This window comes from Copadichromis virginalis, linkage group LG5 (assembly GCF_057382275.1).
Source record: "Copadichromis virginalis isolate Kocher_CV1m ecotype Utaka linkage group LG5, C_Virginalis_male_GT1.1, whole genome shotgun sequence".
Lineage (NCBI taxonomy): Eukaryota > Metazoa > Chordata > Actinopteri > Cichliformes > Cichlidae > Copadichromis > Copadichromis virginalis.
In genome coordinates this window covers 17,128,998-17,417,355 of record NC_140622.1, presented here as the reverse complement: position 1 = coordinate 17,417,355, position 288,358 = coordinate 17,128,998, and the positions used below count along the sequence as shown (strand labels likewise).

The 288,358-nt window shown below is 40.4% G+C and overlaps 4 protein-coding genes and 2 long non-coding RNA genes across 6 annotated transcripts; 2 read left to right on the top strand and 4 right to left on the bottom strand.

Annotated features, from left to right (window-relative positions):
• The first annotated feature begins 17,917 nt into the window (after positions 1-17,917).
• Positions 17,918-27,360, top strand: LOC146709256 (adenosine receptor A1-like). Its single transcript, XM_085456284.1, has 3 exons — positions 17,918-18,381; positions 23,441-23,732; positions 23,824-27,360. Exons 1-3 carry the CDS (start codon positions 18,047-18,049, stop codon positions 24,202-24,204), a joined length of 1,008 nt encoding a protein of 335 aa, XP_085312410.1. The 5' UTR covers positions 17,918-18,046; the 3' UTR covers positions 24,205-27,360.
• A 4,477-nt stretch (positions 27,361-31,837) lies between these two features.
• Positions 31,838-41,658, bottom strand: LOC146709255 (uncharacterized). The gene is made up of 4 exons (XM_085456283.1): positions 41,475-41,658; positions 40,996-41,111; positions 36,063-36,284; positions 31,838-33,351 (listed from the first exon to the last, which is right to left on the bottom strand). Exons 1-4 carry the CDS (start codon positions 41,593-41,595, stop codon positions 33,331-33,333), a joined length of 480 nt encoding a protein of 159 aa, XP_085312409.1. The 5' UTR covers positions 41,596-41,658; the 3' UTR covers positions 31,838-33,330.
• Positions 41,659-54,852: 13,194 nt separating this feature from the next.
• On the bottom strand, positions 54,853-205,809 carry cpne5b (copine Vb). The gene is made up of 21 exons (XM_085456282.1): positions 205,731-205,809; positions 205,315-205,587; positions 177,751-177,791; positions 177,369-177,415; positions 168,755-168,858; positions 160,300-160,339; positions 156,275-156,351; positions 104,196-104,259; positions 91,899-92,002; positions 90,692-90,796; positions 79,107-79,148; positions 78,756-78,831; positions 76,400-76,453; positions 75,052-75,113; positions 71,288-71,334; positions 69,702-69,883; positions 69,410-69,537; positions 68,129-68,231; positions 61,567-61,624; positions 60,825-60,898; positions 54,853-60,223 (listed from the first exon to the last, which is right to left on the bottom strand). The coding sequence occupies exons 2-21, from the start codon at positions 205,431-205,433 to the stop codon at positions 60,032-60,034; spliced, it is 1,719 nt and encodes a 572-aa protein (XP_085312408.1). The 5' UTR covers positions 205,434-205,587; positions 205,731-205,809; the 3' UTR covers positions 54,853-60,031.
• On the top strand, positions 105,287-111,107 carry LOC146709253 (uncharacterized). Its single transcript, XR_014920440.1, has 3 exons — positions 105,287-105,685; positions 110,698-110,831; positions 110,903-111,107. It is a non-coding gene; the product is annotated as an uncharacterized LOC146709253 (long non-coding RNA).
• LOC146709254 (uncharacterized) lies at positions 105,629-106,558 on the bottom strand. The gene is made up of 2 exons (XR_014920439.1): positions 106,239-106,558; positions 105,629-106,129 (listed from the first exon to the last, which is right to left on the bottom strand). It is a non-coding gene; the product is annotated as an uncharacterized LOC146709254 (long non-coding RNA).
• A 16,855-nt stretch (positions 205,810-222,664) lies between the features above and the next one.
• kif21b (kinesin family member 21B) lies at positions 222,665-287,755 on the bottom strand. The gene is made up of 35 exons (XM_085456280.1): positions 287,377-287,755; positions 261,420-261,642; positions 259,868-260,050; positions 258,812-258,961; positions 257,371-257,502; positions 256,870-257,058; positions 256,644-256,759; positions 256,211-256,406; positions 255,208-255,397; positions 255,026-255,089; positions 254,053-254,283; positions 253,217-253,331; positions 252,994-253,132; positions 252,537-252,725; positions 252,250-252,449; positions 252,059-252,166; positions 249,552-249,868; positions 248,946-249,129; positions 248,198-248,401; positions 247,995-248,096; positions 246,415-246,580; positions 245,940-246,000; positions 245,735-245,792; positions 245,052-245,296; positions 244,327-244,395; positions 244,096-244,206; positions 239,986-240,024; positions 236,478-236,614; positions 236,014-236,194; positions 235,598-235,762; positions 234,832-234,949; positions 234,559-234,729; positions 226,437-226,636; positions 225,014-225,150; positions 222,665-222,726 (listed from the first exon to the last, which is right to left on the bottom strand). The coding sequence occupies exons 1-34, from the start codon at positions 287,415-287,417 to the stop codon at positions 225,051-225,053; spliced, it is 5,094 nt and encodes a 1,697-aa protein (XP_085312406.1). The 5' UTR covers positions 287,418-287,755; the 3' UTR covers positions 222,665-222,726; positions 225,014-225,050.
• Positions 287,756-288,358: the final 603 nt, after the last annotated feature.

Here is a 288,358-nt window from a genome sequence, read left to right as displayed (position 1 = left end):
AGGCTTTGATCAGACCTGGGGGGAGGCAACGAAGAGAATCTCAATGTAGACGACATACAGGGAAACATGTATTTGACAGCTTTCTTTTAATTTAGGGAATCAATATGTAGCTTTTGTCTCTAGCCAGCTACCTTTACCCCACACACTCTGCTCTCCTCTCCAGTCCTCTCAGTACATCTGTGGGATCTCAGAGAAACTACTCTGGGTGTGATTAACTGTGATGAGCTGGTGAATTACCCAACATGCCTCTCTGTCCCAATTAGGAGAGAAATAATAACAGTGCTATAACAATGCTGGTTTTGATGATGCCTATTATATCATCTGCTTTTGGCTCGCTGGGAAGGAAACTCGGCCCAGCCAATCAATTGGCTCAGCTGGGCTTTATAAGAGGTTTCTGACATCAGCCTGTCTGCTTCTTGTTTGTAGTTGTAGCATGAGATTTGCTCCTGTGCTGTGTCCTGGAAAATTAAAAGGACTCAGCATCTGCTCCTGGTCAATAGGAAAGCTGTGATTTTTATAACTTCTTCGTGCAATTAGGGCCTGGGGGTGAGGATAATGTTTGCACTGTAGTAGGATTTATTTTCCATGACTGCTTTCTGGGGCTGTTTCACTGAACTGGTGCTGATGGGGAAGAGCAAACAAAATAAAAAAAAACTGCGATGCAAAGTATTTGATCGGGTTTCTTGTTTCGGCCATTTAACTTGTTTTGTTTCTTTAGTCTATTTAATGACACAGATCTGCATTTTTTTAAATTTAATTTTCATTTTTGGCATGACTACAACAGGCTTAATATCATACCAGGTGCTAAAAGTGAGAATATTTGACTTAGTGATTTCCTTTTTTGCACACATAATCCTTTTTTGTTGCTACTGTTGGATAAATTGGTAAGAATTGCCAACAACAATGAAAGCCATATTTTGTTCAACATGATAATGATAGCCGTATCGCTCCATCTGTCAGAACACATATGCTGTAGTCTCTTTCCACATCATGTTCTCTTTGTTTCTCTCCTCTGATCTGAAAGCAAGGAGCCTCTATCGTCAGCTGACTGAGCTATTTGTTAATTCTTCGATAACATCTTGACCTTTGAGCCACGTTTAGAGAGAGAACACGGACCAGTTTGTTTGTTTTCGACTCCACAGTTCGTTTATCATTATCGATGCCACTCAATAGCCTCTGCCCACATCACAGACAAGCATCCTCAGGATTTCATCACTCAGCGATCCCACGGCCTCCCTTAATGAACAGCAACAAATGACTTGTCAGAGCCTCACAGCTCTCAAAAGAGCCTGATTGGCTGATAATACAAAACATCAACATCAACCTCAACAGCCATTTAAAATAGTCATATTCTTCCCTCCCTTGTTTCTTCTTAGAAAAAGAACCCCTGAGAGAATGAGATTATGTATTACATTCCATTAAGAGATATGAGGTTTAAGGGTACATTCGTATCCCTTTACCATCTCTCACACACCCACACGGTGACCCATCTGTCTGTGATTTTACCTTGGCACTCTTCATCTGTCATTCTGATGAGTCTCCAGGGAAATGAGTTGCCGGCATTAAAGGATGTTGGGCATTAGTGTTAAGATGCAAATGCATTTATGTTCTGATTGATTTGGTCTAATTTCTTCATCGAGCTCTTCAAAGTCTGGATCGCCACACTAACCACAAGGTTTTGTAGTCTCAGGCTTCTCAGTAAGATCAAGTGCAGACATTTAAATTAAAATGCTTGCTCCATTAAAAATGAGACCATTTACACACTGTTAGGCAAATCATTGTAATACCATTGTTGGGATTGTGGTTTGCATTGCAGTGTACATTCAGTGGCACATTGTGTCTAATCAACATGAACAAGAGAGAATCCAATGCACTCACAGTAGGCTACTTAACTATGTGAAAAGAATAAATAAATAAATAAAGAGTACTAAAAAGATGAAAAAATCCAATTCTGAAAAAATTGGATGCTGTATAAAACACAAGTAAAAACAGAATGATCATATATTATCACATGATCACATTTTAGTCACAATAAAACATAACATTGCCACCGTCTCTGTGCCCAAGCACATTTAAAATGGACTGAGGCAAACCGGAAATCTATCCTGTGGTCAGAACATGTCTGCCGTGTCCCGCAGACTAAAGAGGAGAGGGAGTGTTATCAGCGCTTAATGTCAGCGCTTAGTTTAAAAGCCTGTATCTCTGATGGTACAGGGTCCATTAGTGCTTAGAGAATAGACATCTCGCCCATCTGGAAATGCACCATCAGTGGTGAAAGGTATATACAGGCTTTACAACAACATATGCTCCCAGCCAGATAATGTCTTTTTCAGGGAAGGCCTTGCATATTTGTGCAAGACAATTCCAACCTGCAGTCCAGACCTTTCACCAACTGAAAACTAAAAAACAATACAGCCCAGAAAATAAGACCCAGGACTGCTGAGGGGTAGAAGCTTTTATCAGATATGATTGGGACAACATTCCTCTCTGCAAGTCCAGCAGCTGCTCTTCTCTGTTCCCAAAGTTGAAATGTTTGGGCCTAATGCACAGCGTATCAGCGCAAACACCTCATACTAACTGTCATCTTGCAGTCAACGAGTCTACCATGAAGTCCTCTGTATACCAAAGTATTCTAGAGTCAAATCTACATCTGACAGCTAAAGTTTGGCCCAAACTGGTTCATTGAAAGAGGACAATAATCTGGAGTACCCCAGTAAAACTACAACAGACTAAAAAAGACAAGAATAAAAAAACTTAGGGACTGTGTGCATTGGAACATGTGCACAGTCGTCTGCTGGGGTGAAACTAGGGTGTTCTCAAGAGGCACTATAAAAATGCACATTACCATATTTTATGCACATGTTTCATAAATGTGGACAAATCATTGAAAAATGTGATTTCATCAAAAGGTTCATAATTTTTATACAAATGAAATACAGGTTTCCATGTGGGCTGAAAGGACGATCCAGTCGAATTTTTTGCTTTTGTTCGGGCTTCCTGCATTTGTGACTGTAGGAAAGCTGCTACCACAATCCGAAATGTAAATAATCCTAAAACCACAGTGCTTAAAATGAGAACGTAATAATGGAAATGATCACGAAGATCATGAATGTTTCCTATCATTTCATTATAGCTAATAATCTTTATTTATAGATCACTTTTTAAAACCCGCCTTCACACAAGCCAAAAACAATTTGCTCAAAGTCCAAAATGTCACATATAAGCAGCAAACAAGTGATTTACATAATGATCAGATGTGAGTTTTCTTAGTTGTAAAATTTTGTGATGTGTTTGAAGTGTGGGACGGTACTACCATCTTTCCTTTCTTAGAGTTTGAAAGGAAAAAGAGAAACGAAGAGTCAAAGGACCTTTCCTTTGAATTTGGACAATTCAGTCAGCTTTTGTCATGGCTGTTATTGAGACACTTCAGCTAGAAACTCAGTTAGCAACCGTCATATGAAACTGAATGAAATTCATCTGCAGACTTTCTGTGTTTCTCTCTGTGCCTGGTGATCAGTTTCCACCTCTCCTGCCAATCGACCTACAAACCTGAGATTCACCCACTCACAATGATACTGCAGTATTTAAACCATGGCTCCTGATCTCATTCATCATATCATATCTTTCAGCAATGTTGTACTAATGCCAGGTTCAAACTCAAGTCCAATTTTTGTGTCTCCTTCAGAGTGCATAAGTTCTCCACCACTATCTATAACAAGATGAAGCTTGCCTTTCCTGTCTACATCTGTCCTCATTCTGTCACTCAACTCGCACTAGTCAGCTTCTGAGGGCATTGATCCAAACAGTTGCTGACTATTTGCAGAGGTGTAACAGAGGTGTAACAAACCCTGTTCAACTGTGCACATGCTTGCTTCTTTCTTCTGAGTCAAGTCTCTCCAGGTGATCAAAAAGTCATTTTCACCTGTCCTTTGAGGGAAAAAGACATGAGAGGTCAGATCTTCTCATTTGTTCCCACTATGATCAAATCTGAAAATTGTTTTCCACTCTGAGATTCATTGCTACAGTATATCAGTGAGAAGTGAGAAGTTGCCTTTTCTCCTCTGTGCCAAATCTCCATCCATTTTCTTAACTGCTTATCCAATTCAGGGTCGCGGGGAGGCTGGAGCGCATCTCTGCTGTCATAGGCCGAGAACCGGCATAGAACACATAGAAACCGACAACCGTTCATGCTCACATTCACACAGATTTAGAGTCACCAGTTAACCAAACAAGTATGGCTCTGGACCGTGAGAGGAAGCCAGAGTACCCAGAGAGAATCTACACAGGCACAGGGAGACTTATTGTGAGGCCGCATGGCGCCCTGTGTCTGCCTATGACACATCTCTGTTTTTGTTAAAAGAAAAACAACGTAGAGCTTGTTTCTGATCTATTAAACCGAGCAACCTTTGCTTCCTGATTCACAGACTAATCTAAGGTAACAGAAGAATTCAACAGGGCAAAAAAAGCTATTTTACCCAACTGTTTAAAATTCGTTTGATACCTCAATTGTAGCAAGATGTTTAACTAGTGAGAGACAAAAATATAAAAGTATAAATTGAAACTAAATTGACAAAATAGATGCAAGCCTGCGGTTCACGCAGGCAATTCTCTGCTTCTTAAACTAGCATCAATCAGCTTCCTGCTTTCCATTTAAATCAGAAACGCATGCAAATCAAGCTGTATCGCAAACAAAATCTCACCATGCATCACAATATCTCTGCTCAATCACATCTCACATGGTCTGTCTGAGAGCTTTGAATTGGTTACTTTGCTCATTTTCTTTTCAGCCTGGAGGAAAGAAAACACATTTGTTCCAAACATCTCACACATGTTCACCTTCTTGGAAAAATCCACAATGAAATGAATTTGAATAAAGCAATTGTCAAGGATTACGTTGTTACAAATGTGGACTTCTTGACTTCAAAGGGGACATGCTAGCAAAGTGGAAAAAAACAGGCTGAGAGGTTTGATGCCTGCAGAGGTTGTAAAATTCAAATTCAATGTGAAAGCAGGTTCGTCAAAAGCAGAGCTACAGTGGAGGGAAGCAGCTGAATAGCAGTTTACAAGCACTGTGATCCGATCAAACAGTTATTAACACACACTGCACACAAACTTTGTTCTTCTTATTTGCTTAGCAGTTGTAAAATAAACAGTGACATCACTTTGTGAAACATATTGCTGGTGATACTGAAAGAGCTATAAGGTATTTGCTGTCATCTAACAATTTGGCATATATAAACACACAGCCTGAAGACTGGGCTAACATTTTCATTCAAAGAAGATGCTCGCTGGTCTTGAGATATGATTCCTGTTCATGGTGCAATGCTGGGTAATGTGAATAAGATTACAGGTTTAAAGTGTAGCAAAGGCAGCTTCTTGCTGATGAAAGTACCTATGATCCTGACACTCAAGCAACGAGGGATCAGCTGACGCGATGGTGGCATCACTCTTCAGTGCTATTTCAGTTCTGTTTCCTTGATCTTTATAATGCATTTGAAATTTCCACCTGATAGTGCTATGCTGGATGCATTTGTGCGGCAGGACGCTTTCATAGATTTACTTTTTGCATGTGATGTGCTGAAAATGAATTTTTTTTTCATGATTTGCACAAAAAGGTTGGAACAAGCACTTATGTTTTCTAATGATATCAAAGGCACCTAATTTAGATTGTCACACGTGACAAGGCAACTTCATTGCAATTGGTCAGTCGTGTTTAACAAAGGTTTACGTGGGTAATTTCCCCCCTTTTCAGTTCTCAATGAGAACTGGGAATTCCTGCTATTGTCCTTCTTCTACAACTCCCTCAGCTTCTCGAGCTACTCTCACCATGCTGTCAAAATGCCTTTATTCATGGATGATGATGCTGCATTCTTTGAGCCAGCTAGATACACATTGATGGGCTATAATAATCAATTTCCTTCTCTGCTGTCAACCTCAATCAACGGTCTTATGTACTCTCCATTATGCTCTCCTTATTGATTGTAATACAGATCATGATTTGTCACAAGAATGCGAACAGCACGTATCCAAGCATTTAAGGAAGCTGCCCTCTGTGGTGAAAGAAAGAACCCTTCAGTTCATTCAGTTTCTAAACCAAAATGAAATCAAAAATGTATTGTGTTCATTTAGTTCACATTACTTTCCAATAAGTTTCCAATCCTTTTAAAATAATTATATTTATACATTTGTTGTTATGTTTGTTACTGAATAAGTCATATGTTTAGCTGGCTTGCAAATGACCTCACATATACAGACTACATGCACCGATTTCTGGACTAACAAACAATACTTTTAGACCGAACAAAGCTTTAATTTAAAGCAGAAAATGCCAGGATGTGCTAAAATTCCCACAGTGCAATGCAGGACTCCTGTTAAGCATTTTTTGGGCTAAAATATTGAGCTGAGATTACTTGACAAAGGTCATTTGAATTATTTTCTTAAACCTTGGCAAGGTATTTTAGTGACAGAGAAGACATTTTACAAATCCCCCTCCACGGGATACTTTAAGCACCTCTTAATAAAACACAGCTTAGTTTGTCTCAAAGATCAAAAATAATTCACGTGTAATGTTTTGGTATTTCAGGCAGCTCAACAACAAACATTTCTCACTGGAATATCAAGCCTCCCATGCTTTCTAAAGGAGTTATGCATCACTGGCTCTTCAGTGACGCATAAATATATGTGATGCTGCTGGTAAGCATCAAAACAAGTCAGGTATGACACGCCTGACACCTGTCTAACATGCCTCTCAGGTGACTTATTCCAGATTTACGCATCCAGGAGGAGACCACCCAGAGCGATCCAGGAAATGCTGGAGAGATAAAGCATCTCAGATTGCTTGGGAATGCCTCGATATCATCCTGGAAAAGCTGAAAGCTGCTTTTAATACTTCAAAGCACACTTGACATTCCAGTGATTTATATACTGCAGAATGATGGTAATGAAACAGAAGGTCAAGTGAAAACATTTAATCTGTTACTCAAGGAAATAACAGCAACTGCTAGTTTTTCCTTTTTAAACCTTTGTAGCTCTGCTTTATATTCAGTCTGCTGTTCACTCGTCTTTTATCCTCCCTTAGCTAATCCGCTCTTCACATGGCTGACATTATCGCTCTTCTCTCCGTCTTGGATGTGATGCTACTTGATCCAGCTACCTGCTGTCTCGCTCTCTCCTCATCTATAAAGCTGTACGGTGTTTGTTGTTTGCTCCTGTGCTGCTCAAACAGCCAAGGTCACACAGTGATAACTTTGTTCAAAGGTCACAGGAAATGATTATCATATGGGCTTCCCATGGTTTAGAAATGTTTTTTTCTTCAATTTTTCTGCCTTCAGCAGGAGCGATGTTAGTGCCTTCTCTCGTGTGGTTTCCTCTTGTGCTGCTGGGCTCTTTGGGATGGTTTATTTTTTTCTTCTGTGTTTATCAGCAGTTGCAATAAGGAGACTGAAAAGAGAATGTTTTAGGAACTGGCTCACTTGGTTTCTAATGGGTTTTAGTCACGAAATGATCTGTAACGATGCTGAGTGTATTTGTTTCTTTAATGATAAGGGATATGATGCAATGATATGACAATATTATTCATCACGTATCGTGGTATTTTCTCACACTAGTTGACCAAATAGAGCTATTTCCAGTGGATTTCCAGAAAACAGTGAAATGAACGACTTGTACAGTGCGTAAGCCTCAAGAGAACATCGCGTCTCTTAGGAATATCCACAGCTTTCTTTAAATAAAAAATCAAGAACACTGACCTCTCATGATGATTAATAAATTGCAAATCAATGACTAAGTACTTGCTTTCTTAAGAAAATGTGGACAAAAATATCTGAATGAGGCAGTTTTTTTCTGTTGTGATTTCAAAAAAAGCTGTGACTCCGTGTACAAAGTGATCATTTCCAAATCCCGTGAACACAACAGATCAGGGAAAACACGTTCAAACTGGCAAAATGTGCCATTATAAAGTGGCAGCAACAAAAGTGTTGGGACTGAGCCATGTTTGCCACTTTGTAGCATCCCCTCTTCTTCTAACAACAGTCGGTAAACATTTGGGAACTGAGGAGAGCAGCTGGGAGAGCCGAGGGAGAAGAAAGTTGTCCCGTTCTTGTCTGATAAAAGGTTCCAGCTTCTCAGAAGTCCTGGGTCTTATTTTTCTGGGCTGTATTTTTCGTTTCATGATGCTCTAGTTATAAATATAAATGGTCTTGTTATATTCAGTCATGTTACTGACCTGTTGCCAAGAAACCTAATTTTGGTCAAGCGTACTTTTGTTGCCTGCTTTTCAACATTTCTGAGATGCGTTACTGCCATCAAATTACCTTTTTTTTTTCCTCTTAAAATGCTTTTCTCAATTTAAATATTTGAGTATCGTGCCTTTACAACAACAGCTGCTGTGTCCATTCTGAATATTTTGCCTTTTAGCATTTTATAATGAAGGGGAATTTTTCACCTTTTTGTCTAACCCATATCAAACAAAAGAGTTAAACAGTCAGACCAGAGAAAATGAAAGTTCTAATTCATGTTACTTTTTTGTCCAGTCTGTTTATTCCAGATAAAACTGAGCTTAATCGATTGTTCTTTCAGTGCACTGAACTTTGGCTGAAGTGTTATTTTCAGCTCTTGATATCAGTAAGACCCAAAAAGAAAACCTGACTGGCGTATAAATGAGTCTGCAGCCTATGAGAAGTCTTTAGTGTCTTAGTTTGCTCTGCTCTTATACTTGTCTCACTTCAGTTTCTCACAGATTGATCACAAATGCATTTCAAGCTCCTTCTAAATGATTTTCAGGATAATTGAACAAATGCATTTAGAGATATGTTGTTCTGATTTGGACAGACCAGCAGATCGTTCACTGAAAGCCCGTCGTGAAGTAATAAACCAAAAGAAGAAAAAAAAAAGGCAGCTGGAAGCCATAATCATATTAATGCACACTTAGCATTTCCCAGCAATGAACGCAAAAAGCCATCTCTGTAATACATGAGGGACTCGCGTGTCTGTTCTGGTGGAAGCTGCTGATATGTTCAACACATGCTTTTCAGTATTGTTTCCAGCACAGCTCTGTTTGGATAAACTTTGAATTCATGTCTTTTAACTTCCAATGAATAATACTTTGTCCACGATGAGAGCCTGATATCAAACTTACAAAAACACTGCAGTTTGAACCACGTAAGCTCTTTTCTTTTATGTTTTTTATTTGTTTCTTGCCCAATCAAGTAAACTCAGAGAAGCCTATGAGCACAGCGAAAGTAATCCTGCTCTTCTTTTGGTTTCTTATTATTCACAGGTGTTGTATTCCATCTTTTTTGCTGCGTATTTCTCCCAGTTGGAAATGAAAAGAAACAGGTCACCATTCGGCAAATTCCAAATAAGATGATGTATTTTTCAAGCCACAAAAAATAACACAGTTAGCAGCAACTTTTCTGCGAATAATGGCTGAAACAGCTTTCTAACAGGGGCGGATCTAGAGAAATTTTCTTAGGGTGGCATGAGGGTGGCAAAGAAATCAAGTGGGGTGGCAAAATCAAAGCCTTTTTTTGTCAAACACATATGCAGGTGGTTACATATGGTTAAAATGATTCAAATGCAGTAAGTACACACGTTTTTGATATAAATATAGTCTGTAACTTAATTATTGTCTGTAGCCCACATAATTAAACACTTTAGTTAAATAAAACAAGTGAGTTTTGATTGTATGTACTGTATAGCCTGTATAATAGATAAATATGTAGCCCAATAAGTATAAAATCCAGAAAGCTACACAACACGGGGTGGTTGCTTTACAAACACAAGTCTAACTTAAGTTTCACACTGTTTTTTGTTAGAAAACAATCACATTGTTACAGCTTAAATTACACAAAATGTCAGAAATCTGCACTGTCATGAGCAAAAATTTAAACCTAATTTTTCATCATTTGTTGAATTAACCCACTGAGGTTTGAAATACAACTGGCCATTTTTGACCCCTTTTGAGTTTGTATTTCACCCTAAAATTGTGTCATTTTATTTTTTTCCCCTTGCCTTGTTTGGTATCTTTTCAGCTCAACTGAATTTAGTTGTTTTTTTCACTGACATACTGCATTAGTGTTACTGATCTGAAATCACACAAAGAACTTAAAATCCTAGTAGTATTTTTTACTGTAAAAAAAAAACAAAAACCAAAAAACCACAGACATGTTGAGTAAATTTTTATAACTTGAAATGCAAATATAAATTGTACATTTTGTAAACATATACAACTATTTATCTAAAAATGCTGCCAATACACCTGCCGTTCTTTTTTCCATTTTGTACAACCATTTAAAAATATTACTAAAACTAAAATGAGAGAACAATCAGGTGTTGCAATAAGATGCCCCACAAATGATGTGTGCCAGTACAAAAAAATGTTTTTCTACCAAAAGACAGAGGAGAGCAGCACAGGGATAAACCTGCAGGCCTGACAACTGGAGGTGTATCACTCCGCTGGTTTTCTACTTAGTGACAGTGTTTACATTGCAAATGTGCCTTTGTGACATTCATTAGTGTCCTCACTGACACACAAAACAAGACGACTACACAACACACTAACTACACAAGACAACACAACACACTAACTATAAACTCCACACTAAACGTCACAAATCTCCCACATCTAAAAACTCTCTCTCTTTCACTCGCTGCTCGCTCTGTCTCGCTGTGGTTACTCCCAAAACGTTTCCCTCTTCCTAAACAACCAAATGGAAAATAATGGAGGGCCAGGAGAGCGTGCCGAGGTGACTCAGTTGTTTTGTCCGAATTTATCCATCAAATAAAACTCAAATTTTGTCCATCAAGAGAAAAGAAAGCTCGATGTAGTAGCCATCATTAATAGTCTTACAAAACAGGACAGTGTGGCGTGGGTGGAACAGAGTCCAGCCCTGTGGCCTCATGTTCAGTTTTCCCCACACTACTTATTTGAAATGTTACAATTGTCACATTTTAACAGATCATTATCATTAGAAATGCCAGGTGTCTCTTGGTTGTCAACCAGTACAGCATACACTGACTCTTTAACCGTCACACTTGAGTTGGATCACTGATGACGATGAATTCAAACCATGGAAATTTCCCTCAAACTTTAAACCATTGATGGGAACAGGAATTAAAGCTTTATGTTCACTTATTAAAAAGTGTCATATTCAGAGTTTTGAGGATTTGAAAAAATCGTGCCATCTTACAAATCAGGACTCCTTTAGGTACTTACAGGTGCATGATTACTAACTAAACTGTATAAAGAGAAATGAGAACAAAACTTTCAGCGTGGCATTGCTGTTAGTGTCAGACGAGCTGGTCTGAGTATTTCAGAAACTGCTGATCAACTGGGAAACAAATGGCCAAAAGAGGAACTAGTGGGCAGCAAGATGTTTTCTCTAGAAAATGACTTGCTGCCACCGAAGGTCAGAGAATATGGGCACATAGGAAGGCATTGGCAACTCAAATAACCACTTGTTACAACCAAATATGCAGAATGCACACTGAACCTTAAAAGGAAATAAGACCTCACTTGGTGACATCATCAGGAAACTGGCACAGCAGAAGATTGAAAAACTTTGCCTGGTTTGATGGGTCTTTGTTTCTACTGTGACACTGATAATTCCTTGGACACGTTGGACCCCTTAGTACCAGCTGAACAGCACAGCCTAACTGCGTATTGTTATTGACCATGTCCATCCCTTCACGACAACAGTGTACCCATCTTCTGATGGCTGCTTCCAGCAATGCACCGTGTCACAAAGCTCAAATCATTCTAAACTGGTTGCTTGACCATGACAATGAGTTCACTGTCCTCAAGTGACTGCCACAGTCACCAGGTGTCAATCGAATAGAGCTCACTAAATCTGTGCCACCAGGAATTAAAGCAGTTCTGAAGGAACAAAAGGGTCCAGCCTGGTACCATCAAGGTGGACCTAATAAAGCGGCTGGTCAGTGTCTTTTTCTGTTTGATCGTGGCTTGCTCATCGTCCTGGGTTTTTGTTTAGTAGTTGTTGAGTTTTGTATCCTTTATTGATTTTTGTTATTTCTTATGTTCACAGTGTTGCCCTCTGAATCCCCTGTTCTCATTTCTCAGATTCTGCATCCTCTTTTCATTTCCTCTCCTTGCATTTTAGTCCCTCTTGCCAAAGATGTGAGCAGACGAGGCAAGAAAGAGACAGTGGACAGAGAAGTCGAGGCAATAGGTGAGACAGTTTTGAAGCAGTGTCAGTTTTATCATTTGTTTAATATTTTGGGTATCTTTTACTTAAATTTGCAACAGTGGTGCAATGTGACGATATATTACGTCTTCATGTTTAATCACACAGAGACATTTTCCCCCCCATGTTTCATTAAAGACTCATCCTCAATTATAGCTCCTCAGGCAAGACTCCTCTCTCCACTGTCCTACAAATGCCTTTTAAGAAATGAGACATCCTTCAATATGGCATAGAAGATCAGTACTCGGGTCATGTGTGGAAGTAGGAGGGACAAATTGGACAATTAAGAAAGGCCTTCCCGTGTTCCCGTCTCTGTTAAAATGTTTAGTGTCAATCTTCACGTTTTTCTTATTCCCTGTCTTTGTCTTCTCTTCTGTTTAAACATAAGGTTTTGAAAGAAGGAAATTGTTATCTTGCTCACCATATAAAATGTTGCAACTCCTGAAAACAGCTTCCTCATTCCATCTGAGTGGCAGATTTGTCACTGGGCATTTCACTTAAAGCTAAGAGTGAGTCATTTTTAACTCGGAGTATACTCTTAGCTGACAGACACTTTTGATATACAGTGGGGCAAAAAAGTATTTAGTCAGCCACCGATTGTGCAAGTTCCCCCACCTAAAATGATGACAGAGGTCAGTAATTTGCACCAGAGGTACACTTCAACTGTGAGAGACAGAATGTGAAAAAAAAATCCATGAATCCACATGGTAGGATTTGTAAAGAATTTATTCGTAAATCAGGGTGGAAAATAAGTATTTGGTCAATAACAAAAATACAACTCAATACTTTGTAACATAACCTTTGTTGGCAATAACAGAGGTCAAACGTTTACTATAGGTCTTTACCAGGTTTGCACACACAGTAGCTGGTATTTTGGCCCATTCCTCCATGCAGATCTTCTCGAGAGCAGTGATGTTTTGGGGCTGTCGCCGAGCAACACGGACTTTCAACTCCCGCCACAGATTTTCTATGGGGTTGAGGTCTGGAGACTGGCTAGGCCACTCCAGGACTTTCAAATGCTTCTTACGGAGCCACTCCTTTGTTGCCCGGGCGGTGTGTTTTGGATCATTGTCATGTTGGAAGACCCAGCCTCGTTTCATCTTCAAAGTTCTCACTGATGGAAGGAGGTTTTGGCTCAAAATCTCACGATACATGGCCCCATTCATTCTGTCCTTAACACGGATCAGTCGTCCTGTCCCCTTGGCAGAAAAACAGCCCCATAGCATGATGTTTCCACCCCCATGCTTCACAGTAGGTATGGTGTTCTTGGGATGCAACTCCGTATTCTTCTTCCTCCAAACACGACGAGTTGGTTTGGGATTCGACCGGAGAGAAATGTCAATATTAGTTTGTTCCTGATTTTTGGTGCCCATCGGTGATATAAGTTCGATGGTAGATAGGGGGCAGGGTTTAATAAGAATATTTTCTTCTTCCTGCTCCTTTTCACACATGGTTGTTGTGTTTTGTTGATAGAAGATGTGGTTGTTTTGTTTGATTTGTAGTACCAAGTGTGAAATAAATAAAAATGAAATGAAATGAAAATGAAATACCAAAAAGTTCTACTTTGGTTTCATCTGACCACATGACATTCTCCCAATCCTCTGCTGTATCATCCATGTGCTCTCTGGCAAACTTCAGACGGGCCTGGACATGCACTGGCTTCAGCAGCGGAACACGTCTGGCACTGCGGGATTTGATTCCCTGCCGTTGTAGTGTGTTACTGATGGTGACCTTTGTTACTTTGGTCCCAGCTCTCTGCAGGTCATTCACCAGGTCCCCCCGTGTGGTTCTGGGATCTTTGCTCACCGTTCTCATGATCATTTTGACCCCACGGGATGAGATCTTGCGTGGAGCCCCAGATCGAGGGAGATTATCAGTGGTCTTGTATGTCTTCCATTTTCTGATGATTGCTCCCACAGTTGATTTTTTCACACCAAGCTGCTTGCCTATTGTAGATTCACTCTTCCCAGTCTGGTGCAGGTCTACAATACTTTTCCTGGTGTCCTTCGAAAGCTCTTTGGTCTTGGCCATGGCGGAGTTTGGAGTCTGACTGTTTGAGGCTGTGGACAGGTGTCTTTTATACAGATGATGAGTTCAAACAGGTGCCATTCATACAGGTAACGAGTGGGGGACAGAAAAGCTTCTTACAGAAGACGTTACAGGTCTGTGAGAGCCAGAGATTTTCCTTGTTTGAGGTGACCAAATACTTATTTTCCACCCTGATTTACGAATAAATTCTTTACAAATCCTACCATGTGGATTCATGGATTTTTTTTTTTCACATTCTGTCTCTCACAGTTGAAGTGTACCTCTGGTGCAAATTACTGACCTCTGTCATCATTTTAAGTGGGGGAACTTGCACAATCGGTGGCTGACTAAATACTTTTTTGCCCCACTGTAAGACACACTTATACAGTATGAGTGAAAACTAAGGAAGCGTTAAGGCAAACTCCACAGAGAGCCACCTGTCCATTTGTTAGCATTATCCCCTATAGTCCCCCTGTCGTGCCTGGATCTATCAGCATACCTTCATGGACCTTCATGACAGAAATCTACATGAGGCAGGGCTTCTGTGCTGAAAAGATGCTAACTTGCCTTTTTGTATTAAGAGCCAACTGAACTAAATGATCCAAAACTAAACAGAAAGTCCTTTTTAGTGCTTTCCTACTTGAGATGTTTCTTGCTAAATAAATTATTATGGCATGTTTTGAAGAGACTGGTTGAGCATTGGGAATATCACTTTAAATTATGCAGCATTTTGTACATTTTACCCTCAGGTCATTTGATTTTCCATCCCGGAGGTCAGCAAATGAAGTGCTTGTAATATGAGGCTCATCCCAGCAGTAAAGTGAACAATCCCCTCCATTTAGGACTGGAGAGGGGTTGACGAGGAGTTGCACGTTCTCTCCCTAAATTATCATGCTTCAACAGCCAGCACACAGATTTGACACAAAAGAGCTCGCTGCAAGCTGGCCAAACATTCAACAGATCTTTAAGAGGTCATTTCTCTAAAAGACACGAGAGAAGTTTATTTTCAGAAGCAGATTTAAAATAATCATAATCCTAAAGATAAAACTGAATTTACTATTAGGCAAAGTCTAGTGAGGCCAGTTTAGCTCATTACTTGGAGCCAGGTGTTGAAGCTATAAAGCCAGAAGACAATAAAATCAACCAAAGAGGTTCCATCCTTTTTATTAGCCCATGCAGAGCTGCACTCTTTAATAAAAATTAAAGGTTGTGTGCTATCAAATAAAAATTGTTCCTGAAAATGCTAGGCTCCAAAAGAGCATTCATCATATTTCTCTCTGGTTGCACACTATGAATCACATAACCACCCTGGTCATTTATCATAAATATTAAGTTGTTCCAGGAAAGAAAAAAATTCACGTCTGGCAAATATTGGTTAGGTAAAGTAAGACCACACAGCCTGTCTGGTTGTGCGCAGATACACGCAGACACACACAGACACACACGTGCGCTTTGATTCACCAAAGTGAGGGAGGATGAATGGTGAAAGGAGGGAAGAAACTCAATGTTTATGCTACACTGAGATGAAAGGCTTAGCACGACAACATTCAAACTTCATCATGATTTATGTGTGTGTGTAGTGTTCTTAGTATAGAAAACCTCACCACTGCAAAGGTTATTACCGAGATGGAGATCACTGATACGGATCACATAAAAACATCCTTTAGGATGACTCAAAAACAAGAAGAGCCACAGCTCCCTTTTAAAAGTACAAAGTGCTTCTATCATCAGAATAAACAAAATCATTTGGAAAATGTACTTTTTTCCCCCTCTACACCCTTAACATAGGGACACAAATCTATTCCTAGCTCAGGTTTAGAGTTGTCTCTTTTCTCTGCCCAACAAAATAGAAAATTGGGTGCTAACAAAAACTGACAACTTTTTTTTTACTTGTTTCAACAAATCAGCTTTGGATCACCTTGACACTGTACAGAATGCAGCGGTGAGACTTTTAACTGGCACTAACAAGAGTTTGCATATTACTCCAAGTTTGGCTTCACTTTATTGGTTGCTGGTAAATTTTAGGTTTCATTTTAAAATGTTAGCTTTAACCTTTAAGGCTGTACATGGCAAAGCTCCCCAGTGTATCTCTGAAATTTTATGTAAAAAATAAAACAAACAAACAAAGACAAAAAAATCATGTATTATCACCACTAAGTTTACAAATGCAAGAAAAATCGTTAGGTCCCCCCAAGACAGCCGCCTCTCTGTGAGCTTTCTTCTGCTGGAGGTTTCTTCCTGCTGAAAGGAGGGTTTTCGTTCCCACTGTTGCCAAAGCGCTTGTCACAGGGGGGGTTGTTGGAGTTTTCTTTGTATTGTTGTTGGGTCTTTACCTTACAATATAAAGCACCTTTAGTCAACTGTTGTTGTGAGCTGGAGCTATATAAATACATTTGAATTGAATATAACTGTGCATCAGTCACATGGTAACTATTTGAGCATACATATAATAGTATTGTGCCTTTCTTTAAAGCAGCATATATTTGTCACACTTACCTGTTTTTTTTATATCCTCAGACTGATGCAAATACTCGACAAAGATAAACTGATTAAATACAAAATGCAGTTTTTAAATGATGATTTCATTTATAAGGTGAACAAAGGTTATTCAAGCTTACCTGTGTGTAAACGTAATTGCCCACTAAAACTAGCGGGGCAATCATTTGCAGCAAGAACTGCAATCAACCATTTGTGTTCACTGACAATGAGTCACACACACACACACACACACACACACACACACACACACACACACACACACACACACACACACACACACACACACACTCCCTTAAATGAAATATCTATTTTGCAAGTACGAAAAAAATCACTGGACAACGTAGCACTCTTAATTCTTATTCTCATGTATATATCTCATGTATATCTCATGCACATATCTTTCTTTCTACATAGCACTTTAATTCTTATTGTTTGCACTGAAGCACCGCAGCAAATTCCTAATGTTGTAAACCTCAACATCTGGCAATAAACCCATTCTGATTCTGATTCTGATTCTGATTGAGACACAATAACTGAGGAGGAAAAAGGCGCTTGATTTACAAACGGTTGACAACAAACTCGTTTGCTCTTTCAACACTTTTTCTTGTTTTTTCCACCACTTCTTACGCAGTGAGCTTTAATATTTGATATAGTAAAAAGAAAAAAAAAAGACAAATGCACGTGTCACGAATCCATGTTTGATATCCTCCTCCTCAGAGCTTGGCGTGTCACTCCCACAGAGGGCAAGCTTTCGCTTACAAATAATTGCAAAGAAAGAAGAGAAGGGAAACTGTTAATCTGACGTTAATCTGGATACGTTTAGATTATTCTTTTGTTTCGTGTCTTTGTTTTTGTTTTTACATGGAACAAGTACCCCGAGACATAGACATTTTTGTTTATACCAAGTAAGTACTGATGGAATGACGTAATAATTAAATGACTGGAATAAGCGTGGCTCTGTTTAGGATTCCCTGTTTATTTTTCCGACCTTTGACACATGCCCTACACCGAGGAAAGCTGCACAGCTAATCTGCTCTATGGGAACCTGCATGTGACTCATTCAGTACCCTTCCTGTCCCTCTGACAGCCGGACTGCGGGGGCAACTCCATTCCCGGAATCTTCAAAGTTGCGAGTGGATACATGTCCCGGACTACATTTGAAAAGGAGAGGCACTACCTCCCCGTGGGACATAAAACATGCGAAAAATAAGAAGGGGTGTCTCAGTCGACCCCCACAAACTCAAACAGGGAAGTCCTTCTACGTGTTCGGGTTTAATTTTCTCCGCTGAGCGCACACTCATCCAGTATCCGCGATCATGACTGTGGATGCTTACAAGGCTCTCTACATTGGGATGGAGGTGGTGATCGCCTTGTCCTCGGTCATCGGGAACGTAATGGTGGTCTGGGCTGTGCGCATTAACCGGTCTCTGAGAGACACCACGTTTTGTTTCATCGTCTCCCTGGCCTTGGCTGACATTGCAGTCGGAGCTCTTGTCATCCCCCTCGCCATAACCATCAGCATTGATCTCAAGACACACTTCTACAGCTGTTTGCTGGTCGCCTGCACAGTGCTCGTGCTCACACAAAGTTCAATCCTGGCGCTGCTGGCCATCGCCATCGACCGCTATCTGAGAGTCAAAATACCCATGAGGTAGGCCTAAAGGTGAATTCCTCTAGTTTTTAATATATTGTCTCGTTTCTACAAGCCTTTGTGTCTGGATCGCTGCTGGGATCAAGGACACTAACCAAAGACGCTCCTGCCGGTTTCATGCAGGATTTTCATTTCACCCACCAGAAATTCGTGTAATACGTGGGGTAAAAGTGTGTCTAGCCGCTGAGATAATTTTACCTTAACAGCTCTGTAATGTCTCTACTTGTAATTATTGGTGCTGTAATAATACAGCTAACGGACTTATCGGTGTTTATTAACACTTTCATTCATTTAACTATTAAACATAACTCCGATGTGCCTTTCCAGCGCACAAAATAAGGTGCAAATTGGCGAAGTAATGCGTATTTTTCTCACATTTTGCAGCACATTTACCTTGATAGATAGATAAATATGTATGTTTTCAGTCTGTGCTAAACAGAAAAGCTTGTTGACTTTTATTTTCGTCTTCTTAATTATATATATTGTTTAATTTTAAGAATCATCTTTATATGCCTTTCTGTTACGGTAACTTCTGTCATGAGGAGAAGCTGAGGTTTTGCACTCAGTGCCTTATCACTTTGCACTTCTCCTTTTGTCTCACCCTAATATCTCTTTAATGAAAAAGTCTTTCTCGTCCACTTGAAGCTGGCTCGTTTGAAAATAAGCCTGTAAGAGTGAGGCAGAGAATGCATGATTGGTCAATAGGCTCATGGTGGTTGGTTGATGGATTACATAATTTGTCAAGTTGGCTACCAGCAGACACACACTCAGTGCAGGGGCATTAATATAGGTTACAGTGACATTTGCCAGACAACAGTTCAAATATGTTATCTGTTATATGAATGCTATAGGTCTTGTAATAAATAAACTGTTATTTATTGCGTTCTCTTGGGGATTTCAGTCCCGTTCATCATAGTCTTGAGGTGTAGTTACCATGTGATGCATTCAGCAGATGATTTACCCAAGTCAAAAGCAGTATAAATTAATGTCTCTATTATATGAAGTAAAGTTTAATAAGCACCATCTTTATTTTTCCTTTAAACGTATCAGTATGAATCATACCTCTAATAATCAAACATAAGGTCTTTTTATTTTTGGGATGTCCTCCAGCAGAAACAGTGATACTGGGTCTACTTAACACAGACAAAAAAGGCAGTGCTTCTTACAGTGTTAGAACACTGTGCAAAAATCTTGAACTGTCCCTCTTTTGCTTTCAGGGTCCAGACTTTCTTCTAATTTTTTTAATGTGGCCTTGAGCCAATAGTTCTTTCTGAAGATCTTTCAAAAATGTTCTTTGGAAATTGTCTGCTTTTAGACTCGTTTTCAGACCACTCCTTGTACCTGACTGTTTTCACAGGAATGTATTTTTGTTTCTTAAGCCACTCAACACTGACCTGTGAATCATTCAAGCATAAAAAGGGGACTAACTCAACAAATTAAGAGTGTTGTGTCTACAACAGACAATTTACAAAAAGAACGAATTTCAAATTGCACATTTTGTTAATAGCAGCCTGTTGTAAAAACACATCATCTGCTGTGGCTTTAATTTAATTAGTTGAATCTGTGTAAAGTGCCAAAGATAACACAGTCTGACAGGCATAAAGTAGTATTTTTGCAACAATAAGCTAAAGAGCTATTTCCTATTCCTGAAGACTACTTAAAGAAATGACTAAGCTTCCTTAAGGGAGTCCAGACTGTGTTAAAGAATAAAGGTGGTCACACCAAACTGAATTGTTAGAATTTTAGGACCCACTTTATGCAATATTTTTGTTTACACACATTTCAATAAATCCCAGTACATATTTCCCATTTCCCTAGCAACATATTTAGGAATGAAGGGTGACTCAAGACTTTTGCACAGTACTGTGAGCAGATACATTTTTCTTCCAATTCAGAGTATGCGCTTTAGCAACAGAGTCTAATTTAGAGTTCAAATACTTAGCACCTGCAATTTGTGTTTTACCGATTCGTAGCGAGCTGGTAATATGAGCCAGAAACTGAGTCCTCTTCCCTTAAATACCCCTGGGACTCTGGAGGGACACAGTTTAACAAGCAGTGATTGCTTTTTTTAGCTGAAGTGTTTGGAAGCACGTGGTCATGATAAGGACGGTCTGATATTGCCTCACGCGTCACTGTTTGGCTTACCCGGATGATAGAATTTCCAGGTGGGAGATGAGGCTCAAAATCCCAGAGGAAAGACGAGATAACTGGACTACAGTAGAATCCAGAAATCAATTTTTGGCAGACAGACTGCTCATCTGTATGCAGCCAGCCAACCATCCAAGGTTTAGAAAAAGCTTTACAAAGACTTATGAATGCACAGATCAAGATAGAAATGTCATATGATGCCACATGTGGGAAGGTCCCCTCCAGACACGGTCTTTTTTAACTTCATTTCGTTCATTTATCCTGTGTTATGTCTGCTGCACCCTGGCTGAACTCTTACTCTGTGTGTGTGCGTGTGTGTACTATATCCAGCTCTGTGCGTGTGTGAGAGAGGACAAGACAAAAAGGGGAAAAAGAGGAATGATAATAGTTTGGTTCTCACACGTACCTGAGTTTGTCAGTGTGTTTGTCGTAACCTTAGTGTGACTTTAGCCATAACGCAGCTGTGGTAAGAGCAAAGTACTAACATGAGGTGCTCAATGATTTACTCTAAGCGAGTCAGCTTTTATTCCTTAGAAATGAAATAGGAAAAAAGGTAGGTTGCTACAGGAATCCTGAACAAGTATTTAACAGTTGTTGTTCACAAACCTATAACAGCAGCTCATTGCTTGTCAGAAACAGAACTGATCACTTCCCAGGAAGATAACAAAGAATTGTATTGAGTTTAATAACTTCCTAATTTCTTCTTCTGAAAACCAGGAGCTTGTCAGGACCTGTTTCTGGCTTACATATCACAGTATATCTTTTTTCTAGAAAGCTGATTTCTTGGAGCAACACTTTAGTGGCACGCAGAGATCTGTGATAAGTAAAGAAGTGATAACTGCACAATGAACAAAAAATCCAGTGCTATAATTCTGTCAGGACAACATGACAAAATGCGATGCCAGAGAAAGAAAGAAGAGCTGAATTATTTTGCAAGAAACCAGACCACTGCTGTTTTCTGTTTTGCTGTTGCAGATTGATTTGGTTGACTTAATGTTCTATTAACTTTCTCTACACATAATGTATTATCATTAGTTTACAAATTAGTTTACAAAGTTTTAGTTTAACACCTGATAATCTTTTAATCAAGATGTTTCGCTTTCTATTGCTTCAGGTGTATACGTGTTCCACGCAGTCTGCCTTTAAAACCAATTGTGAAAGAATGCCATTCCAAATAGCTCACTCGGTTTGAGTGTGATCTTGCAGGTCACTGTTGCAGCAAGTCAGTTTGTGAAATTTCTTCCCTGCTAGATATTCCTCAATCAACTGTAAGTTGTATTATTGGAAAGTAGAAACATTAAGGAAGTGCAGCAACTCACATAGAGTTACAAACATCCTCTTGCATTAAAGTCATCACAAAAACTGTGCGCTGGGAGCTTCGTCTCATTGGTTTCCATAGCCAAGCAGCTCCGGTGGGTGTAATGTGTAGGTGGCCCCATGCTTTTGTCCAGTTAGTGTATATTAAATAGCCAATTTTACAAATTTTACAAAGCCCACATTTTTAATTAATGCTTATTACCATGGCCACAAATATATGGCATGTATATTGGGACAATCTTTTGTATAGTACAAATGTAATTCTGTGTCAAAATGTGCAAAATAAGATACCTGATTTAATAGGCACTAATTTACATAAATGTCATTTAGACCATGCATAGTGAATAAGCACCGGTTTCTCCCTTTAAGAGCTAGAACAGGCCATGAGGAAAAGAACACATGATCATTTCTTCTTTCACTCTAGTAATAAATCAGGTCATGTGAAAAAGAACGTTTTCACAGGGGTTTATGTAGCTCTGTGAAAAACAAAAGACACCTTTGATGTTTCCATAGGAATTAATAGAGTACGTAGCAGACAGACTAATCAAATGCACTTGATTAACTGATTATCAGTCAGTGTGAGCACCTTCACAAAAAGCAGACGTTATGGCAGTTCATTAGTCTGAAGCATTCAGGTGTGTGTTAACACATCTCCCAGGAGTGGACGTCCCAACAAATTCATCACGAGGTCAGATGGTGGACTGCTCAGACTCTACACGCCTCAGTTAGCATGTTAAATGTTAAAAATCATGAGAATAACGTATGGTAAATATGTTTCATGCTATGATTCCCACAAGTCTGCACACAGTATAACTGTATATGAATCAAATAAGCATATGGTATGAGAAAAACACAGTAGAAGGCACTTTCTTGAGTAAAATATAGTTTCAGAGTGCCCAGCCATGACTTTACAATCACCTGCCGACCCGTTGTGTAGGTCCCCTTAAACAGTTGTGACCTGTAGGGTAATGGATGTGTGACTTCTGGTGGTGTCCTGTGCTGTCTGCCACCCGGACCTTGGCAGTGGATCCTTTGCATTCAGCAAGCTGCTGGGTGGAGCCTTCCATGGGTTGTGATTTTTCCATTGCTTTCCACAAATGCTCAATTGGATTGGCATCCAGCAAGTTTCTATGACGAGCCAACAGCACGGGAGCTTTAATGTTCCTGAGCAGATTGACAGGGTGTGACGGCGCTCACTGTTGTGTTGCAGCGGGCCACCGTTAGTTGGAGTACCACAGCTAGGGGTGTGCTTGGTCACTGCAGCAATGTTTAGGTGTGCAGTATATGTCAAAGTAGCATCCACATCAACACCTGGACACAAACCTTTCCAGCAAAACAAAGAACTATAGCACACTTTTGTATCTGCTTTAAATGTTTATGGAATGATTTGCCTTTTAGTTTTTCTTTTAAACCTTTCTTTTTTCTTTAAATGCAAAAAACTATAAATAAAGTATAATATTATTTGATGTTTTAATAGGATATTAACTTATGTACAGATACTGTTATATAATTTTAAACAGTCCACAGTCAGTCATCTACCTGACTTCACACAGATTATTTACTTGGAGTTTCATCTTCTTTTTTGTTGCCATAGCTACAAGAGGGTGGTGACCCCACGGCGAGCCGGCACAGCGGTTTTATTGTGTTGGCTGGTGTCCATCATAGTGGGTCTCACTCCGATGCTTGGATGGAATAACCTGCAGCAACTTCGTAAAAATGGCAGCTTGAAAAATGACACCTTGGTGGTCTGTAAGTTTGAGACCGTCATCAGTATGGACTACATGGTCTACTTCAATTTCTTTGGCTGGGTGCTGCCCCCTTTGCTACTAATGCTCGCCATCTATGTTGAGATTTTCTACATGATCCACAAGCAGCTCAACAAAAAGGTGAGACCATCTTCTTCTCGTGCCGGGCAAATCAAAGACTGTGTGAATACTACATTTTTCCACTGATATCATGTTCTTTAATTTGCCGTAGGTAACAGCAAGCCACACTGACCCAAGACGCTACTTTGGAAAGGAGCTTAAGCTGGCCAAGTCCCTCGCCCTAGTTCTGTTTCTCTTTGCAGTAAGCTGGCTCCCTCTGCACATCCTGAACTGCATTACTCTCTTCTGCCCAGGATACCATGAGGTTGGATTCATATACATCGCCATCATCCTCTCTCACGGAAACTCAGCTGTAAACCCCATCGTTTATGCTTTCCGCATCAAGAAATTCCGCACAGCTTTCCGGAAAATCTGGAAACAGTACCTGCTCTGTCAGGATCCAGTTGGTCGTCTCCCTCAAAGAGGAAGCCAGAGAGGTCAGAGTCATGAGAGGAGGTTGAGGCAGAATGATGACGACGACGATGACGTGTGACCTTTGGTAACTAATTGGATTGCTGTGTTACTATCAAGTGTCAAAACACTTGTTCGCAAAGTGGAAAGGACATCGGCTTTATTGTCAGGCTCAACAGGTTTACTGGTTGAAATGGCTTTCAGAGGATGTCCAATGTCTGAATGATTTCCTCCAACCACATGCACCAACAAGGAGAGAGGATTAAAACTCAGCTGGGGGATGAGATCAACACTATAAATCATACTGATTTCTCCATTGGCTGATAAAATACCGATTTTGTTACATGGGACAAGCACTCCCTCGCTTTCAAAGCCAATTTTTTGGACTAACTAAGTGTATATTTGGAGCACATGTGGTACAATAATAGTGTCTGCTGTATTGTTTTCTTTTCTTTAACCTAATTAAAACTCATGGCCTTTTTTATGTGATTGATGTCCAATATTTGTCCTAGTGTGTGCTACCTTAACATGCTTTGTTCTGTGGCCTTGAGGACAGAAAATGTAACAAAGAACTGAAGCAAATTGTAGCCTAGTGTTAACAGTGACAGTTTGTTAAACAGAAAGTGTACTCAACAAGCTCAGCGGTGTGAGGGTATAACTGGGACTGTTTGTAACTAATCGAACTCGTGGACTTTACAAATGTGTTGACCTGTTCTCATTTCCAACTTGTCATGTATTAATAATCAGGACACATTATTTAGCATCATTGTTCAATGTACAGCGCAGTCCAATACAGGTCAATAGAAGTTCCCTAAGTCAGGAAATGAGACACTATGAGACCATGCGAAAAAGGGCTTCACTGACATGCAACCGTGGCAACCAAGGAAAAACGAGAAAAGCTTGTTGCAAATGGAAGATGTTTGCCTTTGTCAATGTGAAATGATGTATTTTAACCCAAACCGGTTTTTCTCCTAAGCCTTACCAAAGTGCTTAAAGAACTCAAGTCTGCAGTTTTTATTTGGATCATATTTACTAAATCTCGCATTTTTCTGCAATTTATTTACGTTTGTGAAGAAAAAAGACACACTGATGATTTAGACGTCTCAAGAACTCCTGTATCAAATATGATACACTTGGTGTTACAGAGTTAATGGGCAGCCAAATCCAGTAAAAACCACTTCATCCTTATTTTGGTCCAAAATAAGCCTTATAAAGCTTCCTCCCCCCCTGCAAGGTTATGGAAATGGTTGTGACCTCTCTTGTGAGTCTTTGGTGGCAGTGTTTGGTATTTAAGAATGCTTCCAGTTAATTATATTCAGGAGCAGTGTTGGTCAAGTTACTTGAAAAAAAGTAATCGGTAACTAATTACTGATTACTTCACCAAAAAAGTAATCCCATTACTGATTACTTATTTTCAAAAGTAATTAATTACTTAGTTACCTTTAAAAAACACAATTTACAACCTGAATAGGTAATAAAGCGATAGATCTTTCAGCCCAATTCTACTTTTTCTGCATAATCCATCATACAAAATGTAATCAAATGGAAAAGTCTCTTTTTTTTAAAAACTTGTTTTATCAGTTTTAATCTTTTAACTTTATGCATCAAGCAAAAATTAAATTATATGCAACAAGTAACGCGTTACTGCCCATCTCTGTTCAGCAGTCTGTGAGTGTCATGTTTCCTTCATATATGACATTTATTTCCTAAAATACAAATTAATGAGCAACTTAACTGCCCAAATCTAACAAACACGAGGGGAAAAAGTGGCTCCAGACAGGTTTTTATCTCTTGTCTCAAGGGGTGAGTTTAAAATTCACTAATCCACCTGCCTCCTAATGCAGGCCTTTATTGTTCCTCACAGTGCAGATCAGTCATGGAGCTCTTACTGTAAAGGGGTTACCCTTCGTTTTTGGACTTGACAAAGAGGTTTCTGACCGAGTGCCAGATTGTGATGAATTAGCTGTGAGAAAGGGCTTAATGTGCTGTTAATTATCACATTTGAAGATAAGGCTTTTTGCATTATTGAGACCGTTTGAATGATAGTAGCTTATCAATCAAAAATAAAAACAGCAGAGAATTTACTTGATGCTGATAATTGTAAATTGGACAGCTGTAATTACCACTGATCCAGCTATAGTAACCATATAACTATACATCAAAGCATCAGTGTGTTTAAAAAAAATAAAAATCTGTATATTTATAAAACTGTGAAGGGATGTTGGAGCAGCACCATCTACTAAGCTCTATCCAACCTTATCATTTAACTCTATAATGTACTGCACATGTATTACTGGAGCCCTTTCTAATACTCACAGGTGTTAGGTATTGGAAACAAAAAGAAAAAAGAAAAAAAACATCTACTTGTGAATCTTTGTAAAATATATTTAACAGTATAGGATCATTAAACTGTCTCTGTGAATTTCTTTTTTTTTTTTTTGCTGCTGAGCTAAACCAACCAGCATTGACCTCAAAGTCGGCGACTTTTATTTTAACATAACCAATATATGCTGAGATGGGACTGCTGACACCAATATTATGTAGTAGCATACGTAACTCTGTGTTTAAATGTTAACGGGAGATACTGTCTAAAACACATCGCTGAGCAGCAGCTGCATTATCCCTGACACGTCCTCTTGCAGCTGTTCATCAAATGAGCCAGTTGTGAAATTCATCCTCCAAGCTTCTCTGCTGTTGTGCGAGCTGCAAATCAAAAATAGAAGTATGTTGCGGCGTATGTTAATTTATATACACAAAGCTGCATAGATTAGTGTGCATTAGGAGTTTTTTTGACAAAGGCAGCAGACTTCTTCCCAGAGAGTCATGTACACACACGTACAGTTTGCTCATTGTATTTCCAGCACCACTCATGTACTAATGCTTCATTCTGTTTTTTTACTTTGTGCCCATGCAAATTATTGTTAAAGCCATTAAGTCTACAATTTAGTTTATGTTAAGTGTATGACAAAGTTAAATGTAATTGAATCGACTCCAGCAAAGAGTCCATTCAAAATTTTCACATCAAATTTAACTTTGATGAAATCGACTCGTGCAATTGCACAACTGACCACAACACCACAGCATTTTTTTCATTGTTCCGTTTTGGTTTGTTAACTCTTAGTAGACTGTGGGAAAGTGAACACAACAGGAGTGAATGTCATTTTGCAGTGTGAATCTATACTGGCTGCTGCTTTCATGTTTTGCATTTCTATACATATAAAACTGTCTGTTTACTGGACCAGTGTGAAGTCTTCAAAAATCATTTGTGCAATATTCTCTAATGTTCTATAACAGTATCAGAAGAAAATCTGCAGTGTACATATTGTACGTGTAGAAACTATCATTGAGAATCAAGAGCTATAATAATGGGCTGTAATAATTTATCGGTATCTAATTACTGTATATAGGAATGTGTGACTCTACAGGTCAACAGATTGATGGAGAAGGCAGAAAGCAGATTGCTTGTGAATGTGCAAAGTGTTTCAGTGCACTTAGTGTTGTTTGACGTGCTGTTGGAAAATACACAAATCAAACACATGTAGTGGCGAATTTCTGTCCCAAGCTTCGAAAAAATAATTCTTCCACTTCTTAATGTGAGCTGTTCAGATTTATTTCTGACTCGTACATACAAACAAAAGATGTCACGGTCAAAAAACTATTTGCTGCTACAGCGCACACTTCCATTGCCGTCCTGGCTCACTCTAACCTGCTACAACACATGCGCTGTAATGTTTTCTTACCCGACACAAATGAAACACGCAGCATTTATTCTCTAACAACATATCATACAAAATTAAACATGTAACAATAACTGAAACAGTATCAAAAATATTTCTCTATAGATTGGCTCTAACACACAAGACAAACAAAATAAAGCTGTCACTGTGCTGACTGCAAAGAATCTAATGAGAAATGGTACAAAGAAGTCTGGATATTACTAAAAGGATTTCTTTTGGATGTAATAAAACATTATCCATTGTCATCCAGTCAAATCATGTTAAGGCTTAGAGAACAGGCACCATGAGATGGCATCATCTGCTAAATGTATGACACACATAGGTTAGCTCTTATTTTTTCATGTATTTTAGATGTGATTTCATAAGGAGATTTTTGTTTGCTTATTTGTTTAAAATAAAACTTCTCTTACCTTTAGTTTTGCCAGAGGGGAATACTGAGTAAATCTGCAGTCACTGTGTCTTTCCAGCTGCCAGCTGCTTTACAATTCTTACTGGAATGAAGCCATTGTTAATGTAATTAGTTCCACCTGTGGCTATTTCTACTTTGGAAAATCAAACTGCAATGAAAATGATGTGTAATCTGATTTGTCTGGACTCAGTATATACTTACCGCACACTTGGGAACACATTGCTACCATTGGGTTGGATCCCCTTGGCCTTCAGAATTGTAAGTAAGTTCTTCGTGGCACAGATTCAGTAAAGTGCTGCAAATGTTCCTCAGAGGGTTTGCTCCATGTTGAAATGAAGCATCACACAGTTGCTGCAGATGTCAGTTGCACCTCCATCATGTGACTCTCATATCCCAATTAAGCTCTACTGAATCTGCATCTGGTGACTGTGGAGGTCATCTAGGTACAGTTAACTATTGTCATGTTTAAGAAACCAGTTTGACATGACATGGCTGGTGCATTAGCCTGCTGTAGTAGACCACAGTGTACTTTATAAAAGGATGGACATGATCAGCATCATTACTCAAGTGCGCTGTTGTGTCTAAATGATGCTCAGTTGGTACTAAGGGGCCCGAAATGTGCCAAGAAAATATCCCCACACCATTACACCACAGCACCAGCCTGAACTATTGATACAAGGCAGGATGGAGCCATGCTTTCATGTTGTTTACACCATATTCTGACCCTACCATCCAACTGTTGCTCCAGAAACAGACTCATTGGACCAGGAAACACTTTTTCTTATTTTCTGTCATCCTAATTTGGTGAGGCTGTGTAAAATGTAGCCTCACTTCCTTCTTCTTAGCTGACAGGACTGGCACCTGTGTAGAGCTCAGCCCATCTGCTTCATGGTCGTGATCTTCTGCAGACATTGGTTGTGAGGAGTGGTTGAATTACTCTTCCCTTCCTACTAATATTATTTCATCATCATTTCAACTGCTGTAACAAAAGAATTTCCCAAATATGGGATAAATAAAGGAATTCTCATTTCATTCCTATCAGCTAGAAGCAGTCTGCAGCAGTCTACTCTGACCTCTGACATCAACAAAGCATTTTCACCCACAGAACTGCAGCTCACTGGATATTTTCCCTTTTTTAGGCCATTCTCTGTAGACCCTAGAGATGGCTGTTTGGGGGAAATCCCAGTAGATGAGCAGTTTCTGAAATAGTCAAACAAAACCCCTCTGACACCCACAACCATGTCACGTTCAGTCACTTGAACTAGCTTCCATCTCCATTCTCATGCAGGTCGTCTTAATCTTGTTTAAAAGCGATGAGTGACTGAGCAATTAGACACGCATTAACCTGCAGAAGGACAGCTGTACCACTCAAATATGAAGATTCACGTTATTGCAGCACACTTTATCAGAACCAGATAGAGCAGTCAGATACAAAGTATGAAGATGGTGAGTTTGAGAAAAGTTCAGTTTGAATTTGAAGTGTGTGTGTAACATAGACTCCAATGAAATGTTTGTGCAAAGACAGGACATTAAAGCAAAAGCTTTGGGAGTACTGCATTAATCATATGCTGCTGTCCACTACAACTTAAGTTTTGCCATTCACAGTTTGAAGACAGTATGTTTTTTTTTATTCAATGAGTTTTGTCTGCATGTATGTGTGATGCATTTGAATACATATAGAAACTTTAAGGAAAGCACAGTGTCTATATACATAGTGAACAAATTCCAGGGCAAAAGATGATTGAAACCCAAGTAAAGCAACAAGATTTATAGGTCAGTGAAGGCGTTGCATCGTGTCAGGACTGTCAGCAAGAATTTCGCACATATTTATGCGCTCTCTTTGCTTTCCAACTTCCACACCTGGGTGAAAACCTACAGTCAGATGCTTTGAGTCCCAGTGTGAAAAGCAGTCAGAGGCAGCAACGGAGAAAAGCAGAAAACACTCCCTTTAAAAGAGGCTGGCAGATAAAACTGTTCATGTTTGATATCTCCAAACTTTATACAAACTAGTGTTATGGTTTGTTCTTAATTCCCCTCTGCAAATGTATTGTTTTTTGGCTATTGCCATACTGGCATCTAGCAGAGAGCTGATTTAGTGTGCAGTGCTGCACTCTACTGGTAGCTGCTCAGAAATAACTATGATGATAATAATAAAACTATCTACAATCAGAAGCATCACAGGACTGGGAGGACTTAACAGATAACATTTTTGTTTGCTTACATGGAGCCAGAAGATACGTGCAAGTCTATGCAAAATTTCCAGTTTATACTACTGGAAGGAGGACAGCAGGAATGTTGCTCCTAATCTTATTTATGCTATTGCAAATTTGGTCCTTCTGCCAACACGTCAGGAGATCTCAGGGCGCACGAGTGGAAAGTGAGTCCAACTAAAACATTAATATGAACAATTAATCAGAACACACACACACTGGCCACTCCCTTGGGTACATCTGTTTGAGCGTTTGTTAGGAAAAATATTTAATAGGCCAATCACATTCCAGCAACTCAATGCATTTAGGCATGTAGACACGGTCAAGATAACCTGAGCTGTTGAACCGAACGGCGGAATGGGGAAGAAAGGCTACTGAAGTGATTTCCAGCGTAGCATGGTTGTTGTTTGCAGAATGGCTGTCTGAGTTTCAGAAACTGCTGCTGACCTCCTGGGATTTTCCGCAGACAACCACCTCTAGGGTTTACAGAGAATGGTTTGAGCTGCTAGGAAAGGAACAGCAACGCAAATAACCACTTGTTCCAACCAGGATATAGGGCATCTTTGAATGAATATGTTAAAGCAGGTGGGATAAAGCAGCAGAAGACCACTCTCGTCAGCTAGGAACAGAAAACTGAAGTGACATTTTAACAGGCTCACCAAACTTGGAGAAGAGACGACTATGAAAAAAAAAACTAAAATTAAAAAATATATATATCTAGATCTCAATCTAGTCGAGCACCTTTGGAATGTGGTGGAATGGGAGAGTGTGACGGAAGAGTGTGAGATGGGCAGCCAACATTACATCAATATACACCAGAACCATTGAACCTATTCAAGGAAGAATTAAGGGGAAAAAAGTGAGGTTCAACCTGTTACCAGCTAGGTGTAACTAATGAAATGGCCAGTGAGTGTGTATGATGACTATAGTTAAACTTGACTCCTAGGTTATCACACTTTAATATTCCAGAGTAATCAGCTTAAATCAATAGATGCATAATCCCCGTACACTGGCAGTAAACAGCATTGAATGGAAAGATACTCAAATGTATATTTAGTCACAAAAACTATCCTATGTCCTCTGGAAATATTTTAAGACAAAAACGACTAAACAAAGATGCTAAAAAGTCATAAGATGGAATCATTGCGGTCGCATTTGTATACGCAAATATGCTTAGATTTTTTTAGGGGTTGAATACTGCATACTGCAAAAGTACATCTTTGGTGTGACGCATATATACACACACACACACATATATATATATATATATATATATGTGTGTGTGTGTGTGTGTGTGTGTGTGTGTGTGTGTGTGTGTAATTCAATACAATTCAACAATAATTCAATGATACTCGAAAAGATTTTCAAATTCTTTTTTTATTGAATCATTAGAAAAATTACAAAAAGAAAAAGCTTAGTTGCACTTTTAACTGACAACAATGTGCAAATATACATTCATTTTTTATTTGCTTCATCTTTTTGCTTTTGTTGCTGGGTTTAATGACATCATCGTACAGCACCAATAACCATGATTTCCTAATATCTGCTTCATCGATTGCCATCAGCAAATCTTTAGCATTAACTGTTTTTTTTTATCCATCACTGTATAATCTAGTTTCCTAAATTTAAAGATACAGTGCTTAACAAATGCTTTTAAAATTGATTAAGCAGTCATTGACGAAACAGAAAAACAAACATTATTTTAGAAATCCTGTCAAAAACCTACTTAAAATTAATGAATTCACTGAACTTAATTTGAGCCGGCACTAACAACTAATCTTTCTGTTGGTCTCTTTTTCTTTTAAGTGCTTTACTATTTTTTCTGAATTTTTGTAAAACAGCAAATTTGAAAATTCATGGATAACATGAATTACACTTTAGCATTAGAAATATAATTTCAATTAAAACCCTTGTCCATAATGTTGGATTAACCATTACATTTAAGTATATACCACTACTGTTTAGAGTCATTAAGAAGAAACAAATAAGAAAATAAAAAATATTTTACCAGCTGACATACAAATTAATATTTTAATGCAATTGGCACATCCCTAATGGCAACACGTGTGTACCTACTTTTGAAGTTGTTCAGTTTTTCCCAGTGCAAATATGTCATCGTGAAAAAAATTAAATAAAATGCAGACATAAAAATAACAACCTGACAGCAGGTTCTTCATCATCTGATGGCTCAAGATATGACAGACTACCTGCATTTCACTAAACTGTTTTCAAACACATGAATTTAGAGCTCGATCAAAGATAGCAAAATGTAATGAGTATGATTTAAGGTACATATGGAGTCAAAATCTTAACATGTTTTGCAAAAGGGACAAATCCCTTTTTTAAGGTTTTTCCCCATTAAGAATTCAAAACACACCTAAACTTACTAAATAATGTTAATTAATCTAAGCATTTTCACCTTACTGAGAAATGCTAGAGCTTCCCAAAAGACAGCACTTAGAAAGACAATAAATAGACATGATTAGAGGCTACCCCACTGATTACTCAAAAGACTCTCCCTTAAGATCATGATGTAGTGAAGATCCGCTGGTATCATATTTTTATATTATTTGCCCTTTATTTATTAACCCATTCAGGGAGAGCATTTCAAGTAATACAATTATTTTACCACCACATATAAAGCCAAGAATCACTACATGGGCTCAGCCAAGCAGGAACTTCAATGAGAAAGTGTTCTGTTTTTTTCCCCCCTTCTCTCTCATATAATAAACAGGCTTAGTGTGTGATAACATGTCTGCCTGTGTGATAACAAAACCCTGAACAGACATTTAAGAAATTAATACCCAGTTTGATTGTAGAGCTCTATGAGGTTGGTTTGGCTGGATGTAGTCTCAAACAGGTGCAACTTTGCCCTGAAAAGTAACAAAACACGCACAATGAAAAGACATGAATTTGTATATGTCACTGAAACATTTCAGATATTGCACAAAGTGTATAATACAACAATAATGGTCTTTTAATCATTTTTTGAACTGCAACTGAATCCAAAATTAAAGATGACTTAACTAAAATAAGACTGTGGTTCAGGTCAAAGACAGACTAAGAATGACCGACGGATTCGAAAATCATCTAAGATAAAAGTTCATTTCATGTTGTAAAAATGCTGCATAACAAGGTCATCTGCAATTTCCTGTAGAGTAAGTCAGTATAGCCTCAGTAACTTTGCCAAGTGCGTCAGGTTTAACAAGTTCAATCAGGACAAAGTGCAGTGTCCTTTTAATAAAACACTAGAAACATTTATACAAAAAGACTCTCTGACCCTTACTTTTCTCCTCTTCTGTAGAGCTTTGGTTACATACACTTATCATTTTAATTATTTGTTTGAACTGTTATTTTACCAGGGTGGAATATCTGTACTGCATACATCCCAAATACCTTAAAAAACCAAAAACAAAACAAGAATTAGGTGCACAAATTTATTTTGGATTTTCTCTAATCCACATAGGCCCAGAAGTGTGCATACAGGCTTAAATACACACACACACACACACACACACACACACACACACACACACACACACACACACACACACACACACACACACACACAAATATTTGGTTAAATGTCCCTGTAGCAAGGTAGAATCAACAAGCTTCAAGTTTGAAGCCATCTGCCATCAATCAGTTTTCTCTCATTTCAGATCTCTTTATTATGCTTTCTGACTACCGGTCATTCTCATCATCCATTACACATCTATTTATTCCTTAATCTGTATTCATTTGTTTTTCATTTTGGATTTTCTCTAATCTACAGAGTCAAAATTATGAAAATCTTTGAATAAGAGGTTTTAAAGGTTCAACAGTTTTGTTTCACTTGACAAAATTAAGACCTATTAACTTCTTGTTTTTGTAATCATGACTAAATATAACTGATAGTTTCTCTTTGGCAGTATAAAAATGATTTGTTTGTCAGCACTTAGTGGATTGACCTATAAAATGGGAAAGTCCAAGGAAGGTAAGGTCTCTCTGAGCCATTCATAAACAACCGCTTATCCCAAAACCATCAATTCAAACACTTGTACGCAAGTACAGGTTATTTTTAGTTTGTTGCCACTTTGTCAAGGTCTGGATGAAGACCCACACTCTCACTATCACATGAAAGGAAACTGACAGGATGACTGTCAACATAGCAGAGAAAGTTTACATCACCATCAACTGAGAGTACCAAGCTTGGACAAGCAAAATGCTTATTGGAGAAATGTTTTATGATCAGATGAGACTAAGACTGATCTATTTGGCCACAATGACGATTATTAGCCACTCCCTCGTGCTTTACTCTCGCGCTGCTCCGTGTGGCAAATCGAGTGCACCTCTCTGCATTTTGACCACGTGTCACAACAATTAAGAGCAGCGGTCCCCAACCTTTTTTGCCCCACGAACCGGTTTATGCCCGACAATATTTTCATGGACCGGCCTTTAAGGTGTCGCGGATAAATACAACAAAATTAAACTAGTACTGGTACCGAAAAAAAGAAAATTTATTCATAACGCACGTGAAAAGACCCAGGAAAACCGAGTAAACGATAAAAACGATAACAAAATAACGCTGAAAACCGATAAAAACCCTGAAAACTATACACTTCACACCTGAGCCTCAACTCTCGCGGCTCGGTACCAAACGACTCACGGACCGGACCAGTCCGAGGCCCGGGGGTTGGGGACCGCTGATTAAGAGGACCCGAGGGAAGCTCGGAAAGCTAAGCAGAAGTTATTTGGAGAGGAGAGTGACTGCCATTGGTTGAAAAGAGAGGTAAAAAAAACTTCAGTGGTGTGGAAACATTATGGGTTCGCGAGTCAGACGTGGATCAAGTAGACATAGTGTGTAAACTTTGCTACAGTGTCGTAGCTGCACCACAGAGCAACACCGCAAAGTTCACTAAACATAGATGTTTACATTTTTCATTTATTTTTTATATTGCAAACATTTGCACTGTTATCAGTATTTGCACACTATTTTATATTATTTTTTGACAATCTTTAAAGTCATTATTCAATACATTGTTACTGTTAAATAAATATCGTCAAATAATCGAGATCTCAATTTCAGTGAAAATAATCGTGATTATCATTTTTGCCATAATCGAGCAGCCCTATATATATATATATATATATATATATATATATATATGAGCTTGTGTGGATTGGAGAAAATGTATGAGATGTATGCCTTACTGTGATTCCACCCTGGAAAAAGAGCAGTTCAAAGAAATCAATAAAAGCCCCAAATTACCATGGTATTCTTACTCATTACAAGTGTATTTACATAAACATATTGTTTAACCAATATTTGCAGTGGGACAATTGAAAGGCTACTTCAGCTGTCATTTTTTTCAGTGTCTGACCTCCAACCTTATTATGATTAACATCTAATACACAGAAAAATATATTTGGAAATCCCAAGATTCTTGAGTCATTGCATTAACAAAAAAAGAAGAAGAAAAGGTTTCGACACAGTCCATCCGGCAGCTTGTCATCAATACCCCAGTCAACCTTTTTTGGTTGAGGTTTACTGTCATATTTAGACTTAAATCTGAAGTGATCTGAATCTTAAAAGTTTACTTACCCATCCACCTCTCTCAGTGATCCATTTGCCCACCCGCCTGTTGAGGAATGAAGCCAAGGCTGTCTTGACATTCTCTTTCATCTCTGGGTATGAGTTTTTCAGATAAAGTCCAATAGCTGCTGAGGCCTGGATCAGCTGCATCTCTGGAGCAATGTCAGCTTTCTGAGCGACATGACTCTTACATAGGAGCTCCACGCCACGTTCAAATGCAGCCTCTGTAGCCTGGGGTGAGAGGAGGCGGTACTTTATAAGAAGCCGGAAAACAAACATCCTAATAACTCTGACCACATCCATCCATCTTCTTCAACTGACACCAATACTTTATCTCCTAAATTATCAGCATACAATAGAGCATATTATATTAACCTCCTAGGACCTGGCATCCACATACAGTGGGGCAAAAAAGTATTTAGTCAGCCACCGATTGTGCAAGTTCCCCCACTTAAAATGATGACAGAGGTCAGTAATTTGCACCAGAGGTACACTTCAACTGTGAGAGACAGAATGTGAAAAAAAAATCCATGAATTCACATGGTAGGATTTGTAAAGAATTTATTCATAAATCAGGGTGGAAAATAAGTATTTGGTCAATAACAAAAATACAACTCAATACTTTGTAACATAACCTTTGTTGGCAATAACAGAGGTCAAACGTTTACTATAGGTCTTTACCAGGTTTGCACACACAGTAGCTGGTATTTTGGCCCATTCCTCCATGCAGATCTTCTCGAGAGCAGTGATGTTTTGGGGCTGTCGCCGAGCAACACGGACTTTCAACTCCCGCCACAGATTTTCTATGGGGTTGAGGTCTGGAGACTGGCTAGGCCACTCCAGGACTTTCAAATGCTTCTTACGGAGCCACTCCTTTGTTGCCCGGGCGGTGTGTTTTGGATCATTGTCATGTTGGAAGACCCAGCCTCGTTTCATCTTCAAAGTTCTCACTGATGGAAGGAGGTTTTGGCTCAAAATCTCACGATACATGGCCCCATTCATTCTGTCCTTAACACGGATCAGTCGTCCTGTCCCCTTGGCAGAAAAACAGCCCCATAGCATGATGTTTCCACCCCCATGCTTCACAGTAGGTATGGTGTTCTTGGGATGCAACTCAGTATTCTTCTTCCTCCAAACACGACGAGTTGAGTTTATACCAAAAAGTTCTACTTTGGTTTCATCTGACCACATGACATTCTCCCAATCCTCTGCTGTATCATCCATGTGCTCTCTGGCAAACTTCAGACGGGCCTGGACATGCACTGGCTTCAGCAGCGGAACACGTCTGGCACTGCGGGATTTGATTCCCTGCCGTTGTAGTGTGTTACTGATGGTGACCTTTGTTACTTTGGTCCCAGCTCTCTGCAGGTCATTCACCAGGTCCCCCCGTGTGGTTCTGGGATCTTTGCTCACCGTTCTCATGATCATTTTGACCCCACGGGATGAGATCTTGCGTGGAGCCCCAGATCGAGGGAGATTATCAGTGGTCTTGTATGTCTTCCATTTTCTCATGATTGCTCCCACAGTTGATTTTTTCACACCAAGCTGCTTGCCTATTGTAGATTCACTCTTCCCAGTCTGGTGCAGGTCTACAATACTTTTCCTGGTGTCCTTCGAAAGCTCTTTGGTCTTGGCCATGGCGGAGTTTGGAGTCTGACTGTTTGAGGCTGTGGACAGGTGTCTTTTATACAGATGATGAGTTCAAACAGGTGCCATTCATACAGGTAACGAGTGGGGGACAGAAAAGCTTCTTACAGAAGACGTTACAGGTCTGTGAGAGCCAGAGATTTTCCTTGTTTGAGGTGACCAAATACTTATTTTCCACCCTGATTTACGAATAAATTCTTTACAAATCCTACCATGTGAATTCATGGATTTTTTTTTCACATTCTGTCTCTCACAGTTGAAGTGTACCTCTGGTGCAAATTACTGACCTCTGTCATCATTTTAAGTGGGGGAACTTGCACAATCGGTGGCTGACTAAATACTTTTTTGCCCCACTGTATGTGGACATCACATTTAGGGTTGTCTAGACCAAAGTACAAAATTTTGCTTTACAAGGGCCTGATATCCACGTGCGAGGACATTATACTGCCACTGTTCTATTGAAATTTAAAACGAATGTCCTCATATGTGGATCTCATTTTTCTCAGAAACAAAAATCAGGTAAAAAAAAAAAAAAGTCTGGTAATACTTTGTTTCTACATTCATCAGGTGCCAATCAGCCCAAATAGCAAAGACAAATTAAAAATGCATGCCATGAAAGAGTTCGGGTCTAGTTTAGTTTACCTTGGGAGAATGTAACTGCATGTTTTGGGTATTTATCTTCATTCAATTGATTTTATTTAAAGGTGGCACACTTTGGAAATATGGGCGATCGTGGCTCAAGAATTGGCAGTTCGTCTTGTAACCGGAAGGTTGCCGGTTCGAGCCCCGGCTCGGACAATCTCGGTTGTTGTGTCCTTGGGCAAGACACTTCACCTACCGCCTACTGGTGTTGGCCAGAGGGGCCGATGGCGCGATATGGCAGCCTCGCCTATCAGTCTGCCCCAGGGCAGCTGTGGCTACAACTGTAGTTTGCCTCCACAGTGAGTGAATGAATAGTGGAACTGTAAAGCACTTTGAGGTTTCTCGAAAAGCACTATATAAATGCAATCCATTATTATTAAGTGTTAATATAAAGTATGGTTTATTATTAACTACATTATTATATTTCCAGCTAGAGCTGGGCGATAGAACGATAACGATATGTATCGCGATATAACTTTTACTCGATAGGGAAATTAAGCTATCGCGATAGACCTCGCCGCTCTTGTCCTCTTAAAAAAACAAAAAAAAAAAAAAAAAAGGTCAGCCAATCCAAACTAAGTAGCGCAGAGCCGAACCAATCACAGCCGCAGCGTCACGTCGCGTGACTTGTTACGTACAGCACAAGTGCCAAGCCGCACGTGTGTTTGTTTGGGAAGCAGCCAGCGCGTAATGGAGGAAATGAGTGTGCCGACTAGAAAAATCAACCGAGCGTGACCGAAGAGAAAACAGATGATGGTTCCAATGCCGGAGAGATTGTCGAACGGAAGAGCCATAGAAGCTCCGTAGTGTGAAGGTATTTCGGCTATTTCAAGTCTGACAAAAAACAGAGTAGCGTGCACTGTAAATTGTGCCGAAAGCAAGTCTGGAAATACAATAAACTGGTGCATGCGTCACACTGTGCGCCACGTTATTGTTTCGGTGAAATGAATTTCTACAATACTGTTACTGTTAATTCTACTCTCTGCAGTGTTTAAATGCTTACATATACACACAGTTACTGTCCCTCCACACATAAGACTCGGTTCTGCTTCTATGCCCTAGCTTTGTTTACTTTTTCCCACCGAGGCTTCTAGACTTCTGATTGGCCAACATTTCTGCACGGTTAGGAATCTAGCGCCACCTGCTGCTTTGGCATGTTCATAGCAGCGTTTTTCTTCATTTCTGCCTTTATGTGTGGACGGGATTATTTTTTTAAAACGAAAACGGAAAATCTCCGTTTTCAAAAATACCCGTGTACGTGTGGACGTAGCCTCAGTCTCTGACTGGAAGCGCTAATTCGTCATTCGGCTTTTGTCAGACTAAAGTAACTGTTAAAACTGTTTGAAAAGCTCAGCTATACAACAAGGAGAGATTGAGAATTTCCTTTTAGTTCTCAGTTTATTTGATATTGACAAAAGTTAGTCAGTTTTGTCTGTTCTTCTGTAAAACAAACTAAGATTTATTTTTAGAATTAATATTTTGTTTCTAAGTGGAATTGACAATTTAGTCTGTTTCGTTTGTTCTATTTTGAAACTTAAACGCTTTAGCGGCTGCCTTTTGTGTAGTTTGCAATATTTGCCTTTATTTATCTGAAAAAGTCTCATGTTCCTTAAGTACATCTACCCTGTTGAACTTATTATGGGAAATAAATATTTAAATAAAAACAAGCTGCTGATTATTTCACATTTTACTTGTGAGCAACGGCACATTTAAATCTTACAAATATAGTTATTTGGCTTATATCGTGATAGATATCGTTATCGCCTGAAATGAAAAAAACATATCGTGATATGAAAAAATCTCATATCGCCCAGCTCTATTTCCAGCTCATCTTTGTTAGTAGCTATTATATAAGCCATGCACTAACCAAACAGAGTGTTTGGTTAGTGCATGGCATGACATGACTGTCGTTTTTTTTTTTTTTTTTTAAAGCAAATATCTTAGTGCACTGAACATGACAACAGCTAGTAGACTGCAGTCAACTACAGTCAAATGCCTCACAGGGGGCAGATCTCGATTTTGAGAAAAACCCAAACCTTAGAGGAACATTTTCAGCACCTTGTTGAATTCATGAAGAATTAAGAAGAATTGCTACTTCCTGGTCCAACCCCAGACTGCCTGGTGAGTGTTTTAGTTGCTCTCTAATTCTAAGAGAGCAACTAATTCTATCCATTTTTAAAATATTGTGTTTAATGTATTTCATGGTGACTCTGGTGATGATCTAACACCGAAATATATGGTTCAGAATCAAACTGGGACTTTAAGCTCTTCCCATTATCTAACACAGGGGTGCCCAATCCCGGTCCTCGAGAGCTACCGTCCTGCAGCTTTTAGATGCATCCTTGTTCCCACACACCCGAATCAAATGAATGGCTTGTTATCAGGCCTTTGCCAAACACGATGGCATGCTGAAGAGGTAATCAAACCATTTGATTCAGCTGTGTTGGAGTAGGGATGCATCTAAAAGCTGCAGGATAGTAGCTCTCGAGGACTGGGATTGGGCAGCCCTGATCTAACATTATCTAGCTCAGCTGTTACAAAACCAAACTGGACACTGTAGATTTAGAAACTTAAAACAGTTTACAATCATCCTGCTGCTGTGTGAATAATGACAAAGAGGACATTAAATAAGGATGTGTTTTTATGGGTTTACCTCTGTTGCTGCGGTTTTCTTCAGCTCATCTAATGCTTTTTTAAAATTGGGGTCCTTATTCAGGGTATCGGCGACAGCTCTCAGTTTATCAGCGATTATAACCGGGTCAAAATCGTCTTTAAAAACACAGAAGCACACGGTTAATACGTTTGTCATATTAACACTGACAGTCATCCTACGTTAGACCTGCTAACAACAAGCAATGGACGAAGACACTGAGATGAACTCCGTGGGGTATAAGAGGAAATAATAATATTAGACTAAAAATGCCAGACTCAAAACGTCTTCTTCATGTTTTAATATTATTTAATGTCTGCTAGGAGCGAATTTCGACTGCAGCAGAAATAAAACAAGGAAACACTTTAATGCCAACCATTCAAAAATGAAAGCGTTCAGAGTAAGCGTTTTAGCTTACTGTGGCTAGCTTACTCGGTTGGGTATAAGAAACGTTATATTTCACATACAAAAGCTGCACTAACCTGAACTGTCAGTCTCCAAATCACCATCTATCATACGGGGCCTCGCACTGTTTTCGTCGTTAAACAGCGATTCAATTATCTCGTTTGTTTGCCACTCTACAATTTTTTCATCCGGCGCCATGGCTATGACTAACTATAAGCAGCCGGAGGAGCAATAGTTGGCTAATTTCCGGTGTGCGCCACTCCCCTCTCACCATCCACGTATCCGTGAAAACACAGGATTAAAATAATACTATCCTGCTTATGCACAAAACACCTATTATATTTTTGTGCAAACAGGCTACATTAAACGTCAAATAATGAAGTCTGTCACGTTTTACATTCTTCTTGCATGTTGTCCCTAACAGAGTCTTCTGTTACAGACAACATTTTTCTTCAGGTTTTGAGGTTAACACTTCATCATTGCATTTGTCTGAACTTTTATTCGGTCACTTTGAATCTATTTAAAGGCGTACGGGAGTGGGATGGGCTGTACTGTGACGGTTGTGTTTTCTTCACTTTGAAAAATATTGCATCATTTCCTGGTGAAGAACTCAACCCTAACTAGCCTGAACCGAACAATACCCCACTCATAATTCAACGCTGAAATTAAACGTGTGAGAGTACTTCTATTTGGGCACCAAAAATCATTGGTGATGGAGATCCTTTATGGGGTGCTCAACAGGGTCGGCAGCAGACCATAGGAACTAAACAGATAACTAACTTTCTTGGATTGCAGATACAAAGCAGGAGAGTCTTGGTTTGAGGGTGGGTCAGTAAACTCACAAGATACTAGGCCGAGTATTTGTGAGTGCAATATCCTTGACATATTTCCTTCTCTTTTTTTCTCGTAATATCCGAGTAGGGTCATGCTTTTCATTATGAAACTGTTTGAACGAGAGTAACTTGCAGTTGAAGTGTATCTGCAGAAGTCCGGGTGACTTTACTGGCCTACACCCCGTCCATGCTCAAACACTCTTAAATTTCATCATAGTACCCCTAGAAATAACTATAGTGATAGCAATTATAATAATGTATTTTGATATTGTTTTCTAACATTTTCTTTTATTTCTCAACTTTTCTGTTAGAGTCGCTTCAGGTTTAAACAAGTTTTAATCCCCCGTGTTCCTGATATCATGATGTTACACTACATTCACACAGATGCTCTGCATTCTTCAGCAGTGTGGCAAGTTCATTGTGTGTTTACATTCCAGCAAGTCTCCAGAGGGCAAATGAGAAATGTGACCTGTCAATGGCCAGCGGCAGCCCATATTCAATTAGAATATTGTTATAAAGTTATTTAAAATAAGCCTTTTATTGGTAGTAAAATCTGTTTCACTGTTACATTTACCTTTTGGTGACAGGACAAAGGCTGAGGGAGGAGGACAGAGATGCAGAGAAGGAGAGACAGCAAAGAAAAAAGAAACAGGTAACAGTGGACATGCAGTGAAAGTCAATAATATTTAACAAGGTTTCTGTTTTGCTCACATTCATTGATGATGAGTTCAAATTCTACACAGAGCATATTAATTGATATGAATGGTAGGATTTACCAGGATTTCATATGAAAATCTCCAAAAGCTCATATGCTTTTGGAGATAAGTTTGTAATTACATAATTTACAAGAACAGACACTAGACACACAACCTGTTGTGCAGTTTATCTCCAGAAGATGGCGGCATTCACCTTCTGACCATGCCCTTTCATGTGAGCTGCCCCACCCTGGTGCAAACACCGTGGCTCTTGGACACTAAGACAATAGTTTGAGCAACATCTACATTATTCACATTCTTAATTACAACATGTGGTGGTACCATACATGTTAGAACATTGTGTGCATATGCATCTGGTGTGCACACAAAGCAGAATCGTTAATGCATCATCCCATACGCTGCATAAACACCAGGATTTTTAACCAATAGCTAAAATTTAAATCTCAATGCAAAACAAGGAGCACTGTCTCACAGTACACCAGCCTTTCTAGCTGTGAGTATGAGATTTGTGGACAGGTGACCATGATATTTCAGCAGAGAGCTCAATACAGTTTTTTCTGATTTATTTTATTAGCCCAAGCTAACTTGGGACCAGCCAACACTTTGATTTCTAAAAGACAGTGCAATAGCTGCTAAAGGCCCCTTTTTGCTTCATTTTAGTCTCATCTGTACAAGAATGATGTTGACTTTTGTGCTTATGATACTTGTTAATGAAACCACGTAAATAAAAAAGAGAAGTTGATAGAGTCACTAATTAAAGTGGCTACTAAAGAGGAGTTACCACCAGTGATTACTAGTCATGTTTTTGAGAAGTACAATCTAAAGAAGTCTACAGCAAAATAAGATTCAGCAGCTGGTAGGTTGGAAAACAGGCTAATAGTCAGAAATCTAGGCAGTGTAGATACAAAAATCTAGCAACCCCCCCTCAAACAATAAAAACAAATGAATACAGATTAAGGAATAAATAGATTGGTAATGGATAATGGATCATGGATTTATAGGAGAATCATTGAGGGTAACTGGTGGTCAGAAAGCATCTGAAATGAGAGAGTATTGATTGATGGCTGTAGAACAGTGTTTAATAATAATGGATACTTTTATTGATCCCCATGGGGAAATTACTTGTTTTTCTCTGCATTTGACCCATTCACTTAGTGAAGCAGTAGGCAGCCCACTAAGCAGGCGCCCGGGGAGCAGTGTGTAGGGACGGTACCTTGCTCAGGGGTACCTCAGGGTAGCCGTTAAGTGGATTCGAACCGCCGACCTTCCGATCATGGGGCGACCACTTTACCTACTGAGCTATCCCTGCCCCTTTATCAGTTGAAATGTTGGCAATCATTTGGAGCCAATAGCCTAAGCAAATAAATTCAAAGAGAGGACAAGAGGAAGATAGATGGAAAACCCTGTGAGTAGTTAACTGCAGGGCTTTTGGTTAAATAAGAACATATGAGGTGAAGCAGGCAAGTAATAAATCCTGCATTACAGATGGCACATTCTATTTTTTACTTTCATTAGGTACTAGAGCTGATTAAGACCATACTATTGCACATATTATGCACACAATTAGCCAGTTCAACTGGCTAATTCACACTGGCTCTGAACTTTGACTCTTTTACTCTTTTATCCAACGAAACGAATAAAAAGGGCATGCATGTTAGTCAGAAGGGGTGCACTTCCACTGTGGATCACGTGATGGTCAAAAGGATGCTGGCCATTCTATACTAAGGGTATTCTTCAAATACTATTCAGCATATTTTTCTGGTATACTAAATTGTATTGTTGTATGGGTACTGGAGCACAGCTGACATTTTGCTTTGGAGGGTAAGAGTTCTCCTGTCACAAGCATCAGCTTGTTTTCTGTGTTCATGACTGTAACAGCACAGAGATTCATTTCTGAAGCCCTTGAATCAGTGTGGAGTGGAAAGGAGAGGTTACCAATTCTTTTCAGCTTAGTCGGGATCCTCTCTTCTGGCTTTGTGTAATGAAATACCTGATCAATAACTGCTGGTGTTGTTGCTTTTCATTATTTATGCACTGTGGTACCAGTAGTCCCAGCATTTCACTGAGCATTATTCCACCTTGTATCGGCCTGTGAGAGTTTTTATAGTTTACAAAGCACATACGTCTGGTTTAAAATGGTCCTGTCTCCCAAGGCCTTTTTATCTATACGCCATCCCTTTGACCATGTATTTTGGCAGATCCACTAATGCCCATTAACTATTGGTAATTTTGATACATCTAATCCTGGGCAAATGGTAACTGGACTTGTTCTTATACGACACTTTTTTCTACTACATTTGGGTTGTTAAAGCACTTCATACATTCAGATCTATTGATGCCTAAGCAGTTTTGAACACATTGGAAAGAATAACTTGGGGTTCGGTATCTTGTACAAGGATACTTGGGCATGCAGACTGGAGCAGCCAGGGACTTAACCACCTTCTCATTAATAGATGATCTACTCTACCTTCTGAACTACAGCCACTCCATGGTAAGCTATTTCAGACATATCCTAGGAAGACACAAGACACAACTAGGGCATGCTGGAAAGATTATTATGGGAGGATTATTTCTTACTGGCTTGGGAATGCCTTGGTGTATCCTTGGAAGAGCTCGAGTTGAGGTGGTTAGGGAGAGGGAGGTCTGAGTGTCTGTGCTTAGACTGCTGTCCATACAGCCTGGACCTGGATAAACAGCAGAAAATGCATGGTTCAATATGTGTATATATGTTATACACCACTTTGCATTTATTCATGAATTATTATTAAACTTTGGTTCTCTTCCACAGTGTGTCTTTTGTCCCATATCTTCAGGATATGCTATCTGCCACAACAGGATGGCTACGCTTCCCTGAATCTAGCTCTGGCGAGGTTTCTTCTTGTTAAAAAGGAGTTCTTCCTTCCCACTGTTGCCAAGTGCTCACTTATACTGGGTCCTCTGATTATAGTGGTTTTAACCTTATTATTTAGGATTGTTACGGTACAATATAAAAAACCTTGAGCTGATACTTGTTGTGAATACGAGTTATATAAATAAATTGAATGGATGTTACAAAAACAGCTGCTTATCCTGCACATTTTGCCCAGTCCTTCAGTTAATGCCACCAATGCACCTCAGTGCAGTCATATTTACATAATAAATCCATTCTGAGTGAGCTGATTCACTGAACCAGGGGTTAGTTTAATACAACTTTTAATCACAGAATAATTTCAATTCTCTGCCCACACACTGCCAATAATAATAATGGCACATCAAAACTCTTTCCAGCTATACAAGGAAGAGGAAATATATTTTGTTTTTAAATGATGTGTTTTGAAAAATATTGTTTCTAAATTTCATGTTAATTTCTTTTACATATTTTATACAACTCTTTCTCGTGCTCATGTGCCACATGTTGTGTATTCATTATCACTGCTCTAAGATCCACTTTGGATTCCAAATCTATGACACTGGTGTGAGTGCACATTATGATATCCTGAGCACAGATCGGAGATTGACTAACAGCAAGTCTGCATCTACACATTAACTTACCTTCGATTATAAAGATCCTGCTGGTCTAATTAATTCTGAAGGATTAGAGTGCTGCTCTTCGCTGCTCACTTATTGCTTCTCGCACTAAGTGTGCTTCTCTCAACTGAGTTTACAGTCCTCTTTTTGTAGTATACACTTTCAGATAACTGGATGGAAAGCTCTGGAACATTGAATGAGCCTTTTAAACAGTTAGTAGGCATATGGATTTTTTGTGTTCATGGTGGTGCTCATAGGTTGAGCACAGAAAAACAGAAGACTTTAATGATGTAGTTACATCTTTACAAGTTAAATGTGCTTCTTTGACATGAAGTTGGTTCACATGAATATCCATAGACAACGTGACCTCTGTGAGTCAGCTCACATTTGTTATTTCGTCCCATGGAGCCAGAATGGGAAGTTGCAGTTATGGTTGGGTGGAGGGGTGAAAGTCGCTGCCCTTTTTGTCTGGGTGTGATTGCCCTTTTGAAATGTCGAATCAAACAGCTTTTCGCTTATTTGTTGGTTGCACCTGTTTTTAAATGATACCAGTTTCATCAAAATGTTTTATTTCACCTGATTTGCTTTTTCAAAAAGAACAAACTATATGTTTGTGTTAGATTAGGTAAAATAATATTTATCTTCCTCGTAGTTATCAAAGCATAGAGTAAATGAAAAATTGCTCAAAAAAGGTCACCAATAAATCCGGAAGCCAGCTGATCCATAGCTACGGAAAAGATGAACTATGTTGAATACACTAACTTTGCAGTGTTTCCTGTCAAGTGCAATATTTTAAATGTCTACAAATTAGTACCAACCTCTACACGAGCATACTCAAGGCTCTCTCCATGTAGGTCACTTCAGGTGCTCTTTCAAAGGTTGCATGTCCTCACCCTGCCGAATGGATAAGTTTGCTCACTTACAAAGAGATGAATAGTCTCCAATTTTATGGTAGTTTAATTTTAATGAAGAGCGATAAAATATAAACCAAAAACCCATTAAAAAAAACTCATTACACAAGAGTTACAATCCAACCAGAATTCCTGCTCCCATGGATTGGCTGTTTGTTCATGTGACACACAGATTACCATCAATTAATTAATCAATCAATTATAAATACTGCTGATCTCAACTCATTATATGTATAAAGCTGTTCATAAAAACAATTTCTTCTATTCCAACCTCTCCACCATCATGAGCAAGACCAAAGAGCTGTCATAGGATGTCAGGGACAAGGTTGTAGAGCTGCACAATGCTGAATGGACTACAAAACCACCAGTAAGAAGTTTGGTGATGACAACTGCTGATGTGATTATTCAGAAACTGAACAAGTATAAAATGACCACTAATTGCCTCAGTCTTGAATTTGATGAAAGCTGTTGTCTCATGAGGTGAGGATGGCGATGAGGGAGGTGGTGGATCAACCCAAAGTACCTGGGAGGAGCTTACTAGTGATCTGAAGGCAGTTGGGACCACAGTCACCAAGAACACCACTGGTAACACACTAACTCGTAATGGATTGAAATCTTGCACCCCTCGCAACGTCCCACTGCTCAAGACGACACTTGCACAGGCCCGTCTTAAGTTTGATATTTAACATCTAAATGATTCAAGGAAGACTTGGGGAAAAGTGCTGCGGTCAGATGAAACCTAAATTAGGCTTTTAGCATAAACTCGACGCACCAACTTGGGAGGAAGAGAAATGCTGAACATGACCCAAAGAACATCATCAGACATTATGCTTTATAGCTCCTTTTCTGCTAAAGGTACCGGATGATTTAACCATCCTGAGGGGCCACTGGGACGAGAACCTCTTTCTCTCAGCTAGAATACTGAAGATGAGCCGTGGATTGGTCTTGCACCATGACAGTGACTCAAAACATACCACCAAGGCAGGAAAGGAGTGGCTAAAGAAGAAGCACGTTAACGTCATGGAGTGGCCTGGCCTGGCCTGTCTCCAAACCTCAATTTATAGTCAATGTATAACTTTTATGTAATGCATTTTTTTTCCTGGATTTTTGGTTGATATTCAGTGTCTTTCAAATTAGAGACTATTTATTTGTTTGTAAGCAAATTTAGAAATTTGACAGGGGATCAAATAATATTTACTCTACTGTAGATTACCTTTCAGCTATTTTCTGTTATTATGAAGGGAGCGACTGCATTAAAGTCTTGTGCTTCTCAGTCTATGACATACAAAGGGAACACAGTTCCCCAGCAGGGATGTTTGACCTCAACCAGTTGCATCTTTAATTTCCTTAAGTTACTACCCAGAGGCTATACTGTAAAGGGGTTATACCAGTGAGTGACTGACAGACAGGCAATCTGTCAAATGACTGGGAGTGACAATTGCCTGTATTTGAACAATCATCTGTCCATTTTTTTTAAACCACTCGTGGGTTAAATTTACTGTAGACATCTGGTGGGTCATAAATACAATCCCAAGACAGAAGCTGTGGCAGAAGATGCAGGAGTCATCACAGCAGGAATAAAAGATCCCAAAGTTTCCAGAGATTTGAATCCCTGCTGATTTTAAAGCTGCCTGTTGACAGGCTGGGGCGCAGATGAAGTTACTTGTAGCAAAAACCTTTCTTCCAAACTCTGTCACGGTGCCACTTTATGTAGCATTGCAACCAGCTAGTCACACTTTTGCTCTGCTCATAGTTTTAGTTTATTTTTATTGTCAATACAGACTAAATATAATGCATCACCAAACTGCATAAGTTTCATTTCATGTGTTGTACGTGAAAATGCAGGTGCCAGCTGTGCACCATAAATACATTCAGTTTTTTTCCCCCTAGAAATTCAAATTCAGCTTTAGAGGCAATGTGATCTGCCAGTACAAGTGTGTCGTTCCTAGTCTTGACATCTATTACATATAATTATTATATTTCTCCTTCTCATCTACTTTGCCACTTCAAAGATATTCAGAAAAAAAATATATGGAAAGATATCATGCTGTAAAGATATATCTGTGACTGTAAAACCATGCTATTTCCCCATTTTAATCATTCTAGTAAACAGTACAATCTGTTCGCTGTAATGAAAATGCAGCAGCTGAAATGTTTAGTCCAACAAAACCAATCTGCCTGGTTTAGACAGCAAAAGCAATGTTATTAAAAAGCAATGAGTAGCATACAGGAGAAAAGTGACCCCTACGTATAAATAAGTGTGCCCTCTTTAAATTCCAAGGTTTTACATATCAGAACATTAAAAACAATTATCTGGTTGTTAGCAGGGGTTAAAATTACATTAAAAGAACCTCAGATGAATGACAACATGTGACATATTGCACTGCGTCATTATTTATTTAACAAAAACTGAGCCAAAATACAGAAGCAGTGTGTGAAAAACGAAGTGCACCCCGTGATTCAGCACCTCATAGAAGCACCTTTAGCAGCAATAACTCCAAATAATAATTTTTCATCAGGCTTTCAGTCTCAATCTCTCACATCATTGAGTGAATTTAGGCCTCCTCTTCTTTACAATGTTGCTTCAGATAATTGAGTTTTCCAGGCATTCATTTATGGACAGCTCCCTCAAGGTCCTGCAACAGCATCTCAGCCGGGATGCTGTTTCATTTGCCGAGCTTAATTCTTTACTTTTTCAGTCATTCAGTTGCAGATTTTCAGATATGTTTGGGATCATTATCTTGTTGCATGATCGCATTTTGGCCAAGCTTTAGCTACCAGATATATTAGAATACTTATCTGACACCACAAGCTGTCCATGTCCTGTGGCTGTGAAACAAGCCCAAACCATCCCCCGTCCATGACTGTGATGCCGCTTGGTATGAGATGTGTTTTGCTGATGTGCTTTGTTTGATTTTCACAAAATGTGGTGCTGTGCATTATTGCCAAATATCTCCCCATTTGTCTTGTCAATCCAAATAAGATTGTTCCAGAAGTCTTGTGGTTAGTTCAGATACAACTTTGCAAGCCTAAGCTGTGTTGCCATGTTCTTTTTGGAGAGAAGAGGCTTTGGCCTTGCAGACTTTGTAAACAAGTCGTGCTTTTTCTGTGTTTTTTCTGATTGTACTGTCAACATCTTTAACATTTAACATGCTGACTGAGGCCTGTAGAGCCTGAGATGTCATTCTTGGATTTTTTCTCAGCTTCTCTGAGCGTTGAATGGGCTGACCTTGGGGTGAATTTTCTTGGATGTCCACTCCTGGGAAGATTGGCAACTGTGCTGAATGTTTTCGACTTGAGAAATATTATTTTTTACTGTGGTCACGCTTGTTGATGGAGTGCATCTGATTAGCAGCTCCTGGCTATTACTTACCCTTTTAATTCCTGTTTTCAAATGCTGCTTGTGCATTTTGACTTAATTTTGTTAATAAATAATGACATGATGCATTACGTCATGTGGTATTGTTCATATGAAGTTGCATTCATGCAAACCTGGACAAAAAACAAATATTGTTGAACAGGCAATCTACAAGACAGCTAAGTGTTTTGCAAGAAAGCGGGAATCTAATAAGGACCATCATGTGTGCTCAGCTGTCTTTGAAGTAGTGAATATTTAGCTTACATGGGGAAAAAATATATTTACTTATTTGGAGGTTTGTGGGTTTGTGCTGTGAGATAATGTCTCTGTTCAAGGCTCAGGAGAAACTCTCAGAACTTAATTGAGCTCAATTCAGCTGAACATCTATGATATTAGAAACTCATCTGAAGACTCCAGTGACTGCCAAGTCATATACTTTTTTTGGCAGTACTCAGGTAATTGTTAACATCCCAGCTGCCTCTGACATCATCATCTCATTTGTGTGAGACCACAGACACCACAGCAGCACCTGAGAACAACCACAGATCTGCCAGAAAAAGGTTAAGGACCAAACAGCTGTCCTGTGCCAAAGTACAAGTGTTGTTTGATGGCTGACACACACTAGAAAACACAGCAAAAGCACAAAGCACGGAGTCTGAGAACACAAAAATAAGTGTGAATATGTGAGGTATTAAATTTGATGAATCACAAAACATTTGAGAGAAATCTGACTTTACTTTAGCATTTACTTTGGTAATAATCTGGTGTGTTAGACTGTCATTTACTGCTGTAAACGGTTACTTTTTCAACCACAGATATGCCCAGCTTCGAAAAAAGCAACATTTCATTTTTTATTTCACATTTTGATTTTCTTTGAATTAATTTTGTGGCTCTTAACTCACTGTTCCATTTGTATCTGGAGCATTTCCCCCTCAGGTGCACTCTACTAGAGGAGTTGTTTGGGTATTTCATTGGAAGACATCTGCTTGGTTGTGTTTCACTCTGCCACCTCCACCTTTGTGCATCTCAAAGACATGCAGTTGGGTCCAGTAATGCACTTGCTTTGGGAAAGTGACAAGAAGGTATACTCAGTTTTATTGCCTAGCATGGTAGGTAAGCAGACTCGGGACCCATAGGCTGGTGATTCTGTACAATGTTAAATATGTACTGAATTCAAATAGCACTATCCTCCTGCTTTACTTTTAATTGCTACTTGTGCAGACTGAACTGGTTATGTGCAGCACTGCACACGGGAGAAAAAGAGCAAGGAGTAAGAGAGAAAAATAACAGAGAGTTTATTTCTCACTTCCAGCCTAAAGAGAAAGTAAGGTGTAGGAACTGATTTAGCCTACTTTAATTAGCAGACACTGGACAGTGGAGGGAGAGCTGAACAGTATAAAATAGTAGTAAGGCGTAACATTTTTTATTTATTTCCTTGTCTAACTTCTTGTGTTTTATTTTCAAACTATGTATATATGCGGGGGGGAAAGAAAGAAACTATTATTTCTTATATTGATCTTATTGCCTTTGTTAGTTGGTTAACTGAATGGCTGATATATAGTCATTATCATGCGTAGTAGCCAGGCAGCCACTGGGGAGACGCAGGGATATGAGTGCACATTACCAACAAGTATTCAGGTGCATAAAATTTAATTGTACCATCTGTACTCTATGTGTGTGTAAAATAAGTATTAGTTTTAAACTACATGACTCACTGTTTTTACAAAAAGTGTCTGCTGTCCTTTTCATCTAATTATCTAAAAAAGCAAATAAGCAATTTCCCAAAACACTTCCATCTGTCCCAATCTGATTTTAGTCACAAATCATAACAGTACACAAAATACTAACTTGAAAATCACTCACATTGTTTTATGTGGTTTGGTAATGGATTGTAGTTGCACAGTTTTATTCTCTTGAGTCTTTTTATTAAACAGGTTGTTGTGTGACATACAAGCTTTATTGTTTTTGAAAGGCTGCATCAAAGTCCACAAAAAATATCAAATGTTCTCATAAGTGAACCATTATTTGTTAAACTTTTATGCTCATTAGTGTCTGTCTGTTTGAATTATCTTGCAATCTCAGACTAAAACAATATGTATCAGTCACTTGTGCAAAAGTTTATTTTCTAAAGTCTGAAAATTATTTCACCACCAATCTTATTTGCTTCCTATTGACCCAGAAACTGAAAATACTCCAGAATCCTCGGGAGTATTAGAGTAGTTAAGATATTTTTCGGTAGAAGATGCACAACCTTGCATGTTGAGAACAGCAGTCTTCTTCTGAGACAGGCTACTACTGTCAGCTAAAGTGGATGTGTTATTTTACATTCAGCTTGATTAAATTTTATGACATGTGTCACCCCTGCCTCCTCCTCCACCACAGACAGCTGAGACAAGACTTTTAACACAGAATATGATGCAAGATAAAAAATTAATTAATTAATTAATTAAAGATAAACTACAATTATTAAAGAAAACCTGGAAATCCAGAAGTGTTTTGTAATTAGTACATGTCCGAACCTTCAAAGTAAAGTGACATTCAAAGACCTGTCAGATTAGAGACCATTTAATGTCAGATTGGTCTGCGTTGGGCATTTGCGTTCTGACATATGGCTCGCCGTGTAGAAAATTTCAGGGCTGCAGTGCATGCCTGCAAATGGTTTAAGTGTCTTAGTTAAGTCATTAAAATTTCCCAGAACAGATTCAATGGTTCTTTGCAGACACTTTAACTGCATGCAGGAGAGAAAAATGATCCTGTATGGACTCGAGTGTCTCTTTGCCGATTTATTAAGGTTTCCTTTAACTTGACATCTGTTTGCATATATTTTAAATAGCATCAAAAGAAGAGAAGTAAAAGTTGTCCTCTTGCTTGCTTAATCTAAAACAGATAAACTTTAATGTAAAGGACAGCAGTTATTTGGAGTTAAAGAAATAACTTGGAAAACTAGGACACTGACGCTTCAGGCATACTGCAAGTATCTTTGAAATCAGAAATCTACCCGGAAGCAAATGTACACTGAATTGGTAAGGGCTGATTATAATATTTATTTTATTTATTTATTTCTAAAAAAAAAATAAAAATAAATTCTAATACTATTTAGTGATAGTGGCTGAGAGCAGCTCTGTTTATGCATCTCATGTATTTCTGCATATAGAAACACTGTGCACAGACCATAATGACCTGTAGTCACAGTATTTCTCAAATTTTTTGATTGTCAGTAGAAATAAATAGAGAAATAGTCTCACATCTTCCTATATGAAGTTAAACATAATATCTAAAATCCATGGTAATTTAGATCATAAATTGCTATTTAGGGTCTCAAATAAACATAAATAAAATCACACTGTAGGACGACAGTGTCTAAAATTGGTAGATGTCAGTAGATAGTAGATTTTAGCACTCCCTATTCAAGGGCATAATCCTAGCTACAGTGGCTGCTGTAGGACAACCATGTTTTAGTCAGCCACATGACATATAAAATATTAATCCTGCCTCTGAAAAAACCCCAAAAACCCCCCAGAAAAACAATATTGAACATATTTTGCTGTTCTCTACATTTTTACCTCTGACTCATCTCAAAGCGGCGAGTCACCAAGAACAGTGATCTAAAACTGGCTACCATTCATCTGTAATGAGTGTACCGAAAATTTGCCTCCACTGCACCTGAACACCTAAACTTTCCCTGCTCACATACTATGCATTATGCTGCTTTCTATCCATATATGTACAATGTAATTAGGCAGAATGGTGATGTCCATCTCAACAAATGTACTCAAGATGGTGTGGCAATACGGCGGCTTCCGCAAACGTGCCCCTGGATTAATTGTAAGCTCACAAGAACACTAAACTTTGTTGGAAGATGTAATTACGCACTAACCAATGTATATTTTTAAGTACGACATTCTTTTTTTGTTGTTAAATAACTTCAAAAAAAGACTTTTTGTACCTTTAGTCCAAGTGACTCCAGAAACCGTTAACTGTGTGACCCATCCTTCATGTGGTCATATAAATACACTGATCATAAATTGTATTATGAAACCTGTGAGCAAACCCGCTACATTGTTTCAGGATATTTCTTTCTTTATAAAAAAAAAAAAAAAATCAAAGAATGACACTTAAAGAAAATTTGTAAAAGTAGCAATTTTTTTAATTAATTTTCATTTAAGGCAATCCAATACAAAGCATTTCACAACCCACCATATGACAATAATCATGTACGATAAAAACCCTTTTAACATAAAAATAGGGAATCATGCTAATCGGAAAATACAAGAGATATAAACAACAAATATAGCTTGTTAAATTAGACAAAAAAATAAATAAATAAAGTGTTAACTGTAACATGCAAATTAGCTACAGTTTTTTTCAACCACTGGTGAGACAGGAAATGTTTGAACAACCAGGCATGATAAAGAAGGAATAGCAAACAGTCCACTGTAACTGCCATGTTTGGCACAGTAATGTATGTAATCTGGTTGGGCTGGGTCCAATTTTTATACAGATCATGGCAACATGAGTGAAACACTCTTACAGTACCTCAAGCAAACATGCAGTGGATAATCCTACTAATAAATCAGGCTTTGGGTAAAAGATGAAGTCACCATAATGACATAGAAGAGGGGAGTGATGGCTTGTCATAAAAACTTCAAAAATAAATCAATAGATATCTTCAATACAATAATATTGCCAAAAATATATTAACCATATACAGTAGGAACTCCTCTCAAACATAAAGTGTTAGATGTGAACAAGCTGTTATAATACACTTCAAAATTCAGACAAAACAGACGCTTTCTTCTTTTACGTCGCACGAACAACCAGATTGCTGTTTCCATTTTGACCCCCATTTATCAAATTTCTCTCCTCCACTTACTTCTCCACCTGAGCTGCTTCTCTGTACAGAACTAAATGAGACAGAGAGACTGCCTTTCACATTATTTAAGGCCTTCTTTGTTTGCTACATTAGACACCTGAAGGGACACCTTTTTAGCTCAGATGAATTATGCTTCTGTCTGGCTTTATCCGTTTAAAAAAGGAAAACGCATTGTTTTACTGTCTGCTGTAGGCTGCTCATTTTAGGCTTGTTTTTCCTTTATTCTTTTTTTACTCTACACCAAGGAAGGGCACATGAAGGTTAAACTAGGAAACCGAGCAATGTGAATGCAAAATAATTATACTAAGAGATGAATAATGACTACAGTCAGAGAGACAAACATAGAAAAAGATGATACAGCTAGCATTCAGAAGCCGTTTATTACTACTGAGAGAAATCAAATAAACACAAGCAAGTCATCTAGAAATCTGTCGTTAAGTTATTATTGTCTCAGTCACAGAGTAAAAACAGGAAAGCAACCTCCTTGTGACTAGGAATTTAAGGTTTAAGGCTCCTGTAGACCTCTTTCAACTGCAAGGTGGTTGCACAGGTTGCCTGGTGGGAGGCAACCTGTCTGCAAAATATTGATGCACCTCGTCAGTGACCTGTCTGTTTGCAGTAAGGTCCTTGACTCAGCTGGTTGTATTCTGGTTGTACTGGTTCAAAGCGCCGGTGTCACTCTGCAGTTAAATCATTGTGCTGCAGCAACTACGTCACCATTCATGGAGAAAGGTCTAAATCTCTGTTTTAAATCTATAAAGTTCTGGCTAGACTCTGAAGTTAACTAACGAATTCAAATTTCTATTCAATGTGAATTTCTGTGAATGCAGATGGCAGCATATTTCCAGTTTTTGCCATATGACCATAAATAGATGTACTTCCCAGCTTGACCCCATTCAGTCACAAACTGATAGCAGACTGACTCTATCTTATAGTCATTTTATCACCAAAGTGGCTTTGAAGTCGCCTGGTCGCAGACCCAATCCCCGTCTTTAAAGCAGCCGTTTCAAAGGCAACAAGACTGCAAGATTTGGTTGTGCTTTAGTCTCCAATCACTGTTTTCCTTAGCGTGACTGCAGCATAACATATTTCAATTTTGACCAAAATTGGATCCCGTTTCAAACTATGCAACAATGACATTATGAAAGATGGAATGAACTAAAAGTGGACGCAGACGCCTCCCTTTCAAATTCATTTTTATGCAGCATGTATAGGCTGCTTTCAAATATAGCCCTCCTCAGTGATTTGTATAAATGTAGCGATGCTTCCTGTTCCTTAAGTAAACAAAGCTTAAAGTAGAAAGGCAGGTGGTGTTGCTAATGAATACTAAACAAAGCATAACACTGAAATACTGTAATTGACTAAAGCATAAATACTTTGTGTCTTCTTACGACTGTAATCCCGTATTATATGTATTGTGCATGTATAACGATCAAAAGAATTTCATTCAGTTTCGTGGATCATATCATTTCAATTTCTTCCATTACAAAAACCTTTTACTTCATTATTTTACAGCTACAATCAAAAGACTTTATGGATCATTGTTGCATTGTTGTGGAAAGAGGAATCTTATAATCTCTGTAAAACTGGATATGCGAGAGGTTTTAAGATTGTACAGAAAGCCAAATTAAAACAAAAACTTGAAAGTGTTTTGCACAGATTAAAGGATTTCTTGCCCACTAAATGTAATACATCGTGAAGCTTTGGAAACTGCTTTTGAACTATCTGCCAGAAGATACTTGTTATAAGGCGCAGGGAGGACGGCTCTATATTACATGAAAATCTCTCGGGAGGAGTTTATGAGGATGGAGCTTTTGTGGCTGCTGATGCGTGATCACCAGGGGCTTACAGGTTTTCACTGTCAGTGAAAGTGTCTGGGCTGCAGAGGTGGCGTGTTAAGAATAGCATCAAGCCTAAAATAACCGGCTACTGGGACGGAAAATGAGTTAGGGAACATATTTATGTAACTACTCGGTTGTCAGTGTAAAATATCAGAAATATGTGATTATATTTAAAACAATGCCCTTTGCTATCAACATGTGTGCTGATAACATTATTTGTTTTATTTAAAAATAAGGCAAATCAAAGCAATTGCTTGACAGTTAATATGCGGGAGATATTAAAACTCAGATCAGGTCAGGTTGGAAACCTAACACTGGATAGTATTTATACATATATATACTGTTAAAATGTGTGATCATCGTTTTTGTCTCCAACTTACTTTTTTTTAAAATGTACGATCTTATATATTTTATATTTATGGTGCACTTCAAAATAAGTAAAAAGAAAAGTCTATAGGATTCAATGGTTAAAAGCTATTACAGTAAATCACCATCCTTTTCCAAAACCACTTGGTATTGTGCAAAATGTAAATCAAAACAGAATGCAGCAATTAATGCCATTAAAAAACGACAATATATCAAATAATGTGATTGTTTGTTTGTTTTGGGTTTGTTTTTGTTTTTGTTTTGTTTTTGTTTGTTTTTTTTGGGGGGGGGGGTAATTTGGATTCAATGCCAGCAATATATAAAAGAAAAAAGAAAAAGGGGCATGTTTAGGGGTGTGACTATTCTGCTATATGGACAAACATGTACAAAATTGCAATTTAAACATTCAGAGTCACGTGTTCTGCTTCACCGCGCTCTGACAGTTTAACAGCTGCATTTCTTTGAACTTTCATTTCTTTTTTTATTGAAAGCACATTTTGTTAGGTTTTAAATATGGGATAAGCAGTAACAACTGAGAAATGGCCTTGGTACTTACATTCTGTAACCGCATGCAAATTAGCTATGAGCTCATGCAGCATCTGTTAAGGCAGGAGAAAGATGCAATGTTTGAAGATTGCTCAGGAAATATTAAAACAAAGGGATTACCATACATCTAATCCAAAGCATTACATCATCTTTCCTGGGTTTTACAGTTTTGCTGATCTCAGTCTGTAATTCTTTCTGCAGAATTGTGTCTGTTTTTAAATAAAGGGCGTTTGAGGCAGTTGAACTTCATGGTTGTCATACAACATTGGGTGTCAGCCTTGTTCTTGTGTTACAGAGATTTCTCCAGACATTACAATATTATATATGGAAGATAATGAAATCCCAATATTTTTTTATTTACCGGGAGAGACCTTCTTCAATTGTGAAACTCTTTGCCGACACAGAATGAAGAAGAGCAGTCGCACTGAAAGACTCAGCCTCAACACAACTTACCCATTTTTTTCTTGGCGCTGACACAAAGTTTTTGAAGACTGTTGCTGGCATGAAATTCAAAAAGAAGAAATATTTTTCCCCCCAAAAAATGATTTGTCTCTTTCAACAGACATGTTATCTGTTTGTAGCACTTTCAAGTAAATCTAGGGATTACTGTAAATGATTTAGAAATCACAACAATCTGTTTTTATTAGCAGTTTATGCAGCTTCCCAATTTTTTTGGAAATGGGGCTGTAGTTAATGCTCTTCATGTGCAACACATCCTGTGGTGAACAAGCCTCTGTATTAAAACTTGTGTGTAGAAAGTTACATGCACCTTTGATTGTGGTGCAAAAGTATCTCAGTTGTAGTTTCTTCAAACACAATGAATAGCAGCAGAATGATTAAGTGGGGTTAACCTTTTATCTTCATAATTCTTACACTTGTGTGTAGTCAGGTTGTGCTTTTCAATCCAACTCACTTAAAGTAACTGTTGACCACTTCAAAATGGGTAGATTTTTATGGTGTTAAAACAATCTATCAAAGGTCCATGCCACTCTGAATAACATTTGAGAATAAATACTGGATTATGTGCCTTAAACTCTTATATGACATGCTCTTATAAACATTTACTCGCTAAATCTCTGAAGGACAGGTGGTGAAGTGTCATGGTATGACAAGCCTGATTAATCTTCAGGGTAATAAATTGTAAACGACACTCTTACGGCTTTTCTTTCTTCATAACGGTTGCATCAGCAGATACAGAAATATTCCCAAATATAAAAACTTATTCCAGAAGGGAAAAAGGTGCCTAAAAAATTTCACTGTATTAGGCCACACCAGTGACTGACGAGCAAGGTTCAGGTTAAAGTTCACATGTCCTGATACACTTAGAGAAACAACCACAAACAGGCACAAGTTTTAACCACAACATGATCGTTTTTAACCAACCTGCTGTCATATTGGACATGAAACAGTCACAGCCTAAAAGGCTTTTACCCACGAGTCCTGAAAGGTTTGTAGTTTCTCTTCAAGAGAAACCAAACAGAGGAATATATCACAGGAAAACAGAAAGTACTACTCCAAGAGTCGTTGGAGTGTACAGCACAAAATTCAACACCCGTTTCGTGGTGCCCCTTCTCCTTTTGCACAAAAAAAAAAAAAAAAAAACAGGAGGCAGAGAGTTTCCACTGGACTCTGAGAAGCTGCTGATTATTGTCAGTCCTCAGTGAAAAGCCAAAGAGGAGGGCATCAGATCTGAGTGTGGTGATGTGTGTGTCCCGGCGGTGTGTAAGGAGGTGGCGCCGGGTTGGGTTTGATTCCCCGGCTCTTCATGTAAGAGATGAACTGGTCAGGGATCTCTGCTAGCACATCTTTAGCAAGTCGTGCCATGCTTAGTACGTGGTTACCTGTCCGGTCCATATAATCTCTGAAAGGAACAAACTGAGGAAAAACAACAGACGTAAAAATGATTTGAAATGACAGTGATTTAATATTTAAAGTTTGTCGATACAGAGTGGTGTGATGTGGGAAACTATTAAAGAGCACATGGTTTTGCCTAGCTGATATAATATCATCCGGGCTTATTGGACAACTGTTGTGATCCATGGAAAGCTCCTAATACTTTTTGACACTGTACACAAGCAGGTTTGGAGAGCAGGGTAGGACACCGCACGGAGAAATCTCTGAGGCTCATGTTTAAGCCCCTATGTTAGTCAACATTTGCAGGATCCTGAAAGCTTTAGGATGCTCATCCGTCACTAATCCTCTGATATGGTTTCCCTTAGGAGAATGAATGTGCTCGAGCAAAAAGACATCTTTTCCCTCTATAGTCTGATAAATTACTCTTAAAGACTTTTTTTTACCCTTTGTTATTGCTTGTAATGATTCGTGGGGGGGATATAATTCACCGTTGTTTTCTGTCTCTCTCTTCACTGACAAAAGATATTCTGTGTAAATTCCATGACCTTTGACCCCAACGTGATTCTCAGACTCGTGCAATGAATACAGCCAAAGTTTGTTTCATGCTGTAAAGGCCAGTCACCTGAACTATGTCTCGCTCTGCCAGTTTCCCCCGGGATGAGATCCTGATGTCATCACCATCCAGCTCCACCATAGCTGGAAGACACAAGTTCACACAAACACACACACATAGTGTGAAAACTGGTTAGAGGCAGCTGCCTTTGTGACAAAAGGTTCTGACACTAAAAGGTTTATTTATCACAGATGATAAAAATCCAAATTTAAATATGATCTTTTAGCACTAGTAAAAGCTATAATTGTTCTTTTTTGCATGTCTAATCAACTAATAAGTCCTTTAATATAGACTGTGCAATTTAGAATCATCAGCACTAAATACTGCAAACCCAGCAATTAACCCCAGCCATTTCTTCTACAATTATGCCTGCATCCACCTCCTCATTCCTTTCTCTACTGAGACAAATGAGTTTGTACAGTAATTTTCTCTCTGGTATTTCTCAGAATTAGTGCCAGTGAGGTTAGAACCAGCTCTTATTATAACAGACTGCGAGTTGAATTAAATTGTCAATTATTCGTGGAGAATGACTGATACACTGGTTGGCTGATTTGATTGGCTGATAGAGGCTGTCTCACAGCTATATCAGTTCTTTCATTACTCCAGAAGATAATGCATGATGTAATTTAATAATAATAATAATTTTCATCACACGTTTATTTTGACACGCACATAAACGCTTTACCTCCTTAATAAACCAGGTCTTTACAATTACAATCATTCTAAAGGTAAAAATTTAAAGCTAACGTACCGTCAAACTCAGCCTGACCCACTCCGACTATGATGATTGACATAGGAAGCTTGGCACCCTGCAGAGAAATAGAAATGAAACGACTCAATTTTTTCTAGCTCACATAGCTTGTCACCATTACCACTAACCTCTTGTGCCTATTACAGTGACATAATGACATTGTACTAGTTACACGCTCTTTTACATGCAGCAGACTGCAGCAGCAGAAAAGGTCTATATCAACCTTTAACTAGCTAAATGACCTTTGGGTAAGAACAGACTTTCAGAGAAAACATAAAAGGGGGAGAAAGAAGCAAGAGCTCAGTCAGAAAAGCTAATGAAACAAGATGCTAATGCAAAATATCTATACTTTTTCCTAAACTTATCCCAGATTTCTGATGTTCCAGAATCCAATTTTCTGTCATTTGAATGACACCAGCTGTTATGTAGAGGCTTCACTCAGCAACGGACCATTAAATGCTGATTGTCAGACTGAGGAATGGAGATTAACTCACTGAAAACACTAGTAGTGTCATCTGAAATGCCACACTGGTATCTCATGCTGTTTTAATAGCTAAAAGTGGCAGATTTTTTATTTTCACACAAATATTTGTAGACGTTTATGTCGGAATTTGCCGCCTGGATGAATGCCGAACAGAAGTGTGAAACTACGAAGCTGGCTGAGACTAAAGGGAAAACAGCTGGATGGTCGCATTTATGAACCAGGAGAAGAGGGAGAGGGAGGAGGTGCCAACTCAGTCACTAGGGCAACCATCCTCATTCACCCACCCAGCCACTCCCAGGCCACACTGGGGACTCATGTCGAGTGCAGTTAGTCTTGATACTGTGGAAGAGATCGGCACAAACCTTAGATGGAAAATAAATGAACACAACAGCAAATAATATGGTGCTGCTACATTTCCTAAATTATTTCTCACTGTGCTGTAATTTACCAGTCTGTGTGAGAGAGCTTCTGTGGGTGTATATGTCTAGTCAACAATTAACGTGCACATAATTGCACAAGCTACAAGTGGAACATGGTAAATGGTAAATGGCCTGTATTTGTATAGCGCTTTTCTAGTCCCTAAGGACCCCAAAGCGCTTTACACAACCTGTCATCCACCCATTCACACACACATTCACACACTGGTGATGGCAAGCTACAATGTAGCCACAGCCACCCTGGGGCGCACTGACAGAGGCGACATGCGGGGCTGTCCTGCATTCATTAGATTTGCTGGTATTTTTCACTTAGGTAGATGAAAAGAAATGAAAAGAAAGAATGAAAAGTAAAAACAAACTTCATCCAGCTGAGATATAAACATGTGCAGCGTGCAACCAAAAGGCACTTGGAAATAAACTGGCATTTATAGAGTACTTTCATAGTCTAGCCACATTTAATGACTCATGCATCACTTTATCTATGCACTTTATTGACCACAACCCTGTGGGCAATTTACAATCATCAATAAATTGCATGTCTTTAGACTAATTAGGACACCAAAGTACCCGGAGGGAGGCCCAGATAGAAAATCCACCCATAAAAGTTTAACCCAGAACCTCATTGCTTTGAAGTGACGGTTCTTACCACTTAACCACTGGATCGCTCTATCATGACACATTACATTGTCTTCCATCCATTATGCAGCATCACTAGGGAACCATCCTATTGGTCACAAATTTATTCCACTGCATGACAACACGCATACAAGTTTCCACAAATAACGGCATGAACCTCCCAGAGCCCGAATCTCAATGGAGTCAGTCTGGAAACACAGCTATCTGCACAGTACCATGAAAGTGTACAAGTGTAACAAAGAGAACATTTAGGGTGGCAGAGGGAGTGAGCCTATCCCAGCTGCCATGGGAAGAGAGGTGGGGAACATCTTGGACATGCCGGCTGCCTAATTAACGTAACCAATTAACCTAACCCCGGCTAACTTCTTACTGTTAGACAACAGTGCTAACCGCTTCCCCACCATGCTGCCCCATACTTTATTATATAAGCAACAACTTGTAAACTTCTGGTGATACAAACAAATATTTGTATATTAGATGTTTGTATGTTAGAATGCCATTTTCACAATCAGAATATCTGCTAAAGGGGAAAGGTTATTCAGTGCTCATCTGGACAGCATGTTTTCTCCCAACTAGCTTAGGAGTCAATCTTTGTGGAGTTTGCAACCACGAAAAGTGAAATGTTGCATAATTTTAATTGTAGAAATAAATATTAGACATAAATTAATATTCTAAGCATTGTACTTTATCCATTTATGTCTAGAAGTGGCCTTTCCGCATAAATGACACCATGAAAGCTCAATGCAAAATCTCCTGTTACATCTAATTAGGTTTCCTAGACTCACATATTTTTTACAAAGCAGTCACATCACCAGGGTTAAACTTGCTGGCACAAGACAAATGCACTGTGGCAAATCAGGCAACCTCTTTTTTTCCCACAGGGATGAGAGCAGTTTGTGTCCTCAGTACCTCAGCCACATCACATCAACGCGATTATCAGTGTTCAACGCGACTCCTGTCAGTGCCTGTCCTCCCACTCATACTCGCAGATATCCGTAAGTGTATGCGCAGCCAGAGACACACACATCTCAACATCAAATGCCACTAAAAATAACCTGGTAATCCACCATGCCCCACTTTTGCAGTCCTCCTGTCACCCTGTTTTGCAGCAGAGATCCAGTCTAATGAGACAACAAAACAAAGTGTCAGTCAAAACTTGCAACTTCACTTTGTTTGTGCTTCTTAAATTCAAATGCCAGGCATGTGCATGCTTTGATGAGTGTTTGTGTTATTGCAATTACACATATGAGCTTAAGGGGCTTTATGGATTTACGTTTAGAGTAATAACCATTTCATTCACACATGGTCAGCTATGTTGCTAGACTGTCTGACATTGGCTGCCCACTATCATTCACATCTTGACAGACTAGTATTGACTGCATTAAGAAGAATGTGGCTGAATGTAATCAGATTTTACCCACAAAATGTTTTTTATATTGAATACAGTTTTCTCAGCATCACAGTGATCACTAACATGACAGTGCCTGTGTGACAAACATATGTACATTACGGGGAAGGTTACTCCTCTCACAAAACATTCAGGTCAGCCCTATAGTTCATTTTTGTCCCTCTCTCTAGCCACTAGCTGTATATTGTTTCCTATTATTACTACTATCCTGGCCTATGGTGCTTTTTCAGATTCTTCCTATTCAGCAGTGACATGAAGAAAATTACACTTGGATGCAAATTTTGGTGACCGTGAAACACAAATAGACGTAAATAGAGAATTTAACATTGCATAAAACATATACACGTTAATAATTGCTGTATGTGTGACGATGTTCGTGCAATGTTTTGTTGAGATTGGTCCATCTGTTAAGGAGACGATAAGGAACATCACTATAATAAATATTCTCTTACATTACAGAGAAACGCAGGAGTAGGTTCGTGTTTTCAGTTGAGTATCGTCTTTAGGATTGTAATATGCGATATCACATAAACATACAAAGACTGACGAAGACAGTTGATGAAAACCTTAAACTCTGTGCTTTCACTTCCAAGATGCAAGTATGAAAAACCTACATTAGATAAAGGATGTAGCTGAATACAGCTGATAAAGTCAGAGTAGCTACTATATGCATCAAAATGCTGTTTTTTAACCATTTGACTTACCTGCAAAAATCTAATGAAATTTACTTCATTGGTATACATTCAGTTTACATCATGCTCATTTTCCTTAATGATTATTTATTTGAATACATAAAAGCTCTTTTTTGTGAGTCTGTCAGAAAACAAATGCCCATTTGTTCAAAAATAAAAACTGAGTGATAAATATGTTCCCAGGTGTCGTGTATTATATGCTCGACTTTATTATGCCGGTCATGACAGACGCATGCTGAAAAGGTCGTGTCATATACACGAACTGTTACCACAGGAATTTGAATCTTTTAACAATCATTGAAAAGCAATGAGCTGTGTTTCCCTTACTAGCTGTGATTTCTACAGAGATCCAGCAGCCGCTACTTCTGAAACTCAAATTATGTCCTTCCATTTCAGGAGGATAATTAACTTAAAAAACTGCAGCTGCATCCACATAACTTCAGTTTTCTTTCAACAGGGCTCATTTCTCTGCACCATAAACTTGATTTCGCATCAACATCTAAACAGTGCAAAAAAAAATGGAGGTTAAATGGTTGTGAAGTGAAGTGCTTTTGTTGGGTCCCTGCACCGATAAAGAGACAGAGCACAAAGCACAGACAGATAACAAGAAGAAGATGAGAAAGGAAGGAAATCAAAGGCAGCAGAGGATTTTTTTTATAGTCTGAATGTGGTGACAGAAGTATGGAGGGTGCAGATGAAGACAAAGAGGTGTAGATCTCTGAGTGGGAAAAAGATGGAGCGAGACAGCAGGTCTTTGTGTGTGTGAGCGAGGGAGACTCATGATTCCACAGAGGTAAAGAAAATGAGGCAGCAGAGCAACCCGAGCAGAGGAGGGGGCTGCTGAGTGATTGACAGGTGGATTTCTCTAATGCAGCAGAATCAGTTGTGACTGATAAACCCGCATGATAAGCCACATGTCCACATGTTAACCAGACATACCGCAAACACCGCTCTCCAGTTGTCGTACATGTGTACAAATATAAACTCAGGCACTCACTTCCTCTCACTCTGTTTCTTAGATCTTTCTTCAAGTGTGAATATGTATGAGAAAGGCTTATATAACCTCAGCACATGTGTCCTCCCTCGCCCGGGATCCGTGGAGGGTAAAAAGGCAAGCAGTGGAAGCAACAAGCATCAGTAGATCAGAAGAGGTGGAGGCAGTGCGATAGAGCAGCAGGCAAGATCTTAAAAGGAAGGTGTGGCTGTTCTAATGTTTTGACTAACAGTCGCAAATTCCCTTTAAATCCAGTCTGCTGGGTGTTCTGTGCCTGTGGCAGGCTGAGGAGGAGTGGAAGAAAAGGGGAAGAGACGGAGGAAAAGAAAAAGGGGAGAACAGCAGCTACCTACTGTTTTAGGCTGGGGAAAGAAAGGTGTGAGGACAAGTTTGGGGGGGAAGCTCTGAGGAATAATACACAATGCTGTGCTGCTTTATTTACTGAGGCAGTATAAATAAGCCAAACTTTCAGCTGCTGTCTTATTCACAGGGGGTCGCCACAGCGGGGAGCTCCGCATATTTGATTTAGCAAATTTTTTACGCCAGATGCCCTTCATCTTTTCACATCTCGTATTTATTAATAGTCCACTGATAGAAAGGGAATACCTTAAGGTAATTTAATGGTCTATGTATCATTGATGAGAAAGTTTCTAAACGTGTAATTACAGTTCTAAACATGCGGCTTGCTCGAAGCCATGATTCCAGTCCTTTTTCTCTGCGTACTGCAGCGGCCATTATTAAACCACAGTGCTGTTCTATGGACTGAAGAGAAAACCACAGAGAAGTTTTAGGGCATGCTAGAGCTGATCGGAGACATAACAATTTTTATTTCCAAGAGCAGCTGAATAGCTGCAGCTAACACGTCCATTGATTGTCAGTCAGCAGGTCAGACTAAATAAGACATTTGAGGACGTACTGAGCAACAGAGCTACATGTAATTTTCTCAATCAGTAGACTTTTACTTGATACCTCATGAAAAGTTAGCGCCAACAGTTGATTAGCTCATTGTAGCTTAGAAACAGTGAAACAGGCTGCCTGGCCCTCTTGCTGTAACCTTGAGTTTGTCATGCAATCAGTGCACACTTAACCGCATAATCATCCCTAAAATCAACTAAAAACAACATTTATTGCTGCACTTCATTTTACACTACACCAGTTTTGTTGCTCCATATTGATGAAAAATGAGTTTGATTGCGCTCCTTACTGCTACAAGATTGTATGAAGACAAACAAAGTAACCTCTTGTGGTGCGTATAGGTGAATTTCGTCTCTGGCACCGTGAATCAGTCAAAGCCCTTCTGTCTTTGCTTGTTAGAAGGTGCAGCTGTAATGTTATCAGCAGGAGCTGCTAGTTCTCAGCTCAGCACTAGCCTCGCTTCTATCAGCACCGACAGCAATGAGCTGCTGGCAATTCAACTATTTTTTTTAATCTCCACTACATCTGTCTGCTCTGCTCTACTCCATGTTCCCCTCTGCCCACACATATGCATACAGATATGGTGAAACAGGGAGCAGAGGAGAGAAGAACTGGTGCTAGCGTTGTTACTGACAGCAGAAAACAGTGAATGCTGTCATTCTTTGCCGAAGTGAAACAAGTGCACATAGTCCCCTCTAAGCAAAGGAAATACTGAGCATGTTGAAATATGAATGGGAGAGAGTAGAGTAAAGGGAACAAAGTTTAATCAGCTTCTGTTTGTAGTTGGGCACAGAAATAAGACTGTTGAGATTTTTGTATCTCCAGGAAACACTTTTATATTCTTAAATTACAATTTATTATTTAAATAATGGCCTTTAGCCTACGCTACACAGCATCATTGAGTTCAAAAGTGTCCTCATTAACGCCAAAACAAGTTGGGTGTATCTAGCCTTTTTTTGTAGAACAGGAAATGCTCTCCCACTTTCCCATTCTTACATTTACAATGGCCTCTTTGGTCTGGGCCATGTCTGAAATGACGCCGTCTGTGATGATGAGGAGCACAAAGTACTGAGAGCCGTCCTGCACCGCCGCTGCGTATCTGCATACACAGATAGAAGCCATCATTACACGATGCCGTGTTATCGTTTTAATACAGAAACAAATCTGACTTCAAGACTTATTAATGAATTGATCAAAACATCGATGTGGAAAACAAACGGATGACAGTGCACGCCTTATCGAGCACTCTCACTACATGCAAATTCAATAAAAAATGTTCTTTGTCATTGCTGTACTTCAGCTCACACGCAATAAAACACCCCATGAGAAGAGAGCGATTAATTAGATCAAGCAGATTTAAAACAAAGCCTTCTTTCACCGTTTGATTCATTTCTTTGTTAAAATAAATCTCTTTATAAATCAGCTGACTTATTCAAATGCTAAATACCGACTGGCCGAAAGCCACAGCTTAAAAAAGTGAGATACCTTTTTATCAGAATTACATTTTTAATTAGAGCGTCGTCATAATCAGATGGAGAGCTGTTTGGATTTGGCTCAACAAATGTGGCAGTGAGGGCAAAAAATGACACCGACCGAATCCCGTCACACCACGGCTGTGTAAATACAGTGGCAGGTCAAAATATATGACTTAGATTGTTGGTCGTTTATTTCACTGGCTATATGTGTGACTGCTTTTTGATTGCTGTGAGCCAATTAAAATTCATTCTGAAGCACATCACATGCTGTTTGTTGTGAAGCAGAGAGGTCAGATAAGTTGAAGCCAAGAAGTCAAAAATGTTAAAGTTGAGTTTTTTTTAACTCCAATGTTATAAAGAAAAGATAATCTCACTATTTATGCCAATAAATTCCCACAACAGCTGATTCTATCTGAGACACCAAGCAGACTATAACGCAGGCTGCCGGCCTCTTTGCATATAAATTGTTTTAAAAAATACGTTTCTGAGATAATCTTTCTGAGCTGCAGAGTTTTTTTTAAATATTACTGTGTTTTTAGCATTTGGATATAAATAATGTATAAATCATAATAACAGAGAGACAAGCATAAACAGTTGCCACAAGAGGAAAATCCACAGGGATAAAACAAAAATGACTGCTGCTAAAAAAGAAGAAGAAGAAGATGAAGAAGAAAAGAAAGGGGGAAATATAAATAAAGAATCCAAGACGGTTTTTTGAATTTGCATGTAAAATCATTTTAACTTATGTGGAAAGTATTTAATAGCATCTGTTAGAGTTCACCAGCTTGGATGGATCTCTCACCTGGCAACGTGGTTCACCACAGGAGCAAAGTTTGTCGGCCCATACAGCTGCACTGTCTTTAGACTCTGATGGTATGCCTCTAAGATGCCTTCAATACCATTGCAGTATGGATTTTCAATGTTTCCATTCTGAAAAGGATAAAAATAGAAACAAGATCCAGTTCAAGATTCTTAAAGTCAAATAAACCTAAACAATATTTACTGTAGTTACTGTCAAAGTGATAAATTATTCAGCTAAACATTTAAAATCAGCTAAACTCAGTCAAAGGTAATATGAGGTGGGGGACATATACCAGTGGGAACTCATGTGACACCCGCCAATCGGGCGGCAGTTTGGCACCAAAGCCTAAAGCCGGGAACATCTTGTCACTGTCGTAGTCTTGAATGATCTCCCCAACAGCCTTCAAGGCCATGGCGTAAGCATTTAGCTGGTAGGGATTCATGTAGTGCAGTGAAGTGGACTGGGAGGGGTTACCTGTTGACAAATAAATCAATCATAAGCTCATCTTGATGTACAAGCAACAAAGTCATATTTCAGGTGCAATCGATCGAAGGTTCTGCTTTTGGGTGGGACTTTTTCTAACATTTAAAAATAGCAATTAGCTGCGGTCACTGATCACATTAACATAACTGCAGTGAGCCTGAGCTGTGATGTTCACCCCTGTTAGTCGTTGTAACAAACTGTAAGCTTATCAACAACTGTGACCTGTAACGGCACATCATAAAGTCATTCAGTATTAACTGCCCAGCTGGGATATTTTGGATGTGTTTAGAAAATGTTGCTGTCATTGCCCTCAGTGAGGTTGCTGGTGATATGTGCTCACCAGTTTTATTACTTCCTATCTGACAGCGCAAATCCTGCTGCTTTCCTGGTCAAGTGACTTTATCAGGGCCCGGGGTATAACAACAAATTGCATATCACCTGGACTAACACCACAACTGCAAATCTCGAAGCAGCACAGAAATGATTGTCTGCTATATTCCACCCTTCTTATTAGCTGCTAAGCTTTCCATTCTAACATCCAGCCTTCACAGGAAACGGTGGCAGATTTACTGTAAAAAACAACAACATATTTTTGATGCAGCAGGTCTTTAAAGTGGGATGGAGGTTGACAAAAGCAGAACTGACATTAGTATCTGACACTATTGCTAGAGATTTAACCAGATACTCTGGAGCCACAAGTTGATTGAAAACACCATCTGTGGCTCACAACCCTTCGAAGGTGGTTTCAAATATGGACTCACAGATAGAGTACTGTGCAAAAGTCTTGAGCAAACCCTCCTTTCTTTATAGTCTGCTAGGAAAATGGTAAATAGGTATAGGGATTTATTGAAACATATGAAAACATGCATAGAAATACATTATACTATGTAAAATCAGAGTTTTGCTTGATGCAGCTCATAAATCTTTGCTCAGTTCTTCTAAAAACACTAGCTTTACTAAACAGGCTGGTATAAGTTGAGGGAGGAAATAAGTTTTCTTCTGTGATAAATCAAAAAAAAGGAAAGAGGGAAACTTATATTTCCCCCCTAATAACTGTGATTCATGCTGACAGCTAGGACTTGTAGATAAATCTTTTGCAGTACTGCATTCAGTCATAATTACTGGAATAAGTATTGTAATGACAGTTAAGTGTGGTGCTATTTGCTTTTTAAAACTTAGACGCCTGCTCTAATTACCCTTTAAGCTCTCAAAAAACATATAGTAAGAACTTTCCAGGGCATCGGCTGTTAGAGACACTATGTGTACAACGTGCATGCCTGCAGTGATGGTTTGTGTCACTGTGAATTTGGACGTGCCACGCTTTTGGAGCAATGCTGAATATTTTTATCCCCGACCCCCCTTCTCCATACACACTTTGCTGTTAGTATCACTCACCGTTAGATGCTGTGAAATCAATGGCCACAGTGAAATTGATCTGAGTCCTAGAAGGGGTAAGGAGGGGAGGACATCGGAAAAAAAATCAACAACAGAAAGCAGCCAACAATAAAAACATGCCAGAGCTCATTAAATTTCCATGCTCATACCAACGACCACACACGACCCCAAGAGACACGAGGGAGATCACATACGGCATGGCGATCTTTTCATATGACGATATCGATTGGCCTCACTGTCAATACCAACTGCATCAATATACAAAGTACGGCCAGTTGTCAAACAACATTTAAGTGATTACACTCTTTTATCTTGTTTATCTGACTTTCACCTCCACGAGAAAAGCCGGAGGTGCCGAGGAGCTTCTGAGAGATGGAGCATGGTAACAAGCAATTACACTGATGCAGCACTTAAGAGTAAATCATAATCCAATTTTCCCTGCTGATGAAGCACTCCCCTCTTCTTTCTAATTTACAACAATGAGACGAGGCCTTCGGGGGCTCACACGACAGCCTCTCATTATCTATGAAAGTCACCAGAGAGAACAGCAAAAGAATGATAATAAAAACGAATGACTTAAGGATTCACATTAACCTTTCAGCTTTAGGTAGGGACGCAGAATATGCCACAGCCTGACCCTGCTCACCTTAGCATTAATTAAACTTCATTTTATTCATTCATTAGGACATTTTGGAAATAATTAGTGTCTGGGAGGGCAGGTTTGCAAATTGTACATCTACAGCAGGAAAGTCAGAGCTCTTCAGCGTGAGATTTACTTTTTATGTTCATTTACATTAATTTGTTTGATCACCTCTCATGAAAGTAAGAACACGCAAGTATTTTTTTAATCTGTCAAAAATTTTGGTTAAAACAAAAAAATTATTTTGTTATTTTTTAGGCAAATAACAAAGCGAATTTACATTTTTATACCAAACTTTGAGCTTGCACACTGGATTTGTCTGCCCACTAAAACTCATTTTATCTGTCCAGGAATTCAAATGACTGTAATTATCTTCATCAAGAAATTATAATGTGCTTCACTATTTTTTCCAGCTTTTCAGTAAAACAGTAGGAAATTCACAACAACAATAATTATATTTTAGCATTAAAAGCATTTTGATTATAGAGTTGTTAACGCTGATGGATAAATCCTTAAGTGCTGTTAAAAAGCAGGTGTGGCTTACACCAGCGGTCCCCAACCTTTTTTGCTCCACAGACCAGTTCATGTCCGACAATATATTCATGGACCGGCATTTAAGGTGTTGCCGATAAATACAACAAAATAAAACCAGTACCAATACCAAAAAAAAAAAGATTTATTCATTACATGGACCCAGGGAAACCGAGGTAGTGATAAAAACGATAAAAAAATAACGATAAAAAACTATAAAAACCCTGAATACCATACAGTTCACACCCGAGCCTCAACTCTCGCGGCCCGGTACCAAACGACTCACGGACCGGTACCAGCCCGTGGCCAGGGGTTCGGGGACCGCAGGCTTACATCTTACATTGTGGGGTGGTCTAATACATTTGTCACACACGGCATGTCTGAAGTTTCAATTAATAACACAACTACAACACTACTGCATTTTGCAAGCTGCTAGTTAAAATATTCCTCTACTTACTGATAATTATTTAGAACAAAAAAATACACAGTATGTTTCTGCAAGCTGCATCGATTATGCACGTTCTTCTGTTCTCGCCCTACAGGTCGCTGGGAACAGTTTGTGTTGCATTTATGTTAATTCACAACAATACAATTGTTACACATCCTATTTCAAATTTGTGATTGGTAAAAAGGTATGTTTGAACGATTGTCCTCATATGTCCTCTCAGTCTTTAACCTCTTTACGGTCTCTGTGCTGCTGAGTTTGAAAGAGATCTACACTGACGTGGAAAGCTTTAAAGCTGTTTGAATAGTCAGATTGTTCTTGCTCTTTTATGATTACAGTGGCTTTAAAATGAGATGTAAAAGCAGGCATACTTCAACTTTTATCCCGATGAAAGCTGTTGTCACGGCGAGTGAGGTGAGCCGTGTGGAGGCAATGAAGGAGGATCCAAACGCAGGCAGTCGTGAAGGTGTGAAGGTGGTTTATTGAGCATGAAAGTAAATACAAACGGCAAAGGGAGCTATGACTAACTAGACTGGGAACAAACTAACTACAGAACACGAACCTGAACATGAGCAGAAACACTTAGCGGTTGACAGCAGGGAAACACACAGATGACGCAGGGTGGAATACACAGACGGACCAGCAACTACAATGACGGCAGACATGACTTAAATACACAGAGAATCACAGGGGAATTACACACAGGTGGTGGACACAGCTGGGAATGATCAACAAGACGAGACAAAGGTAAAACTGAACACACTCACATGAGACGCAGACCATCACAATAAAACAGGAACAAGCAACCATCACACTAAGACACAAACTCGACATAGAGAGACAGGCAGAAAATGGCACATGGAGCTAGACAAATACTAAGCAGACACAACCGAAGAACAAATCCTAAACACCACAGAAACATGAAACTCAAATAATAAACATCATCATAATCAACACTACCAGAGAACAAGAAAACAACCCCTGATGCAAACTAAAACCAAAACATAATAAAACTCAAACTACTGGGTCCGACGGACCCAGAACCGTGACAGCTGTAAAGCTAAATATTACAGAAAAGTGCTTTAACAGCTGGAGCAGAAACGATGGCAGTGATGGAAGTGTTTCTCCTGTTTTGTGGTTACAAAGGGTTTGGACAGCTTAAGTGGCACACTTTCACAAACTTACATCCATTTTCAAAAGAGCCTTCACATTTGCAAGAACCAGCTCTCAGATGTCTTTCAGTAAGCACCACAGTAATGTTAGGGGCCAGACTGATGAGGATGATATTTCTGAAGAGAGGCCACTAAACTTTAAGGTTATTGTATCATAAATCAGCCAACGCCAGGAACTGTCAGCGAAATGTGTCACACTTGTCAGCTCTGCCACAGCACAGAAAAACTCTGACAGCTGCCCTGCTGTTGTGGGACATTTGAGATCAAAGCACAGCCCAATCCACCTGAAAGACACACTTCACCTGAGAAAGAGTTGATATTCACACGTCAGCCTCCGGTGTTAAAGCTTAACTGAAGTTGGAGGGCTGGTACTGTACCGTTTATCTTTTAGAACTCATTAAATATACATTTGGAGTTTGAATGCCCCAGATAACTCCAGCTATGAACTTATTAGTCAGTTTAACAAAGTTGCAGTGGAACATTGGACTTTTGATCCCTCTGCATGAAAGTTAGGAAAGTATTTTAATAACATTTTTAATGAAGACCACACAGACGTTTTTTGGTATGTTAACAAAGGCTCAAATTATTGTTTGAACATTAAAGTGCCCAGATATTTTTCTACAGAGTTCTTGGAGAATAATCAGAGCTGGAAGACAAGCAAATATCGGAAAGGAACATGTTGATATTATTCAGTGTCCTACAGAGGCTCGTGTTTCAAGCATGGTTTAATAAATATGATGCTGAGCTTTCAACTTCTGGGAAATCAACAAATATTTAACGGTGACCTCACTCTGCATCATTAAGTGCAAAGATGAAACCACCCAAGTATTTCTGCATTAGTTATAAATGTTCCCTCCCTTGATTTATGCTTCGACAGAGGCGTTATTTATGACAGGCTTTTAGTCATAGTAAGGCAATACAAGTAAAAGGCAATTTCATGGTTTCTTTCAGTTTGAAGGTGGTCGTTCCCACTCACCCTCCTTTAATGTAATCTAAGAAGGTGAACTCCGACTCCACTGAGAAGGAAAGCAGGGTCACCTGAAATTAAAGACAAGAATAGACACTTGATTAAATGCAGAGGTATTGATGTTTTCCCCTTAATCCAAAATAAACTCCACATCATGTCTTAGTTGAGCACTTTATGCTCTCTCTGGTAAAAGATGTGAGCCGGCCGCTTTCTGATGAAAGACTCATTTGCATTGCCGGAGGAGACGTTTGAAGAGAAAATGAGATAAATTTGTACGCATTACGTGTTCACAGCCACGCTGCTAGGTAAGCTCTGTGGAAATCACAAATGTCACAAATGGCTGCTGGTGGTGGCTACTCAACACATGTCTTTAAGGTTCTGTCAGCCTTCTTTTGGCCCGCTCATATACATATTTATTGTAAAATTTCTCTTTTAACATAATTACCTAAAGTACCATATACTCAGGCCATGCCCACACTAATACGTTTTTGTTTTAAAATGCATCTTTTTCTCTCCGTTTTGGCCTCCCGTCCACACTGAGACGGCGTTTTCGGTCAAGGAAAACACCGCGTTTTGAAAACGCTCTCCAAAGCGGATACATTTGAAAACGGCGTTTTCGCGTCGCAGTGTGGACAGCGAACCCGGAGCCTTTTTGAAAACGATGATGTATTTTAGTCATGTGTCGCAGTCATGTGACCAGTTAAACTAAGATTATGGAGGGCATTACACAGCAGTTGTTTTGTTTGCTCTCAATTTTGACAGCCCTATTTAAGATTTATAGCAGTCTGTACATCCTACAGATAGCTTTTCTTCAAATTCTTTATCTCAATCGCTTTTGCAACTTTGTACTTTTGTGTTACTCGCAGCAAGAACTCCACCTCATTGTTAGTCCATTTAAAAAACTCTGTGCTTGTCCTTGACATTTTGTCACAACGTCAAAGAGCCAGAAAGTAAATAAACAGCAGACAGAAATGAGGCAGGTTGAATCATCTTACGTTTTCACCCATGTGCAATACAGGAACGTAGCGTTTTCGATCATTTCAGTGTGGGTGAACAACTGGTCAGAGACGCTTGAAAACAACGTTTTTAGACAAAAACGCCGTTTTCAAATTACCCGGTGTATTAGTGTAGACGTAGCCTCAATCGTGCGTCATGTTTAATTAACAGGTCTGTGGACAATTAAAGAGAACATGTACAGTGCTTCATGCTGTTGTCCAGATATAGAAAGCACACCTTCCAAAGTCTTCCACAACACTTGCATGAAAATTAAAGAGGGAATCATTAACAGAAGAAAAGTAGGTGTGAAACAGAAAAGCGGCAGTCTGTCAGCCCTGATTAGTGTTGAAACTGTACTCACTGTTCCAGAGTTGACATATTTCTTTTTCTTCATTTTCTTTTTGGTGTTAATCACCTACAAAGAAACAAGGAAAGGAAAAGGAAATCCAAAATCCAGTCCATCATGTGCTGAGCATAGAAATACTTTATATGAAAAGTATTTATACATTTATTACTGCCACTAGCTTACCAGAGTCAGTAACACAAAATGCCTTTAAACCAGAACCGATTCTGGGCTGTGCTTATTAGCTGCAAACATTTTATGTAAACTGTAAAGCGGCCTCTTTCATACCAAACCTTTACATTCACCAAAAAAATACAAAATACATCTGGCCCATCACTGGGCCAGATGTATTTTTACACACTCTAAAGCAATGTTTCCTTTTACACACATACACACCCTTTGGTTTGATGATATAATTCCACCCTAATTGGAGGCAACAAATGTAATGAAGGCATGCGTGTGGGTGGCACACAGAGACCGCGTGCCATCACACAGATGTATGCAGCGTGGAGGCAGGATGGAACAGTGAGTGTGTCTATATGACTGATGGAGGAGAACCAGTGAGGTGAGAAAGGGCGCGTGTTTATGAAATAATAGATGGGTATTATAAGAAAGCGACGCTCCTGCAAGGGAAGATTAGAAAAACTAGAAATGGATGCACGTCAGTGACATTACTGGAGACTGGAAATTCAAACATGAAATCAAATCAAATCAAATCAAATCAAATCACTTTTTATTGTCACATCACATGTGCAGGCACACTGGCACAGCACATGCGAGTGAAATTCTTGCGTGCGAGCCCCACAAGCAACAGAGATGTGCAAACACAACAACACAAACGAGCAAAATACAAGAATGGCCAACCTGAAACTAATAAATATATGTACAATATACAATAGTGTATGCATTTCTGGATGTGTATACTAAATATTTTCCTACGTGTGTGTGTGTGTGTGTGTGTGTGTGTGTGTGTGTGTGTGTATACACATTTTTACAAATTAAATAGTAAAAAAATAAAATAAAATAATAATAATAATAATAATAATAAAATATATAAAATATACAGAGTTGAATATGTGCAAAACAAGTGGCATTTATATACAGTGTGGAGTGCATAATGTTGAAGTTCCAGTAGTGAAGCTGAGGTGTCTATGACGTGTTCAGCAGTCTGATGGCCTGATGGAAAAAGCTGTCTCTCAGTCTGCTGGTACGGGAATCTCGGGTTGCAATGACTCGATGGGGTGAGACGGGCTCAAGGTGTGAGGTGTACATTTGCTTTACTGGTATTCTAACGGCTCCAAAACAAAACGGAATTGTCAATCTGAAGACCAAAGACGTCTCAGCTCATTACCTCAATTCTCTATGGCTGCTAGGCATGGAAGTGACAGCCCCTAATTTAACGTGGAGGGATGGCAATTTGTCTGACACACTGAACAATCTGCTGATGCAAAAACTAAAGGGCCTTTCAGTCTCCCCGGGAGGCAGAGAGGAATCAACAGTAGCGTATAATGGAGCTGACATCTAAAGGACAGGTATTCATCCTTTGCTGAAGGCCACCGAATCACAGAGGCGTAAAGGTATTGACATGTCTTCTTTGCTAAGATATTAGCTTTCAACTGCCCCCCTCAAACAATAGTTGTGGTTCATTAAAGATGGTCGCCTAAATATTTAATATTAGATTCTAATCTTGAATATTAGCATAAAGGCATTGCCTCTTAGATTAATGCAATGCATTCTATTCTGCCCAAAATAAAGTGGGATTTTTATGTAAACATGGGATACACCTATGTCATTTTGGCAAAAGCAGATCCCCAGAATGAGATATTTAAATGAGATGTGTTTGTAATTTGCATACAGAGCCAAATTGTATGCTATTAAGAGAAGAGACATGGTAAGCTGTCCCCTGAGAAGCACTGAGAAATAGCTCTGATCATTCTAAATCCCTGGATTGTTCCCCTATTAATCCTGTTTCGTGCTGCTGCTAATAGCTGTATTTTTATGTGTGTCAGCATCCAGGTGATTATAGCAGCAAAATAAATCTTGGGTTTAAAAGAACATCAGCAGAAGAAACCATTAATTTGATGTATTACTGAAAGGAGGAGGTGGGCAGACATGCTCAAATACTGTTTTATAAGAAAAAAGTATGGAATAACTTTTTCAGTGTGTCTTCATTATGGATTTTTGCGTTGCAGGAGTGGAGACTATCAAATGAAATGGAGGTTTTTTTTTTAATGTAATAGAAAACAATGCAATGATGTCAAAGACAGCAATGTCAGTCCTGTCAAAAATGGGATCCAGGATCCCACATGTAGAGGGTTTCTAGACTTCAGAAGCCTCTAGACACGCACGTGAATGGTGAGAATGCTGGAATTACCTCATACACATTGAACTGGCTCTGCCCTCGAGCTAGCTCTCGGTAGCTGGTGGTAAAATCCCCAATGAAATCGTGGCTGGGATAAGAAATAAAGGGGGAGAAGCATCAGTAACTAGAAGCATTTCTATTAGAAATAACAGGGGAGAGAGTTGGGATAAGCTGGAACTTCGTGACAGGAAATTATAACATTCTCAAGTAAAGTTTGAACCTTGAGTTCTTGGCCTTTTGAGATTATTGTAGAGCAAGTTAGAGTGAGTTACATATAATTAAATATGGTCTTAAACAGTAACTGTACATTAAAGATTTCTCAGATTCTGACTAGTCATGTAATTTCTTGGTTAATATACTCACCTTCCATCCCTATCCCAGTCATACACCTCCACTTTGATTGTTCTGGGGAAACCAAACAGAACATACACACAAACACGACCCATAATAATGTTAGCTGTGATTAAAAACTTTTTTGGACAAGATGTGAATTCAATATTTAGCAAAAGATACTTAAGCTGTGTACACACTGGAAGCAATTTGCAGTGATGTGTCAGCTGGTCACAACAGAAAGTGAATTTGGCAACTTTATAACCGCTGTTGATGTGAAATGGGCTTGCTGTTGAGCGACTGAAGCGACCATCAACAGGAGTGAAAAATATCACTGACTGACATTTGTCCAGGTGATAAATATGCTAGAGGATAACCTGGACAACCTGAGCCTGGAATGTCTACAAGCGACCGGCTTTCAGCTTCAAAGCAAGCAAGTCGCTTAACTATGCACGCAGCTTTAGGGAAAAGGTTTTTAGAAATGGAAAGACTACAGGCGAGCGTGAGGGTGCTTCTTTATGTTCAATGCAATAAAACAAGGTAGTAAGTAGAGATTTGCTTTTGCTTTGCTTCTTCACTTTGGTGAACATTGTTTTGACGTTTAGACAGTTGTTATAGAGCTCCTAGGTAACCTGTAATTTCCATCAAACCAACCCCAGACCTTGAGAAGAAAGCCTGCTCATATGATGACTGATCGTGTGAGGTTAAAGGTTTGTGTCAAAGTGCGAAGAAGTGACCGTTTGAAGGAGTGGGAAGAGTCTCGCTCCTTCGTTGTTACACATGGATAGTTGGTCAGGACCTCTTAGAATCACGCTGAAATGTAAGGGGTACTCTTGAGTAGTGAGGTGTGTGAAAGAGGAATAAACTAAGCAAAACCACAATCCTTTCCACAGACCTAATTAAGTTATTTTCAGTCTGCCTAAACAAGCAGTGAGTAAAAGTGGAAAACAGCAAGCTCCCAAAAGGGATGTTAATTATGACCTTGCTGCTAATAAACCTGTTCATGCAGTGGCATGAACAGGTTTATTAGCAGTTTCTAAGTGGTGTCTTATGGTTTCTTAGTGCCTTCTTATAGTACAAAAAACTTAAATTAATATTTAAAGTGGTTGTAAAAAGAAAGTTTTTCATATTAAGACAAAATAAAAACATTATCTAGTCCTTACCAGGTCCTAAAAGATGGTAAATACAACCAAAGATGAACAAGAACACAACACATATCACACTGCGCAATTATTTAACAAAAACTAAGCCAAAATGCAGAAGCATTGAAGTCTACCCATGATTCAATGACAGTGTTGAAGAAGTCTATTGGTTTGTTCCGATACAACACAGATATGACAACACTCCTAAACAAGTCGTACTTGTTCACACTTTTTCTACTTCTACAGTCACTCACTTAAACATTTAACATGCTAACTGAGGCCTGCAGACTGCAGAGGTGTAGCTCTGGAGTTTTTTGTAATTCTGAACATCGTACAGTCTGACCTTGGGGTGAAATTTCTGGTATGTCCACTCCTGGCAAAATTGGTGCCTGGGAAGATTGAATGTTTTCCACTTGTGAATAGTGTTTCTCACTGTAGAATGATAGACTTCAAATTGTTTGGAAATGGCCTTCTAACAGTTCCCAGATTGATGTGCAGCAACAATTACCGCTCTAAGATCATTGCTGACACACTCGAATGCCCCAGACCTGCAAACTGAACAAACCTCTGCTTTTACAGAGGTGCTCGCACCCTGATGATCAGTTAATCACATGCATTTGATTATTAGGCTGCTATTCGCCCTCTGAATTCCTATGGAAGCAGTTATGGGGTACTTATGCTGCTTCTGCATTTTGTTTTTTGTTAAATAAATAATCAGACAGTGTAACACACAATGTTTTATTTTTCATCAGAGGTCACATTTACCCAATTTTAAGACTTGCTGAGGATCAGAATGTTTTTTTAATGTCCTGATAGGTCAAACTTTTCAAATGAGAACCAAGCCAAAGAAATATTATGTGTGTACCACTGTGATGCTGGTGGCTTCCTCACTAAATGGCAGATTTTTGACGTCCTTCAATGTGAATGCAGTGGATTGTTTTGTCAGTTGGTTGTTACAACTACAGAATCCAAACGGCATCTTTACAACAATTCTGCAATGTCTTAAAAGTGGATTTTTAAAACAGATATTAATGGAAAAGTTATTTCTGAGGACAAAAGAGATTAAAATAAATACACTGCAGTGCATATGTGAAGCTTCTGTTCTGTGTAAAAAAATAAACCCAAGTCTCCGCCAACAGTTTTATCAAAGGTTATTTTTAAGGACACGAACAACAGCTACACTTTACCAGGAGAAAATATTTTGACACCGTGCTCAGGGAGCCCCGAAATCAGTTAAAACAGACGTCACTCGGGTCTCTAACAGGGATACTCGCTAACATTAGAACAAGGCTGAGCTGCTGGCTGCATGTTGCAAGAGAAAACGTCAACTCGTTTAAAGAGCTCCCTTCAAAAGATTGCCATTTGCAAACTGATGACATTTTACACAAATGCAGCAGAAACAATGTCCCAGCAGAGAAGCGAAAACTTTTCTCGGCTCTTTCATTTCGGAGTCACATTGATCTAACCCCCATACCTCCCCTCCCTCCCCGACTTCGAGTTACACAAGTACTGACACCATCCAGATCCAAAGAAAATATAAGCAACCAGTAGATCATAGATTTCCTTCTTGTCACTGCATAACTGAAAGATGCCAGATATGAGCCCAGCCACCTTCCCAGCCACATGGCCCCTGTCGCTCTGTGGTGACAGTTTGTTCTTTTGAGGTAATCTTCAAAATGTGCTTGTCATCTTCGATGGTAGGAACATGGTGCTTCTCCTCGAGGGAGGGAAATAGAAATAATGGGCAGAGGAAAAAAACTATGTAATCCTCTCACCAGTCTATATACAGGAGCAAATTGAGTAAGTGCTTAAGTGTATGTCATGCTACTCCAATAAAGGACCACATCAGACCTGCTTCTAGGTCTGATGTGCAGATACCTGCTTCTAACATTTGACACAACTTTAATTTAAATCTCTGTAATCTTACAGCCGTATCAAAGCACACGGGCGGCCCGGATCCTCGAGTGGCTCAATTGAACCTTGAGAACAATATACACTCCAAAACTAATCTGCCAGTGATATCTTTGGCTACTATTCTGAGGCATCTTTAATGAACACGACTCATTTTCAGTAATGGGGGCCTATATAATTGAGTGACAAAAAGGGAGACCGCGTTTGATACCGAACAATTCCTCAGCTCCAATTATACAGATCTGTCTGATCTTTTGCCAGGAATAAAAATAGATGATGTTGGAGACACCCAGGCTAGGATGTTAATGAGGAAGAAATGACTCTTTTGGTGTTTGAAATTATTTATTAGTGTTTAAATATATACCTTAGGTACCGCCTACACTGATGAAATACACTAGAAAGGTGAGATTTTCCTACACAACCAATTGTGGAGCTGAATATAGAACAACTTGGAAGTGTCTTCCACTTGTCTTATTTCTCTTCACACTCCCGCATTTTCTTCTCCTTGACTGGAACAATGCCTTTGACACGCTGGATTCCTGCTTTTCCTTCTCCGGTTCGACTTACCTTTGCTGCCTGTTAAATGTCTTCCTTTTCTCATTCATTTCTCCCCCCTCTCCATCTCATCTGCTTCCTTTCCTTCACTTTCACTCGCCTGTTGTTTGCCAATATGTCGTCTTGTTGCTTAAATTTGTTCAAGGATCAGATGCTTGCTGTCACCGGGGATTCAACTGGATTCTGCTGCCACCGGAAGGATGGCCTGCCTAATCACTGTGCCATCCTGACACTCGCTGGCAAAGTTGAAAGGTGTTTTTTTTTTGTTAACCCTTGTATGGTGTTCGGGTCTGTGAGACCCGTGTTCAGTTTTTTTCAAAAGAAAAATTAAACAATTAATTATTTTTTCACGTGTAAATGTGTTGTGTCTTTCCACTCACTCCACTTGATTATAACTGATTTATTTATAATATTTTATATAAAAGAAAAACGAGAAGCACATTAATTCATAAATGTGATCTAACAAAGGTAAAGGGAAAAAATTAACCATGTTTGCTGTTCATATGTCTTGTAATTGGGATGAAGTAAACATCTGTTGAGTAATTTAACATAAAATTGTTTGATAGTGTTAATTTGGAAAGCCAAAACTCTAGCGGGTCCACCAGACCCATGAACACTGGCTGAGTAACAAAAATACGAACACCACACAAGGGTTAATCCTTGACTTTCTTGTTTGCAGGGTACTTTAGAAGACTGCCAGCTGATCTGACTAAAATATTTTTGGCCAGTAGTTCCTGGATTGATCTGGGATTTCCATTTGCTGTTTCCTAACAATAACAAGCAGCACTTTCTGTATGACAGCTGAGGTGCAGTAGTGCGTGTATGCAGTAATACACCATGTACCCCACTCTGCACAGGGGGATTTAGTTTATACTTGCTTCAAAACAACCACAGATATGTATCAGTGCGTATCTTGCAGGGTAAAGCTGCAGTCAATTACATTAAAGTCTTTTATGCAGTCTGTGGTGCTTCCTGCACAAGGATTTTTGTTCTCTGACTTCAGCCTTCAAAGCGGTGACCATCACCAGGTAGCATTACAAAGTAGTCTGGGTAAAACTGCATCGAGTCTGGGGAAAAGCTGAAAAATGTGAATGGAAAAGGTCACGGTTAAGCCCAAACCTGATTTAGAATGGAGTGGACACGAAGAAACGCGGCGACAGCGATTGGTTATCTCTGATTGGTAAATATTACTCTTACTGAATATTACTTATCGTAAAACATAACAATCGAGAATATTAGTTATGACTCAAAAACGCATAAAACGGGGTTCCAGTGATGCCAAACAGCTGGAGTTTCTGTGGTGGCAAAAATGCCTCACTGATACTCTGAATTTAGAAATAGTTAGAGCTGGGCGATATGAGATTTTTTCATATCACGATATGTTTTTTTCATTTCAGGCGATAACGATATCTATCACGATATAAGCCAAATAACTATATTTGTAAGATTTAAATGTGCCGTTGCTCACAAGTAAAATGTGAAATAATCAGCAGCTTGTTTTTATTTAAATATTTATTTCCCATAATAAGTTCAACAGGGTAGATGTACTTAAGGAACATGAGACTTTTTCAGATAAATAAAGGCAAATATTGCAAACTACACAAAAGGCAGCCGCTAAAGCGTTTAAGTTTCAAAATAGAACAAACGAAACAGACTAAATTGTCAATTCCACTTAGAAACAAAATATTAATTCTAAAAATAAATCTTAGTTTGTTTTACAGAATAACAGACAAAACTGACTAACTTTCGTCAGTATCAAATAAACTGAGAACTAAAAGGAAATTCTCAATCTCTCCTTGTTGTATAGCTGAGCTTTTCAAACAGTTTTAACAGTTACTTTAGTCTGACAAAAGCCGAATGACGAATTAGCGCTTCCAGTCAGAGACTGAGGCTACGTCCACACGTACACGGGTATTTTTGAAAACGGAGATTTTCCATTTTCGTTTTAAAAAATAATCCCGTCCACACATAAAGGCAGAAATGAAGGAAAACGCTGCTATGAACATGCCAAAGCAGCAGGTGGCGCTAGATTCCTAACCGTGCAGAAATGTTGGCCAATCAGAAGTCTAGAAGCCTCGGTGGGAAAAAGTAAACAAAGCTGGGGCATAGAAGCAGAACCGAGTCGTAAGTGTGGAGGGACAGTAACTGTGTGTGTATGTAAGCATTTAAACACTGCAGAGAGTAGAATTAACAGTAACAGTATTGTAGAAATTCATTTCACCGAAACAATAACGTGGCGCACAGTGTGACGCATGCACCAGTTTATTGTATTTCCAGACTTGCTTTCGGCACAATTTACAGTGCGCGCTACTCTGTTTTTTGTCAGACTTGAAATAGCCGAAATACCTTCACACTACGGAACTTCTATGGCTCTTCTGTTCGACAATCTCTCCGGCATTTGAACCATCATCTGTTTTCTCTTCGGTCACGCTCGGTTGATTTTTCTAGTCGGCACACTCATTTCCTCCATTATGCGCTGGCTCCATTACCCGCTGCCTGCTTCCCAAACAAACACACGTGCGGCTTGGCACTTGTGCTGTACGTAACAAGTCACGCGACATGACGCTGCGGCTGTGATTGGTTCGGCTCTGCGCTACTTAATTTGGATTGGCTGACCTTTTTTTTTTTTTTTTGAGGACAAGAGCGGCGAGGTCTATCGCGATAGCTTCATTTCTCTATCGAGTAAAAGTTATATCGCGATACATATCGTTATCGTTCTATCGCCCAGCTCTAGAAATAGTACAAAAAAACTATAAAAATTATCTTTTTTTTTTTTTGAGCTATTCAACTCCAAAAGTTCTGGTTAAGTTTTGAAATCTGTTATGAAGTCTACCTCTTTATAAGCATACCCTCTCAGCGGCCGCTCCATCTGGGCTATTGTAGGCTGAGTACACACGTGGCAGCTCCTTGTTATCACCTGCTACGAGGTATTCAACAGCCCGCTATTGTGAGCGATCCAGCTGGCTATATAAGAGAAACTCAACAAATCAAATATTTTGTCACGTCGCTAAAAAGTTCAGCTTTTATGCTCACGCCTCCTTCTGCCACTTGTTCTCCGTCTTGCTTTTATAACGAGGCAGTGTGGCTTTTAATTGTATTTGAGGGGAGAGAGAGAGGTTGCATGTGAACCAAAGCATGCTGAGTAATTTAAACTCACAGATGGACGTGTCTTGCGGTGACAGAACCCCTTCATCATATCTTTTCAGTTTGTCCACTGATGGGGTGTTAAATGGGCGCGGTCATCCATTAGCTGTGCTCCCCAAATGGGAGACTGACAACATCAGCCTTTTGAAACTATTTCAACAGAAGTAGTAGAATACATTAAAGCCCTCGGACACTCCTTTGGCAGCACGTGGATGTTTTTAGATGCAACACCACACTGGCTGAAAAAAAAAGTGTCCTATGACTGGAGGGGAAGTCAGCCAAAATAACATACGGCTGTCACTGAAATATTTACAGTCAGCTCCCATTGGAAGTTTAGGTTTTAACAAAGACACTGAAAATGAAACAGAAATGCCATTTTTTCATCACCTGATTTGAGAGTTTGAATCACTGGAATTTCATAGATTCATGCCTAAAGTGCGCATCACTACAATATAAACTATTTTAGGGACAAGGCGTAGCCTGGGAAGCTCAACATGGTCTCACATTTAAAACCTATTAAAATAAATGGCAAGCTGAATAGAGTGGAGAGACCATGTGCAGCACTATTTTTTATTTGGCTTCCAGTGGCTGTTTGTCTTGTTTGGAGGAGAAAATCTTGCAGGAAGTGGGACGGATGCTTTACTTTTACAGCGGAGACACTGTGTCTTGCTAGTCTTATTCATTTAGAGATGTCACTTTGGAGAGTCTTGTTAAACTTCAGCTTCTCCTTTTGTCAACTGGTGCAACGACTGGGATGAATGTGTGCCAACTAATACAGGAAAGCAAATCAGCAGTCGGTCATCCACTGACTCATGGAGGCAAGGTGTAGAGATACCTCGATGTCTTCGTCAACATGAGATGGGCTCAGAATGAGACACATTAGAGTATGAGATGCACATAACAAACAGCTGGAACTACAGACGCTGTCTCTACACCCTGATACACTCACGCCAGAATAGGGAAAGTCTTCTGCACTCGCTCCAGATGTGGAAGGTTAGGATGACATTATATTGAAGGAAATGTTTGAAATACTAAGGCCTCAGGCTACGAGATAAGGCCTCTCTGGGAAAGGCATACAATGTAAGAATAAGTAAGAAGACAACACATTTACTTCAGGTTATTACTTTATCCATGTGTGTCATCTATCGTAAAAAAAAAACCCATTTATATTCTGCAAAAATATGCCTCCGTGTTGAAGTGTAAAAGTTGGTGTATTGGAAAATAATTATTCAAACTGCAGTGGAAGAGACTTCAGAAATAAATCATCATAATGTGCCGTACACCAAACAGGTGGCTTAAATGTCCACCAGGTGTAGCTTTAACGTCACTGCAAAGACAAAGAAAGCACGAATGAAACAGAAATGTCATTAGCTAACAAGATATTCTCGGAAAACTGAGACTATGGTGTTAGCTAATGTTAGGCATCATACAGAAACAAAAGATTTTTTTATATTTAAACTATATAACCTGGGTAGAAAAATACTTTGTGATAGCTTAACAAGCTACATCATACAGCACATTTTTCCCCTTTCATCCAGCTGACAAACATGATAAAATAGGCTTTGCATTTAACACACAGTGTCTTCAAAAGTATTTACCCTCTTCCTGATTTTTTTGTTTTTTGCATATTTTTCACATTTCTATGTTTCCAGTTACAGATTTTAATATCAGACAACTATAACCTGAGTAAATACAAAACAACGTTTTTAAATAACGATTTCATTTATTAAGAGGGAAAAACCTCTCCATATACCCGACCCTGTAAGTAATAGCCCTGCCTGCTGAATCACGAATTAATTCCATTGTTTTTGAGAGCTGAGTTTAAGTTAACTAACCATACCCTGGCCTGATTACTGCCAGACTTTTTAAATCAAGAAATCACTTAAATAAAACGCGTCTGACAAAGTGAAGCAGATTAAAAGATCTCAACGTGTAATGCACCATGCCAAAAACTAAAGAAACAGCTGAGAAATAAAGTCTGGAAAGAGTTACTGATGGAACCATGAAATCTGCTCTCTACCAGAAAATCCTGAAGGACAATGTCCAACCATCAGTTCACCCCCTGAAGATCAAGCACACCCAATTTTTGCAGCAGGACAATGATCCAAAACGCACCAACAAGTCCACCTTTGAATGGCTCAGAACAAACAAAAGGAAGGTTTTGGAGTGGCCTAGTCAAAATCCAGACAGAAATCCAATTGAGATACTTTGGCATGACCTAAACGGGCCATTCATGCTCAAAAATGTGGCTAAATTAAAGAGTGATCTGAAAGACTTGCCAACTATTTCAAATGCCTGTGGATAGCTTTGTTCCCTTAATACTTGAAATCATTATATAATCAGCTGCATTTTATATTTACTCAGGTTATCTTTTTTTTGATGATGATCTGAAACAGGTAAGTGTGACAAATATCTAAAAAACTAAGAAATTCAGAAGAGAGCAAATATTTTTTCATGGCATTAAATACCAGCCATTTCTGAGGGCTCAGTCCACAGATTATGTCTATATATTTATTCTAGAGTAGTGTTGCATGATTTACAGTTCCAAATAATCCTTATTTATATCCGATGGGCGTCGGTGCATTCCCACAGCTCCTTCATTGTCTGAATCGAGTTGTTTTCAGCTCCTCTCCCTTTAAGCCAACTTGTTCTAATTGGCTGCAACTGCAAACTGCAAGATTCAAAACTCAATTTTAAAGCCAAATGTTTGATACTTGTACAGTTTTAAATAGGTCTGGACAGTATTAGATGTGTTTGTTGTATCTGGCTCTTTGCATCACATTAACACTTCAAATATTTGGAAGGTTTCCTTCACTTGATGTCTGTAAGCAGTAATTGCATACTGGTTCAAAGTGACTGACAGCCTAAAGAGCTGTGTTTGCTGATTATTTATTAAAGGATCTTGCAAACTATGTAATTAAAAATACTGACAGGCCTCCCCATTGCCCTCTCACAGGAACACGAAAACCGAAAAAAGAGAAAAAAAAAACACTGACACACAAAGTTGATTTCTCGCCCACTCTCAAATATATAACCTGTTTATAGCACTGTCTTGGTGATATTTCAAGACACACAGAATCTCCTGCTGTTTCAGCTTTTGGCTTGTCACATTTCATTATACTGTGTGGGCATGTGTGTATATGTGTTCATGCTTTCATAGCACAGGAACATTTAAGGAAGTGCCTTTGATGTCCAGCTCAGTCCCTTGTGTATGATTGGCTCTGACAGGGTAGCGAGCACTTCTCGGACTTCTGTGTGATTGGCTGGCTGACACAGTTTTGCCTGAAATTTATCGAAACGCATCTTGAGGCAATCCCACACATCCATAAAATCCGCGTCATCAGTAGCTATGTCCCTTTTTCTTTAGGATTCATCTCAGTTTTCTAAGCGCACACCAGGTTCTCAGCATTTTCAGTAATTACTTTCACTGCACACAAAAAAGGATACGACAGACACCTTTGAGAGAGATAGCTGAGAAAAGAGAGAGAGAGAGAGAGAGAGAGGCAGGAAAAAGATGCATAAAAAAAACATCCCCCCCCCCCACAAAAGTGATCTGTCACAACTTTTTTCGTCTATCCTCACAGCTCCTTCATGATTTACTTTGTTTTCTTCTCAGAACTGTCTTCTAAATTAGAAACAGGCAGATACCCCATGAGGACAGGGAATTCATTACTTTTCTGACACAACATATCTGCATTAATTATGTGCCAGGAGGGAAGAGCAACCCATCGTTATTTTAGATATTTGGCAAATAATGTAATCCAGTGTAAAAACAAAGAAAGAGGAAGAAGCCTGAATCATGACAGTGTATTTAAAATGCTTCTAAATTCGTTAACCATCATATTAGTCACGTGGATGCTCTTTCATTTTTTTTCCCATCGACTCACAATTTGTTAAGCCTAGTGTTGTCTGAATAATGAGCATTCTGCTTTCACCCCACACGTATGTGGTTTACAGTGCTAACGGTAGCTTGGTCACTCTTAAAACAATGGCTGCTTGAATTAAGACATTGACAGCTGAGGACAGTCTCACATCTAACCCGTAACTACTATACTCAGAGACCAGTTAGCAAACACAAAAACTCCTTGCAATTGCTTTGGTCATTAGCATATTGCTGTGGTTTGCATGAACAATAGCGACTAGTCTGCAAATACTAGCAAACTACTTAAGTTTTACTCCTTGTGGTTTCACTGCAAGCTTTAGTGAAACTTGAAAAAGTGCAATTTAAACCTTCGTTCATATTCAAGGTGCAAGTTTCACTGTGAAAGCGAATAGTCTCCATTTCTGGTTTGCATCGCACATTTCACAGTTTCACTAAAGCTTGGCAAGTAGTTTGCTAGTGTTTGCTGACTATTCAGCATTTTCCTTACAGACTACGGGTGACGATTGCAACCATGTAGTGACCAAAGCAATTGTAAGGAGCTCTGAGCAACTTATTTGACAATAGCAACTAGCAGTAACCTCTAGCAAGCACAACAGGTCAAGGATTATACACTCTTCCCTAGCAACTGGCAGTTACCAGAGTCAATGACTGGTCTCTAGGCCTGTATGAATGGGGCTTTAGCAATTAATTTTACAGTGATTGTCAGCAACTTTCAGCAACCACTCACAGCCAGTCAGCAATTGGTTGCTAACTTGGCTGATACCTTCAAGGGCAGCATTTTTAACTGTTTAATTTTATAAGAGAAAAGCTTGTTCGAAGAGAATTGTAAATTTATTGCTACATCACCATCTCTCATTTCAACATTACCGACTGTTCATGGTGTGTGTATTATATTTATTATCAGGTAGAAAGAGAAGGTCAACAGATGCAACAGTGTGGGGAAAACAGCAGATATGCAGATAAGAAAGTGTAAATTGTTGTACCTGTCATAATCTCCATTGCAGAGTGCTCGTACTGGGATGGTAAAAGGCTGCCACACTGGATTTAATGTGTTCTTCACCACCTCTGTTTTGTGGCAGATAGTAAACCTAGAGAAGGAGAACAAATGTTATCAAATATATTCAAGAAAACAGTGAAATAAAATTTGTCCTTTGTTGCTTACACAAGCCAGAGAGAAATACAAAACTATGCAGGGAAGAAGCAGGTAATGTAGGAGATGGGCAAAACAATAAAGAAAATCTTGCAGTCTTAAATAGGGCTAGGCCAGTCTCACATATTTTAGACCATAACAAATAATTTTATATTTTGTCTAGCTTTTTAATTCCCTATCTTTGACCGCAGGTGAGACTATGATATGCTAATGGATTCCTTTGATATCTAAAATTTTTGCAGTCAAAAAAAACCTCCTAAAAAGCAACAACGTATCAGTTTTAATCCTGCCTTTTTACCTGGATTACTCATGCACTACTAATTGCCTCAAGCCTTTCAGACCCCTGTGACTCATTTAACCATGAGCCTCTAACTTTTACCTCCTCTGGCCACCAACATGTAGCATGCCTATGGGGATTGGTTTCCCAAGCTGTTAACATAAAGAGAAAAATGCATGAAAAAAAACTCCAACTAGACTAACACAACACTTGGTAAAGCATCTGTTGGCAGATAGCGCTGACTCTGTGACAATTGCAAAGCCCTCTGGGAGGCTAAACAGCACTCTGGGAAAGCGTGAGGAGATAGGAGAGTCTTGTGCATCCCTACGTGAATTGCCTCAGAAACTGTTTTTCCTATTGGTTTAAAAGGCAGGTGCAGATGCAGTGTTTTTCTTTATCTGTTCATTTTATGCTTCTTACATTAATTGCCTCTTTTTCCAATTTGCTCTCCTGGAGTGTTTTATGTAAGGCATAGTCCTGGGAGTTGTGGTTGTGGTGTGAACTGGATAGATGCCTCTGTACACAGCTTTCTGGGGTGTACGCACCTCATGAACCACTCCAGCTCCTCTCTAATAATCATATTTAGCTGTTTTTGTCTGTACTGTTCCACTAAATGTTGTGCATTTCAATCATGGACTTAACATGGCAAATGCAGCACCTTTGAATTAGACCACCGCACCAAGACTGGAGCTCCATGGATTATGTCTCAGGAGCCTTCCTCAAACGCTTCCCAATGCAAGACAAAATCACAAGCAGCACTCACGTTCCATCCTCGTTGCTTCTGTAGAAAACCATGAAAGGGTCCGACTTGCCAAAGAAGTCCTTTTTGTCCAGCTTGTTGGCACAAAACTGCATGGTGCCACTATCCTGTAGGGATGCATGGGAATGTTCATCGTTAGTTCTTTGTGATTTTATTCATGTTGGCCTATTTCTGATCTTGCTTCCTACTTCTCCACTTTTATCTTCACAGCTTGCAGGAGGGCAACAGATGGATGCAGCTGTTTGTGCATCACACAATAGGATACTGAATACTGAATGATGAAAAAGCATCTTTTCATTTCACGTTTTCTGACATACTGTAGTTTGTGTAGTTGTGTATATTTTTTACAGTGACAGTCAGACATCTGGACTGCCAGTGTTATTGTCCTTTCTGTGCTTTTTTGTTGTTGTTGTTGTTGTTGTTGTTTTTTAAACATTACTAAAGACATCAAAACTGTGCGTCTGATAGCAGCTTTGCAGATTCTTGGCTTTCCCTCAACCAGCTTCTTGAGGTCGTTTCCTGGAGCTTTCCCGACAGTCTTAAAGGAATTCACACTTAATGGTGAGGACTTGTTGGCTAAATAAAATGTCAACAGTGTCACCAGGAAAGACCATCACACCTCCTTTTGCACTGGGAATCGCACATGCCGATACCATCTGTTCACACAGCAGTTAAAATATGACCTTCAACATCTGCTTCCTCTTTTTCCAAATCCAAAGTGCCACTGTTGAGTCTGATGTGAGGGTATGACTGCAGGAAAAAACTGGCACATCAGCTTACAGGTTGAATTTCAAACCACTGATTGAAATAGTTTTCAAATTAAAAGTTCACATACAATCTTCCCTGATAAATGCAGATTTTTCTGTATCTACTTTTAGGAAAATCTGACATTTTTGTCTGACATTCATGGAAATATAGAAAATCTCACAAATTTAAAAAAAATGCATTTTGCATCTATGTATTCATTACTGACATATAGTCACAGCTACTGGGGTTTTCAATGTATATTTAATTTAAATTTAAATCTTTCAATCGATTCCATTTGCAGACTCATAAATAATGTTGTGAAATCATAACTTGTAATTGTAATTTTATTATGCTGTCTGAAAAGTTATTTCTTGTAAATTGAGTGCTTAAATAAAGATTAAATAAAAAAAAAAATAATTAACAATATTCAGCTTTTGCGTTAGTTTTATGTGGGCCCTGTGATGGACTGGCTGTCTGGGTCCGGTGTGCACTCCACCTGCGGGATACACCAGAACTCTCTGAACCCTGAAATGGACAAGTGATTAAGAAAATGACTGGCTGGGCAGCTGAGTGCATGGATGGACAGACGGATGGAGACTTTGGTAGATTTTCAAATGTGAAATTTAATGGCTTTGGACTTTTTCATACTGACATTTCACATAGACATAAGACACCATCTAAGTGCTGAAGATCAGCAAAAATTAGCTTCAGTGGGAGTCTAAAAGAGTTAGGACTCACTGTCTGTCCACTACATTCTCACACATACATGCGCTCATGCATGTCAGAATTCTCGACACTGCTGCTGAAAAGACAAAAAGCTTATTTCTTGAGGTATAGTATAATATTTTGGCAAAATACTTTCCATTTATTTATACGAGGAATGGATTTAGACATATGACTATCTAATGCTTTAGTCTGCGTAGTGTAAATGTCACCTGCTTATATGGTCTCGCTCTGTCAAGCTCTGGCACTCGGCCCAGAGTCCACTCCAGCTTTATCTATAAACACGACCTAATGATCCACTACGCGCACGTGTGTGTGCGCGTGCAGATATTGTAATCAATGTACCGTATCCATCTAGTAGCAGTCTTGCTAAAATTAGTGTCATCTGCTTACCAAGTCTAATTCTAGCATGAGTAATAGTCATCAAGTTAACGTCTTCTGATACCTGTCACAGCATCTGGAATGTGTCAGGTTCATTTCGGCCTCAGAGGAACACCAGACAGAAAGTATGCTTTGAGCTTGGGGCTTTGGTTTGTCTAATATGTTCTGAGAAAGGTTGGATGCACTTACAGGGACCTTTTATGCTTTTCCATCAGAATTTCATATTAAATTGAAACATGTTAAAAGGAATTCCTGTGAGCCAAGAGTTCAGGCTTTCGATTTGAACCTTTCTTGTTTACACGGCCACATAAAGTCAGACTTTGACTTATAAGATCACACGGATAACTTCCAATAATATGAACAGAGCAAGTGCTGTTAAAAACAGTTTTATTGGAACTTAATGAAAACATTTACGCTGAAACGTATTGTTATTGTTGGCAGTTAACCAGTTAATGGAATTCTTATGCTTACACCCTAGCATATCTCTAAGAGAGAGGGTGGGTGACCTACGGCTATTGTGGATAAACAAAGATAAACAAGGACCACAAAAAAAACATTATACACCACAAATAAATCAGAGGCCAGCAGCAGATGCTGTGAGATTAATTCTTACTGCAAAACAGCTCGTATTCTTCATCTGTAGTACTCCCACTTTCTCTAACAAATGGGCCTGATTTTGCATTTTCTCCCACTGCTGTTTATCATGAAATGTAGCGCTTTTTAAAGCTCCAAATATAAATCACTGGTCCGCTGTTTAGCATTGTAGTACTACTTGTTTACTGCGGCCGGTCTGTGTTCTGGGCTCTCCCTGTGTGCGGAGATGGGGACTGACAGAGATGGGGCCTGACTGATCTCTGGCACATGAGCTGTAGCTAATCTCTGAAACACAGTGGGTTCATTACAGTACATTTAGATGCTATAACAGTATATTGCTGTTGTTGTCAGAGCCTCGGGCCTTCCACTGGGCAGCCATGGCGCCACTAATGATAGCTTAATAGCTTTTTAATGTTGCAGCTTGCACCTCATGTTTGGTCATGTGCCGAGTGGCAAATCAGCAAAAGAATGTGTGTGAGATTGTAGATGTGACAGGCCGGGTTTGGGGCTTGAGTGAGGGCTTGAGTGTCTTTATACACAAATGCATTTTAATTCCAGTTTGCATGTTGCTACAGTGTCCTCTCACTATTTTTATCAGACACGGGCAGGCACACTGCAGCGCACTCAAGAAAACATCACATCCAATCCAGCAGCCAGTGAGGAACTTTATCTGTATTCTGCCCTCAGCCTGACGGACACACGCACACTACATGACTGGCGTTTGACACAGACCTCCTACATTGAGCTTACTCGCTCACTCACTTTCAATCTCTTAAAAAAACAGTCTTTTAATCCTGAGGGAGAGTGCTGATACCCACACTGCTTACTGATTGATGCACAAGCATATGTATGAGTATGAATGTGAGAAGTAGAATTTCTCTTTCGCTGTAGCAACAGATTTTATTTCATCTCTGGCTCTTTCTTTCATCCCATCCCTGGATACTCGATGAATATTTTCCATTTCAACAAGTGCCTGACTTCAACAAGTTTCTTACTGCTCGTGAAACTGCTCGAGCTCTCGATTCATACTGCCCTCGGCTGAAGCATACTTGCATTTTTAAACCTCTGAAGGCGCATACTGCAGCAAAAGTGTGTCCGTGCACCTTATAAAAAATTATTAATAAACTGGCCATAGGCTACAGGACCACAGACAGAAATTTAGATCAGTTCCAGGGCACTAGGTAAGCCTGAATGGTCACACTAAATTAATTCAATCAATAATTTTTAACAACAGTCCATTTTCTGCTTTACAACACTTTCCCAACCCACTAACTGCAAGCATGTGTGTGCCCATGCATACTGCATAAAGATAATCAAAAAATACACAAATCCTTGGGCACCTCTGCACCACTTCAGCTGCTGCAGCTACTTTAAATCACTTCCTTTAATTCCTGCTCTGGATTCTTCAAGTTAAGATGCATAATAGATCTAATCCATTGTATCAAAACAGCAACCCTTTGATTTGCCCTTTTCATGACCAGCAAGCTACTGGTCATGCTCCGCTCCTGATGTGCTACCTCTGGGTTTTGTGCACTCTTTCACTGCTGTTTGCTTTCTGGATTTTTTTCCAGACACCAGATTCTCATCAGTAGCAAAAATATTTACATGAATCACTTTCAGGCAGAACTTGATGTTTGTTCTCTGCACAGTTTTGAGGTCCTCCAGGGTTTGTCCTAAAAGTAGCAGGAAAGGTGGAGGCAGTGTAGATGTCCACATGGAGACAACTTTGAAGGAGATTTTGGCCTAAATGTTTGGCTGCTATCGCCTGTGAGGAAGATAGCATTCAAAACTTGTCCCCTGCTTCCTTCAAAGATTTTTAATCTGTGTCCAGTAAAATGAAATGCATAAAAAATAAAGACTGAAATAGTAAATATAAACCCTCAACAGAGTTTGAGGAATTTGTAAGTTAAGTTTCAATAACAGATGCAAGGGTGTACTAAATCAAAGATATTCTCCTGATAAAGGTTGTTAAACTGCTCCCAGAAATCCAGTTAAAACTGCAGTCTGGGATTTGCGTGGTTTATTTTACACATCTGCTACAGAGTATCGACAGCAAGCTTTCAAGCAGTTTAGCAGTTGTTTGGTCCTGAAGGCGTTTTAGGGATCCAGCTGCAACCTGACAATTTGTGTTCATCTAACCCTCAGTAAAGTCCTCTAAATATAGCTGAAGTTGCCTCACAACCAATACCGACCTTGTCATGTTGCCCACAGCTTCTTTAGACCATCTAAAAATGCTGTAATAAAACATTTAACAATAAATAGACAGCAGATCATATTTTTTTACTGTTCTATTAATATAAATGTTAATGTAAAGTAATAGCAATGCGTGTGTATGAGTGTGTGTATGTGTGTGGGTGGTTGGGTGTGTAGCAGTGTTGCTGCTACTTTGAGTCAGCAAGTAAAGACACACCAAATCTGCGAGGAGTTGACAGGCACATAAAAGCATTTATGATGACAGCATGTAGAGGATATTAAATATGCATCTGCTTCTGCCTCATTAACACTCTGAGCCACAAACATGCACACTTTTGCACTCCTGCTTTGTGATCAACAGCCCTTTGCTAATATGGAGAGAATGGCAGTATCAATATTTAGCTAGAGGGACAAAGACTAGGTAGAGACACATTCACACCCTCAGGGGGGAATAAGGACTGTTTGTGTCAGAGCAGAAACAGTTACTGACACATGAATTACGAAAAAAAGAAGACAAATAGGCAAATGTATACTATAAACTAATTTATTAGAAACACATAGGCCTGAATTAGTGTTAGGCAGTGTGTTGTTGGGGTTTAATGCAGAAAAAAAAAGAAAAAGGGGCAATCAGCGAATTCATTAAATTCCCAATTGATGAGTCTGAGAGGAAATAGTGAGTCAAAGGTGGGCTTAGTGGGCTAGTATGTTGTCCTTCTGTGTTCAGTGATGTATGAGAGCACAGATTTATGATCATTACATGATCATATTGATTGTCCAGTCATTATAAACTGTGACAGTTATTACACAAACCCACTTAACCCACTTCCTAAGTTTGACATCATCTGGGTCCAAACTCTTCTTCAGTTTCCAAACTCAAGCAAACACTGTGGCATCACTAAGAATTTAGATTAACCCAATCTTTTAATTTCCAACACAGTGATGAGTGTTGCTGCTCTCCCAGGTATACTAAAGTTTAACATCCAAGCATCCATGAAGAAAGAGGATTTAGGAAGTTTAATGGGCTTAGAAGTTAGCAGCAAGTTAGCTCGCTAGTTTCAAATATAAAGATGGAATGATATAAAATGGTATATATACCATATATCATAGTTACAGTGATATGCATAAACAGCAGCAATGATTGCAGGGTATTGAAGTTAGGCTAGCTGGTAAATAATTTATAATAATCGTATTCTACCTGGTTGCTAGCTACCGAGCTACTGTTAGGATAATATAATCACAGTAGAACAGCAAAGATGGAGGATGACTATTAATGTTTTTCCCCTCAGTAAAAGTCAGTGTGAGGGTTCCTGATGAGCAGAGACAAATGCTGAAAACGGACCGTCCACAACACGAGGTTAGTCACTAACATGCTGCTGCGTGGTTTGAATTACTCACTCTGAAAAATACCTGATCCTAAGCTTCATGTCCTCACTGAAATGGTTAGCATCAGAGTGATTATTTTCTGAATCTTTCAAATATTTGGTGCCTGGTAAACTGTGAACACATGGGCTGTAGTTCCATCATAAGCTTTTAAAAACTGAGCTTAAAAATGTGCAGCACATGATTATTGCTAATAAAAAGTCAGACAGGCCAACAGTGATCACTGATTACTTTTATGGGCTTGTTTATTATATTAAATAAAATAAGATAGAATTACAACACAAACAAGAGCCTCAGTGAACGCAGTAGGAGGTTGGACCCGGAAGCAACGTTGATCACAAGTGAACAGCTAATATCTTACTTTCCTCTGTTCTTGCTTGATTTATAGCTGCAATAAATCTGAATTTGTGGTCTATGTTTTCATGAAGGTTCGTAGAATTTAATAAGTTTACCAAACAGTGTACATGAGGGGAATTATGCAGAAGCAATTTCTCCTCCACACACAAAGCATCTTCTAACGTCCCCATTCCCAGCCGCTCCAGGTTTTTCCTCCTTTCTACGTTTCAATACTGTATTTTCCATTTTCCATTTGTTCTCTGCTCACGCTGATCGAAAACCTGTTCAACTTAGCTCCACACCAAATGTTCTGAAGGCTGCCCTTCAGATGTACTGTACAATCTGAAGTGGAATGTAGAGGCATCAAAGAAGATTTTAAAAGAGAAAAATGGAAGCACGGCAAGTGGAAGCGACCAGACGAGGAGGCTGCCATTCGGATTTAGGAAACTGCTCTGCTCAGATGAAAATGTTTCGTCCTCATCACAATGACAGAAAGATCAATCAGAATCAAAGAAGCAAAAAAGACATATATATCGAGGCCTGTCAGAAAGCAAATTAAGTTCCTGGCTGTTACACATGCACAGAGTAAACATCTGTACTCTTAGTAAGGAAACTTCTCCACTGGCTGTTTTGGTCAATCACACAGATGGCAAAATAGTCGGGCAGGCAGTTAAATTTAAGCAATTAAAGCAAAATGAAAATCCTCACGGGGATCTATCAGCTTTTAATGTGGTGGAAGTTTCTCTTAAAGCAAGAGCAAATATAGAGATGCTGGGGGCAAAACCAAGCTTCTGTGCTCCCACTTTGTGAAGAAAGAGTTGCCTTATTGCCAGTGGGATTCAGTGATATAGTACATGTACTGGAAGAGATTAGGTGGTCAGTGTTACCATGAGGATACTGTGTACATCCAGAACTGTGTGCAAGAAAAGTCAGCACAATACCAAGCGAAAATACAGCCGCTAGATTTGGAGGGGGAGCGGCCACGTTGTCAGAAATCCTGCAGGATTTAGGATCCCCGAAACATTTGAAATTTGCATGAAGCCATAACCACCCCTGCAAATTGGTTGCTTCGGGTGTGTTGATAGCGTCAGCAAGTGGGTGTTAATCAAAATTACGTGACCTAATATTTTTAAATTTACCATGTTTAGATAGCAGCAAGAACTTTTAATAACCAGCACACAGAGTTGGTGAAATGTTTCAGTATACTCAGATTGATTACTTTGCTCCATGGCTCATAAACTTGATTAAATAGGAGAACAGTCTTGTCTTTAATTGCTAGCTCCGTTTCATAAGCTCTCATGGTATTTTGTCCATATGCTTCAGATTTATCAAAGTCAATCTTTGTGGAAATCAGAGAGATAGATAATAGAACATATTTTAATCGGGGTTGCATTTGTTTTGTTTTCGTTTTATTTTTAATATATTAGCCTTTGTGTAATCAATAATAATTCAATCAGGGTAATACAACATGGAACCTTTCTGGCAATACCTATTTTGTTTATCTAAAAGTTGCATATGAAGACGCGGAGCTTCTGAGAAAGCGTTAATAATGGGTAAAAGAAATGAATCACCACATTAAAGAACACATCTTCAACCATTCCATGTTTTTCTTTAATTTTCTTTTTCACATTTAAAGCTTAATGATTTCATCCCCGAAAGCCAGTGTAACCCATAAGGTCTAGTGATATAGACTAATTGCATCCGTAGACCATACAAAATGTAGAGAGACGATGTTTCAGTGGGTTAACATTAATTTTTTGGCATGAGCCAGCTCTGGTCTACAGCATTGCCAACTGAGGGGTGAAGATATCTTTTTTCGCTGTCTTTGATCTACACTTAAAAGTCTGCTACTGGCATGATCACGGTGGAGTAAGAAACCTTATACTGAGAGATAAAATGTAGGGGAACACACTTTGATTCATTTTGCACATGCTGGGTATGTGCAAACATTACTTGACCCTGGTAAAGCATAATAATAATTATGTTGTGGCAGTAGGTCGAAATAAAGAAAGGTTATAATAAAGTTCCACCCTGAAATTGAGATTATCACACACTAGGTAGGAAACTCAAACATTTTGATTGGATAGCCCATGAGCTTATAGGCTGCAAGAGACATATTAACAAAAAAAGCAGTAATTAAGAGGTCCATAAGGGGTTGTTAATAATGCTGATTTGCAAAAAGAGAACAGAGGTTGAGGGCCACAAAGGTAAATGTGGAGCCACATGCTACATTGCATTACATCCCAGTATATCGTTTTGCTGTTATTCATCATCTCAAGAGACTCTATACACACGGCCCCTTTGCAGGACCCCAGACTGTATCTTTAATGTACTTGTATTTCTTCTAATATCTATATAAGAACTACAGAAACTACAGTGAAACATTGTAAAGCTTTTCCAAAGTTACTTGATCTTTGCAGTACTTTTATTGTTGTTGCAGCACTTTACGTATGCAAATGAGGCTGATAAAGTTTAATCATTTATGCGAACAGATGTATTAAAACTCCCTGCTGTAGACTGTGTAAGCAAAAAGACTTTAAAGAAATACTGGCCCACCACACGCTCGCTTCTACTGGGACTACATCATAAATAGAAAGTGGTAATAACGCCAGCGCATTAATACTTAATTTATGTTAACCTCTTAAACCTTGCCAGACCCACCAGCGAGGCCATCATTACAAAGTCATGTTCACAAAATCCAGTGAACTGTACTCAGGTCAAGACGTTGTTGTCTTTCCAGGGATAGCAAATGTCTAAATTATAGAAGAAACAGAGAGAGAGAGAGAAATTTTAAACAGTCGTCACACAGACGTGGTGAAGAAGGTACGTGATATATAGTAGAGTTTACAAGTTGTTTGATTTTTAGGTTTAGTTACAGGAATAGGCATTTTATTATTAAAAATTCTGTTGTCTATGGCTGAAGACAAGGTTAAAAGAGCTGTAAGAGTGAAAAACTTTAAATAGTATAGTCTATATAGTGTAGTACTATATACATTTGCCTCACAATCAAAAAGATCCCTGGTTTGATACCAGGAGGAGACACAACTGTCTCAGGGGGTTGCGTTGGGAAGGGCATCTGGCGTAAAAAATAGAATGTGAGGTGACCTATTTTGACTAACTTTGAGTATAGTTCTTGACTGATCTAAAAGTGTCTGTAAAGCTCTCTAGGATAGCTCAGCATTAGTAGATTTTTTTTTCGCACTTTCTATTACAGATTAGTAATAATATAATAGTGGAGTAAACAGACTAGAAAGTTATTACCACTTCATTACAAAAGTAATAGAAAAGTCATAAAAGTGTTGAGAAACTACCACATGTTTCCTGGACCTTGTTTTTATAGGTTATTAATGTGGCCTTAAATAGAAACAGGCACTTTGGTGCCCTGATTGTTGGTTATTACACAGAAATTATCAGGTAATATAACTTCTGTTTATCAGGTGTTTTCAGGTAATAAGCCACAACATTAAACATACATATTGTTACCTTCAAACAAAGACTAATACTGGGGACAAAAGAATAATTTCAGCATTATGGTAATTTTATCATCATATTTTCAATTAACATAAAACAAAATTAACTTATTTATTATAAGGTTACTACCACAGATTATTATATATACTGTATATATTAAAAAACAGATTTTGCCATTTTATTGCTAGCAGGTTATTATATTGTTACTATACCTTTACTATATTATTACCAATTTGTTTTGCCTTATGCACATACATTTGCTTCCACATTATTATGCCCAGTTTCTGCCCTGTTACTTACAAGTTACCCGGTTACATCAAGGTCAATGTGATATTGCTCTGGCACAATGTTGATTTGAGAGAATTACATGGATACCAGTTTGGTGGCTAGCACAAACTTGCTAAATCCATATTATTACATTTTTGTTCACGTAATCACCCCACTATTACCACATTATTACCTAGCTGCGATAGAAAGTGCGGCTGATATTTTTACACTGGGTCATTTACTATATGTGACCCTCTTCACATACAAACTCCAGCCTGTTACCTAAAATGTAACAAAACATTTTGCACAATGCTTCTAATATGAGTACCGACTGCAGTTGGTGAACAAATGTGTGAAAGAGACAGTATACAAATGTGTTGTATGTGTGTGTTTATGCATGTGCATCCCACAGGCTGCAGGGGACAAGGTCAGGCAGGACGGCATTTTAATTAACCATCACTCAGTCTCACACTATCATCAGCCAAGCAGTTTTTATAGCTAAGAGCTGGTATACACCAGGCGTGAAATAACCCTATATTGATTAATTTCAGTGCCTTTGTGACTGTTTCTATCTGTTTGATTGTGTCTTTTTCTCTCATCTAGACACACTCTGTACACGCAGAAATGTCTGTTTCATCATCTTATCACTGCTTGTTTGATCTTTCATTTTCATTGTGCCATTTTTTCTTTCCCTTTCGCGCTCTCTACGTTATTTCTTTTCTCTTTGGACAGCTTCTTGTATTCACATGTTCCTGTTTTAATCTGTATGCTGGAACCCCAGTGAACCATTTAAAATCTGTATACCAGAATTGGCTGAGGAGGCATTCAACATTCACCACATCATGTTCTCGGGTCCTTTCATTAGAGAGCAGGTCAGCGCGCAGTGTGTAACACCCAGCAGCCGAGTCTGTGTGCGTGATAGGTTGGGTTTTTTTTATACATTTTTATACAGATGGGTAGATGTGCAAACATCCAGACTGATACACGAACGCTACGGTTGCACCAATGCCTTGATTAGCTGATCATCAGAAAATAATCTGCAGCGTTTTATTGCTAACTAATGAAGGTTCAAGCAGTGAAACTGCACAGGTGCCATACTGAGTTCTAACTTTTCTTTTGTGTCTTCATCCTTATTTTCTTTCTCATCTCATATTCTTTTTTCCCTTGGATGCCCCTAGGTCTATAAGGGAGAGCGACGAAGTGTGGTACTAGGGATCCCTGATTCTTTCCACTGAGTTATATGCTTACACGCGTTGAGAATTCTAGCATCACCAGTAGGCATTTAGAGACATCCAACCATGCATTTTCTTCCGCTTATCCAGTTCAGGGTCATGGCAGTGACTGGAGTCTACCCCAGCTGTCACACAGTGAGGGGTAGGGTACACCCTGGATAGGTCACCATTCTGTCACAAGGCCATCCCATAGAGACAGAGTACTGTTCACATTCCCATCTATGGCCGAGTTAGAACCTCCAGGATAGCGGGCTCATGGATTCAGACCCAGGACCATCTTCCTGTGAAACAACAGAACTAACCACTGTGCCGTCCATATTTTTAACCATATGTTCAATTTTTCAAAATTAGGTATTTTCTGCTGTGAAATTTTACTCTTCCTCCATTTTCAAAGCCAGTGGATTATACAGTGGAGGCTGACAAAGAATCTATAACAAACAAACACGGTACCTTTGCCTGAGGCCACATTTTGAGAATATAGATTTCTCTTTGAGACATATAAAGTATTCGTGTAATAATTCATACAACCATCATTTTTGTAGAAATTGTAAGAAAAGTTGTTTAGATTAAAAAATAATCATATATTGCACCTCACCTTTATCTCTTAAAAAAAAAAAAAAAAAAAAAAAATCGAATTTCCCAGAGGAACCCACCCGAGGGATTAATAAAGTTCTATCTTATCTTATCTTATCTTATGGGGAACAAAGACAGACAGTAGGCAGTAAATCAACACACTACTGGGATGAGGTTTTGAAATTATTTCAAGGTGACCAGTACCAACTTCTTAAAACTATTATGGGGTAGTTTCTTAAAGTGGACAAAAGGATGTTTCTATGAGCCTTGGTTTCTTTTGTCCCTTCCAGCTTCCATGTTTCTCTATCCACTTTATGTGTGATGTCTGTTTAACCAGGCTTTGCTAGCAGATGTTTGCTTGCTAATAAGTGTTTGGCAGGGGGGATTATTATGGTTTACTCACTCGACAGTTGCTCAGCTCCTCTGCAGTCAGGATAATAGTTCCACATTTCTTTCCTGGAATCCCTCTGTGAAAGGAAATCAAGAAAACAATAAAAGCTTAACAGAAATCAAAGAAAAAAACATCCTTTTTTTTTTCTTTCCCACTTATTGGCTTTTAATTGATCAGTGAGGCTGCTGTGGAAATCAAGGCTAATTTGTGTATTTTCTATCTCTGAACAAGTTCTCTTGACTATCCAACTATTCAAGTCTAACTCATGTTTTCTTATTTTTTATTTGACTCTGATGATTTTCAGCACAGACATATGTTCCATCTTAGCCAATCCTGTTTAGAAGGATTTAAAAATATGTGCTGGCAGTTTTAGATGTCTTAATGTTTGATGCAGCTAATCAGTCTTTAGGGGATACGATAGATGCCACATAGATTTGTTCAACTTTTAGGCTGGTGAACACGTAGCAATTAGGGAGCAGAGATGAGTTCTGGTTTGACTTGGATTGATTTTAGTTTGTTTGCTCTGACTTTCTAATCAGCACATGACAGTTCATATTACAGATGATCTCATATAGAGACAGTCACTGATGCCTTAATTTCCTTTCATCTTGGCTTCATTATTAGAGTTAATACTAAGTTGTAGTGACAAGTAAATCCATCATGACGTCACCTGTTCAGAAAACTGGATTAAAGCTTTAACCCTGTAACCCTGAGTTTTTGAGATCTTTAGATCTTTAGTGTGATTTTTAAAACTCATGCAAATTGATATTTTTTTAGAAGGTATGTTAGAAAAATTCAATTTGCTGCTAATTATTCATTGATTCGGGTTTTACAGGGTTAAATAGAGAGTGAAGAAATGCTATAAAAGCAGATAGACAAGCAAAGAAATCATCGAAATGCTCATTGGGTAAACATGCTTTCGAACAATTTTCTTTATGTTGCTGTTGATGTCACATAATTAATTGTATTATCGCTTGATTCCTTGCTCAAAGCTAAACTATTCAGAGATATTCTCTGCTTGGCAGTATTATAATGTTATGCAGATTGAGTTTATGTGCTAATTGACATGCTTCGGATCAATTTTCATCAAATCTCAATAGTTGGGTTGCGGTCACGTGGTTCTGATGACGTGCGGAGGCAGCGCGATTTTTGAGTGGAGGGCGGAAGTAAACATGGAGGACACTGTGGAGAGTCAGGAGAGCAGCTATTGTGCAACTTTAGACCCCGTTTCTCGGGAGAGATATAAACAGATAGTTAAAAAATATATCGGACGTGATCCGTATTCTTTGAAAATGTCCGAATACACCACAGAAGTAAAGGATTTGCCTACTATCGAGGCTGTGGATATCACCAACTACTTGGTCCTCCAGACTTCTTACTACACTAGGCAGCAAATGAAAGCTTTCAAGAGTCTGGAGGCGTACAATTTTTTTGTCAGCGGGTGGGTCCACAACCTTGGAACAAAACGTCTCCGTGATGGATACGGTTTGGTGTTTGCAAGGGTGAGTGTTTGTTCTTATATTGCTTTATCTTAAACACGCTAACAGTTAGCGGTAGCGGCTTTAACGTCAACAAACATGCCACATCCTTAGGACTTCGTTAGAGTGACAGTTGTTTGTTTCAAGGTAAACCATTCTCAGCGGTCTAACGAGACACCTCTGAAGACTTGGGTAATTGCAAAGGAGGATGGAGAAGTGATTGCAGCTCATTGCAATTGTATGGCAGGGTTAGTAGCCTGTTCTCCACTGTCACTAGGCTCAAATCCGGGCTCTCAGCCGTCTGTTGCATATCCAAAATCGCCTCTGCACATCGATGCTGTTCTGCCTTAAGCTTCATTCTTTTCTCTCGTTTGAGAACTGATTCCGATCTGGGTTTTCGTTCGTAGCCGAGATTGACCGTCGGAGCCCAGTCCTCCGACTCTTCGTCATCCAAAGCACTTGGGCAGCCTATAGTCCCAATCAAGTCAATATTAGACTACTAACTTAAAAGCACTAAGTAAACGAGAATTTAACGACAGCCTAATGCTAATAAGTTCGTTTGCAAACATAACATTACCTCTGACGAAGTGGTCGCTGCAGACACGGGCATTGGCAGACTCTGCTCCTCCCGACTGTAAACGTAAATTTAAAATCCATTTTTTCCTACGTTTTTCGGTTAGAATTTTCCATTTTTCTCCTCTTCGTTGGGCTATTTTTGGTACCCTAAAATACCGTTTATCAGTTTCTCTGGTCGACCTACTGGAGCATCCGTAAACACAACAGGACATAGGCATTTTGCGTACTGTCTGTCTGTGATTTTGCGCTTATCTTTTTCACTTCCGACCGCCAGTCAAATTTCGCGCTTTACGTCGACGTCACGTCTACGTCAAATGAAACCTAGCTAATATTTCAAAGAGAAAAAAAGAGATTCACAAGATTTTGAACATCAGGAAGGCCATCAAAGACTCTGCCCCCTTGTTTCGCTTATTATACTCAACTCAGACAGAGCGTGGGGAGGCAATGGTCTGTTTCTTTGAAGCCTACACATTTCAGTCTTTTCTCTTACTTTACGAGATACAATTCTGTTTGATAGGAAATATATATATATTTGCCTTAATATCTTGAGAATGTATGTGGGAATGAACATTCTCTTACAGATGAACATTTCCTAGGTTTACAGCCATATAGCTATTGACTGTCTATACGAGAAACAATGGAAATCACGATTACTGTACACCAGCAGGCAATAGCTGGTGAACTAACCCCAGCACTGTTTACTCCCTCCCACAATTTTATTCTTTAGGTTTTATTCAGCTCCTGTAGAAGAGTTGATATACTGCCATGGATTTACTTCAGCCTTGTTAGAAAATCCAGAAAATTGAAAATCGTGACAACTCCAATTAATCAAATAATTTTTTTTTACAAAAATCTGGTAATCATATTGGACTCAGGGGCGCTTGTGTGTGGAAGAATTCATCATTGCTGGTGTTACTCTGACCTCTTAATCCTGACTGCAGCTCAGACCTCTGCACCAGTTTTCAAGCAAGAGAAACCCCATTAATCACCTCGCTTCACTGGCTCCCTGTTAGCTACAGATTGAGATACAAACTTCTTTTTGTGTAGAAATCATTAAATGGTCTTGCCCCAGCTAACTTTTCTGAACATGCTGTCAGAGACCTGAAATTCTCTGCTCCTGCAGTGTATTTGGGTCCTGGAACAATTAATCAGTGCAAACAAGGGTTAATTGTTCCAGATTTGTCTGTGTGTAGATGTTCTCGAGTATGTGGCAGTAAGGTGTGATTGTATTATAATATCACTATTTTGGAACAGTTTTCTGTCTCAGCTGTTGCACCATTGTGACCCTAAAGTTTACTGTTATTAAGTTGGAACATGTTAACTGTGTAATTCACGAGTTGTTTATTTTATTATCCATGTGGGGCAGTATTGTGTTTTATTTTACAGTAACAAGTAGTGTAAGGGATTAAAATTTGAATGCACTAATGACATTATAGTCAATTACCCCATAACAGTAACACAATTAATGAGTAATGTAATACAGTTCCTTGGTGAAGAGAATTTGTAAAGTAATTTAATTACTTTACAAATAATTTATACAGTTGTGATCAGAAGGTGGCAAACACTCTTCATGGGCTTTAATGTCATGGTAATTTTGGACTTTTAATGATTGAACTGTTCTTTTTCCAAGGTAGAATTATTGTACAGTTGACATCTCCAATTGCTTTATAAAAAGAAATTGGGTTTCTTTCTACACAGTCTCAGACATATAGAGATACTCCCTCCAATCTTTTAGTAAGCGGTGTTGAAGGTTCTACAGTGTCTTTTAACTTGACAACGCCAAGGCTTTTACTTGACGACAACTTGACGAAAGCTGGTAGTTTCTCTTTGCCAGCCTAGTAAGGATTTGTTTGTCTGGAACTGCTGAAACACCAGCGTCACTATACATAGTGAAGTGAATTTTACATCGCTGTGAACTAAGAGGGTGTTGACCAAGAAACAAACTCCTACTCTTAAATCAGCACCTTCAAGCCTAAAATTTACTGGTGCCCACATAGAAAAACCAAGTGTTTTTGTTACCAACTTTCAAGCATGGTGGTGGTAGGGTTTTTGCTACCAGTAGTAATACTGCATAGCTGAAAGTGTACGGAATAATAAAGATGGAAGATTATCTCTAAATTCTTCGACTTCACCTCAAATCAACAGCTAAATGGCTGAAACTTGGACACAGGTGGATGTTCCAACAACACAGTGATTTCAAACACACATCAAACTGGTTTTAGAATTGTCAGGAAACGGCTGTGTGCAGGCAGGAGAGGACCCAGATGCAGACTCATAGGCGGAGACCACTCAAAACTCAAAACATTGCTTTATTGCATGCATGGAAGATATACAAGAATAAACTACACTGGGAAATGCTAAACTAAAACACAGGAAGACACACAGGTAGCCATGAGGGAGAACGCGACACGAAACTGAGGGAGACGCGGACATAAATACACAGAAGGATAACGAGGGACGTGAGCACACACGAGGAGCACAACTGACGCCTATAACTATAACGAGACAGGGGAAGACCAAGCCCAACATGACGAACACTGACGGGGACAGCACTTCCGGTATGATGGCGCCTGTGTTTGGCTTCGCCGCTGCCGGGTGCAGTTTGTCACGTTCTATCGTCGTGTTTTTTTCTCTACTCTGCTGTTTTTTATTTGTATCAATGATGTTCTGGCTGCCTTGGTTTATGATCGTTTGACACTATTATCAATCCGATCTTCAATGATGGCCCAAGATGTTTCATCTTCCTCCTCCTTTGGCACTTTCCATTCTCCGCACTTTTCCCCGCACTCCTTTGGCACTTTCCATCTACCGCCAGTGGCTGGATCCTCGGCCAGCGTTCTCAGCGTTCCCCGTAGATCACGGAGAAGAAGAGGAAGGAGATCAGGTATCCAGGTGAAGCTTAGGCTTTTCTGGCGGCGGGGGCTGATTGGAAAGCGATGTCGTGCATGCTCTGTTACTTACGCTCAAAACAGCTCCATAGAGAGGAATTTGTTTTCCACGGCCCTGCTTGGATATGCAGGGCCTGGCTCTCCGAGACCGTGCTACCTCAGAAGGGTTCATCCAGACTCTCCTGCTGACTGGCTTTTCATCCCCTCGGTGAGTGGAATATACGAACGTGAAGGCTCTAATCTCGAGTATTTATGTCCTTTAACTCGAGCTTCTCCCAATAATGATGCTCTCACCCCGCTGACTATGGCGCTCTTTAATGCCCGATCTTTGACTAATAAATCATTTGTGCTTAACGATTTTATTGCTTCTAAAAATCTGGACTTCCTGCTTCTGACCGAGACCTGGCAGCGAGGCTTGGACTATTCGTCTCTTATTGAAATGTGCCCAAATGGCTTTTCTGTCATTAACCAGCCTCGGGGATCTGGTCGTGGAGGAGGTCTCGCGGTGGCATTTCAGAGCCGTTTCAACTGCCGTTCAGTGAAAGTTGGACACTTTCTTTCTTTTGAATTGCAGCTCATTAAAATCGGCAGTAAGGATCCTTTTTACTGTGCTGTGGTGTATCATCCACCCGGCCCAAACAGCTTGTTTTTAGCGGAGTTTAGCGACTTCCTGTCCTCTACTATGAGGTTGTCCAAATTGCTTTTAGTGGGGGATTTTAATATACATGTTGATGATGAGTCTGACCTCTTTGCCAGGGGTTTTATCAACATTATGGATTCATTTTATCCAGCATGTGTCCGGCCCCACACATAACAAAGGTCACACACTGGACCTTGTCTTTACCTTGGGTTTGAATATTGATTGTATTTGTTCTAAGGACATTTTTATCTCTGACCATTATTATATACTTTTTAACATGTCTTTTCATGAGCCTATGTCTCCTGTTCACCGGACAGTTATGTCGCGCATTATAAATTCCTCCACAGCGCAGAAGTTCTCAGATGCTTTTAATTTAACACTATCCCCACAAAACGGTGTTGATTTCTCAACGGATCTATTTAATCATCATTGTCTTTCGATCTTAGATGAAATCTGTCCAGTTAAAATGAGACCTGTGCCTGTTTCCAAGTCCCTACCTTGGCTAAATGACAACATCCGCTCTATAAAACGTAATTGTCGTAAAGCTGAGCGGTTATGGAGGAAAACTCATTTAAATGTTCATCTCCTTTATTTAAAGGATCTTTTAGCCTCTTTTAACAATGCTATTAGAGATGCAAGGGCTGCTTACTTTTCTCAGTTGGTTGCAAAGAGCAGAGGTAATCCTAAGGTCTTATTTGATACTATTACTGATATCATTACTCCTGCTCCACCTGCTGCCATTATTTCTTCTGCTGAAGACTGTGAAACATTTCTTGCTTTCTTTTTAGAAAAAATTAGCAATATAAGGAAAAAATTGTCCCCATCAGTATCTGCACTGTCAGTTCCCACGCCAGTTCGGCCTGTTTGTCACGACCTGCGGGGTCGGCAAGGCACTGATCAGCAATCTCTCTCCCCCTCCCCTGTTTTGCCAGAGCGGAACTCATGGCGGGTTCACGCCCTCGGCCCACGCCCTCCCGGATCATGCACACCTGGGCCTCATCAGACCAGCTGGTATATCAGAAGGAGGAGATCAGCTGTTCAACACTGGATTGTTGTGAAGACTCCTGTCAGTACACGGCGAGCCCTAGTTTCCCCACACTTCCGCCTCAGAAAGTAACATTTGTCTCTCTGTTTTAGATTCCCGGGACCCGTCCCCGTGTTTCCCCGTGTGGAGCGTGTAAGAGGTGGCTGGTCACTAGCGGAGAGAGGTTGGCGTGAGCGTGTGTGTGATCCCCTTGTTTTCCCTGGAGCCCTGGAACCCGTCCTCGCACATCTTGTATATAGCACTGTCCTCGCACTGCCTGTAAATACACTTGGTGAGGATTTTTGTGAATAAACTGTCTCTGTTACAACACACTCCGGAGTCCTGCGAGTGGATCCTCAGAGCAACCCGTGACACTGTTGTTTTAGAAAGATTTTTACCTGTTTCACTATCTGAGCTGGGAAAAATAGTTAGTGCAACAAAAGTATCCTCTTGTTCACTCGACATTTTACCCGCATTGTTATTCAAAAATGTCTTTTACTCTATTGGTCCCTGTATGCTCACTATAATTAACACCTCTTTGGGATCTGGCAAAGTCCCTGCTTATTTTAAAACTGCTGTTATATACCCCCTGTTAAAAAAGCCTATGCTGGACCCATCTCTCACTAGCAACTACAGACCGATCTCAAAAATACCGTTAATTGCTAAGATTTTAGAGAAGATTGTGGCTAAGCAGCTTACAGCAGTTTTAGACAAATATAATATCTTTGACAAATTTCAGTCTGGCTTTCGTAAAGCTCATTCTACTGAAACAGCCCTTCTTAGAGTTTCCAATGACATTCTGATGCAAAACGATGCAGGTAAGTGTTCTGTTCTCTTAATGTTGGATCTCACGTCGGCCTTTGACACCGTTGACCATTATATTTTGCTTGATAGGCTGAAATACTGGGTCGGTGTATCTGGGTCTGCCTTAGAGTGGTTCTCCTCGTATCTTTGTGAACGATACTCTTCTGTGGCAGTTTCTAAGTACAGGTCATCTTCTACGTCCCTGTCCTTTGGTGTGCCACAAGGCTCTGTGCTGGGGCCATTATTGTTTTTAATTTATTTACTTCCTCTCCAGCATATTTTGAGCCCTTTTGAGGATATTTGTTACCACTGCTACGCAGACAACATCCAACTATATGTATCTTTTAAACCTGAAGATGCTTCTAAGCTGCGGATTTTAAATGTGTGTTTGGAAACCATCAAAGGTTCGATGGCCGACAATTTCCTCCAACTAAATGAAAATAAAACTGAAGTCCTTTTATGTGCTCCAGACAGACATGTGCTCCAGACAGACATGTACCCAGCATAATGAATGCTCTTGGTCCCCTTTCAACATTTGTGAAACCATCTATCAGGAACCTAGGGATAACCTTCGATCCTGCTCTTACATTGGATATTCACGTCAAATCTCTGGTTCGGTCTTGCTTCTATCATTTAAGAAATATTTCTAAATTGAGCCCCATAATATCTCATACTGAACTGGAGATTGTTATTCATGCTTTTATTTCATCATGACTGGACTATTGCAATTCACTGTTCACATGTCTAAACAAAAGTTCCCTGGAGCGTCTGCAGACTGTCCAAAATGCTGCAGCAAGGCTTCTGACGAAAACATCGAAATACTCACATATAACACCGTTGCTTATACAGTTACACTGGCTCCCTGTCGAATTCAGAGTCCACTTTAAGATTCTGGTTCTGACATTTAAGGCTCTTCAAGAACAAGCACCATCATACATCATTGAACTTTTACAGCCCTATGCCCCTAGTAGGTCTCTGAGGTCTTGTGGTCAGGGATTACTTGTTATTCAGTATACGAGACTGAAAACTAGGGGTGATCGAGCTTTTGCTACTGTGGCCGCCAGACTGTGGAATTCTCTTCCTCAGAACTTAAGATCTGCTGATTCACTGATTACTTTTAAAAAACAGCTAAAAACACATCTTTTTAAAATTGCATTTTGTTAACTTTTGACTGTACTTTGTCTTTTTAATCTGTTCATATACCTTGTAAAGCACTTTTTGATCTTTTATCTAGAAATGTGCTATATAAATAAAATTTTACTTACTTACTTACTTACTATCAAAGTAAAACAGGAAGTACAAAGACGTAGACTGGAGGGGAAGAGAAAACACGGAGGAGCACAAGGGAGAGAGGAAGACATGACGGCTGGGAAAACAAGACAGAAAACATAACTAAAGAAAGACTACTAAAGAAGCAAGACATAACCAAAAATACAGAAATATCTCAAGGAAACACAAAACGCTGGGTAAGAAGGACCCAGAACCATGACAGGAATAGGTAAAGCAGGATAACATTAAGCTTCTGGAACAGTCTTCCCAAAGCCCTGACCTCAAGCCTATTATGCCGAAAAGCTGAGTGGGACCAGGAAAGCAACCAATTTAACTGAACTCCGCAAACTCTGCCAAGAAGACCTTTCACTTGCATCCCAGTCATGGAAGCGTTGGAGGTAGTGCGTAAGAGATTACAGGATGACCCCAACCTCAGCAACAGGACCACTCTCAGCATCGACCAAGTGTGTTTGCTTTTGGAGCTGTGTCTTCATTCCACCTACTTCACATACAAGGGTCAGTTCTACAGGCAGAAACATGGGTGTGCCATGGGCTCCCCAGTTTCACCCATCGTGGTCAATTTGTACATGGAAGAAGTGGAAAAGATGGCTTTGCTATCCTACCCTGGAACATCACCAAGCCATTGGTTCAGATATGTGGATGACACCTGGGTGAAAATCAAATTTCAGGACGTACCACAATTCACGGATCACATTAACTCGGTGAACCGACACATCAAATTCACCAGGGAGGATATGAAAAGTGGCAGGTTAGCCTTCTTAGACTGTGAGATTTCCATCAGTAATGGGGGACATCTAAAAGCTGACGTGTACCGTAAACCTACACATACGGATCAGTATCTAAGGTTTGACTCTCATCATCCACTGGAGCACAAACTGGGTGTCATCAGGATGCTACAACACAGAGCGAACACCATCCCCACTGACACAGCAGCCAGGGAGGCAGAAGAACAGCACATCAAGAAGGCCCTGAGTAAATGTGGTTATCCCAGCTGGACTTTTGTCAAAGCTGGAAAGGCACCTAAAGAAAGCTCCAGCCGATCCAGGAGAGAAGGACGACTGCTGCCCAAGGGAAAACCTGTAGTGATCCCTTATGTATCAGCAGTATCGGAACAGTTGAGACGCATTTTTTCAAAACACCAGGTCTCTGTGGCTTTTAAACCCCAAAACACGCTGCGCCAAAAATTGGTCCACCCCAAGGATCGGGTCCCCCGACACAAACAGAGTAACATAGTGTACGCTGTGAAGTGCCAGGAGGATTGCCAGGATTTATACATCGGGGAAACCAAACAACCTCTGGCAAAGCGAATGGCACAACACAGAAGAGCTACCTCGTCAGGCCAGGACTCTGCAGTCTATTTACACCTACAGGCCAGTGGACACTCCGTCAATGATGAGGATGTGCACATCCTGGACAGGGAGGAACGCTGCTTTGAGTGCGGAGTCAAGGAGGCCATTTACGTGAAAAGGGAAAGACCATCTCTGAATCGAGGAGGGGGCCTAAGGGTACATCTGTCATCATCTTACAATGCTGTGATTGCAGCCATTCCCCAACTCTCTGTGAATGGTACTCATGGCCATTGATCAGTGGCTGTTGATCAATGGTCATGAGAACTTCCATAATTAAGATTAAGGAACTGACCTCCCAGCCCATTGTTCCTTCAGTGGGCTGGTTTCAGTCATTATGCAAATGTACTGTTTATAAGATTTGGGGAAACCTGCAGTCAGCTGAGACTGAAGAAGTCACTTGGATGAGTGACGAAACGTTTCTCCCACAAAACGCTACGTCCAGATGAACAGATTCAACTTTTGGAGATCTGCCAAGAAGAGTGGTCAAATATCCAGCCAGAATAATGCCTGTACAATCATTCCACCGTGTAAAAAGAATAGATTGAATAAGTCATTAAAAGCCCAAAATTACCAGGGCATCCATGTATATGATGAGTGCATGTAAACCTCTGACAGCTATTTCTAAATAACTAAATAGCCAAAAATCCTTACTGTGCTATATTAGTTTGATAGCACCTAAAAGCAGGTTTAAGTTCAGGTGACCTGCTGAATTTTTGCAGGGTCTTTATCTTACACTGTAAAGTCACTGTAATGCAAAACTTTAAAGAAATATAGCATAAACTATGTGTGTTTGGTCTACGAGGGCAAATAGTTTAAAAAAAAAATCTGAAACCATTAACAATCTCTCATACATCTTAAACCACATCGCCTCTTTTTTTTGGTTTGTTTAATAATTTCTGTGATTTCGTTTCTTTTCCAGCTCACCTTTTCTGTCTCCTTTCTGTTTGCTCATTTACAAACAAGGTCTGATGTATTGATTTTCTGATAATGTTGCCACGTTTGGTCTGCCTGATCGTGCTTTGGATACAATAGATCCAGTTTCCAATGCCATGCACTACCACCTTAGAAACCTTAAGTCTAGCCATGATTTGATGTCAAGAAAGCCCCTATTTCCCTGGAATAGCAATGTGACTTGGAACCGTGTTACAGGCAATGTTTTGGCGAAAAGCAAAAGAACAGCCATATTTATGACAGGTTTGCATGAAGATATGATCAGACCCACGTAAAAGACCACAACATGTTTTCATTTTTCCTGTAAACATGTTTCCTGGCTACTAGTTTTATTTTTTAAGGTTTTAATAATGCATACTGTAAAAATGAATTCGTTTCAATTAATTATGTGAGTCTTCATTAATTATTTAAAATGTCAATGCTGCTTTGACGCAAAAAGAAGGATGTGTCCCTGTTCTAAATATTTAAGCAAAACCACAACCTTTCCCTCACATGTTTTTAAAGTTTTAGTCTAAAAACACATTTAGCATTTACTGATAAAAACTAGAAGTACGACAAAGGACTGTATGAGAAATACTATTATTGAAGGAGACCCATGATATTTTAGACAGAGCCTAGAGTTATTCTACTCACAAGTTAAACCCCAATGACGCTTGCACGAAATATTGTATTTTCAGCTACAGTTTACTGAAAATTTCAGAAAATGATTGATGGAATTCACTTATGTTCTCAGGTCTTTGCACAACATACTAATGTCAAAAGACTGGACAGAGTGCTCTCCAGCTGTGTGTGTAAGTGCTGTCAGCACTGTTGTCAGGTGGTTGTGTGTGTACGTGTTTGAGGAGGCTGATGGAGGCTTTTGAAGCACACTGTAAAAGACTGATCGATCCTCAGGTGGGGAAACCATCCTGGTTGCTTTGCTGAGTGATGCAACAAAAATGTGAGAGTTTGGGGGTTTCTTTCACATGCGCACTCACACAATGTCTCTTGGCACCAACTGACTAAAAGGGGGAAAAAACAGCTTTCAAATGACAAATGAAACCATATTTACATCAGTCTCTACTCATTTCTTCCTTCAGCTCATGTAACTAAATCAATTCCCTCTCCCTGAAATAGACCATTAACTTGGGGCCACTGAGAAAGTAAAATCAACAGACAAAACAGTTTACAGTTGCTTGAGTGGAACTGTGCAGTGCTGACAAGCTGCATGGTAGCTGCAGAGCAAAGCCACTTTAGCCACAAAAAGCAATATTCCCTAATTGCTACCAACATACAGTACTGTATAAAAATCTTTAGTCACTCCTCACTTCTTTGGGTTTTGTTTGTTGAACCTCTTAACGCTGATCTATGAATCATTCAAGCATAAAACGACGCCTAATACAAGAGATGAAACAGTATGAAACAGTATATTTCTATGCCTAGTACTATAGCTAAGTGCCAGGCATTGAATACTATTTTTACAGGAACAAGGTGAATCCCAAAAAGCTATTAGTCAAAAACTTGGCATATCTCAGCATGCTATCTGGTGTGTCCTTAAAAAATTGAAGGAAACTGGACAAGTGGAGGATAAAAGAAGAACTGGCGGCCCTAAAAACTATCTACAACAGATGAACAGTATCTAAAAGTCATGTCCTCAAGTGAGAGCAAAAAATTCAGCAAACACCTGACACAGGACCCGAGAGATGCATTTGACCCTTCAGGTGATCCATCTACTGTTCACTGAAGCATCATGAGAAACAGTCTCAGTGGAAGGGTGGCTGTCAAGAAGCCATCCTCAAGAAAGAGAAATGGGAGGAAAATCACTGGCAACAGGTCTGATGGAGTGGTTTTGAGAAGTACAACAGTGAGTGTCTACAGCCATTTGTAAAACAGGGTGGTGGCTCTGTCATGGTTTGAAGCTGCATTTCAACCAGTGAAATTGATGGAATTAGAAACACAGAGAAGTACCATCTGATTTTGATCATCCATGCAATACCATCTAGAAAAAACCTGATTGACAACTGCTTAACTTTTCAGCATGACAATGATCCACGCACACACAGCACAAGGCCAGTTGCAGACACACTGGTGGTCCTTGCGCTGGTCCATGTGTCGATCACCTCTGGCAAACCTGATCTGGGCCACCAAAGGGCCATCATTCTTTGCGGTACGTGGGCCATGTGTAAGTTGTGTGCAGCCACACTGCAGGCCCTGTGCTGACCCAGAACAGTTTCAGCTCTGGCCCAAGATGTCAGCCTAATGTTTACCTTAATCAAGCCATGTAATAACAACATGTGCCGGAACATAATAGTGCAAAAGCACCCTGGTAAAACTCTGTTCAGACAGTGAATGGACTGAGTGTTTTATAGCGCTTTTCTACTCTCCCAGATTACCCAAAGTGCTCTATACAACATGCCGTATTCACCCAATCACACACACTTTCTCTAAACTGAGTACTTCCTAACTACATTCATACACATTCACACTCTTGAGATGCAGACTGGAGGAGCCAGGGATCAAACCACTAACCTTGCAAGCAATAGGTGACCTACTCTACCGCCTGAGCTACAGCCACCCACTGGCAAAGACGAGTAAACCGTCACTAGGTGTTAGATAAAGTGTACTCTCACAAACCTGTCAAATCTGCATTTGAAACGTTGGCTACCAGTATAGCAGCAGTTTAGTATAGCAGCATTTGGGTCTTCTAACTAAAATAGGAAAACAGGAACATAAATAGTGCCATCATTGCCAGATCTGGCCCACATCTGGTTGACATACACCCTGCCATGACACCGGTCAGTCAGAAGTGCCAGCTTGATGCCGGATCCAGGCCAGACCTGTTTTTTATGGGCCTGGGCCACATAAACCAAACCACAATCGAGCCAGATGTGGCATGCCATCACATAGACAGTGCCATCTATGCCAGGCCTGGCCCATATCTGGATGACATACTTCTTATCACGCCAGAAGTCAACCAGCAGTGCCGGCTTGATACCAGATCCGGGCCAAACCTGCTTGCTATGTGGGATGTCCTTCAAGAAGCCTGGACAACAACTCCTGAAGATTACTTAAAGAAATTACAAGAAGTCTTATCTAAGAGAGCTCAGACTATGTTGAAGAAGGCTGTCACACCAAATATTGACTTTTAGTGTCGTTAGAAATCTGCAAACTCTGGTTTTGCCTTATATGCTGTGTCAATAAATTGCTCCACCGATTTCACATTTTCTATAAAGAAAGTATAAAGAAATGAGAGGTGACTCAAGACTTTTGCTTTTACTGTATTATTAATAAGGAAATGTAGGAAATTTCAAAATTGAATATGGTAAAATATCTATCATCTGTCATTTTGATATATTTGATATCATTAGTTTTTTGTATTTAAGGATAATCTATCTAGTATCTAGTATAATCTAGTATCTCTGGCTAAGTCTGTGTATCAGAAGCAGTCTAAAGATTTATTTTCTCTGTGATTGTAAGTGAAATTTTATGATAATCATCACAATGATGAGTCTCTTCCTCAACAAAACAAGTCAATTCGTGTCCAAATGCAGTCTGTCAACAACAATTTATTTTGCTTGTTTCTTTCTATATTGTTCATACAAAAAACCCATCCTTCTCATTTCTTGTGTTGAAAGAGGGAGATGAAAAATCAAATAAGATCTAATTTGCACCTTGCTATTGATTTTCAACAGCTCAGACTTGATATATAATTTGTAACAGTTACAGAGGTAGGTCCTCTTGAGGATGCCACACGATAGATACTGCTCCCTCGTATTACTGAAAACCTGAAACAGTAATCAAATCAAATCAAATCACTTTTTATTGTCACATCACATGTGCAGGCACACTGGCACAGCACATGCGAGTGAAATTCTTGTGTGCGAGCCCCACAAGCAACAGAGATGTGCAAACACAACAACACAAACGAGCAAAATACAAGAATGGCCAACCTGAAACTAATAAATATATGTACAATATATAATAGTGTATGCATTTCTGGATGTGTATACTAAATATTTTCCTACGTGTGTGTGTGTGTGTGTGTGTGTGTGTGTGTGTGTGTGTGTGTGTGTGTGTGTATACACATTTTTACAAATTAAATAGTAAAAAAATAAAATAAAATAATAATAATAATAATAATAATAATAATAATAATAATAAAATATATAAAATATACAGAGTTGAATATGTGCAAAACAAGTGGCATTTATATACAGTGTGGAGTGCATAATGTTGAAGTTCCAGTAGTGAAGCTGAGGTGTCTATGACGTGTTCAGCAGTCTGATGGCCTGATGGAAGAAGCTGTCTCTCAGTCTGCTGGTTCGGGACCGGATGCTGCAGAACCTCCTTCCTAATCTAATTAAGGTGTCAAGCCGGCAGTAATGTTTTTTTTCTCTTTGAAGTGGATCTGGTAAAATTAGAAAGTTAGTCTTGCAATAATGTAGGAAGCCCTAAAAGAAAGAACTTTTTTTTATCTTCTTAACAAAAACAGACAACAGTCGATGCAACAGTGTATGCATGCATTAACGCAAAGCTTCACAGATCCTCCAGGGTACCCAGAGGATTATACCCACAGATGTTTTAAAAAAATTAAAAGGGGAGCTGTAAATCAACAGTGTGTGTAGGTGTGTAATGTGCTTGAATGTGTGCCTGAACTGAAGAATGTGGCATGTAAAGCACAGTGAGTGGTCAGTAATGTTTATTCGTTTGGACTATGACAACCCATACTGACACACAATTGCACACATACACACTATTTTTATTCACAGTGGTCGGAATCTGTAATTACAAAACTCTTCAGGGAGTCAAAGACTCAAGCCAGCTAACAAACCTGCTGTGAATAACACAGCTAAATTAATTTTGCCTGAGGGGTATGTGAGAAGGATGAGAAAAGCAGAAAGGGGAAACTGAAAAGGTGTAACCAATCTTCTCTCTTTTCTTTCTAAATTAGCACATGTCTTAAGAGCCAAATTATATCTTTCTTTCCTTTTCTTGGATTTGAATTCTGCTTTGTAAGTGCCACAAAAAAAATGTGTTCGATGCTTTTAACATATCAATTTCTCTGATCCTTTTAGTGTGAAGCTCAGCAGGAGATCTGACACTGCATAATAACACAGCGAGAACATGTTAACATCTACTTGTTAGCATTAAATGATTACAATGATTTTTTATACACGGAGGAGCTCTCCAGGTTATCGTGACAAAAAAACCTGCGCCTAGACTGACGAAACAATTATGCTGACAAATTATTACATTTTAACATCCTTAAAATGAATATTTTAATATATTAACATTATACCCATCACCCACTTTGTTAGGTAGACTCGATCAACTGCTTATTGATGCGAATATGTCAGCAAGATCGCACAGAGCAACTCTATGCATTTAGGCGTGCAGACACGGTCAACATGAGAAGAAAGGTGATTTACAGTAATGCGCTGGTGCCAGATTGGCTGCTCTGAGCATGTCAGAAACTGCTGATCTACTGAGATTTGCCCACACAGCCATCTCTAAGGTTTACAAAGAATGGTCCAAAAAAAGAGAAACTATCCAGAGAGCAGCAGTTCGCTGGTAGCTCTGTGAATACTGAAGAATCCTGCTACTTTGCTGATGTTCAAACTATGCATCTGAATGCTGAAGAAAGGTGATTGAAGTGACTTTGAGTGCCACAGGGAGTTCTGAGTATTTCAGAAACTGCTGATCTACTCAGATTTTCCCACCAAACTATCTCAGAATTAGTCTGAAAAAAAGAAATTATCCAGCGAGCGGCAGTTCTTTGGGAGAAAATGCTGATGTTAGAAGAGAATGGTCAGACTGCTTCAAGCTGATAGAAAGAAGAAAGGCCACAGTAACTCAAATAACCACTTGTTACAGCCAAAGTATGTAGAAGAGCAGTTCTGAATGCACAAACTTTGAAGGAGATGGGGTTAAAATGTTGCAAGGTCTGATGAGCCTCAATTCAACACAGCACATCAGGGATGCGGAGGAGTGAGAGATTCACATCCGGATGTGCAAACCACAAATAAGCAGCAACTGTGTGATGCATCATATTACTATGGACCCAAGTCTACGAGGCATTTTGTTCCATTTGTGCCATGAAGAATGAAGGCAAAGGGATCCCAACCAGATACTAAGAAGCCGTACCTAATATAGTGTCCGGTAAATGAATGTAGTAACAATATCACTGGCTGCCATCAATTTTACAAAGAGTTACAAACATTTAAGTTCACTGGATTTCACAGTTCAAAATGTTTGTGTAAAAATATTAAAATGACTCGAGCTTACATGTGCTCACTGCTGAGCTATTAATGGGCCACAAATACTAAAGCTATGGGTTGAAACATGAAAACAAATCTGTAGATGCAATCATTATTTGTAACATCTGTGAAGATTCTCAGTCATCCAGGTCATCGTAGTCTAAGGAGCTTGGAAGGAAAAGCATCAGACCCTGTATATCCCTCAAGCTATCGTCCAATATCCCTTATAAATGTAGACCTTAAAATAATCTGCAAAGCTCTCTCAAAGAGACTGGAGAAAATAACCCCCCTCTTAATTCATCCTGACCAAACTGGTTTCATAAAAGGTAGGCACTCATCAACAAATACACGTAGATTACTTAATTTGATAGACTACTCATACAGTAAAAACCTAGAAACTACAATATTCTCTTTAGACGCAGAAAAAGCATTTGACAGAGTTAACTGGAAATTTCTATTTGCAACTTTACACAAATTTGGTTTTGGATCCTCTTTCATAAACTGGTTAAAAATATTATATAATTCCCCAACAGCTTGTGTTAGAACAAATGACCAGACATCCTCCAGCTTCTGTCTCTTGAGGGGCACCAGGCAGGGATGCCCACTCTCCCCTTCACTATTTGCAATTTTTATTGAACCACTAGCAGCAGCAATTAGACAAAATTCAGTAATTAAGGGCATAAAATGCAAGAACGTGGAACATAAAATCAGCCTTTATGCGGATGATGTGTTACTCTTTCTCCAAAATTCACAAACCAATATCTCTGGGGTGATTGAATTGATAAACTCTTTTGCAAGAATATCAGATTACTCAATTAACTGGTCAAAATCTACAGTCCTACCGATTAATTGCTCCTTCCATAATTCCTCTTCTACACCACTGCAATCGGGAAATATAAAATATTTAGGTATTAATGTTTCTCCCAAGCTTGCAGATCTAACTAAATTAAACCATATCCCACTTTTAAAGAAGGTAGAAGATGATCTGGCTAGATGGAAATGTCTACCCATATCACTCATGGGAAGGGTTGCCGCTATAAAAATGATGGTCTTACCAAAAATAAATTATTTATTCTCAATGATCCCAACTAAACCGCCACAAGATTGGTTCAGATCTCTAGATTCATGTATGTCCAAATTCCTTTGGAAAAATAAACCCCCACGTATAAGCTTAAAAACACTACAAAAGACCAAGGATAAAGGAGGACTAGAACTGCCTAACTTTCAGCACTACTTCTTAGCCAACAGGCTTCAGTTTATCTCAGGATGGCTAAAACACACCCTCTTAGATGAACCTTGGCTAGATGTAGAACAAGCACTCTGCAATAATCTAGAGATCTCAGACCTACCATTTATCAGCTCAAACATCCAACGACATGAATGCTTTAAAAGCATCAACATCAGCTCTTCTCTGACAGCATGGTGGGAGTTTCTAAAATTGACGGCGTCTTCATTAATCCCATGCAAACGTACACCTATCTGGAACAACCCTGACATATTACAAAACAATAATATGATAAACTTTTCAGATTGGAGTGATAAAGGAATCAAATATTTAGAACATATACTAGAAGGAACAGAATTTATTTCATTTGACAGACTAGTTACACAATATGGGATCAACAAGAAAAGATTTTTAGAATATCAACAAATTAAATCCATAGTAAAAAAGAAATTTAAACCGGGTCAAGTTGAACTACAAACACCACCAAGTGTGGTTCAATTTCTTACTCTTAAACCCCCCAAATTACTATCCAAAATATACAGAATGCTTTCTAAAACAGATGAATCAATATCACTTCCTATTGCAAAATGGGAAGCGGATTTATCAGTTAACGTAGACCTAAACTTCTGGTCTCAGATTTGCTTAAAAACCTTTCATCTAATTAGAAATCCCAGTCTTCAATTAATTCAATACAAAATATTACATAGAGTACACTATACAGGTCATCGGATGTTCAAGATGGGCTTTACGTCTACCAACAACTGCTCACACTGCCAAACCAATTCACCGGACAATTATATCCACGCTCTTTGGTTCTGTCCACCAGTTCAGAAGTTTTGGCGCGAGATATGTGAAGACTTATCGAAGTGTCTGAAATGTAACATTCCAACTTCCCCCTTAGTGTGTTTGTTGGGCAGCTTAGATAATGTCACTTCAGAAAAGAATATCGCCCATATGGTTTTCACTGCCCTATGCATAGCCAAGAAAACAGTCCTCATGAACTGGAAAAATAAAAATAATCTTAATTCTAACCAATATAGAAATTATCTATTAGATTACATTAGTCTTGATACAGCCTCTGCCACCACATCAGATCAATTGCTCTGGGCTCCTTTGATCAGCTCCATCACCTAGTGGGGGTGGGGGGTCATAGTTTGGTCCCGCCTTCACTGTTGTGATTGGTGTGGGGGTAGGGACAGGCTTAGGGCGTCGGGGGGTTCCCCGGAGGCATCTTCCTTGGGGGGCTCAACCCGGGGTAGCGGTCATGTCCGGTTAGGGGCTCTGTTGGCTCTCCGGTGACTGTTTCCTCGCGGCTGCGTGCAGCGGGGCTAGGGGAGGGTCTGTGCTGACGGACGTGGGTTACTGACCTGGTAGCCTGGCTGGCCCTGGGTGGGTCCGGGATGGGCGTGAGGTTCTGGGGGCGCTCCGTCTCTGGGCTGGGACCCGGACTGGGCCTCGGGGGCTTGGGTCCTGGTTGGTGTGTTGCCGGGGTTGTGGGCGGGTGGGTGCATGGGGGCCCAGCCCTGGAGCAGGGTGCCGCCGGTGCGTCGAGCCACCTGGGGGGCTCTTCAACTGGTGGGGGAGATTGTCACATCTTGCAGGAGCTTTCCTCTCCTCAGGAGCTCCCTCTGCAGGAGGGGGAGATACAGGAGAGGTGGAGGAAGATCTCAGCCTGGGTGTTTATTGTCTTATGTAGTCTGGAAGATGAGTGGATGGTGGGGTGGGTGCAGTTTTCTCTGTGGTGGGGTTGGGTGGACTGTCCCGGGCTCTGTGGGGCCGGGCGGCGCTGCTGCACTGGGCCCGGTCTGGATGGGCCTGGGCCCCCTTTCCCTGGTGGGTCGCGGAGTATGGGGGTGCCTACTGGGGTCAGCGGGGGAGCTGGCCCCAGGGAGGGGTCACTTGCCCCTCCCTTCCTTCCCTCCCCATCTCCAGCTGCCTCCCTCTTCCCGCTCCACCACAACCACCCACACATGCAGGGCCTTGGAGTAGGGGTATGTCACCAGGGTGCAGAGGAGGCTACCCCCCCCCCCCCCCCCTGGCTGCCTCTGCCTCAATTTTATCCCACAACTTAGACATTCACATTACTCACACTCTCATTACACATACATATAGGATCTTGGGGGTGGGCACGATACACGGAGTCCAAAGTACCATCAGGGTGTACACCCCACCCCTGGCATCGTTGCCCACCTCTCAATTTTAAATACACGTAGACATTGAGGGCTAGCAGGAGGGACCATGCGCTTACCTGCTGCTCCTTGGCAGGTAGCTCCATGCCCTCCTGGGTTTTAAATGCACCTTAGAACACACATGCATCAACATTACAATGAGCGGGTGGAGGGAGGTTTGGAGTCTTCTCTCACCCCCGTTCTCTGCGACCTGCTGGAGCAGGGGGGCTAGGAGGAAGAGTTGGCCGTCCGACTGCGGTCTGGAGTGTGGAGCCTTCCTGCTGCTGCGGAGTCGGGGCGGTCTGCCTCCCCCCACCGCAGGGAAAAGGGAAACACCACCTGGGTCTGGGTGCAGTTCCCCCCTCCAGGGGCGAGGGCACCTAGACCCGGTTTGTAGAGTACGCTTGGGGAGTGTGATCGTGTGTACAACGTCTCTTTATGTCTGTCTCCACGTTGGTTGAGTGTGGAGTAAGTGCATATGAGAGCATGAGGGTGGGAATGGATGTTTGTATATGTGTGTGCCTGTATGTCTGTGTCTATATGTCAGGTTGGGTGTCAGGCGCCACCTCTCTGGGGACATCTCAGGCCCTCCAAGGTTTGGAGACCTATCTCCCCCTACCACCACTTCCCCTGCCAGTGGCGGACCCCCTCAGACATCGGTGCGTTGGTGGTTCTTTGTGTCCGGGGATGGGCGTCCAGGTACACACCGGCTCACTCCTTGGTGGCCGCTTATCGGGGCCTGGAGCCTGGGGCTCGCTCGGGCCACTTCGGAGGTGGGGTGCCCCCGGCCTCTCGGCCTGGGGCTCGGTCACTCAGGCGCAGCTGGCTGCCGGCGGAGCTCACGGGCGCGTCACTGCAACTCCCCCTGGCTTCTGCTCCGCGGCTGCTGAGTGAGCCCTCATCTGGGACTCTCCTCAGCTCTTTCCGGGACAGTGGCGCAGCTGCCCCTCTGTTGGTCTTCCTTGGTCTCTTGTGTTCTGGGGGCCTCTGGATGTCTGGAGTTTTGATCTCCTCCACACCTGCTTCACGCCCTGGAGGACGGGGCTGTGGCCCCCCCACACCCTCTAGCAGATTATTACATGAAGGAACCTTTTAAAAAAACAAAAAACAAGCGCGTCCATGCTCACAGGTGTACACACGGGTGATCACACACACAAACTACACCCTTTTTGGCTCCTACCTCAAAGCACACTGTGTTCTGTTGATCTTATGTGCTGCACAATAATGTTTAACATTTAGTATTTACTGTCATATTCCCATATATCATTGTGATGTTGTTTATTCTATTACTCTTGTTCTCTTCTGCTTGTTTTCTTTTTTCTTTCTCAGCAGGTGATCCAGGTGATTGATATATGCTTTTTTTTTTCTTTTTTTTTCTCTGCCCGTTCTGTTGGTTTTTGTCTTTTGCCCTTCTCCCCCGTCCCTCTTCTCAGCTGTTTCTCTTTCCCTCTTTCTTTCTCCCCTTCTTTCCCCCAGTCAAGTCTGTCCCGTATTCAGTAAGTGAAAATAAAATAAACAATAAAAGGTGAATCAAATGGACCATTACGGCAAGGCTGGGATGGTCAGTTTGGTAAAGTAAATCCGTTGGGCATCTTTCTTTGCCTTTAGACAACAATTCTGATGGCAAAAGAGCCAAACGGGACAGGCCAAAAAAAAAAAAAAAAAAAAAAAAAAAAAAGGAAAAGCATCAGGACTTCTTTCTTTAAGCTATTTTTTTTTTCAAGCTCCTGAGACCATTATTTGTAACATTTACACTGTCTCGGTGTAAATGTTATAAATAATACATTAAAAAATAATTCATTATTTTTTTTAATGCATTACTGAACATTTTAACTTAGGGCTGGGCGATATGACCCAAAATTCATATCTCGATATTTTTTAGCTGGATGGCGATATAAGATATATATCTCGATATATTTTTTTAAAGCCATAAAGTAATAACAAGAAGAGAGTTCTTAGTCAAAGCTGTGTCCCAGATGTCACACAGGCACTTTTATTAAAATAGAGCAGATGTACATAAAATTTACTCAAAAATAAATTATGAGCATTTATTAAATAATAATGCTCCATAAATAAAAGAAAACAATGTTGTTTTTGTGCATAACAAAAAGCTCACAATTGTGCAGTCAAAATGTAAACTAAAAGACGCCGAGCACTATAACAAAGACAGATTTCACAGCTGCTCTGTTCCCAACTTGTACTGCCTGACTGACAGCCTGGAGTTTGTAATCCGCTTCGCAACCACGTCTCTTAACAGGTGCCATTTATGGTCCTTACACACAGTAGGGTAATACTACGTTGAAGCACAGTACGTATCACTCCGCGAGGCTCAGCCGTAATGCTCCGACAATCCATCAAGCGGTGCAGCTCCGTAGCTTAGCAAAGTCGTACTAAAACATTTTTTGACAGATTGCTGAGCGCCGTGTACCGCATAAAATCGGTTCGCGGCCATCAAGCACAACCAGAATTCATACATAAGGCGCGCTGTCAACTTTTGAGAAAATGCAAGGATTTTAGTCCGTGCAGCACCTCTGGGCTGCATGCGTTAGCGTGGTTAGCTCGTTAGCGTGGTTAGCTAGCTAACACGTTGACGCCGTCCAGCCCCACGCACGGGGCGATGCGCAGTAACTCGTTAACGGAGATTTGCCGTGTCCATCTTGTCGCTTCCTGCAGGTGAAGCGATGGGGGAGGAGGGGGAGTTGTGTTCAGTGAAGGAGAGGCGAGGCCGAGTAACGTTGCGTAAAGACGAAAGTGGACGAAAGAGAGGCAAACCTGCGGCTCCACAAGTATAATTATAACGTAACATAGACTATATCGATATAAAGGATATTGTCACATCTTATATCTCGTATAAAAATATATCGATATTTTTTAAAAACTCGATATATCGCCCAGCTCTATTTTAACTTATCGAAAGTTCTCAAAGTTTGTAGTAAATTGCTATAAAAATACATAAATGTACTTGTAACTCTTCTCAATCAAACAAGGGTTTAAAGCATTCAAGTAGCTAGAAGCACAAAAGCTAGTATCTAGGACCAAGGGCCATTGTACATAATCAGACTTCTTGACAGCAAAATTGTGCTGGAGGCCTTCCAGAAGAGCACTCTACCAAAGAATAGCCCCTCATTGATTCACTCAGAGCAGCAGCTTGGCTGAGAGCCTGAAATTCACCAGTGATCAACAGAGGAAAAATGAGAAGTTTGAACCGAAGGAGAAGATGGGAAGGTAAAAGAAAGAATCTTTGGAGGGCAGAAACTTTGTCTCTGTTAGCTTAGTCTCAGAGAAGCCTTATATATTTTCAAAGTGTCAAAAAGAGAGGAAAAGTGTCCGTTAACTGTAAAACTAGCTATCAAATGAAAATATGTATCTGCAGTGCATTTTACATTTTTACTGACCAAAGCACAATACCTGCTCACAATTATTGTACATATTTACTAAACCTACAAAAGAACTAAAATATTGATTTCTTTTTATTTAATCCTAATTTAAGTGAATGCAAAAACTTCTTTATGAGGAAACCTTTCAAGAAATAATCATTTGAAATTAGTCTTACAGATGTTTTTGCAGACATTGTCACTCCAGCCTAGCTGCTCAGATATAATGTAGCCCTGTTTCAAGGCCTTCAGAGTCCTGCCTTTGAATATGACTCATCTGTACAGTTTCACTGCCTGCAGTTTTCCAAATAGAAAAGTCAGTGACAAAGTCAGCTTTGGCCTAGATTTGATTCTCACACATCAGAACTTTCTCCGCTCCAGTACCATTTATTAAATTTTAGATTCACACTTTAAATCTGTGGTGCTGAAAATTGTGTACATCAGACTTAAATCTACCGGCATTTCCTCACAGATTAAATACAATTAATTCAGTTTTAACCAAACCCCATTTACTCAGTCTGTAAAACAAAGTATGTTTATCGTTCTAACTCAAACCAGCCGCTGGACTACTGACACCTCAGATTTCACCGTCACAGAGGAAATCATAATCAGCAGTAATGAATTCATGCTCAGGAGACAGGTGTCTTATTTTTGAACATTCGAGGCTTCCGCTGCTTTCGCCTTCAGATTTTTTGTGAAGGTTTTCAGACATTAATTAAGAACAATGGCTGAGACTGCTCACTCATTCATGTATTCATATTCCTTTCCAGTAACTCTAAGATAGTGAGAGCATTATTCTCTTAATACAGAAATGGAAGTTTCCTTTCTCACTCTACCAATAACTTATCACTGTGCAATTAAAGTGTAATGAATGCTCACCATGCATCAAAATGTTTGCCATCATTACCTACATGGATCTGGGTGAGGCTAAATACAGGGAATTCTAACAAACTCACACAAGCAGACAACCATCTGTGGGAAAATCCCTCCAGAGGGCACTGGATGACGATTACTCAAAAAGAAGACAGCTTCATTGCAAGAGACACTCTCTCTCTACCTTCCCTAAAGGCTCTCAATTTCTTCTAACCATCTCACAGAACCATCTGGAGGCAGATGTTAACTAATTTATAAATGCAGATTAAATAGCCCCGTTTTGCTGTGCTATACATTAGTTTCTGGGAAATTTGGACTGCCCTTGTATGTCAAAATATATTACTGAAAAATATCACACATCGCATTGCCGGCAATAAGTCGGACTCGTTCGCCAGGGCTGCCCTTTGTCTCCGGTTCTGTTCATAATTTTTATGGACAGGATTTCTAGGCGCAGCCAAGTGGCGGAGGGCTTTCGCTTTGGTGGCCTCAGAATCTCATCTCTGATTTTTGCGGATGATGTGGTTCTGTTGGCTTCATCGGGTGAGGGCCTCCAGCTCGCACTGGAACGGTTCGCAGCTGAGTGTGAAGCAGCGGGAATGAGGATCAGCACCTCCAAATCTGAGGCCATGGTTCTCAGCCGGAAAAGGGTGGAGTGCCCACTCCGGGTCGGGGATGAGTTCCTGCCCCAAGTGGAGGAGTTCAAGTATCTCGGGGTCTTGTTCGTGAGTGATGGGAGAAGGGAGCCGGAGATCGACAGACGGATTGGGGCTGCAGCTGCAGTAATGCGGACGCTGCACCGGTCCGTCGTGGTGAAGAGGGAGCTGAGTGTAAAAGCGAAGCTCTCAATTTACCGGTCGATCTACGTCCCTACCCTCACCTATGGCCACGAGCTGTGGGTAGTGACCGAAAGAACGAGATCGCGGATACAAGCGGCAGAAATGAGCTTCCTCCGAAGGGTGGCTGGCCTCTCCCTTAGAGATAGGGTGAGAAGTTCGGCCATCCGGGAGGGGCTCAGAGTAGAGCAGCTGCTGCTCCACATCGAAAGGAGCCAGCTGAGGTGGTTCGGGCATCTGACAAGGATGCCCCCTGGGCGCCTCCTGGGTGAGGTGTTCCAGGCATGTCCCATCGGGAGGAGGCCCCGGGGCAGACCCAGGACACGCTGGAGAGATTATATCTCTCGGCTGGCCTGGGAACGCCTTGGTATTCCCCCGGATAAGCTGGAGGAGGTGGCTGGGGAGAGGGAGGTCTGGGCCTTTTTGCTTAGGCTGCTGCCCCCGCGACCCGGCCCCGGACAAAGCGGATGAAGATGGATGGATGGAAAATATCACACATGCATATTTTTCTTTTAATATATACTGTAGGGTAATGAACAGGAGCTCACAGTTGTACAGGGTCAATTCCATATGCTGCGTTTTTTTTAGTGAAATGCTTTCCCCTCAGTGTTCGGATCTCATTGCCATGTTCCAAGCACAGATCTCCTAATCCATTCCACTCTGCAGCTTTTGTCTAAAATGATGATCAAGAATAAAAGAAGGTAGAGCGCTTAGCCTCCTGGTGCCTTTCACTGATCCTCAGGCCACAAACTGCACACTGTGACTGAACAGAGGAGAGTTCAGAAAAGCAAAAGCACCACAGGGGTGTCCTTTAGGAAGCCTATTGAGGACGGTGATTATCGGCTGCCATTAAAACAGACAAATGCTCATCTGCTGTTTTGGAAAGCGTAAAGGTGAATGGGTGCTGAAAGTGGGGCTTTCGCTGATGACAGAAGCTGCATGCTGTTGTTAGAATATAATAACAAGTACTTTTGGCAGCCATGGTTTAAGAACACTTAAGCTGCAGCTGACAGAAATCTCAAAAAGGCACAAAAAAAGAAAAAAAGAACCCTTTCCAAAAAACTGAATTTGAAGACTGACAGTCCTCTACTGTAAGCACAGGCATACGCACACAATGATGACTCTTTGTTTCACACAGCATTCCCAGGTCAAAGTCCTCACAGGATAGGGTTGCAGATGAGTCCAGATGAGATGCAGACATGTGAACGCCACACAGACAGGCCCCAAAACCCAGAACCTTTATGCTTTGACAGAGAGCACTGGTAACCACTGCATGCCCGTGCTTCCCATGTACAAGTTGCCAGCCCCAGCTTTATACTCACCAGTGTACGCAAATTAGTTTATGTTGTCAGGAAGATAATGGGCACAGATGGTGTTTGTGGCTGTATTCAAGGGTGAAATAAAGCCTTTTGGGTGATTTATAAACAAGCTCATTTTACAAACATGAGAAATATTGGAAAAGATAGGTAAGGTAAGGTAGAGCAGAGAGCTAAGCTCAAATCATTTCAGTGCCATCTATTTCAGTTTTGCAACCAATTCTGGACAAGGTTAAAGTACGGGTGACTCGACAAGGCCTTTATCGTTAGATCATTTCAGGATCACATGCAGGTCTGGACACTGTCTATTCAGATTCTCTTTCTACTGTCTAATGAGTTGAAACGTGGCTGATATAAAAGGAACACTGTGCAGCCATGTGCTGTTCAGGCCCACAGAAGTTAACTTTAAATTCTAGCACAGATCTCAAAGCTTGAAAGACACCAACTGAACTGTCACAGCAAGTTTGGGATACTGGGATAAGAAGATGCTAAAAAGAATATATTTGTTTGATTTAATGGTGCATCTATAAAACATGGCATGGTGGGTATGAATATTTCACTGAGTATTTAAGAGTCACGGCTTCAATTAAGTGTTGGGACTCAAACTGTCTTGGAGTGTGGTGAACCTCTAAATTTAAAGAAAATTGGAAAAGGGAAGTAGTCAGCCAAAGACATTAAAGGGAGTGAATGGGAAGAGCATGAAAATGGGACACATACAAATTGGAATAATATCGTCATAGCCGAAGGACGTGTATAAATTCTGGTCAGTTGCAGATGCCCACAGGTGCAGTGTCAGTGTTAAATACCTAATGAGACAGCAGCTTAGACTCTGTTCAGCGTACTGTAGGGGTATTTTTTATCAGCAGTTTATCTCGGTCCGGTATCCCTTGGAACAACAACCATAATGCACGAATCTCCACCTCACAATCTAGCGCTGATGTTCAGTATGAACACAAAAAAACAAGTGTGCCCCGTGAACCAAAGCTGGAAGTGTTGAGTAGAGATTGCCTCTTTTACAAGCTGTGTCATCAGCTGCACAGGTTTAGGGTTAAAAAATAGTTCAGTGTCCCTTATACACTGCATGTATCCAACTTAGTTTTCTTTGGGTGGAACTTGTGTCATTATATTGGATTTACTTTCAATTTACCCAAGGGAAGTTTTTTTTAACAGAATCATTTTATTTTAGTGCACTTTAATAATACTCAGTCCTTAGAAAGGGGTACCAGTATGATGATGGAGGATAATTAGCCAAATGTTTCATCTAAGTAAACGTGTGGACCAGAGATCACGCTGCATCTGTCTCATTAAGTGTAATACGGCAAATGTGTGCTGTTTCCAAGCTGAGGTAACCAGACACCCCACTAAAAAGGAGCAAACATATTCTACTTGTAAGCTTGTGCAAACATTTACATTTGTATCAGCTCTGTGCAAGTACTGGGCACCTTCCATAGTTAGTTTTTTTTTTTTATACATTTTTTTCTTCTTTTTAACAGCGGTAATTAGTGCCGGGGTGCAACTGACGGTGCTGTTTTTGTCCTCTTCCCAGAAGCGCATATATAAATATCTCATTATTACAATGTGTTTTTTGTTTTTTGGGAGGGATTTTTTTCTTCATTAAGTCCGAGTTCTTGTTGAGCTCATCCATCGTCTCCAATGCTGCCCATGCCACGCACAGGAAAAAAACCCTCTCTTTTTCCTGGAATCCAAACAGCAAATGCATCTCTTTTTGTGTAAAAGAGATTTTTGTTTTTAACACAAATGACTCACTATCCCACAGAGCCATTTGGCATTTGATATCTTCTGTCTGATGTTTTTACTGAGGAAATAATTGCCAAAAACTTAACTAGATTAAGATGCTGCCAGGAAAGTAAGTTTGAAGCAATTATCGTGTTTGTTCAAGGTGTAGATTTAGTTAAATGAAAAAGTAAAACAAAACACCAGAACATGAACACCTCATTATGTAACTATAGATATGTCGGACCTGACATCTCCAGACATTTTCTGTTTATAAGTCATGCTGTAAATGTGTGACTATATTTGATTGGTCCAGCTGGGTTTTTTGTAGAATGGACTCAATTTAAACCTGCAAAGGGGGGGGGGGAAGTGGTGAGCCAGATTCCAGCAGGAATCTAGTGCTCTGTTACACTTTTTACTCATGAGCTTCCTAATTAGGTCACGTGGAATCAAAAATAATCCCATGTGTAGGTAAAGTCTTTCCTGGTGAAGGAAGATACTAAGGATTAGCAGGTTCAGGAAGGATTTCTGTGCAAATTCCAATCTCAGTGTGGGATGTCTTCCTCAGAAAGAAAGATACAGAGGATTACAAAATTTCAATTATCTCTCCTCTGCCATCATTATTCAGGAGACCACCCGAGCACGATTTGATAGATTCAGGAACGGAGGAAGTTTCTTCCACACCACCAGCTCTGTAACCTTTAAAACACAACACGAGCACAGCCATCCAAACATACAACAAAGCGCAATGAAGCAATCTCTCTAACACAATTACTGTCTTCACTAACTCTGCTGAAGGGAAAAGTGAAACACTATTTCATTGCTGTAACGACACAGAGCTCCACCTGGGACATCCACTCCCTCAATTACCCAGTGCTGATTCTACAAAGCCTGGGCCATTCGAGACTTCATTTGACTTTATTACAATGGCCACCAAAGAGAAGGTGCCATTAATCAAATAGGAGAGAGAAAGAGTGAGCAGACACCTAGGAAAGAAAAGAAATGAACTGAAAGGCTGGTGCAGTTTCTCTGTCCTAGCTTACTTCTGCCTAAAAGAGAGAAGGACCAGGCATCCATCATGCCTCAAATGAAGCAAGAGCCAGTGCTGACAGATCTTTCGAGGTGGCGGAGCTATCATTTTCAGCTAGTCTCAATCGTACCTGGAAATAAACACACTTACAGACAGATGCCCGATAATTAGGGCTATCCGTGGCTGATATTGCATTTGATGAAAAGAAGACAGTACTCAAGAAAAAGAAACACATGCTTTAAACAAGCTTGGCTAATTTCACTACATGTGTTTTCTCTGACTCTTTTATCTTTCTTTTCCTTTGTTTATAGCCACAAACACAGAAGGTGAAAGGCAGGAAAAAAAAGCTTTTTTCCCGTTTCAGTTGGGGAACAAATGACACCTCAGGCAATTAGCATTGTAACAATGGCAGCCAATCTCTGTAATGCTTTGTTTTCCATCAATGCTGCTGAGTCCACTAATTCGCTTTGGAGGAAAATCAATGGCATTTGCCAAAATAGCTGTCTCCAAATGTTTAAACAGGCTGCTCTTAGTGCAGGACTAGCATGCTCTGCCGCTCAGTTTGTTGATTTCCAACCAGATGACTGAAAGTAATAGGCATACAGCGCACTGTAGCTTAATAAAATAGTTAATCCTCCAAAGCATTCATGAACTTGCTAATTTAATGGGAGAAGGACTCATTTGTCAACTTGACTGATGGCTCCAATTGAATCCACAATGACAGAGAAAAAATGTTTTCCCTACAGATGGCTCAGCTTGGAAAGAAGGAGCGGTGATCAATTGCTGCCTGCTGGAAGAGGAAATGGAATTTTGCTCAGAGTTATTAGACTCAGGGGTATCAATACTGCATGAGCTCACGCAGACAACAAACATCTCTTTCCCGCCAAAGCAACAGTGCAGGAAAATCTGCTTGCCATTCATTGTCAATGGGTCTACAAGGGTTATCTGACCTGCTTTAGGATCCAGCTCACAGCCAGGACGAACACAGTGTTCAGAATGACAATAGTCCCTTTTTGAAAGAAAAAAACCCAACAACAATGGTCCCATCATGCATCTCAATGAGACACGAGTGCACATCAGTGGCACAGTAGGAGATGGATTCACACAGCAAAAATATAGAACCCGGCTCACCTTTTCACATCCTGCATCGTGCAGCAACCCAGTGTGCAGCCTAATATGTGCACATTCCCACTAGGTCATTTTTGAAAAGTAAAGTGCATTTTAAAGATGTTTTTTTAATCGTTTTTATTGTTAAACAGTAAATTGCATCAAGATCCAGTCATTCAGCTTAGATGATTGTAGTTGTGGTAAAGTTTCCTAATGTTTCATGGTATTTTATGATGATCGATGTTTTTCTCTAAAAAGTCTGAGATGGGGAGAAGTGTTTATAACAGCTGGAAACATGGATGGAAGAGTTAGTGGGTAATGTTTTAATGGTGTGTTGTGGATTGTTGTTTTGCAAATACTGTGGATGATTAGGGACGCAGTACGTGAAAAGCATGTTTCTATTAGCTCATTTATGTCAAAATATGTGATGTTATGGCATCACGACGCATGTTTTAGTGATACTGGAGGCTTTTTGCGATAAATGAAAATGAAAATGAGGAGAAATTGTTTTTCGGGGGGGTTTTGTGCAATTTCTGAATCCGATCAGGTTAAAAGCAGATCAGAGCACAAGAATAACAAACATTTGCCCTGAAAATTGCAATGCTGAAACACATCTGGATGTTTGCATGTTTGTTTTCATGAAAGCAATGTGATTGTAATATATGTGGGGCTTAATCTGCCTTATAAAACAGGGCTGGAACAAAAAACATCGCATTAGCTCTTCTCTGGTGCGTAATATAGTGGACTTCAGGAAGACCAGGAAACACTTGACCCCTGTTTCAATCCAAGGGGTCAGTGTTGACATTGTGGAGGACTATAAATACCTCGGAGTACACACTGACAATAAACTGGACTGGGCTAAAAACAATACAGCACTTTACAGAAAGGGCCAGAGTCGTCTCTATTTTTCTGAGGCGACTGAGGTCCTTCAACATCTGCCAGAAAATGCTGAGGATTTTCTACGAGTCTGTTGTGGCCAGTGCAATCCTCTATGCTGTTGCATGCTGGTGGAGCAGGCTGAGGGTCGCAGATGCCAACAGACTCGATAAACTGATTCGTAAGGCCAGTAATGTTGTGGGGATGGAGCTGGACTCCCTCAAGGTGGTGTCGGAGAGGCGGATGCTGTCCAAAATAAAGACAATGTTGGATAACACCTCCCACCCACTCCATGACATGCTGGTCAGTCACAGGAGCACGTTCAGTGAAAGACTGAGAGTACCAAAGCACCACTGAACGACAGGAAATCTTTCCTGCCTGTGGCCATCTCCCTGTACAACTCATCCTTAACAACTTAACACACTGTTTACTGCAACAGCTACACCCTTCTTGCACATGCTCTTTTTCAGCTATTTATTAATAAGTGACTTTTATGTATATATATGCCTGTATATATTGTGTTATTTTTAGTGTATTGTCTGTCTCTGTTAATGTTTGTTTATAATGGAGCACTGTAACGAAAAATAATTTCCCCTAGGGATCAATAAAGTATTCTGATTCTGATTATGGACATTTTTCTTTTCACAAGGGTTTCCCCCAACATGAGTCACTGCTTTATGAAATAAGAAAAAGACTTTGAAGATGCAGGGGAAAACAAGCCAGAAAAACCATTAACACATACGTAACACTGAATAATTTTGCCAATAAACACAGACAATGCAATGATTAAATGCATAATTCTTGCTTTTTGCTTTTTAGGGCTATTTTGTCCATCATTTGTAAGCAACTGAGAAAGTAAATTTTATTTACAGAGCACATTTAAAATCAAAGGGCTACTACTTCTAGAAAGTCTAGGAACTACACAAATTCACACTTTTTACATAACAATAACACAACTGCTCATCTATCCGTTTCCAGAGATCAGCAGTTTACAAAAGCTTGACGAAGCACGTTTGTATTTAGGTTGGATTTAAACACAGTCACAGTTGATGAGGTCACACGGGAGATCATTCCAGAGTCTTAGTGCAACGACAGCAAAAGCACGACCCTCTTTCGAAATAAGCTTCGACCGCAGGGTGATCAAGAGTGATTGAAAAGCAGGGCTTAATGATCTTTAGGGAGTATATGGAAGCAGCGTATCTGCATCCATACGCTCCATCCTGCACCACTGCACTAAGCACCTGCACCCACATATCCAGGTACAAGGCCATTTAGGGCTTTAACCACAAACAGTGCCAGTACACAAACAGTACTTTATACTTTAATCTGTAAGAGAGCCAATACCAGGGTGCTACCTCTGCAAGTAATGTGATCTCTCTTTTTAATCCCATTCACTAATCTGGCTGCACCATTTTGGACTAATTGTAAACAAGCAAGATATGACTGACTAACTTCAGCGCGTTACAGCAGTCCAGTCTCGAAGTAACAAGCAAGCACAAACATTTCCAGATAGCATGGCTAAATAAAAGATTTCAGTCTGGAGGTTGTTCCGAGATGGAAGAAAAGCGGCCAATGTCAACTACTGTATGTGCAAGCTACACAAAAGTGAGCCTCAGTCTCATATCTTTGCGCATCGCCCGGCTCACTAACGCAGCTTTGAAGCATGTAAAATATCATCCTTCCATCTGGAAGCTGGAACTTTTAATAGACTGTCTTAATTGGTTCGTCAAGAGATATTTTTATAGTCATAAAATGTATCGCTAGATGAAACATGAACCTCTACAAAGCCAGATGCTTCTTTTTGATGTGAGTCTTACTCTTAGAGAGGTTCCTGGAAGAAGCCGGTGATGTTCCTGCGAGGCAACCCTTCTCTGGTGAGCATATTTCCATGAAGCTCAGCACCCCTGAACTATCTGTTTCACTTCACCTAGCCCTGCAAACACAGGCAGCCCTTGGCATTACACCCATCACTTTTCATCACAGCATCAAAGTCTTCTCTGTCGATTGCGAAGAATGAGCTTGAGGGGGTAGTGGAATAAATTTCTACCCCCTCTCTCCTTCCTCCCTTCAATTTCTTCCTTTCTTTGTTGAGACACTGGTTTGTTTGCACTTCAAAGATTAAAAAAGCAGTAAATAATTGATTAATCAATCAGCAACATGCAGAAACTGCAACATTACTGAGAACTGTCTTGCACAGCCGCCCACTCCAAGACAACTTGAATATAGGGTAGAATGTGACTGACACAAATAATAGAGTTACACTGCTGCAAGATGAAAGAGGGTGGATATGCCTCCTGACCCTGTGGTCTGCAGCCAATTGACTTTTAGCTAAGCTCCATCCACCTTAGTAACTGATTTCTGTTCGTGCAGGGAACATAATGCAGCTCAATAACAATAATAAGCACAACAAAGTGGAAGTTGTCTCACTATTGTAGCTAAATAGCAATGCACGCTGCTGCAACTGCAGCTTCCATTAGGGGAGAGGTGTTTAAATATCGCCTTGCCAGTTTCCTCTTCATTTTAATTTAAATTCAATATGAATTTGATTTTATTTATATAGCACCAACTCACAAAATAAATCATCTCCGGACACTTTATATTGTAAAGTAAAGACCCTACAATACTGAAGATAAAAGCCAGCAATTCCCTATGAGCAGCAGGAAAAATCCTCCAGTAGAACCAGGTTCAGCCGTCTGCTGCGACCTACTGGGGTGAAGGAAATGTAACAGTAACCTCAGGCAGTGACTGATAGGTCAGAACAATGCAGCTCTAAAGCCAAAAATAGTTATAATAATCAAGAACCTACAGTTCTTTGCATAGCGTTGTAGCACATGTCGCAAAAGCTTGCCTTGTCTACTGCTCCTGGTTGCTATGGTGAGCTGGAGAATTTTTGAAGGGAAGAACGGGTTAGAGTTAGGTCCTGGTCGTGTGTTTTTGCTTTCACATTTTGGGCGTGAAGATCGGTTTAAAATGGCCCCAAATCTCAAATGGGGCAAAGAGTCGTCTGCAATGATCTAGTAACTTGTTTCCAAATCGTATACATGTGCCCCAGCTGCAAAGACTTATCCTCCCCACCAAAAATCTGCTCTATGGCCACATTCAATGTACATCCCCCAGAAGGCAAAGATTCAGCTGCAGCCTTACACAAAGACACCACCTCCCATCAGCGCATGACGTAAAGAGAGACGGGCAGAGCATGGAGAGAGGACGGGGTTGCGTACTCATGTGGAAGAGAAGCCCTTGGTGGTAATTACTCTCCCGGCCATTATTCTTTTCTGGCCATTCAGAGAAACCCCCTAAGGAAATAAGTCCAATAACATATATTTACTGCATGATCTTTGTCATGAAGAAAACCTACATCTGCAGTGCAACTGTTCCCAGAACAGATATTACTCTTTGACACCAAGCCAGGCCACCAATAAAGGCTTCTCAGGAGAAAGAGCAAAGCACAATGAATGGATCCAGCGAGCGTGGTCTAATCTGAGAGGAAGACAAGTGTGTGTGAGCAAGAGAGACAGAGTGACGGAGTGCACGAGGGAGTGAAAACAAACGATTGAAAAGCAGAATAATCCAGAGAAGGATAGGTGAGGAGATCGTGTTTAGAAGCTATGAATAGCTGCTGTGGAAACCTACTAAGGGACAGTGATCTAATGCATGCGTGTGTGAGTATGTGTGATGTGTGATGTGTGTGATGTGTGTGTGTGTGTGTGTGTGTGTGTGTGCGTGTGTGTGTGTGTGTGTGTGTGTGTGTGTGTGCGTGTGCGTGTGTGTGAACATCTGTTGGCAGTCAGAAGTCTCTTTGTGGAAGTGATGCCAGTGAGAGACTTGATATATCACTCTGTGTTAGAGAAAGAAAGAAGCAGGGTGGGGGTTGGTGTGACAGCTTTATCAGTCCAGTGTACCAAACCTCCATTAGCACAGTCTGCCTAAGGAGCAGAGCACAGATGTGTGTGTGTGTGTGCGTGCGTGTGTGTGTGTGTGTGTGTGTGTGTGTGTGTGTGTGTGTGTGTGTGTGTGTGTGTGTGCGTGTGTGTCATTAAACAATTTAGGGTGTTTTAAAATCAGTATTGGTGGGATGTTTGTATTCTGTATTCTTGGATTATTTTAATCTTGTTTCATCTTTTCTTATAATGTTTTACATACTCTGGTAACAGTGAGTCAGGGGAGGGTGCACAAGTGGAGTTTATCTCTCTAGGCTGGAATATAAATGGGACCACCTGATAATGAGAAAGAAACTTCCACTCCTACCAAGTGAATTCATTCCTGGTGGGAGACAATTCTGTCTTTCATTTCAAACTAACCAATCAGTGGTAAGTGAAATATTCGTTCCACCCACTTCACTTTGTGCCTAAATGACATACCAGGAGAAACTAACTAAATATTTTTCAGCTGATTTAGTTTATAGAAGACACAGCTTTTCAAATGTAACACCTCTTTTCTTTCCTGTTCTTGTTTATTTATGTTTTTATTTATCGACTCCTGGGGTCAGACACACTCTAATGCTGCCTTCTGGGACTGTAGCTTGCGACTGTGGATGTTGTTTTGCTCTGGAGATCTGCAAGCTTAAGGGCTGCTCTAATGAAACCCTGCAGCAGGTAGAGAACTGCTTTTAGTCCCTCCACACTGAGCTCACAGAGGCTGCAGAGCAGAAAAAGGACTGCCAGCTGCAGTGGGAACCAGAGACCCAGTGGAGAGGCAGATGATTATAGTATTTGCTTGTCATGAAGTACTTGCACTTGCACTTTGGAAGAACAAAGTACTTAACCCCACTACCCCATCAAACCCCACCCAAAACACTATGACAAATAGAATCCATGTCTGTGGTAAACACTGGTACAGATCTCTCCCCAGTCATTTAAGACTGGTCTTGTTAACTGGAAATAAGTGCCCAGTGTGGAGATGCCAAGACGTTTGCCAACTGTCAAGACAGCTTTTGGGACTTTGGTAATGAGTAACTCTGCTGTTAAGTACTTAGCTATGTAAAGAGGGAGAGACTGCATGAGTACAAATAATAAAATGTTTAATTTTTGTGAACGCATGCAGCATTATTTTAAGATGGGACTGCATTAGATAGTTAACGAGCAGTTAACCTGATGTATCTAATGAAGTGGCCAGCGAATGCATTTTTTTTATTTGTAAAAGTTATGGAAATTTGCTGACTGTTAAATGACTGTTTTTTTTTGCCAAATGTTTCAGGAAAAGATGAGTATCATGAGGCCCAGTCACAAGGAAACACTAGGACATACAACGATACAGCATATGACTAACAGAAAGCTACACCGACAATAATTCCACAGCACAGAGAACCAGCACCTGAAAATTCAGTGTTCAAAAAACTGAAACTTCAATTCTCTTCTCCAGAGGAGCCAAACATGAGAGTCTTATCACAAAAAAAATGTCACGAAGAGAAAAAACAAAACTGCCGCTTTCTTTTTCCTCTTTTTCCCCCCCTTGTGGCCTGCGCTCATGCACAGCTGCATGTTCCAGATAGGTAATGATGGGGCGCAGTGGAGCACAGCTCACTCGAAGCATGGGTTAGGACTGCTAGAAAGAGACATGGTTTTCATGACAGGTGAGGTTAGAGAAAAATAGAGAGAACTAAGCAGAGATACAGATAAAGATTACTATAAAGAAACAGACACAGTCAGAAAACCACCCACCTTGCAGAAAGAATGAAATTGTTCAATTTCCAATCCTGCTGGAAAGGTTAGGATAGATGAGATGAATGAAAATCCCCCTCTGGGTGATGGAAATCTTGTGAGCATGTTAACGTGTTAATGGTAGAAAATTCAGGAGACAAGAAATGTCATAAGCAGTTGAAGCTTGATATCAAGGAGACAAGACAAAAGCAGGACTAGTTAATAATTTGAAATTCATCCCAATTCTGCAACGAGGGTTATTTTCAATGCGGTCAGAACTTATGCACATCACGTGACCTTGCTTGCCTATGTCGCCTGCTGTCGGGCGGAGGATCAACTTGACTTGACAGACGCCCCAGTGGCTATCAATGTTCAGGGACAAAAATGTGTGGAGTATCTGGGAATTAAAAATGCCCAAGACCTTTCCTATAGGGAGCAGGGTTTAATAAGAATCTTTTCTTCTTCCTGCTCCTTTTCACACATGGTTGCAGTGCTTTACTGATAGAAAGTGTGGTTGGTTTGTCTGAAAGAACTAACTGTGGAAACTGTTGTACCAAGTGTGAAATAAATAAATAAATGAAATGAACTGCGTTCAGTTCTGGTAAAGTGGGAAGAAAGCCAGGAGAATCCATTATTCTGACTGGTGTGAATGGATCTGTGGAAGTTCAAATGAAGACTAAGAAGTCAAGAGGACAGACAGGAGATGATCCAACTCTTGATGCAAAAATTGAAACTATGTAAAATGATCCTCAGTGTTTCCTTATTCAGGCAAAAGGGCAACAAGTATTAAATGCAAAAACACAAAATACCTTACAAGCTGTAAGGCAGTAGTAACAGAAAACTCTGTTACTACTGCCTGAATGACGCCTGACATTATCAAGAGTTTGTTTAAATGATATTTGATATTAAAGTCATGATTCTGATGCAGTCCTTATATCGTCTCCTACAACTCTATAGGGATTGTGAAAACCAAGCTTTTCTGTTTGATAAGTCATCTTCACCATTTATGCCTAAATGTTGCTGTCCTTCGATTGGCTGATTAGATATTTGTGTTAACAAGAAGTTGAACAGGTGTTCCTGATAAAGTAGATAAAGTGTAGCAATATGTAATCAATTCAATTTAATGAAGTCAGGGTTTAAGATAGGAGGTTTCTTCCTGTCAAAAGGGAGTTTTTCAATCCTACTGTCACCAAGTGCTTGCTCATAGGGGGTCGTCTGACTGTTGGAGTTTTCTCTGTATTATTGTTGGGTCTTCACCTTTCAATATAAAGCACCTTGAGGCAGATGTTGTTGTGATTAGGTGCTATAGAAATAAAATTGAACTGAATTGAACTGAATATTGCTTTTGACTAAACAAGACTGAATATTATTCTATACTGAACTGTTTAGACTCCAACTTGTGGCATCCAGCCATGCTCTTATTTCTGGCTTTGTGGGCTGTGGTTTTGTAATATTCACCTCTGAAACTTGTGCTACAGCCAGTGGTGGCAAAAACAGAGGTGGATGATTTTATTCTGGCACTTTTAGTGATAAATATTTGACATTTGCAGCCAAGTTTCACTGGAGCTATTTTCTGCAAAAAAACAAAGACAGCTGCCAGGGAGGTCTGTGACTTCCAAGACTAACCAAGACAATGTTTCTGTAACAAAAAGTTTTTAGTTCTTAGAAGACCACAAATAATCCTGCTTCCACAGCCTTTATGTTGGGATCATGGCGAAAGATTCAGTGGCAGCATTTTTAAAATCAACAGGCTTAAGGCCCCTACAGGCATGTAAGAAATTGAGTCCCACTTCTAGCTGTTTCTGCCCTATGACTGATACATCGATCATCGATCATTACCACTGACAGCTGAAGCGAATAACATAAGGAGCTAAATCAGGGTCAAAACATTTGTTCATTTGAAAAAGTTTTGATATTTAAAAAGAAAAAGTATTTAAAAACAACAACAATTCAACAATTTGAATAAATTTAATGTTAATATTTCTGATTATCCTATAATGGACTTTATTGATGGGTGAATGTTTGAAACATATTGATATAAGGTGGGGAAAAAATTTACCCAGCACAGGGAATGCTGTTGTCTGATTGGCTGGTAGGTTGCTAAGCCACAACAGCTATGAACTCTGTGCAGAAATGTAAGAATCGCCCATTCATGTCTGTATATTATTTTAAAAATACATATAATATACATATAATATATATAAATATGTTTTAAATATTCACAGCACCTAGAGAGATAGCTCTACCTTTATAGATAGGTAGATGGACAGATAGATTTAATGGCAGCCATAACCCACATACACTGTAAATGTAATCATCTCAAAAGTTCTTAGATTTGCAAATATAAATACTTCTACTGTAGCTTCCACCTCATCCAGGGGGGCCAATAGTTGGAGACGAGGAAGCGGCTGTGGTGTTGGTTTGCACTGTTACCCAGCTGGGTATCCTGCCTCTCCCCATATGAATCTGTTGACATTCACAAAAAATTTCCCCCCATTTCTGCTCCGGTAATTTGCACTGACATTCAGGGAATATCGAAGCGGTAAAAGGCAACGCATGCTTAAACACACCTCGTCCTCAATGCTCCCCTTAACATTTTTCCGATGTCTTTTCTGCACTTTTAATCATGCACCTCTCTCTGTCGCGTTCTTGTTCTTCTTTGCATTATTAATTCAGCTTTATTCAATTTGCCTGTCTCCCATGGTCCCAAATGAAACGGCACGCATCCGTGTAATTCCCTTAAATATGCAGGTTTTTAAAAGAAATCCTACAACAGACCACAAGAGCTGACTGTCAATGGTAGCTGTCAGAATGTCAGGGAAAAGGAAACGTGCCATCTAAATTTTTTCGAGCTGGAGTGTTGGAGTGAGGGAAAACTGAAGTGAATGACAATAATTCTACCTCCTGCTTGTCTACCATCAGTGAGCCACTGAGTAAGTAATTTAACCTCCATCTGCTGCAGTGCAGCTGCTCTGTGGGCATCAGTTGAAAAATGTGGTGTTTATGGTCAGCAGTCTGTAAATGGCAGCGCCTTGAGAGTGTTTGTGCACAGTTAAACATTTCTGAATCAATAAAAATAAAAAACACCGTATTGTCTGTATTTGAAGCACTCAGCCTAATCATTCCATTCATACCTTTGTTCACTAATAAGAAGGTCAACTCTGGGTTTTGCGGTTGGTGGTTATGCTTGGTATGAGAATCCTATAATCCTATAATTCCTATAATTTATAATCCTTATCTTTATAATCTCTTCTGCTATTTGCACGTTCTTTACTGTAAATTCCTAAGTTAATTTGTAAATTTTTGTAGTAAATTGTAAATATTGTAGAACTTTTCTTCTGTCATTTAATGGTCGGGCATTGTACAGCTACAAGCATTTCACCCCCATGTCATACTGTGTATGGTTGTGTGTGTGTGACAAATAAAATTTGAATTTGAATTTGAGAAGATTTGTTGTATGGATTTGTTATGTCTTTCCTCATGTGATGTAATGCATCTTTTACCTTTTATCTTTAATTATCTTCTCCTATCCTGATGTTTCTTCTGTGTTTGGTTGCATACGTGCTCGATCAGAGCGGCTGGTTTTGTAGCTGAGTGGTGGTTTTTATTTTCTTTTAGTCGGTGTTTTTAAAATGGGCTTAGACAGCTGAGAAGAAAAAAGAAATATGAGCAATCTAGTGTTTTTCTAATCATGGCAGAACCCTTTTAAGGTCTTTAAATCCTGTATGTTTACTGTTGTTTAAAAGATAATTATGGTTATATGAAGAATTGGTAGAAAATCATCAATCTTTGCCATTTAGGTTTTCCAGACTTGGAAAATCCAGCTGTTAAATAACACAAGAGTCCACAGGCACCCGGGCGTGCTCGTCTTAGTTCAGCTTTACTTGTATGCTGACATTTCCTAAATAGCTCTAAACACAAGGTAGGCTGATTTAAAAGTAATTAGTTTTGCAGGTATTTGGTAATAACCCAAAGTATGAGACAAATTAAAATCCTGACCCGATGATTGCGCCAGAGTTAAAGTGAAGGAACTCCAAAGTCATACACGTCTTTACCAAATGTCATAGTAATCCATCCAAGACATGATGGGGTTTTGCACACAAAAATACAAATGTCAGCTTCACAGTGGCTCAAAGAGAAAAGCCAAGGGATGACCAATGCCACTGCAATATGCTGCCTGAAAATAATACATGATAATAATAAATCTTTGTCTAGAAAACGTTGAAATATTTCACTGGATAAATATCCTTTACCTGCTGAATGTGTCTTGTGGTATGTTTGGAAAACTAAAGTCATGCTTTGTATGGTAATATGATAGCTCACATCTCCCTCTCGTAGTGAGGTAAGTGGTGTTTACTCTAACAGCAAGAAATGGTTTTGTTTTTCTCCGTCTCTGAGACACACGAGAGCCTTTCAACAGCAACCTCTCTAGGCACGGACACTACTACACATAATGTTCAATATATAAATATATCAATGTCATTATTATAAAGAGGACACTCATTTTGAATTATGTGCCATATGTGCCATTCAGTTTTTATGCATTTGAGGCCAATGGCAAGAGAGCGGCATACAATCTGAAGCAATCATGAAAGAGCCGAGGACCTTTGATGTTCAGATGAAACAAATGTCTTGTTTGGCGGCAGAGCTCTGCTCTTCTCTGTTCCTTTCTCTCTATCACACATCCACATGTACACAATGAATTATTTTCATTAACATTTTAGGAAATGCTGGAGTCACGTGTCAGAAACACATAACCCTGTAAATAAGCACAATATCATCGTAACACAGTACAGACATTATACCGTGACAGGTCAGGTTTGATAAAAATGTCCACATAATTTGACATAGCACAGAAGGCCAAACGTAGTCTCAGCAACAGTTTCCATTAAGCGATCTGCTAATTTAGCCATTTGTTTAAAGAAGGGCTCTGAAACTATGAGCTCAAGAGTGTATTTTTCAGTCACGCTAAAGACTAATGAACTTGTTGGCTGGTAATCACGACTGCCTCACACTACACCTGCTGAGTGAATGACAAGGGCTGGCTGATGTTTCTAAGGAAACTGATTCCCCTCGGTTGTTGTTTAGAGCCCACAGACAGGCTACTTAGCTGGACTTAAGTACCAGAGCTACTTCATTTAATAACACTGAGTGCAATAGTTTGGGTCCTTATAAATCTTTTAAAAGGTTGCTTTTAAGGTTTGTTTGAAGCACTTTTATTAAATCTGTGTCGCTTTCAGTTGAGATGAAATCAGAGTGGAAACAAAAGACTCGTCTGATTTACATATTATGACACTACCGGCTTATAAACCTGTATTCCAAATGATGCTGACATCCATTCTTACCCAGTATAGTTGCTTCAGGTAAGCAAGAACAGGTTTATCTAAAGTCTAGCACAAAACTGAGAGCCATATGTCTGTAGCATCAATCAGTGACACGTGACGGATGACAAAAAATATGACAACATGGCTCGCAACTTGTGACAAAGACACAGTTAGTGACCAATTTAATTCTGCAGTTTAAGGGAAAACTCCAAATCCCTAGGCTGTGTGAGGGATTTTGCAGTCATGGTTTGGGTTTTACTTTTCTCCTTAGTGAATATGTTCACTGCAAATCTTCTTTATCCCACAATTAAATGTGTCCTATATTTATGCATTTTCATCTGTTCCTACCATTTTGCATGAGCAGTCACTGAGCATGAAACTGATTTCAGTCATATGCATGACCTTCACAATCAAGTTTCAGTTTAACACCTGTGGGAGATTTTAGACAGACTCTATGGATGGCACCCACCAGCAGCAGGCTATTATCAAAGCACCAGATGAAATTTTTTTTTGGTCGCACCATGAGAGTTCAATCTTAGAAAATCAATGCCAGGCATCACACAAGCTGCTTACTAAAGCACTTCATGTTGGTTTGGCCTTTAATTTCTCACCCATCTGCACTACATTGCAGTGGAAACAGCTAGCATGACTCTGACTGTCAAATTAAAAGCACAGTGTGCAAAATATCACTGCCGGAGGTCACTGGATTCTAGTCAGTTCCCTTTTCTTACACCTCCCGATTCAAGTGAATGATCCTAGCTATGATGGCCGCTGTAGGACAAACAGCTCTGCCCACCATATATACTGAGTGTAGGCTGTCAGTCCTTCATTTACCTCAGCTGGGTGTCCATATCTGTTTGCTCTGGAGAAGACTGTAGAACTTTGTTAAGAACTTTGTTAAAGGAGTCTGAATCAAATTGATGAGTAAGTGAAGCTCATTTTTCCATCGTTGTTAGCTGTTATTTTTTCAGCTGTTAGCTGTTGTTAGCCAGCATTAGTGAAGCTTTCTTTGAAACAGCTCTAATATTGTAGGACACTTAGCAGAGAGAGTCTGAGTTTTAGAACACTCAAGGCTAACATTAGCTCACATAACGTTAGCGTATAACCAGCCATTGTTATTTAGCTGGCTCGTTGTCAGCTAAAGACACAGCATGGTCACTTGTCTAATCTGCTGGCAATAGGTAACTGCAACAATATCGGGAATAAACAAGCATGTTTATCCATGTTTCCATGAGTTAAAACCCTGAAACAGTTCATGCTTGAAGTGAGCGTGAGATGGAAATGAGTTCGGAGAGAGATGGTGAAAATATATTTGTACAAATGTTATATGTAAATGTATAGTTTGAAACAGCAATCTGCAAACTTTAAATCAAAAGTAATTTATATGGCATACTAGGTACGTGGCCGGTTTTTAGCCACACTGTTGGCCGTGTGTGTTGCCAGTCTTTTGTCATTTCAACACAACTTTTTAGTTAGTCGTGTTTTTAGCTGAAGTCTAGTGATTCAAATAGGATGTATTGAGTATTATGTAACAGGTGAAGCACAGTATTTGGACAGTGACACAATTCACATTCAAAGGGAATGTGCAAATCACACAGTGCACTAAACAGCACCTGACAAGAGGCTTTGAGGCCACACAAGCTGATGAATTAATTACTAGCAGTGCTAATTACTCGGTGTCTTACAATAAAATTCATCCTGCTCAAGACCGTGACACCTGAATACAAAGTCTCTTACAAACAAGTAGCAGCAAAATCAATTAAAGTGGAGGCCTCTGCTGACACCAATACCCCTGAGAACAGAGTGGAGCTGTGAAGGGATTTTGACATCTTTAGCATCTGTTAAATACAGGTCTGCATTTATAATGGGTTGATGGATAGATAGTCTCATGGGTAGATTTTACAGAAAGAAGAACATGTGTAATGAAAGCATCATCCTAAACATATTGAGCGAATATTATCTACCTCCCTCTGCCTTTCTCACTTTTTTCTAAGACAGCGACTCGTGTTGTGTAGAATCAGACAAGCAATTATAGGTTGTTTTGAGTGTTTTCATCAGCATCTGTGTTTCTGTCCCTCTGTCACTGGTCATTAATTTTTCCTTCCCTCTGTGTGTGTGCGTGTCGCTGTCTCTCTCGCTCTCTCTGCCATCAGGAGCTTTTTTTCTATTCTCTTTTTTTAATATAATGAAAATCACAATGGCTGCTGCCTAATTAAATAAGCACTAATTTCAGGAAGATTAAAGCCATTACAATTAGCCAGAGAAAAGAGAGCACAAGACAGGGGACAAGAATAAAATACACTTATTAATTTGTGTGCCATTTATGCTCAGGATCTATGAAATAAATAAATAAAACATGCCTGTTTTTTCATGTGTGTTTTCAAGTCTGTGCACACATTTGCATATGAAGGACAGTATACGTTTAGAGGCTGAAAGAAAGGACTAAAATTAAGTTATGCATTTTAATGTGATCTTATTTGTACTTTATGGTATTGCAGAATTTATAAAGAAGCAGATTTATGTACATATGTGACACAAACACATAGAAGTAGATATGTATAGAGATTTACTTCTCCGACTTACACCATATTAGATACTTTGCATTTGCAGGTGAAAAGCGAAACAGCGTACTGAAACATGAAAAACAAAAGCAATATTCTAAAACATTCCCTGATTTTTTTTTCCAAATGTTTTTCCAAATGTTTGGACATTTTTCAAGCAATGAAATATGAATCACTCTTCATTACTCAACAGAAACATGAAACCAAATTTCAGTCGCGAGTATATCTGCCAGGGAAATGCAACACTTTGTGTGTGAATGTGTATATGTACATGCTCATTTAAACTCTGTGTTTTTACTGTTCCTCCACATTACAAACTCAACCCCATGGAAGCTATTAAAAGAAGCAGCAACTCAGCCTGTTATCTATAACTTGCAGTGAAAAGTTGCTAATCACTTTAAATCCTTTGTATAAGCTAACCTTTGTGTCCTGCACATAATCATACAGGTGTTTAATATCTCACGGGAATGGCATTTAAGGGTATTGTTTACTGCATATTGACTAAGTAAGAGCACTGAATTAAAGTGATCCCAAAATCTGAATCAGAGTCAGCCAGAAACCAGTGATCAGTCATTACAAGCCAGAACAAACTCCTCATGTACTATCCCAGAGTTACACTGGTATGCCGGCTTTCACCATGTTAAAAACAGGCTTGCCCTACATACGCCATGAATGGTGAAAGGTTGATGTAATTATTTTTGTTTTGGTTTCCAGCGGAGCTTTTATTTTGCAGCCTTTAAAGAAAGATTAAAGGCTGTCGTAAAAATGAAATTTGGCAAGCACTTCCTTTATCTCGCAGCTGCAGAATGTCTCAAAGTAAAAATGAATGGTTTGGCAAATACTCCATTTCCTTTTCTAAACATGCCATACATATTCCCACTACAGATAGACATGGCTCGATATTAAATTTCTAATAACATTAGTAATCTCTATGCTCTCAATATAGACTTTCAGGGCAAATTATATTTGCTAAAGCCCCCCCATGAGCCGGCAACTTCAGTGGAAAATGTGAACCAAGGATAGAGAGAACGCATAAACACACAGTCGGAAATGGTTTGGTAACAGTTTTGCAACTTTCATCATCACAGGTGTGCCGACACAACCGAGCCCTCTTTCGTATTATGTATTAAAGACACAAGACATTCAGTGTAAAGTTCACTGCACAAATTATAATGGATTGCATTTATATAGCGCTTTTCTAGGCACCCAAAGCACTTTACAATTCCACTATTCATTCACTCTCACATTCACACACTGGTGGAGGCAAGCTACAGTTGTAGCCACAGCTGTGTGTGACAAGTCTGTCTATCAACAGCACGTCCCCTATGTTGCTGGTAGAAATATTGGCATTGACGGGCATTTTATTTAATAATGGATGTCATGAAGAGAACAGAGACAGAGACTTGGATTGTAAAACATAGATATTACTCTTAAATAAGACCTGTATGGAAATCTTTGCACTAAAGTATACCAGCCTGGTGATTTGTATGTCCACATGTGTTCCTGCATTTGAACAACAGTTTGTCACATTACCAGAAAAAGAGGCGAAATCCCAGAAAAAGAAACACTTGTTGCAGACCTTTTTTTTTTTAATGACAGCACATTTCTAACAATCTTTGTTCTTTTAAACATGTCAGCACAAACCATCTGTTCCTGAATCTGTTTTTACTGGTCAGCATTTGTTTGATACAAAGATCTACACAAGCAGGGATTTTAGACGAGCCTGCACTGGGTTCTCTTTAAATTTTTACTTCATTGAAATCATCATAAATATCTCAAGGCATGTCTTTACTGTTCTACATGCTTTCATGGGTGACCTACAAAGCGCTGGGCAGGTAGTTTTAATGTTACAGCAGATAACTGCAAACGCAAAGTCTGGTAGAAAACACAAGTAGAAATAAAAGTAATTCGATGATTATGATGGACACAATCTAACAACTTAATGAATAATAAATAATAAATCGGTTCAAAACCCCTAAAACACTAATTTAAAAATCAGCTTACAAAGATTTAATTTTTTGTTTGTTTGTTTTTTAAGTGAAAGTGAAAGTCATGTCAGGTTCGCCAGTGCAGGAACATGGTAATCATTTTTTATATTTACCAGTTAAATATCGGTATTAGTGATGGGATTTCCGGCTCTTTTTAGAGATCCGGCTCTTTCGGTTCGGCTCACTAGAAAGAGCCGGCTCTTTCGGCTCCGAACCGGCTCTTCAGGTTGTTTTGTTGCTTTAATTAATTTATTATTAACAATAATATAAAATTATGCACAAAAGGAATTACTAACGTAAAAAAAAGTGGTTTTATTTATATATGTTTATATATAAATATATGCGGTGGCCCCTAGAGACAAAACACGTACAAACTCCAAAACACATTTCTAGCATGAACTGAACTTCCAAAGCAGAGCTACTAGATCACTTAAATTACACAATTGAAAGCATGTGTGTATTGTTTGTGTATTTATACACAGGCACTCATATATATTCAAATAATTTAAAAAAAAGTTCATTTACCTGTTATTACCACACACCAAATCCGGTCGTTGGTACTTGCTGGCTTGTGTAGCCACAAGATAACAAAGGCTCAACACTGTGCCCAGCATCCTGGAGCACTTCTGTTGTCTTTTGTACGTGTTTTGAGTTTTTATATGCTTCTGAGTTTTTACGTGCTTCGGAGTTTGTACGTGTTTTGGAGTTTGTACGTGTTTTTACGTGTTTTGGAGTTTGTACATGCTTCAGAGTTCGTACGTGATTTGAAGTTTGTATGTGCTTTGTCTCTAGGGGCCACCGTAAATATACTTTTATTTATTCACTCCACATAAAATGTAATAAATAAATCATATAATACAAAAATCAACTATTCACATTTCAAGTTTTAACTATTTAAATTTTCAGCTTTTTCCTTTTACAAATTTAAAGTGAAAAGAACACAAAACACTGCAAACCACAACACAATTAAATATAAATTATAATATGAAAACAAACAGAAGATGCACATTCTCTGTCATATGGACCTGCATGAATAAACTTTCTGAATCCTTTATCATCTGCAACCGAAAATAGTTGTGGATGATTACTATACCTTTCTTATGTTGTTGTCCCTGCCTCTCTTTCTCTCTCTCTGTCTCTGTTCCTGTGCTACTGAGTGTAACTACCGCCCCTCCCCCCCTCTGCCCAGCGTAAAGCACAAGGCTCGCGTGCAGAGTGAAGCGGAAAAAAAGTGCGAGAGAGAGGCTGAGAAAAAGAAAAAAAAAAAAACCCACGTGACGGCTCGCGATAAGGAGCCGGCTCGCGTCGTTCACGTCAAAGAGTCGGCTCTAAGAGCCTTTTCGTTCGCGAACGACCCATCACTAATCGGTATTCAGATGTTCTGTCTTAATGCTCTCCAGCAGGGGCGATTTTAGCCCATTTTTAGGGGTGCTTAAGCACCCCCAAAAGGAATCAAAGCACCCCCAAAGATTTCTTACTTTTTTTGACAATATTTGCTCTTTGTGTGACACATTACTAAAAATATAAAAAGCATACAGTACTGTACTTGTTTGAGACGTAACATTTTAACAACAAAAGTATAGATAACCCCCCCCCCCCCCCTCCCAAAATGGTTTGTTCCAGCTCTCCCCTACTCTGGCTCTAGCGCCGTTGCTGCCAGAGATGGTGGCTGAGACGCAGCGGAGTGGAGGTTTAAGTGCCTGGCTTAAAACAGGACATATTAGCTGCATTTAACCTTCAGTTACTCTTTATATAGTTAGGTAGGAGTCAGACCATGTTTCTTTTTAGCTGAAAAGCATTACACCAGGTAACCTGCAGTGTTGAAAACGTGTTTTCCGACAATGTTAGCTACCCTACAATCCGTCCTGCTCTGTAGTAAAATCAGCGACATTTGACCGTCCTGTTGCTCCCATTGAAATGTATACAGCCTATTTAAAATCTAAAACTTAAAATTGTCCGCAGCCTACTTTTGGTTACCACTGTCCTGTTTGAAATGGATACTAACTAGCTAACTGACTGAATGCCCATTAACCTTTTAAAAACTCCTGGTGTGTGTGTGTGTGTGTGTACAGAGAGACAGCCAGGTTCATAATGGATATAAGGAAGTTTTTCCAAAAAATGGAGCCACATTCAGGTAAAAGTGTAAAATCAAATGATCCGTCATTCAAGAATAATGTTGGATCAGTGTTTCAATGTTTATATCTTTTATTAGATGTTCATGTGGTTATTTGCCTTTTTGTTGAAAGTAGACTGAGAGAAGACTTTTTGTTAGTGATCTTATTAGAATTTTTCATCTAATTGAATACAATCTATTTGTGTATGATTGTCAGTCCAAAGAGGGAGAGAGGAAAGAGGGAACATGAGGAGAAAGTACAAGGTCAGGAAGAACCAGGTAAGAAAACAGACAGGGAACAGTGACAGGCACAACAGAAACTGTTAAACTGACAAAGAGAAAAAACCTGATTTTACTCACACAATCTGGAAGTTGTGTCCTCCCTATATTAAAGCTGCTATACAGAATCTGCAAAACAAACTGGGTTGAAACATTTTTGACCCTCTTTAACAACATTCCAACATAACATTATCATTGATTGGGGAGATTAAAATTAATGATATATTTTTATGTGGTTCAGCCACAACTCTACTAAAACCTCAGCCGCAGTACATACATTACATTTGCACTCTATCAGAAAGTGCCAAACAGCCCTGGTGGAGTGAGGAGCTTTAAAGAGAAGCAGATGCTCTGTTTATATTCTAAAAATGTTTTAAGCTTGTTTCAAAGATTCTGTACAGCAGCTTTAAATGTTTTCCAAAAGCACACATACACTTAACTTATCAGTGTTTCTCAAACATTTTACAGTGTGTACCACCTGAGAAAAATGTCAAGCTCTCCTAAGTACCGCTATGAAAGCATGAAAGTCATAAATCTTACAACACAAAATTAGTATTATTAAATTAGTTTCTGCAATAAAGATTTTTTTCATACATTGTATACATTCTACCACAGGCAAAGTTGCCTCCATTTTTATAGTTTTTATTAATATTTTGTAATAATTTATTTGTAATAATTTATTCTGTTTTGGGAGTGTTTTTTATGTATTTGTATTATATTATACATACACATTAAAAGTGAATATCTGTCCAAAAAATGCACTCAGTTTACTTTTTACTCACAATGAGCATCATTCATTATTCTCCCCCAGTAATTAAGGTTAGGATATGTATTTTTTTCTATCCCAATCCATTCTTCTTTTGCAGCATTTAAATAACCCTTATCAGATTTGATGGTTTTGTTACAGACTTTTCAAAAAAGTGTTTTGCTTTTCTTTCACAAATGTGGGGATGAAATTGTGTTAAAATGTACAATTTTCTTTCACAAATGTGGGGATTAAATTGTGTTAAAATGTACAAAACAGTGATGTCATGTTTTGTGATGAGGACCCAGGGACAGAGAGACTTGATGAATTTAAGAATCTTATGATTTAATAAAGAAATTTGCAGACTTGCACAGAGATGGTAAAATTATGATGACTGATAACAGAGACGAAGATAACAGACGATGAGGACAGGGAGGAACAGGGGTTTAAGTGCACCAAGGAGACAGTCAGAGAGAACTCGGGACAATATTTAAGGATGCAGGGACTGACAGAGACAGGTTTATCTTGCCTGGCTGGGCAGCTCTCTGGGTGCTCAGCACCCCCAAAGTTCTGATCCTAGAACCGCCCCTGCTCTCCAGGGTAACACATTCAGACGTAAGAACCAGCACATTGTACTGAAAGCAGCATTTGAACAACTTTGCCTGAATGCACAATAGCCCGGCAGACTGGTGATGATGATGGTTGATAGATATAGAAAGACAGATAACAGGATACCCCATTAACACTACATTTTCCTCGGCTAGTGTGAGAGCACAAGCTGAGGAGATGAGCAGTAATTTAGGTAATTTTGCTCTACTCGATTCCCTTTTCTTTAATGACAATAATTATCAGTGGATAACATCTGTAGGATGTGGGTGTTGGCCCCCACCCACCTCTTCCACCCCACCAGACACCACCGGCACACTCACACACACTCTCCTTTCTTGTCTGGTTTGTGTCTTTACCGACGTCTCCTTCTAAACCGCCCCTGTGTCTTTGCCTTTTTTCCCATCATCCGCCCCCTCTTGTGATTTCTCTTTTTACCTCACGTTCTTTCTGGCCCCAAGTCAGTGTCTTTTCTACTAAATTAGCACCTCCTCTAGTCTATTTATACACATCTCTCAGTCCTTTATAACTTTGTACTTTAATAATCTCCTCGCAGCTGATGTAAAGCTTCTGAGAAACACGCAAGCTAATGCTTCACTAGCATTTTTTAAAGGAGACAAAACTTACATCAATGAATTCATCTTATTTTCAGTCAGTACCAGACAAACTATTTATTATTGCAACATGCTACAGTGCCATGTGCTGGCAGTCAACTGACATCCAAGTTCGTCTAATGGACACATTTTGTAAGAACCCATTTATGTGATTTTCTGCAATCACTTTCTTAGAAAAGCATCAGAAATGCCAAGCTGGATCTAGTCTGTATGTTGTTATTTAAATGTTATGTTCATACCTGTGAAGATGCCTAAACCAGATATGCAGGTATGAAGCTCCCGAAAGAGCGTTATTGACCCAAACTCGGAACTGAGATAAGTAATTGCATTTGTGTCAAAGTCATTTTTTCTGCCCTTTCTCCCCTCTTAGCACTGTCTAGTGTTCCTCAATCACATTTGGAGTCAGGGGGCATTTTGCCTTTGCGAAAATTGGCTTGAACTCCTACTCACCCCAGTGGTTTCTCCAGTCGACTGGCTGGCGATCCAACAATCTCGCCAAGAGTACAGAACATCTGACCCAAAAAGTCCTGCAGGGAAGAAAGGAAGGAAGAAAAATAGAAGATGAAAGGAAAAAAAGAAGGGCGGGATTGTAGACGTGAAACAGAAAGTCTACAGATCAAGTCAGATTAACCTCAGGATGTTCCACCAGATCTCGTACCACTGGATCGTTCATGCAAATTCAAGAATTTGATAAATTCACTGAAGCTTGTTCACTCATGCTCATTCGCAAGGTCAAAGTTAACATTTGGCCGTCCATACACAGTTTACATCAGCAAACTATTTCATTTTTAGTGGGAACATCTTCTGCTAAAAAGGAAAAAAAAAACCTTGGAGAAGTGATGAAAGTGATCATCACGAGAAGTACTGTATTTGCTACACTTAAAATACAACTGATACGATGCGTTTCATAAAAGGTGATATTACTGTGATGTGCTAAATGATGTGACGTTGTGTTATCATGTCCATTGCTGGTGTGAAGCTGGTTTATAGAACTGAACCCAAGTAATCCAGTAGGCTACGTATGCATGATTGCATACTGGGTTAATGCAATGGTCAAAATGTTTTCCACTAAAATCAGGTCTGTTTCACACATAGGCAACTTAACAGCACCGTGAATTTTTTCCATCCATCCCACCTGTCAACAGACGTGAGATAACAGTATAACGTGGTTACACAGCAAAAGACAAAACGTTTTTAAAAAAGCACATCTCAACAGATCCAATAAAACTAGCACGAGTACATGGAGAATCCATTGTGTGGTTGTTTCAAAGCCGTGAACTAACCATATTAATTGCTTCTTTGCGATAATTGATTCTACATTTCTCACTTTGTAAGAGCTCATCTGACCAGACCTCTGTCCAACATAGAAAAAACATCAACAGTTCTACAGTTCAGTTTTTGCTGTGATACTGTTTCCACTTCTAACCACAGAGATAAATGGCCTGTAAATGGCCTGTATTTGTATAGCGCTTTTCTAGTCCCTAAGGACCCCAAAGCGCTTTACACAACCAGTCATCCACACACCCATTCACACACTGGTGATGGCAAGCTACATTGTAGCCACAGCCACCCTGGGGCGCACTGACAGAGGCCAGGCTGCCGGACACTGGCACCACTGGGCCCTCTGACCACCACCAGTAGGCAACGGGTGAAGTGTCTTGCCCAAGGACACAACGACGAGACTGTCCGAGCCGGGCTCGAACCGGCAACCTTCCAATTACAAGGCGAACTCCCAACTCTTGAGTCACGATCGCCCCAGATAACGTCAGGGTTTCAACCATATTTGCTGGGTAACCACATAACCAAAATCTTAATACAAATTGTAAAACAAAGGGGAAGACTCGATGGATAATAATAATAATCTGAGCTGAAGGAGAATACTATTAACCCTTTAAGACCTACCATAGAACCAAGTCCGCCAGAGCTTATATTATATTTTTACATGCTGTGGAGCCATTTTTGGGAGCATTTCAAGTTGCTATACATCAATACAACCATTATAGCCCAGATTTTAATAATATGTATTCATTAAGTGCATAGTAATTACATAAATTGCAAAAAAGTGCAATAAACTACAAAAAAATTGAAAATCGTTTTTGATTTTTTAACATATATTTGTAGTTAGAGAAATTTAAGAGTCTTATCCCTCAAAACTGTAAATACAAAAAAGTTGCACAAAATAGTTTCCCACCACAGGAAATTTATTTTGAGTGTCTTCATAGTTTTATTTTTGAAATACACCAATTTTTATACACTGCAGGAAAAATGAAAATAAATATTATACTGCAAATTTGAAAAAAAAGCAGCATATGCATCAAAATAAACTATTTCCAGCAGTGCAATATGAGTCCTAAGAATCCCAGAAATGACACAGAAAGTCATAAAGTCAAAGATAACTTTTAAAAAGAGCAGTATAGGCCCTGAGGCCCTGATCGCAAAAAAGACTACATTTCCGCGAAAATGACGTCACTTCCGGTTTCGGGCAGGTAATGGCGGAAATGCAAAAGTTCGCGCTGACGTCTATTCCAACGTAGGAAGTGTTTTGAACAGCTGATCAGATCGGTAAAGCGTGTTTCTGGAATATTATGTTTTTGTTCCTGCAAGCGCTTTTTATGCAGTTTTTGCAAAGCTTTATGTGGAAGGAAACCGTGACCTAGGACAAGCTGATGGCATCAGATGTAAGTACAACTCCTCCGGTTTCATATGCAAAAAAAATTTTTGCGCTAGCTTACGTGGTTGCAGTGCTACTGGGATTTAAAAATAGTTACGCATAACAGAGCGTTCCCGCTCCGATCGGCTCTAAAGGGTTAAAAGAGCCTACCTGTACTTTGAGTCCCTCAACTTCAAAACAAAGTAGAGACATATTTCAAAGTATTTGAATTTAACCCGTCATCAGAAATTATTGTAACCCACTCAGAATATGCTCCAACCAACCTGATGTAAACCACTCATTTAATGAACCGTGAGGTATTACACATGATGGGATAAGAAGGAGGCATTCAGTGACCCGTGTGTAATGGCCAGAAACATGATTGAACACAGTTATGACTCTAGCTCATCATGTCTGTGGACGAAGTCTCTCAGTGTCAGCCGGCACTGATCTACTTCATCAGACTCCCAAGTTTTTCTGCAAAGAATCTCATTGTGTATTTTTCAGCATAGTCTTTCCTGAACTTATCAGAGGCAGGATGTGGGGCAAAAGTCCTTAATATTGACCTCGACAGACTGGGATCGTTAAATAATTTATTGGGCTATAGAGTGATTGATTTCAATGAGTCTCTAGGTTTTTTTTGAGCCAATTAATTCCACTCAATGCAGCCCATAAGAGCCTGGAAACCTGATCATCTCGATGGCGTTGAATAAAACATTCGAAAGGCACAAAAACTACATACTTCCACTGAAATTACTGTGGCCAGTAACAAGAGCTGTGCAAATGGCTTGACTTGGCTCTCAGTTGTTTTTATTGTGATCAGTGGCGCCTTCTTTTCTCCTGAGAGACGGCTCATTCATGTGAAACAGCAGCCATGCAGTGTTAGAAGTGAGAGAGATGTTGGGACCTACGTTGAGTTCTGCGGGCTTCCAGAAAAGTTGGGCGGCAGCAGCAACAACAACAACAACAACAACAACAATAACAACAGAGCACATCATATACCAGCACACAACACCATATCAAATACCTAGCACTCCTGGCACTGTTCAAAATGGGGAAGTGGGACCCGAAAGACGACAACATGCTGTGCCACAAAAGTAAAATCCAAACCCCAACAGAGGAACAGTTAAAGCAAGTGATGGAAAAACGCAAACCTCACTTATCCAAATACACCAAATAATCACCCGCGCTGATTATTTTGACATTTTCAATGCTTTTCTGTCACCATAGTTTCCGGTCATGAGTAAAAAAAATTTGTTTTTCCCCCCCCAGAAATGATTAAGAACAAAAATAATGTGATGCATTGCTTTAAATGGAAACTAATGGTTAAAAGCATTACGTAATCCTTTTTTCTACATGAACGTATATTATGGTGTTACATACTATCCATTACTACAGTGCCAGTAAAACCAATAAAAAAAGACGATGAAAGAACCAGTTGCTGATCAAGTAGACATTTAAACTGTACATTTACATACGAAATATAAGTACAGTATATGACTGCATATCTAAAAACAATAGCACTGTGAATAAAAGAGAACAAATAAAAACTCTGTATTTGGATACTTATGTGATCAGGCAATAGATGGGGTTTGCTTTATTCCACCCTAAAAACATGCAGCAGGCGACAAACTAATTAAAACAAGCAACATTAGACCACTGATAAAAGGAATTTTTACTATCTTCCATTTTGTCAAACACCATATTTAAATGTTTACATGGAGGAATTTTCTCCACAGCAATTCAAGCCAATAATTCAGATTTTACCCAAGACTGATCTCCATTTATCTGTGGTTCAAGGTTTAAAATAGCTGTGAGTACTCACGTGTTTGGACAGGTCGGGGCTTTTGGAGTCAACATCATACCTGAAAGGAAGCAAAATGAAAACAAAAGCCTTACTTTATACATTTGACCGATGTGACATTGCAGGAAGGTTTTCGAACAAAAATCTTTGTATCTTTTTGTTTATCAAGTTGAAGAAACGGAAGGAAGCAGGAGATAGTCATTATAATTGGTGCAGTGCATGGATTACAAAGAAATAAAGCACAGGGAAAGAGCTAAAAGAAAACAATATAAGGTGACACTTAAATGTGCTGCACTGAAAACTGCAGTGTTTAGTGAGGTGAGCAGAGGTGGGTAGTAACGAGTTACATTTACTCCGTTACATTTACTTGAGTACGTTTTTGAAAAAAATGTACTTTTAAAGTACCTTTTTTGCACAATACTTTTTACTTTTACTTGAGTACATTTGTGAAGAAGAAACGGGACTTTTACTCCGCTACATTTGCAAAATTCAACTCGTTACTTTTTAAAAAATAATTAGTTTAACACATTAGATAACATGCCGCCAGTGGAGTTTCCGGTAACTTTTTTACCAATGAGATGTGGCCATGCAGTCACATGACCAGTTTGAAACTGTGGCGGGCAGTGCGGCCCAAACGTTTCAAAGTAGCGGACACACGAAAGAAGAAACATGAAAACATAGCGGAGCCGTCTACGCTAGAGCTGAAGAGGATGAACACCCTTGGCCTCATATACAAAGAACGTTTCGCTTAAAAGCAGTACAAAAGAACAGCTATGTCTTCAGTGTCAGTGTCTTCAGTGAGAGCCAAAACAAACTAACTTTTCAGCGTGAAAAAACTCAGCTCGTGTAACCTGAGGAAACGGTAAGTTTTCTCTAAATATCTTCTTAGCTGTGGTTAGCTGGATGCCAGCCTTATGTTACAGCAGCTGTGTCGAGCTCAAGCTGCGAGTCATATTTTCGGCGCTACGTTGTAGTGAGACAAGTTTGTGGGTGTTTTGTACAGCTTCAGCTGTCTTTTTAACTGCTCGCTGGTTAGCTAGCGTGAGCTATAAGCTAACAGCTAGCCTCGTTAATGACGCTGGAGTTCAACGCACATGCAAACAGCTCGTCTCTACTGCTTTAACTGTTAAAACAGAAGGCAATACTGCGGCTGGCAGAATTTATTATGTGAAACAACAGCTTGTTTAGTTTAAACAGTCTGCATTAAGCTGGGCAAACACTGTGCGATTTTTTTCCAGTCGCATTATTCAGCTCCTGCTCAAACTGTACAATTGAATCGCAGGGGTTAGAAGTTCAAAGGTCACGATGCAGGGTCTCACACTATACGGCCTGATGCTCTGATGCGACTTGAGTGCTCAAACTGTGCGTCCATAACATGAAGCTTATCATACAAAATCTGTCTCTCGCTCTCCCTCTCTCTGTCTTTCACTCACTCACACACCACCACCACCACCATCAACTTTGCTAAATTACTAATGGAAAACATTGACCAGACAGCTGCAATTGAGCAGCAATGTCCATCCAACTCTTTTCATGGTTGTTGTAGTCGTCACAATTTTGTGAGGCCACACTGAAAAGCCTCGGATACGGTAGCGTCGTACGGAAGCGTAGAGCTGCCACCCAGCCAAAAGAAAAATAGAAAAGTATATTGTTCTAACAATATACTATTGTTAGAACAATATACTATCATGTTAGTACAATATACCTTTCACGTTTGAACAATATAATATCACATTATTACAATATACAGAATTATCACGTTCGTACAATATAAATATTATATAGGCCACATCGCAGCTCCCGTCACGGCTTCCATCAATGTCTTTCTCGTCTTTTCCCAGAGTAACAGCCAAACAGGAGGATCTATTGGCTAGCACTGCTTAGCCTTGCACACATTCTTATTTTAAACTTAATCTAGAATTCATTGCAAACTGTTTGTGCGGGATATGAATGACAGGATTTTGTTTTTCTACAAGAGTTAGTAAAAAACATCTCCAGTGTGATCAAATCTTCTTGCCAAACATCTGCAGCTTGGCAGTGTATACTGCACTATAATGACCAGACCCAATTCTTTTGAAAACCATACACCTTTCACGGGTCTCAACTTCATCAGACATCACCTCGACACAGAGCTGGATGAGGCCAGGGCAAACAGCAGCCTAACCGACTAAGATGATGGATCCATGGGGTCAGGAAAGCCAGAAGCAGGGCTGGAGAGGTACCTTTCATGTCCATTCACTGGAGGTGTGGATCTATTGCATGGCGTTCCTAACATCAAGAAGCTGTCGATCAAAATCAATACAGCCCTTCATGCATCTGGAGCTTGTGAAGGACTTCTCAGTCATGCAGGACTCCTGTTCACTGCTAAACAATGACAGCTTCACAGCAAGAACCTTGAGAGCAAACTGCTGCTGAAGCTTAACCATCACCTCACTAAGTGAAGAAATGGCACATTTTTGCTAAATATGCAGAAATAGATGCACACCCATACAACTTATGGTAAACTGAGCTGCCTTGTATGTACATATGATGAAGATACCTCGTTCTAATGTTTTCTCTGAGGCTGCTGTGCCATTTGGAGCAAAGATTAATATAAAGTTTACAGCATATCTTGTCACTGGAAATTGTTTGCACTGTTTATATATTTATATTATTTACTGTAGGTATTGGTGAAAAAAGCTTTATGTTGTGAAAAACTGAAATCTGGAAAAAAAAATTATTGATCTTTTTACATATATTCCTTTTGAAAATACTAAAATTTGTATATTTATTTATTTTTGTTTGTCTGATAGCATTTATTTATAAAATAAATCGGACATTTCAAACAGTTACTCGCTACTTTATGGGCTCAAAATGTGGTCATAAATATTTTGTACTAAAAAAGATTTGTATGTGTAAAAAAGATTTGTGTGTGCGTAAAAAAGATTTGTATGTGTAAAAAGAATTTGTGTGTGCGTAAAAAAGATTTGTATGTGTAAAAAAGATTTGTGTGCGTAAAAAAGATTTGTGTGTGCGTAAAAAAGATTTGTGTGTGCGTAAAAAAGATTTGTGTGTGCGTAAAAAAGATTTGTATGTGCGTAAAAAAGATTTGTGTGTGGACTTAGAAAAAAAACCCCTGCAAGTTACAACTACGGATTTTTGACCCTATTTTTCTTCCCTTCATCTGATTGGTCAATGTCATGTCAATCACAAATGTAACAATCCAATCAGAGAACAGATGGGTTTGGCTGTCGAGGGGCGCTTTTTTTGAACTGCAGGTCTTTGAAGGGAATAAATGCCCTTTTACATGCCAACCCAGCGTTTTCCTTCATCACCACGAAGGAAAACAGTCTGTGGTCGTCCGAGTTTGGTGATTTTTATGTCACAGGTCTACGTGTTTAATACAGGGACTTCCACAGCCTTTTCAACAGCGCTGCGGACCGCGGGGTGGGGGCGGGCAGTGTTTTGGAAATGACAGTCTTCATTACAAAGCTTTCTTTGTTATGAATTAGCATACATGTTTTTATTGAACATTTGAAGAACTAGCAAAAAAAACAAACTCTTGTAGAGGACATAAAGTCAGAGATAGAAAAGACAAGGAGCAGGTGCATCTAGTACAGGTAGAGCAGCTGCAAAAACCCACAGAGCCCAGCAGCCAGCGTAACAAATTCTGGATCCTTTGCTTTTAGTTAGCAGTTAGCATTAGCAGCGTATCCTGCATCCGATGTGAAAGGACTTTTATGCTGCGCTGTGACTCACAGCAATGGTCCCTGGTCAGCCCTGACTTTGTGTTAAACTAATCCTAAAGTAATAATGTTATTTCTAACCACTGATATACCACAACTTTTTCCTTTCAACAGCTACTGAAAGTTAGGGGACCTAGCTGCTATCGGATATTTATATAGCGATCCTCCAGCTTCAAACGGTATCACCCTTCAAGGACCTGCAGTTCAAAACAGCGCCCCTCCGACAGCCAAACCCATCTGTTCTCTGATTGGATTGTTACATTTGTGATTGACATGACATTGACCAATCAGATGAAAGGAAGAAAAATAGGGTCAAAAATCCGTACTTGTAACTTGCAGGGTTTTTTTTTCTAAGTCCACACACAAATCTTTTTTACGCACACACAAATCTTTTTTACACATACAAATCTTTTTTACGCACACAAATCTTTTTTACGCACACAAATCTTTTTTACACATACAAATCTTTTTTACGCACACACAAATCTTTTTTACGCACACAAATCTTTTTTACACATACAAATCTTTTTTACAAGTACAAAATATTTATGACCACATTTTGAGCCCATACTACTTGAGTAGTCTTTTCACCAAGTACTTTTTTACTCTTACTTGAGTAACATTTTTGAAGACTACTTTTCACTTTTACTTGAGTAATAATATTTTAAAGTAATGCTATTCTTACTTGAGTACAATTTTTGGATACTCGACCCACCTCTGGAGGTGACTGAGCATCAAGAGAGAAGAAAAACAAAGTTATGTGTGAAATCAGAATGAGGAGAGATGAAAAGAACCGAGATCTTAGTGTCATTTCAGATGTTGTTATTTGTTGTGCTGAGTAATTGGAAAGGGGTTTGACTACAGACAATAGGACCTGAGTGGTGGACCTGATCTGATTTGCATGTGAATATAAAGCAATAAAAGGGAAAAGGGACATATGTGATGTCCCAGGATTAAACGTGTGATGAAACAATGGATCCCGTTTGCCTGGAGATCAAATCAAATACAATTACTGAGTAATATGTTGAATAAACAGCACGCAAGACTTTCTCTTGGTGAGCTGCAACTGTCTTTGACAGCATAGGGTGGGACAGATTTAGAGCGTCACGCTGCTCAAAGAGATTTGACAGATTTGTTGTTTCAAATTTAAATCAATTTAAACCATAAAAGAGTTAAACAAACTGCATTAAAACCTGAGGAGGCATTCCTGGGCCCTGTTTCAGGAAGCCGGTTTAGTGCAAACTCTGAGTAAGTATACGCTGAGTTAACGAAAACTCTGGGTTTTCGGTTTCACAAAGCGAGTTTAGGTAAATTCTGAGTGAGTTACTATGACGACACACTCCGTGAAGCTAACCTGCCCCCTAGCAGGGTTACTTCAACTAACCCTGACCTTCTCCGCCTCTTTGTCGGAAACCTGACTGTAGGAAGTGTCAGACATGGCGTGTCCCTTCTTTGAAGAGCCAGTAGATGTTGAAGCCCAAATTCTCCGCAGAGCTCTCCGCCGGGAGAGAGTGATTAGAGCGCGTTCGGACATTTTATCATTTCCTGATGATTTCCTGTGTGAACGTTACCGTTTCTCAGCACAATCTATAATTTATTTGAATAACATCCTCAGGCCTAATATTGCTCATGTGACACATCGCGGACATCCTCTCAGGTCTGTACATATTATTTGTATTGCACTTCGGTTTTTTGCAAACGGGAGCTTTCTGTATAATATTGGTGACGCTGAGCACGTTTCCAAGGCTACCGTCTGTCGGGCAGTCAGGAATGTTACAGTTGCACTGAAACGTCTCCTGTACTCGTTTGTGGTGTTCCCCGGTCATAGACCCACAAGCTTTATCAACGAGGGATTCCACAAAATTGCAGGTATCAGGATGAACGAAACTTACTTCATGATGTGGTGATATTTGAACTACTACTTAAATTTTACATTTATTTTCACGGTTCCCAGGTGTGATTGGCTGTACAGATGGCACTCACATTCCAATCATTGCTCCTTCAGTAAATGAAGGAGACTATGTGAACAGGAAGTCTTTCCACAGCATTAATGTACAGGTACATAGTTCCCTGTAGCATTTCAAACTAACAAATTATTTCATTATAGTAATGGATGCTAATTTGTGTTCTCTGCACTGTGAAGATCATATGTGATGCTGCCAACATTATCACAAATGTGGAAGCCAACTGCTCAGCCTCTGTGAGTGGTGGTGGTGGAGGACCCCCACCTGTTTTTCGGGCCTCCGCTTTTTTTTTCTGTTGGCTATAACGGGTCACATTTGAGCATACAGAGTAAGCAAATATGTACTTGTAATGTGCTCAGATAATTTCAATAAGTGCTTACAGAAAGAAAATTAATGTAGCCTCTAACTGCAATTGATTTACATCGGACAAACAGACCAAGCACTATGGCTCATAATACAATTACACCTTACCTGTTTGGACTATATTTTTATATTTCATTTTTACTTGCTGCCAGGAACATTTGGGGCCTGTTGGGTTGCACCTGCGCTCACATCACATCACAAAATCAAATGTATAACATAAAAAATAAAATCAAATATAATAAAATAACGTGTTAAATGGGTGGAAATCCCTAGATCAATGTTTAAATTAACACTCACGCATTGACTCTGTCGGCTTTGTTTTGCCATGCATGCTCCCTTTGTTTTGCAGCTGAGGCTGTGTTATTTTTTTTCCGCGGAATTTGCATGTTATCGGCATATACTGCCATCAGAATTTCGGCCTCAAGCGCTGTAAGATACATTGACCGCGCCTTCTTTCCCTCCGTCTCCATGGTGACTCGCTTAATCTGTGCTCCACTAATCAGGGCTTTTTGTATCCTCGTGCGCGCGCTTAACTTGGGGTTAAAGCAACTCCGCGTTGATTGAACTAATTGTTATCAGCCTTTCTGAAACAGAATATTCCGAGTTGGACAGTTCGGGGTTACTCAACCCTGAGTATCGTTTTTCACTCTGAGTTTTCTAAACCGGCTTCCTGAAACAGGGCCCTGGTGTCCAAATTACAAAAAGCATCTTTTTGGAATCTGACCCATCCAAAAACTTTAAGGTTAAAAGCAGATGTGATAATATTACCAAAGAAATCCATTATATTATCGTGTTCTTACATAGTTGTTTTGTTTTTTTTTTTAATACATGTTTTGGGGGCTTATTAAGCAGATCAGATTCAGAAACACTTGTAAGATTAGATTTGTGTTCATATTTAGGCTGGATCTCTCTTGTGGAAAAAATAACATTAACAGTTGCTTCTTCCAAACAACTGCTCTCAATTAACATGTGCTTATACCAAAATATGATCACTTTATCTTTATTAACAGTCTGCAGATGTTTAAGATTGCTGTCAAATCTCTAATTGAAAAATCCTTGATTAAGGGCGTTTTGGCCAATTACTGCCAAATATCCATTACACCCTTTATTTATGATTATTTTTACTCATTTTATTCATTATTTGTATTAGATTAGCATGCAATAATGGTTCCATTTTTAGGAGTTTCATTCAGCATTCAGAGAGCATGATAACTCAGAGACAAGCATGGGTAAAAAGCATCAACCATCTTCTCATATCCTCACACAATGGACTCCTCTCTATAGCTATCACGCTGGATCTCGGTGTTGCATTTGACACCACTGATCATATCGCGCTTTGACTCAAAAGACGAGCACTGTGCTGGTCATATTTATCAGATGTTGAAAGTCTTCCAAAAGTCATATAAGAGGTTCAATGTCGTGTGCTGGTTGACAATGCATATATTTCTATTGGCAATTGGTGATCTCAATCTCTGTTTTGGGCCCTAAAAACATGGCATTAACTTGGCCTCTAGCACTGCTGATTCCACTGAGTCATTTTTGACTAGAATATCTCCTTTAACTCATGCATTTAAAGTCATCTGTAGCGATACAGATGAGCCGTCCAGCATTATTAACATTACAAACATGCCTTCTTAGAATGATGCTGAAAACAATCCCATTTATTAGTTACTTCTGGGACCAGCAGTTGTAATTCTTTATTATCAGGATATAGCTCCCGGAAAGCTTCTACAATATGTTGTTCTGAAGATATTAAGTAGCAAGAGAGATCCCATTTCTATATTGCTATAGGCTCAGGCTGCTGCTGGACCTCCCATCAAGCACGGAGCACGTCTCATATCTCATTTCTTCCTCTATGCATTCATGTAGCCTTGTTCGTGGCATAAATTGTGTTTCTTTCCTCTTCATTAAGTTGTGCATTTTCCTCTCTGGCCTTTCTCTCTCTGAAAGTCTTGCAAACATCTCCAGGTCCGCATGATCCTGATCTGAAGGTGCTTTTCTTTTCTTTCTTTGCTTCCCCCTCACCCCAGTAGGTCTAGACAGACATCATCTATAGCAGGTTCCTTCCTGGGGTTTTTTTCTCACCACAGTCAGGGTGCTCCTCAAAGAGAATTGCTGCTTTTGTCTTGTTTTTTTGAATTGTAAGGCTTACCTTATGATGTATATGAAAAATGCTGAGATTTACATTTGTTATGCACTGGTGTAAATAAATGCAGTTATCTAAATAAAACTAAAGACATGCCATTTCATTGCAATGTTTAGATCCCCTCCATATTTTGGCATGGTCAGTCTTGTTGTGCATAGTTAGGGTTGTTGTATTTTCTGGTCAGGTATGGCAGATGGTCAGTTTCTTAACTTAACTAAACGGTGTAGGCAGATGGTGCAGAAAAGGAAGTGAAATAATGAAAACTAAACATCACTCACAAGTCAAAGCGAAGGTTCTGCTTCTCCTCAAAAAAGTAGTCCAAGATGTACTTTCTAACAAAGTCGGGGTTTAGAGTGTTGTCTATCACCTCTGTTCTGCCAAACTGTAGGAGGAGAAAGACAGATGGAGGTCAGCAGAAGAGAATGATGAAAGAACAAGCAAGACATTGAAACACAGTTTTAAAAACAAATACAGTTAGTGTGTGCTTGCCCTTTTCATCTCTTTCCTGGGCTTATTACATAAGTGTATGCACACAGTCACAGAGGCCTGATTAATGGAGGTGCTTTCACATGGTTCTGCTGTGCAAATGAAATCAAGGGTGGGTTTCCCGGATGCTTGATCTTCACCCCTCTCCTGTATTAATTACAGCAGGTTAGCGCATACATCAACCTCGTGGAAGGAAAAGGAAAATGTAAGACGCCCTGTGTGGACAGGGAAAAGTTATGGGTAGACTTGGAGGGGAAAAGGGGAAAGGGATAAAAAACTGCTGGAGGGAAGGAAATGGGGACACTGTTTGAGTCAGAGCTTTGGATTGAAAACAGTCAGAAGGGTAAAAATGAGAAAAGAGTGAGGAGAGGTGAGGAGGAGGAAAGCAGTCATTAGGGCTTCCTACATTTTCTCACTCCTAAATTACAAATGCAGGGAAATATGCCAGAGAACAATTGACAAAGGCCCAGAAACTCCAAGTATATGCACAATCACTGGCCACTGTATTAGGTACACTTTACAAGTAATGGTTTGGACCCACTATAGCAGTCAGAACGGTCTTAATGCTTCACTTCAGCAAAGTGCTGGAAACATTCCCCACATATTTTGGTCCATATTAACATGATAGCATCACACAGTTGCTGCAGATTTGTCAGCTGCACATCCCTGATGTGAATCTCTCATTCCACCACACCCCAAAGGTGCTCTGCTGAACTGAGATCTGGTGAATGTGAGTACAGTGAAGTCATTGGCATGTTCAAGAAACCAGTTTAAGATGATTTGAGTTATTCTGATGGAAGCAGCCACTGGACGATGGACAGACTGTAGTCATAAAGGGATGGATGTGCCATTAAATGGTGCCTTATTTGGTACTAATGGGTCCAAAGTGAACCAGGAAAATATCCCCTACACCATTACACCAGCAGCAGCCTGAACTGTTGAAGCAAGGGAGGATGGATCCATGCTTTGAAGTTGTTTATACCAAATTCTAACCCCAGTCTTATATTGCCCCATTTAGGTAGCCTCAGTATGCTGTTCTGTCCTGTGTAACAGACATGGCACCAACCACGGTCTTCTGCTGCTGTACCCCATCTGTTTAAAGGTTCGACGTGTTGTGCATTCAAAGACATTCTCCTGGTTGTGGTTATTTTAGTTGCGACTGCCTTCCTGTTTGGCCATTCTCCCCTGACCACTGAGATCAACACTGGATATTCACCCCGAGGACAGCCTCTCACTGGATATTTAAAAATCTTTTTGGTCACCATTCTCTGTAAACCCTACAAATGGCCATGCGGGAAAATCCCAGTAGATCAACAGTTTGATAAATACTCAAATCAGCCCACCTGACACCAACAAACATGCCACATTCAAAGTTACTTCAGTCACATTTCTTCTCAGTTCTGATGCTCAAGTTGAACCTCGGAAAATCATCCTGTCTATATCTACATGCCTAAATGCATGGAGTTGCTCCCATGTGATTGCCTGATTAAAGAGTGTGCGTCAGTTAAAATCTCCACAGATTTATATTTAATAAAATAAAAATAAATAGTGAAGCCTTAAAGCACACATTGCCTCATTCGTGACTTTATACTAAGTCTGAGCCCTCTGGTGTTTGAACAAACATAAAAACAGTGGAGTCAGATGAGAGCAGTTAACACAAGAATGAAATTACCTCAAAATGGATTCAAGAAAACACACACACTGGAGATTGCACCACATTTCCTGTGTATACTGAGTCTACTCTGTACTGTACATGGCTGCATGTTTTTGATGTCACATTTAATGGTTTCCTGCCAGCACAGCTATAAACTGTTTGCGGTTTGAACATCTCAGCTTAGTCATAGTTATTTGCTGGTAATATCACCAGAACTTCACAAGATAAATCACATCTTACTTCTACATTTCTAAATTTGAGCCATGTGAGCATGCTCTGGGCCTGTAGGGGACAGCTGCTCTTGTTATAGCTCAGAAAAAGACGTTATTGCTACATCTATTAAAGCCACACCTCCTGTGATAGGTTTAATATTCATTTCATCCTTATATCACAACAAGGAACAGCATTAATTGATTTGTAATGAGCGGCATTAATCATATTTTTTCTTAATTGATTTCCTTAATCAAATCCATCTTCATTCCTTCATGCCTAATATTACAATGATGCACAGATGTCAGAGGCAAGAATTCTTTCTTTTGTTAGAAAGATGAAAATTCAACCTGTGCTCAATAATGCAATAATGACATCGGGTCAGATGCGAATCGTATATAGACAAACTGTTTCCACAGACTACAACAGGTCTGCCTGTGAAATAGACACCATGAGGCAGAGGGCAAACGTGCTGTGTTGGTGTCATCAGCATCATAGCAGTCGAGAGGTGTTTGACCTTTAATGTGTAGGTAATGTTATGAAAACCAAACCGTGAAATTTAAGTGAAGAGAAGAATGTGTGGTTCCAGACATGGTTCAAAAACTTCTTTCCATCTAGAGTTTGTATAACACCACACTGGCCTTCTAATGCTGATTTTTTTGCATTAGTTGAAAATGTCAGTAAAGCATTACCAAGTGCATCAAAATGTGACAAGGAGCAAGCGTCAGTATGTGATGAGTTCAGAATAAGAATATGTTGTAATATGTGCAAACTGTAGTATTTTTAGTGCAATAATGTTTATTTGTATGGGAATAAGCATGCAACTTCAACGAGTTCCACACAACATTCATAGCTTAAAGCAAATCTGCAACGGCCTTTTCAGAGTCACTCTTGTTTTCCACAGTCTCATAACTCACCAGCAAGTCTGTCGAACTCTTCATAGAGGTAAACAGAACCTGTTTGCAAAGATTAATCTTCCCATAACATGGAATGCAGCTTTTGTGAGCGAGTGTGAGTAAACGATGACTTTGCACCAATAGAAAACTTCACTCTTCTGTGATATTGCACCATTGTCGAATCCCTCTTTCTAAAAATAGGAGGGCAGGACTACTGATATTGAATCTGTGTTCTCCCCTGAGTTTTTTTCCGAAGCACCCGGAGCTGTTGATGAGGTTGTGAGCACATGTTAGTAAAGAGGCGGGAGATTGCAAAAATGAGCACCATACGTGATTTCCCAGCTGAGTGGAAGAGACAATACCGTGCTGCAGAGTTCATTAGATACTGCTGGGCTGCTGGAGCTGGCTAATGAGAATCTGGCAGGAAGTCCCTGACCGGCACCCTCGACATTTACACACATAGACGCAAGGCAGCTGGCACGCATATACTTATGGCATCTGAACTCTTCGGTCCGCTGATGTAGAGACCGATAGTGTCTCGTGTTGAAAATGTGACCATGTCCCTAAGTCTCATTGCAAGTGATCATGGTGTTAAATTAAGAAATGGGCAAAGGAGAACAGTAATAAAACGTATAATCCATTATTATCTTTTTGGCTTTTCTATCCCAAATATGGCTAAGAGTTAATTATGCTGACCATCATACTTTGCATAAACAACCTTTTTTTTCTTTTAACACACACAAATTGTCAGTGCAGATTTTTGCCATCTGAATGTGCTGTAGTTCTTTTTCTGTTCTTTGTGGCTCAGCAGACAGCAACACAGAGCTCATATAATGAGCATGTTGGAGTCAGTAGTGTGAATTAGTGTGAGATAGCTTTCTGTCTGTTTTGGCCTTCAGTGAAAAGCATTGGGGTGAGTTTAAAAAAGAAATCCCCAAGACAAAGAAAAGACACAGAAACACGAAGAATACTGAGCAGCTCCCCAGGACTGATAGAGAGTTTAGGGAGGAAGAGTAAAACAAGCAGCTGAAAACCATTTCTTCCACAATAAGTGCTGCATGGCTTCATGGGAAAACAACTCCCAAGGTTTGTTAGAGCTTCGAGCCACAGCTGTGATTGTGCGAAGTCTGGGTATATGTGTGCACATCAAACAAATTCTAAAACTCATGCACGCAGAAACAGGCATGTGCACCAACACACAAACGCACACTCATTCACATAGCAGGTAGTAGCAGATAATGTCAGACGGTGGGAAAAAATAATAGAAATCATCAACCGTGTCAATCTCCATTAGCTGTTCTCTGACTGGCTCACAGCATACAGTAATCACTCGGCAACTTTGCACCTCCATTGCTATGTTTTACTTGTTTATATATCCAACAGTCCTTCATTGTATGTATGTACTACATATAAGGTGCAACCATTCAGTTCAGCGACTCCACCTGTGAAAATAGATAAAAAATACAATTTAAATTTGGTCTATTTTCCCCTCATGTTTTCTCCCTTGCAGTGCAGCTCTCTGAGCAACGTTTGGTCCACAGGAAAATCAGAATGAGCCTTTCAGGGAGAGATCTGAAAGCAGTAAGTGGGCCAAAAATAAACAAGGAGACAACCTGGAAGGGGAACTCCACCAGATTTAAGTAGGTTTTTTGTTTAGTTTTTTTTTTTATTGGAGAGAGTTTCTTATCGTTAGGACTACGCCTTATATTCATCTAATGAACCTAAAAATAAGTTGATGTAATTAAGTGTTAACATTACAGGCAGCCGGATCAGGTCAGGGACGAGACCCTGCCCCAAGTGGAGGAGTTTAAGTATCTTGGGGTCTTGTTCACGAGTGATGGCAGAAGGGAGCGGGAGATCGACAGACGGATTGGTGCAGCGGCTGCAGTGATGCGGATGTTGTACCGGTCTGTTGTGGTGAAGAGAGTAGAGCCGGTGCTCCTCCACATCGAAAGGAGCCAGCTGAGGTGGTTCGGGCATCTGACAAGGATGTCCCCTGGACGCCTCCTAGGCGAGGTTTCCCGGGCATGTCCCACCGGGAGGAGGCCCCGGGGCAGACCCAAGACACGCTGGAGAGATTATATCTCTCGGCTGGCCTGGGAACGTCTTGGTGTTCCCCTGGATAAGCTGGAGGAGGTGGCTGGGGAGAGGGAGGTCTGGGCTTCTCTGCTTGGGCTGCTGCCCCTGCGACCCCGGATAAGCGGAAGAAAATGGATGGATGGTTGGATTACATTTAATAGGTCTTGTCTTGTGTTATATTGTAAGGAGAAGCAAATGGTTCACAAATATCCTTAATGTGACTGTGTTTGTATGGACATACTGTGGAAACTCAGTGAAGCTAGAGCTGAGACTTTTTGCAGCTGTGATTTTCTGGTATACGGTCTAATTACCCGAGGTACACTTACACAACGATTCCAGGAAGAAGTGTATTTCTAAGAGTGTTCTCAATTTGGGCTGTATTAGTCAGTAATACCTCAAATTGTTCGACAGTATGTTTGTGCCTGGTAAACATCTCCTATGACCTTTTCAGACTTGGTTTTGGATACTAGAGTCCATATTGAGGTTTATTTTCTCCATTGTTTTGGATGGGGAGTCATTATTGAAGGTCACTTAGTTGTTTTTAAAACAATAACCACTGGAGCAATAAAAAGCACTGAATCATCTTGAGCATAAAATCAACCTAAAAGTATCCTACAACTAAATCCGGAGCACTTCAATGTACTGTAGAGGATAATGAGTGCACAACGAAGAGAATCAAGTCTACACATAACTTATCTATGCACTAGTCTGTTGTATAAAGTGATGTGCATACTCTTCATCAAGAATGACCTGTATTAGCATGGCAGGCATAATGCAGTGTGCACCAAATACTGGAGGAGATGGAAATAATCGTCAAACGTGGCCCCACCGGTGTGCTAGAGGGCCCTGTCAGAAAGCATTATTTAGCAGTCCCTGGTGAGTCACCTGTTTTAGCTTTGCTTGTTCAATCGGAGGCGCTCAGTGTCGCTCACACAGCATCACCTGGAGCCGCTCCAACACATACAACTGGACAATATGACTGTGGATGCGATGGTTCATGTCCGCAAGGAGAGGGCTGATTTAAATGTTTCCTGGTGAACAGCAGAAGATGGAGTGCAATCTGAAGTGAAAATAAACTGAAGTGAAATGCTCATTATATTAATTACATTTTGTGTATTTGATTGGATTAGAAGGCATTCAAACTGAAAAAACAAAGAAGTGGATGGCAAAGGGACCTTTACTGTGCATATGCAAATGCATATGCGCTTAGGATTTACACATATGCATACACATTTTCACACCCAAAGAGCAGGGCTGTCAGCAATAATTCAGCTACCTTTGAATTAATCCCACACAGCCATCTGTTGGGAGTGAGTAAACATAAGAGCAGCAGATGAGTGTATAAATAAAACAGCCATATACCATATAAATAAACAAATTACATTAAATTATCATGTATTGAAAATATCTGTGCCCATTTGGACAATGAGCAGTGTTTGATGAGGAATCAATCAAACTGTGCACGTCCAGCCTTGGAGGGGATGCAAGTGAAATCACGGCTGTGGCACTGGGAACATAGCTGTAAATTAATATCATGCTATACTCATCACGTTACAGTTCCATTTTTAATGACTTTCTTTTTTCATTGCTGTCTTGGTTGATAGTTTTTAATATTTTTGTTGCCTGTTTGTATTACAGAACATTAAAATCGACTATCTAGTGCAGGAGTGGGCAATTCCAGGCCTCAAGGGCCGGTGTCCTGCAGGTTTTAGATCTCACCTTGGGTCAACACACCTGAATCACATGATTAGTTCGTTACCAGGCCTCTGGAGAACTGCAGGAGCTAATTTAGCCATTTAGATCAGCTGTGTTGGTTCTAGGACACATCTAAAACCTGCAGGACGCCCTCGAGGCCTGGAGTTGCCCACCCCTGATCTAGTGTCAAACTCTATTTATCTTCGCAAGGTTTGGACCAGACGTTCTCTAACGGGAATAGTTTTTAAAGCAAAACTCACTTTTGATTTATGATTTTTTGATTTAATGACTTTAATTTATTGTAAGCCAAACATGTATTCTCACTTACAGCATATTTGCTGTGTTTTTACACTAAAGCATTGCGCTAGCAATACTCTATAATTTTCAGATATGTGCATACACAGTACAGTGTATTGCATTACGAATTTATTAGACCAGCATCCGATGTAAGGTTTATGGCACAGCTGCTCCAAATTAAAACTTTTTTATGTTTCTGCAATGGTTTATCCACCAGCATGCACGAGCTCTTTAATCAAAATGTATTTTTTCTTATGCTAAATTACAATTACTGTTGTTATCTATAAATGTACATCACAAAAAATAAGAATTGGGGGGGGCTCTCGTTTTCTTGAATAATCTATAAGAGAATCTGAAATTGTTATTGCAGTTGTTACCTGGTTATGAAGGGTGAGTGTAGGTCTGATTTAAAGGATTGAGGAGAGATTCTCTTGTTCAGTGTGACTGCTTCTGAAGTTCATGTCCAGTGTCACCTGTATTTATTTCTTTACTTGTGCTTATAGTTGTTGCAATTTCTGCTGCCCCTTCAGCCAGATATCTCTTGGAAAAATAGAGTTTCAATCACAATGACACTCTTTAACTTGACAAATAAAAGATATTTATATACAAAAATATTTACCATGCCCGTGACAAATTTATTACAGGCTTAGGTCATAAACATACACTGTATATATTTTAATTTGGTCTTGCAGTCAGCATTTATTGCAATAGGACAAAAATTCTATTAAAATAAACTACAATGGCCACGTTCGATTTAATCGAAAGCAGCAGCTTGGCCCATTTCTGTTAATAGTTTTTGGATACAAATGGAGGTCTGTGAAACATCAACGGGCCACATACACATGCACTTGTATCTACTTAAAACTGTTCATCTTAACAACAGGAAAGATGCTGAATATTGTCAACTACATCCTTTTGAGTTAAATTGCTATTATTATTATTATTATTATTATTATCATTATTACCTTCATTATGTGCCACATTTGGGAATTTCTTCCATAATAAACATTCTGATGTCAGCTGCTTATCAGTATTTGCAAAGACATAAAGGTAAAGAGTTTGGCTTCAATACTTTATTTAACACTTTACTTCACATATTTATTTTGTATCATTATGTGTTTTGCTAATTCCACCTGCAATCCAAATAATTAGGTTTCATTAACTGGACAAACAGACAGAAGGGTGAGATGACAAGTAGAGAGCTGATGGTAATGCCGCATAAACCAAACAAGCCTCACTAAGATGTGGATTAACGAATCTGCAGCGTGCTGTTTAGTCCCCAAAATGTCAGCATATTGATCATTATGGTGTGAGGGTTTTTGTTGTTGGTTGAAGTCTCCAATTAGGGAATATTTCCTTGGCATTTTAAGACGACTGATGCTTGAACAAGTTTAATGAATTGTCAAAAAACACTCACAGAGAAAAAGGGGGAAAGAAAACCATGAGCTGAATGTCTTAACTGGAGTGCCACCACTCCACCCCTGTGCACACAGAGAGCAAGGCCAGAACTTAATTGGACACGCTGTAAGTTCTTTCTTTTTTGATTTGTGTGTGCATGTTCGTGTGTACACTCACCTCTCTCCACTGTTTGGTTTCAACACCTTGTGTATAGAGCACGCACACTGTGAAAAAGTGCCAGGGAGGGACATAAAAAGAGGAAATTTGGTGAAAGAAAGAGAAAACAAGAACCAGGGGGGAGAGAGAGGAAGAAAAGAGAGTGAGAATTAGAAAAATGGAGGCAAATTCCAAATGGGAAATCAATGTGAGGGTTTTAGCTCCAGTGCAGTGAACAAACAGCCACAGCACACTGAGGGGGGAAAAAAAAGATTTCCCAAACTACAAGGTAACATATCGATAAAAAACACAAGAGGAGAAGTAGAGAACGACCACAACCAGAAGCAGGCGTAGAAAAATAATAAAGTACCATAAATAGGAGAAGTCTTTACAAAATACTCACTTGGATCTGACTTTGAGAATGTGTCTTTATCCAGCAGATTTCTGGAAAAGGAAGAGAAGAAAAAAGCAACAACTGTTACTCATGCTGACAGCTTGACATGAGTCACTTATACTCAGCTATGTTCTAATATTTATGTGCACATACGGTATATTCTTGTCATGTTTAAGATGATACAATTTTTTTAACCAGAAGCCCACTTGAGAAGTGCAGAGCCTTATCTGACAATTTTACAGAAAGTGATCTGATCTGCTGATTCAGATCACTGTGAGTTTTGTGCGCTCTTCATTTTGTGCCTTGGTTTTCTGGTTTTCCCTTTTTTCCTTTCTTCGGGTATCTAGTTTGAGCTTTTGTCACATTGTAGTCTCTGGGGACTTTTTTTGTTGCATCACATTTCATCTGTCTCTCTCAGCCTCCACTCGTCCCCCTCTCACTGCAGATTCACATCAAACATGCAAAACTCCTCTCTGATGAGAGACTATCAAGAATTTCCTCTCATCGTCACGGCGATTTTTCACCACCACTCCCGGCATCAAAGCCATGATACCTGGCAAATAATTAGATATCAAATTAGATGCAAGCCAGCATTAACACAAGAAGGAAAACAATAAGCCACCCCACATTTAACATCAATGTTTCATAGTGGCGTCTGTTCTCATGTCAGCTATGTTCATTCATTCAAGTCAAAACGTTGGATTCTTTAAGGGGATAAACCCCAGGTCCTAGTAATGTAGATTTTTAGCATGTTTTGAGATCAGATTTAGGGTAAATGGCATTAACATTGTCACCGTTATAGGGCAGTCAAAGTGGTAGAAAACACTGAAAGATGGGTGTTGTGAGGTACATTCATATTAGAGCAGGAGCAAAAGCACTGCCCATATCAGGGATCAGGATAAAGGGTCCGAAGCAGGATAGCGACGCAGAGATTGGGAACACAAAACAGAAAAAAAAAAACACCAAGTATGATGAGCAGGAGCACAACAGAAAAACAGGAGACAAAGGTGGGAACAGGACAGAAAACAAACACAAACTTAACTAATGAGGGTGAGTCACCGAAAACAGCAGAAGGTAAAACAAGAACAAGGCTTTAAATGTAAAACAGAAAGTAAAAAAAGGCAAATAACTAACACTGAGACACGAGGACTAATATAAACATGGTGATAGAGACAAGAAACAGGCGAACTAGAAGCACAAAGAAACAGCACACTAACAAAGGTAACAGGGAGCGAAAGAACACAAATACTCAAAAGTCTATTACAGTGAGGGAGCCGTGGCAGCGGGGAGGGAGCACAAAAGGTATGCGACCCTAGCTTACTTCATAGTGACTGATAAGACCCACTCATGAAGCAAACATGGGCGCCTGCAGCACTGCAGAACATTTGTGTCCCCCATCAGCCAATGAGAATAACTACACAATCTCTGTTAAGTTATTGTTTATGCCTTTCACAAAGAAATCCAACCATGTTTAATAATTTTTTGGCTTCACCATCTACCACTTTTCGTTTTTACCTGAAGCACCATGTGTAGTGTATGCTGGTTTTTTATTATTATCCCCTATGAGGAATACAATGTAGAACCATTGGTCACTAATCAACAATTCTACTACTTGTATTATTTATTTGGGATAACGCAGTCAGTAATTGTGGGGTCACCTCATTATATAGTGTCGTTACACGATGCTCACTAAAAAATCTAATAGGAAGCAGTGGATGATTCCTAACAAACCCTCGTTGCTGTAGCCTACGCTCTGTCTGTTGCTACCGTCTTCTGCTCTTCGGCTCTGGCAAACCATTTATTGTCAGTTAACATAAAACACAGGGGAACAGATTAAAAACTTCTGGCGTTTTGTGAACTTCAGAGAGATCTACCTGATGGCCTTAATCAGCACTGAGTGAGCTTGTTTGTCAAACCCTCTAATAGACATTCATTTGTATGTAAAAGACTCTTACTCTAGCTTTAGAAATGAAAAGTTCACTAAGAGTGCAAGGTTATTTTCACATTTACAATCCCTACGTTTGCAAATGTGATTGCATGTGAAGCCTTTGACATGCACAAACAAACATGCTCTTTCATTCATTCCCAGGCAATGAAATCAACTGGCTAGCGGGGATATCAAAACTGAAAATTGTTGGGTTGGATTTTGCACAATGGCAGCCTGATTGCTAACAAGTCTCCGTGTTTACTCATCTCTGCCCTCCCACCTTACCTCTTACTTTGTAATGGCACGTAGCGTTCAACCTCACACGTTTATATCTGTCATATTAAAGAACAAAGACTTGATGAATCGTGGATTTTGATTGGTAATAGAACTTGACCACAGTTTGGGGCTTTAAAATATGACAGATTTTTTTTAACCGTGCATTGTGCAGTGTATTTCATTTCAAGACTAATGTATTTATTAACAACTGCCACCTCTGGCACCTCGTCCCAGCAGATGTAATTACAGACGTTTTCCTATTATAGATCACAATGTAAGAATCCCCTTAAACTCAAGTCTGATGAGGGCCTGCCACACTGATTTACAGCAAAGGTTGCAGACACAAAATTACAGGCTTGTATTTGACTGGAAAGAGCGCATAAAGGTAATTGTCAAGGATCTTGTTCATTCCTTGTTTCTCCACCTACTGTACAGGTCCCACTACATCTTCCAGCGTCCTTCACGTAACATCTGTAAAGTATTGTTTTTAAAGCTTTTTACTTTTTCTACTTTCCCTACACCCTCACATGTGACAGGAATTAATGTCTCAGTCAAGGCTTAACCATACTACACATGTACAACACACTAGTACATCAAACGTCCTTTAAGGAATGTCTTCAAATACTATAAAGGTATTTTATCTTGGTTTGTTTGAATACATCTCTGACAGATGAAGTTATGTTTGTAAATGTTTACACACTCAAATCATTCTTTTCCCTCATAAACATGGAACAATAATTCTGAGTAAAACGCAACTGGAAGATAATCAGATCAAAGCTTCATTTATTCAAATAATTTATCACTAAGGAGGACACGTTTGGTGTGAACTGACTGTATAAAAATCAAGTAGCTTCCATGTGACCAGTTTCCATTAAATTTAACCTGTTACATTGTAATTACATGTTACTAAATTGCATGCAACCTTTAAAGGTAATTCATTTCCTTAAAGTCAACATTTTGGCCATTTAGGCATGAATCCATACTACCTGGTTACTTAAAATGGGCTATTTGAAATATCAACACGAGCAACACAAAAAGCAGAAGTTTGACGAGTATAGAAGTAGTGTTAATCACATTTTTCTCTCAGGCCTTCATGTGGTTTCAGATCTTTGATCTTTAATTTAGAAACCATTAGTCTCAAACCATGCGGGGCCTTTCACTGTGCTATCATTTGTGATTTGCTAAAATCACAAACGAAATCACACAACAATAATTCATCCAAACACTAATGGGCTCAGAGATGTACAGGAGTCTTTTATCTGAGATAATAGAGTGCAATTCAACACTATTTGACTCCGGACAGAGAGGTGTTCTCGTCTTTTGAAGTGTGTGCTGCACGAAGGCCAGCGCGTGCTTTTGAGCAAACATCCTTTGGGAACATAAAACTGGAGCTGGCATAAAGTGATTGACAGTGAGCTCGTGCCAGTAAATCTTTATATTAATTATTTGCCTGCTTTTGTGTGTGTGTGCTTTCCTCTTAGCTTTTTCCACCCTGTCTCTCCTGATCTATTCCCGCCTGATTTTAATGCATTTTTTTATGAATTTGACTTTCTCTAACTTAATCTCTCCCCCCGTGTTTCGAGTGTTGTGTCACACCTCCATCAAGTCTGACCTTTTCATAATGTTTGCCAGAGGCTTCTATGTTCCTTGCTCTATTACCCTTCACGTTTCTCTTCCTGTTGTCTCCTCTGATTCTCGCTTCTGTTTCTTTCTCGTTTCATTTTCTTCTGCAATTTCTGCTGCCTTCCACCTGAAGCTGTGCTCTTTCATCCACACTAATCTGTTTTGATTTTTCCTCTGTTCCCGTATTTTCTCTCCCTCCTTTAAGAGCTTTCAAGAGCACACCGATAAGAAAAAGAAACACATAAAGTCCTGAAATGTTTTGTTTTTTATCTTACATTTAGGTTAGAAAGACATTCTGAGCTACAATACTCTGTGTTTGTAAAAATGTCTTTGGGTGAAGTATTGCAGTCTAATGTCCCTGAAATGCCTACATCTCAGTCTAAATAACCAATAAAAACCATATTTGATACCAAAAAAGGCAATATAATTAAATTAGCAATTCACCGTTTAAAAATTCTGCCCTGCTTCAACTCCAGTTGCAGAGAAATGAGGAAATTTGAAAAAAAAAAACACCTAGCTATTTTCAGATAACAATGCTTGTATGCAAAACTGTCCCAGGAATGCATTGTTAATAATAATTGGATGCTTTGTTCAGTTTAATTTATTCAGCCCTTATCCAAATACATATTTAGTTACATCTGGACCCTTTCCATCCACCACCTCACCATAACAACCCTCAATAGTACATTAGCACACAGCAAGCAATCACATTTATTTATGCTTCATTGTCGTTGTTGTTTGAATGGGAGGCCTCTAGCAAATTACTCTGGCAATCTTACACGTAATAAATGTTGTAAACTTCTGAAACTCTGGGACCACTAAAAATATTATCGGTACAGGTGTAAACGTGAGCCGGTACAAACTGATCAGAAGTTGGTTTTACTGACTTTGTAAGCCGGGGAGAGAAGACAAAGGGTTTTGCACACAGTTTGTCACAAGTTTTGATTTTTGTGAATGGCCACGTTTAACAAGTGCATCACCAGCACATGTCAAATTACCGAAGCAGTTTAGGCATTGGTGTGTAGTTAAGTCCATGGACTGGGTACTAGCATGTAAATGATACATGAAACTGTGACAGGCATCATGCTATTAGTAGAGATGGCACGATACCACTTTTTTATGTCCAATACCGACATCATAATTTTGGATATCTGCCAATACCGATATAAATCCGATTTAGTGCATTTTAGAATCAGTAAAACTGTTTTTGTTTTTTTTATATTTTGCTGCTTTCAGTGTAAAGTAACTCCAGACCACCGACAGGTCTCGCATGCCACAGCCGCTCTATCCATCCCTAGCTATTGCTGATACTAACTAATCAACTGGTGACTTTCATGGAGACTATAAACCGCAACTATGATACCTGTAAAATAAATGTCATGTAAACACAGACTTTCTTTCTCTTCACTGTTTCATTCTAGTTACTGTCTGTGTATCAGCGAGCTTATTATTTTCTCTTTTTGTTCAAGAAAAAAGAGGTGGCAGAGGTCGCCATTGTTCTAACATATTTGATACTTTCAAAACTGAATAAAGATCGGGTTACCTGTTCATTATTTATTCCATTTTTTATTTAGAGCTGTTAATGTGTTACAATGTTTTTAACCTCTGTAGCGTCACATTGTAGGAAAAAACATTGTGTTAAGTGTAAAGGTTGATAAAGGTTGAGCTTTTCTACAGTCTTTGAGAGTCTGATAAAATAAATTAAACAAAGCAGGTCTGTCTGTGTTAAAGAGTATTATTAGCTTTGCCAAGGAGGTTATGCTTTTGGGAGCATTTCTGTGCGTTTCATTCTGTCTGTAGACACAATAGCTCAAAAGGTTATTGGTGGATTATGATAAAACTTCGTAGGGTTGTAGCGTGGGCTCACGCAAACGATCCAGTAAAATTTGGTTTACATCCAACAAGGTCTTGAAGGTCAACTTAATGATTTACTGATCAAAAATTGATAACTTAGCCTTAGAAACTATGAGAAAGTACTGTATGAAGATTTAAATACCATACAACATTTGACCTCTGACCTCTCTATATCAAGGTCAAAAGATTGATCTGAAGGTCAAAATGATAGTGAAGTTATTCATGTCTAGCTATTTACAAATGAATACCTATTACCCTTTAAGTACTCCTACATAATGTTTATATAATCAAAGTAAACATGATACCCTTATCAGATTTTCTCTGACGTTTAAAGAGAACAAAGAAAAAAATGCATGTACACAAAAATAAATATTATACAATTAAAAGTTAATGATGCCCAGAGATGGAGCCCTGAGTGCTCCTTGTTATTTCCTATTGTTGTCTTGATGCAGGACATTTTGGAATAATGCAAACACTATTCATCAAAGAAACAGCAAAGCAAAAAGTGTTTCACTTTTTTTTAACTGTGGACATCACTCTGTTATAACTTTGTTTGAATCTGGGTTACTCAAAGTTACCAACCAATCATGCAGGAACCTCACCAGGAAATAGTTTTTCCTCCCCTTTAACCTCACATCCCTAATGTAGTTTATGTCATTCCCACTCACTGATCCAAAATGAATCCACTTGTATCATTTCCTATATCCTCCTCTATATCGCTGTCATTTCCACCTCCTGTTTATCTCTCGGTGGTTTATTATCCTTCTAATGGTCTCTCCATTATCTCTTATCGTAAATACAGCCCCAAACTGCTTTCATCCCCATGCAACTGCAGTTCTTTCCCCAAGCAGTCAATCAAGGTATATATTTTAGTTGTGACCTGTAGTCAGATTAAATCACTCCATCCAAGTCGGCTATTACAAGCCGGTGGGCACAGGTTCAAATGTGAAAAACTGCAGCTGAGTGCATCACAGGGCAAATGTGAGGAAAACATTTATGGATTAATAGCAAAAAAAAAAAAATGTTTACAGTTTTGATGATATAGTTGTGGTGCTGTGATGCGGTAAAACATTTTTTGGCACTGTGTTATCAAAATGCTGCAGTTATGTAGATTCAATCTACATCTGCAATCATTCTGGCTATCCTATAAGGCCAACTGAAGAATCCGTTCAGGTCCTATAAATCAGTGTTTTAATTTTAGCTTTTTATGAGAAGCCATCTTTTACAGTCATAGCATTCAAGGCGTAAAGACTGGTGGTGAATAAAGCACACAATACACACAGGATATCTGTAATCTAACAGACAATGACTGAAACAGCATCTGCCACTCTATAAACTATGTTGCTATGAATATCAATTGATACAATCTGTTCATTTAAACTCAGTACGTCTTCGTTGTGTCTTGAGGGAGTACATCATTTTGCTTCTGCTTGAAGCAGAAAAGTTGCTGTGAATCACATGTAGGGGTCCTCTGGGAGTAGCATTGTCATATTTTCAGATAAATAATTGTTGGAGAAGATAGGATTTTTGCACTTTGGGGTCCACTAAATGTAGAGCATGACAGGCAAGCAATATATGCTACTATGATGAAATGCTTACTGATATACAGGTTTAATCTCTAGGTAGCACATTAGGTATGATGTGGATGTTAATTATCTTTTTCTTAACTGATCCGCATTTCTGCTATCACTGGCACAAGCTACACTCACTGACCACTTTATTGGGTACACCTTTTCAGCTGCTCATTAGTCCAAGTTTCACCCAATCAGATCCAGACAGTCAGTGTATTTAGGCCTCGATATCGAGAAGATCGCTTCAGCTTCAAACCGTGCATCACAATATGGAAGAAAGGTGATGTACTTTGAATGTGGCATTGTTGTTGGTGCTAGATGGGCTGGTCTGAGTATTTCAGAAACTTTTAATATACTGGGATGCAACCATCTTTAGGATTTACAGAAAACGGTCCACAAAACACAAAAATCAAGTGAGCAGCATTTTTCTGGGAGAAGAATGGCTTGTTAATGCCAGAGGTCGGAAAAGAATGGCTAGACTGCCTTAAGCTGAGAGGAAGACAACAGTTACTCAAATAAGCACTTGTTACAACCAAGATATGCAAAAGAGCATCTCTGAATGCAAATGTTAAACCTTGAAGCAGATGGACTATAGCAGCTAAGACCAAATTTAGGTGGTGATCCTGTCAGCTATGAACTGAAAACTGAAGCTGCAATTTGCATGGACAAGTTGGACAATAGAAAACTGGAAAAAATGTCCTGGTCTGATGAGTCTCAACTTCAGCTGCAACATTTGGATTGTAGGGACAGAATCTGGTAAAAACAATATAATGGTATTCAAACTACTGTTTTTGGTGGTATTAGAGTGATATAATAGTTTCTTGGCACACTTTGGGTCCATCATCGCATCACAGACTACCTGAGTATTGATGACCATTTATGTGTGTTTTGATGGCCGCTTCCAGCAGGATAACATACCACATCAGAAAGCTCAGATAATCTTAAACTGGTTTCTTGAACATAACAATGAATTCTTTGTAATCAAACTGGCTTCATAATCACCAGCTCTCAAACCAATAAGCACCTCTGGGATGTGGTAGTACAAGAGATTCACATGATGGATCTGCAGTAACTGTGATCCTATCATTTTAACACAGACTAAAATCTCAGAGGAACGTTTCCAGTACCTTGTTACTATCAAGGTGTGCCTAATAAAGTGGCCAGTTTGGTAAAATATTTAAAATTGCATCTTTAACAAGACACAGAACATGTATGAATTGATATAATAAATGATTTGATAAATTCCATTGCAGATCACCAGCTACTGTAGATGTATGACGGTACAAAGATGAAACAAATAAACTGTCATTGTGGTGCTTGTGAAGAAAAGCTTGTTTGAAAAGCTCACAGAGAGATGAAAAGAAAAGATGAAAAAAAACACTCCATAGTTACAGCTTAATTAAACACTAATATAAAAAGAGACAAGTTCAGCATAGTGAAGTTTCCCAATTATAGTGTAACTACATAAATCCTGTGACATAGACCTCAGACTAAGCAAATATCATGTCAGCGTACATAATAATAACACTTCATCATACCACAAGCTCACATTAACAATAATTGTTTTAATTGTTTTAGTTCAGGCTCCATCCAAATGGAGAACTGATTGGTTGTTTATAGGTGATGGATTAAGCTGATTACATATAGCAACTATTATCTTGTTGCTATATTTACAAAGGCATAAAGAAACTATGAAGCTATTTTATATATTTAACGATGCATTCTTTAAACACCTATGTAGCGTACAGCATTATTTCTTTTATTCAAATCACATTTCATTAGGGATACACTCTCATTCACACATTAATATAAAGTAGATCAGTAGTTTCACACACAGAGAAATGCATAAACTGTGAAGGCACTCAGCCACTGAGACAAAAGCAGGACAAAAGGCAGTATTACCTGAACCTTCAAACAGAACTTCCAGCCAGGAGGAGAGCAGCCTGGGTCTATTCAAAATTAGGTCTGCTGTAACAAAACCTCATCAGAGCAATTCTTTCTAACTGCAGAACCCACAGCAGATACCTTCCTGCACACCAGCCCCAAGTCAACAATGGTCCTTAAATCTGAAACCCAAAAATTCCTTCAGATGAGGAGGTCCTCTAAAACAATGTAGAAATGTCAGTGCTCCCACAGATTTATTGCAAGGGTGGATCGGCTTCACACGAGCCCAGTAAAGTTAAACTGATGTAAACGGTCTTAAGAAAGCAGAGTTTTCAAAGTCTTATTCTTAAGGAGAATATGTCAGCAGGATTTCACACTGTGGTAATTACTGCTCTCATAGTAACAGAAAAATTTCCTGATCCTTTCCCACAAGCACGAAATTTCAGCTATTTGAGGTCACTGCATTTTGCAAGGCAAAGCAAGAAAATAAAGTTAAAAGTTTTTTATTAAAATGCTACATTTTTTCATAATGACGACAAAAGGTTGGTTTTTCAATTAGATGCACAGCCTGTGCTACTCTAGTCTTAAATACGCCTTTTAAGGCAGGAATAAACTTTTCTCCAGGGCATCAGCAACGACTGCTATGGCATAAAATATTTACAGTGTGTCACCAGATTTGCATTAGGTGTTACATAATACATTTCAATGGGATTCGCAGTACTGAAGGGGTTTCAAACTAACTTCCTGAAACACAACTTCCTTATGTAAATGAGGCTATGAAAAGATATGAGATGCACAGAGGCAGCGGAGGCAGGATTTTGGTATGTATGTCTCTGTGCACGAGGGAATTGGCGAAATCAAGAGAGTATGAATGTCAGAGAAAATGTAATGTAAGAACAAGCGACGGAGAAGCGAGAAGGTGTGTCAGGATGTGCGTGTGTGTGTGTGTGCGTGTGATAGAGTTGGAAAGAAAGACAGAGCGAGGGAGAGAAATGAAGTCCTCGGAGATTGTATCAGAAATAGTCTGACTATACCGGAGCTCCTCTTGCACAGGGAGAAGAAACGATGCCGCTATACAGACGCACAGACAATGCTGACTCTATTTACAGAGATCTGACACAGACCGCAATAATTAGACAGCTCCTTTCCTCAAACCTGCAGCCTTTAACCGCCCTGAGTGCAGGCTGAGAAGAGGATGATAAATATCTAGGGATGAGTGGCTGGTTTTGAAGAAGCGTTTCAAGCCATATAAATTGAGCTTATGAGATTCTCGGTTTGGAAAAGAGCGCAAGTCAGCAAAAAAGGCTGCTGCTGGCTATGAAGTACAACTTTGGGAGCCTAATTGTAAAATGATTTCAGATGATTAGCTCAGACTACTTTTGTATGTATGTATGTATGTATGTAATATCCAATACAGAGAAAACAATTCACTGCTCTCCACTAACTTGGCAAGTACCTTGGCTAACTACAGCAGCTTGCCAATGCAATAGCTTTCTAACAGCTAACAAGACATGGGGTGCTAAAATATGGGGGGAGGTAATATTTTTAGCCAATATTTGATTATAATTTCAGCTTTGAGCTACATATTGTGAGGTTGACTGTTTCCCCTGGAGTGGGTATGGTTTGCAGAGTATGGCACAGTGTGCAGTCGCTGTGCATGCATATATAGACATATGAACATTCTTGCAGCAGAGCTGTGGCTATTCTCTGAATCCAAGTGTTACTGGAGCCCGGGTGTCTATAGGAAATGTATTCTGCTACTGTACTGCACACATTATAATAATATTTCCAGCACAGTAATCCCTGGAAAAGTATGCCCAAGAAAAGACTGAGAGCAAAAGGTTAACATTGAGGGTGTATTTTTTTCTGGTGCAAGAAGGGCAGTTTGTTTGTGTGGGAGGAGTCTATACGGTATACATCCAGCCAAGGCTCTGTGCTTGACCTCGTGCTTGCCCACAATGCAACACAAGTCAAGATGAGGGGGCAGGTTTGTTTGTTTGTGTTACTATAGAAAAGGAGTACACAGAGCTGGATAAGTATCCTCTCCAGAATCACTGAGTAGATAAAGTGAAATGAATCTAAGCAAATTCAAAACATGCTTCTTTATTTAGATGCCCCTTTAGCCTTTGCATAGCAGCAGCACCTATTCTTTGTACTGTCTACAAAGAGACGACAAATGTACACACGCGCTTTACAACAGACTAACATAATACATTAAGATTAAAAAAACAATGAAAATCGAACGACTCGAAAGACTCTCGTGCTGTAATATCATTTAACATGAAACCCTAACGATTACACACCAAAGTACTCTTAGTGATTGTTAACGTTTCTTCAGAAATACGCTTTCACCATTTTTTAAACCACTTATATTAAGTTCCCATGTTGTTCAATTTGAGTCAGAGGAGCATTTTTGCATTTCTTTGAATGTTATTGTGCATTACGGCACCTTTTTCAAAGTATTTTGCAATGTTCGTGTTTAGTTCTGGCTCTTCAACCTCTCATTCTGAATTATTGACTTTTAAGTTGTATTATTATTGATTATATTTCAGCTACTCTATGGCTTTTATCATTTGAGTTTGGTGTTCTTGTTGACATAGTGTCGCTGTATATATATTGACTGGTTTTCTCGGTTTTACTTTTAGCAGTCGAGCTTAGTTGGTTGTTATTGTCTATTTTTGATTCTTGGCGTTTCAGTTTGTTCCCCCCGTGTTTCCCTGTGGTTAAGTCTCCATCCTTGTCTTGCATGCATGGTATTTAGTTTTACTTCAACTGTCTCACTGTCTTTGACTAGTTTTAGCTGTGTCTTGCTGCCCTGGAGTTTCCCCTCTCTTGTGTCTATTTAAAGCTTTGGTTTGTCTTAGTTGCATCATTCTGTAATCATCTTGTCATCTCAGGTCTGCATTTTTGTTTTACCTGGACTTAAGCTGTTGTCTTGGATTGCACACTTTGTCTAAAAATAGGTTTGTAGCAGCCCCTTATCCACACACTTTATTTTAGCAATACAGTTTCCTTTTTCTCCTTATTATTTTCTTATTCAGAGACCTTTTGTAGTTTGCCATCACCAGTGTGTGAATGGGTGGATGACTGGATATGTAAAGCGCTTTGGGGTCCTTAGGGACTAGTAAAGCGCTATATACAGGCCATTTACCATTTGTAGTATATTTGTCAATGAGATTTCTACCATCCATTAGTCTGGGTTATTTTAATTCCTCATTGAACCCCTGGGGCCATGTCAATGGAAAATTGTATTTAGTAGTCAGTATAATCTTTTAGTGATATAAGTTTGCTTATGGTAGGATGCTGTTTGTAGTTATTTGTATTAGGAAATGTTTAACCATGTATACTTAGAAGCATATAATTAATTGTGTAGTGACAGGATGTGTGCACCCCAGGAATGCACCCCCACGTCCTGGGAGCATGAGAGCTCGTACCTTGTCTTATTGCTTTACGGTAGGATTAACGTAGCTATGTCTGTTTTAGTTTAAGTGCTTCTTTACATATAGATGAACTGTTGGACTTTCCAGACCAGCAGGTTAAGGGAAGTTGTTTATGGGGCCACACTCTGACCCCACACACACACATACACACACATACGCTCAATGGAGTATAAAATAAAGACCGGGGCAGTTCTCTCACTGGAGTCTCTTAGAGTGGAGGCTGCCCTTGCTAGCAAGAAGTTCTGTGTGTTTCTCTTCTCTGAGTCTTTACTGAAGAAGTGTTTTAGAACATTTTCCCTAACAGGCCATAAATATTTTTAATAGTACAGGTTAGCCTACGAAAGTCTAATTTATCAGTTGCTTTATTTATTTCCTCTCCAATTATTGATCCGATTAATGGAATCACCTTGGGGTATAACATCTGTGTCTGCTGATGTCTCCACACGTATTTTTAAAAACACCCTGGCTTTCAAGTTGTAATTACTCTCACTGCTACCGGTCCATCTTCCAAATACCACGCTATTTCGAAACAGCATAAACAAGTAAAAAATATCCCTACACCTTGAAGCTCCAGCATTGATTCCTATATGTTTTAGTATGTCTGTGGCTGGTTTGGAATTTATGCGCATCTTTCAACTCGGCAAAGAAAGCCGAGCAATCAAAAAACTAGTGAATAGAAAAATCATGCAATCTCCAGGCCTCAGCCAGTGGGTTTGAACTCTGAATTAATTTTGGTAAAAAAAAAAAAAGAAAGAAAAGAAAAGAAAAATGGCTTTATAAGCTTCAAAAAATCCTGCTGTTTTGAAAACATGAGGGCAAATGGACTAAAGAAAAACAGAAACAAGGTGTTTGCTTGTTTTTTCCCAAGGACATTTAAATAAGGATTGGTTGTAATATGTTGGTTATGAAACATCTTGAAGAAGAAAATCACTGCCTGGAACAAAAAGATTGGTATTAATTTCATTTGGTAAGTTAGAAGACAGTGGCATATGACCAGAGAAAGGAGTGAATAGATGAGGAAGGGATGAAAAGGTAATATAGAGGAAGATGTCTGTGAAGGTTCTCAGTCATCCAGGTCATCGTAGTCAAAGGAGCTTGCAAAGAAACTCCCACTAGGTTTATATCTGGGACTCTCCACCATTTGACCTTAGAACTGAAGAAGCTTCTCGGATGAGAGGTGAAACGTCTTCAAGTAACTTAAAGAAGTCCAGACGCTTTTCTTTGCAAGCTCCTTTGACTAATATAGAGGAAGCAATATAAGAAAATGTGGAGGTGGAAGAAGTAGGGTAATTGGTTTATAAGGCAGGACGAGGAGCACTGGGTAAAGCAGAGTGTTATTACAGCTAGATGATGCATCACGAACCATTGACTGGCCCTTCATCTCTGTCCCTCATCTTATCACTGTCCTGTCATTTTTCTTTATTATCTCTTTGTCTTATTTGACTAATAGAAAAATGTAATACATTCTATAAGTCCTTCGATACATCACAGTGATATAGTCAGTCATAGATCATAAAGTTTAACATAATTGGCCATACCTTGCCTACAAATAAGAGCCTCTCATCCGTCTTGCACCAATAACAAAGCCACTAGCAGCAGCAATTCATAAATAAAGGACTCCTCATAGCTTCAGTCATATGAGTCCAAACTGTAGTGCTGGTATTGCTTTAGCGTCAGATCGATGGTAGAACCAAGCAAGATCGTTTTTCCCACCAGCTGTTGAATTATTCAGCCCACGACTTCCTCTGGGGAGATTCCTGCTCAGCCTGCCAGACAGAAACAGCAAGCTCACTGCCTGGCAGGGAAGCTTGGGATTGTCACAAAATTCCTAACAGCACGGTGTGTACTGTGTCTGAAGACAACAGAGGTCATGTAACAGACAACAGGGCATACTGTATGTTTACAGCCATGACAAAATGCACTTTATTGGACGCTTATAGTTTGCATCATCTGTTTTTTGTGACCTGAAAAATATTGTGTGCAATATTTAGTCTCACTTATGCTTTTAATGCAAACACATATAAGCTCGGGTCTGTTTTTCCCAATGAACAGGAAAAGCATCTGCTTCTCTGCAATTGAAAAACTACCAAGGAAGTTCCAGCTCTCTGCTTCTACAACTTGCAAATGCAGCAAGATTCTTGAGATGAAAAGCAAAATGGAAATGAGAGCAAGTCCATACTGTAAAACTAATATCCAGGGAGAAAAAGTTTGGAAACTGCTTCCGAGTAAGCCATTGTAAATGTGCATCAGTGAAGTGTGTCACTGTAGAGTGAAGATTTCATTGTCAGATGTCCACCTCTGCCCCCCCAAGACGTGTTCTTTTAGCTAACAAGCTACACTCGATTTCACAGAGACACAAACAATACACACACATCTTAACATGAAGTAAGGCTCTAAAGAATGCTTTCAAATCTGCGAAGCTCCATTTCTTCTAAGAGGTTTTAATCCAAAGGTTGACAGGCTAACGTGCTACTATTTAGAAGGCGACCACACACACTGCACAAGTTAAACAGAGACATTATTTTCCTGATTTGTAATCATTTTAGAATTGAATGTGTTTAAGCTACTGTAATCCATCCAATTCTGTATAGACAGACATTTTATTAGGTCCACTTTTCTAGCATTGGGTTTTACCCACATTTACCTTCAAAACTGCCTTCATTCTTTGTGGCATAGATTTAACAAGGTGCTACGGTCATTCCTCACAGACTTTGGATCATAGAGACCGCGTCACACAGTTGCTGGAGATTTGTTTCTGCACACCCTTGATATCATTGTCCCGTGCCACCAAATCCCGATTGGACTGAGGTTTGGTGACTGTGGAGACCGTTTGAGTACAGTGAAAAAACTGTATTGCTCAATGAACCAGTTTAAGATCATTTGAGCTTAATGACAAGGTGTGTCACCACCAATATTCAGGTAGGGTGTGGCAAGAAAATGTCCTCCATACCATTACATCACCAGCAGTGTGAAGCGCTCATACAAAACAGGCTGGGGGGGGGGGGGGGGGGGGGGGGGGGGGGGGGGGTTCAGACTATTTCAGAGAGAGATCTTTTGAGGAAAATGCACACAGATCCACAATTTCTGAAATTATCAGAACTCCCAGTGGCACTCAAAGTCACTTTAATCACCTCTCTTTACCATTATGATGCATAGTTGCTATGATTCTTCAGCATGCATAAATCAATCATTGTACCTTAGATATAAAAAAGGAGCTCTGAAAGCTACGGTAAAGATTCAGTAAGATAAACTTCATAAATAATTGATCCTGCAGACTAATTTCAGCCACACTTCCAGCTTAGATTTGCAGAAAAATCGCAATATATAGTAAATGTCAATATTTCTGAAATAAAATAACTTCAAAAGTCCATAAATGTCTTAGCTGCTTTGAGAAGTTTTCACTCCTTTCAGTGTAGGGCTAAGAAACTGCTATCCTTTCATTACAGCAGTCCTTGGAGTGGGGAACTAACTTATTTTAAGAGATGACAGAAAAATGTTTATTCAGCTATATGTGCAGTTATTTGTTTGAGTCCAGAAATGATCCGTAACAATAACTGTCCTAAACCATCACATATGCAATCAATAGGCAGCCTAGAGAACAAGACAGGCACTCACACACTCACACACACACACACACACACACACACACACACACACACACACACACACACACACACACACACACACACACACACACATATTTTTTTCACTCATTCATTATCTATTTTCCCTCAGGGCGCTGGTAGCTCCATAATCAAAACTAGTCATCTCACCCACACACTTTTCACACTCTCCAGTTTTGCTGTACCACACATGCCCATCTTGCCCAATCATCCTATCCCGCACTGAAGGGCTCAGAGCCAGAGCTGAAATAGCCCTGCGGCCTGAGAATAGGCAAACAATTTCACATCTACTCTGAGGAGTGAATTCAATCGTGCATCATTCACTACAAGATGCTGACGGCCCAACAGTTTGTATAAACAATGACACTGTTAGACTGCTTTCATTCTTTTTTTTTTACTCTCGCTTGTGATAAAAATCTTAATACCTGATTTCATTTGGAATTTCTGGCTTTAGAGTGTCAACAAACAGCTTTTAACAGGCACAGTTAGTGAAGAATTCAAAAGAGCGTTAAACAAAACACTCCCACCTATCACAAGCTGAAAGTGGTATCCATTTGGCATCTTTTTCCAATGCAGTGAGACACCAGTTTAATGTCATTTTACAACTTGAGGAAGAAGACAAACTTGCATACCTGCGTATGATGGTGTCATGCGTCTGGTGGGGTGACACATGGCACCATCCCAAGAACTCCAACCACAAGACAAGCATTCAAGTCCTCTCTTGGACTGCTTTACCTTACAAACCTTTGTTAAAGATTATTTTTATTAAGACAGACTTACCCAACAAAGTTCTTTGACATTTTTTTAGTTACCATGGTTATAATGTATGTCCTTAGCAACCAAAGTAACTCAACCCACAATATTAGAGAGTCTCACGCTGCCCTACATACTGAAGAATTACGCTGAGGTGCACAGTATATACTCTGAAGCTTACAGGTCACAATGAAAAGCCAAGTGGAAATTTAAAAAGTGACTTTTAATAAAAAATGATCTTATAGGATTTAGTTAAATTAGACACACACTAATAGATGTATGACTTCAATTCAACACAGCAATATGTTTGCTGATAAAACGCTGGGAAAATTAGCATCAGAGCCAACCAGCACATTTCAGTAACAGACTAAGCTCATGAGCTAAGGCGTATCGCTAATTATTTCTAATTATAAGCTCCACAGAAACAAATTCAAATCATCCTGTCAAGAAATGTATTCAAAGACTAACAGGACCATTAAAAAAACCTCTGAACGAGCATGTTGCTGATGAAATGCTGCAATGTGTTTAAAGCTTTTGTGGCAGGAGCCAGCCCATTGAGAGTCAGATAGCTCTAAGCAGCTAGTTAGCTGAGTGTTATAGTATTATTGACCCGCCAACAAATGGAGGTCCAATCAGCTGTATGGGTATCCCATTCGAAACTAATTAGTTCAATGAAGTGAATTAAAATGCATCACCCGCAGTGTCTGGGTGCCCGTTAAGGTGAAAAACATCATCTTTTTAGTTGCCAGGTGATGATAGCTGTCCACAGCTGTGACTCACCTTCCTGAATAGCTCCGACTGAGAGCTATTAAGCTCCTATTACTCCATCACATATGTCGAGGACAGATGCTCCTACCACAGCACAATGGGCGCGATTCACGCACGGTAAATGGCTGTTCGTGCACCTGTCTTGTTTATTAGAAGCTTTTGATTTTTGGTGCATTTTATTGTTGAGTTTTATTTTTCGACTTCAGATGCATAAACTGAATCTTTGTCAGGTATGTCTGTCTTTCAGATGACTTTGGAAACTCACCAGACACTATTACAGCTCCGCTGGAAGGGATTTCATGCATATCCCAAATGACCCAAGTACAAACTGTGACTTCTCGTTGCACAGAAGGCACAGCGAATCTTTGAGTTAGTGGGTTTTGTATACATATTTTATATTCCACGTTTATTACTGATCTCCTGGGCCTGTACACTATCTACAACCAAAATGCATTTTGATAGCTCTAGTACATTGTTGGCTACTGCTGGTCTGAATAACATGCAAGTACCTAAAAGCATTAAACAGGTAACATGCATCTGTTTTCTCAACAAACACCACTATCATGTTGAGTGCCTGCAGATATGTGTCCAAAAGCTCCAGCTGAAAAGCCAAATGAATCCAATTATGGAATAAGACTCGTGAGATTCCAATACTAATCCCAAAGTCTGGTGCTACTTTGACAAAATGCTAATAAGGTCTCTGACACAAGTGAGCTATAGACCTTGCTCAGATATTATTAAAAGATCCTACAATTAAACAAACTATTTAGGTGATGTGTGAGCCTCCGCATGCAGATCAAACATGCACATATATATTAATCCCTACCTTCAAAGCACACTAAGACAACAAATTGCTGATTTCCCAGTATGTATGCAAATGAGTAAATGCCTGGTTTGAATATGGCTGTGTCTGTGTTATTCCAGCACATAGCCACGCTTCAAAAATAATGGTCCTTTGTTGCGAATCTTTTTATAATATCAAAATATGCTATTTAATCAGTTTGAACCTTGTTTGCTATTATGGAAACATCTGCACCCTCCCGTATTGTTTGCTTTTGTCTGGAAATAAAGATATGAACACTGGAGCTTTCGCTCATCAGAACAGATCTGACTGTAGCAACACTGATAAGATGAGGATTAAAAAGAGCTAAAGTCGAAAAGGAAATAAAAAAAGTGTCTACCTTGTAAAGAGGAAAATTATTCTGAAGGTTTCGGGTCAAAAGCGAGCATTGCAGGTATATATCACATAAATTATGGAACACGGCTGTGAAAAGATTCCTTATCGGGGAATCGTTTAAGCTAAAAACCTGCTAAGAATGGGTTTGGGGAGCATACTAGAGCTTTGTAAAGAAAAATATGTAATTGGAGCTATGTTTATGTTTCTCAGGAAAAAACAAATCAATTTCAATGTCACCAAAGTCACAGCGAGGTTGCATTTCAAAGGTCTTAGCCACGGCACCCTTTCTCCACCTCAACTTGAAATTAATGTTTGCCCTCTAACATGTTTACTGGTCACAGTGTAGCTATTTAGGACACCAAGCAAGGCGTTTAGGTGATCTTCCATTTCTCCAGTCCTTTATCACAAATTTGACTTTGTCTTCCCATGACGTCCCTCCTCCTGCCAGAGACCCAGCAAGTCCTGTCAGCCAGAGAGCACAGATCAAAGCCTCGTTCCAGCCTCTCAGCCACTAAAGCCAGCATGACAGTGAACCATCATTAACACTCGAGGAGAGTGTTACCCTTCTTCCTCTGAACTTAACATCGCCTATGTTCAGTGGCTGTCGTCGACGGTCTCACCAGGCCTCGTTGGCATTCAAGGAGATTCTCTCTCACTCTGGAGTAAGAGCTGCAAGATACGAGCTTGATACAAGCATTCAGGATGGAAGAATTTGATGGCTGCAGGAACGAGACAGTTAATTCTCAGTAGCAGGGCTGACAGAGCTGATTATAGGCATTGCTCTGTGAAGATGCTGACAACTGAACAGTGCTGCTGTCAGGGCTGGAGGGGATTATTGGGTGTAGGGCGAAGAGTGACGGATGAAAATTAGCATCTTTATAATATCAGTGTAATAATAGTGAACAAAAAAAAACACAAGGCAGTTTTTTAGGGGCAAAAGATGATGACATTTTGTTTTTCATTCATATGAAACAAATGAGTGGGCAAAGAAAACATTGCTTTTAAAAGGTGGATTCAAGCTCTTGACATGTGCACGTTTAATCTCTTCTGTATGCCCACAGTCCATTTTATCGATTTACTGAAAGCATTAGTCACACCCTGTCTATCAGTGCACACAAGGCACTGTAAAAGGAATTTAAAAAGGCAAAAAAAAAAAAAAAAACCCACTACGAAACATAGTAAATGCATCAATTCACTGTGTTGGTGAAGAAATTAGAGTGTAGAAAACGCTCGATTGGTGCTAGGTCAAGAAAAGAGAGTGCTTCATGCTGTAACAGAATCTAAATGTCCTTTTGCACGCAAACAGCTCCACACAGACGCAACAAAATACAATATGCTTTTTGTAGATCAATGCAAAAACAACAAAGCCAGAACCGCTCCTGATGTGTATTTAATCTGTGCTGCTTCCACACTTCACACACTGGTTTAATTTGACTCCCAAGTGAACTGTTACTGTTATAGAACAGTATAGTCTTAGCACTCATACATGCATGCCAGCGATCGCACAGCTGTTTACTGGTTAGCTACAAAAATCCAGCAAAGCGGGACAGGAAGAAAAGTGAGGTTATCAGGTACTGTCTCAAGATTTTGTGTTTTGGCCCCCAAAAGGACACGGCTGTGTAGGTGGTAGTTACAGTCAGAGTGGCACTGGAGCAGCCTCGTCAGTGTTGCAGGTGTTAGAGTGCCATATGGTCCTAGGTGGTAGCTCATCTTCAGCTTACACAGAGGGAAACTTAAGAAGCACAGAGTAAAAGGAAAAGGAATGATATCAGTGTAGCCTCAACAAGCACAACGAAATGTCATAAGACTGTTCCAGAAAATAAGAAACTAAACCTAAACTAAAGGAGGAACTGCAAGAGCAGAATGACTATAGTTTAACTGTTAGGATCGTTGTTCTCCACCGTTATATAAAGCTTCAGACAGTAGATCACCTCTGGGGTTTCTTGTTTTTTTTGTTGTTGTTTTTTAGAGAAGACGTGCATATTTTATTTGAGAGACATTTGTCTTAAGAAACATGTCTTTACTTCTTTTTTCCTTTTGCTCCCTTGTTTCAGCTTGTTCAATTTAAGATAAATCTAGTCTTATTTTTGTGGCTTGCTCTGCCTAATGACCATGGCTTACTGTAATTAGCAGAATATTTAGAGTAATGATCTGGAAATTCCTTTTTAGAGCTTGATTTATATATAAACATAAAAGCTTTGTCCAGCTGCTCCCATATTCACAAAGGCCCCAAAGGCAGATTAATCCTTAATTTTCTATCCGTGCAAAAGATTTGCAGTTCTGCTGGAATCTTTTGCACGGATAGAAAATTAAGGAAACAAAGGCTACAATCACACTGGGAAAAACATGGGTTACAGAACATGAACAAAATTACTGCCACCATGTGCAATGAAGTTGTGACCATGTTGCCTTTGAAATTGCTTCAAAGGCTTGATGCATCAGTATGGGGGGGAAAGGAATCAGTTTGCTATCAGTTTAAAACTGAATGGGAGTTTGTTTTTTGTTTTTTATTTTATATCACAGAATAAAGTATTTTATGAAGAATTTGACATAATTTGACATTTAAATTATTGTAGGGGTTAAAAGTCATTTTTAACAAAGATTTCAAATTATATTTTCAATAGCAAAGCAGACTAAAGTGTTTTATTACCAAGTCCTTGAGTTATTTAAATTAAACTCCATTTCCCTTGCCTGAGGTGTTAGATAGTGGCTGTAACTGATATTGCAGTTAGTTGTAATTGATACATGATGAAACACCAATACATCAGATGACTCTGAGAACTGTGACAATCTGAAAAGGTCTACTGTTTCAAGACTGCAAGAAACCTAAAAAGAATTGTCCCCTGAAATGTTATTTAGTTGCATTAAACATCGGCGACAGGGTCAAATATACAAAAACACAATTTCTCATTGGCATCAAGTTTAGAACAAGCAATTACCAGGGCTGTCTTTGAAAGAAAACCCATGTAGACAGAAAATGAACACGCAAACAGTAACTGTAAAAGCCACAGCCAACCAGGACCCTTCTCACTATGAAGCAACAGTGCTAACTACTCTTCTGCAACCTTTATCACAGTATTTGATGGTAATGTATTGGTGAAACCAAGAGCTGAGTAAAAGTTAGGCCCGATTCACCAGGTGGTCATAGACATGAATGATTATTCTCCTTCAAACTGCTAGGTGTTTAAATATGCACCTGTGTGCCATAGATATGCCAACCGTATGTTCACAACCTGTTTATATTGCCCACAGATCATTACTGTGTTGTGCTTTCTCATTTACTTCTGTTGCTAACATTTCAGTAAAGCATCACATCAGGTACTAAGACAAACCTGCAGTCTATTTGTAAACTTAACCTGCTGAGAGGAGCAGAAATATTCTCAATAAATCCAATTACTTTTTTACTTCCCCCCCTCTTTTTTCAGGGTGGTATGTGGTGTGGGGGGGGGGGGGTCTTCTTATTGAATTTACATCCCTGCCTTCCAGTTACTGTGCAATGATGAGTGTATCCAGCTCACTGTGTTTCTCATCTCAGCCTTTCTTTATCTACATCCTAACCATCCACACTATCTTTCCTTTCCTACCTCTATTTCTCTTTTTCCCACACAGCCTAACAAACTAAAGTCAGTTAGGCTGTGTGACATCGTGCAGTGTTCTTTCTCTGTAGTGTTTAAAAATTACTGTGTGTGTGTGTGTGTGTGTGTGTGTGTGTGTGTGTGTTTCAGAGAGAGAGAGACAGAAAGAGGTTTGTCTTACTTTTCACAGCAGTGGGGAGTCATCTGGAAGATAATTATATTGTGGTTTGCAAAGCTGAGCTCATGTTTTATACACAGCATTCTTCATGAGGCTAATAAGCTTCAGTGAAGCTTGTGGTGCAGTACACATTCACACTAAAAGAGCTCAGACCGAGAGAGACGCAATGTGAAAGGCAAGGGAAACCAGAGTGATAATAAGCAGCGGTGCAGGATCTCCTTAGGGCTTTTCTACGCTCTGTGAGACGCTTTCTGTCCCAGATCTGTAAAGGAAGCTAGCAGATGCTTAAAACAGGGCTCTCATAAGTACAAGTTTCTATATGCAAATGCAGACCATCCAGGCATTTAGCAGAGGAATTTAATCACCGCAACACATCCACTGCCTGCACTCAAAACCAAGCTGTGAAATCCCACGTCAACCCCACCACCACCACCTCCTGTTAGCAAACTATGCACTAACTACAAGAATAGAATTATTATATCACTACCACAAGCCACCAATTAAAGTAAAATTCAGCAGCTACAAGATCTATCTTCAGCCTTAGGGAAGCCCTTAGATTAGAAGTCGCTCTCGAAGAAAAGGACGATCCATTAATGGTATAATTGGGTCTCCGCGCTGCATTCAGTCAATGTGAACTTTGACCCAGTGCTCTGTAGAAATCACACCTCACTTCTCTTAACCCTAATCAGTCCCTTGCTTGTACAGAGCTGTGCAAACATTTGAGGCACTTTCCCAGCCAACCGGGAAGGGTCACAAATTACAAATTAATTTGACAGCATTGCAGTGATCCCAGAAATGCAAAGACTATCTTCCCTGACAAGAAGACGGGGAGCCTAACTCTACGCAAGAACTGTAATCTGGCAAGTACCTTGTAAAACTCTGGTTAAGCACATCTTTAAGACAGCACCAGCTGTTTGGGTTTGTTTTTTTTTTCAATTTTTTCATCCCTGTATGACTTCTAAATTAGAACTCCTCAAACCATTATTATTGAAATTATCCTCAATTTAGGCAAAAAAAATATCAAATGCTTTTTGAGCCCTATTAACTCTATTGTTATCAACTGTCCCAAAATTAACATCCTTTCACATTTTAAAATGACTCCAGTAAATTTTTAACTTAACCGCATGCTCCGACTGTGCCCCTGTGTGTGCCTTTCATGTATGAATATTTCATCACCTAAGCTCAGCGCATATCTTTTTTTTTTTTGCTGAAAAACAGATTAAAGGTGATATCTGAAAAACCCTAAATGTAATTTATCAACACTAAAGCATTTTAAAGGTTTGACAGGCTCTTCTAACCATCAGAATTAAATAATGAAGCTTTTTATCTCGTGCCCTCCTCCAAATGATGTTAGCCAGGTGATTGCCATTGAGATGAGGTGCTAGAAAGCCCTTCATGTTCTCTGTTACTGAATGGTAATGAATGGCAAAAACGAATGCTAGGTCCAATCACTGGTCTACAATGGCAGCTTCGAAATGCAGCTCATACTCTAAGCTTATGTTTATGCAAGCTCCAACACTGTAACACACCATCACATCATGCCAGGTGAGTCTGCTGCTTTTCACCGTATCACGCTTGGCAGCTGACAGACCTGCTCTTCAATAAACAAGCCAGTCAGTGTCCCCAGAGCTGACTGGGACACTGGTAAATGGCCTTAGATGCATAAGTACTGCTTTATTTTGTTGAACTGACTGGACAGTTAGAAAATGAAGCAAATGGCAAAGAGGGATATAATAAAGGGCTGAATGAAAGCCGAGCTTTTCCACTGCATTTCTGTTCTAGTGCAGGTTGTGCCCTCTTCTCATCACTGACCTTCAGAAGATGACCATTGACTGGCAATCCCTGTGGGTGTGTAAACACCATTTTAAGAGAAACCACACGTTCAGTGTTGGCCCCCAATATTTTTTCTTCTTTCTGCCGTGTCAAACCGTCTCACCGGTCTTTCATTTCCAAAGGCCAGGCTCTCTCACAAAACAAATGTGCCGCAAGTTACACATCAAACGTAAGCGAGCAATGCGAGCATGGTGACAGACATAACCGAAGGACTGTCAGCGATGTGTCGTAGAAGCTAAATCTATTTGGTGAATATTCCGAAGAGCTTCTGATTGGAAAAGGATGATCTCTTTTATATGACAAAAATGTCCTACCACCCCAAATCTCTCATGCTTCTCCTTGCCTTGAATTAAAGACATTTCAATTCTTGTCATTTTCCCTCTTTTCCCCTGATCCTGTGCCCGCTCAGCGCTCTCTGTTTGTCACTGGTCCTGATAATAACACGATGTCAAAAGCAGGGGGTGCAGCCTGTAATAGGGGGTATTAACCCGGAGGGAACGACTATCATCATGGTTTCGAGGTTTCAGAGCGCGCACGGACATAATGACAAAGGGAGAACTGCATAGAAGAGCCAACGGGGAGGCTCATCTCCTCAATAGGAATCTGAGTCACACAACATCTGTACAAAGGATTTAGAGGATTTGTGAGGCCTTGAACTGTTATTAGAAGTATTTTTTTTTTTTTTTTGAACTTTTAATTGCAGAGCAGGAAAACAGCAGTCACCAGCATATACGTGCACATGACAAAGATGCATCTACATGTATAGCAGGACGTGGGAGGCAGAAAGAGAAAGCCAACAGCAATATTAATAAACAATGAAAAAGGTTAACAATCGTCCCTTTGTTGCCAGGCTAAATCCCGTAAGCCCGATTTCAACCTCTGAGCAGAAGGAGTGTTCAGGTGGGCCAAAAAAGGGTCCCATATGCGATAGAAAAGGAAAGGTTTGTCCTTAAGTGCTGTAGAGAAGGCTTCCATTGGCATGATACATATCACAGACTGTAGCCACTGGTTGACAGATGGGGCCTTATCAGAAATCCACAGTACCATAATGCACTTTCGAGCGTAGTGCAGCAGTATGTGAAGGAGATCTTTGCTGCGAAAGCCGGCAGGTAGCTCATCATTCAGTCCTAACAGGCAAGTCCTTGGACCCAGATGCAGTCGGCAATATTAGAAGTATTTGACTGTGACAGAGAGATTTAACTGTTGATTTCCTCTGCTTCAATTGTGGCTGATAGAGTAGCCTGTTGTTAGCTATTACAGAGAGCAGGGATTGTAGTCTACAAAGCAAAATCCCTACTATGGGGTTATGTGAGCAACCTTTTGCACTTAGGTGTGTGTAGCTCATTAGCATTTCTTCCTATGTGTGGCATGATCACAGTAAGGACAAGCCCTTAAGTAGAGAGCTTGTAGCGCTTGGTTTGAGTATGTATGAGTATAGACCATTTATGTACAGGTAAAGACCATCTATACATCTTCCTGCCTTTAATAAAAGTCTAAATTACCAAGACATCAAACATAAGATGAACTCTTAGCTTTTCGAACTCTCGATCTGTCTCACAGACACAAACAAGGTGGCAGTGAAGCAGGAGGGAGATGCATCGACCTTCTCCTTTCAATTAATGATTTCCTCTCAACAAACTCCTCTTCTTTCTGCCAGGAGGGTTGTGCACCACTGCTTTGGTTTTCTCCCTCTTTTTTATTTTAATCACACATCAGCACAAATGTACACACATGCAGAGGAACCATTTGCATATATGCTGGGGTTTGTCAGAATGGGACTCATTATTTACCTGAATGGTGCTTAATTGCGTATCAGCAATGATATAATTCCATTCGCCTCATCATTACAGGCTGAGAAACATCAAAATCCAAGAGCGTGCAGGTCTTTCATTGGTAGGCAACCAGTTTGCTACCCATTCGTCATCTAAGCTGATTCCCCACCATCGCCCAGCAGCACAATGGCTGTTCATTCAGTAAATTCCAAGCAGGGCTATGTTTTGGGTTTTTTGTTTTTTTTACTCTGAGACGAATAATGTGGCAGCGAGCTTCTCTGAACGCCAGAAAGCGCATCAATAATGCACACGCAGCTTGTTATAGCTCAAACTCACTCTGCTTCAGTGGCTCACCAACCCAAAATCCAGCATCAAAGACCAGAAACATTCATGTGCGGTTCAGTGTGTATGTGCATGTGTGTGTGTGCGAAGATGCTCACACATGCCAGCACTGGAGTGTCTGAGAGGTGAAAGACGTTGAAAGCCTTGACTTTAAAACCTTCTTCTAATGGGAAGAGGAGTGACTGTCTATTCTCACTGAACGAGCACTGTAGGGAGATTCATTTGGTGAGGGTGGATTTCTCTTCCCGAGAGGCTTTCTGAATCCTTTTGCACTGAAAAATAATAAAAATGGGAGTAAGCTTGAGGCCAAGGACACGGGCGCTGTGTGAACGTGATGCAAACCTTTGAATCTTTAACATCCACTACTTTTTAAAGAGTGTAGGGGAGGTAAGAATGAGGCTTTTAGTGTTCTGAAAGCAGCCAGCGGTTACAATGGGCACAGCATGAAAGAGGCTTCTGGCTGAAAAGATGTCACATTAAAGGATCTGTCTAATATATAATTATTACCATGTTTGGTGATGTATTATGTCACATGGAATTATTTTGTCCTCAAACAGTGTTTCAACAGAAAGAGCTGGCAGCATAAAAGATTTCCTCCCAGATTTAACCTTGAATATTTATACACAGGGAAACGAAATAATGTGATGTTGTGCACATTTTCAGACACTTTTTTTGATGGCAAATTGGAAATACTTGAAAAGTTCAAGGGAAATTGGAACTTTTTCTCAAATAAATGCACACACGTACACTGAGAGTTTAAGTAGAAAAAAATGATACAAACAACTTTCCTTGTAAACCAAACCATGGAAACTAACGGTCTGCACAGCAAAATCTGCAGCTACACGTATAGGATGAGTTGGGTGGGGCGCTTTTCACAACTTTTCTAGCACAGCTCTAACATGCAGTCCGAACACGGAACTTTCCTGACCGCCGGTGGTCCGCTGCGCTCTCCGCTCTCTGCGGACGCGTCGACTCACCTACAGGAGACGGTGATCTCTACTTTGGTGGCCGGAATGTTGCCGGTGATCGGGTCGAAGTCGTACACCGATGACGTGTCTTCCAGCTTGTCCATAACGTCTCCTTCCATCATGTCCATCGCCAGAGCTCGTGGTGGCTCGGGTGTGATCCGAGAGGCGCACAGCCTGGCGCCGGCGGTGCGCAGCGAGTCTCCGGTGACTCCTGATAACAGATCAGAGACCAGACGGCCTCCGGTCCGACCGGGTGAGGCAGCCACTTCACAAATGTTGAAGCTGAAGAGGATGGAGAGGAGAGTACCCAGTGAGGGAACACCCAGGGGGGGAAAAGGAAAAGGGCGCACTTGGTTAACTCTGCGCAGCGTAAATACTTATTTTTTTTTCTTGATTTCTGAGATTACTGTTGCGCTTTCACCGACCTGCTGGACGTCACATGGAGAGGTGGACCGCGCTCTGCTTTTGTCTTCACCGTGTGCGCACAGCGGAGCGTGTGAAGAGGAATGACTACATACACTTAAACCCACCCATCCTCCTCCCACACGGAATTACAATCAAGTGCTGGCAACCCTGTACACTGGCGCTGCTGTTGTCACCCTGCAACATCCTGTGTAGCCTCCTCTTCAGCGTGCACTCCAGTGTCAGTCATAGCAGATGACTAATTGATGTTATTTCGTATTTTTGGACTTTTTCTAAGGCGTGGCATCAAAAAGCTGCTTGTCCTGAAGGATGCTTGTGAGACTGAATGCAAATTGGAAGCAGTCCTGCTGGTCGGGACAACCCATGTTTAGACGGCTGAAGAGCAAAGCTGGAGCACAATATTTAGTCATCTATTTTTTATTTTTTATATTGGAACATTTTATATATTGGACTTTTGAGAAGGCATAACAGAATGCGAAACAGTAAAGAAATTCAACACCACAGTGAACCATTGAGATATTTTTTTTTAAGAAAGAAAAACAGCAGGATCAGCTTTAAGTGCTTACACAGTCAAACGTGCAAATGTTTCCCATCTTTCTTTGATGGAAGGCTTGTGCACAACACTTTCAGACAGTCAGAACTGCCAATTAAAAAGTGTTCATGCTGGCTGATTTAAAATCAATGATGATTAGAGTGAGGGAGTTACATAAAGATTTAATGGCCATCATCCATCCCCCCCATTAGCCTGTTGTTGTGCAGCTAAAACACACACACACATTGTAATGAATATGCTAAACTGATGCCACTGCCTGTCAAGATAGTGATGGGTTTGTCATTTTTGGATAAGTATGGTTCCTAAATACAAGCAACATGTGCGCTGGTCTCTCTCCATCACCTCACTGTTTATCTCACTTGTTCTGACACTCCACATATTTGTCCGTCCTCTTCTCACAAATTGTGAATAAACAAACATTATTATCAGGAAAGGAGCCCCTTTTCACCTACTTGGAAAAGTGTAGTTGTTACTTTTGTGGTCAATATGGAAACAGAGACATCAGATTTTTCTGTGTCATTGCACCTTTTCTGTCTATTTCTCTGTCTCTCCTTTCCCTATTGCTATCTCTCGCACACACATCACAGAGACACATGCAGCCATAAACCATTATACCACCTTTCATAAATGGGTGCAGAAGCACACAGCTCTTTCCTGCATAGTGCACCTAGCGTCTGGATTCTGGAAATCAATTTACACCGGCACAGGATGCTTCTGCCCACACAGCTCTCCAACTCAGGATCAGGAACACACACACACACACACACACACACACACACACATACAATCATGCAGTCGTTCTTTTACACGTGCTCACCAACGCGTACACCAGTGTGCACGTATAAAAACAAATTATTTTCTCATATGTCACCCATAAGCAGAGATAAAGAGGCACACACATCTACATACCCACCCTTTTCTCTCCAGGATGATTCATGTATTTTAAGGGTTTGCTGTTTAGAGTGGGTGAGCATGCTATTGCAGATGTTCCACAGAGTGGGTTGGCAGGATCAGGGCCAGAGGACAAAAACAAACAAAAAAAAGAAGATGCAGGAAGGGGAGGAAGAAGACCTTCACAATATCTATCTATTTTGCCTTGAGCAGTAACCTGTGGATGGCAGACTTTTCAGAAATACGACATATTTTGCATATTTATATTCTTAAAAACTGGGAATCCACATATCAAAACGAAATCTATTTCCACCCCTTCATGTGCTGTGATCTGAAAACACAGGGTGTTCTGTGGGGGAGGGGGTGTTGAAACCGAGCAATGTTTTGCCTCCTGGTTACTGACAAAAAAGAAAGAAAACACATCACTGTATGAGTTAAATAGAAAAATACCTCTGTGTTTGTTGCATCTGGTCAGTGATAGTCATCAATCACAGACAGAAAATAGATAGATGGAAAAAAATAACAGTTATTCTCATTTGCAAATTAGCAGATTTAATTAAAAAAACATATATATTTTATGAATTTCTGATCATATATCATACCATCAAACGTATTTTTTCAAATAAATTCTTCATTGGGCCATATAAAAGCAATATCTGATTATCTGTGCTACATTAGTTCTTAATATTGTGGGGTCAACTTGAGTGATCAAAACCCTCTAAAATACTGCACATCTTCTTTAAATGCTATTCCCATCCATCTGCCACGGACTCGGAGGTGGTCAATGCTTTGTACTGCCAGTGACATTAATAACACCATAGGAGATTCAAATGCCCCTTTTCCTCCTTCTCCGTCCTATTTTCTCAGCTTCCTGCAGTTTTCTAAACGCTAATTACTGTGTTTATTCTTACTTACGTCATGCTGTCCAAAAAGATCGCCTTTCTGGAAGCAATTATGCAAAAGCAAACAAATGCCCTGTCAAGAAAATGAAGCTTTTTTTTTTTTTACCCACCTGAAGTAGGGACACATTTGTTTACTCGTTTAATCTATTTTACCTGCGGTTTTAACATTTCTTTTTTTTTTAAGAAACAAAGAATATTTTACAAAGTAATACATTTTGGATGCCCCATTAAGCGGTGGGGGTAGGGGTGGAGGTACAGGTAGTATTTTCAGCCTGCCTGTGACGGCGCTAAAATAATGTTTTCTCCTCTAAAATGAAATGTGTGTATGATTTCATGCTCAAGCGCTATTAAATATAAAAACACACAACATCTGAAATTATAATATTAAAGAAGCTCTGGGACCTGTAAGATTTTGTGTTTATACCTCCCAGTTAACAAATATTTTTCAATTCGTTTTAATTATTGAGCCCAAAGAAAGTGTTTTTTTTATTACTCAGTAAGCTTTAATTTCATTTTAGTACAAAGTAGTGTTAAGTAACATCTTTAACAAAAGGGTTCAAATGTTTAATCAAACTTTTAAAGGTTATATTCTGATTTATATGGCTGTGCTTCAATAACACTCAAATTAAATGCTTTGAGTGGGGTTTTTAAATGTCTTTTAAAGATTTATTTATTTATTTTTACTATTACGATAACAATTATTTGCTGCAGCTTAAATCAATACTGTGGTTTTGACTTATGACCTCTGATTATGATTAAATTGGATTTAAAATGGGTGCTGAGGCTTTGTGTGCCTCTCTGCAAGACACAAGTCTACTCAGTTGTACCTTGTAGATAAGTAGGGGGTTTGATAAACCCAGTTCAAAAGGACCACATGTTCCCTCCCAGAGTGTAATCCTGCTCTGTGGCCCAGTGGTTTAATCCAAAATCAAATCCCTCCTGAGGTGCCAAGCAGCATAAAGAAGGCTTTTATGAATCATTGCTCCAAGACTGACAAACTGAGGGAAACACACATATACAGTATTTGTGGGAAGCCACTATGGCAGCCTATAGGTGGCTGATGGGCTGGCTAACAGCCCGTGCGCTCCTGCAGTACTTGTAAGTCAATGAACTCCATGCTGTGCCAGAGCCACTGGCAAAATAATAATAACCTGATTTTTCCAGGTCTACAGTAGACGCACAAGCTCTTAGAGTTAATTATGAAATCCTTGATAGAAGACTTGCAGCTACTTACCCAAAAGTTTTAATGATGCAGTAGTTTTCCTGCTGTGGGGAAAGTTCATCACTGAGTTCTCATGGGAAGGTGCCTGGATGCTCTTTTTTTTTTTTTTTTTTGTACTAGAGAACCATATGTTGAGTGGGTTTATGTCTTTGCTAATAAGTGGTGTCTGAGTTTAAAAGCTGAAAATAAAGTGAAAATGATACAGAGCACAGTGGCAAAGAAATCCCTAAAGGCAAAATTTCTACAGGGAAGAAAATCCAAGGAGTGCTCAGCTCTGTGTCACACAAGCTGGCACCATTAAAATTGGCCCTTATTTATCTAGCCTTTTACTGCCCTCAAAAAGCCTTTTTTTATTTTATGGCTGGAATGCCAAAGCAAAATGTATCCACAATAAAATGACTAAGTAATGCTAACACTGCATTATATTAATAGTGATATAAGAAGAAACGTGTCTAATTAACAGATTTGTTAACTATGATTTAAAGAGTTAGATTGCCATTCACCCTTTAGAGCTACATTAATAAAACAAAGTTGCACATCCCGGTGATGTCACTTAAACTAACCACAGCACCTATGCTTGACTTGAAAATTATAGCATTTCCATTTAGCAAATGCAGAATATTTTTCTGGTCCTTGGGTTTCAATTGTAGTAAATATTACCATGAAATATAATAGGAATGGGCATTTTTTTAATTTCCAGCCCTGAGTCATTGTTGTTACAGAAAAAACTAACACAATAGTTTGCAGGTCATCATTATACCTCCCAGCATTTGGTTTTACCTGTTATTACTTTTTCTATAGTTGCATTTTTCACCCCAATTTTATGGTTATTGTTGCAAAGAAACTACCACAAATGCTTCCAGGTAATAAGCCACAACATCAAACATATAATATTTACTTTATTACATTCAAACAAATGGGGGAGGGGCAGGAGGAGGGGGGGGGAGTTAAGGCTATAAAATAGCTTTAATTTCTGTATTATAATATGGTCATAGTGTCCTAAGTAAAAACATCTGTACACAGATTATCTCTGTAATCCTGACAGGTTACTATACTACCTAAACAAACACTTTACAGTACAAACTACTGTTACTAAATGGTTCTGTGCATTTTATACATTTCAGTCAGAGGATCAGCTTACAACCAAGGTTGATACAAGTATTACCTGGTTATTACCTTGTAATTACATGTAATTAAATGTTATTACCACCACAAGTCTGAAGTGGCAGTCCTGTTTCTTCTATGCTAACTAATGGCAGCAGCGTCATATTTGGTGTACAGACATTAAAGTGGTATCAGTATTCCTCTCTAACGCTACACTAGAAAAAAAAAGGAAAAGAATGTGCTCCTGACCCCGAATGTCGATCTCTTGAAACTTAGTCTATAGTTTTCAAACTGAATAGTTTTCTTTTGTGTGTATGTTTGAAGTCAGATCACAAAAGATGTTAAAAAAATAACATTTCATGAGACATGCTGTGTAAAAGTAAAGTTCAAGATTTTATAACGTAATTAATTTATGATACGTCATTCAGTTCACACAAGTCAGCTTATTCATGTGCTCAAAAAATGAAAGTTAAATTGACATATTTTAAGAACTGTTGAGGAACGCGCTAACTTTTTAGATGATGCTCATGAAAGCACACTGTGTTGGTCAGGTGGAGTATTTAAAAGGGTGTTTTTTTAAAAAAAAACACCAGATCACGTTGAGATGTCAACAACCTTCGAGTGTCCCGATAAGGAAGAAAGTAGGTGGCTAATGTTTGACAAGACTGTTGTGATGAAGGATCAAAGGTCCCAGTCTGTTTTTCTGTCACAGCCTCTTTCACACTTGAGAGGGATTTCTGTCTGGGAGAGAGCGTATTTCATGAGGGTGAGTGTGTCTCTGAAAATACTCAATAAGTCAGTGGATTTTTACAAACTACTTTTAAATACTATGCACGTTAAATCCAAAGGCACCACGTCATCTTCATCATCGTGATGGAACTGGCCTTTTATCCGGCGCTGGCACTGATGTATTTCTTTGGAGTGATGAAGGCCGCGCAGGATGACCGGGTGGAGCTGACCGACCACGCGTCGATGAACGTGTTCTGTCTGTTCGTGCTGGCACAGCCGCTGTGTCTCGTAATCGGTGGATACACTGGCATGGCTACTTACCTTCTCACCGTTCTGGTATCCTACAACTTCCTGCCATGGAAAAGCAGCACAAAAAAGCAAGCAAAAGAAAAAGACTCAGAGAAGAAGACAAAGTGAGAGGCAGAAACACACATTACATGGAAATACCAAGAAAGTGGATTCAAAAGGGGACTGGAAAGTATTTAAATAAAGAAAAAAAATTATAAATAAATAGCTATTTCACAACACATTATGTGTGATTTAACCTGTTGTCATAAATCTGTTGTTTTGTCTGCAGTTGTAATGATCTGTGAGAAAGTATTTGTATTTTCATACACAAAGTGACCCATTTTATGATTCTTGATGTAGATGATGTTGTTGTAAATACATTCAGCTGGGTGACTCAAGAGCCACAAGAGAGAAAATTGCAAACAAAAGGAACATTAAATCCAAAAAAACTTCACCAAGTGAAAAAATATACAGAATAGTGCACAGCACAAACAGAGCTATCCTTGAAATCAATCGTTTCTAGACCTACTGGCTGGGAACTTTTCAAATAAGTTGCATACTTACTTCCACACCTTTATGATCAGGTTAGATGAGAGGATCAACTCCATATTTTGTAATACTGAGCTAAAGCCAGCAGCCTGTGAGTTTAGCACAAAGATGGGAACGGGGCAAACTAGCTAGCATGTTGTGCAATCTGTTGTTTCGTTTGGGGGGGGTTCCCTTTCTTTTTTCCATTTTCTTACAACATTACAGATAAATAGAGAGCCATAAAGGTATCTTTGGACTGATTCAACCTAGGTCTTTATGCTAAGACTCCATAACAAGCCATCTAACAATTAATGATGGTGGAGCTCCGGTTAGAGATCCTTTCCCCAGATTAACTTAAATTGTATGCAATAAGCAAAAGTTGGAGCTAGGGTCATAAAGCTCACAGCAACCTTAATCAGTTGCCCATAATACTGATTTCCCTGTCTCTCATGGAGTTAAGGAAACTGGCAAGATGGCAAGTACTGTAGATATCATGAACTTAACCCATGGTTGGGTTTTTTGGCTTTTTTCAACATTATTGACAGACAGTAAGAGGAAAGCAGAGGGAGAGCGTCACCTGCTCAACACTGAGTCAAACCAGCGCCCCCTTAGCCCTAAACCCATCGCCTGCTTCGTTGCATGATGCTTCACGTTAAAATTGATTCAGTCAACCACTCACTTTTTTTTATTTACCACATTTTACAAGACTTAGTTGTTGGTTGTTGGAAGAATTAACAGTGAGGTGCTCTATTCTCAGCTGCACTGATTACACCAGGCGCTGTCACATCTTAGCCAAATTAAATAGTCAGAGGTCACAGTTACGCACTGGAGATTATTATGGCGACAGGAGGATAGCATATTCTAAAATAGTTTCAGGTCTTCATCACAGCAAAGGGGAAATCATCAAAGGAGTTTGGGCTCATCATAATGGTTTGAGGTAATTGTTGTATAACTGTAGAGGCGCACTGTGGTCTCAGGACAGCAGCCACTAAGGGAAATCAGAACCTGTGTGGAACAGATCTTCTTATTCGACTCTTGGCAAGAAGTGTACTTCTCAAAATGAAAAATTGTTCCTTTAAAACTGAGAAAATGATTCAGTGAACATCTCCGAATTATAATTACATTGTTAATGTCATAATATGAAGCCAATTAGCTCTGGACTGTAAAGTTTGTCAGTGACAAACAAAGAAAGCGTTGGATTTCACCTATGACAGTGACACTGAATGTGTCTCTGGCCTTATAGCTGAGTCATTTCTAGTGAACCTGCCTACTTGAATATGACTAATCTGTCAATTAATTAAGTATTCAGTATATTATACACTCATAAGATAAGATAAGATAAGATAAGATAACCTTTATTAGTCCCACACGTGGGAAATTTGTTTTGTCACAGCAGGAAGTGGACAGTGCAAAAGTTATGACGCAAAAATTAGAATACAATAAGAATAAATACAGTACACAACTGTACAGAATAGAATAAAATAATATACTATATACAGTAGAATAAAATAGAATAAAAATATACAATAAGATAAAAATAGAATACGAATGCTATATACAACTGAGTAAAAATACAACGATGCCAGAAAAGATTATTGCACTTAGTGTTATTGCACATGTGTGGATGTGTGTGTTTGTTCAGTTAAAGTCTTTGTTGTGGAGTCTGACAGCAGTGGGGAGGAAAGACCTGCGAAATCTCTCCGTCCCACACCGTGGGTGCCGCAGTCTCCCACTGAAGGAGCTGCTCAGTGTTGAACAGAGCTGAACAGTGTTTCACAAAAGCTCCCACTAAACATAATTATTAAATCAGCACTGTGCTTTTTCCATCTGTGTTCATGAATGACTGAGTGTCCCTCTGATGTGAATAAGCCTGGTACCACAGAGCGTCGGGGTGTGCGTAAACCCGGACTCAAAGAGAGAGTGCATAATGGGATTAGACTGTGGTATATGGGTGATAGTCCAAGGCTGTGCTCAGTGGGTGCACAAATGTGCAAATGCTTGCTGTTTGAGTGAAAAACAGTGGTTTGTTTTTTTGCAGAAAAAGAAGTTTATTAGTTCTTCAGCGCTAATATCCTCAGTTCACGACTGTCTCTCAGAGTACCTCTCACTTATTTCTCTTCCTAAGTGTGAATTTATGTAGAGTGAATAAGGTTCTAACCTAAAGTGTCAATCATTCGCTATAAAGGCTCTAATTCCACAGTTATTATCCGTATATATGTTCTTTCAAGGTATAGCATTAGCAAATTGTTCAGCTTTTGCGCTCCACACATTTGTTCAGTTCCCTATTCAATATGTGTGGAGCATGTTCTCAGTTTACCTCCCTTAATGTCACACTGGAGGTGCTTCCTACTGCGTCTTCATTTTATTTAAAATAATAAGCCTGCAGCTTCCCATTTATTGTAACCCCTCCCCCCCTCAACATGATTCTTCTTCTTCCCCAGCCAGCACTCAAAACCAAACTCCTTTCTTTTTTGTGTTTCATCTTCTGTCTCAGTCTTAATCCTTTTCCACAGTTGGGCTCGTTTCCATAATGTCGCTCCTCCTCGCTTGCATTATCATCAAAAAGGGGGGGAATCTAATAAATTATATAATAAAGTGTCATTTCTGTTATTGTCCATTTAGGATCAGTCATATAAAGTAAGGTTTTAAGAATTCAGTTGGAAAAGTGTGTGTGCTTCATAAGTGGCAGCTCATAACACACTGAGCAGTTGCGACAATGTCAATTTTAGTTCTATTTATTATTAAAACTGAAACAAAAGCACCTTTCATGCTGGTGAATGTGTATCATACATTAGCTTTGAACTTCAGGCATATTCAGTTTGGGCTCTGTTTTGGTTTCCACTGATTACCAAGGAAAATGTCTGGGTCTTTAGCTAAATTATCCACTATGTCTATGCTAACAGGCAGCATCAAGCTGTGTTTTGGCAGGTGAACAGTACTCATGTATGAGCCTTTAATTTAAATCCCTTTTAAGATATGGGGAGTTGGACTGCGCAACTACTGCTGCTGGTACTGTGAGGCTCACCTGTGAAAATAAAGACAGCATCAGTCAGAGTTTTAGGTGTTTAAAGGTTTTGTAACACAAGCAGAAAATGTTAAAGCTGACAGGAATATCAGTAGTTCTGCAGGTATTTCCTTACTGTAAAAATCAAAGAGTTGAACTGAGAATGTCTGCAACGCCCACAGATTTCTTTCTGCAAACTGTGGAAAGTGACAGACCAGCCAAGTGGCCCACTGACACTGCCATTATTGCAAAAACCCAAGGTTACTGTGATACTGGAAACTTTCATTTTGTTTTACCTACCAGTACACTCTGAATATAGAACACAGCTACACTCTCGGGGTATTTGGCTGAGTTTCATATTGTGTTTTTTAGTTACAAGGTGATGAATATTGTAGGACAGAGACTGATGGATCAGCTAGTGAAAACAGACTTACTGGAACGTTGAAGTGTAATGAAACAGACGGAGGCATTCAAATGAAATTTCAGCAGTTTGCTGTATGAAGAGAGCAGATGGAGCACATGCAGCTGGGATGTGACAGGGTTTGTGTATGGATGTTTATTTGTTTGTGACTGGCATCGTCAAATGGTTTCTGCCTCCTCTGAGGCGTTAATGGCCATCGTACATCACAGTGCTTGTCTCTCCCATCGCGGCTGGGCCAGGCGCAGCCCGACACAAGTTAATGATCAGAGTTTGCAAAGGAAATGAAGATTTATGAGTTTTGGAAATGCATCTCTATCCCTGAAGTAGAAAGAAATGAATCTAGTTGAAAAACATGCCCTCCCATGTCTACATTTCATCGTCTACAACCTGTTGGTCTGTTTGTACTGAATGATCATAACTCCTCTCCCATCTGCAACGTAAGAGATCCTTTGGTCTTTCATATCAGACAGATTCGAGAGCTAAGAAGTTAGAAAGCTGGGCAAATACGATAACTAATAACAAAACTAAATGTCTGATAATGAGTTTCATCTTCTCCAAAGGGACTTTTGATATTTCTTTATGATCCACAATAGAGCTTTGGTAACCTTTATTTAAATTATCCTTTGAAGAATGCTCATTACTCATTCGTCAAGCTTAGTGAGATATATCTGGTACAGGAATACCACATAATCCGCATATTCTTACATTTAAAGGGCTAAAATCAGTGAATGTTGATGACATTTTGCTTGAAAAACTACTCAAAATGCGTACAGAAGAAGTCTAAAAGATCTGAGCCGGATGCACAAACATTACATCGCATTGAATTCAAAACCACAAAATGCACTTGTTTTGAACTGATTTATTGTCTTGAGGAAACACTGGATCCTTCTTTAAATATTTATTTACATTATTTACAGTTCAAACCTATTTTACATGGGTTGGTTGCATGCACATTATCATATATATATATAAAAAAAAAAGTACAGATATTTACAGTCATTTAAGAGGGAGTAGTCTGTGCAATAAAAGGCACACATGACCTTTGACCCTGCATGAATGTCCCATAAGTACATTTTTCACAGATACTGCCACATATTGTGTTACCATGCTACACACACCAGGAGAAAAAAAGCACTCGAGCCGCTGCAGAGGAGACGTGTGTTGGTGTGTGATAGAGATTCACTGACAAGCAGCAGAGCCGTAAAGTGCCCTCTTGATTGTGCCTAGACACGATCCTATCCTCTCAGCAGCCTGAGGCAAAGTTGAAAGTCTTTTTCAGCCATAATGATAAAGCAAGCAGAGACGGTGACTCACTAAGAACAGAATTCCACAATCTGTAGGACAATCTACAGTCATCAGAGATTCAGGATATTTGGCGAATGATTATCAATGTCCTACGTGCACCTTCTGTTTGATAAGGCAGTAAGGCCTGTTGGATGAGGCATGAGGCTAATGCTGAGAGACTGACTACTTGAGTTTTTTTCCCCCCCATACAGTCATAAGACGGCTGGGCTGGAAACAAAGGGCTAAAGGTGGTAATCACACGATTGGTCTGACTGGCAGCTTGACTCTCCAATCTGTTCTGTAGTCCTATGTTGAATTTTCTTGCCTGTGAAAACGAATAGATTTATATTTTGTATTCAGTCAATTCACCATTTGCTAAGCCCCACCACCAAAACAGCAACAGACCAAGTCATAGTTTCAAAAATGTAATAAGAAAAAGCGAATTTGGATTTGTAAACATGCTAAAACATTGTGAACGGGCCTCTACTGTGATCAATATCCTGTGTAAAGAGATAATAATAGTAGCACTGTCTATTTTATCCTTTACAGAAGTAAATGACAGTAGCAAGTAAGCAGTTTACCACCTACAGAAGTACCCTAGCATTATTTCCTAAACCAAATGACAATTTCACATTGTGTAGGGCTACATTACAAAAATACCTGTTCAGAACTGGAACAACTACAGCAATGAGAGCAAGGAGTAACAAAAGCAGCTCTGCCCTCATCTTTATTTGGTTTGGAGGGAAATGAGCACTGAAACCTGTTTTAAAGAGCATCAGATTTGCTCGCTGGGTTTTTGTTACATTTTCTGCAGCAAAAGAAAATGACCTTGCAAGAATAGATAAAAATAAATCAAACCACTGTGACGCCTGTCCAAGTATGTCCTTATATATAGCTGTGGATTTCCACAGCTATCAACATAAACTGTGAACATGTACCAACACTAACTTGTAGTGGGGCTCAGCAAATGGTTGTGTGAGCGCTTGTTTTGTTGTTCGCAGCTTTGCTTTTTTAACTAACACTGGGGGTGCTGCTTTTGGATATTTAATGTTTAACAAGATGTGCAACTAGTCGACTAGACATTTAAATATTGCTGCTCTTGCTAATCAGTGCTAGAAGTGCTAGTCAGTTAAATGTATTGTCCTTTTTTTCTTCATGTACAACGGCAATAACTGGTTCAAAGAACTTGCTGCGCCACCGTGGCATCTGGTGCTAACCATGCTAGCCAGTGCTGTTGTGCAGAATTTTAAAAAACTAAATTAAGAGAGACTGTATGTCAGCTTTGTCAGGATAAACTGGAAAGTAACCAGGCATCTGACGTGATGTGCAACGATACTGTGCACTGGAATGTGGACGCTAGGAAGAGCCCAACGCTACTGTAGCTAGCCCTGCTAAGGTTAGCCAAAGGTTAGCCACCACTGCAAAATACTTTTTGTTTTTGCAACATTATACATGGCAGAAAGTGCTATACAGATAAGTAAATTTAAAATACTAACTGATAACAATTAAACATGATTAACGGTTTCATATAGCTCCACACAAAATATGTCTGGCCAATGTTATTATTTTATCTCATCTAACTTACTAGCAAAATTAGTCTTTAGGAAGATTCCTATTGATTACAGATTAATGGGTTTTACAGATTAAGCAACATATCAGCTGGAGCTATAAAAATCTACAACTTCTTCTTCCCATGATTATAAAAAAAAGGGACAACAGGGATCTGTCTTTTTTATGACTGAATTATTATCTTACATAATATATCAGCAGAAACATTATTATTACTCATTTCTACTCCTACTACAGATCTAAATGGATGTCCTCTTTTCAGTATGTTTTTCATGGCTGGAGCTTTTCTTTGTAAACTGAGTCTAAAACATGGCTTAATTACATAGCTGCAAAACAGCCTTGTGTTCATTTTCAAAGTATGACTAAATCTAGCTATCAGAGATTCAGCTGAAGTCAGCCAATGAGAAAGGAGCGACACTTAATCTCAACGGCATCTCCTCTGTAATACGTGAAAAGGAATTGGCACAACTATTTACACATCGTCAAGTAATGAAGTGATGCTGAAGTACAAGTCTCAGAGTTTGGGGCAACTCAAGGTTGGGCTGATCCAAGGTCAGATGATAGTTTATTGCTTCTGCATGTTTATAATAACTCTCTGAGTAGATTTTATGCAGAGTCATCATTTTTGTATTGCATCTTTTGCGTGACGCATTAACAGTCAACAAGTCCAAATTCAGACATTTAGGAGATTTTGATTCAGGTGTACATCATTTAAATTACCCCTCCCCCCCAAAGGTGTTTCTGGACTTCTGATCAGCACCATCTGCATCGTTCAGAAAATGTACAAGCACAGGGCACCACAGAGAGTGCCTAAAGCTACAGAACTACAAGATCCTTGCATTAAATAGAAATATGGAGATGTTTTGAAAAAAGAGCTAAATCCTTTCTCAGCATTATTACCATGTGAAACACATCACCAACCTGGTGAGCAGGGTCAGTTTGGCTAATTGGCACAGATAAATACATAGTGTACGGTGGAGTCAAAGTATACAACTTGTTAGTTTGGGAGTTTAATTACCCCACTGATCACATTTTTCAACACTCAGTCCAGTTTTATATTCAAACTACTATACAAATACCCTATTTTGTACATATTTATGGTCAAAATTCAGTGCACATCTTCTTCTTTGGCCAAATTGGGAAGATGCTATCTTAACTGTGTACGCTCTGTACACAAAAGCACAGTACAAAGATAACAAGTAAAGGGAATCAGATGCAAAATCAAAACATGAAAATGGCTATTTTACAGACTGACAGTACCATTTTTCTCAAAGTAAAAAAATCTGTCAAACAAGGCATTTGTTTGATTCAAAAAGCTAGCTAAATTCACAGGGTCAAGTTATGACTAATATTATCCTTCAACCTTTACCTGAGTTTCTAATCATAGCAAAAATAACACCCAAGAATGCTTCATCATACTGACCCCATAAAAATGTTTGCATTCATTACAACCTCCCCACCTAAAAAAAAGAACTCCAAAACCCCGATACAGTGGCACGCAAAAGTTTGAGCATCCCAAGAGATCTGAGATCTCAGACCTTAGTTCTGTCGTTTGGGCCGTGGCTTGATGATGATGCAAATTATTAAAGGCTTTGCAAATACTCATGCTCCAACACTAGAGCAGTCACTGTCCTCCTTCAGCAGCTGCCTAGCACTCTAAAAATGTAAATAATTGATGCCCACACAGCAACAGCTATAAGAAGATAGGAAAGTGTTTTTGAGGAGGCGGTCAGTTAGTAAACATAAATGAGAGATGGTGGTTAAAAGGAACGATGGATGGTTAAGTTGAGGTCTAGAAATCCTAAAGAGAAGTCTGGTGGACCGATGAAGTCAGAACAGAAGTTTGCGGTCACAGTGTATAAAGACGTCTGGGGAGAGTTCAGGTGGTAAAGTGGGCTGTCTACCAATCAGAAAGTCAGTGGCTCGATCCCTGACTCCTTCAGTCCACGTGCCGGGAAAACCCTGGCCAAGATACTGAAGTTAGCCACAATGTGCCACTGGAGTGTGACTCTGTGTCAGTGGTAGAAAGTGAATTTTCTGAATGAAACTTGTAGAAAAAGCTTTGAGTGCTCAGTTGGTTGGATGAAAAAAATAAATACTTAAGTCAATAAATCGAGCTTTGGTCTTATGTTTAAGCCAGTGGCTGGGGAAACCTTTTTTTGCAAAAAAACGCTAAAATAAAAATTTTACAAACATTACTTGCCAAGCCATTGGCACTAACAGACATTTTTAAAGGGGGTGCTCAAACTTCTGCATGTCACTGTTTTTGGAGTGGAAGCAGCTTCAAACTCATGTTGGACACATGAAACAGCAGCAGAACATACTCACGTATCAGAGCAGAGTTGATAGAAAGCCTGCTGAAAGCACTTCATACTCTCAGCACACTTTTGAACGTGAACACTGTTTTATGATCCCAGCATCACTTAACTCAACTACATACTGTATGTCTCTGGGTCTTTTATAAGGAAAAGTGCACTAAATCACCAATATATTATTTTTTTAACAAACCGAGTGATATTGCCTAACTGAACGAAGCTTAGCTGTAATACTAAGAGAGTGTGAATTGTGTGTTGCTGTTTTTTTGTAATTGAACGGTAAGACATCTATGTGTTAAAAGAAGCTCTTGTCATTTTGGAGCAGTACAGGAAAAGTTAATAAACAGATGTGAATGCTTGCCATTTTAAGGTGTCAGACAAAAAAAAACAAAGGAGATTTTTAAATTACTTTAAAGAGTCGCTGTCACCCGTCGACATGTATGGACGTGTACGTTTGTCTCAGTGGAACATGGCAGTGCTGAATCCGTTTCATTAAAGAGACACTAAATCAACACAGTGAGGGACGCCAGGACCTATCAGGCAAGATGGATAACCGAAACATCCTCTGAAATTGTCTATTTGTGTGTGTCCACAGTTTGTGCATATGTATGTGCTGCCCACACACATAATCTGCCACATAAACAGATTTGTACATCAGTGCACAGGTATAGGAAGTTTATTCCTGTCTGTAAGTATAGCAGCAAATAGTGGGTGGAAGAAAATTGGGATGTTAATAATAAATCCCTCTCAGTTATGACCTACTTTCACCCAAGTAATCTTGCCTGAAAAGCTGGTGAGAGCTGCGAGACCTCTAATTAAATTGGCTTCCTGGAGAAGTAGCTGGGAAAGAGGTGGACTCCTCAGTAAGGCTGGTCAGTCTGACACTCTTACTAACCTCAAAGATCAGAGTGGAGCAGGAAAAAAGGCCGGGGGAAACGAGTAGCGCTCCTATTATGCTTTGCGTCGAGGATAAATGGCAGGTATGAGCCACACACACTGACGGTTGGTTTGGATAATGATCTGGCTCTCTGCCCTCGATGCGGCACTCAAGAACGTGTGAGGAGCATCTTCTGTTTGTGTCGTGTGCATCTGCAGGGGTGTTTCTTATTTTTGCCGCAGTTAGCACTTCACAGAGCAGATAATAAAGTCTGTTCGGGTCCTCCAGGACCAGTGCTACCTCGGTTGTGCTACTGGACGTGTTTCCTATTTGCAAGGTCAGCAGCCAGACAGTCTGATAACCCGAGGCCCACAGAGGACAAATCCACACAGAGACCAGGAGCTACTCAGAGCATTAAAGAAAAAAAGACTTCAATATGTGGAGCACCAGGTGTTTTTGTACACGGAGACCCGTAAAAATGTTCACTCCCACCTCATACTGTAAGTCCAAAACAACTGAGGTAGGGAAAATAATAAATTAACACAAGATATTACAAAATGAAAAACAATAAAGTTCCACTAAGATAGTGAGAGGAAGTTGATCGTAAAGGGAGAAAACACAGTCAAAAGCAGAAGACTAAGTGATGGTATTTCCAAGATAGTCTGTTGATCCACTGCTGTGAACACACAGTATGATTGTCCACTTGTGTTCAGCGTCCTAACAGCCACAACGCTCCCGAATGGATGAACACAGGTCTCAGTTCTTTAGCGTCCCTCTTGGGGTTTTTTTTTTTTTTTTTAATTCAGGCTGTGTCTTAATTTTCAAACAACAGATGCATGAATACACATGTCTCTGAGCAGGTCCAGCTCACTGTTTGAAGGAACAGAAGGACACTTTTTCATTTATTTGACACCAAGTTGCAGTAGTTTTCATGTCAGGAGAGAATCCCTTTTTGCCTGATGCAGACACACAGCCAGGCACGATGCTGTTTATCTTTTCCAAGTAGCACCACATTTGAATGGCACTTTCAAATTGGCAGTAAAAAACAATCTGAAAGGCAAAGACTTTTTCTTTTGACTACATATTTCACCTCGGCTTTGTCGTGTTGCCTTGTGACAAAGAAGGACAAAAAAAGACACTCCGATCGCCTTGGAAACTGTGATTTCAGTGTCACATTTCTGTGGTAGAAGCGAGCAGGTCACAGATCAGTGGCTCAAGTTGTGGAAAAATGGCTGACAAAGGAACCGTCGTCCCGCCGGTTCTCACCTCTTCCTCCACACCTTTGACAGCCAGATCTTCACCGTCTTGTCGCTGGAGACGAAGAGACAGAGAGGTGGGATGATGAGCAGTCGAAAATCAAGGCGAACACAACAAAGGGGAGAAAATAACAGAACATCAATCAGGCACTCCTGCTTTCAAAACAAGTCATTGTACATCAGACACAACACAAAGACACGAACTTCAAAGAGCACTTCGAACACACACACACAGACTTCATTAAAGACCCTTCCACATGGTGTCATAGTAAAAACACCTCTCCAACCTAAAGTTTAGGAGCAGGTTCATAACTCTGCAACAAGTAAATCCAATTAACCCGCCCACAGCATCACTGTTACTCTGCTAACCGTGCAGATTCATTTTCACAGTTCCGCTTGCTCATTCTCACCGTTCAGGTCCACTTTGTATTAGTCAATTGGGTAACGCACAGAACAACATCGCAGTTTCAATTAACACTACACACATATGTTGCTCATAAGACTGTCCAAAGTCTACCCCGCTGCTCGCTCCATGGCAGCAGGCTTCAGCCTCTCGCGCAACCCTGGTAAAGGTAAGCGAAAGAGACTGGGTGGATTTTTTAAGCTATAGACGGTATACATAAGATGGACGTAGTGCTGTGATGTCACCCACTGGTCACAAAGTAGCGTTTTTGAAGTGTTGACTTGATCATTTCTTTTTTCACAGCATTAACTACAGCCTTACTGCTTCCACAGGACTTAAGAAGGCAAATAGAAATCAGGTACTGCTAATCAAATTCACTTGGTTTAATTGATCATGAGCAAGTGTGAGCACTCCTATAAAAGCAGAAACTTTGGCAGTTTTCTGGTGTGTTAACAGAGCGCCAATCTTCCCAGGAGTGGACATCCCTGTGTGCGACAGATGGCCTCAAGCACTGCAGCAAATCTACAACAGAAAGGCTGAAAAAGAAAAGAATAAAAGTGTTGCAAAAGACTGATAAAGTCATACAGTTACTGCTGCTATAATCTAGCGAATCATGGGATGAATTTAGTTACACTACATGGAGCTTTTTCCAAGCTAAAGCCTGTTTTATTTTTATTTTCTACTCTGAGGTTGTAGCTCACAAAAGGAATATGCAGGTATAGATTGAGGGATCATTATGGAAGTGTTCACTGATGACTGAGATCACTTTAGCCTCAGGGTGATTTTCTCAAACACTTCTATGAAATAGGACGTCTTCAGTCACAAGACTGCACTAAATATCTGTAGCCAGAAAGCCAGAACCCAGCTTAGCCCAAAGGCACCAAAAACCACCAACCAGCACCAATTAGTTAACTTATCTTAATTGCAGGGTTTCTGCAAGGGATATAAACTCAATAACTAAAGGTCTTCTTCTTCTTCTTTTGACTGCTCCGCCACAGGAGATTGTCTACTGCCATCTCACCTTTTCTCTAGCATCCTCTTCTGCCACTTCAACCCTCTCCATGTCGTCCTTAACTACATACATGAACCTCCTCTGTAATCTTCCTCTTTTTCTCCAACATGGCAACTCTATATTCAGCATCCTTGGTCCAATATATCCACTATCCCTCCACTGCACATGTCAAAACCAGCCTTGAGTCTCTAACTCTATCTCCATACTGCTCAGCCTAATCCTGTCCATCCTGCTCACGCTAAATCTTACCATCTTCGGCTCAGCTTGCTGTCATTAAAGGAAGTCTCAAGTTGAACAACTATACCATTTCCCTTGTTCTCTTTTACCTCTTTATGAATACACTCACAGTTGCAGCTTATATCTAAATAAATAAAACAATTCTCATCTTAAAATCTCCCCCGCAGCCTGGACGGACCCTGAAGACAGCCATGTTTGCTGAACACCGGCAGAAATACTGCCCATTATTGATTAAACAAATATACGGTGGCATTGATTTTCACATCTTCAAATCTCACTGAAGCAACTATGTAACTAAATGTCAAAATAGTCATTTTTAATAGTCCAGCACGCACAGACAGAATACATCTGCACGCACGCACACACACACGCACGCACGCACGCACGCATGCACGCACACACACACACACACAAATGACAGATTCAGAACAGAGCTGTGAGCTGCTTCCAGTCGAGAAGAAGCTGTTTGTCTTTGTGGAAGAAGGGGTCCGCAATCAAACCATTAACCACGAACAGATTACAAACTGAGCCAAACAGACCGGCACAACAAAAACACCAACAAAAAATTAAATAAATAGAAAAAAGAGAAAAGCAAAGAGATACAAACTTGTGTCACCCACGTAAGAAAATTCATAGTAGGGAAAAGAAAAAAGGCAAGGAGAAGAAAGAGGAAGTAAGTTAAGACGATACCAGAGGAGGGAAGGATTGGTGAGCAGAGAACAGGCAATCATGGGAGGCTGGTGGCTCGGCCCTTGATGGCCAGGACCCGTCGAGGAAGACACGGGGTCAAGCCTGGCACATAGTTCCACAGCTTCACCCTGCAGTCACTGGGTTTGACAGAACGGGGGAAAGCAGAGGGGCAGGAGGAAGGGAAGGGGTGAAGAACAAGGGAGGAGAGGAGGAAGGCGGTTTGAGAGACCAAACATGAGCCGCAGAGAAGGTGACCGAGAAACAGCGAGATTAAAGACGAGGATAAGAAGTGAAGGGAAGTTAGTCGATCTCAAGCGAAAGCCCAACAGCTGAATGAGGAGTGAACAAAATAAATAAAAACCAGCAGACTGAGGAAACCACAAAATGTCTCACTGCATCACACACTTACAAGTAAATAAGCATTATCTTTGTCTGATGCCGCTGCGAGCTCAACAGAATAAATCTGGCCAAAAATAGGATGGAGTATGACCTTCTCACTGCTGACACATACCTGCGGATTACTGCCTGAGATAAAGTCAGCATCATTTAGAATTTCACTGTGAAAAACATTTTTGGCAAAGGGCAAACATTTTAGTATCCACTAGTTTATAAAACTCAATTGTAAGCACTACGCTCCCTGGTTCCCAACCTCCACACCCCATCCATGCTTTTAATAGACTCACCCTTCAGTTGCTCTTACTGTCAACAACCCTTGTAGTGAGTTTAGATCACGGTCATTACAAAAGGGTAAAACTAATGCACATGCTGAGCACTATTATAGACAGCAGGGTGAGATTGCTATAGTGAATAATGCAAACTTTAAATATACATATGTGAGGAGCTACTGTAACTCTAATGGCCAAAAGTTAATACTGGTTCAAATAGAACGGTGTCAGATAACATGTTGCATCACATTTTGTTGTAAATGGGGCTGCATAGCTGCAGACCAGTCAGGTCTGACCCCCAACAATGGGTACATGAGAAAAAGTATTCCCTGTGGCCTCTTTCCAGGAGCATATCGCGCCCTGCCACAAAGTAAAAATTGTTCAACAACGGTTTGAGGAGCACAAGAACCAATTTGAAGTGTTCATCTGGCACCAAAATTCCCCAGATCTCAATCCAATCAATCAATCAATCATCTGCAGGATGTGCTAGACAGACAAGTCCGACCCATGAAGGCTCCACCTGGCAAACCTACAGGACTTAAAGGATCTGGGGCTAACATCTTGGTGTCAGATACCACAACACACCGTCAGGGGTCTAGTGGAGTTTGTGCCTCGACAGATCAGAGCTGTTTTGGCAGTAAAATGGGAACCAACACAATTTTAGGCAGGTGGTCATAACATTATGTCTAATCAATGTATTTAGACACTTTGATGGAGTTACAATACTATGACAGGGCACAGTTTTAAATGAAATTTACCTGGAAGCAGTAAAGATCTGTCTTGAGTTGGTACATATGGCATTAATGGGGCTCTCGTGACCTCTGATCTCTCCAATGGGAGTGAAGTTGTCGACGTTCCACACTTTCAGCATGCCGCCGCGGCAGCCGCTCAGCAGCATGGGCCTTCCTGGTACATATGCAAGAGCACACACCCAGTCCTTGTGGGCGTTTGGGATTTGCTGTGAATTCAAAGCAAAGAGATGTTGGGAGTTAAAGAAAGATGCGATTGCATTAAAAATGAATCCAGTGGTTTTAAAGCAGGTATGTTTGTAAGACATCTGGGTCACCGTGTTCTATAAAGTAAGTTCTATAAAGTATGCTAAGTGCTTGGTGTTTAATGGATAGAAATTATCAACAGTAAAACAGGATTTATTTATTTTTTTAATGGAAAAGGGTACAGCATTGTTGCTAGGCAACATATAAGAACATGTATGGTTGAGAGACTCAATAAGAGACTGTATTTAGACTCAATTACGTAGTTATTCTTAGCTCGTGTGTCTGCGCATTCAGTATTTCACAAAGGCAGCGCAATGTACGAGCTGAATGTGGAATATCTGTTTCATGTTTGCTAAGATAACCCCACTGACATTACAAAAATGCAGAAACTGTCAGAATGAGATTAACTGTATTCATTTCAAGAGCACGCTCCAGAATTTATTTTTGTATTGTGACAAAGACCATCTAAATGGACACTTGTTTGTTTTTTTTATTGCATTTATTTATGAAATAAAGGGAAAAAATGAAGAACATAATGAACCATGTCTTAGCAGAGGGGAGATATTAAACCTTATTATTTTATTATTATTTTATTTTATTATTTTTTCTTAAAATTAGGTGAAATATTCAAAAACGCTATTTGGATTTTGTGCAGGACTTTATTAAACTTTTATTATTACCTAAGCTTTGGCTTTGCTGTTGTTTTTCTTTTTTATTCTGTTTATCTCAGCCTACTGGGCTGCAGATTAATTTAGCTCTGAAGAGTGGAACACCTGCACAGGAGGATAACTTTTATTATGTTAATCTGCTTTTGCCTGTTTTATTTGCTTCTGACATTAATGTTATTTTCGTGCATTTTTCAGATATGCTTTTAATCAAAACAACAGCGCACTCTTCTAAAGTCACTCCTTACTTTTGTTCCCATCAGGTTCGTTTTGGTGAAGGGTTTTTTTTGTCTGTTCTACTTCTCTAATTTGTACTAGCAGTTACTTATAAATGTATATGGCTGATTGGCATGTGTCGAAAAAGATGCACAATTTAAAACAGAACATATCTTATTCCCCTTTTTCTTACTCTGCAGGAACGCAATTTACCATTAAAAATAAGGTTAATTTATGCTACAGCAGACCTGCAAATCACAAACTGCTACTGAACAATAGTCCGAGCTGGGAGAGATTTCAATGTTAGGAGGAAAATTATCCAAATAGCTATAATTTCCTCTGTAACCCCATAATCTACTGCAGAGTTCACATTGCTTTGAATAAACATAGGTGTGTGTTTAAAACAGCAAGACAAAGTAACTGTTGGATGAAAACTGTGTTTGGTTACATTGCCTGCTAGCAGACAAAGATGTTAACAGAGGACAGAAAGAACCTGAACACCCGCCCATGGTGCTCACACATAAGGATTATACTCAGACAGCCTTCTCAAGTATAGTATCTCCAGGTCACAAAAAAATAAAAGCAGACGTGGAATTTCACATGGAGCCTTGTGTTCACCCTCTGATGGTGAAATTTATAGTACGTCAACGCAAATGGATCCAAGCTGACCCTCACAGATGTGTAAAGTGTAACACTAACAATAATCAGCTGAATATAGGAAGGATCCTACTCTGGCAACATCTGTTTTTAATAAATATGTCTAGCTGCTTAATCATTCTATTATTCTTTCTATAATATTAATGGACTTTACAGGTTCCAGCTAATGATCGATACAAAAAAAGCTAAACTTAAGATCACAGTATCACAACCTTGAATTAAAACCTGCAACAGACGATCTGAAAAAGGTGTTTAATGCCAGAAAAGTTTAATAAAAAATAACAGTACAGGGAGTGCAGAATTATTAGGCCAATGAGTATTTTGTCCACATCATCCTCTTCATGCATGTTGTCTTACTCCAAGCTGTATAGGCTCGAAAGCCTACTACCAATTAAGCATATTAGGTGATGTGCATCTCTGTAATGAGAAGGGGTGTGGTCTAATGACATCAACACCCTATATCAGGTGTGCATAATTATTAGGCAACGTCCTTTCCTTTGGCAAAATGGGTCAAAAGAAGGACTTGACAGGCTCAGAAAAGTCAAAAATAGTGAGATATCTTGCAGAGGGATGCAGCAGTCTCAAAATTGCAAAGCTTCTGAAGCGTGATCATCGAACAATCAAGCGTTTCATTCAAAATAGTCAACAGGGTCGCAAGAAGCGTGTGGAAAAACCAAGGCGCAAAATAACTGCCCATGAACTGAGAAAAGTCAAGCGTGCAGCTGCCAAGATGCCACTTGCCACCAGTTTGGCCATATTTCAGAGCTGCAACATCACTGGAGTGCCCAAAAGCACAAGGTGTGCAATACTCAGAGACATGGCCAAGGTAAGAAAGGCTGAAAGACGACCACCACTGAACAAGACACACAAGCTGAAACGTCAAGACTGGGCCAAGAAATATCTCAAGACTGGTTTTTCTAAGGTTTTATGGACTGATGAAATGAGAGTGAGTCTTGATGGGCCAGATGGATGGGCCCGTGGCTGGATTGGTAAAGGGCAGAGAGCTCCAGTCCGACTCAGACGCCAGCAAGGTGGAGGTGGAGTACTGGTTTGGGCTGGTATCATCAAAGATGAGCTTGTGGGGCCTTTTCGGGTTGAGGATGGAGTCAAGCTCAACTCCCAGTCCTACTGCCAGTTCCTGGAAGACACCTTCTTCAAGCAGTGGTACAGGAAGAAGTCTGCATCCTTCAAGAAAAACATGATTTTCATGCAGGACAATGCTCCATCACACGCGTCCAAGTACTCCACAGCGTGGCTGGCAAGAAAGTAGGGCTGCTCGATTATGGCAAAAATGATAATCACGATTATTTTCACTGAAATTGAGATCACGATTATTTGACGATATTTATTTAACCCTTTAAGACCTACTATAGAACCAAGTCCACCAGAGCTTATATTATTTTTATTTATTTTTTTTACATGCTGTAGTGCCATTTGTGGGAGCATTTCAAGTTGCTATACATCAATACAACTGTTATAGCCCATATTTTAATAATATGTATGCATTAAGTGCATAGTAATTACATAAATTGCAAAAAAGTGCAATAAACTACAAAAAAAATTGAAAATCGCTTTTGTTTTGTTTACATATATTTCTACTTGGAGAAATTTAAGAGGTTTATCCCTCAAAACTTTAAATACAATAAAGTTGCAAAAAATAGTTTCCCACCACAGGAAATTTATTTTGAGTGTCTTCATAGTTTTATTTTGGAGATACAGCAATTTTTATATACTGCAGGAAAAACAAAAAACAATCCTATGATGCAAATTTGCAAAGAAAACAGCATGTGCATCATTTCACTGTGGGAAGTGTTACGAACAGCTGATGGATCGGCAAAGCGTGTTTCTGGAATATTATGTTTTTGTTCCTGCAAGCGCTTTTTATGCAGTTTTTGCAAAGCTTTATGTGGAAGGAAACCGTGACCGAGGACAAGCTGATGGCATCAGATGTAAGTACAACTCCTCCGGTTTCATATGCAAAACAAATTATTGCGCTAGCTTACACGGTTCAGGTTCTACAGGGATTTAAAAATAGTTACGCAAAACGGAGCGTGCTGCTCTGACCGGCTTTAAAGGGTTAACAATGACTTTAAAAAAATAATATAAAATAGTGTGCAACACCACTGAAGTTTTTTTTTTTTTTAACTCTTTTCAACCAACGGCAGTCACTCTCCAAATAACTTCTGCTTAGCTTTCTGAGCTTCCCTCGGGTCCTCTTAATCAGCGTTCCCCAACCTTTTTTGCGCCACGGACCGGTTTATGCCCGACAATATTTTCACGGACCGGCCTTTAAGGTGTCGCGGATAAATGAGGGAGGGGCTAATAATCGGCTCAGTCATTTTTAATGATCGTTGAAAGCCCAGATCGTAATCGTGATTAAAATTCGATTAATTGAGCAGCCCTACAAGAAAGGGTATAAAAGAAGAAAAACTAATGACATGGCCACCTTGTTCACCTGATCTGAACCCCATTGAGAACCTGTGGTCCATCATCAAATGTGAGATTTACAAGGAGGGAAAACAGTACACCTCTCTGAACAGTGTCTGGGAGGCTGTGGTTGCTGCTGCACGCAATGTTTGGGTTCATTGAGAACATGGTTGTTGTTCAATAATAAAATTATTCCTCAAAAATACAACTTGCCTAATAATTCTGCACTCCCTGTATGGAAGTTGCACATGAGCAATGCAATTTGAAAGCAAAAAGAGAAATCTCTCATATCCTCCTGAGACCATATGTCCTCACATGGACGTGTGAACGGCTTTACTGACATACCTGCAAGCCAGCAGCTGATTTTTGTTGAAAAGCTACTTTACATAAAGGTTAGGTACTCAAGGAAAAGCACGAAAGTACTTTCATCAAAAATTTTAATACATTTTTAAACCATTGAAGTTTCAGGGCTACCAAGGATTACAATCTCTTTACATAATGACAAATGGAGGCTATCTACACCTGGTTTAAGGCCTAGTAATCGCTGTGCTGTTTAAGTGTGTGGTGTCACAATGCCAAGTACTAAAGGGCCTTCTCAGGCCTCCAAAAAAGGTGGATGTCCATGACTCTGTCAAAGAATTCAAAAAGACCTCCAAAAAAAGCTCTCTGCAAATAACGTCGATTTTGAGGGAATAATAACATCTGTACAGAACTGCTGGCCCTGCCAATTGTGACCTTGAGCCTTTATCACTGGATCTGCGGGTAACTCTTGCATTTGTTGGTGTTAAAGAATAGTCCAGGTTACAGTCAGTGTCTATAATCAGATTCAACAAATTAAACTTGAATGGGCAGCTTTGCGGGGATAGGTTAATTGGTCAATCTAAATTGCCCATAGGTGTGAATCTGTGAGTGAATGTGAGTGCGAATGGTTGTCTGTGTCTCTGTGTGTTAGCCCTGCGACAGACTGGCGACCTGTCCAGGGTGTACCCCGCCTCTCGCCCTATGACAGCTGGGATATGCTCCAGCGCCCCCCGCGACCCTGGAAAGGATGAGCGGAAGCGAATGGATGAATGGATGGATGGGCGGCTTTGCAAGAAAGTGCCTTTGATGCCAAAAACCACATTCGAGAAAAACTCAGTTTGCCAATGAACAGACAGAGAAAAGTGTTTGGAATAACATAGAAATCAAGTTAGAGCAGTTTGACCACAATAACCGTAGACCTGTTTGGGTTCCATTTTCAGCCTTAGAAGCTGGGGAACAAGACGCCATTAATTCAACTTTAAATTCTGCATCTTATAAAGAGTACTTGGAGATAATGTTAGGCCATCTGAAGGTAGCTTGAACCAGAAATGACCCTTTCAACAGCATAATCAAGCCCTGGTTTGAATTCCACTGAAATGTTATAGAGGCTCGATTTAAAGCAGGCTTTACATATAAGAAAACCCACAAAGATGCTGCTGCTGCTGAGTGAACTTGCACGGTGAAGTAGTCAGTCAATGTCAGAAATTGCTAGACTGTTATGCAAAACATTTACAAGAAGTTATTACTGCTAACGGGTTGCAGTACCAGCTTCTGAGGCCAAGGGTACACTTAATATCTCACAGTATAATATTACCCCCATTTACAACTTTGTGGAATAAAACATTGAAAAAGTTATCTTCTTCCTCACATTTATCTTTAAGTGTGTCAGCTTTGTCTGTAGGCTTTGTTTCAATGAGGATCCAGTGTTTCCCTATGTAAATATGTCAATAAAGCCAACAATTTATATTGGATGTACTCACTTTTTTCATATGCACACCGTAAGCGTTAATGCCGGCCGACACCTCCAGAGAGCAACAGCTCTCTCCGACATCCACGGCATAAGCAGGTCGATAAAGTCATAAAAAAAAACATGCACGCTTGAAATTGTTTTTCAGAAGGTATATTAAGCTATTTATCAAGCCAGAGGGAATCGCTAAACTACAGTTTATAGTGATTATGAACAAATTGCTTCACATATCCCTCTAGGAAAAAACTCTATAGCGTCGGCATTTTAACAGAGGGGTCAGAGCAGCAAGGCTCAGAGCAGAAGTCCTGAAGGAAGTGCAGTTTCAGACTCTACTGTAATATATTCTATTATACCCCGAGCCACAGTTTGATCCCATTACATAATTAGACAGAGAATACTGAGTTAGGAAGGCTGTAAAACGGATCCTGTTGGCTGCTTCATAAATGAGGTTAGGGTCATAAGCCACAGACCACAGCAAAGACTGAGCCGATTTAATTCAGAAAGGAAAAATATCTTGTGTTTTTGTTTTGTCAATTTGGGTAAACAAAGGCTAAACAGCACTGTTGCTAAACTTTAGAAAGTGCAGCTTCATATGCAAATTACTATGCATGTAAATGAGCCACATCCACCCACGAGGTGGATTATTATGCATTATTAACGTATGCAGGCAACAGGGGCTACACAGGAGACACTGCAGAAATCAGCAATTGCATATAAACACAACCAAACGCACACAGACGCACACACTGACTCTCCTCCTTGTTACCTGCGGCTGTGATGCGTGTGAGCTCTTACACCCTAATGTTGACACAGTGCTTTCCTGCCACATTACACATGGTGACACTCTCCACAGAGTGGGTAAAGACACGAAGGGGAACTGCGCTGGCAGGGAGCTGTTCACTGACTGAACAGGAAACACAGCCCTTCTCTGTCACCATTGTGCTAGTGTCGGATAACTGGGGCGGGGGGGGGGTACAGTCTCTACCAAAGTGGGCCAGAAAATGTTCGTTTGTGTCGCCGGTGTGTCCGCCTCCAGAAGCTGATGTATGAGCTTCGGTCTCGATAGACACGTCGCAATTACAAGGATCAATAAGGAAAATGTCAGTTGGTACTCCGGCTCCAAGGGAAGTATTCTCTGAGAAATGTTTATAATATGACTACAAATAAGATAAGAAGATAAGAAAATAAGTAACAGGACAAGAAGAAATTCAAAGGTTTGAGATTGATTGTTTCCAAATATTTGCCATCATTTAAAGTATCTTTTTTGTCATCATTTTTCATGGATTTAAGGACGGTTGTTAAACTATGCATTAATATGGATAGATGCTCCTACACTATATTATTACACACCTACAGGAGCTGCTCAGCCATGGAAACCCATACTATGAAGCTCCCAGCGCACAGTTTCTGTGCTGATGTTAAGGCCAGAGGATGTTTGTTTTGGCTCCAAAAAAACAAAACAAAAACAAAAGCAGGGACACAAAATGCAAAACAAAAAAAAAAGGTCCCCGAATTAATATTTTTCTATTAACTGGCACCACATATGAACATCAGGACTCGACCACATGGCAATTAACACTAAACCGCATGAGCAACTGGAATAATTTCCTTTTAAACAAAGTAACAGGAAAAATAATTTGTGACATTTTGGATAATGGACTTGTTAATTTGTTTCCTGTTAATCTGCACTTGTTCGCCAGAGAACCGATTCATTAAAACTGCCTTCACCGCTGACAGAGAGGATCAGAGGGCAATTATCTACCAGAGCACTGTGCCGCGTTCCATCTGCACTCCTTACACTTTGCAGAAAGATTGACTTTGCCCTGCAGATAATAACGGTCAAGACATCGTGAAGTAAAAGCCTCACAGGCAGGTTCGTACCACATTTCATGAGGATTTTACGATGATGCGCAGTCAAGGAGGCATTCTTTAAATGTGATGTACGAATTCTGCGCTCGCTTGAATATAAAATAAGTCTTCTTCCTGTTCACTCAGACCTACTGACCTCGCATAGTGTGTGGGAATCAATACATCTGCCACATGAAGCCCTGTTTTTTAATAACCCACAGCAAGTGTTGGTTATGTTCTCAGAATAGTGACAGAGGTCTGCTCAGACCCCTCCTGTAACACAGAGACGCAAGCATCCACACACCTGTGTGAGCTCCTGTTGCTCCAGTTCCCATTTCTTGATGCCGTTGTCTCTCGATCCACTGAACAGCACGTCTCCCTGCACAGCCAAACACTCGATGCCGTCATAATGTGGAGGCTCAAAGTTATGAGCTGGACCTACGTTTCCCAGAGTTCCCTCTGCCACGTCAAACACCTGACAGGAAAGGAAACATTTGTGTGTATCTTTGATTTATCAGGTGACAGACAATGATATTCAGATAGATTAAGAATGAGTGGGGTTTGTTTTAAGCTGTACCTTGACATAATGATCTTTGGAGCCAGTGATTACTTGATCTTTGCCCAGCAGAGACTGCCCCACAGTGAGACACATGACAGAGCCGATGTGACCTGTCAGCTTCCCCATCGCTTGCATCCTACACACAAACCGAAATACACAAACACAACAAGCAGAAACCAAAACAAGGTGAAACAAAGGTCTGTGAAATTCATCATTTGAACGAACTTTGAGGTGTCGCTGAATAATTCCAGTTTCTCTCTCACAAGTGAAGTAAAGCTGCAGAGACGCGGCAAAGCCATGGGCAGAAATGGAATGTTTAATACATTCATTTTTCATTTCTGGGGGGTTCTTATGCATCATTAAATGGTTCTGAGCCCCTCAGCGTAAACTGTCTGGTCCAATCTGTTAATAATTTCCCTCTAGAAGCATAAAAACTGAGGAGAGAGAGATGCTTCCACAGGATCCCAGAAATGATTCCTGGTAGAAAACATGCTCGTGATCACGTTTCATATCCTCAGCACTGCTTTTTTTTTTGCCGTCTTTTTAAATCTCTTGTCAGCCTTTTTGAAGCTCTTCTATCAAATGCTAATCAGCTCGCTGGCTTATTAACATGCAATAAGTGAATACATCCACAGCCATGTCTAAATGAATTTAAAGAGTGGGCAGTAAAGAGTGCATAGATGAAGCTCGCATGAATGACTCACAGAGTCTTTAAGCAGTAACTTGATGAGTAGATCAATGAATATAATAATGTATTAACGGATAAGATCATCAACAAATGTACCTGTTGAGGTCCCAGATGCGAACAGTGTTTCCAGCAGCAGCATAGAGCACTGATCCTGACGGGTTGAGAGCTATCTGGTTGATCTGACACTCGCCCTGAGCAAAGGTAATTGTACGGGTGGTGGTGCCGGCACACGCATCACCTGAAACCACCTGCCCTGAGGAGCTGTGGGGATGAAGAGGAAGAAGAAAGGTGGAAAAAAAACACAAGAATCAGAGAAGTAAGTGCAATCAGCCGTTATCATTTCCTCTACTTTAGCTTGTCATATTTCTTCAACTGGAGGCACATCGCTGAGCAGAAAAAGAAAAAAAAAAGGCCTTTTAAAATCACTTCCATTAAATCTCTCCAAGCAAGGCTGTAATTCGGGAAAAAGCTCTAAACTTTTCCACCCGATGGGTTCCCTGCATGAAACTTACGTGAGCGTCCGGACGCACTTGGCCGCGTCGCGGATGTCCCACACCTTGATGTAGGAGGTGGACACAGAGAACACCAGACAGGAGGAGGGGCAGTATTTGACAGACACCACATTGTTTGGGTGGCCTTTGAGGGTGACGATCTCCTGACCTGTTACCAGGTTCCACATCTTGCAGGTGCGATCTGAAAGAGGGGAGAAAGTCAAATGCATTACAAACAGTCCACTAGTCAGTCCAACTATTTGTCAGACTGTAATAAAATCCCTTCCTCCTCTCACTCTGTTAAACAAAATTACGAAGCATCGCAGAAACATTTGCTCAAATCCTACAGTAACAGTTTACTTAGAATGGCACAATTTCAGTTTAATTGGTTTATAGCTTGAGAGGAATCAATTTCAACTGATAAGCTCTGTAAAATGCATTTCAAAGGAAACACTCCAACGCTGCTGTTTTGGCGATGTGTTTACCCTTAGATCCAGTGAAGAGCAGCTCATCTGTAGCGTCCACACACAGCACTGGCTTTGAGTGGCCCTCGGCTACAGAAACACATTGCAGGGGTGCAGTTCGACCCCCCTTCACACCTCCGATGGGACTGATCACACCCCTACGGTTCACAAGCACACAGAAAGTGTCAGAGTGGTTCCAAAATCAATCAACCAGCAAGATTTAGGTTTGCAAAGCACAGGCTGACCACAAACATGCATTTTTTGTTGACTATACAGAAGCAATACAAACCCATACATTGCTCACTGAAAGCGCCGGATAAACTACGCACACAATTGTGTTTCCATCACTTCAGGCGCAGGGGCCTTCATCCTACAACTTAATGGCCTACTTTAAGAGGTGAGATGTCTCACCCGAAATGTGTCTGTAAACAGATTTATGCCCACACCGTATCAGTTAAACAAGTAGACACACTTTCCTGATGGAGGTAGCCTGCCCGCTCCATCTCACTTTCCCCTCCCTCTTTTCTTTTTGTTGTTGAGCAGCCCAATTAAGGCTCTACAGCAGTAAGAGCTGCTTTCTTATTCAACTCCTCTTTCTCTTTCCCTCACACACACATGCACACACACAGTTATGTGCACACAGTCTCCTCTATATTATGTGCACTCAGTCTCTCTAGCTTGGACCTCTGCTTCCCCTCACCATCCCAATCTATGTCGCACTGACAGGCCAGGGTCCCAGAGTGCCTGGAGAGCAGTCAGCGGAGTGAGACAGAGCAGGGAGCGGGTGAGAGGAAGAGGGAGAGCTGTGGGAAAATTGGTCCCCGATGGGCTTCACAAGTGGTGGTTAGTGTGCGTTTGTGTGTGTGTGTGTGTGTGTGTGTGTGTGTGTGTGTGTGTGTGTGTGTGTGTGTGTGTGTGTGTGTGTGTGAGAAAGAGAGAGAGGGTGAAGTAAGAGGCAAAACACTGAAGAGGAGCCGGAGGATGTGAGGAGAGAAAAGAATATGCACACAAAACTCAGGACAGATTTGTTTCTGCACGGAGTGAGCAAAATACAGAAGGGTGTGCTTCAAACTTGTCAAGGGTGACAACATGCTCATCTTCTGTTTCACAGCACGGATGCTCATGTCCAGCATGACAACACACACACAAATAAATACACAAGTCAAATCAAAAGTGAAACCGCAAATCATACTTGGTATGTCTGTTACGGTGTTTCAGAACGCCAACCAAAGTCAAAAGTCTCATTCATCAGCAAGTAAAAAGAAGCCGCATGCACGTCTGCCAAATTTCACCTCCCCAAAGAAACAAAAAAAAGAAACTGCACACAAGAAGCTCAAAATAATTGATGACAGCAGCCACAGCCTGGAAGACCAACTCCACAGCAGCCCGGAACTCAAAAATAAACCCCACCACACCGAGACGTCAGCAGCACCACATGCAGAGTCCATTCTCCATCGCTTAGATGGGAACTGACTCTCTGCAACGCCAGAGCCAATGCCCTTTTGGGGCCCAGGAAAAAGGGCTATGTGACACATGTGGGTGAGCGGTGAGGTGTGACAAGACGACAGCATTAGTCTGATTAGGAATACAGATATAAAGTCAGACTGTGACAGCAGCTTTATGGTGCAAACACAGTCAGCCCCACCCATTTCTCTTCAACTTCAGTTCCTTTTGAAAAGGTGATGTCAGAAAACTGGTGACTGGTTTGAGTTTACAAAGAAGAAGAAAAGCAATCCATGTTTAATATATGGGGAAGAGAGGAAGGGATTAAATATGTATGTTTCATAAATTTATTTTTAAAGGGGTTTTAGTTAAATAAACCTTACTAATTTTAGCCCATTATTTTGCCTGATTAAAGTCTTCATGTTCCATTCTCTGTGATTAAAATGGAAATTAATCTAAAGTAATTACCAGAAACACTATTTATTACCTTTCTTAATAGAATCTTAGCTTAACCGAGCTACTTTGGTGACCTGACAATAAATTAAAACAAAGCATATAGCATTAGTTGATTAGTCTGGATATTTTCTTCGGTCTCTCTCTTTGGCTCGCTCGTTTTCCTCGAAAAAGGACGTACGGCACACGCTGCACGAGCAGCACTCTACTTCTGATGGCACTGCAATGCTCCAAATAGCAGAAATTGTTTCAGTTCTATCAGCATACATGGAAGATATCATCGTGTGCTATAGTGTGTTATGCAGCATGGAAGAGCTGCTAATGGATGTTGCAGGGCCAAGACCCAAGAGACCAGCACTAATGAAAACATGCGAGAGGGGAGGGACTCTCTGCAGTGCACAGAAAAAAAGACAGAAGGGTCCTGGTGAGAGGAGCATCCATTTGTGTGTGTGACTAAAAGGAATACAGATGCCCGATAAAAACTATATATAGGCCCATGTGTTTGTCTTAATGAAATTAATTGAGGTTTTGGGATATATGTTTTTTTGTTGGGACACAAGGTGGCAAGAAGGTCCTTGGTTTGAATCCACCAGCCAGTAGAGAGCTTTCTGTGTGGCGTTTGCAGTTTCTACCTGTGTGAGACTCTCCAGGTACTCCAGCTTCCAAAGACATGCAGGAGGTTAGGTTAACTGGTGACACTAAACTGGCCATAAGTGTGAATGTGAGTGTAAATGACTGCCTGTCTCTCTGTATTAGCCCTGTGATGAACTGGTGGTCTTTCCGCCACTCACCCCATGACAGCTGGGATTGGCTCAAACAACCCCACCCCCCACCCCACCCCTGACCCTGAATTGGATAAGCTGAAGAAAATGGATGGATGCTTATTTGATTTGCAGCTAAACAGGAAGCCACTTCTAGCAACTGCTTACTTAAATCTGTTAAAATTCAAAATGGTGTGCTTTGTTTTGTCTAAGAAAGAATGAATACTGTCATACGCAAAACCAGCACAAACACATCTAAAGTTTGATCGAAGTTATTTTTAATTATTATAAATACTGTGTTAGATCTGTATAAAGAGCTTCTGGTTAGCTGGCAAACTGGGCTCCTTAGGTTAAGAATTAGGTAGGGACAAAAAGCCCTGTAAAAACATGAATTGCAATTGCTACACTTCAGCTTTCACTCTTATATTTAAACGTAGCTAAATGACTGCAGAGTCCAGCTACGCAATTAATAGACATGCATGAGTGTCTATTAAGTAGACGTTCAAATATTCATTTAACTCATATGTTATCAATCCTCTGTCCTTTAACAAGACTGAATTTACCAAGTGGCTGACCATGGAGACCATTAAGAGGAGTAATTACTTTAATTTCCACCAGTTTCTTCAGCCTGAAAAAAAAGTGGTGTGGTTCACTTGTGTGACCACAAATGCAAGATCACAGCGATGGAAAAGCCTGGGTGGGTCAAGAGAAGTGGTCTGCGGTTAAAACATGCACAACCGATGGAATATGAAGGTGGAGATGAAGAGGCCAGGTGAGGCGCTGACGACTGGTGGAGACGAGATGACACCGAGTGAGTCAACAGGCAAATGGGAAAACAGAGAGTGAGAGAGAGACAGATACGGTTCCTCTACCTGAGCACCTCTGAGAGCGAGGAGTCGCTGTCATCCGACCTAGAGGCAGAAGAGGAGCAAGGGAGAGGGAGGGAGGGCAAGGTGGGAAGAGGAAAGGGTTAATCACGCTAAGAAAAGACAGAAGGGTTACTGGCAAAGGGTTAAAAAGGAGAGGCGTGACTAGTGGAAGGGATTTTAGATATAAAGCAATGAGCAAACTGACAGGAAAGCTTGGTCAACAGTAAAGCTTGCTCTGCGATTATCGCGTTGTTCGCCATGAAAGGTGCTGTTTTACAAAGACAATCACTGAACAGGCTTTACTGTTTGACCAGTGTCTGCACAGAAAGCTTTAAAGAAACTGTTTCATGTTTGGGGAAAAAATTATTCACTTTCGCACCACGTGTCAGGATGTAAAGTTCGATTACTACTAGCAGCTAATAGCTTAGCATAGTCTTGAAGGGCAACATTTGTCTACCAACACCTCTAAAGCACCTCTCAAAAAAATACTGCAAATAATAATAAACCTCAAGACACTTGAGATTAATAAGATTATGTTTTGTATGAATTAAACAAACAAGATATATAGTAATGTCCAGATTAATGAGACTTAGCGGTGACGGTGAGCTAGCTGTTTCCAATGGCTAGCAGTCTGGCTAACAGCTACTGGCTGTGACATGCTAGAGGTAGCAATCTTGTCGCGTAATGCGATCCAAGAAAGCAAGTAAGTGACTTTCCCCGAATATGAAAGTATCTGTGTGAACAAAGAACCTAAAAGAAAACGAAAGACAGTCAAGGAGGAAGCACTGACGGCAGGATAGTCATACGCAAAGATTACAGTTGTCCTGTCCTCTACGCATGACTATAGTATGATGTCAGTGTGTCCTCCTAAATCCACTCTTTCCTGCCACATTTAGCTAATTAGTACAGAAAAGGCATCAGGGATGGCAAACAGAGTTAACAGAAGGGAAAATCCAGTTGACTAGACAATAAGGGAAACAAATTTCCAGGCCACACCCACACCTCCCAAAGAGCTTAAAGGGAAATAATATGTGTGTAACAATGCAATAAAAGTGTTATTATATTGTAAATATTTTATAGCCTCTGGTTTCTCACTAAGAGGGCCCGGGCTTTTCACTCTTAGCATGAAATAATAAAACAGAAAGTTCTGGATATGTCCGGAGGGAACAGCGGTGTTTAAAGGTGATGGCAATTCTTCCCGTTCTTGGCATTTACTGCCAGCCGTAGTGGCTATTAGCACAGAGCGATTTTAAAATTTATTGATTATGGAGCATGTAAAAGTAAAGTGAATTCGATTCAAAGCCTCTTTATCCAAGACATGACAAGGAAACTTTGGTTGAAATTCCTCGTCCTCATTTGCCTTTCAAATCAGTGTCAAACACTTGATCCCAGTCTCTTGGGCAACCAGTCTACTCAAATGTGAAAGAAGAGAAACACAATATAGTCCAGTCAAAATCACATCTCACATTTTAATGGGTTTGTTTTATGTATATATTGCTGGATTAAGCTGTAAATGTGTGTCCGAGATGAGAAATTAAGTGACAGAGAAAGTGTGAGTGATGTCAATCAAATGTAGATTTCAAACAGTAGACCTTTGCTAAGTGTTGCACCCACTGCTTGCTTTTAAACAAGAAGCAACAAAACACACACATAACTTCCAAACACATTTTTCCCATCAAAACTAGTATTCCTGTCTATCACACCTAAACACAGTAAAAAATGTTTCATGAACGACAGCTATTGAATTAAAGTGCTATAGAAAGAAAACATTTTCATTGATTTATATAACCGCTGATTTTAAGCCTAAAAGATCTCCAGTGCTCAACACATTTATTAGACCACCATCAATTGTAAAGTTTATGCTAAATTAACAGTACTGGTTTTTACCAAAATCATATTTTATGATTCTGTAATGGTTAAGCCACCAGTATGCTCAAGCTCTTTAATCAAAATGAAAACTATACCACCATAATATAATTATTGCTGTTATCTAAAATTTTCCAGATTTATTGTTTTATATTAAAAAAGCAGAAAAACTAGACAAGCGCATTATTATTTTGTGAATAAGATGCAAAGTTGCTGTTGTTTACTTACATTCCTGAATAATTCGTTTTAGTGCTTGAACGTCATGCTTGATTAATTACTCATTTCCCAGAGAAATCCCATGTGGATATAAAAACAGTAACTCAGTTCAGTGCATTCGGTAATTTTTCGTTTTAAAAAGATTTATTTGGGTTTTCTTGTTTTTATGACAGAGGGTCTAACAAATTTGTTAAACACTGTACGTACGATGTGCTGCCGAAGCTGGACTACCACCGAGCAACAAGATGGTATGGCTAGTCAGCGTAACCTTTATTTAACCATGCAGGTCACCGTAGTTGTGAACGTTTGGTTAAAGTCCTCAGAGAGTTTTTTACAAAAGTACTCGAGCAGCACATTTGTCTAAACCAAACAGAGTAAAGAACACTAACTATTACTGTGTATTAGATATGACACAGGATTATTGCAGACACAGTCCAAATGATTTTTCCCAGGAATCTTGTATGTGAAAATACAACACAATGTCTATACAAGGAATGCCAACAAACTGGCTCCAGATGCATTGTTTGCAATAATCTCAGCAATGCCTGGATTACGTTTCACAAAGCAGTACAACAAAACTAGATTTAACAATGAGCCCACTTAATTTGCCTTTTGTGTTCAACCGCAACTGTGTGCACAGGTGTACAGTACAATCAGAATACCTGACAACATATCAAATGGGAACTTTTTTCAGCCTTTTTTTCAGTTCCAGTATTGACTGAGCAAACTTAAATTATGTGACTACAACATCAGCAATCTACTGATGTGCTGAAATCAAAGCTTTGGGTAGCTTATTAAGACCCTAAACAAAAACATCTCCCATTCCAAGTTGGAAAAATCCTACAGCTGCACAGAAACATGGCAACAGCCATCTCATTTACCTACCCCTGCTCCGGATAATCAGTACCCACACGCTCCAACACATGCAACCCACATAAAGCACACACACACGCACGCACAGCCACGACACCCTAACTCGTTTCACACAGCATCCTTGCTGCCAATTAGATGTTAATAAAGCTGAGAAATGCTGTGGATTAGCACAGATTAGAAATCAACTTTAGAGCAGAGGCTGAAATCAACTGCTGACATTTGTCAGAGCAGAAAGTTTGAATTGATTGTAAGCAGGAAGGAAACAAGACCGCCTGCTCCTTCCCGACTCTGCATCAACATGCATCTCATGCCCACATGTTCCCTCAATCCGATGTAGTACGATTACACAAATACACGCTGAGCGGAGTTTTATAATTCGTTTACCTTTTAAAAAAAATGACATCAGGAATGGGACCGCTCAACATCACGGCTGACACCATCCTTGGAAATTATCATAAATTTGAATTAAGTTTTGTCATGCACAGCCTCAACAAACCCAGTATTGTAAGATAAGATTAATTACAGGGCTGTTTATATTGGATGATATAAGATTGGTCAGGCGGATTTCTCTTTCCTGAATGAAGATCATTGTCATGCACAGCACGTCACCTCAAAACTGATTTCATATCATCCCACATCCTGGTTGCTTCCCAGCCACTGCTGCCCTGACACCACATTTGAGCAGTGGGTGTTACCATCTGAGCTCCCCCCCACACCCCCCTCTCCTGATTTGCCATTGTCTCCTGGTAATTTCTGTATGCGAATTGGAAGCCTACTGCAATTACACCTCATTGTTACCGCTGCTACGCGCAGGTTTGAATAGACTGCGGTTTGGGTTTGACACCTGGATTCCAAGACTGCCTGCACCATCTGTTTCTGCGGGTTTCACATTAATGCCAGAAGAAAGGGATTTATCTAAGAAAGGGATTCAGATGAAGGCAAGCTAGTAGTAAACATTCTTAAAAGGCTTATTTAAATTATTGACAGAACCACTTTCCCTTCAAAAAGGCCTGACCTTCAGCCTGTCTGCAGAAAAACTGAGGTAAAACATGGAAGAGGGAAAAAAGAAGAAAAGAAAAGAAAAAAGGATGGGAATCTTTCAAAGCGTGACCGACTGATGGACACAGGTGGCGTTTGTGCGTATGGATCTGCACTCACTTGTCCAGAGCAGAACCTTGGGTTTGGTTGCTGGTGAGCCTCGAGAAGACGTTGCGGTCGTTCCTGGTCCTCAGAGGAGGGGAGGAGGGGGGAGTGTAGCCATCAGTCGGCCTGACAAGGGGCAGAAAGATGGTGGAGTTTAGGATGAGGAAGTTAAAGAGTCCCACTGTGTAAATAAACTGCTAGAACAAAGTGCGATCCATCTGCTAGCGAAATGAGCATTACATGTACCTGTACGCACGGTCGTAAGATTTCCTTCTGGTTAGGGGGGAAGTGTCATAGCCCCGAGACTGCCTGGGACTGACACACACAGACAAATGCAAGCAAACTAAGCAAACGTTCAGGGGAGTGCACAGAAAGGATGACAGACATCTATGTGAACTGTTGGGACTCGATAAGCAGCAAGGTTTATGCAGTTTAAAAAGCATTTCTAGCAGCCTAATCTCTTCAAATATCAAATCACACACATCACTGAGGACTCGTGGCAATTCGCCTGAGTTGTTTTTGCTGCCACGAAACAGAATAATACCTGATAAACCGCTTTCTATTTTCTGATTTTCAGAAGATGTTTACTTGTGCAGGATTCACAAAATTTCACACATTTTAGTAAATGACTGCAAAAGGAAAACTTTTGTTATTGATGCTGAAAAACCAAAAAACAGAAATGAATATTAGATTTAGAAACAAAATATCCTCATCATATGAATTCTGCGTGCACTGATTTATATTACATGAAGTGTAGTCACTTTTAAGATGGAAACAATGGCTAAAATATTCACGAGAAGCTAAAAGAGATGCTCACAATGTATATATAGTGGATAATGAGTAAACGCAATCTGACACAAGATGATAGTACTAGAGCCAATCATTCCTCTCATTGGTTCCACATCCTGATAAGACTTAAAGAAAAGTCAGGGCTTCATCTCAGTTATCACTATGATCTGCCAGTGACTTACAAGGTGTGACCCCTCACAGGCAAGCTGATGGTGCGGGATACCCGGTCCCTGTGATACGTGTCTCTTAATGCCAGGCTGAGCCCAAGGCTCCCTGGAGCAAGACTCAGGCCGTCCTCCTGGATGTCCGTCAGTGAAGCCAGAGACTTGGTGATGTGCTGCGGTTTGCTGCCGGATGAGGGGTCCAGGATTGGACCGAGGTACTCTGCTGACACCGCCTTCATCTGAGCTGAGAGACGGGGCTCCATCTGGATGAAAAATATGAACCGCTTTTATTACAGAGGACCACAGAAGAAGAAGGATGCTTGGATAGGGGGAAAAAACTGGGGCATGAAATAAAGAGAAAAACAATGATTGTAATTAAGGTGCAAAGGGAGATTATATATACAGCCTGAGAACATCGTTCAGCAGGGAAAAGCACAAAGAAAATAGAAGAAGAGCAGTAAAACAAACACGGCAGAAGTCATTCTAGGTTATTATTCTAGGTCAGCAAGAAGAAAGAGAAAAACAAAACTTTAGCAGACTAATAAGAGGGATTCGTGCCAAATGAGGAATCCTTATGCCTCTAAGCTTCTGGGAGTCATTTGAAGTGTTTGCTTCTACTGCCACCTCATGGTCACAAACAAGAATGGCACTATGGCATGTGCATAGGAACTAAAAAAAACCTTATAAGAAACAGCACAAACCTGCTGTAATTTTGTTTTGAAGTCATCTTGGCTGTTCGATTCTTTCATCTGAGACACGCTGGAGGCAGAGAGGAAAGATAAACGTGAACATGTGCGGAAATCTTTACTGAAATAGATGTGTGTGCGAATTTTTAAATGGGTCAGAGCAATGGGTATGAGCCCTAAAAGATACGCTGTATGATGTTGTGTAGGAAAGACAGCTCACCTGCTGTCGGAGGCTTGGCTGAATTCAGAGGGCTCCTCATCTGTGCTCGCATAACCATTCTCTGGAAGCAAAACACCATTATGTCTCACGGTGCCACAGGATGCCCTAATGCCACATTCTGCGCCCCTTATTCACGAGGATCCCTACAGTGGGTAGGTACGCATATTTGATCTGGATGATTTTTACAACAGATGTCCTTCTTGACACAATTCCCAAGGCATATGTAGTATTCCTACACTAAAACTGAATCCACATATGGTTTTTCTAAGAATCGAAAACCTTGTTTATTTTTCTTTATGCTTTACCAAGAAGCAATGGGGCTAAACACAGTCCATCTCCTATGATGCAACACAGCACTTTCATGTGTGAGAAGAAACTAGAACAAAGAAAAAGCGGGCAACTGTGCAGCTTCTCTACTTTTTATGTCTTCCTTCTCCTTTGTCTCACCACATGACGCACAGGAGTCCTCTCTTACCCTGCTGTACGTTGTGGATGAGAGCCTGGAGCTCGGGGATGCACTCAGCCTTTTCTCTTAGGGCATCGAGGATCATGTGATTGTGGGACGAGCCAATCACATCTGTCTGTCTCAGCTGGCCTTCGAGCAGTCTGATTTGAGCCTCCTTCTGAGCCACCTGCAAACTCTGCAGGAACACCAAAGAAAATATAAAAACAACAACAACAACACAATACTGTAACACTGAACTATTTTAATAGGCTCTCAATTAGGGCTGGGTATCGTCACTGATTTCTAGAATCGATTCAATTCCGATTCACAAGGTCCCGAATCGATTCGATCCACGATTCGATTTAATTTGATTCGATTCGATTTAAATCTGGGAAATTTTGATAGTCAGAAATATTATAATTCAGATCAGTACATTTACATATTTTTGTATCAATAAAAAGGAAGCTGACACACGCAAGACTTTATCACAGGTGTGAGCGTCACAGCAGATGCCTTTGTGTCAAAGTAGCTGAAGATAAAACACAGAAAAACATGAAGGTTTTCCTGGCCTGGGATTTTATAAAAATATTCTGCAGTACATCAAAAACGAAAGAAAACCATTAATCAACATATGAACATCACCTCTGAAGTTACAGCAGTTTTATTAGAGACACGTTAAGCGTTTTGCATTTTGAATAATTTTAAAAAGTTTAAATTTGTTCAGTATTGAACAGCAGAAATGAGGTTTTCTTTTCGGAAGAATGTAAAAGGGAAAAAAAACAGCGGCCGACAGCGCTGTAAACAACAGTAGACTTGTGCGTAACAAGCAAGCGAATAATGAAGAAAGCGAAACTGTTCTTGAAGTACAGAGAGAGAGAGAGAGAGAGAGAGCTGTGCATCGCGGTGGAAGCAAAACAGTAAAAGTCAGAGTGAATTCATGACGATGTTTATGTGAAGCGTTTGGATCTTCTTTTGCTGCTGGTTTGGTCAATATTGTTTGGAGAGAGATCAAACTAACAGCTTTAGAATCGGCGCATAAAGGGCGTGAACACAAAGCGCGGACCCGCCGACAGATCAGAATCAGCGAGCTGTCGGCTTTCAGCCCCGACCGTGAGAAAGACGACATCTAACTGATTCTGATCCGCGGGTCGCGCTGTGTGTTTAAGTCTATGTGCAGAATCCGTGCACCTGCTCTCATTTACTGTCTTAACTGTTTGGTGGTTCTTGAAATTTTGTGAGATTTCACCAGAGATTCTGGCATTTTGGGCAAAATAAATTTATATTAAAAAATCGATTCAGGATTTTAATGAATCGATTTTACGTTATCCAAGCCAGAATCGATCTTAATCCATGAATCGATTATAAAAACCCACCCCTACTCTCAATCCAGAAACGCAACACAATAATGTAGTGGGATACAGAGAAACACCACTAGATGGCACTGAAACCATCATTTCATGGATCCACACCTGACTCTAACATTATGCTGTGATACATCTTCTGACTCTTACTTACTTAAATCTTCTTAAAGCTACACATTTAAGCCTACAGAAGTTCTTTTCTTCCTTTAAACTTGACGGTTTTGAAAATCCCCATGTATGATCATTTACCTTGTCTATGGAAGCCTTTAGGAAGTGATCCAGCAGGTGGCGTGCTTCAGACAAGGAGCATGAACTGATCACCACTGAGGTGTCCACTGAGTCCAGCTCATCCTGCAGGAAAACACACAAACATGAATGTTACTAAAGGCCTGACTCTCCTCATTGCTGGCATGCAGGTCTAAATACCTGTGCATGGGTTTGCGTCTTCATACCTTGGTCTCCTCTATCTGTACAATGGTGGCCTGGCAGTCAGACAAGCTGTCGTTGATGTAGTCTATATTGGCGTTCAGCACCTCAATATCCTCGTTAATTTCCTGAAGGAGGCGGTCCTCAGCTTCTGGCCCCTCCCCGTCCGCCATCAGCACCTCTCTCTTATGTGAGAGCGCTTCCTGTTGGGCCGTCAGCTCTTCTCGCTTCTGACTCAGCAAAAGCACAAATCACCACACGGTGATATTAAAAATTAAAATTCATAGTTATATTTAACATCTACAGAAGTCATTTCTACATTTGGAATCTTAATGTTCTCTGTTTATCTGAGGCACAAACTGAACAGACGCATTCTGACGCATCTAAACTCGGAGAAAAACCTGACAGAGTTTTAAATTCGATGATTCAAAGACAGCAGCTGCAAAAAGCTGCGTGCCAAGCCGTATCTGTGAAAAAGGCCGCCCTCCCTCCCACATTTTAACATTTCTTCATCTGCGAGGGAAAGGAGGAAGGAAGCGCCTCACACTCAGTTTCAGTTGTTAACCGACTACAGAAGTCAACGTCAAAAAAGTTGCTGATGCAACCCCCGATGCTCAACTGCTCTCAACCCTTCAATAACCACAGCGATGTGCTGTACGTTTGAGAATTTATAATCCAAAACCTTAAGTCAGTCTCGTGGTAGAAAGAAACTACATCCATCAAACCACGCGTAACCCCGGTGACAACATTTTAGCCCTAGCGTGCCATTCCTACCTTGATAAGGCGATCCATGTCGGCTTCCATGTTTGCAATGGTCATTCTCTGCATGACGATGTCCGTGATTCGACGCTCGAGAGCTTGCCACTTCTGACGTGCAGACTTTGAAATGCTGCTGGTTCTGCCTGCAGCTCCACTGTTGCCCAGGCCGGCTGGCTTACGCGGCAACTTCTTTCTACTGCTGGTGATGGACCAAAAACAGGTGGCAAATACTGGATAAATAAAATGTCATCGACTCACAATAAGCAGCAATAAAGTTGTGTCATGTATTATATTAAAATCTGTATTGACTGATCTGTCTGCTTCCCCAGGTGTTGGGTTGCTAGTCTAATCATTACATCACTTCCTCACACTATAAAACTTTCTTTAAACCGATCGCCCTCCGCTCTGCACACTCTGCACCGCTCATCTTTCAGACTCCTCTGTGCGACCCACCTCCGCCCTGTCTCCGCCTCATGCAAGTGTCTTCATCCAAGCCTCCATCTCCATTATCACCACCACCAGCGTCTGGACCCTGGGTGGTGCTACCTGAGCTTTTTTTTTTTTATTATAATTTTATTCAGCTCAGTCCAAGGACAGTATCATAGCATCTCGTCGTCTTACCCGATGACGCGTGTTCCGTCCATGCTGCCTTCGCTCTCTCCCAGATATCCGTACACGCTGTTCTTGTTGTTCCACTGCCGCACCAGTCCGCTTACGGTCCTCGCAGTCTCGGGCTCAGAGCTGCTCGCCGTGGTGCTCGCTGATAACTCAGCTCCAGAGTCCGTAACCGGGGGAGTCTGGTTCCAGCGGGCCACTCGTCCAGCCACTCGATCTGACATAGGTTTGGCCAGGCGCCGCAGGGCGGTCACCTCCTGAGTCTTCCTGCGCAGCACCAGCTCCTGCTGCCGCTTCTGAGACTCCAGCGCACGAATCTGGTACTGATGGAGAAAAAAACACAACCTTTTTTATAATATTCATCACTTTTTAAAAAGAAAATGCTTTTCAGTTGCCTTTGAGATCCCTGAGCTGAATGGGATTACTCGTCACACAACAGGTTTGCAAAGTGTTGATCATGAAGGGATTTTAAGACTTAAGATGAAAATCGAAATAAAAGGATTATGAATGCTGCCCACGGTATGACAGCGCAAAGGCTTTTCATGCTCATTAACGAGCCCTCTTCTCCAGGGAAGCCAAAAAAAGATGGAAGTTAATGCTTGCAGAGGATGCACTAATCTTAAAAACACAGAATAATACCAGGGGCCTGTTCTTCGTACCTCGCTAAGTAAGTTAGCTGGATTAGATTGTTGACGATTTCGCGTGATCTTGGATCGTTCGGTTCCCCGAAGCTCATCCGGGACTTGCTGTCATAGCAACAGAGCCGTAAGCGTAAACCTGCTCGGGAGCAGGTTTACTTTATGTAAACAGGATTAGATCGCGGCCACGCAGGTATGTCCGCTTCATTTATACGAAAGCAACAGCGATAAATAAATAACATCAATGTAACTGAAGATAATGCAGCACTTGATCCTTTTATTGATGTCACACAGATACATACAGGTCATTTCCTAAAAAAGGGAAATGTACTATTAACATTCTATTACATGTATGTGATTATTACAGATGTAATTCATATTTCAGAGTAGTAATTGTAAATTACTTCGTGTAATCAAGATGAGAGACCACGGCTATAAAAGCCAAGGTGGATTTGGGAAGCCTGTCGCAGCCATGTCCTGTCCGTTTACGCGAGCAACCCATTGCGGAAGGTGCAAGATTGATAAGGAGAGTCCTCAGAATTCAGCGTATATTGCGGGATAGACAGGATCCTTTAGCTCAGCGCGGCAGTGTGCTCATAGAGAGATATCGATTTTCCCGTGAGGGTATTATTTACTTAACCAACTTGTTGACGAGGGGGTGCAGGACCACCACCTGTCTTTTTTTGCTCTGCCCTTTTCTTGGTTGCTGTTATAAACAAACAAACAGATTATTTCAGGGTCTCTTTCCAAGAGACGAAAAGCAATATAAGTGATAAATATTACCATTCTGTAGCATATTCTTATATTTCACTTTTACTTGTTCCCATGTTCTAGTGGGTCCTGTTGTGGCTCTAATGTGAAAGAGGATATAATATAACAATATAATATAATGTAATATAATATTGGATAATATAGTGTAATATAATAAATCTACCCTACCACCTACTGGTGTTGGCCAGAGGGGCCGATGGCGCGATATGGCAGCCTGGCTTCTGTCAGTCTGCCCCAGGGCAGCTGTGGCTACAACCGTAGCTGCCTCCACCAGTGTGTGAATGTGAGAGTGAATGAATAGTGGCATTGTAAAGCGCTTTGGGTGCCTTGAAAAGCGCTATATAAATCCAATATATTATTATTATTATTATTAAATTACTTACGAGTTTAATTTGTCAGCAACTTTCTGCCAGCCCTCACTCCTTGCTTTTGCAGCCTTTGCAGTGTTCCCTTGCGTTCTGATTAAACTCTGAAACTCCTGAAATCCCTCACTCAGGAGTTCTTGCTCTGCTGCCGAAAAATACCGAGCCGAGCGCGCTCCTTCGACATTTTCGCCGACCAATCAGAGGGTTGCCGATCAATGTTTCTACTATCGATGCGTAGCCCCTTTTACGACACCCAGTGATGTCACATTACTGCGTCCAGCTGTACTAATCGTCAACGGAAGGTGTGTTCGGAGAACCGGATTAGCGAGCTCACGGTTAGCGCGATGGTTTGATCTTGGATGTGTCATTTGATCTTGGATGTAGTGAGCGACGTACGAAGAACGGGCCCCAGAAGTACGTGTTCAGTATTTACATAATCCAGCACTCAAGTTTTCAGTGTGCCAGCCTACAGATGGGGCTCTGACTCTACATTTACATCCATATGCATTGTGCATACAGATTCACCTACATTTAATTCTTTGGATACAGCAGATAACACTTAAAGTTCTGCCACGATGACAGTGATAGCAACATAGTTTAACCTCGTTTTTATAGATGTTATATCTGTGCTTGTGCTAAATCTCCCAATAAATCCCAAATAATTCTGCTGCTAACCTGAAAAATCACATATGCAATCCTAAATATAAAACACACGCACAAGAGGTCATATGCTGCTAACCTCTTGCCGGCGCTGCTCCTTCTTTAGCTGGGCTATCTCACGGTTTCTCTTCGCCTCTACCATCCTCCTCCTCTGCTGCTCCTCCTTCATCTGCTTCATCAGCGCCACCTGAAAATGGCAGAAAACACTGGTGATCGCACAGCATCCTTCCCTTCTTTCCTCCACACAGACTTCCAGCAGCCCCTTCTTACCTTGGCCTTCTTCATCTCGTTGACCTCGCCCTGGAGCTTCTTCAGCTCCCGTTCATACCTCCCCTGGTTCTTGAGGAGGCGTGCGTGCTCCTTCTGTGCCGTCTGTAGCTTAAGCAGGTCGCGATTCATCTCCTTGAGGCGTTTTTCGTACTCCTGCTTGATCCGGTTGGCCTTCTCCTCCGTGTAGTTCTCCATGGTCACTGCACAACCGTGTAACAACGTTAACGAGCCGTAGCCGACACCTCGCGTGACACTTTGCACTCACGGAGCAACTTAACTAAACTCACTGAGGTTCTGTAGCACGCGGTCTCTCTCCAGCTGCGTGTCTCTGATCTTGTTTTGCAGCAGGATGAGCTTCTCCTCGTACTGCAGCTTTAGCATCAGCAGCCTCCGCTGGCTGTTCTCCAGCTCATCTATCAGCTTCTGCTTGATCTCAATCTCGCAGGTCAGGTCTGCCAGGTCCGCCTGGAAGTTGGCTGCAGGTTGAGGAGTTTTGAGGTTGTAAACCAAATTGCACCATTTGTGTGTGTGTTTCATATACAACTGTATATTAAGAAATATGTAAAAAAATTTCCATCTAGATGCAAATTCATTTCTGCTCTTTTTACACTAAAAACATCTTTATCTTTACTGTAAATCATCTCTCACAGCAGATGATGTCCTGACAGAAAGAACAGCTGATAAACAGGGAGAAAGAGTGAAAACAGTGGTGTCATTTCATAACAGCATCTGTCAGGGCCACACCTTTCTCATCCGAGTCTGAGTCCGAATCCACCAGGCTCTCATCACTGTCAAAGTCATCCTCTTCCTCCCTACCCTCCTCTTCGTCCTCCCCCTCCTCGTCATCGCAGCCATTCTCCTCCTGCAGTGGAGACATGATGTCCTGCGCACGCGGAGAAACGCACAAACGATCAGACTCGTTACGGTCACTTTAAAGCTCGCGAGTGCCGACTCGTGCGGGTCTTACCTCGGTGTAATTCTCATCTGAATCGATCTCTCCGCCCTGCCCGTTCTCCCCGCCCTGCCCGTTCTCCTGAGTGTGCAGCTTTACTCGTTTCTTCAGACCTTTCTCCAACTCTGGGCTGAAGGAGAAGAGCACGCGTGTCAACCCAGGTACTGTCAGGCATGGGATTCTCCACAAAAATCACATCACCTTCAGCGCTATACCAGATGGTTTTTGCCGCGCAGAACCACTCCCCTGAGTGTAACTAAGATCGTGTACACTCTGACATCCCTTATTGTGCTCTGGGAGTCTTGCCAAGTAATATGCTTACTGCAAAATCAACCAACAAAAGTCATTAAGCAAACTCTTCTTCACCTTGTCTACCATCATTGCCCCTTTAGCTCTTGAGTTTTAGTGCCAGTTTTATTATCTCCTTTGCTCCCTCTTCTACAAACTTATCAGCCATCCCAGCTCTAAATTCCCATCTTCCTCCATTTCACTGCCATTAGGCCTCAATTAGCCTGTTAGGCTGTGTACTCTTCTCTCTTGTGACCCAGTAGCCGACTGACTAAGACCTTTCTGTGTCCAAGCCAGCGTTACAGCTCAGCATTGGCAGCATACCAACTCTTTTCAGAAGCTGGCAGCCCGCAAGTCCTAATTTACTTGTGATGTGGGGCTTAAAGAGAAAAGTAATGAGGAAGGGAGAAAATATATGGTCAGGAAATATTTCACAACCATCACCTTCCCTTTAAACCAGCTTTTAAAATCTGAAGAGGTTCATATGAGGCGTAAATTGAGCCATTAGATATTATATTTGCATAAAACAATGTTTGGAGGTCTACATGTCCTCTGCTCCTCACCTCATCCTCCTCTGCCTCCTCTCTTTCTTCTTCAGTCTCTCGATATCCAGCTTGGCCCGGCGTAGCACGTCCGTCATCTCCGCCTCCATAGACATGGGAGCAGGCGAAGAACCCGGGGGGTGACCGGGGGCGGGGCTGAGAGTGGAGGTGGGGAACGGGGAACGGGAGGAGAGCCGGCCCACTTGTCGCCGTAACGACTCGTTCATGGACTCGCTCTCGAGAAGTTTGGTTCTGGCAAAGGTGGAAGAGAGGGACAGAAAGCGGCGACAGAGGTTTCATTCATGAATTTTATTACTACAGCAATAAGAAATACAGAAGGGAAAACTAAATAGATAATCACACATAAGTGTCCCACAATAAACCCCTTAATTAGTACACTTTTCCCTGCTGTGGGAAGTCAAAAAGCTGCGAAAAACAGTTAAAATAAATATTGATGTCACACGTACATGTAGTATGTAATTTGACTATCGCTCTCATATTAAGCTCCAAACTGTAGTGACACACTTGCGTACTGTCGCTGACTTTAATAGACCAGCCCAGCGGGCGCTCACAGCTTGCAGAGAGAAGAGGAGAAACAACTGAACTGAAGCTGAACTGCACCACACTGAATGACTCAGCCGAACTAAGTGGGTTTCTGTAAGAAGTGGGTCCCTCCAGGTGTGTAAGAACGTGATGCAGCTACAGAAAAGTCTAACTGTAGGCACCTTACTATAGTCAGCTCAAAGCCTGTGGAGAAGCTGAGGCTGCGGTTCAGTTCACAAAAGCTGCTCATGGAAAAGATTTAGTTCCGTTATATTTAATCAAAGAGGCATCTTCAAAGAATCTAGATGGATAAACAGAACTACAGGAAAGACACAATTGTGATTTGGGGATAAGCAGCTTACTTAAAATATCACAGTTATCACAGTAAATACCAATCGCTGTTAGTCTGTTACTGGTTTGAGTGACCACATAACGATACTCAGGCTCTTACCTGAGTTCTTCAACCTCTCGGATATAGTTCTGTATTAGAGTCCCGATCTCCTCGTTGCCCTCGCCTGGATGATGAAAAGTAAAAACGCACTCAGATCACGGAAAATGCAGTTAATTTTAAAAAACAAACAAACATCGTCATTGCAGAGGCAGAGCTCGTCCGATTAAGGATCTCTCACGTACTTGACTTGGCGAGCAGAGTGCTGACCTCATTGGCCAGCAGATGTGTTACGCGTGAGTTGAGGTGGTCGATGGTCTCCTGCATTGCTTTCACCCTGAGACGCAGGGTGTCATTTTCTCTCTGCAACATGGTGTTCTCCTGGTACAGGTCACTGTAGCCCTCTGACCCTTCCTCACAGGCTACACGCTTCCCCTGCACAGAGCAGACGGTTGGCACGGTCAACAAATGCTTTGGCGTCCAAGGGTCAAAGGGCAGACGTGAAAAAACAAACTCAACCTAAATTTACGCTCATACAAATACGCCACGCTGAACCAAACAGAGTGCTGTTATTTACAATGACCGTGGCTCTACAGCGATGTATTGTTGCGTTTTCAGTGATTAACGCTGAAAAAATCCCGTTGTTTCCAACAGAGAGTCACTGTTAACCGCTGCTCGCAGCCATTAACTCCACTTCATTACTTCCACACTCAAGTCACATCGCATCCCTTATTACCACATCGAGGTCAGCTTGCCATCCCTCAGCACAGTCACTTCCCTGTAAGTGTGGTAACCCTTTTAGTCACGTAATAACGCAACAACAGAGCTAAACGATCACTTGTTTCTTACAGCCCCAGAGGTCAAAACTGATGAAAGTGGCCCGTCTTTCTCTCCCCATTTCTCCTCACAGTTCTCATATTATTCTTCGTGGAGTTTACACTCAAGCTGAAACATCAATTTGTCCTTACATTACACTGTAAAATGCTGACAAGTGATGTGTGTGTTCCAGTAATGATCTTTAATTTGATATATCTGCAGCAAGCACGGCCTCTCCTTTTATTACTTAGCGTCTGATATCATTCTCCCTTACTCCATTACTCTGTCTTCTTCTGCTTACACGCTATTCTCAGTTTCATCCATCTTTGCCCCGCACATACCCCCTCACTAACTACATCACCAGCATGCAGCTACATCCTATTGCTCTTCCTCTGGGCTCATCCCGCCCCCCCCCCCCCCCCCATCGCTCACCGCCTTGTACTCCATCAGCTCCATCTGAAGTCGGGCTATCTCGGCGCGCAGGGCGCTGATCTGCTGGCTCGTCTTGTCTTGGTTCACCATCACCTTGTTCTTGATGTTTCGGGCGCGATTGGCGTACTTCAGCGTGTTCAGCGTCTCCATGAAGTCCCGGTCTGACGGGCTGACGCAGGCGATCATGACCGTACGACTGAGGGAAAAAGAAAACACGGAGGCCGTCGGTAAATGTGCATACGATTTGGTTGTCATGGTTGTTACACGTTGTTGTGGAAATAACCTGATTAAGTAACTGACCAATCACTTCAGCTCCAAAAAAAACTCCCTTTTGTGTCACCAAAATGTAGATTCTTCTGAATATTACATCTTTTTCTCACAAATACAACTTCTTCATATGTGTGTGTCTGTGTGTGTCTGTATGTGCTTATACCTGTTCCCTCCCAGCGAGTCCTGAAGCAGTCGGGTAAGTTTGGAGTCTCGGTATGGGACGTGTCCGCCCTTCTTGGTCTGATCGCCTAAAGCACTGATCACATTTCCCAGAGCCAGCTAGCAGAGGTGCAAAGACACACAAGAAGAAGATGTGATCTAAGCATGCACAGTTATTTCTTTTGTATACAGATTTACAATCTTACACTGGCGATCCCTGCCTGACTTACAAGTCCACAATTAATAGAGATTCCCTCGCGGGCTCTGTCTCCTGTAGCGCCTGTGCGTTTCAGCCTCTCGGAGCCAGCCAGGTCCACGAAGTGAAACTTGGCCATCAGTGTCTCATACTCTGGCTGGGAGATCGGGCCAGACTCCACACCACCGTTCAGCTCTCCATTCTGCCCTCCTCCACCGTTCTGCTAAGAAACCAACAAACACAGGGAAGCAGGTTGCTGAGTTACTGTTTTTTACTTTAAACTAGCAATCATTTAATCACTCTGAACGATGCTGAATTATTTATGTTTCACTTCCACTCTCTCTGCGCGTCATCATATGTGACTTTTCTTTTTACTCTTCCTAAAAGTCACACGTTTCCTAATAGCTTATCGTTTTCCGTCTCCTCCGGCTAACAGCCGACAGGTTTTCATATAACCTGATGATGGCAAAGTTGTAATAACTCTAAATACCTCTTTTGTCTCTCTCCTTCTTTCCACCACCCATTCCAAACTCACCATTTGCTGCTGACAGACTCGCATCTGACAGAGGTGGATGGTGAAGATGGCGTGCGAGCGGGAGCTCTGGGCGTTCATCTGAGTGCTGGCAGTGGTGCGGGACAGAGCGCCGAGTTTCAGGCACTGAAGCAGCTGCAGCACACACACACACAAACACATTATACATGACATTTGGTTACTTTTATTGGAAAGTAAGAAACCTCCTGACTTACGCATGCAGACTGAGTTTCTGTTTAAGTACCCATGAGTATGATCACGTATTCTTTTAAGAAGACACTCTCAGCTTCCTGGAAGAGTTCAGCATTTCCCACAGAGATGTTCTTGTCATCACCGCTCGCTTAAGCGCTAGCATTTCATTAACCTTTACTTTTCCTTTCCCTGCCCTCTCAGCTGCCCTCCCCTCACTCTTTATCATAACCTGCCTCCATCCTGTCTTCCTCTTCTTTTTTTCTGTCTTCTTCTTCCCTCCCACAGGAGCACCCTCCCGTCTCTCAGCTGTCTGACTTTAATGCAGATAAACGACCCCAAATTCAGCCTTTCTTCCTCTTTCTCTCTGCGTCTTTTAACACTTGCTGACATCATTCTTTCTCTTTCCCACCTTTAGAAAAAACTGAGTAACCACAACCACAACCGCCTTGTCCAAGTCAGTGTTTCAGTGTAGCTCTTCCCCTAAACGAACACCTTTTTTCTGTGTATCTTGTGACCAAAGATTCCTCGTGTCCTAATGGGCCTTTCGTATCCTTCTTCCTCCTCACTGTCAGTGCTCTGCGGTTTCCTTTCTCGTCAGCTGTGACACATTTCTCATATGTGACCGTAAACAAGCCAGCCTCTCAAGAAGGAAGCTAAACTTCATACATAAATAGCCCCACGGGTTTAAAAATTGACGTCGGTCAGTGCAGCAAAATAGAGCCCAGTCTCCGCTGTTATCTCTGACCTCTTTGTTGTTTATGAAGACGGACCACCAGATGGTTCTTGGCAGTTCACACTCCCATGCTTCCCCTCATCCCAGTCAGAGCTAATTCGTGTCTTCACAGTGAATACTTTCCGATGTAATATCGCTCGTCACTGTACAGTCATGGGAGACTTGTCTTCTGGACTTTCTGGTTCATTTAAAGTTGTTATATCAACCACCGAAGTGTAAAAAGTTGTTATTTTGTTCAGGATTTTGCACGATAATCTGAACATTTTTAAAATATACACTTAATGAAGGAATTATTAAAAGGTTTAATCACTGTTGGTAAATACTGATACTCAGATAGATGCTGATCTGTAAGGGGATCCGGCTGCTCTGCTATGCTGTGGGAGGTATTATGCTGGGATGGTTTCGGTCTACTTATAGCCTTATGCTCACATATTTTGTTTCTCATTTCTGATCTGAGCTGTAGATGTTGGCAAAAATGTGATAACGTCACCAATCACATCTCTACACTCACAGACCCACCTCGTCCTCTGAGTGCACCAATCTGGAAGTGACTCCCGTGGTGTAGATGCTGCCACTGGCGTCCTCGTGGATCTTTATGGCGGACTTCCTACCGCGACTCTCTGGATCTCTGGTTCCATCGAACAAGTCCAAGATCTCTTCATTGTACAGCTGCAAGGAGCAGAACAAGCACACATTAAGGCCTATCGCACATCGTACAATTCGTACACGCTCAGTGCAAGGATGAGCGCCTCTGCTGAAAATGATTGCGCGCCTCTTAAAACTGAACTATTCCGTTCCGTTAAACTGATTTCTAGTTTCGTATTTCCACACAGCTCTGCAGCCACAGAGGTCAACGTGATGACAGCTCAGAAACCTTTGAGGACAAGGGTCAAAGAGGTCAGCTGAAAGCTCAGCTGCTCCCACCTAGTGCTAAACACACACACATACACACTCGCCCATCTGTTAACCATCAACGAAGATAACCTTTTGACCTGAAAGCCCACAGAAAAGACACTAATAGCGAGAAGCAGGAACGCAGACAAAAGAAGGAAAAGAAAAATGGACAGAAAACGATTTTATTTTGAAATTTGAATTTCTATTACATTGTAATTTATTATTACGCTGTTCAGTTCTCTCTCTCCCCCACACATACACAAACACACACATGCAGTAGTAATGTCCCCTAAATAAAACCCAAACATTTGCCTGCCAGAAGCCCCCAGAGGAAATAATTACTCGTATATTATCTAATTTCTCCTACGCAAGCGTCCCTCCTTCCTCCCATTCCTTGCACTTATCCATCTTCTCCCGCACAGTGATGAGGAATAATGTCAGAGGTAATGGACAGCATTAATCAGGACCCACAATGCACGAGCAGACATTCACGCTCATCTGTCTTCAGGTTGTCACTTCCTGTTTACAGAAGCGGGTATGATCTTGTCGTCTCCCCCATTTTGTCCCATCTGGTTGGAGTTAATATGGACCAGCATACACAAAAACGCACACGCGCACTTAGGAATATCAATACAGCATCGTATGAGTGTCAAATAGAGTAACAATGTGAGCGCTGCCTACCTCCAGGAACTGGGCGCTGACTTTAAAGTCCGGTGGCTGGGTGCCGGCCTCCTGGGCGCGCATCCTCCTGGCCTGGATTCCCTCAAACAGCTGATGAACAGCCCGCGGGATTATGCCCTGCTCCTGTGGGCTCAGGCTTACATCGAAACCCGTCCCCATGGTGTACGTCTTCCCTGAGCCCGTCTGTAAAATGATTCACCAGTGATTTATCACATTCCTTGTTTATCTACAGAAACAAGGTTTCACACACATTCACTGTAGTTAATTAAAATCAGTAAACCGTGAGTCAATGTGCATGGCTATGCTCGCTGCACGGGTGTGTGTACAGACATGTGCACGTTTCTGCTTTGTTGTTCTTTTATCTATTATGTCAGCTGCAACAATTCACCAAGCGTTGCTGCTCTCGCTCACTTATATTTGATATGAAACCTATGTAACGCCGAATGACTTGAAAGACCCTTTAATTCATGCAAGTCATGTCTGTCCAGGACTTTAATTATATGTGAAGGGTAACAGAGCCCACGCATGAACTGCAACATGTCTTTTTGTAAGTACTAGATGCACAGACACATAAAGGTGGCCAGCCTCATCCTTAGTTTGGAATCTCACAAAACAAAATAATATAAAAGCCATTAAGTGATGATTTATTTATTTTTTTGTGCATCCGTGATCAGTTCACTAGGATTCAGTTGCCTTGCTCTTATTTTGAAAGCTCCGACACTACCCTGGCCCTTCCCTCAGGTTTTCCCTGAGTGACATGAGGCCAGGTTGCCGGCTGTTGGAGCAGTCCTCAGTATCGTTCAGCTGCTTCTCAGAAGAGGATCTCGCCCTGAGGTTGGTCGAACATCTTTGGTTATGCAAACCAAAGAACCTGGAACAGGGATAGCAAACTGGGCAAGGTGGCGCTACGTCAAGGTAAAGGAGGATGCAGAGAAAATCGGCGACTACCATGGTGTCTGACTTTGAAACCTACCGCTCATTACTTACACATTTTGCCTGCTACATTTACTTTGCAGTTCGACCGATGTTTCCCTAAAAATGCCCAATGTTTGAATAAAATCCTTAATGGGAAAACTAATAGTTTGTTTGATTTTACTTTTTCATATTTAAATAAAATAGTGACTAAATTACAAAATAAGAGGTAAATAAGAAAGACCTTCAAACTCTCTGTGAATTATTCATTTAAAAAACACCTCTAATGTAATTGTACATTTCTGAGCTTCTCCTGCTTCGGGTCTTACTGAATGGAAGACTCGATAGTCTTATTCAGTCTCAGTGTAATATTTCAGAAGCATCACAACATCTTGATGTACGAGTTATCTTTTATTACAGTCTTCTAACAGCATTCTGCGGCCGTGGCAGAGAGATAACTCATCTCTATAAATATTCTAGTCTCCCTCTTTGTCAGACAGCATGCAGACTGCTGTCATGCTGTCTGCACTGCTGTTTGACCCCTTTGTGAAGGAAAATAAAGCTCATAAAGACAACCTGGCTGCGTGCACCTCAGTTTATTTCAGATTTCCTTAACGGAATCCAAGCACCCGTGTCATACCTGACCGTAAGCGAACACGGTGGCGTTGTAGCCCTCGAAGCAGCCCTCGATGAGCTTGTACACGCAGTTCTGGTAGATGTGGGGCTGCTCTGAGTCAATGTCGAACACAAAGTCATAGGTGAAGGCCTTGTCCTTTCCCAGGAGGACTTGAGGCTCTCCGGGTGTGACCAACGTGCACACGTGGCAGCCTTCTATCTTCTCTTTGGCCATCTGAGGGCGAATCCTGAGAGACGACAACAGAAAGGCAAAGAGAGAAATCGTTAGTACATTTATGAAACTGTTACATCGATTTAAAAAAGGAAAATGACGGCTGTCAGGCAACTCAGCAAGACAGGCCGCTGATTGTTGCAGAGCCTGAATGATTTTAATGCTTTAATGCATCGTGCAGATAAAGCATGAGATTCTGATCCCACACGGTGCACTGGAAACAAAGAACAGTGAGAATATGAGAGCGCACAAAGTGGGCATAAAGTGAACTGTTCTAAGAGCAGGACCACTGATGTTGGCACATCATACAAGCTCTTAAAGCCATCACCACAGTGGCTGTTAATCCTTCATCTAAAGACTCTGCTGGGTTTTCCTTCCTGACAGGTAGTTCACTGCAGTTAATTGCTTTTACCTGAGATCCCAGCTTCAAAATAATCCATGATTAGATGAGCCTGAAAGGCCGCAGCCGCAGCTCCAGAACATCTTACAAACTCGCTGACAGCTCGAGGGCCGAGAATTTAAGTTTAGGAACATTTTCACTTCCTTGCCGGCAGAAGAGCAGAAACCCAGACAAGCGAGACCGCTGTTTAATTAAGATGGAGCCTTTAAGGACGTGACAGTGCTGCAGTGCTGATTAATCGTGAGAAAACGCCACACAGAAATGTTGCTCTTGCATAATGCAAGTACATAAAACAGATGATTTTCCAGGCGCCCTGTTAATCTTGTGCTTTCAGAGGTACAATATGGACACAGTAGGGAGGTAATCACTTTAAGCTGCGGAAAAAGCCATGAGGCAGCAGTATCAGAGCAGTAGGTCCACCTCTTCACATGCTAAGTCCCCCCACCCGACTCAGTCTTTAGGGGATGCAAATCAACACCCCCACACACCAAGACTGCACAAGAGACTCCCTATGGGATGCAGCAACAAAGACACACACATAATGTATAAAGCGAGAGAAGTCCCCAACCACATCCAGCTGCGGCGGGATGCTCCGCAAACCACACACACACACACACTAAGACTCTGGAAACAAGTGTTGTACACATGCAGTTCAAAAACAACCTTACTGTACTATCTTCATTTCACACATTGCTCTCAAGCGAGCACCCCACCCACCGCTAACACACAGAGTTACACTTCTGCGCACACAGGGGCAGCTTTCTGGCCATCTTTCAGGCCTCGAGGCCCCGCAGAGAGACTTCCAGGAAGAAATGAAGGCTATTAGAAGAAGTCCACAGCAGCACACGTTAGCCTAGATAACCTTATGACAAAGAGGGCGACTCTGAAAGCAGCTTGCAGACAGGCGAGCTCCTTTTATGACTGGATGTGACCTTGACCCGAAGGTTAATGTATCTAAAACCGCAGATCTCGCAATGAACGCTGCTTAAAGCAATTATTAAGATGAAGTGGAGCCCACTCGGTCCCCACGATGGATTTCACGGCAACACAACGCGCGTGTGAGCTGCAGCTGTGTCATGAAAAGAGAAGAAAAACTTTCTTTTTGCTTCTTTACATTCATTTCATCCAGTCTGTGTGCACTGCCTTAATATTAGAAGTGAAAAGAAAGAAGGACATTTAAGTTAATTAACCCCATCATCGTTACAGCACATATTCATAACTGAGTTTCTACTTCTACCTATCACCGAGCGACTGTGTAGGAGCGTCTCTGCAGAGCGTGTCGGGATTTGTCCCTGCTGTCAGATCTCAATAATCATTTTGCGCTCGATGCCTTTGGCAGGACTTTGTCTCGTGGAGCATGTGTGAACATATTCGACAGACCCAACCCAAGAACGAAAGAATTATCACAATTCTCATTAGCTTTTAATCATTTAAGGCATCTGTTTTTTTAAGCTGGACGCCTAAAGTTGTCACTGTGAGGCGCAAATGAGAACACTTCCACACGCCCGGCACGCACAACTACAACATCCATGCGCACAAAGAAAGATAACAACAACAGTCCACACAGAGACATTCAGGTAACAAGCTAAAGGCTCAGCTGGATGAGCATTTAAGCCAGCTGTGCAAACAAAAGAAGGGATCCATAACATTGACCGGAAAACACCCAAACACACACACACACATCCAGACTCAGATATACACTCATTTAAGGAAATTTAACGGCTAAAACTAGCATCCAATGTGCCGGTTAAACGTCTGAATCAGACTGAGGGGTAAGGAAAAACACAGAGGAGCAGATTGTGGATTCCTGATGCGGCAAATTGAGGCGTTTATCGCTTATCATCTTTGCACACTAATAGGAAAATGAGTCAGATACCCCAGGGAGTAAATAAAGTCCCTGAAAGAACACACCCCACCTGCCCTCCACGTATGCATCCTCACACACAGATGAATTTAAAGGTGAATTTGAATGCAGCATCATGCTTTCATTACTTACCCTCCCCCAGTTTTTTTGTGTGTGTGTTTTTATGGCATAAACACCAAACCCAGTTCTGTCAAACGCAAAAACAAGCAGACACACAAAGTTAGAAACTCATTATCCCCAAGCTCTGAGGGAATTCGGTTATTATTACAATAATTATTGTACCCCGTAGTGCTAATTAGGACGTGCAACAAGGACGCACAGAGGCACGCGCAAACGTGGAAGCGGCTGCCATATCTAACGCTGATAACAGCAAACTCCACTGACGCGTGACTGGAGAGAGAAGCTGAGTGCAACATGAAGGAGGCAGCAGACCTGTTAGAATACTGATCGCACTCCTCCAATTAAAGCCTTCGAAAACCGACGTGATTTACGTTTCTTAGGTTCACTTGAAGTTATGAAGGAACGCATCAAAAAGCAGTGCCTCCCAAATGTGACAGTAGGAGCGAATCACAGATTTCATTTGTGGGATTTAAAAATTCAGAAATGCATTTAGTCCCGCAAAACGACACGTTCATCTCTCATAATTCAGTTTTACAGGCAAAACAAAAATAAAAAATGTTGGCACGTCGTTGGTACGGCAGACTCCGTGGGGATGCTTCTGCCTCGGTGATGGATCGGTGCTAGACTGACAAAACACGCGCTGATGCAGCTCGAGATGGTTTTTCATTTGTGCACATAATGCTGGCTTATGTAAGAACATAAAAGAACATAGATGGTCTGAAAACTGCAATTTGTGTGTTTGTGTGTAGGTTTCAAAGCTGAAATGGGTCTGCTGCACAGAGTAGGAATCAAACGCCGGTGGTTGTTTGATGAATTTGCTCAAATATGACCAAATTCTCACTGGGCAGATAACTTTTGTTACTTTCAAGGAGAAAAGCACTACATTCATAGCTTTCCAGAAGTGATACTTTGTTTTTGGCAGTAGGATAAACTGACTAAAAAAAATCAAATAAAATCCTGCAAAGCTGCAAAACACCTGCTTTATTCTCGCAGTTCTGACTCATGTTAGATTTGCTCTTCTCTTTTCAGTTCACTTCCTCTGTTATTACTTGAGCCTCCTCTGTGTTTTGTTGTCAAGGCCCTGTCTTAACAACCTGCGATGCCTAAAAACACCTAACACTGTGTTGGTTGTTTCTCTCTTTAGTTGCTTCCTGTTTTATTTTACTTCCTCCTTGTCTGTTTATTTAGATTCGGTTCACCTGTGCCTTGTTTCCCCCAGCTGTGTTCACTCCCTCTGATTACTTTGTATGTTCTTTTTCTTTTTTTAAAATTACCTCTTTCCTTTTTCTTTAGTTGAATTTATAAACAAAATGCCACAGTTTGACAGATATGAACTTGGCATATCACTGCATGGTGTGGAGTGTTTCCTTAAAACATTTGAGGAAATTGGGCAAGACCTAAAAAACACTATTTACATGAACATTATTAAGAAACAGGGAAAAATCCAGCAAAGACTTAGAAAAGGACTCAAAAGAAGCATCGGGCCCTTCACTTAAACTCCCTGCTGTTCACTGAGGTCTCTTCAGAGTGGTCTGAGTGGAAGGCTGGCTATCAGGAAGACATTTTTAATGAAAGGATAAAGGAAGAAAAGGGTGAGGTACTCCAAATCACACAAGACCTGCACTGAAAATCAGTGGCAACAGGTCTTTAAATTTAATAAAACTTTGGGTTCAAATTAGGGCTGCACGATTTTGCATAAAATGAGAATCACGATTTTTTGGCTTAGAATTGAGATCACGATTCTCTCACGATTTTCTTTTCCAGTATAAATATTTATTGCACTTATTAACTGCACATCAACTTCGTAACAGTTGAGACTGAACATAAAAACAATAAATAAACATAAAAACAACAAATGTCTCACATTTTGTGGTTGCTGCAAAATGTTGTACTGCTTGAAATTCCATCTCCACCATTGTCAAAGGAGCTTGCAAAGAAAAGCGTCTGGACTTCTTTAAGTTGCTTGAAGACGTTTCACCTCTCATCCAAGAAGCTTCTTCAGTTCTAAGGTCAAATGGTGGAGAGTCCCAGATATAAACCTAGTGGGAGAAACCCCCCACAGAGGGACAAAAGGACCCCCTGATGATGACCCCCTGATTCGCATGATAAGGTGGGGCCAGGTTTCACAATGAACACACCCGAAACTCTGGCTGATTGGGACCCACACCCAGTTTCACATCTTGGCTCAGGCGATTAGAGGATCATCAGGGGGTCCTTTTGTCCCTCTGTGGGGGGTTACTCCCACTAGGTTTATATCTGGGACTCTCCACCATTTGACCTTAGAACTGAAGAAGCTTCTTGGATGAGAGGTGAAACGTCTTCAAGCAACTTACTTTTCTTTGCAAGCTCCTTTGACTACGATGACCTGGATGACTGAGAACCTTCACAGACATCTCCACCGTTGCTCGACACTGCGTGTATAGAGCAGGTGGTGCAACAATAGAAAAATAGTTGCGGGACGGCACTGTGTAGCGTTTGTCTAGGGTGTTGATCATTTTCCTAAATCCCTCGTTTTGCACAGTGTTGATGGGAGCCATATCTTTGGTCAGGTGATAAGTAATAGCCTCTGTAATTTCTTTGTGCCTGCGGGAGTTCGACGTGAAGCGCTGTATAAGGTTCCCGTTATTGATGTTTGGGTGGTTGACCAGGACAGATTTTCTCCTGTCACTTTCTCGTCATCCCTGACGTGCTCTCCGTTGTTTTTTCCCTGCTAATTTTAGCATCACACGGCACAGCTTCTGCATCACGTGGTATAAGGCTCCGCCCTTGTCATTTGTTGAGCAGGAAGAGTGAGCGCTTATTCTCATGCAGATTACGTCCCGGATGAAAATGCGGTACAATCGTCGTCGTCGTCTTTTTTTTTGTTTTTTGTTTTTAAATCGTTGTCATTTGGAAATGAGATCGCACATAAGTATGAATCGAGATCGCGATTTTCTAACGATTAATCGTGCAGCCCTAGTTCAAATCATTATCATTGTAAACACGGTGGAGGCGCTGTCATGGGCTGGGTTGCATTTCAGCCAGTGTTGGAAATCTTGTCAAAATTGATTAAATTAAAAGTACCAGTAAATACCATCAGATTTTGATCCTCCATGCAGAACTGTGCAACACATTTTGCCTCATATGTACTTCCCATATATGTTTGCACATGTTTAAATAAATTGCTACACCCATTTCCCATGTTTCTGACAAGGTATAAAGAAATCGGGAGTGGCTCGAGACTTTTGCACAGCACAGCATTTCATTACTTTTGCTATCATGTCTTAAAATGCTTTTAAAACAGCACATAGTGACAACTCCGTCAGCTACGTGTCTGTCAGCAGCAGCAGCTACACTCAGCAACAGCTGAATGTGAAGCGTCCTATTCCATCAAAAGTGAAACATTAAATCACAGCGAGAACTGCCGCATGCATCGCTCAAGTTGTGACACTTCTTAGTGTCTGTGAAGGTTCTCAGTCATCCAGGTCATCGTCCAGACGCTTTTCTTTCCAAGCGACACTTTTTAGTATTAGTTCAAACTAGTTGTTAGGCTTAGATCACAAGTTGATACAGCATTTTTGAAATGAAATGATTAAGAGGCTTTGAGTGTGATGTTATCGTTGTGTCAGCCGGTGATCGGCTGTGATCAGCTGATCACGGGGCCGGGGTTAAAAGAGAGACGCCACCCACCTGTTCGCCGCTCAGACATCAGATCGTGTCAGTCTCCGCCTGATTCAGCAACCGTGAGTGACAATCCCTTTCAATCCTTTTTCTCTTCCCGGCTCCGCTCGCTCTCTGTCTGTAACGACAGTTCCGAAGCCACGCTTCGTGCACTGATCATTACTAGAATAACTGCGTGCCTGCTCCAAACCCACCGCTAGCCTTCGCCGCGCTTGGGTCTAGCCAGCACGCCACACGGGCACGCCGAATTACTGTGTGTGATCCGCCCGACCGTGACAGGTTGCACTATAAATGAAGATTTAATATGCTGCAAACACCAGCTGTCTTTGTTTAATTATATTCACATTTCCTGTTACAGAAGTGCACTGTGATAAATGTACTTAAATGTAGATAATGTAGCGATAGAGCATATCAGCCCCTGTGGGATTGCAAATGTAGTTGTACTACACAATATTTCAATAAAGTTATAATTTCTAAAGAAAAACTGGAAAATTTTTATTATGCTGAATCTCTTGGCAATATTAAGAAAGTTTTTTATTAGGCTCTCAATATGTACGCACGCACTCGCACACACAGACACACAAGTCATAGCGTGACTTTGTTTTTTTCTTCCTCTCGCTCAGCTGGCACAGTTTAGGAGGGCACAGTTTCCTTGGGAACTGCACAAACTGCCAGACTCCTAATGTGCTACGTCTGCATGTGTGAGCATATGTTTGTGTGCCCACTTCAAAACGGGATGGCATTCTAGTTAATCGCAAATGGCAAAGGCTAATACCACATCGTGCCCAATCGTCCAGTAATCATCACCTCAAAGTCGACTGTTAACCTGCTCCCCAATTGTAGGAAAATGCCCGGAGCGAGTGCCAAGTCTGCTGCCAACAAGGAGGGAGGACCAGTAAGATCAGCACGCCAGTAGCAGCTTTTTTGTGCGGTATTGTCTGTCTGTGTGTGTCTGTGTGTGTCTGTGTGTGTGTGTGGGTTCAGTCAACCTTCAAGAACAAACTGGTGATGTGATAGCCAAAGGGCTCATTTCCCTAATGTAAACACTCCAGCAAAGGCACCGCACACATATAAAGAGGCAGAGTTAATCGCATTCACTCGAGTGTTTCAGAGCGCCGTTGTCTCTTGTTTTCGGCACAGAGCCAATCGGGAAAGCTGCTCTTCATGAAAACTGTCCATTTTTCCAGAGAACATGCTCTTATCAAAAACTACATAACCAAGAGCTCCTCGCCATCATCGCCCCATCTGTTATACGAGAGATTAAACTTCCTGATCGGCAAATGAACAGCGGTGTTGTTTCTGTGCTCTTGTCCATCCTCGCACCTCGGCCTGTTTCGAGCCCTCCCTGAGTTCACTGCCAAAGAAAGCAGCAGACTAACTGGACTAATCACTGAATGGCAGAAGCAGTGAAAAAGGCCTTTTTCCATTTCCTTTTTTCTCCTGATAGCCGGGGAGATTAATCACCCGTGTGGACTTGTACTAACTCGCTCGCTTCCTCTTCCTCTGGCTTTCTTTCTTTCTACCAATCATGCCCCTCTCCTGTCTGGCGGTAACAAATGTTTGAAATGCAAACACACAAGACACCCCCTCCTCCCACCCGCAGTACATTCACTAGGTGTTGGCAGATGGCTCAAAGGTCATTTTGCCGTCCAAGAAAGGTTGTGTCAACAAGTAGAGAACAACAGGTGAGGTGGACCCTGATGCCCAGGGATTGGTGTGTTTTTTAGAAACAGGTTAAATAAAGTGAGAGTGATATTTGAAGAGCCCTGCAAAATCATGTTGCTCACATAGATGAGAAACTGACCTGTGAACAGCTCATTAAGTCTGATGACTGATGAGGATGGCAACTTTATTTGTTTTTTAACTTTCCTCCCTTACATGACAGACACTAATGATCGCACACATGCACTGAAAACATGTTGTAAAGTCATTGTATTGTGTGTGTGTGTGTGTGTCAGATTTAGCAAAGCCAAATGCATTCATGCTGCACATCTGCACCTATATGTAACACCCACAGATAAGCAACTGTGTATTTTCCACAGGTCAGCAGAATGCTCGGTCACGCCTCACACTTTTGCGTTTGCAGTTTAGTCATTTTACACAGCAGAGTTTCCAGTCGCACAACACATCCACTTAACTGCACATCCACTTCAGAGTCACAAGGGGGTCGGAGCCTAACCCAAGAGGAACAGTACAGAGTACATCACAGAGCCTACACACAGAGACAGGCAATTATAGACACTTAAAACCCATTAAGATTCACTAATTAACCTAGCAAGCATGTCTTTGGACTGTGGGAGTAAGTGAAATACCCCCAGAGAGCTCACACAGGGACAGGGAGAAGATACAGAAAGCCAAGCAGATTCAAGGCGACAATGCAAACCACTGCATTACCACTGAGCGAAAAGGTTCAGATATATGCTCTACCTGCACAACAAAGAGGAGTATTACCAGTTAGAACGACAAACGGTTCCCTCGAATGTTTGAGGAGTCCAAAGCAGGACTGAAAAAAAGGATGGTAAACTGGCAACAACAGCTTGAAAGGATTATGCATCTCTATGCCTGTATGGAAACCACATCAAGGAGGCATGAAGACAAAACACCCGTGTGATTGCTGTGAACTCTCCGGACAATTAACCGCCGCTATTATTATATCAGATGAAGTCAATCAAGCTGGCAATTTAAAGAATCTGATCGATTAAGACAGCTGGTTTCTCACATACAGCTCAGGCCTGCAGGGCAACTGAGAAAAAGGCTAGCAGTAAGATGGAGTAATGTACACTGGGAGCTAGGGCTGCTCAATTAATCGAATTTTAATCACGATTACGATCTGGGCTTTCAACGATCATTAAAAATGACTGAGCCGATTATTAGCCCCTCCCTCGTTTATCCGCGACACCTTAAAGGCCGGTCCGTGAAAATATTGTCGGGCATAAACCGGTCCGTGGCGCAAAAAAGGTTGGAGACCGCTGATTAAGAGGACCCGAGGGAAGCCCGGAAAGCTAAGCAGAAGTTATTTGGAGAGTGACTGCCGTTGGTTGAAAAGAGAGTTTAAAAAAAAAAAAACTTCAGTGGTGTTGCACACCATTTTATATTATTATTTTAAAGTCATTGTTAACCCTTTAAAGCCGGTCAGAGCAGCACGCTCCGTTTTGCGTAACTATTTTTAAATCCCTGTAGAACCTGAACCGTGTAAGCTAGCGCAATAATTTGTTTTGCATATGAAACCGGAGGAGTTGTACTTACATCTGATGCCATCAGCTTGTCCTCGGTCACGGTTTCGTTCCACATATAGCTTTGCAAAAATTGCATAAAAAGCGCTTGCAGGAACAAAAACATAATATTCCAGAAACACGCTTTGCCGTTCCTATCAGCTGTTCGTAACACTTCCCACAGTGAAATGATGCACCTGCTGTTTTCTTTGCAAATTTGCATCATAGGATTGTTTTTTGTTTTTCCTGCAGTATATAAAAATTGCTGTATCTCCAAAATAAAACTATGAAGACACTCAAAATAAATTTCCTGTTATTGTAAACTATTTTTTGCAACTTTATTGTATTTAAAGTTTTGAGGGATAAACCTCTTAAATTTCTCCAAGTAGAAATATATGTAAACAAAACAAAAGCGATTTTCAATTTTTTTTGTAGTTTATTGCACTTTTTTGCAATTTATGTAATTACTATGGACTTAATGCATACATATTATTAAAATATGGGCTATAACAGTTGTATTGATGTATAGCAACTTGAAATGCTCCCACAAATGGCACTACAGCATGTAAAAAAAATAATATAAGCTCTGGTGGACTTGGTTCTATAGTAGGTCTTAAAGGGTTAAATAAATATCGTCAAATAATCGTGATCTCAATTTCAGTGAAAATAATCGTGATTATCATTTTTGCCATAATCGAGCAGCCCTACTGGGAGCTACAGATGATGTTATTTAAAAAGAAAAACAATGAGAAGGACATTAAAATGTCAAACATGTCTCCATGAAGACAAAACAAATAAGTATCTGAAATAAATAAAGGAACAAAAGAGATGGAAAGACTGAGATTGCAGATACATGTGGAGGAAATGAGCTTACTCCAAAAGGAGTGGTGGTTTGGGCAGGATGCCTACAAGGTGTTTCGAGCATGCCCAACTTAGAGAAGGACCCGAGACAAACCTAAGACACACTGGAGAGGTTACATCTCTCAGCTGCCTCTGTGTCTTCCCAGAGCTGGAGGAAGTGGCTGAGGAGAGGAAAGTCTTGGCATACCGGCTCAGACAGCTGCCTCCCGACCCAGATAAGCAGCAGAAAATGGAATAAATTCATAGCTGTAACTTAAAAAACAAATCTAGCCTCACACTGAGGCCATGCTCCCTGCTCTTTTCTCCACCCTCAGTGGCTGAAAGAGTGGGAGATGGCGCAGCTTAATATCCCTCTGTTGTCATTTCCCTCATTAATAACCAGCCAGCAGACAGACAAATGTAAAGCCTGTCATCATTTTTACTCTCCTACCGTTTCTTTCACACAACTCATTTCATTTGAATGAATGATGGCTACAGCCACCTGAACAGTGAGCCTGTCTGTTTATAATGTTGTCTAACAATGAATTATTGGTGTAAAGAATATGAGGCAGGCAGGTTGATTGCTGAAAAAATACGGTGTTCTCTCTTAATGCTAACCTGCATTTGGTCAATAAAGTTTCTCCATCTGTTTCTCCTTCACCGTGCATGACCTGAGTTTGAGACTACGAAGTAGTTGTGTGCAGGATTTGTTGCAAATCCACTCGTTTACAATCTGGGTCATGCTTTTCAGTAGTATTTCTATAGTTCTTTAAGTAAAGGTTTAACAGCTTGCTATGTTTCTGCTATGAATTTTGAGAGTCTGGGACAGTTATTCGAGAAAATATCCGCTAAAACCTTAAAGAAGATGTGTTGCAGCTCATTTTTTCATTCAATTACACAATGACATCAAAGCTATCCTCAATTATTTTCCTAAATAACACTGAATGTGCTCAGAAGTGTTTCCATTTAATTCCAAGCCTGTCTGTGCCTGTTGGTGGTAGGCAGCAGCTTCAGGATGCATCCCTGCTGGTTTCACTGCACCGCAGCCCCACCACGCTGTCAGCGAGCTGGGTGTTGTCTCCACACAAACACACGCGCACAACACACCACAGCCTGGATTTCTCGTAAACCCTAAGAGCACGTTGCCATAAAATAATACGCGAGCACACCCATTTGTAAAGAGGTCCATCAAATTGATTTTGAAATGAACATGAAACTGTTTCTTCAGCTGCTGCCAAACTCTCCAAGCCCTCCACATGGATTAGCATACTGCACCGTGTGCCCAGCTGGGCATGCAAAGAAACTTGATTAGCTTAGTTAGCTCAACAAAACAAAGAAATGACTATACTTCTTATGGAAACCAGAGGAGGCCGAATCCCTGTGTCAGGCTCTTGTTAAGAAGAGCCACAGATAGGGGCATGGGATGTGCAACTGATAGGGGATATCCTGGCTGGGCCTTTTCTGTGAGGAGTTTGCATGTTCTTCCTGTGCCCGTGTGCTTCTTCTAGAGAGCACTCTGGCTTCCACACAAGGACACACATGGTAGGTTAATTGGTGACTTTTAAATTGGACATGAGGTAGATAAAGCTCGGTACAAATGTATCCTCAAAATGTGACTTGCAGTCTAAAAAAAAGCTATATAAATGCGAGCACACCCATCAGCAGAGAATCGGTGACATTGGTGAGGTGAACCGGGAAAACAGAAGCTAATGCCCAGCACAGCCTGTTATTTATTTGTTTATTGTGACTTCATTACTTATTCATTCATTTCTATTTTTGCCCTTTTGTGAGTAGCATAAAGCGACGACACCTGTCATTTCATTATTCGACCTCGTGTTGCGTAATGATAATGAATATTGCATGCTTTTCCAGTCACTCAGGTGCTACTGACGAGCTACAGCGATGAAACAAAGCACCGTACACTTCCTATTTTCACATGCGGGAGATGATGACATCACATGAAATACCAAAGAATCAACAGGTATTGTCATATTTTACTGATGACGAATCCTCAAAGTTCCTCTTACTTAACTTCTGTTTCACCTAATCATACAGAGTATGTGGGGGTTGAGTTCCCAACCTGGTAAAGTTTTTAAAAGAAATCAATCCTGAAAAAGCCTTTGTGTTTTGGTAACATTATTTACAGAGCAGAACAGTCCTAACCTTCCTGAAAGAGATTAACCAGCCCTACACAGATTACATAAGGAGCGCTGTGTCTCCATCTGGTTCCGCTCTGTTTGCTCGTAGCGTAACTCCGATTAGAGCTTCGTCATTGTCAGAGTTCAGATTAGGATTAACCCAGCTGACACAGCCATGTGTTAGAGTGTATAGCCACACTGCAGAAACGGACATACCAGTGTTTTCAGGTATGAGTAAAGTAACAGCCATAAAAAGTGCATATAAAGAACAAGTGTCCTAAATATTTTAACCGTGTAATCCCCAATGCATAAAAGTGTTAACGCATCCTTCTGGATTAAGTGTCTGGTGTGTGTGGTGCGGGTTTTTGACAGGTAGGTGAACAGCGATGACGTTTCCTCCTGTTTTTATTCTGTAATGAAAAGGCGCGTGCGTGTCATTGCAAGCCGAAGGCGTCCCGGCAATATGTGACGGGAGCCTTTGTCGGGCTGTTCACCTGACGACTGAAAAGCTGTTGATGTGGAGCCGTCTCACAGCCTTTGAACCATTTATCTCGCCCCCGCCCTCTCAACCTCTTTTATTTTCTAAGACTCAAACAAACAGAGAGGAAAAAGGGAAGAATGAGAGAGGGAAAATGAGAAGAACAAGAGAGGGAGGATAAAGTGGCGATTCATGAAGACTGTCGCATGTTTGACATGAAAAGCCCTGAGAACTCAGGAAATTGCTTTGGCCTATTTTGGGTTAAGGAGCTCTGGGCATATCAGTGACTGTGGGATGAAACGAGAGAGGCCCTGAGGTGCAGTAATGGATGGAGTGGAAGCAGACCACTGGCTGCTAAGGTCAAAATGAAAAAACAAATGTAACAAAACAGAAAGGATGACAATGGAAGGCCATTTGTTTCCACATCAGTTGATCGATGGGGGTCTCAGAGATCCAGTAGCAGTCACATAAGGCTGGTTTTTAGACAGTTTATTACTAGATTTAAAAATATGTCACATATATTCATGACTAAATTCAGTGTCCTAATTGCAAGACACTTCTAATGGCCAACAGAAGGGGAGTCCTTTGGTTGTAAAACGATGTCCCGCTGTCACCGCTATGACAAAATGACCCTGTGTCAATCTCTAACTTTAAGTCTTACCTGTTACAACATGTTGTTGTTGTTTTTTAAAAAAAGAAAATTAGGTTCCTTCAGGTAGAATAGAAAATATAAAGCATTGTATGATTTAGGGTGGGTCTGTCTTGGGATTGACAAATTGCTACAATCTGAGTTTGCCATGTCCTCAATCTGTCAGTTAGATCCACAACAGGATCCACTGCTACAAAGTCGAGGCTTCAGAAACAATTTGTGAAAACAGGACATCAACAACCGTGGTGGTTACATCCATCGTTTACAGTGCGGGGAAATAATTATTTGATCCTGCTCAATCTGTACATTTGTTTACTTACAAAGAAATGAGCAGTCTCCAATTTTCAGTTATTTAAGACACAAAATCAACCAAAAATCCAGAAAAGGCTCATTTTAAAGTTATAAATTAATTTGCATGTCAATGTGTGACGTAAGAAAACATGACTTAGTGTTTGGTGGAGAAACCAATAGATATAGTATTATTATTCCGGTATACACATTCCAAAAGTTTAAAGTACGACCAAATAGAGCAGGGCGAAATGACCAAAAATATTTATCATGATATACATTTGAAAATTTGCGATAACGATATAACTGACGATATAATTGACACTAGACAAAATACTTTACAACTCCACAACTTTATTAGTGCAAAAAAATAAATAAATAAACGTATTTTCACTTAAACAAGCAGCTGTTTTTTTTATGTGCATTAAAGTCATATAAAAAATTAACAGTGCAAATGCAAATCCTTGCTGACAGTTTAACCAAAAGGCATTTCCAGTGGAAATTGGCTGACATATCCTCAGCATAACCATGTATAATATCCACAAAACTTAAAAAGAGGTTATACACACACAATACGGTAATATTATCTTGAAGCACAGTACGTATCACTCCGCGAGGCTCCTGACTACGATAGCCGTAATACTCCGACAATCCATCAAGCAGTGCGGGTTTGTAGCTTAGCAAAGTCGTACTGAAACATTTGACAGATTTTCGAGCACCATGTACCACATAAAAATCATTTCGAGGTCAGTAAACACAACCAGAATTCGTACATAAGGCACACGGGATTATAAGGGGCTCTGTCAATTTTCAGAAAAATCAAAGGATTGATTTTAAGTGTGCCGTATTTTCCAAACAACACGGTAATAACGACGGCCCGCTAGCATGCGCTACCAAAAATAGTGCTTTGTTGTGTATCTGACAGACGAAAGCTAAACCAGTGCCACACCACTGAAGTTGCAGCATTTTTACAAACCAATTCTGGTTCATCTGTTTCATTCAGCGATCCGCTTTCGTCCTTCTCATTTTTCCTCCATGTGCGTATGAAAACAAAGGCACTGCGCATGCGCGTTTTACCCATATTTCTAACGCGATATTTCATTTTCTTATCGTTGCCCGACATTATACCGGTATTACCGTGAATGGTATGATATGGCCCAGCCCTACGACCAAATGAATGTCATCACCAGTAACATAAGTACATAGAATGGATCGCTGCAAAGATCAGGATTTCCACTTTCTACTTGATGCTACTTAATGTGAATTGATCGCGAACACTAATGAACAGCTTCTGGGATATTAAAGCTTTAATTACAACGTCTCTTCAGTCAAAAAGTCTGAATGCCGACCTCTTGTCTTACAGAAAAGACACAAGCAAGCAGAGGCTCGCTTAAACATTATTGAGCTACAGTAAGCATTTCTATCCTGTTGCCCATTTAATCAGTGCTCCCATCGATTTTTTTGGATCAGCTGTTTGCAGTGATTCCTCGCATAAAACCGTCAACTGTCTCTCTCCCTGCATCTGTCTGCTGCTCAATCCCTCACAGTCTATTCAAGACACCCTTCCCATAATGCCTGTGCTTTGCTCTCTTTGACTAATCAGTTGAGTGTCTGTGGACGAGAGTAATAACAACACACCCACTGCTATGACAGGATATGGAAGCAGGCCATTTCCTGCAAAATCTGTCTCTCACTTCGGTCTCCGATCCTCCACATGAGCCCAACATCACAGCAGGCTAACAAGCCACTATCCAAACACACACAGAGACACACATTTCATATGCAGGTCCAACACTCTCTGAGGGAATGGCAGAAAATAAGCAATGGACACCTGACTGTGCACTGTCCCTGGCAACATATGTTTATACGAGTTATGAATGAATTAAGCTGGCACCAAACAAAAGCAAATGAGGGGCGAGAAATTGCATTTTTCCAGCCTTGACCCTGGTCTCTGATTTATGGCAACGAGAGGGGGGGGAAAAAATAACGAAGGAAGGCAAACACAGCAGGGTTATGAATATAAGTAGCTGGCTCAGGTGGGAGCACCAGAGGAGAAAGCACTAATAAGGACCAGTTGGACAAACTGGCAGAGGGAGACACAAAGTAAATATAAAGGAAAGCAGACTGAACGGATGGGAAAGCACAGAGGAGAATGCACACTGTATGTGAACAAGCACAAGCAGGGGAAACGGGCCAGTGGTCACAAGAGACTGGTGCTGTGCGTGGACAGCTGGCTTGCCCAGGTGGTACAATGCAGACTGGAAGATATAGGCATCTGTCCTGCCATACTGGTGGATACAAACGACTATGTCCTCACAAGCCCAGAGTAATGACTGCAAAAACAAAATATTTCTTCTTCAATTTCATTAAGGCATTCCTGGCTTACACAAAAACCCTCCCAATAAATTCTAGAAAGGATTCAGATTTCACAGACCACCACTAGTAACTTGATTAATACTCTGAGGATCAGCAGATAGCTTAAGATTCATATCAGTGCTGACTCTGGATCACTGTCTTCTGAGAGGCTGAGAGTCAAAGCAGTTCTACTATGTGATTTACCCAAAACAATAAGTGTTCATATTGGCATATACATGTGTGATAGGACAGTATGTCAGCTGTATTTTACAGATTTACTCATAGTGAAACAAGCATTTACAGTTACATTCATAACAATTCAATCAACTATGTAAACTCACAAAGTGGTGAAACAGCGTCACTATGGAAACATAAATGCAAAGATTGTAGCCACAGAGAGCAGTAACCACACTGTAAATAAGCCACCTAATCGATCGATGATACTTGGCCATTTAAACATTCATCTTTTATTGCACGAGCAGTTTAGTTACACCCAGACACAAAATACCACAGCTCACAGCCTCGTTGGGGTTAACCTTATCTATCAAACTAACCTCACAGACTGGCGACCCTGTAGCCTGAGGCGCCGCTGCCAATTGGTAACGGGCGATAAGACAGAGGAGAATTCACGTACTCTGTGCACATTGGTTTGACTGGGTGCCTTAGCATGCAGGGTCGCATGCTACAGCAGGAATGAGTGCACTGGCTCATCCATGTTAGCACGAGCATTTCCTTAACCAAGCCAGACTTCAATGACGGGCTTGTCCTACATTGTCTGGAAAGAGCTAGGTCGACTCTTGAAGAAATACTCTGTCAACTCTGTTATCTTTCCCCATCTCCATCAGGATTTTATTTTCCAGAGACACAGACTGTCATCGGAAGTTGTCCTTGAAGCTGAATGAATGAATAAATATTCACGCCCCGCAATAACAGAGCCAAGATATCAAAGACAAAATTAGAGCTGGAACCAGAAATTCACAGTAAGATATTTGAGACACTTAGGAGGCTCAAATATCCCATTTTTAGAGCTGATATTATCAGGTAAAGTAGGGCAGAGCTTAGTGGGAAGCTGGGCAGAGCACGCGTGAAGCATTGGCTGTGAAAGACTTTGGCCTAGGCTTTAAAAACTAAGCTATCACAGGCTGCATTTTTTTGCCATCAGAGCATACCTGCCCACCAGTATATGAAGAGTATATAATACTACTACTGACAGCATAACAATAGATTACTTTTAGTAAAACCGGTGCAAATGTTATTTATTAGCCTGGTATTGACCATCACTGTGCCAGAGGCATAATCCCCCACCACCACTGCTGTCAAAGACACGCATTCGTCATTCAGTTTCAGATGAGCATCTCATTGTTACAGGGGCACATCAGTACGCATCATTTGAGCTAATTCTGGGTCAATCCCCACCCCACTTCCTCACCCCCCTCCTCATTTCCCCTTCCTACCCCCTCTCATTTGTTGTGTCTGCCGCTTCATGGGGGGGTGGAGGCACGAGAAAGAATCAAATTAGCTTCCTTTCATACATTTTCATGACAGACAGTCTTGTCAAGGTCAGAGAGGTGCCATGCTCCCCGAGTCTATTTCATTTCAACATCTGAAACAGAGAATAAGAGTGGATGCTTTTTAATGGATGCTGTAAAGCACCATGCCATCACTACGGTGTGCCATGGGGAAACCTATAATGTTTTTGGAAATTTTCAAACGACAGATCACACACTATCCAGTTCACTGTGCCAGTGGGACTGACAGAGGAAGCAGTGAGTTGACAAGAGGATCGAAAATTAAAAGCAAAGCAGCAACAAAAAGGAAAAAAGAGCCAAAAGTTTGCTTATTTATATCTTTCTCTTACATATCCAGGGTCAGCATCATTGTTTAGATGAATACATATGAAATTTTCATCTATGTGCTTAAGTGTGACACTGTATGTGAAATATTTTTGTTGAAATGTTTTACAGTTCATATGTCAGCTATGAAGCGAATGTGTGACAATTTCTCACACACACATGCAAAATACTAAGAATGAAATGCAGAGGTGGAATTATTTCAATAAAGGTCACCAGGAAAACACACACACAAAGATCCCTTTGTTCAATGTTTTTCTCTAATACAGAGCCCACAACATACGCTGCCGAGCTGCAGACTGCTGCCATGACTCTGCTTGTCTGTCTGCCTCCCTGGAGGGCAGGTTAGCATTACCACCAGGCCAGACTCCCTCTCTGTCAGACAGCATTTAGCATGAGTGCTAATGCAGCCACCATCACCATGGCTGTCTGTCTGTAGGCATGTGAACTTAGCCAGTGGCTCAAGTCTTCGTTTATTCCTTTGTAGTATCAGGTTATTAAAAAAAACACTTTCACCTTAGAATGAAGATTATTAGTTTGATATGATGCAGCAACAAAGTGATTCTTCCAAGCTAGTTCTCCTAAGGTGTTAAAAAAAGACAAGGCAAGTTTATTTATAGAGCACCTTTCAAACACTACATTAATTCAAGGTGCTTCACGAGATACAAAAAACTGAAATGAAAGAGGAAAAAAAAAGAGAAAAAATAATAATGATAAGAAGAAGAAGAATATTAGTTTAACTAGCATAGCATGTATATGTATACATCTGTATGTGCTTTAGCCAGTAGACCACTCTGAACAGCGATTATTAACATCTATATGTTTTTAAAAAATACTTTTTTCCCCCTACATTTAACATTTATTTCATCATTCCCCTGCAATTACGTTACCTCCTCTGTTTGTGTTTGTCTAACATCTCACGTATACGTGATGGAATTTTGTTCGACTCGCCGCTAAATATGGAATGATTTAAAAACACAAGCCTGGCAATATGAACAATATTTTTTTATCTTCTTTTTAAAACTAGCAAAGGTTGGAGAATAGCTAACCTCTGAGGGTAGGCAGTATAACAGCTAAATATCTAATCACCCAGTTTAGATTCAGATATGTGCACCGCTAGGTGATCGGATCTTAGAGACCTCAGAGACCTACCAGGTTTGTATTCATTAAACATCTTAAATAGTATATTTAGAACTCATTTAATGTTTTGTTTTGTTTTTTAAATTAGAAATACTTTGAATACAATTCTATATTTTACTGGAAAATGATGAAAATGGAGGGCACTGAGAATTTGAGTTATAAGCTGTCTCTTCCTGGCTTTTGTTAAAATTCTACCTGCAGCATTTGAACTGTCATTGTCTGAAAGTCTTTTCAGGAAAGCCAATAAAATAAGCACTGTAGTATTCAGTAATCAGAAAGAGTCCATAACAGTGTTCCCAAAATGAAATTTAAGTGGATTTTCACTTTTAAAGGAAAACAAAGACTGCAGTAGGATTAATAAAGCAAAATTTTCAATAGCCACCCAGCTGTTTTCAACAAACAAGTACTAACAAACAGTACACTGCTTACCCAGAAAACCAGGAAACTGATAAATGCAGCATTTGACAGCTAAAGTGACATTTTTTTTTGTCTAACACAATAATGGGCAACTGAATTTCCCAAGAGGCCAATGAAAAACTGGGACTGTTGTGGAGGGCCCCAGCTGTCCCACCCCCACATATAAATCCTAATATTACTCCTCTGTAAAATAAACTATTGCTAACACATCAACATAAATATTATATATCATAACAAGTGCTAGTTTGTCACAATAGTAGAGGGCTCAGATCCTTTAAATTAAAATGATTTATTCGAGGATGGAGTCATGTACTATCTTTCTACACGACAGCACTCTCCTGGCTGCGCTGAATAATATCGCCAGCTTTTATCGTGCGAGGCCTCTCAGTGTTTCTAGGCACCTCTTCCTCTCTGTGCTTCTATTTTAAATAAAGTTTTGCTGATTCAACCTGAACATCAGCAGATATGATGTTAACCCTGCTGTGTTAGCAAGCTAACATTCGCCAATTAGCAGTAACAACAAAGTACAGCCGACACCGGGAGGAAAGCTGTTTCTAAATATGAGGTGATAAAACTGCACAGTGCTGCAACTGAAATGTCAATTATAACCACATTTAATCGGTTACTCATTCCAGCATTTTTAAAGCCTTGCCCTGCTGACACCTCCCTCCATTCACACACAATAACCCAAAACAAACCCAGAGACACAAACGCCAGCAGTGATTAAGCTACTTAACGCCGTGAAGGTGATTATGGGCCAGCTGGTCACAAACACACACATCACGTCCCTTTATATCGGCACAGTAGGCAGCTCTACTGACACATTCACAAACATATAAATGTAGGGATGGAGTGTGATGAGTGTGAAGGAGTAAAAACTCTTGAACTTCACACTCCTATCACTGCCAGTTTACAGATTACAAAAGCAGAAGACTATCATTTCAGATTGTTTATGCAGAACATCTGACATTCAAATAGAGAAGTCAGTAAGGTTTTCATTTCAGTCTAGACAGGACATCTATGGCTCTCCATCTCTGTGCTTCTTCCTCTCGCCACGGGAACATAGCAAACACGTGCAGCTGCGCCCAAATTATTCATACACACGATGCCCAAACATACACACACACACACACAGTCTGCACACTTATGTAGCATCTCATATTTGCATGCTACAGTAGCCCTTTTGACAGCAGACGAGACACTTGCTCCTTTTCATACTCCACCCCACTTTGTCCCCCCCCCCTCTTTTTTCCCTCTTTGATTTTTCTTTGTATTTATTACAGTGAATTGCAGGAAGCATTGCTCTTTTCAGCAGACGGAGAGCAGTTTATAAAACAAAGAGGACATCAGAAACTGACTCCGCAAGCCTCTCGCTCTCTTTTTTATCCCCTTCCTCTCTAAAAATACAGTCTGGACTTCATCCACGTCTAGTCTACCCTCCAATTCTATGGCTTTTTTGCGTGTTTGTGTGCATGTGCATCTTTATATGTGTGTGTCTGTGTGCGTGCAAGCTCAGCAGAGCGCACAAAGACCTGCACTGACATCAGACTCATTCACACAGTGTCCTCTGTCTACGCTCACCCAAGAGGTGCTCTGTTTAAAAAGCCACCCCCCCCCTCCAAAGGCACACTCAGTCCCAGTGATCTCTGAGTGACCACAACAATGTCGACACACATAAACTGGCCAAACTCGTTTTATGGTTTATTGAGATGCGCGGACCACAAAGCGTCTATAAAGATAATTATTTTCTAGACTGACCACACACGCTGTGAAAAGACTGCCCTTGTGGTTCAAGCAGAACGAGTTATTATTTAGTGGTCCAGCTGACATATGATGACACCGTGATAAGAGATACATGCAAATGCTGGACTGGACTGAAGCGCCTTTCATTGCTTAATGAATTCAAATGGATAAACTCAAATACAGATCTGTGTGTGTGTGTGTGTGTGTGTGTGTGTGTGTGTGTGTGTGTGTGTGTGTGCCTTTGAATGTCTGCGCAAAAGTGGGCGAATAGGAGGTAGAAGGAGGCAGGGGAAGAGAGAAAGCTGGTCACATTCCAGCGTTTTGGTCACACTTTATTTTGCACACAGTGCAGACGAGCTTGAGCAAGAGAGGGAAGTTTAAAATGGCGTAAATGTGTACACTCACAGTGCGTGTTTTTTATTTTAACTCAGGAGCGCGCAACAGAGTCGCAGACTTACTCCGAGAGGTTATTTTGAGAAAAGCCAGAGGCTCGTCTTTGGGTTTGTGTTTCTTTCACCTTTATGCTTTCTTTTAGCATTCGGTCCTCACTGAAAACACAGCAGCACACAAAGCAGGAAGTGAACAGGAAGTGTGGATGGTCCAGAAGCAACCTTACAGGAAGTCATTCTGCAACAGCAGCGCACCATTAGAGAGTACAGATATACTTAAACAGAGCAAATTCATAAATAGACAGCTTGCACAACTCATTTCCAGATCACTGGCACATGTATGACCTAAATATTGTTGATCTATTAAACACATAAGCTAAACATGTAACAAATTCCTTCACACCTCTGATCATTTGCAAACAACATCATATGAGTCTATTATACACTTGATAGCAGACGTGTAGTTGTGTGACTGTTTGGCAACCAGGATTAAGAAGTGCAGCTTGGCAACCTCACTAACTTCTTTGTTCTGCAGACCTTTTTTGACCTCAGGGAGCTGCAATCTGTTTGTAAAGCCCCTGAATCCGCAGAGCCGGATTATTCAACAGGTTTTTCTGTGATAAACGGGGTGACGGACAAAACACCCAGCACGACTGATTTCTGCACATCACCGTGTCCGGGTCTCAGCTCATGTTCAGTTCAGACAGCAGACAGCTTCTTCAGTACACTTGCCAAAAAAAGCGCTCACAGTGCTATTAGGTTAGCTTGAAGGGTAACAACAACTTTGAAAACAACAACAACAAAAACAAAGAACATAAAATCACGTGCCCACAACCAGACAAGCATGAGGAGGAAGTGATGCACAGCTGCGGACGGCCAACTTGGGCGTGTGCTCTGTCATGTTTCCTGCTCCTCTCACCTCCCTCGAATCCAAACACGCCGACTACGAGCGACTTTACAGCCTCATCAACACAACAACACTGTTTATACGTTTCCCATTGCAGTGATCGGTGTGTGTGTGTAACTGTGTGTGGGAGTGGGAGATGAATGTCGTGACCAAGTGTAAGACTCCTGCCATGAGGAGATTACATTGCAGCACTACCCTGTGACCAGTAAATACAGTACTGTAGGCTTGTAACACACACATATGCACACACACTTTCCCACCAAACCCAGCTGTTTTAGCAACAACCCCCTTGGGAGGTTGTAACCCAGACACAGCCCGTGTGGCAAACTATTAACACACACAGGAAACAGGCGAGACTGGTAGCCGACACAGGACAAGCGTCCAACAACAAAACACCACCATTTTTTTTAAACTCCCATTTAAATCCTTTGTGTGTCAGCTGTGAGGGGCCACTTCCCCCACTCATATTCCCGCTGCTCTTGTTTTGTTTCAAAGCCGGTGGAGCACATTAATGGATTTATGAAGAACTTCTGTAGAGACGTCTTTTACACTGGCTGATCAGCACATCATAAGAGTCCAAGAGATAAAAGCTCATCTTTTTCTTTCCCCTCAGCTGAACTCTCATCGCCTTCTAGCCAAAACGGTCTGCGTCATAACTGTCCGCAACAACCCAGTCATCCACCTGTAGGGTTTGAAGGAACACTGAATATTTTATGCTTTTTTTCCCCCTATTCAGCCTCATTACTGTCATCACCCCAGAACCACAAAACCATGAGGGGGAGGGGGGCAGTCGAGTTCAAATTAGACAGAAAGCAGAGCCTTAAGGTGAGAACATGGAGTAACAATCAAAAGATCAGGAGGCACAACAGCATTAAACAGATTTGTCTTTGAGTCTATTTCTACCAAGCTACGGGGGCTGACTTAGCACTTCAGCAGCGGGCGAGTCACTTGATTTCTGAAATGAGTAAATGGCAGGGAGCCGCACAGAGGGCAACGGCGGGGGACAGAGATCGATATGCAAATGGAAATTTACACACCGCTCACCAAACACGCATGCAAGGGTGCAAAAGCTGAACTATTGGCGGGCCACTCTCATTCAGAGTCTGTCCTGACGTAAAGCTTTCAACCGGGGGTGCAAAATGCAACACTCAACATAAAACCAGCGAGAGTGGGAGCCTGAACTTAAGTGCATGTGTGTGTGTGAAGGTGATGGTGAGTGTGTCTACTTATCTACTGATTATAGCCTGCTTGCACTCGACTGAGCCGATACTGTAAATGGATGCAGCTGGATAAAGACGCAAAAGCCAGGCCGGGGGCAATTTAACAACAACTGTTTAGGAGGGAATTACAGTAGATGCATCTGATCATGTCTGCAATGCAGATCCACTGACTCAAGCGTGCGTACGGATCCAGGATTGTAGGATTGTAGGTCGTTCAGGAATTGGATGCTGGCAACACGAGACTGAGTATGCGTTCATTGGCCTTCACGTCAACCCCGTTGCCCTCGTAATGTACATTCGCACATGCAGATGCAGACATAAGCTCTGAGCCAAGGGCATTGCATGATGGGAGCAATTAAACGGCGTCCCCTCTTATCAAAGGCCCTCTTCTCTGGGAATAAAAGAGGCTCGGAGGTCATTGGGAAAAAGTAACTGCTTATTCAGCAGGAAGTTATCTTTTTCCATGTGTTTATTTGCAAGCTTCCCATTTCCTGTCAAACACACACACACACACACACACACAGATCACATGTGATGAAAAGGAGCAGCATCGGCTCACCCAGCAGAGTAATTACATGTTACTACTTAGCCCCTGTTTAATTACAGCAAGACTTTCACGCTAATAAAACTAATTCCGAGGTACTCTCGCGAAGATAATGCTCCTCTGCTGATCTGACCTTCCTTACTGAACAAAGAAATGAAAACCTGTTCACAAACTGATGATAACGTCAAAAAGTAAATTAAAAAAAGGAGCAAGAGGGAGCTAAAGGCAGACGTGTTAGTCACTGAGTCATTTACACATCAACAGGCCTCTTGGCTGGTCTCTCTTTCGCTAAATTCAGTTCAGCGACAGCCACCAGCGGCCTATACAGCTTCCCTTTTCACCTTTTTTCTGTCAGCACCACCTACTCCACTTCCTGTTACAGTTGTCACAGCGAATGAGCACAAAGGAGATTCACTCTGTGGCTGACAATGAGGCAGCTGATAAAGCCTTCCCCTGGGGAAATGGGGCCAGTGTTTTTAAAGTTCATCTTAAAAGCCTGCTTTGCTGGACCAACTCCCCACCCCCATTCTCAACCCCCACCCCACTCAGATCAATTATTGGAACCCGGATTGGGATGTGAGGACCTCAAATGGGTGCTTCATGAAGCATAGTTATGTTTGTGTAGTTTGTTTTATGTGTAGATTGAAAGCCGGTTACGCAGTACTGCCAAAAGGCGGTCGCTCGCTAATGTGACAGTCTGTGTGGCTCTGAGTTAATTGGGGGTCTGTGGGGTCTGTCAGACCACCGCCACAGCTTTGCACACTGGAAAATGAGCATGATTACAGATGAGGTTTTAGAGCACTTTTTATGCTCACTTCTTATGATCAAATTTTATTTTGGGATTTTTTGCTCACACACATGCAGAAAACTGTCTCCTCTCACCAATTCAAGAGCTGCTGTGCTCCCCAATCCAACAAAGGCAGTGAATGTCACAGCTCTGAAGGAGAGATTCTCTTTGTGCTCGATTCATTTGCTGCAGGACACTTTTTTGTGTTCTTAAGCACAACAATGCTCCTGCTTTTTAACCTAGTTATTGACCTGACTCCGTCATGCATATGTAAGCTGTTGACTAGGCATGGTTATAGATGCAGGTAGGTGCATGTAAGAATAATATCAGCAAAAATTGGTTAGGAGAGAAACGCCCATTCTCCTCCCTGCACCTGGCTGCAGCTGTCCTTGTCACTTCACCCAATGTTAAATCATGAATGTAAGACGCTGTGTGCAGAACTTGTGCATACAAACGTATACACACAACACCACCACCACATGAGAACAGTTATATACGGATATAGCGTGAAACAAACGCGTGCTTTTGCCTTGTCGATACTGTGCAGAGCGCCGCCCAAGTAAAATAAGGTGGAATGGTATTCTCCGTGGCTGTGTAATCTCCTGAATCCCAGAAATGGACGGAGACATCGGGGAGCGTGGAAAACTGTAGGTGTGCATGATGCATTTCATTAATCGCCGGGAGGCACAGACACAAGCGTGCTCTGCTAAGGTCTGCAGATTTCCAGCAGACAGACGTCGGAGGCTTACCTCAACGCAACCTTCACACAGCAGTCTCCCTGGCTCCCCATGGCTGCTTTCAAGGTTCACGGGTGAAATATTTCGGGTAATGTTGTGTTTTCAGTGCTCGTAAACCGTGCGCTGCTGCTGCGGCCGTGGCGTGGAGGTGGGGGTCTCCGGTCAGCGGGAGCAGCCGTCAAGACCTGCCGGGGGTGAGGTGCCTCATCTGGACTCCTGTCCTCTTCTTCTCCTGTGCCGTGGCGGTCATCGCTGTCTCTCTGGCGTGTGTCACATCGCAGTGCTTAACCCGCTCTTTTTTTTTCTTTCGCTTTTTTCTCTCCGTGGTCTAGCTCAGTCGCTACATCCTGTTTAAAGTGCCTGTGAGGGAAGCATACGAGCGTCTCTCTGCAGCCACACCGCTTCTCTGAGCGAGCACGCTGAGTGAGCGCTGAGAACTGGAGGAGGTGGCGCCACCTTCACTGACGCTTGGAAATGTTCAATTCGCCACTGAACCTTTAATACCAGTGTCTCCCTGCTCCCTGATCACTGCCCCACTCTAATGTAGTATACACATTTGTGTAGGATGAGTTTTACTCATAAATAGTGAATAATTTATTAATTAAATCAATAACTTACTATTAACTTTCACTACATTCAATAATCAGTGACGAAGATGATGTGATACCTTTTCAACATAAAATGATATAACTTTATATTAAATATTTATAATATGATATCATATAATATAATATATCTGTGTTCTACTATTCAAAACTATAATATCCTAGAATAGAATAGAATAGAATAGAATAGAATAAAATAGAATATGTCTATTCTATACTCTGTTATTCATTATAGTATTCTATGCTATACTATAGCATAGTAATATATACACATATACTCTATTATGCTATGCTATTTTTTATATGCTATCCTATATATAGGATAAGATTAGGAGTTAGTCTATACTGTACACCTATATATAGGTGTGTGTGTGTGTGTGTGTGTGTGT

Bases quoted from the DNA above. Each gene is read 5' to 3' on its own strand.
- kif21b (XM_085456280.1), bottom strand. From the start codon at position 287,417: ATGGGGAGCCAGGGAGACTGCTGTGTGAAGGTTGCGTTGAG. The intron at 234,730-234,831 runs GTACAGCTTAAA...CTTTCCTGTCAG, and splicing joins CCAAAGATCATTATGTCAAG to GTGTTTGACGTGGCAGAGGG. The intron at 225,151-226,436 runs GTAAATTTCATT...TGTCAAACCCAG, and splicing joins CAGATCTTTACTGCTTCCAG to TGACTGCAGGGTGAAGCTGT.
- cpne5b (XM_085456282.1), bottom strand. From the start codon at position 205,433: ATGGACATGATGGAAGGAGACGTTATGGACAAGCTGGAAGACACGTCA. The intron at 177,416-177,750 runs GTGAGTATTTTG...ACTTTTTCACAG, and splicing joins ATTCTCAAAGTCAGATCCAA to TGTGCGTGCTCTATACACAA. The intron at 90,797-91,898 runs GTGAGTGCTGCT...CTCCTTCTCTAG, and splicing joins AGAAGCAACGAGGATGGAAC to GTTTACTATCTGCCACAAAA.
- LOC146709256 (XM_085456284.1), top strand. From the start codon at position 18,047: ATGACTGTGGATGCTTACAAGGCTCTCTACATTGGGATGGAGGTGGTG. The intron at 18,382-23,440 runs GTAGGCCTAAAG...TTGTTGCCATAG, and splicing joins AGAGTCAAAATACCCATGAG to CTACAAGAGGGTGGTGACCC. The intron at 23,733-23,823 runs GTGAGACCATCT...AATTTGCCGTAG, and splicing joins ACAAGCAGCTCAACAAAAAG to GTAACAGCAAGCCACACTGA.
- LOC146709255 (XM_085456283.1), bottom strand. From the start codon at position 41,595: ATGGCGCCGGATGAAAAAATTGTAGAGTGGCAAACAAACGAGATAATT. The intron at 36,285-40,995 runs GTAAACCCATAA...CTCTCACCCCAG, and splicing joins AGAAAACCGCAGCAACAGAG to GCTACAGAGGCTGCATTTGA. The intron at 33,352-36,062 runs GTAAGTAAACTT...GTTACTTTTCAG, and splicing joins TCACTGAGAGAGGTGGATGG to GGCAAAGTTGCACCTGTTTG.